This window comes from Falco biarmicus, chromosome 2 (genome assembly GCF_023638135.1).
Source record: "Falco biarmicus isolate bFalBia1 chromosome 2, bFalBia1.pri, whole genome shotgun sequence".
NCBI classification, from domain to species: domain Eukaryota; kingdom Metazoa; phylum Chordata; class Aves; order Falconiformes; family Falconidae; genus Falco; species Falco biarmicus.
In genome coordinates, this window is record NC_079289.1 from 77051036 (window position 1) to 77263240 (window position 212205).

General features: G+C 38.7%; 3 protein-coding genes across 6 annotated transcripts; 2 read left to right on the forward strand and 1 right to left on the reverse strand.

Moving 5' to 3' along the window:
• The first annotated feature begins 204 nt into the window (after positions 1-204).
• On the forward strand, positions 205-59136 carry SIM2 (SIM bHLH transcription factor 2). The gene is made up of 11 exons (XM_056329956.1): positions 205-379; positions 9490-9572; positions 12472-12561; positions 18897-19005; positions 35856-35941; positions 38116-38315; positions 42180-42286; positions 47842-47989; positions 49813-49981; positions 51149-51557; positions 58412-59136. The coding sequence occupies exons 1-11, from the start codon at positions 205-207 to the stop codon at positions 59134-59136; spliced, it is 2301 nt and encodes a 766-aa protein (XP_056185931.1).
• Positions 59137-63299: 4163 nt separating this feature from the next.
• Positions 63300-190559, reverse strand: HLCS (holocarboxylase synthetase). Of its 4 annotated transcripts, XM_056329953.1 has the most exons (12): positions 190311-190440; positions 189587-189703; positions 186565-186717; positions 180877-181039; positions 177176-178125; positions 173586-173768; positions 145563-145834; positions 76271-76338; positions 75106-75266; positions 71893-72007; positions 67872-68085; positions 63300-67365 (listed from the first exon to the last, which is right to left on the reverse strand). In XM_056329953.1, exons 2-12 carry the CDS (start codon positions 189596-189598, stop codon positions 67194-67196), a joined length of 2463 nt encoding a protein of 820 aa, XP_056185928.1. In that variant the 5' UTR covers positions 189599-189703; positions 190311-190440; the 3' UTR covers positions 63300-67193. The 4 variants fall into 4 exon arrangements, with proteins under 4 accessions (XP_056185928.1, XP_056185927.1, XP_056185930.1 ...); XM_056329952.1 differs by lacking the exon at positions 189587-189703 and having other exon boundaries at positions 190311-190559; XM_056329955.1 differs by lacking the exons at positions 189587-189703; positions 190311-190440 and adding an exon at positions 190002-190025.
• A 6177-nt stretch (positions 190560-196736) lies between these two features.
• RIPPLY3 (ripply transcriptional repressor 3) lies at positions 196737-203310 on the forward strand. Its single transcript, XM_056329095.1, has 4 exons — positions 196737-197114; positions 197996-198065; positions 201735-201802; positions 203026-203310. Exons 1-4 carry the CDS (start codon positions 196987-196989, stop codon positions 203171-203173), a joined length of 414 nt encoding a protein of 137 aa, XP_056185070.1. The 5' UTR covers positions 196737-196986; the 3' UTR covers positions 203174-203310.
• Positions 203311-212205: the final 8895 nt, after the last annotated feature.

The window sequence follows — 212205 nt, forward strand, 5'->3', positions numbered from 1 at the left end:
TCCCCTTTCCCCCTTTTTTCTCTCCTTTTTACTTTTTATTATTATTGTTATTTGATTTGGTTTGGTTTGGTTTGATTTGGGTGATTTCCCTCCCTCCCTTCCTTAAACGAAAATACTAACTCTGAAGCCGAAATCCATGCCCCCTGCAATTCGGAAGAATCGGGTCTAATATGCCAGTGTCATCTTCGCCTTGCAGTAGTCGCGATGAAGGAAAAATCCAAGAACGCGGCAAAGACTAGACGGGAAAAAGAAAATGGAGAATTCTACGAACTGGCCAAACTCCTGCCCCTGCCCTCGGCCATCACCTCCCAGCTGGACAAGGCGTCCATCATTCGCCTCACCACCAGCTACCTGAAAATGCGAGCCGTCTTCCCCGAAGGTAACCACCCCGGGGGGGGGCATCCGCCTCCCGCCCGGCCCGCACGGGAGGGACGGGGCAGCACTGCGGCCCGAAAAGGGGGGCGGGGGGGGCGACCCCGAGACGAGCCCACAACGCCTCTACGTCCTGGGAAGAAGGGGGGAGGGGTGCTTGCAGGGGTCCCCGCACCGGGTGGCAAACGAGAGGCGAGAGAGGGAAAAGCGGCCGGCGGTGGGAAGGAGCCCGCTTCCCGGGAAGGGGAGGCAGCGGAAAGCCCAGGCTTGCCGCCGGGGTGGCGCGCGCAGGGCGGGCTGCAAGTAGCAGCTCTGGTGCTGCGAGACCTAAACCCGAGAGCAGCTCGCCTCAGTCGCACGTAGGAAACCGAGACCCCCCGGGAATCGCCTCCGGGGTGCGGACTGCGGGGGGACCCCGGCCGGTGGCTGCGCCGGGCTGGCGGCGGAGCGGGGGCGGGCAGCCCGGCCGGCGGCGGGGGCGGCAAAGCCCTCTGGTTAACACACACACCCTCTTCCCGCTCCTCCTTTGCTGCCCGTTCGGCTCCGTCTGCTCGGGGGGCACCGTCCCGAAAAGAGCGGGCTCCGCTCGTCTGTGCCGTGCCCGGCGCCCGCGGCCCCGGGAGGCAGCCGCCCCGGCCCCTGGGGGAGGCCCCTCGGCGCGGCGCTCCTGCCTGTGCCCGGGCACGGCCTCGGGGAAAGAAAAACAGCGTGGGTGTTACTGTTTTGTTTTGGTTAGTTTTCTGGAGGTAGAGAAGCAGGCTGGGAAATAAGGTGCGTCGGCTTCTCAGCGAGGCCCTCCGCCTTCTCCTGGGGCCGAGGAGAGCGGGGAGGGCCAGTCCGAGCCCCCCGTGCCCCCGAGCGGGGCCGGGACCCAGCTGCTCCCCGGCCGGGGCCCTGCGGAGCCGGGGCCCTGCGGGCCGGCGGTGGCCCTCGTAACTCTTCTCGGCGACAGACAGCAACGAGGGCGGACACGGCTCTCTCCTTGCGCCGGGCTTTGGTAAAGAGCACCCTCCGGGCTGCCTGGCACCTCACCCCGAGCGCCGGGCGGAGGCAGAGCTGGGGCCGCCTTGGGCGAAGGGGAAGCGGCCGGCCGGCACCCACCGGGAGCCGTCGGCCGCCCGTTCTTTCCGTGCCGCCGCTGAGCTGATGGAAGCCGTGAAATGAAACACTGGTTAGTGTCTGCGGGTGGCTAAAAAAAGCCCAGCTCCCCCCTTTGTCATTTGTTTGTGCCTCTCCGGACGGAGAGCGGGGGTGAAGGAATTAGCAAATTCCGGAGTGGAAGGTCTGCTCTCCGTCGCGGTTTCTAAGCAGTATTATTAAAAGGCTGAAAAAAAAAAATAAGGTGGGGGTGTGGAAAAAAACCCACTCCCAAACCGAGAAAAGCTTACCGTATGGCTATCTAATTCAGTAATTTCGAGAGCAAGCACGAGCCGTGCTACAAGAACGCCAGGGCTCCTTTAGCGTGCCCTCCCGAAGCACACCGAGTTAGCGGGGCAAGGGGAAGCGAGGAGCTTGCTCCGCTGGAATTTCCAGCCGTTATCTCCCATCGGGCAATTTCCCGATGAGAAATAGAGCGTCGTAATTTCGGGGGGCCGCTCGCCGGCCCTGGTTGGGGAGCATGTCCCCGAATGGCTTTGATTTGGGAGGGAAGAAAAGTGGCAAGTTTCAAGATGCTGCTGAATGTGTCCCTGATTTTCCAGCCCTGCCGGTGCTCAAGAGCCACAAGACGACCCCGAGAGCAGGTTTATACCCACAGCTCGGGTGTGCTTTACGTGTCTGTCTTCCTTAAACAGGCCGGGCGTGCGCTTCCGCACACTCTGCTTATTAAGAACAACGTTTAAATGCATACAGCGAATTCCTGATCTTTCATCGTCTTAAGTACGGATGGAAATATATTTAAAACCAAAGCTTTGCATCCAGAGATGACAGGCCGGGGAAATAACCGCGTCCGGTCTCCGAGCAGTGCGCTCGGTGTCTGGGAGGGTGGAGGGTACCGGGGGGAGCCGAAGAGACGCGGCTGCGGGCAGTGCCCGCTCCCCCGCCGGCTGCGTTTGGTGCCGGGCGGGGGGGCTGCCCAACGGCACAGTCCTGCAGTACCCTAACTTCCCTTTCCCTCGGGATTTGTCTGCGGAAGGAGGGGAGGGAGAGTCCTTTCCTTTCCCATACCCGACTGGTGATTTCCAGCTGGCTGTACTGGGAGGGGAGGAGGGGAAACTTAGCAGCCCGAGAGTGCTGCCCAGGACGGTATCTTGAATTCTGGGGCAGCAAGACCTGGGGAAACTGCCCCTTAGAGCATGCTGGACTCGAATTGGGGGGGCGGGGGGGGGGGGGGGGGGCGGGGAGTGGGCGTGCGGAGGGGCGAGGACACCCACGTCCCAGGTCCTGGGGCTTGAAATAAAGATGGGCACGTAACGGGTCCCCTTGCCACCCGCCGGCCTCTGCTCCCGGGGCAGTGGGAGCTGCGCCGACGGCGCTCCTCCGGAACTCGCCCCCGAAGCGGCCGCCGCCGCGAGTCCAGCGCCCCGGGCCGCCCCGGCCGGCACCGTGGCATCACCCCCGTAAGGCTGAAGGGAGTTTACTTGTCCCAGCCCGCGGTGGCGGGGGGCGGGGGGGCAGGCGTGAGACGCCTCCAGCGTGCTTGCTAGGCCCGGGGTAGCTGCAGCCAGCGTGATCAGAATTGTTGTCAAGCTATAAAACTGGCTTCCAGCTCTGTCTAGACTGGAAGGGAAAAGAGAGAGAGAGAGCGAGCTGTGTTTTTAAAAACTCCAGTGGATGGCTTCCCCTCTACCCCCCTCCACACCACTGCTTTATAACCAGAACGAACTGACACACAGTTTAGGCAAAGCGTGGGACCCTCGCCGAGGTGTCTGGTCCCAGGGTTCGACAGGGCTTGTAAGGGGATTCAGACGGGTCTCCCCCTGCTCACCCCGGCCAGGGTTTTCCCGAAGATGCACGTTTTGGACTGAATTCACATATCCCCCCTCGGAGGCGCCCAGTCAGGCTCCAAGAAGTGAGAGTGAAAGGAGATTTATATTCCAGCTCCTTCCTGCCCTCAAAGTGGAAGCCCTGGAAGGCACAATTTCGTGCTCCGATATCACAGATTATGCCGTGCGGTTTCACTCTGGCCTTCAGATTAATGAATTAAGGTCCAGGAGACAGCAACCTACAGCCTCCCCCACGCTCCTGCTCTGTAACATTGTCTTCTCTTGTGTTTTGATTTTTTGCCAAGGCATTTATTACTGTAGAACAAAAATACACCACGGGGCTTCTTTTGTCTTGACTGTCAGTATTTGTAATTTTAATTTTTTTTTTCTGAAAATGAGCTAATGGAAGAAAGAGACGAGAGAATAAATCACATTTTAAATCCGCGATTCTCTGCCCCCGGCTGTGGCAGACTGGTTAGATTGTGACACTCTTCCGCCCCCATCCCGGACGCAGTTTCCAAAACTGACTATAAAACTGCACATTTATGCATGTTTAAACTTGGTGGGAACGAGCTAAATAATCAGTGACACAAAAGATAATGTGCGCTATACAAAATGATCTGAATAAAACGATTGAGCGGTAGATTTTAGACTTCTCCCTTATTCCGAGGCGCAGACAATAGAAATTCCTAGGGGTACACAGACTTTTCGGTCCCTATTTAAACCTGGCCGTGAATGTATATTTTAAGAAAATTAAGGCGAATTGCAGCTATTCCATCTAATTTTCATACGCACGGGGAAGAGGCTCATTAAATAAATAAAGCCCGAGCTGACGGCGTGAGTAATCCCTCTTCAAAACCGTGCCTCTATTGTAGTAACCTCTAATAGTGTGGCATTAACGGTCTTTACTAAAACAAAAGTGCCGTTAGGGCTTCCCTGGAGCTGCGCAGCCGCTCCCAGGCGGCGGGAGCCGGCAGCCGGGCGGTGCGGGGACGGGCGGCAGCGGCGGCGGGGTCGCTCCGGCCTCTCCCGCCGGCGGGGAGGGAGGGAGGCAGGGGGCGCGGGAGGAAGGGGGTCACTGCCCCGGTGGCTGTGGCTCTGCCCGGGACCTCGCCGTTTGCCTTGAGCCGGCTTTCGGGCCTGATAACGTGACCTGGTGTTCCTGGCTCGCCGAGAAGAGCCGGGTTTGAATTTGTCCGGGTGTCCTGGAGGGCGTTTTTGTTGGTGGTTGTTTTGGTTTTTTTTCTCTGGGACTTGGCCTTTTCCCTTTTCTTTTCTTTTTTTTTCTCCCCCCTCCCTCCCCCAACTAAAGTCTTGATCCTTACGTCCGTCGCTCCCATCGCCCAGCCCTCGGTTGCCTTTCCAGCCGGTGACGCTGAAGCCCGCAGAGAGGAGGCGGGCGGCCCTGCACATCCCTGCCGATCCTGCCAGAATCAAGCTAACGCAGCCCTGCTCTTTCCCAAAGCGACGCCGGCTTCGGAGCCTCCCCCGCCGACTAGATGTTACCCCCGCCAAGGCCGGGGGCTCCCCGTCGGCTCCAGACGGAGCCCGGCCCCTCGGCCCCGCCTGTCAAGCGATGCTATCCTCCGTGCCGTCGGGGCTGAGATACTTAGCCCCCCGCTCCAGACGGGGCTTAGGGCGAGATGTCAGCTTTTCCCCTCGCCCAGACCCCCGCTGTCTGCCTCACCTCACGGGCTGACAGGCCACCCCCTCCCCATCCAACCCTGGGCCTCGCCTAAACGAGGGAGACAAAGCTAGACGGAGAGCAAGGGCCTCCGCCCCGGCCCCGGTTGGCAGCCCACCGCCCCCCCGGTAAGTTCCCCGTTGCTCTCCCGGCCGAGGGAGGCACAACCGCACTAGGGAAAAACATCCCCCAGGAGAGGCGGCGCTGAAAATCCCGGCGCTTGTAGTTGACCCAGGTTAGGATGGCGATTGAATAACCGGGGGGCACCAGGCGCCCCGGGGGAGCTGGGGAACAGTACAGTAGACACAAAGGAAATGCTCCAAGTTACAGGGCAATCCGATACTTCACATAATACATCGCTAAGTAATTCTTTTAGCAGAATCCCAAGCAGAAAAGCTACCGGGCTTTCAAACGTGTGTATGTACGAATTTATACATTCGGAGAGCAAAGGTGGGAGTTGTTTTCAAGATTTCTAGATCTTATTACAGTTTAAGTCATCCCCCTCCCTGGAAACTGGGAAATGGTACAGAGTGAATGTTGAGGTACGTTGAAAAACACTCAGAGATGTCAAAAGACGGTGGGGAGGAAATCGTGCCCGGGTTTGCCGAAGGGACGGGGACGCATTGTGTGAGAACTCCGCGTCTTTCAATGGCAAAAGTAGCACGTACCTTGGGGTGCCTGTGCAAAACCCCCTCTCTGCCCCTGGGACGCCGTTGTCGGAGCTGAACCTGCCGCCCCCTGCCCGGAGCGGCGGGCGGGCACAACTGCGATTAGGGCCGGTTATTTGCCCGTTCGCGTCGCCTGCCAGGCATCCCGCTGTGCCCGTCCTGCCCTCCTGGCACGGTCCTCGTCCGGACCAGGGGTCGTTACAGACACCAGTAAACGGAGCGCAGACAAGGAGAAGGGTTCATCTCATCCATGTTTGCCGACGGCAGGGTGCCAGGAAAGAAGATGTTGCTCCTGGGACCGGCAAGTCACCCTCCCCGCAGGCAGCGCTTCGCCGTGCCAGCTCCTGCCCGCCGGGGCGGGCTTTGCTGCTGAGCCCGGCCTCGGCTCCCCGGACTGTGCGCTACCGGCAGCGGCCGGAGTCGCCCCAAGCCGCTGGCTGCAGGCGAACCCCTACCTTCTGGCACGGCAAAGGGGCTGCGCTCGGGAGACAGGCCCACCCCCACGGGCGTCCCAAGCGTTTGTAGTAAGGATGCTCCAGCTACTCGCTTGCTCGCCGCGAAATCGCTTTCTGGGCCAGCGTCGCAGGTAATTCGTGCTGCAAGGGGGCATTTAATAACGTTTCCTTCGAAATGACCTGTCCGGTCCCGCACCGGCTGCACAGCCGTGTCGGAGACCCGACAGCCTTCCCCGTCGGTGACCCCTTTCCGGCCGAGGCCACCCCAGCAAACTCCCACCGCGTTTAAGCGATGCAGGAAACGCTGGCTTTGTATCGGCAGCTCTTTTGGCCTCGCTCCAGTCCAGTGAGTGAAAATGTGCGTTATTTACTGGCTGGGCAGGAGCAGCTCGTCTGAGTCTATTGCATCCATATGTTTACAGGACGTACGCTGCGCGTTTGCTGATCTCTCGGAAGACAGGTTAACGGGCGTTAGTCCTTTATCTGAACTTAAGGTTTTATTCGTTTCGTTTCCACCTTTAAAGGGATCTGCTGGTGGATTAAATGATAAAATCATCGGCTTTAGAGTAGGCTTAGACGAATGCCAGGCTGATCCACCAGACGTTTTACGTTTGATGCGAGTTCGCAATTGCAACTCCAATTTAGAATTTCAAAGGGAACAAATCTGCGGCAGTGACTTTTTTTAGTCCGGGTTAGGAAAGAACCTCAAAAATAGTGGAGATTTTAGGGGTGCCGTGAAACGGTACCTGGCCCAGTCGTGATGGACAGGACGGAGCAGATTGCCATGCACGGGTGTGGCAGAGATACCGTTCGTTCTTGAAAAGCTTCTTCGTGAGCGGCTCAAGAAGTAAATCTGCTTCGTCCTTTGGAAAGTTAAGGCTCGTTTCAGGACGGTTTTTAAACCACTATGCGTAACAACCCCCTTTGTAGGGTTCCAATCCCATGTTTCAAGATTTGCAATAAGTAAATCGAAATAAAGGCAAGCCCCGCAGCACCAGGACTGCCGTTTCCATTTGTCACCGTCTCGGAAAAGGGGCTGCAGGATGTCTTTGCGAGGTCCTTGGAAGTTTAGGAGCCTTTTCCAGACTGCCAGTTGGGAAACGACGTAGAAAAGTGCGACTTTTCGTTTGTTCTTCAAAGAAAGTTTCCCAAAGCGTGGTCAAACCTGCCTCTCGGCCAAGGGAAGGTGTCCTTCCCCTCCTCACGAGAAAGCTCAGCCGCACACCGTGCCCTTCTGCGGCGCGGTTTGGAGAGACCCGCTGGGGCAGCCGGAGCGGAGCGGCTGTCACGGGCTGGGGAGGCAAACGCCTTCTTGGACTGACCTCGGGTGCTGTTAGTGTCTTGCGACGCTGGGAGGGAGGTGTCAGGGACGGCCCAGGTCCCCGGGGTGCCCTGCCTGGAGCTGGGAGCCAGAGGCTCCTTTGTGCTTGACCGGCTGGAGCGGGGCGCGGGGCCAGGCTCCGCTGACACCGGGAGGCGAAACGCGCGGGGAGGCACCGCGGGCAGCCGCGCTACTCCACGCGTCCTTCTCTGCCGACCCCCGCTTCTCCAGCGGGAGATCCTGTCCACCTCAAGGGAGGCCCCAAGAACGGGGGGAAAGGTTCCCATCTTTTCTAGACCAGGGCTACCTGCCGACACACGGCCAACGGATACGCGGATCCGGGAGGGCTTCGGCCAGAGCGTTTAGAAACACGGTCCAGAGCTGCAGCTCAGGGCAGGGCTTTCCGCCTGGGTGCCAGCCGCTTCTCCCTCCCGTAACGGAGCCGAGCGGGGCGCCCGCTGCAGTGGCCTTTGCCCCCGCAAGCTTGCGGCGGGAGGTTTCTTTGAAAGCACCTGGTCGGTGAGAGGGCACCGGAGGAAAACGCGGCTCTGGGTTTTATGGCTGCACATCGGTTTGCAGCGACACTGAAGGCTGCCCGGGCTGAAGGGTGCAGGGCTGTGCATCCATCGCACGCATGTGTGTCCACGCGAAACGCTACAGGAGGGACCCCCGGCCGCAGTGAGCCAGGGTGCTTGTGGAGCCGTCGACGCCAGCCCCGCCGCCAGCCCAGCCGGCCTGGCAGCCCCGAGCATCCCCGCCTTTCACCCGGCACCGGCCCTCCCGCAGCGCCTGTATCCTGCAGGCCAGCACGGGCAGGACACCCGTCGGGCTCCAGGTCCTCTCAGAAGCGGTGCCGTAGCCCCGAGGGCTGTCCTTTCTCTCCAAAAAGAAGACACTAAACGGATGCGGTCCCGTCCCTTCCTTCCCCCGCCATCTGTGCGCTCCTGAGGGTAATGGCACGCTGCAGAGCCTGCCGTCAGGTGCCGACATGAATCTCCAGCTCTTCGGCTGGCGCGGGTAGTGGTACCAGCTCCACCGGGGAGCTCGTGCAACCCTTCTTTGCGTGGAGGAAATTAAAAACAAACAAATGAACCCCAGGCCAGCGCCCCCCCCCAAGCCCCCCCAACACAGCTCCATCGATAACCTTTCGCTGTCACCAAGGCAGAGCAGGGCACACGGGCTGCCCCCACCCCGCCGGAGAGCGCTATGGCGGAGCGGCGGGGCCGGGGCTCGGCCGGGGCCGGGATGGCCGCAGGCAGGGGCGGTGCGGGGCGGCGAAGCTGTGCAATTGCGCCGGCAAATTGCTCGGTCCCGCCTGTGAGCAGGTGACGAGGCCGTCGGGGCAATTTCTCCCCTACTGAGCTCCGGCCCTTTTTAACAGCCTCAGCCCCCTCCCCAGCCGGGACCCGCCTTGGCCAGCGTGGGGGTCGCCGGCACCGGCACCCCTGCGCAAGCTGCGCTCCCGCCCAGCCCGCTGGCCAGCGGCAGAAGTGGCGGGCGGCGGGGGGGCCGCGCCGGTGGCCCGGCACTAACTGAAGACAGGGGATGTCTCATAGCTCCCTGTGCCTTCCGTGTGGGAACCCCGCCGGGCTGTGCCTGGCAAGGCTGCGGTCAGGCTGGCTGCTCCGCGCCTGCCTCCGCTGCGGCTCGTCCCTCGGGTCCTCAGTGTGTGACCGGTGTTCCCTCATCCTGTCCGCGGGGGAAGTGGGGACGGGCGCGGTGCTGCTGGCAGGACGGTACCGGCACGGCGGGCGGGGGGAAGCGGTGGGGGCAGGCGCGTCCCTGAGGGTGCACTGGAGGGCGGACGGCTCTCCGGGGAGGGAGAGGGTACGTCCGCGGGTGCCCTGGCAGGGACTTCCAGAAAAAGAGCAGTTTTCTTCCCAAGAGTGTGCGTAGAAGGGACTCGGCCTTTCCCACGTGGTGAGCACCCACTCCGCGGTCTGGCCCGCTCCCCGCGGGAGAAGGGGGAGAGCGGGCGGGTTGGGGACAGTGCGCGTCCCGTCGGGGAGGCATGGCGGGCCCGGCTCCGCTTCCCGCGCTAACCAGCTCCTTGGTTGCCTTGCAGGTCTGGGCGACGCCTGGGGACAGCCGAGCAGGATAGGGCCCCTGGATAACGTGGCCATGGAGCTGGGATCCCATTTGCTTCAGGTAGTGGACGCCTTCCTCCTGCCGTACGCGCTGCGCATCGGCAGCCTGGTTTTGCGGTGTGATCAGCCGCCAGCCTCTTCCTCCTCTTCCTCCGCTCCCCCGCACGGCGAGAGGAGCCTGGGCGAAGCGTCCCTCTTATCCCGAGCCTGCACCGGCTGGGAGGGGAGAAAAAACACCAACCACCTCAGTAGCTTTTTGAGTTGTTTGTTTTTCTTTGGCCTTTGATACTAGCAGAAGTAACAGCTCGCCATGGCCCTGATCGGCTCCCTGCGCACGCAAAGTGTCTCCCAGCAGTAAGAGCGATAACCAGGCGGCCCGGGGCTGCTGGGGTGTCCCGCAGGCAGCCCCGGCCAGCGGCAACGGGGAGCGCCTTTGGGCTGGGGGGTGCCGGGCACTGGCGACCGTCGTTCTCCGCCGGTGACTCGGGAGGAGGAACCCGTGAGGGAGCGCAGAGCTCCCGAGGCGGGGGGCGAACATCTGGGTCAGATCTCCCGCGGACGTTAGCACCTGGAAACACCGTTGTTCGCAATCCCGTCGATCCGCTCTGGAATTCCTCCGGGTTCCCCCCGCGTAGGAGAGTTTAGGAAGTCGTAGCTGGGGCGTGTGTGCCAGCCGTAAGAAAAGAAAAAAAGAGTAGTTACGCTTAGCTCCATTTTTTTTTTTTTTTTATATGTGAACTTAATACAGCAAGGGGTTTTCTCCCCCGATTTTAAAGACCTAGTAAACCGTAATCATTTAACGGCCGTTTTTATTGTGGGAGGTTAATTCCTGGTCACAGAGCCGGGGCTGTTTTCACCCGGCTGGGGATGAAAACCTCAACAGAAACCCTGTTCGGGGTCTGTGGCCGCTCCCCCCGCCCAGCCGCCGGGAGGCCTGGCCCACCTTTGTCCCCGCCAGCCCCGGTGGCGCTCGGGGCGAGCCCCGGCGGTGGCCTCGCGCCCCGACCGTTGGCTCCCGCGCCCGCCCTCCCGCCTCGCGCCGCGGCCTCTGCGCCGTGTGCAGCCCCCTGAGGCGGCTGCCCCCCCCCCGGGCCCGAGCGGCGGCGTACGCCGGGGTCGGCGGGGCGGGCTGGCCGCGGAGGCTGCGCCAGGCCGTCCGACCTGCAGCCCTGCAAAACGCCGTCCGCCCTCCTGAGGCGAAGGGACTTCCACAGAGAGCGATTTGGTTCGGTACCGACCGCGTACAGTAAATGGAGATTGATAAAAGTTCAGTATTATCTCACGAGGAGGTATTTCTAGCCTTGAACGTTTTGTTCCAAGCAGCTGATGTATCAGCTGTTTCGGAATCACTAGTCTACCTAGAAAACACATTCATAGCTGCGTCATAAAAATCACTGTTGTTGCACTTGCTTCTCCTCCCTGTGAGCTATTTCACACTTTTGTCTGGCATTAAATGAACTTAAGTAACATATGCTAATCACCTGTAATACTCCTTTTACAGTTCAGTTATTTCTGAATTATGAATGCTTAACATTTTAGTAAAACCACATTTACTGTAAACTTCTTTCAAGGGTTCTTAGACTGAAACCTTACGTGTGGTGTTTCAGTTTCAGCATGCTTTTCTGTACAAGAAAGAGAGCTACTGCACTGTACAATGCAGTAATGGAAGCATCAGCACGGTTTTAGTTATAATACTGTGTAGAGCAATTGCAAAATGACAGTATTTAAAAGCAAAGTTATGGCTAAGGGATGCAATAATTTATTTCCCATTATAATACTTCTACAAAATTTAATTTATGTTTCAAAAAAGTTAAAAAACTAAAGGCAAAGAATAATCTGGTTTCAATTACATGCTGCAGAATCGTTAGTAGGCCAGAGAATAATTTGGAATATTTTCTTATTGGGGCAGCACTCTGAGACCATGAAGCATACAGGTCTTTATTGCTTTTCTCCTGATTCAGTAACTTAAAAGATGAATTAAAATAGACATTTCTTTATGTGTGTACTGTAAAAATTATTTTTCTTTTCCAAATACATTTTCCAATGATGTTCGTACTTATGTGTTGATCAAAGCTTCCTAAACTGTTTAGAGACAATGGATACTTTTTGACAAAGGACATCAGATATTTTTGAAAAAACACCTCAAATTGAGCACTGAAAGATCAAGGTACCCCCAAACTGGTAGTTGTGCATCCAAATCATGGCCAGATTTGGCTAACCTGTACCGTTTGCAGCATAATATTTTGTCTTGTATGAATGATGTATGACTAAGTTAAACTTCAGTTTTTACTCACACAGGTAATATTTACTTTCCAGTCAATATCCCATCAATAAGAATTTGTAGGATTGGATCTCGAGTTTGCATTTTTTATTACCACTACTTGAGATTCACAGACTAGGGATATAGCTTAATAAGCATAAATATCTATCCTCAAGTGTGATAAAGTTGTGAATGCTGATTTCTTTTACTTTCTTTATCTATGTTCACATAGTTATGGCAGATAGTCCTCTGTTCAGAAAGACGTTATTAAAAATATAGTCAAAGAAAGTTAAAACATTGCTTATGGTATCATTAAATATATTGCAAATAGTGGTAAACTGTGTCTGCCAATTATACCATAAAAAATGGCTTGTATAGTACTAGACTTTCCCCTAAGTACCACATAGCTCAGGATTTGTACTAAGTACTAAAATAACCAGAATCAACAGGAGAATGTTAGCTTGAAGTGAAGCAGTAAAGCTAGCATCTGTAGGGGGAATGAATTGGATTTCACAATGTGTGTGTGTGTGTCACAGAGTTTGTAGGAACAGCATCGGATAAAAGTTTCTGTTCCTTAAATTCTGCTTCTGTTTGCTGATGTTGGATAGCGATCTTCCTTCCAAAGACTTCAAAAATTTTTCACTGTAAATGGTTTAAACAGAGTGCTTGCTTTTTACCCTACATATTTTTTCTTTTTCAGACATTGGATGGTTTTGTTTTTGTGGTAGCATCAGATGGCAAAATAATGTACATCTCAGAAACAGCATCTGTACATCTTGGCTTATCTCAGGTATGAGTGATTTATTCTGTCCATCTGTTAAATACAGACACTAGATTTGGAACCGAACACTGATACCTTGCCACGTATATAATGTAATCGTTTTTTAGGGGTATTTGAAGGTTCAACTTTGTTCTCTGAGAAATGGTCTTACTTGAATATTCAAGTTTCTTTTACTTACAACCACATCATGGCTGTCTTTATATCTTTTCTTGTTCATTGTATTTTACTCCTCATTACCTTTAAGAAGGGTAATAAATAATATGATATTGCAAATTGCAGATATATACAGACCTTGAAACCCAAACCTATTGCCTGTGTGGTGACGCTATATGTCTGAAATAAAGTTTAGAATTCAAGTCTATATGTTTTAGATTGTGTAAGATATTGAGACTTACTATGAAATAGAGAGGAAATCTGATGTGGAACATGAGTTTTATGGTAAATGTGCTTTAGGAAAAAAAGAAAAGGGGCAGATTTATGAGTGTTCACATGGAATTCAGGGTAGTTTTTCCTGAGTTTTTCCAGCTCAGTGGTCTTTTCAGTAAAGCGTTTTATATGGTTGTGATAGAACTCATAAAACTCAGTTTACTACTGTTTCTGCACAAGAAGTATAAGGGGGTTTTATTGGTTTTTTTCTTAGAAGGACATTTCTAATTTTTTGCCTTCTTGGGACAGGCACAAGGGCAAATAGCCTGAATTTATTGCAGAGTGCAAGTTTCCATACCTTTGTGTGTAAATGTATTACACAAATTCATTGGTAGCACCTGACCTAAAGCTTGCCAAAGTCCAATAGAAAAAATCCTAATTAATTTCACTGGATGAGACTTGCAAGAAACAGAAGTGTTTCTTTAGAACCAGTTGCAGCTCAAACACGACTTGGAGTTAAATAAAGGGAAATAAAGACTTAATGGCAGAGGGAAGAAGAAGGAGGAGATGAAGGTGAGAGGGAGCAGGATGTTCTGAAAATGTCTGGGGAATATGCCCTGTGGCTATTGCCATAAACAGGAAGGGGCTGAGTTGGGGAGATTATATGTGTACTTTAACTTTGGTACTAACTAATACTTTTGATTGAAAAACTGTGAAGTCCTTTGGATGTGTGTTTATAATAGTGACATTAACAGCTGTGAAAAAAAATAGAACTCTAAATAGCTAGAAAAAGCAAGTATATAATCTCATAAACACCACTTCTAAATCCAAAGGCAACTACAATCCCTGTTTTTGTAATCTCTTTTAGAAAAGGTAATTTTGAGAATCAGTATTCTGTGTGGATACTTTTTTTCTGCCAACTTCAAAAAATGTGTCCAGGGAACATTCTCAGTTCAAGCAGTTTGTTCAATTGAGTCTGTTACAGTATAGTATTAGTTGTTTCCTAACATTTAATGCATGTTAAAATTACTTTAAATATTGCTTTTTTTTTAGAATAAACTTTCCTAGAGAATGGCCATATTTTCTACTCTGAATCAACAGCCTTATTAAAAGTTTTTCTTGCTCTAACTTTTTGAAAAGATCCACCACATTGCTGACTGCTAAAATATATTCATTTAGTCAGTACAATTATTCCAAAGCACTGAGCGTTGCCATCTGTCCTTGTTGAAGCAAAGTCTTATTGTCCCATGCTGCTTGCTGTTTGGTAAGTGCTAACTGATCTTGCAGGTTTTGTCCAGAAATTGTTTCTTTCTTTTCTTTCTTCTTAAGGAATATCAAGTCACCAGATCCTGGAGATCTCAGTACTATCCACTCATCTGGTGAAATTAAAGAACTACGGGATCAGTAGGGCACTAAATAGACTTTGCCACATTCAAGGAGAGGGGACTGAAAGCGTCATACAAGTTTTAGTCATATTTAGCCCGCATGCCCTTACAGCCATCTGCACAGACTGAATTCCATGTGCATTGCACATGTAAATATCTATAAACCCTTAGTGCAGGGGGTGCCGAGGAAAACTAGAGGATTGGGTCATATTGCTTGTTGAAGCCAGCTTAATAAGCAAAATCACAAATGTTTCACTGTAGCAGAGATTTGTAAGTGAATGGGCTGTATCCTTGAACTCCCCAGAATGCTATAGATCGGAGAGAGCAGAGGGATGTGAAATTTCAGGGCATATTTTAGACTCTCAAAACAGTAAGTGTTTCAGCAATTTCACAGCAGAGTTTTTCATTTATAAATACAAAACCCCAGCTAAACAAGGCAGTGATCCCCCCTCTTTTTCCTCACACTGTCTTATCATTTAATCTGTTCTTTCTGTGTCTCAATGTTCCATTTTTGAAGGGTCAATTTTGCTTTAAGTACCACTAACATTAATACCAGGCTACTCCTACGTACTAGGATATTAATACATTAACAGTAGGATATTCCTGTAAGCTTCCCAGGGCTCTAAATGAGTTCTTGTTCCTACTTCTCTGGAAATAACTGGGAGTTTTGCCACTGACATCAACAAGAATGAGATTGGTCTGTTGAAGCAAATTCTGTGAGTCTCCCTCACCAAGTCATAATCCCACACTATATTTCCAACAAGTGCTCTTATAGAGCTCCAGCCAATACAAGCTGAGACCAGAGTGATGATGATTGTAGAAAATCTTTTAGAGTGTGCATAGAAAGGTCTTTTTATTAAATAATTTGACAATTAACTAGTCTACACATCAATTTCCAGTTAAAGTGCAATTTGTTTAAAAATATGTATTTAAACTAAATAAAAAATCCATTTAAAAATATTTTGCAGTATATTCTTGGAGCCCTACTACAGTAGCCCTTATCTTCTAGTTGATCTTGAATTTAACTTCAGCAGAAAGAAATTAGAGCTTCTGAATAACCCTTCACTGGCTGGTGTAGTTAAGCTAGTTTAAAATTTAAAAACAACATTAAGGATTGTTTTTCAGTACTACCTCACTGTCTGCAGCACCACAGAATCAGAAACAATATTTCTGAAAAGGCTATGTCTTCATTTGTGGAACTATTACTTAATTTGTGGCTTTGGATTTTGATCTGCCTTTGCTCTCAACTGTAACAGTAAATTCTGTAAATACTGATGGTTAGGACCCCCTTCTCCATTCAATTTCCATAATTTCAATTGGCCTCAGACCAGTGTTGAACTGACTTGTACTAGTTGAGAGTGCCAATTCCTTGCCTCTTTTTTTCCATGGATAACAAATAGGTTCAAATTCCCCAAATACTTTTCCCCCTCAGAGTCCAAAGGCACAGAATGGAGAGGAAAATCCTCTTAGGAAACAATGGTGAAAGATATATTTTTTAAAAATTTTGAAAGTCTGGAGCTTATTCCAGCCATTTTCTGGGACCATGAGGGAGCCAAGCTTATCTTTGACTTTTGATAAGTCTTGAAATATTTAACCACAAACATCTAACTTTTCCAAGAGTTTATTTTACTTTCATCACATAAGTATATGAAAGGCCAAATATGTAATTATTTGCTCTAGAATCCATCTACTTAGTCCTCTGTGTTTATTATGAATCTTTTCTTGGCAGGAAAAAAATGTGCAGCTGAGTTACACATAAAAAACCTCTTAGTAGGAAACAGCAATATTTGGTAGTAAGCAGGTATTTACAGATATTAAAAAACTGCATCAAGGAAGCTGGTTTAATAAGCCTGAGGCATGGGATCTTAGAAGGTTTATGAATTGAACCATATAATTTATTTTTTTAAGTTTTCAGTGTTACATTGTAAGCACTATGCAGAGCAGGAGACTGTGGTCAGTTCTAAAATTATGTACACATATTTTGGTTATTTGACCCTTACATAGCCCCCATCTCTTTGCTGATGGCTTTATGTTTCCACTTGCATTTTTACAGTCAATTTTGGTTTCAGTGTTGTATGTTCACCTCCTGCTGATTTTGTGGGGGTTGCAAATGCATACATCAGAGTAGAAAATATTCCTATGTATATAACGGGAAAAAGTAGTCATTAGTTTGACAAAGCATTTTAGTTTTGAATTTTAGATAGGAGCCCTGGGATACAAATTACAGTTTGGATAAAACTATGACCTTGGGTCCAGCCCTGTGAATCCTGTGAACAAATGTGTATTTCTGTCAGTAGTCCTTTTGAAATAGTTATGACTTTTGCAAAAGCAAGAGATACCCACAACTCAGACTTTGTAAGAGAGTAGATGCATGTTGATGTGGTTATGATTATACTTGGTAATAGCAGAGAGGCAAGAAGATCTTTTGGATTACTACAGTTGATGTTGCTAGTCAGGTTGGTTGATATTGTTTTTATAAGAAAGTGTTTTTATTGAAGGGAGAGATTGTTGGCACATAGCCTCCCATGAATGATTTTTTTTGAAAGCTGTATACTCTGATACAATTGTTTTAATTTCAAAGGGAAAACATAGTCTTCAGCAAAATCTTTATTAGCCAAAGATAAAATAATAGGAACAGGGTCATAAATGATATTTCTTTTGGTTTGAAAACTGGCCAGAGCCATGCATTTTTGCAATGATAATTTTTTTCATGTTCTGGTTTATTAAGCATATAGGCCAACAAAATGCCCATCACCATAAGAATTATTAGAATTTTAAAAAATAATTTTTATGTGTCTGTAGGTGATTGCAGTATTTACAGAGATAGCTATGGACATTTACAATACATTTTCCTCCATATAATTAAAACCAAACAGAAGCATTGAGAAGCATGACTCGTGGTGAGATTGTATATTCTCCTTCCTCCTCTGCCACTAAAGCTTGAATATGGTGTGTTACTATACAGGTTCCCACCTGTTACAATACTGAAAAGGAACAGCCAGTGCTTCTTAAGGAGAACTTTTAGAGAAAATTACAAAAATGGAGCAACATAGATAATCTCCTTTCTCTTCTTCCTTTTCTCTTTCCTTGCCTTGCCTTGTCCCGTCTCTCTCCCCCCACCTCCTGTCCTCTCTTTCTTTCTCTCTCTTTCTTCACCTCTTTCTCTCTGCCTTTTTTTCTTTCTTTTTCTCTCTCCCCATCTCTCCTTTCCTTCCTTCTTTCTTTCTTTCTTTCTTTCTTCCTTTCTTTTCTTTCTTTCTCTCTCTTTCTTCACCTCTTTCTCTCTGCCTTTTTTCTTTCTTTTTCTCTCTCCCCATCTCTCCTTTCCTTCTTTCTTTCTTTCTTTCTTTCTTTCTTTTCCCCTTATTAAGTGAAATTTTATTCTGGTTAGAATTTCAAATCAGTGTTGGTGTTTTTGTTTTTGCAGGGAGGGGTTGTTGGAAAGAAGCAGTGGGGAATAGATGGCTGGAAAAAAAGTTAGTTTGCATAGTCTTGAGAAGAGACATTCCATGAATAATGCAGAAAATGGAACGATGAGAAACATTTTTGGAAAAAGATTGCTTTGTGGGGTAGACAACTTCATTTATTCGAAAGAAAAGGCAACTCACACATCTTAGCAAATCAGTAGGATTGGCTCAGAATAATAGGTTAAATTACTTCACCTCTCAGCTGTCTCTGATCTTGGGGGCCCAAGGCACATCAGGCCACACTGAACAATTGGACAGCCTGACACTAATTTAAAACACAGGCTCAAAGTATTGGTTCACTCCTTAAATCAATTACTGCATCTATCTGGAGACTTTTGTTGGTGAGTTTTATACGTGGCAAATAGAGTTAGCAAAAAGGACATACGGTGCACGCCATTCATTTTTTGCAACTGTTATTATGGGTACAACAGTGAGAAAGACAGAAAAACATTCTTGTGTGAGCAAAGTTCAGGTTAGAAGAGGGAATACACTATAAGATAGATCTAGTCTTTACTGTGCATGTTTACTTAAAGCAGTGAAGGCTCAATCCAGCACCCATGAAAATCTATGGACGTCTGCTTTTGAATTCACTGGCTACTGTTCTGAGCCCTTTGCACTACTGTGGATTGAGTGTGGTGGATCATCTTTGAAAAGACACAAAGGAATTGTGTCAGTCTAGTGGTTTGGCTCTGAAGGGCCAGCTGCCAGCTGAATGCAGGTGATAGTTTCTGGGAACTTGTAGAAACCTTATTTTTCTGGATATCGGTCTTCTTGAGAGACATTAATATAGTTCACAGAGATTTTATCCCATTTTGTGGCAATCTAACATTTCTACAGCTGTGTTAGTTTACTACTTCATTTGCCAGCTTTCTCTAATAGCAGCTCCTCTGTATCCAGATCATCACCAGAAATTCCCATAAAAGCCCCTCTAATATTAGTTACTACTGAAGAAGGAATTAATTCAGTTTAATGAGTATAATTTGGAACACAGTTTTGATACATTCAGCTTATGTTTTAATGGTGTGTAGTTACCCAGATGCAGTGTATGCAGGTTACTTAAGAGCATTTTTGGGATAGGAAAAAACAGCCATCTGCACTGCTTCATGTCTTACATGTCTCTTCACAGGTGGAGCTTACTGGTAATAGCATTTATGAGTACATACATCCTTCTGATCATGATGAGATGACAGCTGTTCTTACTGCTCACCAGCCTCTTCATCCTCACCTCTTACAAGGTACTTGTGTGAACTGTGATCCAACTACCACTGAAAAATTTAAATAAGTTACAATCCTAGGCTGAAATGTGACCAGTTCGTATTTATCTGATACGAAGCTACGTATGTGAATGGAGGAGGAACGGGAAACTGTGACGCATGATTTTGGTTTGTTGCAGTAAAGGGAATAAGGTATCTTAGATTAAATAATGCTTTTCATGCCATGGAGTCCGCGCAGTTTTGAACAGGTGTTTATAGATTTTGCCCAGTGGCCATTTGATTTCTTTTATTTTGTCATCACTCCTGAGATTGCAGGAATGTTGCAATAGTCTAGTTGTGCACAGCTGTGGCTGTGTGGTCTTAGTGGGAAAAAAAAATACATTAGGCAATTGGGAAATAGGAGGACACTTTTAATGCTTTAAAAACAACTGTTGAATTCGAAGCTTTGACAAAAAGCTAGACCTAATGCCCTCCACTACAGGAAGAGCAAAAATGGGTTTTGTAAATGACCTAGATTTAGAAAATCTCATTAAAAAGTGATCTCTCCAGGAAAGTAATGTCCGCTTGCCTTGATACTGGATCACTGATTCACCAAGCCTCTCCACACATCCTGTTCAGGTGCTGCAGATGATTCACCCACGCGTACCCATACAGCATGATGTTAAGCTGGATGGAGTGTCAGGGAAGACAGCAGAACTCTCATTGATTATGTGAACGCCTGGATCAGACTGTCCACCCTGGCTGTGCTTAGCCACCACACATAAATATTAACATAACCCTTTGTGTATTAAGTTGTTACTTCAGTGTTGTAACTACTATATCACTAACAAAGATATGCTCATCTTCGCACTATAATCCTCAGTAGCTTTCGTTTCCTCAGGAGCAATTCTTTTAACTTTAAAACACCAGAAATAACCTGGCTCCATCGTGTACAATGTACTTTCACATATATTTCATAACTACTTAATCAGCTGGAGCTCACATTCTGCTAGTTTTTACTGGCCTTCTTAAAGGACAGCTCCTAAAAGCATGAGAAGCTTTGGATTTGAACTACAACTCTGTTTAGGATCAGGCATTTTTTTCACAGTTCTGGTGCCAATGGATTTTCTGTAGTTGGTGATCTCACCGCAGTTCTGACTGCTGTGATTCCATCAGTGCATAACCATGTACCCCCTGCTTGCAGGGAAGTTTAATGTGCCTGGAAGCATATGTACTGGTCTGAGTGGTGTAAATGGAAGAATTATCTTAGTCTCCTTCTCTCCTCTGCCTCCCTAAACAGGTTGTTTTGCATACCCTTTGGTGTCTTAAAAAACAAACTTATTTTTCTTGGACTCTTCTCCTTCTAGTTGTTACTTGACTACTTCACAGTTTGTTCATTCCTTTGTCAGTTTGGTTTTTTTTTTAATGTTGACATTTTTTTAAAACAAATTTTTTATTTTTTCCTAAATTATTGACAGGAGAGGGGACACTTCTGGTTGAAATGCATGACTTATCATGCAGTTCTGCTGGTATCCAGAATTGGTAGTAAGACATTTTTATACCCACTGTTTTGCCAGTGGCAATAATCTGTTTTTGTTACCTTTCTTTTTTTAAAATTTGTTAGCTGGAGATTTTTTTACAGATTTAAAGTCATGAGCAACTGATTGGAATTACGTCAAATGCAAATAAGCCTGCAGCTCTTCCTGTTCTCTGTTCAGTGAAATGGCTCTGTTTTACTAGAAGCAGTGAGACAGCACACTAGTACTGCAGTTCCAGAAGGTTTTTGGGTTTTGGTTTTTTGTTCAGAAATAGGTGCTGCCTGTTTCTTGCTTATGTTTGGATATCTCTGGATGCTTATCATGTCTGTTAGCATTTGTTTTCTGAAACAATCAGGTCTCTCATTTTTTCTACTTATGGTCAAATTCTTTATTTCCTTAACAAATTCTAGTCGCTGTGAAGTATAATTCTGTTCTGGTTGTGTCTCAAAAGACTTTGCACACAATTGAAACTTTTAAATTCAGTTGTGCTGTTTCAGTCTGAAATTCTGCTGATGGTATAATTAGCCCCAGATACATTCTTCATTCTCTGTAGCTTTCTTTACCTCATTCTACATAGATGCTATTTGTTATTAGTATCAAGCTCTGATTTCTCAATAGCACAAAGGTAAAGGAAAATTTACTCTGAAATGTGATCCATTTACACGTTTTGTTTTGTGTAAAATTTTGTGTGGCAGAGGAAGTTGGTAAAAACCTCAAAACAACAGCACCTTATTTGGATTCCTAGACTTGGAGAAGATAAATAAAGGAGTTAAGCTGTGTTCTGGTTTGTATAGGGATTATTTAATGCAAATCTTCTGTGTGTCTCTTCTCCATACAACATGTGGACTGGGTGTATTGAAATATCCAGAATCCATAGCTAAATCTTTTTAAAATGAACAAGAGTGACCAAATATTTATTTATATTTGTCTGCCCTGTGCCAGTAGTTCTCTTTTCTGCAGTGTATACATTGTACATATGTATCTTGAGGTATAACCTGAAACTACCTAGGCTACAGAAATCAAAGCAGATTTTCTATTTTTCTTCAGTGAAGCCCTGAAACCTACTTAATAAACGACAGGAATGAAGAAAGTTCTGTCTGTACCTTAGTAGATATTTTGAACATTTAAATGAAACATGGAGTTCTACAAATAATTTAGAACAGAGGGAGGTTGGGCGAAAGTGGCTTTATTTTCTAATAAAAAGGAAATCAGACTTTCTAAAGAGCATTTTTTGTCATTTCAGTTTGATTTTATCTCTTTTTTAAAACATGTCTGAAACATCAAGTCACAGGGTCAAATAAAATAATTCCTTTTATAACTTTAGTACTTTATAGATCTCTCCAATCTGTCGTATTACTCAGGAGTAAAATCAATATTGCACCTCAGACACAGAGGTTTATAACACAAATTTACAGCTTGGCTCATGTAACTTTACTTGCTCAAGATGTGTTCTTCAGCTAATTCTCAGATACGTATATACATTTCTAGTTCAGTTGCTATTTCAGCAGCTGTAGCTGGATAAGATCCATTATGATAGAAATAAAATCACAAATGTGAACACACGTATCTATACTTTGTGGCATTCTGTTGGTGGTGTTGAATAACCCAGAGTACAGATTACTTTTGACCTTCAGTTTTAAAGTCTTAGTAAAATTTTATGCTATCCCTTTATTTATTTCTTCATTTGCTTTTAATCTTCCTCATTGTCCCTCATTATCCTCTTCAAACCTTCCCTTGTATGTCCAGTGCTTCATCAATTCCTTAGGAGCTTTTCTGAAAGACCAGACAACATGAGAAAGGTGGAAGCCTTGCAGCTGTTGAGCTCTAGAAGTTTTATTTGCATGCGTTCTATTTCTCAGGGAAATGCAAACTATTGCTCACTGCATAAAAGCAGATATAGTCTGTATTTCTTTATATTGTGCTTACTGTCACATTGTTTTTCTTCATATAACTCAGCCTAGTACTCAAAAATAATATATCAATTTAACAGGCAAAAGCCTTTTTCAATTATAACTTCTAAATTTTTTAAGTTTGCCCTGGACTTCCTAATGTTTCAGGTACAACAAGATGTGCCCATCTTCAAATATAGGAGGGTAGATACTTTGTTTTTATAAAGACAGTGAAAAATTATTGAATAATCACATGCTTCCAGTAGCTGGGACTTCATAGCAATCTTAAATGTAATAAAATTTGGGAAAATGGATGTTGGTGAAGTAGCTCTTGTGTTGTGTCATCACTCTTCAGATAAGTCCAATGTGGTGCTATAGCAAGCTATGGCAAAGAAAGCTTTTAGGGCAAGAAACTGGAAGGCAGCAATTCTGAGAAGCATTTAAAGGTCATAAAAGAAAACAGCTTGGTGTGAGCTCCTGTTGTGAAGCTGTGGCAAAATGGAGTAATGGAAAATCCTTGTGTATATAAGCAGGGGAATAGTAAACAGGAATAGCAAGGATGAATTAAGGATGAAAATAATACTGTATTATTTTTACAGTATTAGTGAAATGGACACTGGATTTTTCTGTGTAATTCTGTTGTCCACTTAAAAAAAATATGGCAGTTTGGAGAAAGTATAGAAGAGACCCACAAACATGATTGAAGGACTGGAAAGGCTTATAATGAGAGATGAAAAAACACCATCTGTTTGGTTTATCAAAAGGAAGATTGGGAAGTGACTTGATTACTGTGCGTGCATACTTCCAAGGGAAGAAAATACTGGGAACTAAAGGACTGTTTTAGAAGAAAAAACATATCAAGGACTAATATCTGTGAACTGAAACCACAAAAGCTTAAATTAGAATAATGCATACATTTATAACTAGGAGTCTGATTAATCACAGGAACAAAGTACTGAGGAAAGCAGTGGTTTCTTCCTCTTTTGATGTCTTCAGATCAAGGCTGTATGCCTTTATAGAAGATACGCTTTAGGCAAACAGAAGTTACTGAGCTCAGTGCAAGAGTACCTGACTGAAGTTTAATGAACTGCAATGTACAGGTTACATCTGTGATCTAATGCTCCTTTTTGTCCTTTAAGGTCTACAAGCTATGACTCCATGAAAGCCATAAGCCCCGTGATCTGTGGAGGCTTTGGAGAATTTCAGCTTTAACTTATAAAGTCTTTAAGCTGCCTTTTTAGTTGCGTGACCGGCATTGAAAATGTAAAACAATATGTACTGATCCCTTGCTATGAAAGAAACCAACAGCTGGACTCTCTTTCTGAGGGTAGCTGGGGTGGGGAAAAAGAATAATTTCTCTCACATATACATTAAAGGTAGGGTATGCCTCAGCAAATCACCGCACATGAGTCTTTAGGCCAACTTTGCACCAGTTGTAATAAATTTAATCCATTGTATTCAACTGGGATGAGTTAGTAGGAAAAGAAAAAGGAAAAAAAAAAAAAAAGAGAATGATTTGGTATCTTTTCCAAATGATGTGTACTGGGTTGTGCTCAGATCTCAGGTAACTTTATTAGCCTTTCATAACTTTCCAAATATTGCTTAAAATGTTTCTGGTCTGCAGCATTTCAGTGTGTTCTGGCTTGGTTTTGTACTGTGAAGCCTTACACCTCAGTTTTGCACTGCCTATACCACCTGTATTTTTTGCATAGGCTGATAGTGGGATTCCTGGGCCTCTATCCTAAGACATGCAACAGTTCACTAACAGGAACATAGGAATTGTTTCATGGTGTAGGGCTGAGCAGCTAATTTCTTAGGATGTAGAAAAGTGGGTTTGATGCATGCTGTCTTTCCTTGAGGACTTCCAGTTCTGAAAGTTTTTCTTTTCTGTTTCTTCAAGCAGTGGAACTAACAAACTTGGTCCACTGGATGAGATTCTCCTGCTGGGGCAGAAAGTAGTCATCCAGCAGGGTGGCTAGGCTCCAACACGTGGGTATGAGGAGGTAACATTAGTTTCTGAATCTTGGAAGACTGCAAGATTATGTTTACAGCTCACTGTAGACACTCAGTGCATGCTGCGTATCTCCCCTGCTTATTGCAGGAGACCTAGTAGGTCGTGGTTGTGGTGCCATGCAAAATTCTGCCTAGCCAACAATAGCTCCAGAACTTCATGGAGGCATGTGAGGAGCTGACCCCTTTCCACACTTCACACATAGTGTAAAACTAAATGTCTGTCAGGCTAGTAAGTCTGAGCTGCTACAGCTCAGCATATGGTGGGAGGCAAAATGCTGGCAAAGGTTTGTGAAGTGACTGTTACAAAGTGCTTTGTCCAGAGGTGATAAGCATTTTGAATGTGTTTGAAATAGTGGTTGGCTTTCAGGGACCGAATGTTGAGGATTGCACCAGGATTATTGACTACATCCAGCTTCCCCTCGCATGCTCTTTAGATGAAACAACATACTGACACAAGCTGGGATGCACATACTACAATAAGTTGGGACCTTAAGCCCTCAAATTATGTTGCTGTCAAGTGTGTCTGTACTAACCATTTTTGCAGAAATTTTTCTGTTAGCAGCATAGAGTGGTAGGCTTGTAGCAGGATAGTAGCACTTACTAAACCATCTGGATGTTTTTGGAAAATGCTGTACCTCCTGAACCATATCTCTAAGAATAAAGAAGAAAATTTGTGTATGAAATATCAGGGTAGTGCAGGCTGGATATGACTAGTCAGTCCATCTGTCATCATTGCAGCTGAATACAAGCAAGCAAGCAAGCACATGAAATAAGAGATATTTGCACTGCAGGATAACTGAGACAAGCAATTAAGCAATGCTGAGAGGGATTCAGCATTGTGTGTTTCTCTTCCATGTGTGCATTTGGAATCAGACATTGTGTGTCTTTTATTGGTTTCATATGTTTTTTTCTGAGATTTTAATCCTTTAAAATGTCTATAGCTTCCCAGCTTTTGCTGACTTGCACACCAAAGCACAGTGTACTAAACCCAGCTTATTAACAAGCTCCAGAGCAGACAAAGGGAAAAAGGAATACTGCAGTTGTTGTAGACATCTCGGTTGTCTGCTAATAACTGGATAATTCTTATATGACTAGTTATAAGCCTAATGTAAGTTACACAAGGATTTTGGAATACATTGTGTCAGACTTTCTCCATTCTGGTTGATGCTTTAAAGAGCACTGTATCAGTCAGCGAAGAAGCAAATGCCTGTTCCTATCAGGGAAGAACATCTTCCCTACGTACATTTCATTCAGTATTAAAAGAAGGGAATAGAAAATTGGACATCTGGAAAAGTCTTTTTTACACTAAGTTTTAAAGACATTTTTCTAGTAGCACATATACAAAAGAAATGTTGATATAAATTTTTGTTTTAATTAATCTAAAATATTTTATAGGATCTAAAAATATTTTATAGGAGAACTGTTATTGAAAGATAAAGGTTTAACAGGATGATCCTGTTACCACTGTTTGTTAGTGTTAATTTAAACTTGAGAAACCAAGAAAATACTATTATTATGGATGTACAAAAGTGGAAAAGAGGGAAGACTGTTGTCACCCCATTAAAAAAATCTTTTTTTGTTGGTAATTAGCCATACTATATATCAAAGATAGTAGAGTGCTTCAGACTGCACAAGATATTTGTTTCCTTTCTGCCTAGTGCCCTGTTGAGTTTCTCCTGTAAGAAAAGTTTAGAAGCATCATTTACAGGAGCAAAAGAAAAATTGGGCAAATGCTGGAAAACATCTAAGTTTGGGTGACAGGAATGGTAGTAGAGACAATTTACCCTCTGCAGCACTGACAGGATTCTGCATACAGTCAGGACACAGAACAAACTGACCAAATAGGGACGAAATTTGGGCAGCACGTGCAAGCTTGAAACTCTAGGACAGAGGACAGCAACTGATTGCTCTCCTACCATAGCAAGAACATTACCAGGACAAAACAAGTCAGCCCACAAACTTCAGTTCTAGCTTAGTATGTGTGTAGGGACTTGCTCTCTCTTGCTCGCTCTCTAATTTGCAATTTTGCCATGTAAGGTATTTATATTTTATCATTCAACCAGTGCCACTCATTTGCTAAAAAGAAGATGAGTATTCTCAAACACTTAAGCCTGTAACTTGCATGTGTATATACAATGCTGCAGTGTAATAGGGAGAAGGGAAAGCATGTCTGGTTTGTTTTTTCTCTCTACTTGAAATCAGTTTGACCAAGTAAGAAGGGGGAAATGTTGTTTTCATACATCCCTTTGCATGCAGTGTTTTGTCTTGCAGAATAGTTTTGATCACAACCTCACTTTTGCACTGTTCTTTTTAGCCTAGCAATAATAAAGATGGTTAGTAAGCACCAGGCTTACAGGTCTGACTCCTCATTTTCCACTAACTCATCTCCAGGCCTGCTTCTGAATTTGTCATGAGCAAAGTCCATCAAAGGCATTCACAAGCCCATTCTCATGCTGGCCCTGTCCTGGATTCCCCGCTTCAAGGACTACCTTAAAACTGTGTGTGCTACTATGCAAGCTCTCTTTTGTGTGCACCTACAACGCTTTTGCCTCTTTTTTGTTCTGGAAGTTGGTGTTGACCTCATTCAGAGTTAAGGGGTAGAATTTGTGACATTCTTTCTCCCGTGCCTCACAAAAGCTATAGCCTTATGCTCACAGGAGACTAGCCAAGATACTTGCATGCTCTTTTAGTCAGCAACGTGCTGTGTGGGACCCAGATGCTTTGCAGATTACACAAAAATAAGAGTAGAACATGTGTGACTTCATACTACAGAGGAGCTAAGAAGGCAATAACCAACTGAACGAGCAAAAATAACCCAGAGTGTTTTGGGGGTTGGGCAGTAAAGTGTTATCCAGACATGAACTTGCGGTATCTGTGTTTCCACCCTGTAAAACAGTCCAGCAGGGACATGGAGCACAGCTTATCACACATGCATGCCTTGTCTCCAGAGGACTGCACTAGCTTGAGGCAGGCACGTGTCTCCACACAAGTTAGATGGGAGGAAAGGTAGAAGCAGGTGACCGTGAGCTCAGTGCTTTGTCTAATCGTGCCCTTAGAGAACTCTTTTCATCTTCTACACTATAGCTGAGATTTGACATTGCACCCAAGCTGCCATGCAGAGCGAACATGAATCATTAGTTGTGTCAAGAGCTCCCAGTTTTAATGCTGCTTCGTATTTTTCATAGTGACAGATGAGGCATACATTCTTAAAACAGTGCATGGCGCAGCAGAGTGCAGTTTGCATGGTGATGTATATTAATTTACAAAGTGGTTCTGCAATAAAACAATGCCATATTTTGCTAATGTCAAAACTTGGGAGCTTTGCAAAAGACATATAAAATAGTAGCTTTTGCCTTAGAGAAAATAAAGGCATGAGAGGTGAAGTTGTGGAAAAAACTATGATGATTTTTTTTCTCAGTCCACTGTGCAAGCAGCATGCAAACCACAGAATTCTGTGGCTGTTTGCTTTCAAAAGAGATGAAAGATGGAGTGGAAAGAAAAGATGGATTTCATAGTTGCACCCCCAGGGATGGCAATTCTGGGTTCCATAAAACTAACCATAATTTCACAGAAATGCTTGGAGAATCCTGTTTGGCAGTCATGTGCAATAAGAGTGAACAAATGCACAAATTCTTTGTCCAAATTAGCAAGACTCATTTTCTTTACTGTGATACTTATTCTGTTTATGAGAATAAGAAAATAAAAATCTGTAAAATATAAACAGGCTATTTTATTCTTGACTAGTACTTGTAGTCAAACCATAATGCGTGATATAGGAAGCTAAGAAAATAAAAGGGACTAATGGAGAAGGCATTCTTTATAGAAATGGTACTTGGTGCTGTGAGAAAGAAATATATCTTCTGTATGTCCATAGACAGCACTGTTTTTCTGTGTTCTCAGTCACAGGTTGCTGTGTTTCAGCTTTGTGAGGATGTTAACATATGGATAACTTTGGGCTGGGATCTGAATGAAGCTATTTACTCTCTGCCTCATTTATAACATTTACTGAATCTACTCAACTATATGGTAGCAGTGCTTCAGGGAGGGAGCCTCTCCATAATGAGCAGGCAATATAGTAATATATTAGTAGAATAGAAAAACCTCTCTGAGTCTGATAAGGGAAACATGGAGTTTGGCTAAAAAATAAACAGCGATGCATTTGAAATAGATGTCTTGGACATGGATATGGACTCTGACTTGCAGTACCTCCCCCTCATTATAAATGATACCTCAATTTTATTAAAATATCTGCTAGTAGACACACTGGAAAAGTCAGGATCTCAGTAACTAGTTACACCCTTCCAAAGAAGAGCAGAAAGAAAGACAAAGAAATCTGCTCAAAGTGTATGATCATGTTGATCAAAACTAGTATTTTACTTACATTAGTTTTAATTTCCAACTATTACCAGTCACCCAGTTGAGGAAAAATGGAAAATTGGAATTCCAGGATAAAACCCGAGTGACTCACAGATCATTCTTAAAAACATTTCAATAAAAGTTTGTGGAGCAGTGGGGAGAGGACAATCACTTTCAAATGTTAAACATCGATACAAGGCAAACAAAATCAGGGATTTGCTATCATAAGTAAATCCAAGTTATAACAAATACTGGAAGTGTTTGTCTGCTAGAAAAATAGACCTGTGATTGTGTTCCGCATAACTAAAGAAAAGCACTGTGCCAAAAATGGGAGGGTAAACATTTAGAAAGAACCCTAAAGCTTTGCTTTTCATCTCTAATTCCTGTAGCAGATAAACACATCAATACGTTCTGAGAAATGTTAAAAGCTGTACGAAGATGGCTGGTCTGCTTTTCAGGAAGGTCTCATCAGAGCCTTTCAAGATACTTACCAATTTAGAAGTGGGGGTGGAGGTTTATTTTTAACGATAACAGTTATGAGACATTTTCTTGACTCATCTCGTGCAAAAAGTTTGAACAGAAGAATCTGCAAACTTTGAAAATTCTTCAACTGACTTATGAAAAGAAGGATCAATTTCCAAGTTATGTTAAAATTGTTTGGGGGAGGGAAATAAGTCACATTCAGGTAAAGAGGGAAAATAGATGCTGACATAGAAAGTAAAGGGGAATATGGGAAAAGCTGCAGTATGCCTGTAAAGGAAAATGCGTTAAAACCTTTCTTATGAAATACAGAACTGTTTGTCAGAATTATAGATGGCTAGGGCAAATGCTAGAAAATGTGCAAATAAACACACAAATTTCATCATATATGGTGAACCTTCTGGAATAGTCGGTATTTGAAAGAAATGGTGCTGAGTAGGAGATACAACAGTAGTGATGTTTTGCATGAATTGCAGCAAAATTTGCCATCTCCATGAGGTGACTGCTTACTTTTTTGGAAACTCAGGTGGTTGGGAGAGGAATGGCTGGAGACCAGTCCTGCAGAAAGGGATCTGGGGGTGCTGGTTAATGCTAAGCTGAGTATGGCCCTGGCAGCCAAGAGGGCAAACCACATTCTGGGGTGCATCAAACACAGTATAGCCAACCAGCCACAAGAGGTGATTATCCCACTGAATTTAGCAAATTTAGCATTGGTGTGGCTTCACCTAGAGGGCTGTGCAGTTCTGAGCCCTGCAATTTAAGAAGGATGTGAAGGGCCTTAAATGCATCCAAATGAGGGCAACAAAGCTGGTGAAAGGGCTGCAAGGCATGCCTAAGGAATCTGGGTTTGTCTAGTTTGGAGAGAAGGAGGCTGAGAGGTGACCTCGTTGCTCCCTACAGCTTCCTGAGGAAGGAAAGTGGAGGGAGATGCTAATCTCTTTGCCCTGGTATGCAGTGACGGGACACATAGGAATTGTTCAAAGCTGCACCAGGGGAGGTCTAGACTGGACATTAAGAAGCATTTCTTTACAGACTCCCTAGAAAGGTGGGTGATGCCCCAAGCCTGTCATTGTTTAAGAGGCATTTGCACAATGCCCTTAATAACATGTTTTAACTTTTGGTCAGCTTTGGAGTGGTCATGCACTTGGACTAGATGGTTGTTGTATGTCCCTGCCAACTGAACTATTCTATTCTATTCTATTCTATTCTATTCTATTCTATTCTATTCTATTCTATTCTGTTCTGTTCTGTTCTGTTCTGTTCTATTCTATTCTATTCTATTCTATTCTATTCTAATTCTATTCTATTCTTGTTCTGTTCTGTTCTGTTCTGTTCTAATTCTATTCTGTTCTGTTTTATTCTATTCTATTCTGTTCTGTTCTCTTCTCTTCTATTCTATCCTATCCTATTCTATTCTATTCAATTCATTTCTATTCTATTCTATTCTATTCTAATTCTATTCTATTCTTGTTCTGTTCTGTTCTGTTCTAATTCTATTCTGTTCTGTTTTATTCTATTCTATTCTGTTCTGTTCTCTTCTCTTCTATTCTATCCTATCCTATTCTATTCAATTCATTTCTATTCTATTCTAATTCTATTCTATTCTATTCTATTCTATTCTATTCATTTCTATTAATTTCTATTCTATTCATTTCTATTAATTTCTATTCTATTAATTTCTATTCTATTCTATTCTATTCTAATCCAGCTTTCCAGTTTTACAGCTTTTCAGCTTGCTTCTGGAAGCTCTAGTGTATGGGGCAATATAATGTATAACACATAATGCCTCCTGCAGTGACAAATGTGAATTTACATATGAGATTGTTTTACTCCAATCTAAAATATCCCCAATACCACACTGTGTGAAGATACAGTTGTCTCGGTTCCAGGTGCTGTGAAGGCACAGCTGGAAAGTAGTTCACCATGGGAGATACTGTTACGCTTCATGAAATCTTCTCTGCTTCTTGCAGCTCTAAAAATACTGTTCTGTAAATACATCGAGTTACATCCATCCAAATACACACAGAATACATACACGGAGATTACAGTGCTGTAATAGTGTTTTATCTATTATTTATTATCGCTAATAATAATATGAAGTACATCCTCATGCAGACAAATGGGGTCTCTTTTTTTAGAGATGAAAATATCTTCACATTGGATCTGGTTTTATTTCTTAATCTCCCTTTCCATAAAAGAAAAAAGGAAAAAAGAAAGACCAAACTCAAAGCTGAGCAGTACGTAGTTATCAATATCTATACGATTTGAGTGAATTACCATTTTTTTCTTTGATACATACAGAAGATAAAAAACAATAAAGATTGTTCTTATTCGTTTTTTTTTGTTGTGTTAACTCAGCTGGAACATCTTTATAAGACTTTCTGGTCTATTCGGTAGCATTTTGTTTCTCATCCTTCACTAGCTGATGATTTCATCTTTTCTCTATAACTGATATAGTTTATAAAGAGATTTTTAACATTTTCTTAACACAAAGGAAAGGCATTAACATCACTTACAGTGATGCATTTATATAGTTAACATTTGAGAATAACTAAATATAGTGGTTAAGCTACGTTATTAGATGGTATGAATATTTTCTGATAATTAAAAAGGCTATTTTCCTTCAGTGTTGCTTATATTCTGTTTCAGTCATAACAATTTACTACTCATTATTCTGTCTCTTAAGTTTCATGTATATGTGCTTAACCCACAGTTGTCTCAACCTTTAACTTCTTAAGAACAGGTAGGACTTGGTTGGTTTCCTCTCTGTTATCTTCTTGATAGCCTAAGATTCTTTCTGTTGTTTATATGTGCTGTGCTTACTCATTTGCTTGAAAGAACACTAGTGATATTGATAATTACATTACCAGGTCTAGATGCTTTAAGTTATATTTTTTGCAGTTTTTCAAAACTTAATTCTGACTGATAAAATCACTTAACTCCTAAGGATAATTGGTTACATACACCGCATAGCCTGGAGTGCCTATTTTACATTTACTGTTCTTCTATCTTTCACAACTGGAGACTTTTGCTATATCCCTGGACATCTTCAGTTACTTTCCTTTTACAGAAGGTGCTGGATATTTATGCTACAGGCTTTTTTCCTGTATAACTGAGCTGTCATGCTTACTATCTCCTCACAATTTTGTGATTAACCTCTGCAGCAGGACAGCATGCATTAGTAATCACTCTTCTCACAGCTCATCTGATTTCTCCTATTTTAATATTCAGCATCTCCTTCTTTACTTGCTAAATCTTTAAGTACTTAATTTCCTTTCTACATTCTCTTCATTAGAGTAGACCATTTTAACTGCATTAGGTACAGCCTGGATGTGATGTTCTAAGTTTTGCATTATATTGATGGATGTGTTAGTATCCAGCAGGATACCAGGGCTTTTCATTTCCTAATCAGCTTTACAACTACACATTTACTTTAGTTCTTTTCTGCTTTGCTACCCTCTTCTACTAATTCCAAGGGTATTGGGAAGTCACACTGGCAAAGGTATCAGTTAATATGAATACTAATTCACATTGTTCACAGCCTTGCACACCTAGGCTCTTTATGTGACAGTTTTGGTCTTATTGCTCCTATATATTTTGCAGTCTCTTGATCAGGTCTGCAGATAGTTTTATCCCCAGTAGGCACGCACAAACACACATATGTACACAGAGCCCACCAACAACAGATCAACAGGGACAGCAGAACAGTGCTTTTACAGGCACCACATACACACTAATAACACTCATGTAAGCATGAGCAATGTGGATGGCCTTGTCCTGCTTTTCCTTGCCAGTGAGTCATTCTCAAAGCTCACTAATAGGTTTTATACTCTCTTGCACACACTCACAAGCTTCTCTGGTAGTTTCTGTGTTCTTCAGCTCCAATCCTGCAAATGATGCCCAGACACAATTATAGCACCTGCACATTATTCACTGGGCACTTTGACATAGCCATTAGCCTTAACCAGTCATGTCACAATCCCAGCAGGCTGCTTAAAAATGCTGTGGCATCCTGCATCTGCCCATCTTATGGGACACACTGCATTACTAGATAACTGCATTAGTAGTTGTTACGGCCCCAGACCATCCAGGAATGGTCAAGTGCTCTTTTTCTCCTTTAGACATATTTTGCTTTTTTCTCTGCAAAATGACACTGGGGTCCCACACAAAAACAATCACTCTTAAGACACACAGGAGGAGGAATGCATATCATCCTGTATGTACTACTTTGGCCTCTTCAGGTAAAAAGGCAGTATACCACTCAGCCCAGGTTCTGTCTGGCCACATGGACCATCTCTCCTTTTGCTTACTTCAGGCATCTTAGTATCAGCTAGGTCAAGACTCAAAAATGGAACCTCCCAGATAAGTCCCCAGTTACCTCATGGGTAACTCATCCCTCTTTAGATTGCAGGCATGAGATATAACTGATTTAAAAGACTACTGTTTGTTGGTTCAGCAACACACTGCTAAAAAACTAATTACAGTTATATGTAATTTTGCACTTGATTACACAAAATGACAAAGCTACCGATTATTACTCTTCAGTCTCACAAGTCACGTGTGGCTACTACTGAATTACAATTCTATCACCCTTCCCTCCCCATACCACTTAGTACTAGGGTGCAGCTCTATTCCTCTTTACTCTGTCCTCCTATACCACATAGCATGTTTGCACTTGCATTGTTTTAATCACCCTCTTGCTTTCCTAGAAAGTCTGTAGCCAGTTCCAGGGGGACCTCTTGCTTACAATCCTCATGAAATCAGGGACACAAGGTATCTTCTTAAATAATTAAATAGCTAATAATGTAAAATAATAAAGGAAAAATGTTATCCTCTAGTCTGGGTTCTGCTCTAGTTTTATCAACACCTGAAGACCACACTGTGGATCATAAACTGCTGCTGGTGGAACAGTGAAGTTACAGCTAACTAAGTGTTTCTGTAGCAGTGTACTAGTCTACAGTAACATTTAAAAACAAAGGAAGCAGCAAATAGAAGGCTAATGAATAAGGTGCCTGGAAGGAGCTTGCTACTGAAAAAGACTCTTTAAGATCTTGTGGCAGGACATTTGAGAAGTTTAAGAGTTTAAGGCACTGCTTCCAATTGCACTAATAATCTTTTTATAGAAGTCATTATGTAAGTAATTAAAAGACAATTAATGTAAGTCATCAAAATTGCTGGCAACTCACTTCATGTCTAAAGATGGTCTTTGTATCCTCATTACTGTTTATTAATTATTTTTCTCCCTTGCCCCCTTGAAGGGAGAAAGTTACCTTTATTTTGTGTGCATGGGGCTGTGGCAGAAAGAGAGCAAGCACTAGTATTAGGTCACACAGAAAATTTGTATCGAAACCATGAATTGCACTGATGTTCCTATCTCCCAGATCCATTCTTTACTTGTGAAATCACGCTTCAGCAATAGTAGTCTGTACTGTATGGCTTCCTCCCACCAAATTGTATACATTTGTATTTAAAACCCTATAGTAGATGTGCCAGTTCATTTAAATGCCTGTTTTCCCCATACGGATCTAATTTGCATTACAAAAATAAATGGAAAATTAAAATGCTCAGGAAGGCTGATATTAGTTGAGATACACTACATAGTGCATTTCTTTTCCTTCCTTGCTAAATCCTTTTTCTGTGGTTATATCTTCAGACCTTTAAACTCAGAACTTAATATAGAGAGTTTATTGGTTTCCAGGTAGTGGTCTGAGGCTCAAACCAGTGCAGGTGTGTGGCTAAGAGGTGTTAATTAGGTGATGGATGCACAAAAATTGGGAATACAACTCAACAGTTACATCAAATTAAAGCAAGACTCCAACTGATTACAGTGGACTTTGGATCAAACCCTATGGTGAGTTAGAAGGTAATACAACATTGCAAAAAACCTGAAAACCGCTCTGTTTCCCTGATTTTCCTATTCACAGATGTACCAAGTGAGATTTCTTTCCCTAATATAGTTGTGTTTTGGCAAACTGCAACTTTCAGTAAAAAAAGTCAGAACTATGTCTGAACTGTTACTGAGAATAATTAACATTAAATATAATAGTAATTTATTCTTAGTAGAAAATGTGTACCTGAGCAATATTTAACTTTAAGACATTTCTGGAGGTTATGCAGGAAGACATTTGTTTAAAAACATCTGCCAAGATGGTTTTGGACATCAGTGAAACAGGTATTAATATTGCATATGGAGACCAGAAGTTCATCAGTCTGGGCACAGCTAACTATGTACGCTCAAATTATTACAAAACCAATGAATTTTCTTGTTTTCCTTTCTGCTGTTATTTTAGAGAGTACCTTAATTTACCTAACACTCCAAAGGGCATGTTTCCTTCCCCCTACCAATAGGGGCTGGTAACTAGCTGTTTAGAAACAAGGGTGGTAAAACCAGAAATGTGGAGACCTAGTCATGTTGACTTGTCCAACTTTCACAAAGAATCCTAACATGAAGGTGAAATAAATCCTAAGGGCAGAGATTGAGTGGGAAGTAGAATGGCTGGATTCTATTGCTCCCTAAGGCTGAGATGTAAGCACATCTGTTAAACCATGAAAGGCGATGTTATGGACAGTTTTGAAATCTTCAGTAATAAATTAGCAGTGTACTTTATGTTTTCAGAATATGAAATTGAGAGATCATTCTTCCTGAGAATGAAGTGTGTCCTAGCCAAGAGGAATGCAGGATTGACATGCAGTGGCTACAAGGTAATGTATATAAGCTTTTCTTTCCCCATCCCCCTCGCCCAGGCAAGTATTCACAAGTGACAAGTTTATTTCAGTTTTTTACATATGTGTAGCTGAAAGCAAAGACTGTGATGGAAAAAATCAGAACAGATGCAAAAAATGCCACTGCTGATTGCAGATTCCCTTAGTAATGCAAGTCTAGACTCTCACCGTGAGTTGCAGTTTGCTTTGTTGCACATTCCCACATCCTGATCTTTGTTTCAGACTGGGGAATTGGCTGGAGCACAGCCACAGAGGTGTGAGGAGAGCACACAGCTAGGTCTTATTCCCCTATGGAACTGGAGGCAAGTGAGGCAGGAAGCCATACACAAGAAATTGGAAGTCTTCCCACAGCCTTCTGCCTTGGTGTTACCGTGCTCTGTCTGAGCAGACACCCAGTTGTAGGAGCCACTTCTTTGGCTTGACCAGAATTACCTTAACATTAATGAGACTGTAATGTTACCCTAAACAATCATTACTATCAACTCAGGGCTGAATTATACTAAACCACCATGTTTGTTTATAAATCTTACCTTTTGTATTAATTTTCTATTTATTACATGAAATCAGAAGCCACAGCAAATACTGAGATTCTATAATAATACCTGTCATTCAGGTAGTTCTTATTTTCAACTTTACAGTGTGCATTTGCTGCTCTTTGAGCTACATGGTGTAATTCTATCACTTCACATACAGTCTGGTAAAGATTCATTTTGAGTAATTCGAAAACAAAAAGAAAAGCATGCAAGAGAAGCAGAGCTCTTTTAAGGAATGTGTTCAAGGTCCAGACATATATCTGTCTATTTACACTACTATCTACTTGGTTAGACTGATAATTCTGCATTATATGGACCCCTATTTGCTCAGCTGCTTCCCAGCAAAAATAATTCTGTCCCAAAGCTGCAAGTGAAATCAGGTAAAAGAGTAAAGCTTTTAGTGGTGGTATCTCTGTATGGGTTTCTCCCCCACTCCCATTTATGACTGCTAATCAGAGGGATCACCTTCACTCTTCTTTTGGTCACTATTAAAATTTTACACAGTGAAACATTTAAGGATGTATTAATCTAGAGAGATGTTGGCCTAAATTTATTCTCTTTGTACTTGGAGTCAGGAGTTAATTTTGAAAATATCACCTGATTAACTGAAGCACAGGAAGAACTCATGAATCAAATAGTGTAGGAATTAGCAGGTTCTGCTGAGAGAAATTAAATAAGTTTTGCTTGCTACTGTTCTTTTGCTAAACATCCTAACCACTTGGTGGTTGGAGAGGAGGCGGGAAGGAAGGTTACACAGGAGGAGCCTGTTTATAGATGACTGTTTAGTAGGTTGTTCAGAAGTACTATATACAATGTAAATTAATTCCTTTCCATTGGACACAATTAAAAGTCAAATACAGAAATTAAGCTGATGGATGTGTAGTATGCCTTCTGTTTGGAGTAGGAAATCAGCAGGAGCACAAATGATTCTCCAGGTTACCATTCCACCCCCCCTTTAGCTGACATTATGGATTTTTACAGTCTAACACTGAAGTTATTGCTTTTTTGATTAGGAATTGCATATGGGGATTCAGGAATCTTGTCTCAGGACCCTGGGCTTGGTCACATGTCAAAACAATGTCATATGAGCTTGGCTGGAGAACTTAATTTTAGTGCATTAGCATATACAGCAGTTAATCTTTATAAATGTGATGCATTAATCTCCACTGGGTTTTTAAAGTGTCTGTTTTTCATCAGAATAAGAACTCATTAAAATATAAATGTTCATATATACCTCTGTGTGTGTGTGAGAGAAGAGTAATTTAAAAACGCAATTTCCAGATTATTTGATTAATGAACAGGAATACTGACTGTATCTACAAGAAATCTATATCAAAGAGAGTTTAAAGTATTAACTAGAAAGCAGTCTAGATAGTCCCCAAAGACCATGTGCTTTAATACTGGATTAATCATGTTGACAGTAAACACAAAAAATGACATTTACTGTGTTTTAACCTCCATTTATAAATTAACAGCACTTTTGAAGCCTTAACATACTACACAGTATTTAATTATTGTAATTGTATAGTGCTTTATAACCTCATTGGAATTGGGCGGTCATCTGAGTTGCAGCCTCTTCCATTGCCATCAGATACTGAGTGTGTTTTCTTCTCCTGCCAGGTGATCCATTGCAGTGGCTATTTGAAGATACGGCAGTATATGCTAGATATGTCTTTGTATGATTCCTGTTACCAAATCGTTGGACTGGTGGCTGTAGGTCAATCTTTACCTCCCAGTGCAATCACTGAGATCAAACTTCACAGTAATATGTTTATGTTCAGAGCAAGTTTGGACTTAAAATTGATATTCCTAGATTCCAGGTAAGCAGCTATTTAATTTCTAGCATAAATGTTTCCAAAGTGTTATCATAAGCTACAGTGTTTCCAAACAGGTGAAGATATCCATGAAAAAATGAAGCAGTCCAAAATAGACTTGGACCAACAAAGACCATGTGGGTATTCAAAGCCCTTCAGGTAGCTGGATAGACCATACTTCATCTTGAATGCCAACATATAAAAGCCTGTACAATTGAACCTATAGTTACCTACAGTTTCAGAGAGTCAGCTAAAGCCTTCTTGTTGTGAGTAGTTGGCAGATGAGCAGAATTACATTTTTACCTCAAATGACATAAATTTTAACACACAAAGCTAGCAAAAGGAATAAGGATGTACCATGATCAATAATAACAGTAACAATAACAACAACAACAACAATCATAATAATAATGATAATAAACAACCCCACAGCTGAAACCCTGAGATCAAATGACTTGCTGGGGTCATCCAGAAAGCTTTTGACAGATTAGTAAGAAAACATAGTCTTCTGCACTTTAGTGTAATAGTCCAACAATGAAATCAACCCTACTAATGGGATTGTTAGAATGAAGATGAATTAATTTGGCTACTACATGAAAACACAGGCTTTTTAAAACGTGTGAAAATGGGTATTGCTGAGGAAAGAAAATGCTGCCTTCGCTCTCAGCTGGTAGAGCTCACATACCAGACAAGAGCACAAAACCAGAACTGGAGGAGTTGTGAAATGATGCATTACTCTCTTTTTGAAACATAGTATCTTTTAGTGTACAATGATACTTTGTACACTGCAGTGCAAGATACCTTGAGGGGAAAAGCCCAATTCCCAGACAATATAACAGATTTGACTATTGACAAGATGATCATTCTTCAGAAATCCCTGCATGTGGAGCAATATGTCACATACACTCTCATTTCCTTGGCATTCTGGATTTGCAAGAAGCAGAAACAATACTCATGTGTAGCAGCGAGAAAGAGCCTTGTACCCAAGACAGCGGCGAAGTTTTGCATGGCAGGTCAACCATGCAAGAACATGCTCCTTCTCCACCTAAGTCAACGAGACGGTGGGCTATCAGCTGCTAAAATACAAAGAACTAGTTGTTTCTGGAATCCTTCTTTTTTCTCTTTTATCTTCCCCCCACCTCCCCCACCCCCCCCTTTACTTAATGTTACAGCTACAAAGCAGCACAAGGGTTTAGCAACATGTCTTTGCGTGTGGAAAAAAGGAAATTATATGCCTAAAAGGAACTGCCTGGAGACATAAGTGTCTTCAAAGGAGACAGTATAACCAGAGGTGTTGACAGGAGCACAGATAGGACCAGTACTGTTGCAGAGTTGTGTTTACCAATGAGCAGATGGGTGTCATCCACACACAGGACAACCAGGGGTAATAAGCATTACCAAAGCCCTTTGCTCTCCCAGCTGAGCAAACCAAATTACATTTGCTCAGAGTAGGGACACATTAGGAATAAGACAAAACCGTTTTCAGGCTTGCTTCTGGTATCCATACAAGGAAAAGTATTGCTAGATCTTTGGAGGTAGCAGTCACAGAAGACAGGCCAGTCTGAAAGCCATAGGAAGGAGCAGTTAAATAAGCCTTTCTAGGTACTTGATACAAAGTGAAACATGCAAGAGTTCATTTATCAAGGTCACCAGAAAAAGGAGGCGGGATCTGTTGGTTCTGACATTCCTGGTGCAGCCTGTGCATTCACTGCCACATGGTTTACAAAGGCTTTAAAGAACTCTAGAGGGCAGAACTGATTATGGGGCAAGCTCTGTTTCCTTCCGTGTGTTGGTCACAGCAAAGAACAAAGTTCAGAGCCCAAGCTCCCTACAGTGGCTTATTGAGGAGTTGGTTTGGTGTCAAGGTTAAGTCAAGCGGCTAAGTTTATTTCCAGATTCAAACTTTTCAAAAGTTTGGGTGTCCTAGTAACTGCTAATGATGGGATTTTGGCCCATGAGAAGACCAGCTTCAAAGTGAGGCTGCATCTCGAGAAAAATTAACATGTGGCTTAGGTTTGGGGCATTTTGCTTGGGTTTGGATTATCTGTTCCTGTACTTTCCAATTAAGTGAGCAGGATGAAACTGCCACCCTTGTTTTAATTGCACTGAAGTCAGAAAGGGCACTGAAACCTGAACAGGATCTTTCACCAGTATTTCACCATGCTGATAGGCTTAAGCGAGAATTTGGGCCTCTAGAATTGTAAACCAGGAGGGACAGTGCACACTGCAGAGGAGAAACGCAGGCATATGTTCACATATCGTCCTGCAGAAAGGGACACACGCTCACTACACGCTGGCAGTCCCTGACTGAGGCAAAGGCATGCAAGATTCTCCCACATGAAGGCATAGCTAGGGGAAATATGGATGTATTTGTACGGTATTTATAATAAATCAGACCATGAAGGCTTTTTTATTGTTGTTTTTCTGATTTCCTTCAGAAAATCCCACCACCTGACACTCTCTCAAGTAGAATGTAAAGTCCCCAGTCTCTGTGGGATCCGCATGATTGCCAAGTTAGGGTATGAGTAAAGAAGATACGTAATAGTTACAAAAGAAAAAAAAAGTAATCAAAGTTTACATTATCTGCAACACTCCCCCCCTCATCCCAACACATGTTGATTGAGACCCCTGTATTAATTTCTGTAGATATGACTGTGTTATTCTCTGATACAGTGTGTCCTCATTAGTGTTGAAGTCCAGACCAGAAGTATCTTCTTGACGTGAATGTCCTGACCACCCCCACTCATTGCACTGCAGTTCATGTCATGAAGAAGCCTTAGGCATGTGAACTGGGTTCCTTCTGGATTAATATAAACTGGAGGACAACCTCCAAAATCATGCCAAAGGCACTCCAGTTGTTAGAAAGCTTTCAGTCCACAGGCCTAGACTAGAGCTAGTCCCAAGTAAAAGTCCTGAAACTAAAACAGGCAGATGCATCTGCTGCTGCAGAAGTAGATCCTCAGCAGTAACAATTTTATTCTACAGACTGCCTGCTAATGGACTGTATTGCTTGTTAAGCTACACATGCCTTTGTATGGTACCCGTGTTCTACCTTTTTAGGTGAAGAAAGCTCAGGACAGCATAAAACACCCCCAGCAACACTAGGTGAACAAGCCACATTATGGCTGGGTTGCACAATGTACTTTAAGGATTTTTGTTCTCCAGCAACTATGCTAAATAAACAAAAGTCCATTTTGAACCATGAAATTTGACTCTTCAGGTCTGACCCAGTGTAGGTCTGACCAGTGTAGTCTGGCTCTTTAACATCTGCAGAGATGCTGCTTTTTCAAGTTTGTTCCATTATTCTACTTCTCATCATGTGAGAATGTTTTTCTGAAGTTTAGCTTCAGCCTTCCTTTTCTTAGCTTGTGATCTTCATAGCTCCTTGACTTTCCCCATTTTTAGCTGCAACAATCTCCTGCTTCTTCTTCTGTCAAGTGTTAGCCTGAATTTATTTATGGACCATGATCACAGCTTCTATGGACTGATACACATGCTACACTTGTATGTTTGCAAAAGCAAATGAAAATGTGTCAGCAGTACACAAGAGTAGTTTTATTGCTTTATGAATGGCTCCTCGACTGGATCTTTGTGCAAAGGATCATGCATGGCAGTGGCAAAAGCCCAAAGTGGAAATAAGTAACAGAACTCTTTTTCCTGCCTGCGTGTAAGGCTGGCCAAGGAATGGCTGCACCTTGCTTCAGCTGGGTTGAGAGGGTTTATTTTCTTATAAAGATGAGGTTTCTGCTTCCAAAACTAACATTTTGTTCTGCAGTTTTTAGAGGCACCTGATTTGTTGGCACAAATGTTACGTTAATGAAACTGAATATTCCTAGAGATTCTGCGTATTATAGAATCTTCCTTTTCCAGGGTGACTGAATTGACTGGATATGAGCCCCAAGATCTCATAGAAAAAACCCTCTACCACCATGTTCATGGCTGTGATGTGTTCCATTTACGATATGCTCATCATCTGTGTAAGTAAAAAGAAAGCTAGAATGAAATTTATTAAGTAGAGTGAGAAGTTTTGCAGACAACAAGTCCTATGCTGGAAAATAGAGAAAGCTTTCAAAATCTTGACAAGATAGATTTTTCAAAAGTGCTTGGCTATCAGTTAAGGAAACCGGTAGTTCTGCTAATAAGCTAGATACTCAATATGCTGTGCTTCTGAAAAAAACCATGCCTGGCCACTTTCATCTTTCTGCTTAAAGCACCTAGGCTCTTTTGAAAATTGGGACTTGATTCTGGGCCGTGAACTCCTGAAAGGAGAAAAGCAAAAGAGTGAGTGAGTCAGAGGGAAAATCTGAACTTTACTAGCCTCTGTTGTTAAGAGAAACGTTATGCAACAGCTCTCCATTCCTCTGAAATATGTTAATCATAATCATCCCATGTTTGAAGTGAATGCAAACCCAAAAAAAATCTTTAGATGAATGTTCATTAATAGCATGTGGATGAGGTTTGGACAATGGAGTGTCAGGAAAAAAATATTATACATCTAATAATTCCCCATCTTCCAAAGGAGACACTAATCATATCTTCAGACATCTGGATTTGGGAAGCAGTTCATTCAGTAGCACATTAATTTGAGAAGCAAATTGAAGGAATAGTTGAACTCTGGATTTGGCACACTGTGCTGCAGCCCATATGACGCAAAGATGACATCCAAAAATCAATGTCAGTGAATTTTTTTCCAGATTGCTCCTGTACGCTGAAAGCAGCCAGAGTAAAATCCTTCTTTCAGGCTTGCTGAAGGAGAAAGCAGTCAGTTCTTCACCTTACTATGTGCTATGCATAAGGATCTGGACTATAAAGGAGGTTGTAACTGTATTTCTTAAGTCAGTGCTGAAACTCCAAGTGCTGAGTTCTGTTGATGGCAGTGAGTGTTACACCTGGAAAGCAGAATGTGATCTTTGCAGTGAGTTCATATTTACCAAAACACTGTTGAATATTCTGGGCCATTGCAAACTAAAAACTAGAATGACCAGGATACATGGTAATGTCCTGTTGGGGGCATCCTCTTTGTAGTGTTAATGTCTGCATTTGGATTTGACTTTTGACCTGTACAAAATATCACTCACTATTTTCACAAGACTATTTGAAATACCTATGTCAACCAGTATAGAGATGATGCCGTTATAGCCACAATCATCTCTGAAAAACAGTTCTCTGTTTTAGAGCAGAGTGATAGATAATTCTGTGCGTGTGGTAAAAGACTTGTACTTTGGCTGCTGATTTGATCTATGTATGACTGGAATTTTAGATAAAGAGACAAAAAAACCCCTCAACCAAACAGAATAATTAAAAGCAGTTCTCTAGATACTGTATCTGAATCACAAAGGTAATGTAAAATTTAAAAACAGAATAAAAATGCAAGACATATGCATAGAAATTAATGAAAGCGTCAAAGCCAATGAATGCCAAGAAGCAAAAAATAATGGCTAATGCTTGGGCAACAGTGGGAACAGTGCAGAATCATGGTTAGAATACCAAGTAATAGGAATTACTAAAACAGATGTAAAGTGTGCAAACTTCCTCTGGGGAGCACTGTTATAACTCCCCCACCATCCATCAGTAAATGTCTTAGGAACATGAACAGTAAAAGGCTGGCAAGTTTGACGTACCATTCTATAAAGCAATCTAATGATTAAGTGTCATCTGATGAAGAAATCTGGAGAGAAACATCTTACACCCAATAAGGGTATTAAGAAAAAAAAAAAAAAAGAAAAAAAAAGGCAACCCTAACCTAGGGTAACAAATTGCTTTTTCAAAGGGGAAAAAAATAAAATCCCAAACTGAAGACCTAAAGGAACTGAACTTTAAGTTAGGCAGCAGAGAGAACAAAACAAAGGAAACAGTGAGGAGAACAAGTTAGAAGTGCTATAACAAGAACACCGGACTGAGGAAAACATAGAAGTGAATATCTGCCTAAGGTGTGCTGGCAGCCAAGTGTTTCCTGTTTTAAATATTTGATTAGCTTCCAGCTATATGAAAAAACTACTTGCATTTGAACTAGTTTTATTTATTTCTATAGCACCATCGATATACATTGTGTTCTGCAGCTGGGAAAATGCGGCCACACATATAGTGAGTCCCTGCCTAAGGATCTTGCATTCTAAAAGACAGGATAGAGAAGCTGCTCCAATACAGACAAAATATTCCTTTGTTCCAGTATATGCAAAATATTTTTCTGGCCTCAGAGAAATCACTTCATTTGCACCATCCTTTCTCTGTGAGGAGGACTTTGTGCATTCCACATGTTGTAACGTCATTGCTTTTCCCACATAAACTCTTACAAAAGCCACATCTCTATGCCTTGGCAAGGCAAGCCCTGGGCCCAGCTGATGTCATCACCAAACAGTTTTGCTGCTTCCTGGAAGTCAACCTATGTATTTATAGAATCTATCCTATAGCAGAGCACAGTTTACACTCTGTCTGCAGCACTGAGTCTACTTTTGCTCCCCCAGCAATTAAACCTTCTGTCAGAGCTGCACTAGGCTTTAAGAGGGCAAAAGAACTGTCGAATTTGCTAGGGCACGGTCCATTGACCGTGCTGCTGGAGGGCTGGACCGATGACACACTGGGTTATGTGCGCCAGGGAAGCTAAACCAATAACCGCTGTGAGTGAGGAACCAAGAGGTCCATTTCACTTAGTGGTACCCTTAAGTGCAGGCTAGGAACTCCCAGCCACATGCCTGTGAGCCTGCTGGAACCTTTTAAAATAGCCATCTATGACAGACCAGAAGGACCAGCCCAGCCAGCCCAGTGCCTTTTTCAGATTGCCTGCTAAACCAGGAGGGAACCACAACGGCGGAACACCCAGTTACAAATGGCACATCCAAGAGCCAAGGCTAAAGCCACTGAATCCTCCCGGTTTGATTGCAGCAGAGGCCACCAAGAAGCCTGAGCCTGCACAGATTGTCTTGGTAGTGGATTTACCTCACTCCCATTTCTGAGGTTTCCCAATCAGCATCAAACAGGGTAATTTAACACAGAGCCAAAAGGAAATTGACCTCATTTACTGTATCACAGCTACTATCCCCTAGCCAAGGTCAGACTTTCCTCAGATTGCTAAAAATGCAGGAGACATGGAGTCCTCCCCCATCCCAGGAGAAATATTGGTTTATCCATATAATTAGGAAGAAAAGCTGAAAACTGTAGTCATCAGTGGTTTTCACATCTTTTAAAGTACTGCCTTAACTGGAGAGCTAAAACAGGGATTTCGAAAAAATTGGTGAGAGAGAGAGAGAAAGTCAAAGCTAGTCCCAAAGCACACAGAAGAACTTTGTTATAGCTAGCAATCCATCACAGCACTGATTTCTATTTTGGAAGACTGAGTAGCAAGGCATTTTGGATTAAAGGAAAACCTGACCATTAAACTAGCACGAAGTCTTAATTATGAAAAGCCTAGACCACTTTATGAAAAATATCTGTTAGCTATCTAGGCCACAATGTAAGCATCATTTCCCAGAACTGGACCATTTGGATTATAGAACAACAAGAAATATAGTGATTCCATGGCATATAGCTGCCATTATTACAAATATTTTTAGAACAGGCTTATTTGGCATTGTTACACGGAATCTTTGAGTAGCAACTGCAAGACCTTTACCTTGGAGTGATACACAGCACATAAAGAGTACACATGCCTTTATATTTTGTAGGTGTGTTTACATACTTACACACGTATTCCTCATGTTTTTCTTAAATATCTGTACATATGCACACATCTACCCTATAGAGTATTCCATTTAGAAATGCTGGCATGAAAAAGGACACCAGCAAGAACGAGGCAAAAAGCTATCAAGAGAGACTTCAAACTCTAAATAGTAGTGGCTTGATGTCAGCGAGGATGGGTTTTTGAATGTCTTGCAAGATGCTGGTTTTTATCTTGTTGCTTTCTGAACAAATGGATACCATATCCTGTAATGGAGGGAGGACTGACACTTCCAGAAAGATCTGTCTATAGCCATTTTGTAAGAGCCTGATTTTCTTAGGGAGTTTAAATGGATTTGAAGAAAAGTTTAAGTATGTTGTGATGTGCCCAGATGGACAGGAGAGTAAGCAGCCCAGAGGGTTGATCTATATGTTACAGACTTAGAAGACCTTTCAGCAAGAACAAGAACTCTTGTTCTTCTATTTGTCAGTCTTGCATTGGGCAATTCATATTATTCACATTATTGTGGTCTCTGATTACTATTGAAATTACAAACCACTACTCGCCCAAATAACAACTGAACAAAAAAAAAAGTCAACCACAGTGATGACTGATAGCCATATAGTTAATTACCAAACAGTGAAAAATCCCCCAAAGATCATGCACTCTTTAGTTCCCAACTTAATATTGGATGCCCTCCCTGTGAGAAAAATCTTCTATGAACACTAATTATAAGGCCATATATTTTCAATTCAAGTGTTCGTTTGCTCTACTAGAGTTGGCTGAAAGAGAAAGCTGTTGTTCTATTTCCTTATTATGTATCTGCTTCTGCACCAAGCATGTACAATGGGAGAACAAAATTACAGTGTGCTTTGCTACTAAGTTGTCTAGTACAAGCCCTACATTTGCAAGCAGCAATTCCATTTCTTAATCATGTATTATATAAAGGAATTGCTGCTATTTATCACTTTTTTTGGGCATCATTTATGTAGCAAGCTCAGCAGCTTATTTCCTAATTTAAAATGAATAACTGATTGTATAGAAAAGTAAGACTATCGAGTTTCCTAGAGGAATGCTCCAGGGTCACACAGGAGAAGAACCACCTTTGAAGACTGAGCGTTAGCTTCTAGTGAATCATTAGACAAATGCCTGGCACTGAAGCAGGAATATTTGTGGCTAGGTTAAATATTTAGAGACGCTGCACAATTCCTATTGTAGCATAGCCTTGTGCCAAAACATCTTTGTTCACAGAAAATCCAAACCGGTGTATAGAGGATTATGTTTCTAGTGAAAACTATCAGATAACTAGTCCACCTCTCTGTCCTTGTCTTTATTTGTGTGCTTAAGAACCAAATAGCATTTGAATTTTACCCTTTTACATCAACCTTTAAAATGTAGAGCTTACAGAGGAAAAAGCATCATAGCATGAAATACATTGCAAAATACACAATAATCTATCAAGCTATGATTGACAAAAGTGCTTCCAAATGTGCTGGAAAAAATTCAAGCTAGTTGCATCTGCTTCAAAATATTTTTTCTGTCTTGAACCTTTCTTTTGCAGTTAGAAGATCAGAAACAGTAATTGTTTTTGCAGAATGTAAGCATAAGAAAGAAGGGTGAACTGGAAAAGAAGGAAGACAAACCTTAATAGTTTGCAATGTACTATTTGTAAACAATAATGTGACCTTGTGAAACTATGTAAAGGGCAGGACAGCCACCTTTATAAGGGGGTTGTTTAAAGTTTGGTGGGAAGAAGAGGAAGTTTAAGGGAGGGGAAGGAGGGAGAAAAGTCCCTGCCTTGCAAATACATCTCTCCAGGAAGCGATCACAAGTCCAAGCAATGTGAAATGCTTTTTTTTTTTTTTATCGTATTCACAGTGCTGGTGAAAGGCCAAGTCACAACCAAGTACTATCGACTACTGTCCAAGCATGGAGGCTGGGTTTGGGTACAGAGCTATGCTACTATTGTGCATAACAGCCGTTCATCACGGCCTCACTGCATAGTGAGTGTCAATTATGTCCTTACGTAAGTCAAAATACTTTGTACCATTATGTGTTATCAGTAATTGATTCATTACTAATTAAATCCTTGAGTTTGTTTTACTTGTGCCTTCCAGTATCATTCTGTGCTTGCATGTTACAGCCACTTTTCTCTCATATCCTCCCTCCTGAGCTGAAAAGAACTAGTATTACTGATGGTTGCCTTGTATGCCATATGCTTGAATGTAATTACACTGGTAGCCATTTGCGTTAGGCCTGGACCCCAGTTCTGTAATTAGCAGCAGAACTGCACTGGGCCTGTCCAGTGAAAACTACTGCTACCCAGCAGAGGTCACAGCGTCATTTTGGGAGACAGAGACACGGTAGGAAGCACTCCACCTTTGAGGGACAGGTGAATCACCAAGGATTCCCTCACTTGCCTTGGGCTGCACAGTTACTCAGGGCAAAACTACATTCTTACAATGGCAAGTAGCTCCCACTGAGCTGCAGAACATACAGCAGTTTGGATCTGCAGTTTATGAATTCTAGTTCAAGTCATGAAGGCGTTACAAAATTCCGATCTTCATATAAACCTGAGACAGCAATCTATAATGAATAAGAGGGATAAGTAATAGTGAAACATGTGACTGAAGAGATAATAGGGGAGGGGGTGTGCCCGCTCCCTTTTGTTGAATAGTGCAAAAAAGCAGGGAACTATACACTCTTTTCTTTTGTCTAGATGGGTCCATTTCAAATCTGGATTGAAAATAAGATGTGTTTGCATGATGTGTGGTAGGATCATGTGTGTTTGCATATTACAATGTTATCACTGATACCTGACTTAGGGATCTAAACTGTGTGAGCTGAGGAACCACAGAGTGTTCCCTTAAGCTACTTGAAGCAGGTACTGACCCCTAGATACACTGGCTAATGCTGCCCTCGTTCCTGTACAGATTTAAGAGCCAGCAGCATGAAGGAAAGACTCAGTCCTGCAATCTGGTTGAGTATCATGAGTTGGGGCAAGTGATTTGAGTAAAAAGAAGGACACCGTGCCAGGGATGTAACAGCATATTCTCAACTTGAATTTACTTCCAGGTTATTCATCATCAAAAAGTGATAGAAATGAGTTCTAGATAGAAATTGAGAGAGAATAGTTTTTTTCTAGTTATCCTTTAAAAAATATATTCCACTGTTGCTACTGAGAAAACCAGAGGAAAATGTTCAACCATCAGAACGTTATCAATTAATTGTTTCAAAATATGATCCACAGTGTGTTCTTGATTTGGTTTTTAACTTCTTTTGTATAAAGATCTGCCCTGTCTGTGGAGCAAATAAAACTGAACAGAACAGAGGAGAAATGAAAGTCTAGAGACTGTCATAAAAACAACATTGCAGCTCATGTGGTCTAGTTAAAAGCACATCGTGCTGACAGGAGAGGAACATTGCTCCTTTTCCTTTCCTTAGGGCTAATTGTGAGAGCCAGGGCAGAGACCAATTCCTGATTGAGGAGGAGACAGATGAATTGATCGGTGCCTTTCTGTCAGCTGACATGGATACGATTCTGAACTGCAGGGTGCCACAGAAGGCTAAGAAGTTCGCACAGTTTAGGTTCAGAGAGTGGGGACACTTCGTACAAAGATGTTAACACAGTTCCCAGTGGAACATTTGTGAAAGACTTGAGTGGGGACTGGGTCAGATCATAAGATTCACTGCTTGCTGACATCCCCAGACTTGCACTACAGACTCAGTGAAAATCTTGGAAGAATGAAAATGAAAACACTGTCAAAGCTAACATGTATTTTCAAAGGAGCTATTTTGTGTTTGTGTGGTATGTTTGAGTATGTATTTTATCGGACTTTTCTTTTGCAGAGATATTGAGTATAAGGAACTTCAGTTGTCACTGGACCAGGTTACTATTTCTAAGTCACAGTTTTCATGCAGAAACTCAGTATCTACCTCGCAGGAAACAAGGAAAATAGTAAAACCCAAAAGTAATAAAATGAAGGCAAAACTCAGAACAACGCCTTACCCACAACAGGTAACTTTTTCAGCAGTATTTACTTACCAATTGTTGTCATAGAGTGCTTGGGACAGGACAGAGATCATCCAGAACTGAACTTACTGTAAAACTGACTATAGTACACTCTGCCGCAGGAGCTCCCTTGTTAGGCTGGAATGCAATTAGACCCTTTTGTTCTTGAGGTGGACAGCACAAGTAGTACAAACCAACTCTGGCGAGTGATGCAAACACAAAACCTTTTGGATATGGAGTATGTAAAGTACTTAACAAACAACATGCTTTCTTGGTAAAAAGAATAAAAACATGTACTAAGAATAGCTGTGTTGTGAAAATTTGGGCTGGTTTAGAATGCACCTCATTCACTGTTGATATGCAGAGTTCTTAATGTCACATAGGTATTAGCAGTTTCCTTATGCTGGAAAATGCATCACAAGAATGAATCCTAGCTGACAGAGCACTGGAGTGGGATTTGGAGTATCTCTCACTATCACTGGGTGAGCTAGAACCAGATGTGAAAGGAAACAATGGAGCTTGTCTATAAAACTGGGCTGGTGAGACCAACACCCACAATGACACATTCTGAGACTATTGCTGGAAGGGGCTACTGTTACCTTCAAACAGCACTGACTGCATCTAGCACATACACTGCATTCGGGACAGTGAGAGCCCAAAAAGGATTTGGAGTCTGGAGAAGAGGGTGGGAGAGAGTGGGAAGAGAAAATCATTGCGATAGGTCATGCAAAGGACAGATTTTGTCTTCTTGCCATTCTAAAGCTCGACATGCCAACATATACAAACTCATATTCATGGTCTGCTACCCCATTTATCAGTGAATTCCAGTGCTTTGCAACGAACATCTGCCCTCAGGTATTTAAAACTGCCTACACTTACTAGCTAAAATCAAACTGGAAAAATTATGAAATAAACCCTTAATATTAGGATGACAAAATAGTTTTCTGTTCCCATGTTAAGTGAAGGTAAAGTTATCATGAAGACAAGGAACTTTAAATGCGCTGGTATGCCAGTCCCTTTAGCCAGTGAGATCACAGTTCAAGGAGGCCCAGCTCTGGGTGCCTGTATGATATGTTATGTGGTTTCATATAAAAGTTAGTCATTTAACTCTCTTCCCTTCCTTTTTTTTTTTTTTTTATTTCTTTTTATTTTATTTTATTTTATTTCCCCCAGCAATACAGCTCATTCCAAACAGACAAACTGGAATGCAGCCAGGTGGGAAACTGGCGATCCAGCCCTGCAGTGAATGCTGCCACCATTCAAGAACAAAACTTCCATTCAGAAAACAGTGAACTTTTATATGCCCCGTCATATAGCTTGCCTTTCTCTTACCATTATGGACACTTCCCTGTAGATTCTCATGTCTTCAGTAGCAAAAAGCAAATGCTGCCTTCAAAGTTTGGGCAGTCTCAAGGAGCACCTTGTGAAGTTGCTCGATTTTTCTTGAGTACGCTGCAGACAAATGGAGAATGCCAGTGGCATTACGCCAACTCCTTGGTACCCAACAGCCAGTCACCATCCAAAAATCTTCCTGAGCAGCCAGTGAATATCCTTCGACACAATCTTGCACAGAGTTATGAAGGTGGGTGTCACTGTAGAAAAAGAAAAAAAGAAAAGCAAAGCTGTGGGGTGTCTGGGGAAGATTTGTAATTGCAGTTTGAAAACAGGAATTACAAGGTATTTAGGAAATACAAAAAATCAGGAACAGTGAAGTGTAACAACCACTATGTTTATAGTATTCACATGTTCATCTCTCTTCCCATTACCATTAGCACTTGATTAGGAATATTATTAAAGCATTACTTGCAAAATTTTTTTCATGAGAATCACTTTTAGAACAGGGCAGAGATACTGTCTCCTTCGATACTGGCACAACCTACCCTCATATTTTGCAGTATATCAGAGTTATTTAGGGGAATTGCTCAGGTAAGTCATTGCTGAAGTCAGAAAGAAACAACTTCTGTTGTACTTCAGCTCGCATACAGCAATTAAAATAAACGTGATCTATTTCCATAAAAATTGAAGGTTGTCCTTTCTGAGTAAGAAGCCATTCTGAATGTCTTTACCTTACAGCTATTACAGTGAATGAGTAAATGAAATGCACTGTCTCCTGCTTTATTCAAAAATGTCTTCTGTGCTTCTCCCCAGTCAGCTGCATTATCTCTCTACACAGATGCTCAGCTCAAATGCTTTGAAGGAAGCACTGAAGACATTGACTTCTTTGAGGTGGCAACCTATAGGAAACAGCCTTGCAAAGCTATAAAGTAACTAAATGCAAACAAGCTCAAGATACACTCTTATCCTTAGATCTTATATATGTTTACATCTATCTGCATACATCATTTTGGTTAGTTAAAATCAGTGATGAGGACTGACTGGTTGACATATTACGGTTATAAATTACGTTGACATTATACGGTTATAAAGTTATATGGAAACACTTCTAGCTTCATTGAGGATGGGACAGAGGAAACAGTAGTGGAAATTTAAAATAAAAAATCTGGAAAAGATAGGCTCAGGGTTATTGAGTACCAGAAACTAAGCATTTATTCATGTAGGGACATGAAATTAGATATCCTAGATCTGAAGGGAATATCTGCAGATGTTAAAAGCTGAGCTTGCTACATCAGACAGAAGATGGTATCAGACGTTGAACGTGTCTCCAACAGAGCAGCAAGTAAGTTCTTCCCAGGATTTTGTCCTTCACAGGACCATTTGACCTGACCTAGCTGACTGTAGCATTTTATTTTGCTGTTCTGTGTTTAGGTTGAATATGAACAAGACTGAAGCTCTTCTTACAGCCCAGTGCAGGTTAAATGCTTTTTCTGAGCTCATGCTCCTCTGATGTGCTGGCTTCCTTTTGTCGCTGTTGTGGGCAGGGCTGAAAAGGAGTAGCTTTAGACCAAAAATAGGAAATGGTTTTGTCCTTTCTAAAGATGTTGCATTTTAGTGGAAAAGGAAAAAAAGCTACATCTTTTGAGGATGAGTATAAAGACTGAAGTAAATCCTGCAGAACCCAGTAAGTCTGAAGGAACAAAGCTATTCTAGGTGTACAGAAGTCAGCCCAGCTTTTCTTCTCTGCTTACAGACTAACAGACGCTATGAGACTGACTGAGAAAGTACATCCATCCCTTCCTGGTCAGAGGGTGCCCTCAGAACACTGAGAATGGATGTGGAAAGAACAGCCTGTTCAGAGAACAGTCTGTAAAATTGATTGTGGCCATAACATTTGCCAGAAAAGCCTAGCAACCATAGCAGCAGACAAGCAATTTACCATCGGTCGGTTGATATAGGCAGATAACTCCTAGTAAATATATTAAGTCAGAAGGATTCCATAGCAATAGTGTTAAATATGTTAGGGTAAAAAAAAAGTCCCAACAAAAACCTGCAAGCAACTGTTGGTATTTTTCAATTTCCTCATGAACAGGAAAATGGAACTGTGATACCAGTGATTCTTTATTCTTGTTCTACCTCAGATATTGTTGCTTACATCAGAATATGTGGGTTCTCTTTTGAGCACAGATGTATTTAACGGATGTTTAGCTACTGGGCATTTGATGAAAACTGACTTGGTATAATTAATTGCCTGCAAAAGCACTTAACAATTTTACTGTTCAGGAAGGAAAAAAGAATATGGTCAAACTCAGGCCTGGTCAGAGGTCATTGCGTGAGTTCACACTCAAGTGTTATAAGAGGGGAAAGAAAAATGGAGCCTCTGCTGCAAAGAGGATTTATATCTAATTGTTTCAGAGTTTGATTCCTCCTGAGGTAGAATTAGCCTTGTCATACTTCTGTTGAGGCTGGTGGCAGAAGAGAAATTTGAACCTTTGGAAGTGACTTTTTACTTTGAATTGAAAGGGGCATCTGATCTTTCTTACATTGTCAACTGCTGCTTTTTCTAGCGGTTCATTGAAAAACTGACAGCCAGTAAGCTTCAAAGGAGAGAGGATCTGCTTAGTGTCATTATCTTCAATCCAAAGACAATGCCAAATATGACATCTGGCAACCGGATTGGATGCAAGGGCTATTCCACATCACATCCATAGCAGCATCTGCCAAAAATGCCGTAGGCCAGAGACATTTTTCTCTATGGAAAATAGCTTCTTTTGGAGAGATCAGAGATTTTAAGATGATCATGCCAAGCCATCAAAGCTCTGGAAAAGCACGTAGCAGATAAAACTGTCTGCAAATCAGATGCTGCTGCCTCAGAATCTGGTTTCAAAGCTTCCACTTTCTTCCAGCTGGCCTAGTCATCAGAAAAGAAACTCACTTCAGAAGAAGCAACCATCTTCATAGTCAGGGAATTTTCCTTTGTACACTTGAACGGATACATTACTAGTGTAGGTACCACAGCACCCACTTCTCATTAAGTTATGCTGTTGGCCAGTCTGTACTATCTGTGTGAAGCTTAGTGACACGGATTATGCCAAAACTGAGGAAATGATGAAGAATACTGAGAAAATCTGTGAAAAAGCTCTGGTCTATCTTCCTCCCCCAAATCACCCCCCTGTCCCAGTTTAGCCAGTGACTACTGGAAGAAATAGATGACATCTTCTTTGAAAAGTATATTCCACTAGAGACAAAGAGGTCTTGAAGATCGTGTTGTCTTACTACTGTTTTTGGAGGGTGAATAATGTAGACCATAGCGATGACAACATCAGCCCACGCCTCAGATGACTTGCAATTAGGGTTCAGGTCAGGACACAGCACAGATATTGAGCTAACCTGAAAAAATATCTTTTCCATGGGCAGGGACAGTGTAAGACCTTGTTGTATCTTTGTCTTCTTTGACACAGAGGAATATCAGCATGCCTTTGCAATGTGACCTGAGCAGTACAGTGGCTCTGCTTGTTGGTCTTCAGCAAAACTCAAAGCGACTGAGTAATTGCTCTTCTCTGAAGGTCCTTTTGCACAAAGAATTAGGAAACATACTGAAACATCATGGGCTACAAGTAAACATCCAAGTGTTGTTATATCATCGTTTCAAAACACAGTAACTGTCAGTACACTCTTCTGAGGTTAGTGTAGATCAGAAAGCCCAGGAAAAATTATGCAAGACAAAGCATGCATGAAGAGGGGATCAGCTGTGCCCTAAAGAACAGACAAGTTTTTCAGAGACAGGATACAAAACTGCTGATAAGGACTGCATACCTTTTGCATGAAGATCAGTGCTGAGTATCAGACTTTCTTTGCTTTAACCTGGTTTCAAGTTGCTTTTCTTTCATTTTTAGTGCAATAGGGGCAATGAGAGAACAAGGAGCAGCTGTACCTATTAATGTCTTGGTACAGAAAGGCATGTTTGTGAATGAAATACCTTTTGGGCAAGCATCTTTCCCCATTGAGCACCATCTGATCTTTGACTGCACTATTTAAAGGTGAGGAGGGAACGCTCCTCACCACAGCACTCAGCTTGACAGGGGCAAGATTGCTGCAGTACACTGTAGCTATGAAAATACTTGGTATGTTTTAAAAAAAGATCAATACCTGCTAGAGGAGCCTTCCTGTTCCCACTTGGATGGTTGGATGCTGAAATCTGAGCAGGCTTCCAGGTGATGGGGCTCTTAATCTCCAGGTTTTCCCTCAACTTGTCCAAGTTGCACCCTGTGCGCCAGTGGGAAAGCAGAGCTACTTGTCAAGAATTAGGAGACATGATGCCTGAAGGACTTAAGTTCACTGTTGCAGCCGTAGGCTGCTAGGAATGGAGGCAGTGTAAGTAAGTATAAAGGGCCTTCTAGAAAGCTGTTATCACTCTGGTATGACACACAACCTTAGATGTGCAGTGTATCTACCTTGCTTGGCATAGCTGGATTGCTCTGGCAGAACAGTGGCCCAGAAAGCATCCCAAATTAATGCACTGACTTCAATGACTGTAATGTGTTTTCAGCACTGGAAAAGTACAGAATGCATGGGAGATCCTCACGCACCTGCTGAGGCAGGTACTCTGGCAATACCCACATGCCAGATGGGTGGAAGCAATCCTGGGGTGCTGCCCTTCTACAGCAACACAAAGCAGTTGTCAGCTTTCTATTAACTTCTGTATGAAAAACTCCCCAGGAGGAGTCTGTCCCCAGGCATACTTGGGCTTTTGTCTGCAAAGGAAGACAAAAGCAGATTTAAGCCTAGCTCCAGTAACTGTTCTGTATGTAAGTGGACAAAAATGACTGGGCTCCATTGCACTGCAGACACGACTTGCTTAACTGTCTAGTCTGACTCCACAAATGTGCCGACAACTTTAATGGAAGCCTGCAAACAATTAACCAGACCCTTACCTTCTTCCTCAGCAAAAGAGATGAGAACCATGTTTGAGAACAAAATTTCCAAGTATGCAAATTACTTCTTGGTATGAAGGTGGCAGCCATCAGCCCAGCAGAATTTGAGAAGACAAAAATGACAATAAAAAGACAGGGGCCAGCTGCTGCAATGCTTCAGCTTCTTACAAGTGTGGGCTCTAAAAACGGAAAGGGACAATCTTTTGTTAAGAGATTAGATCCACAAAGTAACAATACTCCATGCTGCAGTAAGAGAACAAACCCATCACTCCTATGGATGTCTCAAGTGGGAAAAACACTAGAACAAATATACCAGATTAGTTAAACCTTCTTAGTTATATGTCAGTAACTCTCAGCACATATACTTAATTCATAGTAAAAATGCCAGATGTGTGCTAAAATTAGAGTGGTATAATTACATTGGTAAATTTTCCAAGTTATACTCAAGCACGTGGCTGAATCCCTGTTTTGATTTGTGATCTAAAAGGGCCATTTTTCAACAGCTGATGAGAATTCAGTTTACTTAGGACTGCATATACTTCTTGGAACAAAATATATAAATGAAAATTAAAAAGAATAACTTGAAACATTATTGTTTCTAGGAGGATGTTGGGTCAATCAAGAAGAAATTGCATCCAGATTCCTGTTTAAATTCTGGTGTTAATTATGTGGTGCGACTCCCTCTGAAATTAATGAAGCTCTGCATATAAAAAGAAGTACAATTGAGCTATTTCTGCTTCCTCTGTTATACATGAAGGCTTTGCCAGTCTACTATAGCACAGGGAGTATTTAATTATTAGCGGGTACAGTTACGTCAGCAACCACTACAGGGGAACTCCAAAACCTTTAAGACGTTAAATAAATTTTTTAGAAAAACAGAAAATCCCTTTTACAAAAGGCATTTAGGTGTCCAGGGCTTTCAGCGAGCATAACACAAAATAGAGTTTAGGTTTAATTTGAGAAATTTGCTAAGTGCCTCATTTAACCTTTAACATAAAACTTTCAAATATGCCTTGGAGGAGTAGTATAACTGTCAAACTGTTCATACAAAACAGTGCAAAGAATTAGTACTCGCCTAAATTTAGCTATACTGTATAGGAGTAAACCAGTGGCTTTTTCTCTTACTATTTGTAGACAGGAGTGTCCAAAAAGGAAAAGCTGCATAAAGAAAGCAGAAAATGATAAAAACAATTCTAATTATTTCAAGAGTTCAGCTACCATGCAGAAACTTGTGAAAACTAAGATCACTCAATATATTTTAGAGGAAAACCCTGAATAGAAATCCTTGGTTCATACTCTCCTGAAAATTTAAGAATCAATTTAATTAAGAAACACTTTAAGAATTCCATGCGTATCCGGTCTAGTATTCCTATATTCAAACAAACATTCTCAGTGTATGTTACATTTATATTATACATTCAGCTTTATTAAATGATAGTACCTTAAAAGCAGAGATGGAGCTTTCTCAATAAGTATTTATGTTGCTTTTCAATAGATATTTTTAATATCTGATGCTAGTTTTTCAAAGAGAAAAAGCACAGCCTTTAATGTGACACAAGCTAGATATTATGTATATCACAAATAGGTATCATGAATTAGATAGTGACGTGTCAGTTTGTATTACTGCACACTCTCTTCTTTCCTTACAAGGGTGAGTGCCCAATACACTTCCAGAGTGATGGGAAGAATAAATTCTGCTTTACTTTCATCATTGAATCACTGACATGTAATAAATGTTATCCATCCTTTGGTAAAACATTTGATAAATCTTTGAAAAGAGCTTACTTAAGGTCAAGCTTTTTGATAGCAGGTCACGTTTCCAAATATTTCTTTTGTTGAATTTCCCTAATTTAACCATATTAAATTTGTGTTTTAAAATTATTCAGTCAAATAAATAAACGGGCTTTTCACATGGAAAACCTTTTCAGAATTGTTGAACACTGTTGGCCCTTCTGAATGGGTTGGTGTGGGGTTTTTTAACTTTTCAACAGTCTTAAAGAGACTTGTCCAAAGACACTGAGGGAAATGGGATTGTCTCTGACATCTTCACTGGGACTTGGATCCGGCCCAAACCAAATGGGTGTCAAAATTCAGTCATAAAAAGTGTTAGCATCTAACTATTATATGAACTCATTGTCAGTAATTAACGTTTTCTCTTTCTTGCAAGTGCCCATATCAAACAGAAGATACAGCCAAGATGCTCTATCTGACAACTTTACAAGCTGCACAGCACCCATGCCAGGCAGCAGATACAAAGAAGAGATTTATGATTCTGGCATCATGAAACCCAACAAAATAGAAACCAGGATTCAGCCACCTCACCACCTCATTAAAGAGGAAAACAAGTTAGCTTTTAACAGAGACCTACCAGAAAAAATGAGCAACAACGAAAGTTCTTTTTCAAACTCAATAGCTAACTCCTTGCTGCCAAAATCAGAATGTTTTCAGTCTAAAGCTATAGGACAATTAAGTCACCTCCTGCCAATGCCCTCAGTATATGAGCAGACAAGAAGGATTTGTATGAAAGAACCCAAATACGGGCACATTAGTCACCACGCTACAAATCTAGATGAACTGGACAACAATGAGATGACTGGAAAGCTTGATCATGACTCCGAAAGTGAACGTGTGATGGATGTGAGATCCTCCGGACAAGTTCCATTTGTGCTTCTAAATTATCACCATGTTTTAGCCAAACATGGTACATTTCAATCTTCATCATGTACAGCGACAGGACATGTAGGAGAAAATTACGGATACAATTCTGAAGAAGTAAATACATTTATTTACAAAAACCAAAGCCCCTCATCAGCTTCTTCTCCAGAAACCCACAAGGAATCTGCACTACCCCATTATATTGGAACTTCTGTAATAATAGCCAATGGAAGGTGACGGTAATAGAGGAGTATTTACATTTAATTAAGAAGCTAAACTGCAATGATTTGCAAAAAGCATGAGAAAAAATGGTTACATTTACTGAGCATAGCTGAAGGTCAGCAGAAGGGACAGACTTGTGTGTTCCTGGCAAGTCATGAATAACAGTACCTTCAAGGTCAGGAAAACACCCTACATCTAGCTTCCATGCTTCGTTGTCACAGATTAAGCTCTGGTGCCAGTGAGAAGACATGTTACAGATCTTATTTTTGTTATTTCATAGTGTGCAACAAAATCAAATGATAGGTGTTATATGCAGAGATTTATATGAAGAACATTTTTTTCCTTAACCCCTCCTTCTCAAAATATATTCAGGATTCTTTTATCATAAACTATACACTCTAATTTAGGTATTTTTGACAAACTGTGTGAAAAATTGCATCAACTCTCCGCCCATGTGTTAAGCATCCTGATAAATGAACTTTGTTTAAAGAAAAGCGATTATTAGTATCCATAATGCAGCTGTACTAACTAAACAGAACTGAGTCTGGAAAAAGCTTATTTATTAATTATCCAAAGGTTTTAAAACTAAATAAATCAAATCTAAATTTGATTTCTTTGGCATAGCTTTCAGTGTCCTTAGATTGTTACCACCACCATTTGTCTTGACAAGGAACAATATGACAAATTGATACATACAAAAATACGTATTAAAGGGTTACAGGCCTTGTCATGGCAAATTGGGACAAATCATGTAGCAGGAACTAAAGACTATTCCTCATAAAATGTTGTAATAAGAAAAATAAAAAAACACCCTTGTGTTTCACGGAGTATTCTGGGAAAAGGCTGTGCAGATTTTCAAACCAGTATTTCAAAAATACATCTTAATAATAGCACCAGAAATGTTTCCTTTATAGTCAAGGGAATAATGAACATTTATGCTGTATTTTAAACTTACCAGTTGACTTCTGAAGTTTGAAAGGTTCAGCTTTTAACACACTGAACTTCCTTAAGCATAAATCTCAGTGTCAACACAAGGGTAAGATTAATACTTGACTGATTCGTGCACTTCACAAATAATGCCAGTGGACAATCTGAATATGGAAAGTCAAAAGTCACTGTACAACCACAAACCCCACAGTTGCACTTGTAGTAAAGCAGAGTTTGAGTACATCGGGGTTTGGAACGGACGCTTTGCACCCACGTCAGTTTATGCTAATAAACTGCAGCAAGTGAAACTCATACAGCACACATTTACATTTTGTCCCGCCTATTAAGAATAGATTTCACCCCCCCCCCCTTTTTTTTAATTCTTTGTAAAGTTTACAAATGAGGAGACATACGGATCTGTGTGTGTTTAATTGACAACACTTAGTCCACTTTGTTTTTCAACCACTTTCCCAAACATTGTGTGGTCTTGATAAAACAACAGACTCCCAAAAAATAGCTGTAAATACCAACAATAAAGTTTGTTGTAGAACTGTGTCAGCTATATTTAGCTACCCTTCTTAGCCCCAATTCAAGGCTAATTTACACTTCTAAAACTTTCTCTCTGTTACCAGACTCTCTAAGAGACCTTTGCTGAAGAAGATGCTTACCTGGCTTGTGCAATATGGAAATAACACTTGCTCACGGATTGCACCTTGTCAGATAAAAATGTAATGAAGTACACACTTCTAAAAATTACATGTTCTCTATCCTTTATATGCAGCAATAATATTGTCACCCCTTGTATGTATATTTATTGCTATGAGTACACAAAAATACTTTTAAAACGTATGTTTGAAAACAATTTTCAGCATTTTTATTGCTTCCTGCTGAAAGGTTAACAGAGAAGGCTTTATTAAGAAGCTAAACCTGTGTTCACCTGGAAGCTCACAGTTGTCTGACTTCTTCATTTGCGAAAAAAGCATGGGAAATATCTCCCATGATAAATACAACCCGTACCTAATCAGCCATTACCAGATTACTGACTTAAAAAACAAAAGCAGAACCAAACCAGCACATTCACTCACTCAGCGTAGCTGTGCTCCTTGCTTTGTCCAGCACTAGAGAAGTTAGGGAGTCTACAGAAACGTTATGAGTGAATATGATCGTCACTTGGACTTCATAAACTGAAGTAGTGAGACACCAGTTGGTTTTATAGCAGCTTTGGTTAACAGCCTTCCCAGCCAGTGTCACCAATAAACGGGCTCACCTCCTTAAAAGATGCAATTATTCTAAGACTCGTATGTTAATTTTGTTAAATTAAAACCATGCCCTATAAAGCAGTAACTGACATTGTTTGCATCATTAAAAAGAAACCTGATGCACAACTCTCATGCTACACTTTCCCCTATACCTCATTAGTGGCGTTGCTGCATGCAAAGTCAATCTGGTGTATTTTTCTGTTCTTGTAAGTACTTCTCACTATGAAAACATATTTTCAGGAACGTCCAAATTAAGCTTCGGTTAAAAAATGCCATTGATATTTTTCAGTAAAATACCACAAAATATTTTTCCAGCGTCTACCTTGTTATTCACACTTCCAGGCTTTATGCAATGAGCCTGAGCAGAGGAGGTGTTCCATCATTCTCCCACAGATGTTTTACAGTATGTGATATTCAGGTACATGAACTTTCCCTGCTAGGCAATAATGAATCAATTACGCATTCACATATGATAATACAGGGTAGGTTTTAGAAAAGACCTTTGATTTAAAAAGCAAATGTGTGATATATTTTCCCTGCTATTCCAAAATAGAAACAGCAATTTTCATTCTGGAATGAAATTTCACATCTGGAACATGAGTAAACTATATTGAGAGAAAAATACGACTTTTAGTCAGTTAAACTACAGATGTTCATAGAACACTGCACATAGAACTGCACAATGCAGCCCAGCCATTGACAGTGGCAATGTTTTTAATAATTTGAAAAAATTATGTCGCCACAGTGAGTGTGAATTGGAATGTATTATGAAAAATAACCTAATTTCTCTCTGATGTACTTGTCTGAGCTGCTACAGACACCTTTGTCATGCGACTTGATAGGATTTTAACCCTTAGGGGAGTTCAGACCTAGTGTGTAAATGATACGGAGAACGAGAGTGAAGAAGTGAGAGAGGGAATATCTTAGCAAAATGTGAAGTTGGAAACATTAATCCCTTATTGAGGTCTCCAAGTTTTTATCCTATTAATAGAAACACCACAATGTAAATAAGGTGATAAGACAATAGACTTCTCTCTAGGTCACTGTAGCCCTGTAATTTGAAAAAGGGTATTAATTTAATGAAATTAAGCACAGTGGACAATAGGTGTAAAATTGGAGAATGTATCACTGAGAGAAAGTGCAAATGAATGGGAAACCTGTCAGAATAACAGTGTTCCGCTAAAAATCACAAGATGGGACACTAAGTATTTTTTCAGTTTCAATTTCAGTCACACTTCAAAAACAACAGAGAGAAAATTTTACTATTCCATTTTTTTCCTGAACATTAGATTTTGCTTTTTTTATATGATGCAGATAAAGCTATATGACAAATGTAGGTGAAAAAGCAAGCAAAACAAACAACCTAGTAATGCTCAGAATTATCTATGTATTCCCTAAAAATGTAAAGCATTTTTGCTTATTTATTATGTAAAACAAAACTGTTAAAATGTTAAATAAAATCCCGTAGCCAAAGGAAAATTGAGTTGGATTTCCTTTTAACAGAAAACACAGGCTTTCACAAAGAATAGTGTTGCATATTTGAAATTTTATTTCACTTGTAATATGTACTATACTTGACAGTTAATGTACTATAAAATACAAAGATTTTTTAAATTTATTGTATTTTAGCCACATTGCATTTTAAAGGAAAATTCTTGGAGAACTGAAAATAACACAGAATTGTTAATGAAACATGCTAATGCAAGATACTCAAACATGACATCAGTTTACAATTCTTCCCTGCAGTGCTTTTTTCTCAATCATCTGTTCCATGCCGCAGCCTGCAGCACGCCATCATTTTTTGACCTCTGTGCTTTCCTCAGTTCAGATTTAATTTCTTTGGTGTCTGATCAGTGTGGTGCATCACTGCAGTAACTTACGCATGCAAATGCTTTTATCAAACCAGTTACCGCCAGGAATCAGCCCTTTGTAGCACAAATCTTTTTCATAGCAGATATTAAAAGCACTTCAGTGTGGTTTTTTTTTTTGTAATTTTTGTGTAAAGCTACGGTATATTCCAAAGCAGTTGCAGAGAGTAATTTTTTAGACTGCTGATGTTTTGTAGCTGAATCAGAAAAAGCAAAGAAATAAAAAAAAAATAGTTGTACAATGAAGCTGCCCCAAAAAGAATTACACGCTTTGTTATTTCTAGGTAATAGCCCTTGATTTGTTGGATGTATTTTTAAAAATGCTCTGAAGTCTTATAAAACCTTTTACTAGAAGTGAGATGTACTGTTTGAACTCCTAAACGTTAACTGCATCACTACTTTTTCAAATCTTTGGAAACAGCGTCGGTGCTGACTGGACACAACCCGCTTACTCTTTCTGAACCCAGACACATGCCAACACGCCCAGCCTGCGCTGCAGAAGTTCTCCCATCAATAAACAATCTCTGCAAATATTTTCACAATGTGTAATGAGAAATGTTATAACAGAGTCCAGGAGGAAAAAAACGAAGTCACAGAAATATGGACATTGCAATAGAAGTTTTTTGAAAGCACTTTATCAAGAAAATAGTTTGATACGACATCAGCCTCACAATGGAAGAGGTGTTTTACTAATCTGGACAGTTGAATGAAATGAAACATTTTCAGTGCATTACTTCTGGGTCTGGAGTCATCTGATTCTCTCCATACCTATGTCCAGAGACATTCTACACCACATTCATCTGTCCTACAGAAACAGCAATAATAACAATGACTTTCATACAAAAATGGCTTTCTGGGTGTGCCAAGTTTGCCATAAAAAGAGTAAGACTCCTGGCTGTGCTCCTCATCCACCTTAAGGTGACCGTGGCACAGGCAGGTCCACTGGCTTTCTTGACAGGAAGAGCTGCTGGTCAGGAGGACCTGAAGGAGCTGCTCACCATGCAACGGGAATTTTCTTTATGAAGTTCTTTGGTTCTTCTGAAGGAAAGGTCAGGTTTGTAACAAACACTTTATCCAACTCAAAGCTGTTTCCCCAAGACAACAGGTAGGTTTATACACACAGAATAGGCCACTAAAAGGTAGAGGCAAAGCGGTGCCTTCCCACAGCACCTACCTACGCTCTGACACATCCACACATGGTTAGTTCTCATTTGCAAAAAAGGAATTTCAATGCTAAGGTTTCTTCCCAATGCAAAAAGTTTCGGAATAATCTTACAACTCAAAGTGAGAACTGAACAAGCTTTCCATTACGAAGGTTATGAAAAAATCCAAAAGGAACAACAGCAACCAGAAAATATCGCAGCATTTCACTATTAAAAAATCCATCTGCCTGCTGCTCAGACACCATGGTAGTGTAGCTGAGTGAGGGTTTGCAGTCCATTCTGCCCTTCACGCAGGAACATGTCATTTCCCCCTCTTCATTCTTTTACACTACTTGTCCCTAGTGAAGGGAGAGTGTGTTTTAAGGAAGCAGTTTAAGTCAAAACCTGATGCATAACCTGGTGGTTAAAAAGCAATCTCTACAGGCACTCATCAGTCTGGAATATGAGCGAAATCAAAGTTGCTTCCTACAGGCACACAGTAGCAAAACAGAGACAGTGTTTTGGCTACAAATACTGGATTGAGATCTAAATTTTTGTAAAACTCTGTGGCTGGCAAAAACTGTACCAGAGCTATGCTTTCTGCAGCTGACCTGCAGCACCATGCATTGCTCATAAGCTGCTTGAAGGAAAAGGTAGAAAAAAAGTGGAAGATGCACAAGGAAGACGTGAGTGTGCGTATGCGCACGCACACATTTTTTATATCTGTATACATAGACAGTTTCTTCCTTTTATTTAAACTTTACTAACTCAGATTCAAGTTTCATTTGATTATAATATACATCAGTATTTGATTCTGAAAGAAAGTTAGTTGCCAAAAGTTAACAGCTCGAAGCAGTTTTGAAAGCATCTGGTGGGAAAAAGCAAAAGCTGGTGTCATGTGTATCATTTTAACTATGCCAATTAACAGCTGTCTCCACTCCACTGTATAGTTCTATGAAATATTGGTGGGCAATCTCACATGATGCAGATCGTGGGGGAAAACAAAACACCAGGGTACAGACAACCAGACAGACCATCTACTGTGATACGGAACATAAAATCCTAAATGTAATAGGGACAACTTAATTTCTAGCACTTGCTGCCAAACCACCTAAAGCCTAATATGCGAGGATTACTCTAAATTACCATTACAGACTAGTTTCTTTGTTTTAAGACTTCTTGGCTTTGTAACTGAAACAATCTACTAACATGTTCAGATCGTTTATGAGGTGAACTTTAACCTAAAAAACCCATTTCTGGCTAGTAGACAGAAGTCCTTTGTGGAAACAATTTGGCTGATCCACCTTCAGTAGGGAGACGGTAATACAGTAAGCTGTGCTGCCCACTGGAGGAAATGAAGCTGGCCACATCACACCTATGACAAACTTTTCATTTGCAGGGAGCTGTTTGAAGTGCTGTGGTGGCCAAGCCTCCTGGTGCAAATTCGTCTTGCTCAGGAGAAAAGCCTGACAAGCTGCCATTGCACGGAAGCTCCCACATGCCTGCTTCACCACGTTTTCCACTCATGACGAAGCTGTCACACCTAACCTGGAACTGTGCAGCCAGCCCCCAAGGCAAGCTGCTTTCAGGTCAGCAGGTGTTACACCTCTTGCTTTAATGGTTAGCAGCAAAACCAGATGTCCTGCTTTGGGAAAGGGGGTGACAACAGAAACAATGGAAGAGAATTTGGACCCAGTTTAACGGTATGTTTTCTCTTTTTCACTATAGCAGTTGTTTATGGTAGGGATTTTAAGAGCTGGGCAGTTTCTCTTACTTTTTGGTTAATTTCCTTGCTATTACAATAGAGTTACTATTAAATTCTAAACTACTTAGGACTTCCCTCTCCTGACATGGATTCTACAGTTACCTGGATAAGAAGATTGCAACTAGGTGATACGCTACTCCAGCGGGCTATTCTTATGGTGGCTAAAGCCTCTTGGAAGACTACGATTCAAAGGAGATACGAGACAATTTATTCAGATCCAATTGACTAAGAAGAGCAGAGTACAACTAATTTGGATAACTAACCACAGTTCTTAAGTGCCGATGGAAAATTCTCCAAAAACTCAAGGCAGCCATGACAGAGTTACACACCTGAGCCCAAAGCACAGGATGGTAAATTGTTGCACAGGCCCCCATGGAGAAGAACCACATCAGCAAAGCTCTATGCTTAGACCTGAATTTAAACACAGTGCTAATCCCAGTAGTTCAGAAATGCATGATGAACTCCTCCAGCTGTTTCCACTGCAGACAATGCATAAACCATAAAAAGACACAGTAAAAATGTAAATATTGTACTGCATTGTGCTGAAGTCCAATAAAAACACAGAGACACAAAAAGGAAATATTTAGCCACTTTGGTTTCTCAAATAAAGTGTGTAAATAAAGAGAAAGTTCTGTTCCTTGCAAAGTATTCCTTTGCAATCAGGCCACTTTTAAACAACTGATGCTTACAAAAAAGTCAACATAGATGCGTTTTATTGTGCTAAAGTACAATAAAAACACAGAGACACAAAAAGGAAATATTTAGCCACTTCAGTTTCTCACAGTGTGTAAATAAAGAGAAAGCCCTGTTAACTGTAAAGTATTCCTTTGCAATTAGGCTGCTTTTAAAGAACTGATGCTTACAAAAATATGTCAACACAGATGTGTTTTAAAGTTAATATGAAAGAATAAAGGCCTTCAGCAATGAGTTAACTACTTCTTCTCAACTGTTGAAGTAATCTGTGTCTAAGAACAAAGATGTCAGAAAATCAGAAGGAAAAAAAATCAAGCTATCAACTACCCTCTCCACCTTTAAACAAGTTTAGCTGCTTGGTGCCAAATACTAAAGAGCCCCTCTTTGCGCTGAGGGGACTGTTAATGAACTCTGAGGACTATGAATACTTTGGGACTATGAGGTTTCTCAGCATGTCAAAAGAGTTGCCGTCTGGGCGCACAGAGTCTACACCCTTGCCTTCTTCATGAACTTGAAGGAATCCATAATCATCTATCCCAACTATCCATGCAGTCGGGCCCTCCTCACTGTAGAGACGGACTTGCTTGCCACTGCAAATAAAGAGAACCAGATGGTTAGGAATTAATTGGTGGACACTGCACAAACAATTAAAAATAGCTTAGAGGACTAATGTCTAGCAGAATATTTTTATTTCCCACTTCACTTGCCCTTTATAGAGTATGATTTTTAGCAGCATTTTCTACCTTCTTTAATTCCTTTCTGTGGAATTAACAGAGCTGGAGTTAATCCAAACCGTCTATTTTTTTTATGAAAGATGTGAGTACAACAGCTTCATCGCTAGCTAAACAAATCATTCCCAATTCCTTTTGTTTTGAGATGACACATGTAAAATACATAGAAGCATTCTTTAACTCACGCTAGTCCATTGATTTTACTATATGCTATTTTTATCCTCCCTTAAAAAATTACATCCTACTTGGGAGTATGTTTTAATTAAGTCGCTAGTATTAAAGGCAATCTAGTAAAAAAAGACAGAGCATTCAAGAGTTCTTTCCAACTTTTTTAAAAGAAAGTTTGAGAAGAACATTATACTTACCTATGTATCCAGTACTTGTAGTAACGGGGAAGAACTCCGTTAGGCCCTTTCTCCTGAAAAATATCTATAAGCCTCTCCAGCATAGTTACAGTTCTTGCAATAAGACAGTCTGCAGTTAAAGGCTTCAGCTTTGTCCCCTCTTCCTTATTAAATTTTGTGATGAGATCATTGATGCATATGGTGGGGTTGCTGTTATTCACATTAAAGCCAAAGCCTGAAGAAGACAAACCAGAAGAAGAGGACAGGATCTGTTAAATACACACACTTTGTTACTGCCAGAAAGTCAGTACTTTATTCAACTGCTTGATACAATTATCTCTAAGTACGTTTCCAGTAGCTGCTTTTCTTCAGTCTTACAACTTCAGATCTTCCCAGTTGTGTCTCAGTCCAGATTCTACTTGTTCCTTGCCTCCTCAGAATTGTAGAAACAAATCCAGTGCAGTCTTTCAACAACACACAATCTTATCAATGAGGTTTAGGAAGACGGGAAGTGGTAACTTGCATGTCAGTTACAATAACATCAATGTGAGAAATTCTTTTACTCCCTGGAAGCTGACAAGTCATTAGCTAATTGAGAGTAAATCATTAATCATACTCTAAGATGAAGTTTTATCTTTCAGTCTAAAATTTAATCAAGAGACCTCTCTGTTTACTAGAATTAGCTGATTGCATTTTCTGAAAATTAAGCCTCTTCACTCAGTTGATAAGCCTTGTTTGGCTTGAAGATTTAACTTTGCCATGTAAGACTCCAGTTTGTTTAATCTATCTTAGTATATAGCATATCCTTTAGAAGCCTCAAGTCTCTCACTGAGATTTCTCCAGCTAGAATAATGTTGGCAGAACGCCTTTCTTATTTAAATATGGCTCTTGGGGCCTTTTTTGCAGCCTGCTGAAACAGGCTTCGAGGGATGTAAAGAAATATATTGTATTACCTGTCTATTTTTTTCTCCTAATAATTTGGACTTTTCTTTCCTCAGATATTTGGGATAAAACCCCTGCCTGCCAATCAGGTTTAGACATGATACACCTCCATCTGCAAGAAGGTCCAGATGCACTGTTTTGTAAATTTGCTATTAATGAGATTATTCATATATGGAAGTAATTTGTATTAACTACGAGAAGGATCTCCTCAGCGAAGAGGAGTTTTTTACTTTTAACTAGTCAGAGAATGCATGCAAAGAAAGCCACAGCGATCAATACATCAATCCTACAGAAATGAGGTGAACTGTATCATTGGAAAGAGAGAAAGGAAAAAGAACTGGGAAATATAATGTGCCATGCCAGCAAATCCCAACTCAGCTGTTTACACCCAAATACAGTATAAGCGAAGAGAAAGTGACTGTGGCCATTAAGCAGTGATTGGTATTGTCAGGGTGCACAGCAGGGCCTTGGAGACCCTCTGCAGGCTCAGGACACTCAGGCTTGTATGTATGGAGATCACGACTTCGCAATCCAAAAATTGAAACGGACATGAAAGACATATCGAGAAGGACCCAGGGATAAATGCGGTGGCAAAAATGTAGCCAGTTAATTTGAAAAATATTAGGTGCTCAGGACTCCTAGGACATCTCTGCATTGCCCATGTGAGAAGAGTGAAAAATAAACATTTAGCACTGATCTTGCAGTGTGCTGATGTGGCTAATACATCTTCCAGTTCTAGAACCAGCCCTGCCTTCAGCATCTCAGCATCGGAACACTGTCCGGGCATGCCTTAGCTGCACACAGAGGCAGACAGAGCTTTTGCAGGTCAAGCGTGTTGGCTGTCCCTTGCATTCCACTTGTGTTTGGCTGCCTATGTCTGTTCTGAGTCTGGTCCTCACATTAATGAAGTATATTCTTCTGCAGAACTCTTCTTCCAAAAGTCTTGCAAGAATTAAGTTCTTTTAAAAAATATTTTAAAAAAAAACATGTTTAAAAGTATGAACATGAACTGTGTCATTTGTGAGGCCTTGAGCACACGGTACAGGTGAAAAGGCAGGTTTGTCTTTCACCTTACTCTTCTCAGGTACTTCTCAGATCAGTGAAGCCATGCAGACGATCTTTGATTTTGATCATTACCCTCATTTATGGGACACTCTTCATGAGTACCATGTAAGCAGTGAGGTAAGGAATCTGCATGACTGTAGAAAGGGGATGATGCATCTGGCTTACCTTTCCTGTTGTGGAAGTCTGATCTCATTGCTACTACTATTACAAGAAGTTAGATGTCATGAGTTACCCCTACTACTCTCAGTGACATACATCACTGAAATGATGGAAAAGATCCTTGGACTAGTATGTGGCTAGTAAGTTTCAATCTTAGAAGCTTCCAGGTGAATGTTAATGAAAATGTACATCTTTGTATATACCTCAGACCGAGATGACTCCTATGGACGTCAGAGAGAATGCATACAGAAAGTTTCCATTTGAATTTGAATGTTTTGGTGTTTAGGGTAAGAAACATAAGGTACAAAACAAATATGTAATGTGCAAAGAGATATTTGATAAGATGAACTACTTTCAGAGCCATTTTTGCTTTTCTTGTGTTAACCAGAACAGCCTCTGGAAAAAACATATGGAAGCAGTAAATGGTTGACGGGGCACAGAGAGGCTTTTTAAGTGTCTCAGTGCAACTTCCATTCTGTACATGTAGATTATTTACAAAATGAGGATATAACAACTGAACAGAAAATTTAACAGCTGGGCATGTTTCACAGAAGGAGGTGATGACTACTTCAAGTGTTGTGCTTGTTCACACCTTAAAATTTACAGCACCTTGACAGAAATGGTATCATACCCACACTCTCTTTGCAAGATACTTCACTTATCTACTGTGCTACATTCAAATACAAACCAAATATTATAATCTTCTTCTTTAACCTTTTAGACTTAGTAATTAACTTTCATTTAATTTTTTAGACATAGCAGAGATAATTACTTTTGGAACCAGAACCTAGAGCTCTGCTGCCATGCTTCTAAGCATGACTGACAGTTCTGGGCTGCTGCTGGCTATGGGAAAAAATTACCTTAACAAATAGCAGGATGATTATCAGACTTGAGATGATAAAAACATCTCCATACTTACCTGTGCACCCAAATGTCTTAATGCACTGGGACTTGCTGGAGAACACATGTACAGTCTTTCTGAGATTGGCTGTGCTACCTTTTTGGAATCAGCTTTCCAGGTAGACTGTCTCCACAATGAAGAAAGAGATTGCCACTCTTTGCCCTCTGACCCAACCTTCCCAGCCACTTTGCAAATTTTACTTTTTGAGAGGAGTAAAGGTGGTGAGAGCCTGGAACAGGTTGCCCAGAGAAGCTGCGGGTGCCCCATCCCTGGAGGTGTCCAAGGCCAGGCTGGATGGGGCTTTGAGCAACCGGGTCTGGTGGCAGGTGTCCCTGCCTGTGGCAGGGGGGTTGGAACCAGATGATCTTTAAGGTCTCTTCCAACCCAAACCATTCTATAGTTCTATGATTCTATTAAAGTGATTAATTAACCAAATAATTACATTGCTGCTCCACTAGTAATACTCCAGTTTCTAGAAACTTATCAAAAGAAAAACGTTATGAATACATTTCTAAAGGATGAAAGGAGAAATTAAAACATTACTCTGTGTTCGCAGCTCTTTTTCTCCTGATTTAAAAGACATGTTCTAAAGAACATGTTAAATAAACTGTTTGTCATGTTGCAAACAAAAAAAGCAAATTGAAAAAAATGGATACATTTTTCAATATATTCTACTAGTTTTGCAATAGAACAATGAGGAGATTTTCCCTCTCTCCTGTAATGCTCTTTCTTTGAACTCTACTACAACTGCCCAGATGCTTGCATTTACATTTTCCTTGTCAAGCATATGGAAATATTAAGAAGAATGAAAACATTTACTTTCTGTGTTTCCTTTTGATTTAATATTGTGCTTTATTTCCTTATGCCTGCTGTCACTATTTGTTCTTGTCCTTATCATCTGAACTCATAAAGACATTAATAACAAGTTTCTTCAGAAAAAAACAGTATAGGAAAGCTTGAAAAATAGACATTTACCAATAAGCATATGAAATGTTGTTTCAATAAGTGTAGAGTTTACCAGAACTCCACCAAGTTTCATAACATCGCTGTAGTAAATATCATTTGGCCATTTTACTCGCAGGTCAATATCCTAAAGAAACAAGAACATACATTTAGAAACACTTTTGTTCTTTGATACATGTTTCATTCACCACACCATATTCTATAGTTTCTCTGCCTCTTTGCCACACTAAGTATGATACTGTCAACTACTCTTCATAATAAGAACCTGCGCACATGCTTCACAAATATTACTGAAGAAGTCACATTAACATGGGTACATGGTTTACTAAGGAGGTTGGCAGCTGTTAAAGACAAGTATCTATTTATTTAAAAAACAAATGAAAAAAAATTATGGCAGATAACAAAGAATGACCAAAAGGGGGACTAAAGATACTAGAGATTTTCAGTCTCCAATTGTGAGGTTTTATAGAATTCATTTCCTTCATTCACAAGTACTTGTTAAAGATTTAAAAGATCTATTCGAGAAAGCTGCAAACTGTGGCAGCCACTGTGGCTCACTGCTGATAAACAATCAGGGTAACCCTACAATAACATCAACACTGTATTTGAGGATCCTTGCAGAAACCAGACAAGACGACAACGACATCTTGAATTTCAGAAAGGAAATTTAGCAGACAGGAGAAATTCCAGTTCACAACTATGTAAATACTTCAGTAATGTCCTAAATATATTCATGCTTTCGGCAGCTACGCTCAGGCAACACCATGGAGCTGGAAACACAAACTCTGCTGTGTGACACCATTCCAGCACAATAGAGAAGTTTTTGTTGAAACCACAGAACTGAACTGAACTTTGCACCGGCTACTTAAACACAAAAAGAAAGCAAATGTGCTTCCTGTAGTTTGAAAAACTGCATATGACTGTGTCCCCAGAGGCAAATTATGGGAGGTGCTCCAGGACTACAAGAGTCGCATTCCCTCCTATTGTAGATTATGAAATCCCTTTACAGGATGTGTGAAAACTGCACCTGGGTCCATGTCTACTTTCCTGACAGATTTAAAGGCCAGAGAGGAGTCCATTACACGTACATTGACAGGAAATACTACCTGATTTTGCTATCAAAACATTCTAAGAGAGAGTATCACCAATTCATATTCATTATGGAAAACAACTCTTCGCACCGGGAAAAGATTTATAGAAGACTCTTGAGACATGTGAAGTATGACACAGTTGAACAGTATTATCAGTGTTAAGAGATCTTCCAAAGAGCTATTCAGTAGATCTTACTTAAGGAGAACATACACCTGTAAGACACCAAACACTAGCTCTGCAACGGAAGTGACAGCAAGCATGAAGAACAACCAAGTCAACTGGATGTTCTCATGACGTAAACCCACAAGAGAGACCTTGCCACAAAATGGAGTAACAAGGTACTGCACAACTATCTACATACCAAAGAAACAACGGGTTTCACAAAATATGCTGGAAATGGAGCACATTCTTATCTTCATTTACTAGAGAGAGATGCCTGCTGTCCTCAGAATGGGAAAGCAACTCATTCTCTTGATACAAGACCCACTTGCATTTGCAGCACTAACATCTAACAGTAAAACTTCCAACTCAGCGGTCAGATTTTCTCTGCAAGGCCCCAGAACAAAGGCCTCCGTTGCTGCCTGTTTAGCACAGTTAACATTCATGGCAATCCTAAAAATGACAACTGGCTCATAAGCTGAGACACAGGTATTTAGGATTTCTGAATGGAAATCCTGACTGAAATGGACTTTGAGCGTGGCGAACAATGTTAGAGTGTGTTAAAGTATTAGTAAGATTCTGACACACACACAGGGAGGTATGGAAATTTGGAGGAGAATGAAACCTCATCTATAGATCTGCACATTTTCTATAGCTACTGCAGTGTGTATGGCATAGATGTTCATCTGACATAAAGAAAAGCCCTGTGTTACCCAAGTCTAAAGGGGAAATTTAAGAATTGAGTTTCTGATAAAACTTTGAATTTCCTTGATTTAACGTACTTCAGTCCAGACCCTTAACGCTGGTTTCACCCATTGTCTAGGGTGGATGGACTATCAAAGAGATTCAGTAGCTTTGTCTTGGTTAGAGCCAGCTATGTATTATACATGTGCTATACACAGTACATGGATTATTGATGCATACCATTTCTATATTAATATTTAGTACCTCAGTCACCTTTTGCCTCCCAAATAGAGTAAAATAAAAAATGCCACAGTATACCAGGGTAGGCGTACAGAAGCAAAACCACCTCCATTCATAAATTAACTCCTTCCCCAGTCAGACCCATATTTTATAAAACTAACTCTTGTCCCTTCTATTTTAAATGGTTAAATTATTCACTCTAGCCAAATATTTTATATTGCAAATTTTAGCCCGAAGCATTTTGTTTTCATAGTCAAGTTATGAAGCACTGAAGTTAGAAGGTTTTAATAGAATGGCTGACAGACCCTAAACTACAGCAAAGCTACTGGGTGCCACTATAATAAAGTTCATGTGTAAATGTGTATAAGTCATTGATTTTCTGTAATATAGGAAACATATGCTTTAGTTAACTACTTCTGTAAAATACCAAAGTTTTATAGTTAGCAAATATTAGGAAATGGTAACATTAAAAGGGAGATATATGGGGTGAGGAAGAAGACTGGTTCTTCATTTTAATACTGATGACAGGACACTTGATTCCCTCTTGAGAGCAATACTCCTAAGTTCTTGCTTTAGAAATCAGTTTTCAAACTTAAACAAGGGTTGGAAAAATCCTTTAAAAGGGATAAAGTGACCACTGAAACAGCACCAACAAAAAAAGCAGAAAAGGATTTGTCAGTTTTATTCATTTTTCCCTCCTCCCTCTTCCCCAACTACTTCAAAATCAAAACAAATTAACTCAATTGTTAGACAAACAAAATTGACGTTTTCTTTACTGCTGAAGACTGAGTCTTAAGTTTCGTAAGATGATGAGTGAAATGATCATAGTATACTTGATCAGATCAGTAAAAGACAGTATTCATCATTATGTACACTAGATTTCTTAAAACATATAAATAAACAAGCATGGATGAAGGTTAAGTTTACCACTATATTAGTGCTGAAGAACTATATTATGCATTCAGACATTCTACACACAGAAAACATAGTTAAAATTTGAATTTAATGAAAATCGAAACAGGAATTTTGAGATAAATTAGAATGACATACCTCATATCCTGGTATTGATCTAACTGATTCTACCACTGCCAAGGACACCAGGTGTTGAACAAAAGGAATTCTCTGGCCCAGGCTGGAATATAGAGGAATGGCGATATGTAAAGTGGATAGTGCACAGCCCACTGGACTGAGCCAAACGTTTCCACCACGACCTGGGGAGGGAGAGAAAAAAAGTTGACTTCAAATCAAGAAGAATACGTTTATAGATAAGATCACTTTTTAAATGTAGATAGCTACAAAAGAGAAAGATTCAGTAGTACCCACCCAAGAATCTACCATAAGTCCTGTAATGGAGTCTCCAAACTAATCTTGAAATAAAAACGGTTAAACTGCAAAACTTTGTCTTTAAAAAAACCTACAGGTTGTTTAATGGGGATGCTGCTACTCAGTTTCCTAAAATGTCCTAAAGCACTTGCTTCCAGGATTGTCCTGTTATCTGATAACATACACATTTCAAAAAATCTTGCTTCGTTTACGTGAAAGAGTATTTGTGAAGATGCACTGTGGGCATCTAGAAATCCATCCACATTGTGAATCAACTTGTCACAAGCTAGATCTGTATCAAAAGCCAGGTTAACCACCTTCATGAAGATCTGTGCTCATTAGAGCTTATTAGAATTGGACACTGTGTTCTTCTAATAAAACGAGTGTGGCTTTTAAATCAGTGCTAGCACCTTCCTGGGAAAGGGACAGAACTTGCTTACATTTATTTGCAAAAGATTGTGAAAACCCCCATGTCAGTTAAGGCATGTCCTGCAGACTCAAGAAACCTCTGTCTCAGAGCAAGTCAAGACTCAGTCTTGCTCTTGTTAAGTCAGAAAGGAGTTCTGATTTGGAAGTCTGACTTGTATTGCACTAAATGTAGTGACGGCAGTTTCCATGACCGGGGAGACTTTTTGGCAGAATCTAGAAGACCACTAAATCATTTCTGCAAAAGCCACCAAACATCCTGAAAATGTTTACTTTGGTCTCAATTAACTTAGGTTTTGAGTTTGAATGCACAGTTCACATGGGAGGAGAAGAGGACACAATTATTCTATATGTTATACTATCAAAAACACTCATAATAAATGTTTAAGGCAGCTAGGTGACATTGAAATGCCTTATTTCATATGCTTAATACACATTTATTATCACTACAAGGAAACTCACTCACCTTTCCCTTCTGTTTGTCGAACAGCAATTGCTATTAAACCCATCTCCTCAGGCAACTTGAACATTAACCTGCCAATTAGGAAAAAAAAACAACCCCATGCTTATCAGCTGGAACACTAAGCTACATTCAAGAAAATCTAGGCTTAAGTATCAGGTAATATTTTATGTTAACATTGCACTACCATTTATCCGTTTTCAGTTAACATTTATTCTTGACCAAAAAGCATTAGAATATTAAAATAAGATTAACTGAAAAACGATAAAGTAAAACATTACTACATCTATTACACTGGGAAAAGTTATAGCTATAGTTCAATTAAGGTGCCTTCTGATAACATATGTTTTCTTGAAGTGCTTATTCTTTGCGTGTCACTATCTTCACTAAGTGACAACTAGCAATTCTAGACATTTGTTTCTACTTACAGCAAATTTTTGTTCATACTACAGAATATAAGAGCAGCAGTTTCTGATTATTTAGAAAACCAATATGGTGGCAATAAAGCAGTTTAAAAGATACACTATCCCCTGAGAACTAATTATGATTTAACTACAGTAAATAAATCTACACCTTCTGAGAACTCTAGAGAACACTGGCTTATTTTAGGCTTGTGTTCTGCTTTTAAAATAGTTTCACTTAAAAGAATACTAACTTTCCTCTGGGGATAAGTAGAAAGAGCACTTTAACACCACCAAATGAGTCAATGCTAGACTTAAAGAAAGAAGAAAAAACCCTACTGTGAGAACTTAGTTCAAGGCACTTTAAACCAGATCTGAACTGTACTACAATCCTCCTCCATTTCACATTTTCAGGAAGAGTTATTTAACAGATAAAACATATTCAAGACGTTGCCAGCAAGGTAAACCTAGAAAGTGATGTATAGCCTACAGATCTACTTCTAATATGGCCACAAATGTCACATCGTTCATTCATATAAAAGCAATTTTGTCGTGGAGATAAATGCAGTTCAAATCAACAAAGAGTAGTATTTAAAACTATTTCCTCTGAATTTCATGTATGTATGAAATGTGTTTCAAATTCTGCAATCAAGCCAGTATCCATGGGCACCAAGGACCAGCGGCAAGCAGAAGTGTCCCCCCTGCTGCCCACAGCACATGTCTATGCAAGCAACAAGCTAAGGAACTATCCATCCCTCCTGCCTTGCAGGCTGAAAAGCAGGGCTTCAGTAATGCTTGGCGCTGTATCAGTAGTGAAACGCAAGTAAAAACCCCAAGGTTTCAGAATACCCTTCAAATGGTTCAATTGCCTTTCATGATGATCAAAATGGGGAGTTTATTGGAAGCCTCAAGCAAAGTCTGGACCACAAATGCCTTCGCTAATTAGAAATACTTGAACCCAAACTGACAGAAGCCATAAACAAGCTCCACGATGTTTTCCCACATTAATTCTGAATCAGTGAGACATTGTCAAAAACCAATAGCCAGAAGATCTTTTTGCTAGTCCCCTTGCAGTTCACATGAAATACAACTCACGAATTCTTTCCTTTGGACCCTACGGATTATACACTGAGACCAGGCACACCTATTTACCACCAACATTTAACGTTTAAAAAAAGCCTCTTCTTATGCTGGGACCTAGGGGGAAAACCCTCCACAGCTCATGAGGCTTCAGCCCAGTCTTCTGGGAACAGCGTGATTTCAGTTACAACACCAAGTTCATGGTTTCACAACACAAAATCTAATTTAAATTTGGAAGCACAGTTTGGAAGAGATTACAGGCTTTGTTGAAATACCCTGACTTCTGTTACTTCTCCATTGACATATTTGCTTTTAAAGAGGTGGGGGGGGGAGTCATTGCTGCCATGATGGGAGGAAAAATCAGAACAGGAAAAAAGTTAATTATGAATCCAAAACACAGGCCTCTAGAACAAAGAGATATGATTAACAGAACATATGAATGTAGCTATTAGAGGCTTGGCAGCAGGTAACAACATATTAAACGCAGAGACCGAGTTTGTACTTTTAAGGGCCATGAAGAAATTCTTTAATGGTCACAACATGGGGAAGTTGTTAATACCCAGACAGATACAGCAAGAGACAGATAGATTTATTTTTACTACTTCCTGAGATTCTGCTGGAATTACTATGAAGCCTATGCTAATAACCTTCCCCCCACACAACTGCCTCCTCAAACTTCAGAGCTTTGAAAATTGTGTGTGCTTGTTAGTCTTTTTCTGGGAGAAACAACTTGGATTTTCTTTGCCAGAAAAGAGTAACCATACGTGCACATTTTTACATATTGACTTCCCTTCTTTTCTTTCAACTTAATCAGCTGCACATTTAACAATTCATTTTTTCTGCAGAGTGACTTAATCACAGTGCCCACCACATTCTCCCCCCAAAATTTTTTCCTTCAAGAAATTCTCTGTTCTCTTCTGTGCTCTTTAACTAACTTGCTCTACATATTAAGTCAAAAGACCACCCTGAGGTACAAGAGTAGGGAAACATGAAACATCTGAAGACAAATTTACCCATCAGGAAGAATATCAGATGGCACCTATATGACCATAGAAGATGATACTAGAATTTTATGTAAAATTTTCTTTTCTGCTTTGAACATTTTTGTGGTATTTTCCAAAACTTGAACAAGACACTTTTACTATTCAAGAATATTAAACCATCTGAAATATTAAGAGAGAGATTCTATCAAAATTTTTTATACAAATACCCTCCCCCCACCGTGTAGTTCATATATGAATGCTGTCAAGAGTAATAAACAATACTTAATTGTTTTATAGAAATTTCAAGTCTAAGGAGGACTCTGTCTTCATGGCTAGTCAACACAATGACTTTTCTTCCTACATGAATGTAAAATGGGAATTGAAACCACAAAAACTATGTTTGAATAATGTTAACAGTCTGACAACTATAAATTTCATTGATGTTGTGGGTTTAAGATTGAAACTCTCATTAATGCATCCTGCTGTGTTACAGTATTGCAGAGGTATTACAACAGGCAGCATTACATTCCAGATGTTAAAATACCTGGGCACAAGAGGGTAAGTTATGAACAGATTTCTCCCCTCACTTCAAGTTCCTTGCCTGAAAATCTCACTCTCAAATAGCTTGTTTATAGAGCATTACAAAAGCAACATAAAACTCCTTTCAATTATTAGTCAAATGGAAAGGAACATGCCTTTTGACCATTTTCTTACATTATTTTGGACAAAAAGGTGCCCTGAACACTTGCTTTACTACTTTATATCCACTGTTTCTGTCCATTATGTCCAATTTGAAAATGAGCAGTGTGCCTACTAATATTTTTCCTAAACTCTCCTCATTTGCCCTCCACCTCCTTTTCATAGCCCTCAGCTGCATGACGCTGTGTCTCATTCCACACTCTGCATGCTGAATGACCTGCCAGAGGGCATGCTGGACAAGCAGAATAAGTAACTCTCGAGTCCACTCTGCAGACTCCTTGCAGGCAGCATTGATGGGGGTCTCTCCTACCTGGAAACCTGTTTTCAGGAGAACAAGAAAACCTGAAGGAGCTCAAAGATATGGAGGGCATCTGTAAAACAGGCAGTAGACTGTCTGAGAGCTGGTGGGCCATGATCAGAAAAGAAGCCACCAAGAATGACATCATGGTGGGAGTCTGTTACAGACCACCTAATTGGAAGCAGGAAGTGGAAAAAGTCTTTTTGAGCAACTTCAGGGCATCTGCAGATCATGGATCCCAATTCCCATCAGAGACTCCCATCTCCCAGTACCTGCTAAAAGGCAAAGAAAGCATGATGCAAACAATCCCAGCTGACTTGCAGTGAACGCTAAGGACAAGCTCTTAACCCAAATACCAGATGATCAACTGGAGTGATTGGCTCAATCTGCTACAAACAAGGGAGTGATGACTGGGGAGGTGGTCATCTGTGGCAGCTTTGGCCATAGCAAACATGAACCAATGCTGAGAGAATCAGGAACGCAAGTAATATAGTACAAACCGTGGATTTCATGACAGCAGAATTCAGTTTATTCAGGGACCTGACAGATGGAATCTTATGAAAGGCAGCTCTGAAGGGCAAGGGCACTCAACAGACCTGGTCTTGAAAGACAACCTCCCACAGACAAAATAAGAGTCCATCACAATACTGAGGAAAAGAAGTTGATGAACAAGGAGTCTGGTATTGCTCAAAAGGGAATTTGTGACTGTAAAAAGAACATGCAAACGAGATGGAAGCAAGGTGAAACACTACTAAGGCAAAAAGTAGAAACATTGTCCAGACAAGTAAGGATGATGTTAGGAAAGCTGAAGCTCAACTACGGTAGGTCAGCTACAGTAGAGATTGGCAAGAAACATGGCAACAAGATTTTCTACTACTACATGATAAGAATAAACAAGGAAAATTTGGGGTCACAGCTGACTGAGGCAAAAACACAGCAGACACACATAAGTCTGGGTTACTCAATGCATTCTTCGCCCCCGTCTTCACCAGCAAGCTCTCCCAAGCCTTTACACGTACAGACAGGGTTCAAGAACAGAAAATACCAACAGCAGAAAAGGACTGATCTCATAAATCTCTTGAGAAATCTTGACTCGTACAAGTTCATGAGAGCAGATGGGATGCATCTGAGAGTGCTGAGAGAGCTGGCTGATGTTTTCTATCACCACAGTCCCAGAAAAATTGAGAAGGGCAAATTTGCTTTGGACAAAAGTGCAAAAATGCAGCCACCTTCACGATGGGCTTTCACAGCATCCTTGTATCCAAGTTTGGCATTGTGGTCTAGGTGAATGCACTATCACGTGAGCAAAAAGCGTCTGGATTCTGGGATTGAAAAGTAATGGTTTGTACTCTACCTGTAGGCTGGACTCAACTGCAGTTCCTTAGGGGTTCATCCTGAGGCCTATTCTATTTAATATATTAATATCTTTACCAGTGACATGTAGAAGGAAATGGCATGAACATTAATCAAGTTCGCAAATAACATTGAACTGTGAGGATAACTAAGCACTGGAATAGGATGCCCAGAGAGGCTGCAGAGTATTTCTGTCCTTGGAGGTTTACAAGATCTGACTGGAAAAAGCCCTGAACAAACTGGCCTGAATTCATTGTTGACCCTGCTTAAAAGAAGGAGGTTGGACTAAAGACCTGCAGGAATCCCTTTCAATCTGAGTGATTCTTTGACTCCAGGAAATGTGCAGAAACTTGGTATATCTCTGGTGTTTCTAGCTGTCTTTTAAGTTTGGTTGAAATCAGTCAGAAACTAGCCATTAGCTACTAATTACTAAATTCGCAATTTAGCCCAAAGGCTGTTCACTGGGATTGCCTATCCCAAGTAGGATTCTAGATTAAAGTAATTTTCACACTCTCTTACTAGCCCAAATATTTGATTTTATCCATCTTCCACTTTCCATGCAGTATGTTATACATGACCAGGTGCAATATGCAGGCTACCAAAAGGTTGACTCACACAACTGAGACAGGTAGAAGAACACCTAAACTGTTTATCCTACTGAGGCTTATTTACATGATAGGAATCTTACCACTCAGCACTGTCATGACTGCCTACATCCAGCTGGCAAAATACATGCCAGAATACACTACTACATGAACACACAGTTCTGTTTTATTAAAAAAATTCATAGCTTCTTTCACTGTAGTGAGTTGGTACACTATATATACACTATAGCAATGTTAGTACAGAAAGGACCATTTAGTGTCAAATTCTCTTTGAACTCCTTAGATACATTAAAGTCCTACACCAGTGAGAAAAAGCGTAAGGGATTACAATGTCCCAGACTTGTGGAAAACTAACTTGGACTGCTGGTTTCTTGTACCTTACTTCAGTAAGTACTACAAAAAGATTGTCTTGTACTAGTCATTACTTCATCAGCAAGGAATAACCTGTTAATACTATGAATGACATAGGTGAGCAACTTAAACATGCTTTGGCTAGTTGGTTAGTCTTGAGAGCAGTGCGCTAATAACAACAGTTCCAACAGAACTGCAGTACACAGGAAGACTGTAAGTAGGGCAAAGACATGTGAGTTATTTTTCAGCTGGATCAATGCTGTAATCTGGCTTACCACAAATGAACACTGCTGTTGGCAAAAGGGAAGCAACAGTAAAAGAGGCCAGTGGCTAGAAGGGAAGACTAAACCACCTCTTTTGTACCACCCATGTACTTATCCTTGATTTAAATTACCATATTATGGCCTCAGAATACTGCATGCTTTGCCTGTGGAATTGCTTTGAGAATCAGGCCTGCTGAACAGGCAGAGCAAAACTCTTACCGTTAAATGCTCATTTTTCCTGCTCACTGCATTTTTCAGCTGGTAATTTTCTTGTCTCTCTATTTTTATACCAGATATTTTATAATTAGTCCTTTGTATATGTTTATAGGCTTTTCCTCTTAAAAAAAAGAAAAAGAGAATTTTAAAACACAGTACCATACAGCCAAAGGTGTCAGGAAACATACCCAAATGAGAAAGGACTCCAAAAAATTGGTTTGCCAACAAAATGCCAGTAAAATTTGAAACCTGGGTTCAGACACACTGGTAATGTTCCAAAACTGGAAACTTAAAGAACTTCTTTATTCAGTAAATCAGCTTCTCTGTGAATATCATCAAGACCACAAAGTTACAGTAAAGGAGGGAGTTTCCAAGGGAGATGTGAGAAGAGTTTAGGAGTTAAAGATGTTTCAATTTTTAATTTGAAAAGCAAAAACCTCTACTGTTTTGAACAATCGATTTAATTTTTTTCCCTATAATAAATAATCTTTTCAATTTATGACCTTTTTTTAATTTGAAAAAGCTACCTGAAGCACACTGAAAAGTTAACATAGGACAAATGGCAATGAAACACATTTCGTTAAAAAAATGAAGACCAGTGCCAAGATTTAAGAAACAGAATACTTACTGGAATGCAGTGAAACATATTTATCATAACATGTTAAGAATAGAATCTTCAGATTGGAATAAAAAGTTATAAACATATTGATCAAAACCAGATCTAACCACTTTTGTCAAAGTAAAGCACAGTACGGATGCTATAAAAAATTTAAAACATACAGATCAATGCAGCCTGTAGTGATGTCACTTTTAACAGTAATTTCATCACACTTCATTAGATTCACAAGCTCAAGAAGTGGGCCCATTTGAACCTCATGAGGTTCAACAGGGGCAAGTGCAAGGTCCTGCACCTGGGCTGGGGCAATCCCCAGTATCGATAGAGGCTGGGGGATGAAGGGATTGAGAGCAGCCCTGCGAAGAAATAATTAGAGGTACTGGTAGATGAAAATCTGGACATGAGTTGGTAATGTGCGCTTGCAGCCCAGAAGGCCAACCATATCCTGGGCTGCATCAAAAGAATAGTGGCCAGTAGGTTGAGGGAGGTAATCCTGCTCCTCTACTTTGCTCTGGTGAGACCCCACCTGGAGTACTGCGTCCAGCTCCGGAGTCCTCAGCACAGGAAAGACATGGACATGTTAAGAGGTAAGTCCAGAGGGGGGCCACAAAGATGATCAGAGGGCTGGAGCACCTCTCCTATGAAGACAGGCTGAGAGAGCTGGGGTTGTTCAGCCTGGAGAAGAGAAGGCTCTGGGGAGACATTACTGTGGCCTTTCAGTACTTAAAGGGGGCTTATAACAAAGATGGGGACAAACTTTTTAGTAGAGCCTGTTGCAATAGGACAAGCGGTAAAGGTTTGAAACAGAAAGACAGTAGATTTAGGCTAGATATAAGAGAACTTTTTTTTACAATGAGGGCAGTGAAACAATGGAACACGTTGCCCAGAGGGGTGGTAGATGCCTCATCCCTGGAAACATTCAAGGTCAGGCTGGATGGGGCTCTGAGCAACCTGATCTAGTCGAAGATGTCCCTGCTCATTGCAGGGGGGAGCGTTGGACTAGATGACCTTTAAAGGTCTCTTCCAACTCAAACTATTCTATGATTCTATAAGAGTGTACAAGTTCGGTCACTTCTGAGAAGGAAACCTTAAGTGACGCCATACAGTATGGCAAGAAACAACAACATTTCAGTAAGGTGGCAAATCTATTTTTAAATCAGTACCAGATTCACTTGTATGTTAATGCATTGCAAGCACTAGGATCTCAAAAATAATGTGTAGTGATTCTGAATTCATACATTACTACTTAAAGTCACCTCTCAGATGAAATAGCCAACCAAGAACTTTTTGCATACACAGCAATTTTAACTTAATATTCTGGCCAATTTCTAGTCTGGGTAATTACATTTCCTTACAGAAATTCCTCTGCAATTTACTAAGACAGCACTTCATTTCCTGTCTTAAATCATACAGGGTGTTAAACAGTTGCCACATTCCACTGCAGAAGTGATGAGGTTATTCCCAAGTAGCCACTCAAACAGTTAGGCTTAACGTGGAACAAAAGAAAGTGGACATATCGTGTAAATTGAAGTGAGCATGAAAAAGAATTCTGTGTAAGCAGAAGGTAGCTGACCTCCTCTGATCCTTCACAGAGGTTTCCATTGCAGACTGGGAAAAACTGAAGCATTGCAACAAATCCCCACCCACTTCTTGCTAAGTAACTGTAGAAGATCTAAAAAATTAGCAATAATGCTTATTTTCCTTAGATGAATAATTTTCCCTTTATCCTTTTACTATTGCAAGTTTCATTAAAACCAGTCATGCTTAAAATCACAGAAGTAATTTATAGCTCAAAGACTTTGATTTTCTTCTGTGATTTGCTTTTGTTTCTTTTATTTTATGCCTGCAACATATATTGTGCTCCAAATTCAGGCCCTGGTGGTTTATGATAATGGTAATGTGGTTGTCGCTATAAACCTAAGGATGTAGTAAATTTCATCTTCCCAATCCAATGCTAACTGGAAAATAATTTTTTTCCCTCCTCTTTCTAAAGATACACTCAATAGTTTCCCTACACTAAAACAAGAGGTAGCAAATTTTTATGCTGTTGGACATTTCTTGTGGTCTACAGATTAGATTTTACCTTTGGGGGACCTGTTGGTTAGTTTAACATTCTTTCTGAAAAATATTTTTAACGTGAAAAACAATTAACTAAAATTTCATGCAAATTTCTTTGTTACCACTTTCTTCCTTGGCCAAAAGCATGAGTCTCAATTTTTGAATTTCCATGTGCCTCTCTCACCATGTAATTTAAAAATTCACACAGAACTTCTAAGTTCTAAATGCTTATTTATATTCTTATTTCTATGATATGGGATACACTGTACAATGTGTGTTACAAGCATTGCCGTGAAGATGGTAATTTGACATGTTACTTGGCATTACATCAAATCTGCATAATTTTGGCCAGGTGTTACAACTATTACAAAACAACTATGGCTTAATAAACTAGCAGGTAAAGCACAATTATTTTACTTGCATGTCTTTTTTTCCATTGAGCTCTGTGAAATATGAAAATTTAGCAAACAGTATTACTAACACGTTTTTGCTGTGCAAAAGCAGTCAAAAGCACTGCATTCCTTCTATGTCAATAAGCCCAGAATTTAATTGCAAAACTCCCAGAGAAAAAAATGTCAGCTTTTTAGTCCTTCTCTATTAAAAAAGCTTAAACGTGTAGCATCTAGAAATTTCTTAAGTATAATGCAAGAGGTTAATTCAAAAGGATAAATTTAATGAGAACCTGGGAAAAAAAGAAATTTTTTTGTTTAAAGAGTGTTCCAGTAAGAGGCATTTAAAAAAAAAATTCTTAGAAAATGGCAATTTAGCTCTAAAATTTCAGTTAGCATTTTAAGTACTTTGTTTAGCAAGTAAAGTTTAGAATACTATTTTTTAAAAGGCATTATTAGACCTGATTAGATGTTTTCCATGCTCATACTTTTTTTTATAGAAAATACAGATTCAGCAAAGCCACTGTTCTCTAAGAGAAGGAGGAATTAATTTATCTGAAACAATGTAATTTTTTCTTTAAAATACTTAACACTTTTCTGGAGTATTTTCAGCTTAGTCAAAAATGTATCAATTGCTTCAAATATATGGAAATACTATGGTTTTGAACGATTTAAACTTTGAAATGTATCCACCCATGGTACAGAAACTGGGTTTTCACATGCCTCGGTTTCCCCCTGAAGCCTCAGATTCTGTTAAGGAGCTACATCTGCCATCCAGCTTGTGGTTTCTCTTTGATAAGCCATGCGATGCTTCACAGGGGACGCACTTTTGGATGAGGAGTTTGGCCTACCAGCCAGAGTAGCAACATGGGCTTATCCTGAACTGGAACCTTCACAAGGCCTAGAAGTCCTATATGCATTTCTAATTCATTGTTGAGCTGACCTGAAATGAAGCATTGAGCTGCATTATAAATCCTAAACATTATACTTCAACATCCCTGAACAGAACTTCCCTGCAATTTCTTGTTCCCTGTGTGAAGACAGAACTGATGATACTTCAACTTTTTTCTGATTTTAAGTTGCAGATCATGTTAGAGATAGTAATCCAGAAAAATTATTGCGCTCTTTATGGTGAATAAAAAAAGGCAATAAACACAATAGCTGAACTCAGTTGGCTCTGAATTCATTTGTCTAATAATTAAAACACAAAAAATGCTCTCATCAAGTACTGGAGTCTTATACTAGCTGCTTCTTCCTAGGGCCAACAGAAACCACAAGATTTCTAAATTCAGTGTTAAACCATACAGCGCTTTTCTCATGCAAGAGCCAACATTCAAAAACATAAATAAAGAACAGAAAAGTTCTGTTTCCAAATATGTTGTTAAATATTTTTTAAACCCCTACTATTAGACTGTGCCAACTTGAAGGCAGACTCCAATAGTTAATTTCATGGGTGATTAAGAAGGGATTTCAAAATAAGGAAGTTACTTTATGCTGGCCACAGCATCCTCTGTAGACTCCAGAAACAATCATCATAACGTAGACTTTAACCACAGACTCAACACAAAATGTGACTGATATTCAAATCCTGAAACAGTGAATTCTCTTTGTCAGGGTGGGTAAGAGAAAACCCAAAGGTCCACATGTAGCCTTGTTACTTCAAATTCTTCAAATGCAAGAAAAGCAGTAACTTCCTACTTCTGTAAAGTTCAAAGGAATGCTTAGTTTAAGACAACAAAATACATACAAATACCTCTTACTATGAGAGGTGGATGAAGGAGGAAAGCCCTGAACTACAGAGAGCAGACATCCAAGTGGGGAGTGCTGCACAACCATCCTGAATCATATATCTGGATCACACCTGCTGTTTACGCAGCAATTGCTAGGGGGCAAGAAACCATACAGGTCCCCAGGTAAACTTATACTTGGATCATGGCATCTTGCCGCTCTTCTGAGCAACGACAACTGACATTTGCACATAGTGGATGATGAAGTCTGAATATACCAAATATTGTAAAATAAAAAATGCCTTTCATTCTCACACCACCTTAGTAAACTCAGGAATTACTTGCAAATACTGACAAACATAACACGTCAAGTTCTAACTGTGTATCACTATAAACAGTACTTCAACTTTCTTGTATGAAAACTAAATAGAACTGTAGGATGGCTCACCCCCTGCCATTTCTCCCTCTCCCCCATCTTACTGCGGTATTACTCTGCTGTAGTATCTCCACAGTCAGGACCTGGTCACAAGTCCTGTTGTCTGTTACTGGCTCTCAGTGGATGTGTTTGATGACATGTGGTTCTTGCACTTGCTTGTCAGATCTATGTGGTACAAATACAGTAATAGTTGAAATCTGTCATAAATAATTTCTGAACCTCCTGACAGATCTCTGGGTCCTCCTTCACCTAATTTTTTTGGTACATTCTTTAGCTGTAAGTTAAAAGCAAAATCCAGGCACAGAAAAGAAACTTTGTCATTCAGCTTTACTGGCACGTTTCTACAAAACAGGTGTTCGGTAAACCCTGACGCTTGAATTAAATTGTGCTAAAGCTTAGTCAGATGTGAAGCTTTATCAGAGATGTTCTGGGCTAGTAAGTGAATGAGCAGAACTATTCAGATCACATGCAATAGAAGCAAGCATCAAAGAGGAGGAGGAAGACTTGGAGGATTTGTTATATGATACTATGACTCTTAGCAGTACTTAACACTAAGCAAGCAGAAATTTTGAGACAGACATGGTGGTATTTTTTTTTAAACAAAACAGTAAGGTTTTATCCAAGGTTAGGGTGGTCTGTAATAAATAATTCCTTTGGCTCTGGAGTAGGAGAAAAATGACCTGGGAAGAATGTCTTAAATAGGAAGCATCAACACAGACATACATATATATGGAATAGTCACAAATTAGTAAATTAATAAATATGTGGAAGAAAAAATATCAGTAGTTAGCATATTTGTGTGAAGTAAAAATCCACTCCCCACCAGCAGAAGGTTATCTCCCAATACCTTGCATTTGTAATCATGGCAAAATGAGCCACTGCTGCACGGAAACAAGCTGCTACTGTTAGCCCTACTCTAACAACAGGTCAGTGCTTGACAGCTATGTTGTAAGTCTAAGGTACAATTCTACACTACAGTCACAGAGGGTTGGAAGGAACCTCAAGTGCTGTTTAAGTCTTTATCCCTTCCTTTTCTATGTCTGGTAAAACTTTCTCTAGACTACTCATAAAAACTTAAAACAATGGAGAAACAACAGCTTACCTAGGCAAACTACTTTTCTTTAGCAATTTTAAAGGAAAAATGACTGTACCTGCATTTCTGCATTAAAATGCTGTCCCATACCCACTGAAAACAGAGAAATGCTTATTCTTTTTCTTCCTGTAAGGGACCATTGACTTGAGTAAAGGTTTCTTTACACCAGTTTTGTCTTCTTTTAATGAAAAAAACATATCCTTTTATATCCCACGCTCCCCATCTAAGGATTCATGTTTCCTAGACCCTGAACTATTCCCTTTTCTCTGCTTTGTACTGTGCCCAGCAAATCCACACTTTTTGAAGCCTGGCGCTGAAAACTGGACCAATAAGTCCAGTTAAGCACTCCCAGTGCTGAGCAGTACTGGAAGGATTACTCTGTACACTTTATGCATAACACAATTCTAAGCACTTTTGTATGAATTTCAGTCTCAGTTCTCACCTTGTTTGTTACACCAGTAAGACTTTTCTTAACCTCTATTTAATTGTTGACTTAAACTTCTAGAACTTCTCTTGAAAACTGATACACAACCTCCCTATCTTAATTTAAAGATTTGCACCTGATTACTACTCTATGTCACACTTATGCATAAAGAGCTGCATCCTATCTATTTCAGGCCATTCTTTGATTCATCAAGATCATCTAGAATATGAAACCTACCTTTCTATAACCTTACAGCTCCTCCCTACAGAGTTCAGGTTTTGATTGGCATACCTCAATACTGTCATCCAAATTATCAATGAAAACGACTCAGCTGGGCTAAAGCACTGGCAGATGTGAAGCCTCAGCAGTCTGGCCTAGTAAGTGAATCAGCAGAACCACTAACATGACATGCAACATAAACAAGTATAAACACCGCTTAAGTAAAATCAGAAAAACACAAGGAAACTTCTCAAACACATCCATCTGACAAAGAAAATACAATTTGTGATGCTGAAGCTCCAGTCAGGGAGATCAATAACTGTAATCTTCAACAACCCTATAGATGCCATCCACTTTGCTCAAAGCAGATTAAACTGAACCATGACTAAGAAAGGTACAAATACAATAGAAATGGAAACAAGCAAGTCAAATCAGTCTTTGTGCTATAGTTAAAACAGGAGCCTTAGTTGTAGCACCTTAAATTCCTTCATTCCCCCCAAAAATTTAAAAAGCAATTGCATAACCAGTATATTGGCCCAGATAAAGTGATGTTGGGGAACTACTCTTCACTCTTTCTCAGTGCTAGTGGTAAACATACCATTCCTAGGCAAAGCATTTGGATTTTGGGAAGTGTCAGAGCCATTTCCCAAGTCCAAGAAGCTCTAATGTAAATGATCATGAATTTTGGATAAAACAGGATCCAACAGGTCATAACCCACAAGAGTTGGAAGATCTTTGGTAATGCACGCTCCACATGGGTCTTAGTTTTAAGAAGGGTGTTTCAACACTTCCGCTGTGATACCAAGGAGTTAGACACCTAAAAGGAGAAAGATCACTTCAGAAAAAATGATCTCCTTTCCCTTTCTCCACTAACAGAATTTTAACAAGAAACTCTTCACAGAAATGTCAAGTGTTTGCAGCTGTCTGTCTCCTCCACCTTTCACAGCATATTTAGCACTGAATATAACTGAGAAAGAGTAGGGTGAGGAAATACTTTTCCTTTCAGGTGTTTTTTTAAAAAGCCACTTTTTCAACAAGTACTCCATAAATAATTTTGACTTTCAAACATGGACTTAAGACTAACAGAATGCTCTATTCCTATCCATTCAGAATAAACGTGTAAAATTCTTCTTCCTATCACCTTTCTTGTAGTACCTGGGATAACTTTTCTATTGCAGCAAATATTATTAGCTCCTTGTGTTCACTTTCAAAACCCTTTTTCACTAATCATTTAGTCTGACATCCCATAGTCATCCTGTCCCTGTAGGTCTTTTTCTCATTCACAATTTGTAAGCTCTGGGTCAGGAGCTATCATTTTGTGTTTGTGTAACTTCTAGCTTCTGAGCTATCACTAGGGTGGCTCAAATGATTCAACAACAGAAATTCAAATCGGTCTGGAATTTACATGATGTAGGTTGACAAGGCCTACAAGGCCAAGTACAGGCAAAATACAAGGCTAAGACAGCAGTGGCTTATGTTTTTCCTTGCAGTTCATCTACCACAGAGAAATGATTCTTTCTCACATACAAAATTCCCCACTACTATTAGCAGAACAGACAGAAATAATGGACTTTTGAGACCAGTAAATGAATTGACTATCACCCAATATATGGGTTCTTATTATGAACATAAACACACAGGTTTTCTGGAATTCTAGGGATATTTCCCATGTATAGAGACTAAACTGTTTCAGCTATCAAGTTGCAGAAGTGTTACATTGATTCCACGGCTATACATCAGAACATAAGCAGAGCCTGAAGTTAACTAACAGGCGAGATATATGCTAAGTGCTCAACTCAGGCAGAATACTTTTACACATCAGATACTCTTATGCAGCAAGAAATGGAACATTCATTCCAAAATCACAGGCAGATATGATCAAATAGACCTCTGTAAATATGCAGGGCAGAACCTAATTCTCCGGTCAGGTTTTTGTTCTACAGATCCTGAAAGCTGAGACACGCAGCAATGCAAGCCAAACACAACAAAAGGAGCGTAACTCTCAAACTGAAAGTATGAGGCACATATTTACAGTGTGACACTACCTGGAAATTCTCAGTGGTTTAACAACAACAAAAGATGAAAAGATTATTTTTTTTCTTAATAAATCTAAATCTTCATATCTAATGCAGCAACTGAATGGTTGGATATGGTCAAGTTACATTTGCTTACTGCCTATTAGTGTATGTTTATTTTAAAATTAATTATGTATATGACTATCCATTTTTAAAATCTACTAAAAAATCTTTTTAACAGTAAAAAAATTATTCCCTCAAGTCACATATTTCGAGCGATAAAACTTATATTAGTTATTCCTATATCAGATAAAGTAAGGTGGCTTCCAAAATCATTAAACACATTGTCAAGTTCTCAGTTTTAAATGCTTTTTCTAAACTCTACTGTCAAAATAATTTCTTGCAAGTTAACATAAAATACATCTTTGGTTATTTATTACATGCTATCTGTCTTCTGACAAGAACATAAACTTTTGATTTTGAAGAGTTCCTATAATTGAATTTCCTTGTATTCATTAGCTTTTAGGATACTTCCACAAAGAAAAGATGGCTGAATTTTAGAAAAAAGATTACAAAATATAAAACCTGACAGCAGAAGAATGCTTTATCTGTCCATTAAGCAAAACTCACTATAACTTAAACAGCTATTTCCATGTGGAACAGACACTGTGAGGATTAAGTCCAAACAATGCTTGTAATATTCTAGAGGCATACATAAATACACAAAAATCAACTCATTCTAACAACTGAAAAAAAGTGTTTGCAGTCAAAATTAAGTTACTCCTTTAACTCCCCTTTTTTTGCCAGTGCACATGTACATCAATAAAATCCCCCTTTTCTACTGAAAAATTTTTGATAATCCAGTTAAACAGCACTCACTGTAAACTGAAGGACTTGCAAGAAGTAATACATAATTACAGATGTGCCTTCCCATACAAAAGCAAAGTTATTTGCATGGCTGACTGACATCTCTGGACTATATTTTGATGGTTTTGGTTGTCTTGCAACTCAGTGAAAATATTATCTGCAAGGCAGTTTGCCATGAGGCCTCATGAAATGCAGCTGTTTGCATGGCTGCCTCCTTCCCAGACAAACTAGGATTAAGTTTCTGTTGCCACAGAAGTTCTGCAGTCCTGATGCTCGCTCTTCTACCCCAGTGTTAGGGCTGTGTATTGGGCTATCGTATGAGGATGGCATTAGGCATGGCAGAGTTCATTTTAGACATCACTTATATAAACAGAGAAAATTATATATATTTTATCATTATTTGTAATCTTTTTTTAAAACAGAAAAGAAACAAGAAGCTGAATAGGATAAACTATCAGTATCAGCGCACACTTGGTAAGAAAAACTTTGTCACTCAAAGTGGGTCAAAAATAACACTGAAATTTTGATCAAAGTCCCCCTCTTTAATGCTTTTGAATATTCAAGATTGCATACAAGGAATGGTTAAAACTTTGGTTTCAATCTGCTATTACTAGATGAAATCAATTTGATTTGTCTAGACAGTCATTACTTGCTATTCAATCCTGCTTTGACAGTATGAGATCTTCCCATAAACAATTTTTCATGTATTTCTCTGTGGGATCCAAAGCAAAATTATAATTCTTGTGGTTCTGTTTCCCCGTGTTAGTATGCACTTAATCACTATTTATCTGCAGTGTTTCTAAGAGATCTTGAAAAGCTAAATGATAACTATTGGCAAAGCAGCTGAAAACCCAAAGATGGATGATATTATAAAAGCACAAAAAGCATACTAGCTCTGTTTTTGAAAAATGATACGGTTAGTGACTTAGATACATTGGGCACTACTGTTCTACTACTCTGTGTTACTATTCTGCATAAGTAACGTTATGAAGAGCTTTGCATGTTCACCAAGGTCGCTCATTTGGAGCAGCTTGAAGGACATGCTTTGTTCAGGCTCTGAACTTCTGACTTTGCGCAGGCAGTGAAGGCCTGTGTGTACTACCTCCAATCCCACGGGTGACATGGATCAGTAACATGTATTTCTAAAAATCAGAGACAATAGTATGATGGTCTAAGATTGAGCTGTAACCATCATGTTTATCACACACCCCATGGCTGGGGATGAAAGCACTTGGGTGTAAGAGAAACAAATCAAACAGTGGATGTGCAAATGACTGCAAAATTATTATGGAAAAGGTTTTATGTAAAACCTCTTATTCTCCCACAGCCACAGGCATCATGTGCCAGAAATATGACATTGCTGCACACAATCAAATATGCTGTGCCTTTGCCTTAGAGTACAATGAATGTCTGACAGCAGTTCTAACCATAAACTCATCTAATGCTACGCATTGAAAAGCACTCTTGAAAACAGCTTCAGGCACTCCCAAATTACCATGTCTAGTTCTAGGCCTCTATAGCAGTCACCTGGACTTTCATTTTCCATCCATCTACTGAACGTCAAGGCCAAGTAATATTTCACTAGTCATGCAACAGATGCACAGTAGAACCACAGCATTTGTTATGTCTGATAATCCAAGGCAAAGTACACAGGAAATTTTAGAACATTCGACTCCTAGAGGTGGTGCCTCTATAGCATCCAGATCTCACGTCCATGCAGTACAAGTCCAAGACTGATTACAGCAAAACAACTTAAGCTAAACTATACATTAAATGTTATACAAGCACAAAATAAATTATTGACTTTGTCATGCCTTCACACCTTTAAATGTATATGGTCTTTGGTTCAATCATTTTCTTCAAGTGGAAAAATCAAAACAGTGAACTTCCATGGCACTTCTTCCATTTTTAAATATGCACTTGATGCTCATCAAATCAAGTTCGAAAGAATTATTTTGACTTCCTCTGGTTGTAATGATGCAAATGAGAACGAGTAAAACTGCAGCCATGCAAGTTAGTTCAAGTGCATTCCAAGACATGCAACCCAGTCCCAATATATTGATGCAAAAAACACGTACAGACACTGCAAAAAATGCTTACATCTCACTTTGGTCTGTGAAATTACGGACACAGTTTAACAGAAGTTCATCTATGTGCAGAGCTGTAAGATACTTTCAGGTCTTGAAGTTTTAATTATTTGTGAATCATGGGCATAATACAGTGCAAACATCCTTTGAAGTCATTACTGTTAAGTGCATTTAAATATGCAGAATAGTCTATTTTTATTCTACTAAATAACTGATGCCTGATATTACAGGATAGTAATACTGGGCCTCTGGCTAAATGCCAATTTTGCAATTACTTTCTGCCTCTCTAAAATTCCAGTGCAGTTGCATTTAGTGATCGTGACGGGCACGTTCCATCCTGGATGTCTGCCTGGCTCCACTTCTGCTTAAGGAATACCCTCCTTCATTTTAGAAATGTAGGCATCTTACTTTATTTAAGAAAACAGATTGAGAAATTTGCACATTCAGGACCTTAGTTTTTAAAGGTACATGTTATGGTGCGTATTTAATTTATGCAAACACTGGAATTCAGAAACTAGGAAACAAAGCTCAATGGGAAACACCATACTTCTACTCATTATATGAAATCACCTCAGCAACAAACTACAGCAGCTGTTTGTCAGCAAAACACAGCATTATCTTCCTCCTCACAGCAAGGAATTTGGAAAATATTTTCCAGATGAAAACTGCAAGAGAAGTTCAGGGAGAAAGTCGTTACCCTCTCTAAGTCACGAAGGAGACCTCATTATACAGTAAAATTGGTCACTGTTTCAAAGAAGACTACAGTTTAAGACAGAACAAGAATAAGATGATGGACAGCAACACTGACAAGAATTAGCTTTTTTTCTGGAAGACTTCAAGGCTAGAAGAGACTTCCCAAGATCTTGAGAGGAAAAAGTGGTCAACAACTCAACATCATGTCCAATCTGATTACTGAAAATATTGCATGTACATTTAGGCTTGTAAGATGCACTTTAAAAATACTTTTTTCCTTCTCTTTACCTTTTCTTCACAGATTGGTTAATCCATACAACATTTACCATCATTAAGAAAACTATATTGCCTCAGGGATTCAGTGCTCTTTTTCTCGCCACCTTCCACTGAATCTAGGCTACAGCTCATCGGCTTGATATCTGAAATTCAGTCTTCCATGAAGAATTATTATCCAAATCTAACTGTCCCAGCTTACAATGACAGTTATGAAACAAAATGCACATCATTACTTTAAGACCCATGCAGACGCAACTAGGTTAAAAATAGGATTTTAATTTAAGAATTACAAAATTTCTTAGTTCAGCAGTGACATTATTTTCAGTTTCCTCTACATCTTCCCACCCTTATCTTTCAGAACTGAACTTATAAAAACATATCATTAGACACAATGGCAACTGGAGGGGAAAAACAAACCCCAGAAGATAATAACTGGCAACCTACTAAAAACAAGCCGACTGGCTTCACGAAGAGTCACCATTCACACTTCTCAGGAAGACAGAGGAGACTGTCTTGTCTCAGATCCTTATTCAGTACACACACTGTACTCTCCTGAGCTGCACACAGCCATCAGAACAACGTACACACATCATGATAAACATACATGTTCAAAACCATTAATGCAAGACCTTCACTTACACAGTAACACAAAAAGACTTCTGTCTCTCTTTGCCTTCACACAGCATTATATTAATGCAAGAGTCTTGACAGCCAGTCACCTTTTGTAATTAGAAACTTCTTCAGTAGTGATGGCAGATATATAGTTATTTGTTTCTATTTTAAGAGCACAGGCACCTACAAACCTTGTTGAAAAAGAAATACTGAATAATGTGCCCTGGCACGCTTCTAATCTACTTAATCTCACAAATCATTAAAAAGTACAAAGAAAAATCCTTACTCTCTATTCAGAGTGTGGATTCAAGCCTATGTACAAAATTAAAAATGAAAGGTTACATTTATTTACATTTACATAATAGTTTTTAATAGAAGTCATTCTTGCTTTTAGCAACATTAAAGGTCCTATTCTCAAGAGATGTAAATTAGATGATGAAAGATGACAAAAATGGTACATACACATCTTCAGTATAAGAAGCCTCTTTGGGCCAGGTTTTTCCTACCAAAGCAAAGATCTTTTCAAAGGGCCTTGTGCCAATCACATGTCTGTTCTTTCTCAGAGAGTGACTCTTCATATTATAATTTCACTTCATTCCGAATGTAATCAATTTTTAAAAGTTATTTCTGATACAGTTAACACTTACACTAGTACATATACAACTATTTGCACTACAAATATAAAGTTCTTTTAATTTAAAGTACTCACAAAGCAGTTGGTTGATAACTAATGCTGGCAGATGTCCTAGAATTCCAAGGCTTTAGAAAAAAAAAAAGGGGGCAACCGCCCCTCCCTGACAAGCATAACAGTCCTTTTTATTTCATCTGTGCATAACGCTGCTATGTTGTAACAAGTGGCATAGTATAGAGTACATGCATCAATCTCAGGAGTTAATCTAGGAGAGTAATCAGGCAACGCAAGCACTGAAACAACTTTTTCTTACACAGGTAGAAACCAGCTGCCATCTTTAGCAATAATGAACATTTTTTGTATTCTGACACTTGGTTAACATCAAAGCAGCAACACTGGAGAAATTACTTAGCTCATCTCAGCTCAGGTACTCACCTTGGTTGTGAATGTTACTGTAAGCAGTAACCATTTATACCTTCAAAGTAAAGAGTCTTCTCAGCACCGAGATTTACCAGAAATCCAAAAAATTGGTCCCATTGTGTTTGTATGCCTAAACTCCTATGTGTGCATGTATGGTTATTTCCAAAAATAAAAAAGGAATCATGCATTTTAAACTCTGAAATATGTATTAAGTAAGAATTTCATATTTTCAGTTCATTCTTCCCATAAAGCAATACACATCCTTGCTATTAATTCTCTTAAACTCCCACGACTGTTAAACCACAAAAATACACAGGTAATCTGCTGACATTTCACTTATTCGTTTCTTCACATCCCATTGAGGTTAAATTTTCACGGAAATCTTTCCTATCTTTTAAGTTTAAGTAAATTGTACTATCATGTCTTGCAAAACTTTTTCTTGTTTTAATGAGTTACTTCAACAATTATCTCAATCATTTAAAACAAGGAACTTTGAGAAACGAAGAAATACTATGTTCCTTAGGAAAAAAGATCTCTACACTATTAAGCCTGCTTCTTATGAAATCAATACTACAAGTAGTCAGTTTCTTTTAGCTCTGTGGTTTACAGCATCTTCCCATGCTATAACAAACAAAAGCTTTCTGGGATCTTTTCTTCCCATATTCAAAAATTCTCATATATTTCAAATAAAAAGAAGGGCGGGTTAAAATGAGTATAGAGCTGAAACGTCTTATACAAGCTTATTAACAATTTTTCTGCACACCTATTGAAACAGTAGTTACAGTTTCTTCCTTCCCCTGACTTTCCTATTAATCATCTGTGACTGCAACTTTTATCCCTGCTGAACGTTACATTACCTTGCATCTTTTGCAGCTGACTGGTATTGTACTATTAGAATAGCAAGACACTCTCCAATGTAAGCAGTATAATGAGATCTTTAATTAAAATACTGACACTTTTTCTTTAAGGTAGGGCTCAGCTTTTTATTTCCCTTTTTTTACTAGTAATGAGTATTCATTGATATAGTATCATATATGTCAGTTTTCAGTTTCTGAACACTAAGATGGAAAAGAAGTAAATGCATAAAAAAATAGATCACCCCCCACCCATCCCCCGACCGGTATTAATCAAAATCCTTCCAGTGGAAAAGGGTCATCAATTGAAATAATCAATACAAGCCAAAAGATGTAGATCCTTGGGATCTGGCTCAGATGTAACTTATTTTGTTTGTTTGCTTTTTTTATTTATTTCAACTACTGATAGCCACTGAAAAGGGCAAACAAGCAGTTTCACTGGTTCAAGTGCTAGGTTTTCTCGAAGCTTTATCATTACTGATATTCTGGCATTTGCTGCGTTTTATTTTCAAAAATTTTGTCTATTTAATGGACCTCTTTACTTGGAGTTGCTCATACAACACAAACTATTTACTTTGGGTTCCTTGTTCATGTGCTATTTATCCTCATTCTACAAAACACTTCACTACACACGTAGACATCTAGCATTCACAATTTATATACAATAATTAGCAACTCGAGAATTTGTCTTTTAAAGGAATTCATCAGCTAGTACTTTATATCCTGAGCTCTACATTACACCTAATGGCCTCCAAGGCAGCCACACCACTCAGAAACTTCCCTCCAACAACTCAGGGATACACATTGTAACTTATTAGCAGTTAAGCATTCAAATATCAGAAGATCTGCTGATGAGAACAAAGACCACATTGCAAAGCATCACTGTCCTCTGCTTTTATTTTTGTAGACTATCAAATCCTCAACAAAATAACTGAAGTCCAGGACAACCCTCCCGGACCAGAATCAAGATACAGAAAGTCTATGAATTTTCTTATTCTCAGTGCTACAATGAAAAATATTTTTCCTTCAAAACCCACCAAGCATTCTATACAGAAGAAATCCCTACATCCTTCAAAAAAATAAAATTTCACTCTAGTGATGACAGTTTCCAAGAACAGATCATACCTTGCCTTCCTTGCTTCTAGGATCGAAGTACATGTTTTTTAAAAAAACATTTGGGATCAGTTCTTGGGGGCTTTTTAGGCTGGCAGTGCATCAGGAAGGAACATGACCTCCTCCGCTCTGTGGCAGGTTAAGCAGTCTGATTGAACATTGCTGCTAATTAAGAGCTCTTGTTGTTTGGCAGGACCACCAGAGTACCTTCTGCACTTGTTCATGACAACAGCACCTCTTTCAGAAATTAAGTCTTGATGAGTGCAGACAGGGGGCCCAGCTGGTTCTCCCAAATCCTCCCACTGTATAAATGAAGCGTAATAAGAACACTGGTGACTACCAGGGGAAGAAAGGCTATTCGTGACCTCTTTTTAAAAACCAGAGTATACTTTTACATTGACTTAATTTTCTACATTGGGGGTAGATAATGCAGCTGGGAACTGTGTGAACAGAACTAAAAATCACAGGAGGTGATAGTGAATAATTTTGTAAGAAATATTTTATTAGGCAGGCTAAAATACATTTTTGCTCACAGAGCTTTCAAAATCAATAAATAATGTTCAGTGATCAGGCTACCAGAAGAAAGTTTCACATCAAAAGCGGAAGATCAAACAGGAAGAGGTTTTCTGAAAAAAAAAAGCATGTTATACTGATTTGGTATTTCATTTCTAAATCTTTAGGATGCATTCAGAAGTGCAGCTTTGTAAAGGGATGTTCCACAGGTATAAATAGTACGGGTTGCCCTATAAAAAACATATGGAGCTAAATCCTCCACAAAATACAACTCCCTCCCATTCAGAGTTAATATTGCAGCATACAGCGTCAACTGACAAATTACTGGCATCTCTGCAGGTTAGCATGATCTTGCCCCTCTGAAGACGTGCTCCCTGAAGACTTGGCACAAAACACTGGAAGAGCAATGGCAGGAAACTTGCCGTTATCTTTGCTGTACTTGTACTACATGGGACTTCAGGCTTCACGACATCTCGCTTAACAGTACATCCTAACCAAATCCATAAGGTGAAGCCTACAGATTGACTTCCAGATAAAAAAAGAATGGATACCACGCTGCCAATTAAGTAGCAGAATTACTTTCTATTAAGATACTAAGATGCCACAGTCACAAAGCTGTAATTTTTTGTATTGTTTCAGAATCTGATCTTTGTACAAAAATCCTATGCCTCTGCCAGCCTTAACATGGTTGTTAAGAGCTAAAGCTTACGGAGATGTAAGAATAATTATTACTATTTTGAAATATTTATATCAGTATGGCCTATTATACTAAGTAGTGATTAGAAATAATTACATACAGAAATGATTACATATGTAAAGTGCCTGACTGTACCCTTCTGTGCTAGACACTATCAACCAGATATGACAAAAGAATATGAAAAGCTATGATGATTTGAAACAATCTTCTCCCTCAGTTAATGCATTTAAAAACAATTCAGTCCTTTTATTTCTCTTCTCTCCCCTGCCCCCCGCCGCCCCGCTTTGGTTGTATCTTGTATGAAGCCTTTACTTGAAGGTAGCTGATGTTAGAAATACCTGAGAGCGGACAATATATATTTGCTCACTTTAATTTAAAAAACAGAAGTGAGAATATAATAAGAACAGTAAGCAAGTGTCTTCATATAGTGCCTAAGGAAAGACATCTTTACATGTATTACACTGGCATGAAAAATACTACCACAAACAAATACTTGGACACATATACATGAGATGTGACCTGCACATTTTGTGTGACTGAAATTTTGTAATATACATCCTTATCTATTATTGGCTTTTTTCCCTCTGGGATGATTTCTACTTCAAAAAAGTAACCAAACATTCAACCCAAACTAAGAGTAAGGATGCCTCCCTCGGTGGTCAGCATACTTGGAGAGCATTCAGAGTAATCACAGTATTTTAGTGGTGGTAAGATGTTACTGCAAACATCACGCTGTAGTGGTATGTGCCATGTGGTATTTTTTAAGGTGCCTCAGCTTCTGAAACTCTGCAAATATATACTTCAGTTTCAAAATCAGAACATCAGCCACGACAGGTACATAGGTTAGCTGGAAAAACATGACCTAACAGTCCAAATTGCAGATGAGTACCACCATAGCTATTTTTTCTTAATCCTCAAATCACTGAATGTACCAACATAACTTTTCCTTATATGTTGGGAAAAAATAGGAGACAACTATCTTTTTCTAATTGCATAGTTTCAACAGTCTCCCTCCAGCTTTTTCAAATTTTTTCTTATATGTGGAACTGAGCATTGTGGAGCCATAGGAGGAGGGCTGGAGGGCAAAGAGCAAGTACCCATGAATCGGTTGGATCAGAAAGGAAAAACATGAGCCATTGTTAATAGCTGCACACATTGCAGAGTTGTACAGGAGCACAGTAAGTGTTCAATGACCATTTTCAACTGTGAAATACAGCACTAAGAATGGAAGCAGCCTATGGTGGCCATCATTCAGTACAAGGTTTTCTACTGCATTAAGTAAATGCTTTCTCTCATATTCATATCCCAAACTAAGCTCTAATGGACAATGTTTGAGGGCAGCAACAGAAAATTGCATGGAAGATTTTTACCTTAGTTTCTCAATAAACCTCTATAGCTTATAGCATGGACAGTAAGTAGTGACAGTAAGTCCTGAGTAACTGTAGTTTAAGATTGCACATAAATAACCTTTGAACAAGTACCCATTCCACTTTTCCACCACAGCTTTAAGAAATATTTCCTATTTGTTATGACTCCTGTTCTGTCAGACGATCACTCCACCTTTTCTGGATGAGGGCAAAGGGGGAAGGGAAAGCTACATACTGAATCTCAGGCCTTCAGTTAGAAGCATAATTATGTGCTGTAGTGGGCTTCAGATTTCCTCAAATAAGCCCTTTTTCCAAAATCACCAATTGGTAAGTGCTCAAAGGCAACACAGGCTCAATTAAAGGTATCTTTAAGCCATCTGTTAGTTTTGGGAAGAAGGCAATTCAAGTCTCTCCATACAACCAGGAATTCTTTTTGCGATGGGAAACAGCTGCATCCAGGCTAAGAGAAGATATATTCCACAACCTGGAACTGCTAAAACAAAGAACAGACTTAAAACAAGATTTCTGAACAAATATAAGAGGCAGGGAATGGTGAAAGGAAAAATTCAGAATCTGGCTAGAGTGGTAGACGTTGAAAGTACAGCCCAGGGCTCAAGGAAAGGATTGAAAAATGCCTCTTATTCCACAAAGCATTCCAGATAAAACTATGGCACTCAATATCATGCCATACGTTAGACCACTGTACTGTACTTGGCACATACACTACCTTACACAGTCAAAATTACAGCCTCAGTAGTTCATCAATTAATTTCTACCAGAACGGAGAGCCTACAAAACAAAGGCAAACCCAATGGCTCTTAATAGCAAGTGGGCAAATTTAACATGGGTAATTGCCTATATACTTCCAAAATTACGTCTCTCAAATTCAGAGATATTTTATTCTTGAATAATCTATTGGGAAAAAAAAAAAAAGAAAAGAAACTCCGAAGGAAAATTTTCATACTAAATTGTGTTGCACAGTGGCAGCACCATAGTTAAAGGATCAGGTTCTGGTCTGACTGACTAAAGGTTCACTTCTTCTAGAGGGAGAAACTTAACTCCTTTCCACATCAGAAAGACCTCCTTCAGGCAGCATTTAATCTACAACTTCCATGTAAACACCTGCCAAGAGCTATGCTAAACTGTGCTACATGCTGTAGAATATTTCTTTCAAACCTGGCCATAATACCTGGTGAGTCAATAATGTAAGACAGATGATGGTGTGTCAGAGCAAAGCTCCAGCTGGGTTAGCATCCTAACCACAACAACGATCCAAAGCATGGCCAAGGCAGAGTAGCTGACCAGAGCAAGTACAAAGCCATACCTTTCTTGAACAGTCTCCCTGCTTTTAACAATTTGCAGCTCAGAGGCTTCTCGAGCCAAGGGCAGTATCTTTCCATATAGCAACCCTCACTGGATTTCTTTTCTGTGACCTCATCTGTGCAGCGATTTTATTTGCATTTAAGGAATGACTTTTATGTCTTTATATACTCTGTCACTGAAAAGGTATACTTTATATGCATGCGTTGCTCACTACGTATCTTTCATCTCTTGTTTGAAGCTGTTTTGTTTCAGACACAGAGAGTCCATTTCTCGTAAGTCACACTCCTGAATTCTCTCAGACACGAGGAAGTGACTCAACCTTGGAGAAGACATCTATCAAGAGTTGGTGCCCTTGGGGGTGATCACAGTACAGGCTAATTTCAGAAGACCAGTGGTGCTGTACAAAATCCTGTTTTATGAATAAGCATTTTTTTCTTATGATAACTTGCCATTATTACAGATAATTGCTTTATTCAATTACATTTACCAAAAGAGACATTAAGTTGCAAAAAGAAAGAGTTAAAGATGGAATGAATTAAGAGTTGAGAGAAAGCTGCTCAACAGCCACTTCATATCCTTAATTTGGAGAGCACCAGTATCCCTCACCCAGGAACAAGGAAAGATACAGGATCAAGGGGGTCAACGCTAAGAAGTTCAAGAACAGATGGTCTAAGAAAGATACTACCTTTCTTTGCATGCTGTACGTAACTTAAAACACTTAAGCCAACACAGCTAAGAACTGTAACAATATTACAAATTGTTTTCCTATACTATTCTTAATCTCTCTTCAAGACACCTTGGTTTTCTTTAGGCTGTCACTTCTCTTCATACTGTATGTAGATCTCTGAAGATGTCACCATGGTCAACATGTAGCCGATAAGCTTGTGCAATCTTCTTTTGGTTTGAATCCATCCAACCTCATCACTTTGTTGTTTTCTGAACACCCCCAAGTTTGTTTTCATCTTTTTCCACTCATGAGTATTCAAGACTGTACATAACACTCCAGGTGCATTTTTGCTAGAAAGTCACAGACAAGGAATCTGACTGATCAGCAAAGACTGAATTACTTTTATTTCACAATTTACTCCTCCAAAAAACGAGAGACCCATACCTCCACAATGTCCTGTACACACAGCAATGATGATGCATTTCTTCTTTGACAAAATTACTCAACTCCACATTTCCTTGTTATGACAGCTCTTCCCTTGGCATAATACAAAACAAGTGGTTATACTAGGGTGAAATGCTCCATGCTTTTCATGGCATTTTCAGAGACTCAGTCCAGACTAGTATTTTCTATTTAAAGAGTTTTCTTTACTTTGTTTCTCAAATGAATCCACAAGTTTATTTTCTATAGCAAAGCAGTCAATAAAGATTCACACTACTGACTTCACTGTTAATCAGTATTACTGGAATTTCCTGTACATACAAATGAATATTTTAAATCAAAGCATTCAGTTGTGGGTTTTGCTTGTCAGTCACAATTCTTATTCTTTACTTCATGTCACCGACCACTGTATGAGAAATAAAGGAGGAAAAAGTCCTGTACCCAGAAGACTGCTTAGGTCTGCTTAACGTTTCTATTTGCCTTTTTAAAGTTTGCTTTTGGTTTATACGAAGAAATGAAGACTCAATATTAATAGATTCCTGAAATAAAAAAAGGAAGTTCCCAAAACTTTTCTTTTTAAAAATGAGAAGACATACTACATAACTTTATAATTCATTCTACATCTTAGCATGCTCCAACAGTCTTGCCATCACAACTGACCTAACCATCCTGCCATCACTGTTCTCTGTATTTGTGCAGGTGTATATAAATACAAATTCCAGTAAGATGTGTTCAATGAATTTATAACACCAAGTAGCATCTTAAGAGGTGGTCAAGACCTACTGTGTATCTGCACATTGTATTCAGGTGTAAACCTTTCACATTGAGTTTCACAGCCAAAATCCCATAACTTCTATTGATGTGAGGTACAGTTCAAAACAATTTCTTAAACCAAAAAAAATTGTTCCTTTCTCCAAAAAACCGATGCAATATCAAGGCATGAACCTGTCATAAAAAAGATATATATTCCTGCTTGCAGAAAAAGATTTTTTATTTTTGCAGTCAAATGGAACGCTCCAGTTAAAAAAGGCATTTGAAAGTTTCCTAATCTGTACTGCTAGCCTTCTGGTAGAGTCTGCTACTGAAATAAATTGATAACAAAATTATTTTTTGTCATATTAATATTTACTTATTTGTATTTTCTAAAGGTTGGATGATTACATCACCTAATTTCTAGTTGTGATGTCTCACGTTATTGAAGTGAAGGATTTTGCAACAGTAGAGGACTGTGTTGCATAAGAACTCTACTAAAATATTCTTATGCAAAACAAGTTTTGTAGCCCATGACTGTAAGCTGATGGTAGACTTATATGTACTTGTGGAGAATCACATTTAAATGATAAATAATAATATGCAAGTCAGGAAAAAAAGGAGCATTTATTTACTTTATTCTTTCTTCCTTCATTTTCATACAGACAGATTCTTAATTCAAAAATTCTTAAGATGAGGTCTTAATAAGTCATTTCCATTAGAGTCCCTGAAGACATTATTTGCTGCTTGAGGTTTCATTCATATTTTTGCAACTATCATACCATGAATTTGCTAGCACTTCTGTGTAGAAAGAACATAGTTTGGAGCAACACTAAAAATGGAGCAACAGACAACACAATGACTGACTTTAAGCACTCTATATATAGTTCATATATTGATACAAGTTCCCCATTTCATATTGCAAGACCTTTTCTGCTATAGTTTTGATGCAAAACTTGCTATTCTCAAATCACACTGAAAAAAGATGTTTTGGGCAGACAAATCCACTTTTTTTTTTTTTTTTTTTTTTTTTACAAATGCTGATTTAGAATTTATTTTCACAGAACAGTATTCATGTTTATAAACAGCGAGAGCTTTGTCAGACCTGAATTAAAGTCCTAACTTGTAACTTTACCAATAACATTTTGTACCATTTGGGGACTGACAGAAAATTCAACAGACTTCAGTGACACAGAACTTCATGTATTACAGGGTAGTGCCATCTGCACTCAGACGTGTAGCTATCAACCTTTGTAAAACAAATTACGTATTGATAGTGAACTTTTTATTCTGTTATTTATTCTGAAATGCTAAACTGAAAAATAATTCTCAACAATAAATACCCTTTTCCAGATTAGCATCCTATGTTACAGAAGTGTAAAGACAAAGGCTTTGATTCCCCATTATAAACACTTCACCTGACGTATGACCTTACCTGTTTTATCAACACATAAGCTACAGCAGGATCTTTGTTACTCTACATGCTCCCCAGTTATCAATGGGCTTTCTGTCACCCATGACTCAGAAAATTAGCCAATAAGTTAGGCTGTAAAAATAACAAAAGATGAATGATCTGGAAAGATTCTAAGTCTGAATTTATTTTTTCTCTTTATATAGAGCTGTTATTGGATTAAGCAGCTTACACTTCCAGACCAAATATTACCAGGTCAATATGGGCACTACATTCGTTCCTGACAGCCCAAACACCTACATTCAAATTATATGTACACGTAGTTGGAATCGTAAGGTTCTGCATAAGGCAAGTTTTCTGAAAGGAAACCATCAAATAACAGACCTTTCTTGGATAAAGGAAGCACTGGTACAGCCCATAGATCGTGGAAGAAAAATAAAGCATCAGCTTATACTGAAGCTAGAGAAGACCGACAGATTCAGTGCCAGATTTGACCTGTGGTGTGTGTAGCACTGTACCATGATACTTGCAATGACTAAACTGACGTGGCCTATTTGGTGGGGAGGTGTACAAGGACCTTTAAGCATCTCTGACCTTAAGAAAAAGATGGATGGAGCTACATGGATGAAGCTCAATTAACTATAACAGAAAAAAAAAGAAAAAAAAGAAAAAAAAAAGAGAAAACAAAAATGGAGCACATCTGAACTCCATAAAAGACTTCACTATTCTTTCAGGGAGCAATGTAGTCAAATTTAGATATTTATAGGCTTTTGGGGACAAATTTTACCTGAAACAGTTTGAACTCTTGCAAACCAAATGTGAATCCAAATTTTTTTCTTGTAAAATAGTTATATGTACATTGCACTCATGAAAGTTAAATTAGAAAAGGTGAAAATACAAACTGTAAAATGTTTAATTTCCTGGTATTTTTAATTGTGATGGTTTAATGAATCTACAAGTCAAAAGTGATTTATAATTAAAACTTCTCTTGCATTTTAATATAAAATATAAAGTATTTATTTTTAAGCTAATTCACACAGTAAAGAACAATCTGTTTTTGTGCTTGACTTTTTGAATTCATACCAATATACTATGTTGTTAAATACCAAATGCTATTACCACCCCATCAGAGACATTTGCTTTCAAATGAAAAGAATTATTTCAGCAAGTTGCAGCTGCAACTCCGTTCACTTTCTCAATATTTGTAGTATTTTATTTTCTTAGGTGTCCTTATCTTGCTCTTGCTATAATACTTTACCATTCAAGTCCCCCAGCCTTTTGAGTAGCTCCAAATAAAACATACTATTTATCCATAATGGTCCAACACCAACATATCTCACAATGAGGGTTTTTTCCGTGTGTATTTATTTCCAGTTTTAGCAACTGAAAATTCTACAAATATGCAGACAAATAAGAGAAAAAATAAACACAAGACATCAAACGCTGTTGTGTTCCTGATTGCTCTTACTATGCAGTTATGTTGATGGTTAAAGACGACAGGAATTTTTTGTTATACCACAGGTTTTCAAAGTGTAGTTGTGCCATTTGCAATCTGCAGTTGGTTAATGAAGCTAAATTTAATTAGCTCAACTTCCTTGCAGATCCCATGAAACACCACTATTTGATGTATTCTGTAAGATGACCAAGTCTCCTACAGCTGGCTAAGTGTCACAATGAAAAGGCATCTATACTTACTTCTGGGAACTGAAATGAGCTGTTTTAAGTGGAGCTTTTCTTCCATTTTCTGAGGCTGCACTGCTCTGACCTTCCCAAAATCAATCCTTTGCGGATTAACATGTAAAGCAGTGTCGAATTAATTTCAGAAAGCGAATATGAGATCAGCCTGGGATCATACAAAACATCTAACTCCTAAATACACTAATGCTCCTAGCCGCTCAATGAGAAGCTGTCAATAAAAAGAGGGAGGGGGTAGTTAGAAGGATTTGAAGCGTGGAGCAATCTATCAGGCTAGTTAGAGCTTTGCCTACTTCTGTGGCATGGCTAATGCATTCCTCTAGAAGTTAATCCTATTTCTAAAGACCCTCCCGTGAGGAGCACATAGGCCGTGCCGAATGAGAACTAAAATGCATTAAAATTCTCAACAACGTCACCAAAAGGCACACTAGTAGATTCTGAGAGTTGACAATAAGATGGTTCATTAAAAGTGCAAGGTCTTAAAGAACCGACTTTTGTTACGATATGTCAGATAGAAAACATTCAACGCGTCTTTTCTGATGCACCTGCAAACAGCATCCTCTCTTAAAAACTGTTAAAAATTCAAATAAATAAAAATAAACTTGTATTAATGCTACCACTGTAAACAGAAATTGTCACAGCTTCCATGTCATTGCAAATCCACTACCAAAGAGGACAGTCAAGCCTCCTTTAAGTAAACATTTACATATAAAACATACTCAGTATCTGTTGGAGCAATACAGCACATGCAAATATATTTTGGTATGTTTGCCTGTTCTCCAAAAAACACATAGAAGTAAATTATTAAGTTACTACCTAAGAATGTAGTGCTTCTACTACACCAATATTTAGTTTTACATATGCCAATAACATTGCCAAATCCACGTTCATTCTGTACACGACAATTTTCAGAATTTTTAACTGAATATTGTACCTAAGTCAGCAATTTAAGCATCCATTGGCAATAAAGCCAGGAAACCTCTGAACAAGCTAAATATCATTTGGATACCCTCTGCTCTGCAGGCAGCAACATCAAAAGTCCGAAAGGTCAAAACCAGAATCCTTATTCATCAGTAAAGACAGAGAATAAAAGAAGATGGGGACCAAGAGAAAATGGATGTAGTTCATATTATGAGGCGTGTTTTCTTAGTAATTATAAGAGGGTATTGGAACCATGTAGATGAATAGAGATAACGTTAATCTTTATGAAGAAAAATCACTCATTTCCAGATGAAGAGGATACCAAAAGGCAATACAAGCTTTTTTACTATTGCTGTCTTCAGGTTGAAGTATGATGTGATTGTGAGAACCAAAAAGCAAACCCTCTGCCTTCAGTGTACCTAGAATCTTTTGGTGTTTTCAGCATATAAAATACAACAGAAGCAGGTTAAGAAATGTGCATTAGCGTCACCAAAACTGGATTAAGTAGGTATCTTGACAAAAAACACACTATGCAATAAACATTTCAGAAAACTGCATTAAAACCATGTATTTTCTATTATTTTCTGCTCCTCAAAGTTTAGAAAGTGAAACACATGCCTATCACTCCTAATTAAAGACTAGATATCTCATAAAGCTTATCACTAATAGTGATCCATACTTCACAGAATATTTCTTGATTACCAGATCCCAGAATAAATCTTAAGAGTAACAAAGGTCCCATTTCATTTGTAACCTGATAAAATCTGATACAGGATAAATGAAGAAAAAACAATAGAGCCAAGTGTTATTTCCATAAACTCATTTGTGATCCTCTCATCATACATCTACACTGTCTAGGCACAGTGACTAAAATGTGCTGTGATTTTGCTAGCACGAACGATCAAGAGTTCAACTGCCTTCAATTCAGAAAAGGAATGGAATTCGGATTTTTAGGCCAAAAGACTGGCAAAAAGAATTTTATGACTGTTTGAGGTCGTACTTCACCTAGCTGATTTTAGTCAGCACTATTCATTAAAATGCCTTCCCGACATCTACGTGTAAACAAACTCAGAATATAAAATGCAAGACAAGCAAGCAATTCAGCAGCAAGCAATTCTCACTCCAAGCAGGGGGAAGGGATTTGTAGCACCACATTTTGCTAAGCCATCACACAACTAACTTTTGGTTGGGTCTGCTTTTGTGATATAATCCCACAATCAGCACACAAGCACCATCTTGAAGATACTTTAAGAGAAGATGGAAAATCCAAACTAATATTTTCCGCTACTTCTGACTGCCACGAACTGGTATGAAAGATGAAAAAAATGCACTTTTTTCATCTCAACAAAAGTGATGTACAGTTAATCCTTCAAAAAGAGAACGGGAAGGCTAGTGAAAGATTGCAATGTTGACATTAAAATGTTTCACACTCTAAAATCAAAGGAAATGAACGAAACACATAGTTTCCACAATACAATGGACTGGCATAAGTTCGCCTAAGCTTAATGGGATAAACTCTCTGCTCACAGAAATACCTGAATCATGAGAAATAGCTACAAAAAAGGCCATTAAGAACAATAAAGTAAAAGGTGAAAACTAAAGTAAAAGTTAATTTTGTACTCAGTGTTGCAATTAAAAACTAACGACTGACTTTTCACTGAAAATCCTATTGCTAAATAGCTCTTTACACACACTTCTATCCAGAAAATAAGGTAATGGCTTTCTCATATTATTCAGAGCAACAGAACTTTAAAGTTATGAAAATGACACAATGCTGGTAACTTTTAACAATTCTATTACAGAACCGTAAAGACAATTTAGTGGGCAAGCTAAACAATGGACTGTAATTCCACTTCAACTCACCACTTTTTGTGCCATAGGTATTTTTGTGGCAGCATTTATGTTCATGTATGTTTAGAAATACTTATGCAGAAACTCAATGTGTCTCAGTTTTCCAGAATTTCCAGATTCCATCCTTAATATTTGGTCAGAAGAATTCCAAGAACACACTATTGACCAAAAGTAGATGGAAGCAATAATAGTAACTAATTTGTACAGCACAGTGAACATGCATGGGTTTTACTTAAAATACTCCCAAAAAAGGAAGCCGATAAGAATTCAGCATTTCAAAACTTTTACATAAATTTATTTCCAGAAAAGATACAAAGCTGGAAACTAACACTTTATGAGATGCAAGTATATTTGTGAAGTAATATTTTGAGAAAACTTACACAAATCTGCATAAAGGAAAGACATAATAAGTTTTCTTCAGCACTGAAGTTGCACAATACAACTCCTAGTACAAAATGAAGCTTAAGTAAGATCACAACTGCAGATTAGAAAGCTTTTATTCTCTGGTTTAAAGTGAAGAGATAGAAAAAGGAACAGCAACTATGCCTTCTAATAAAATACTGTTTATTCTGAACTTGATTTTTTTTAAGGGAGTGACAAAGAAGTAGGAAGTAGAACAGTACTTAATTATTAAGTAGATGGGGAGTTATATCATGCACTTGTGTTAAGTCTGACATTACACCAAAACTACACCATGTCCTTGGAAAGGCACCTCATGGGAAATGCCTTATTTTCCCATAAACTACAAGACACACACAACACATCAAAATGTTCCTGTAGTTATAGAGGAACGGTGTGCTTAGAAAAGCCAGTGATTTTGTACAAATGGACTGAAAATCAGATTTTGAAGGGAATGCTCCTGCTGTTGGGAACCTGACAGTGCTTCCAGTTGCTAAACTGACAATGTATTTTTATGTCCTAACTATTAAATTAGAGAGTAAAATTAAATTCCATTAGGAATGAAAAGGTTATGCTACTATTGTATAAGTAAAGGCTACACTGACCAATAATATATAGTGGGTCTAAAGGATACTGCCCACAATAATCCAGCATGGAAAATGTCATGTATAGACAGTAAGACTGATCTTTTACAGCGAATGTTTTTCAGGTAATGTTGTCGTCAAACAAAAAGTTATATACATAGATACAGAAATCCAACATAATATCTTTTTTTCACATTTCTCAGATAAATTTAAGTCTATACTTAAAAAACCATGCAGGCGATAGTGGTATAATTTTAAGACTCATCTTTTTGCACTGCCTGCCATTTTGCACTTACTTTCCCATACTAGAATATCAATTATTATCAGGTTACAAAGATAAGCCAGTTATAGGAAATAAACTACTACTATAACCATAAAGAGGAGGATCATCACATCCTAGAAAAGGTAAGCTATTGAACTGCATTTGGTAAAAGCATGCTCACAATTACAAAAGATATCAGACAGAATCATATCAAGGCACTTTGTTTATGCCATGCCTAGCAGAAATGTTACTGATTTCTGTCACATTTTGATAGCTGCATACCAAAGCCTGTTCACATGTAAACCTGAGAGCTCTTCAAAGGTCAGTATAACCAGTCCAGACTCTGAATACCTTTCTGTAGGGCTCTTCCATAACCAGCCCTAAAAATCTCCCAAAGGCAGGAACCTTGGTGCTTATCCCTCAGATGGCCATAAGTATAGCAATGGACTGCTTCCTCCCAAAGACACCCACACAGCTATGGTACTCTGATATTTAACAGAAAGACAGGTTCTATGCAAAACATCCAGCAATAAGCAGCTGTCAACACCCCACACACCCCCCCCCCCCAAATTGTGCATCCACACTGTGTCAGAACAAGTTATCCTACTGCCTTTACTGCCCAAAACCTGCCCAGACAGTTAGTAGCCACCATGACTCCAACACAGCACAGGTGTGTTAGAACGCACATTAAGTGTATTCATGCACCTAAGTGTATGGATTTTATAAGATACCAAGCATTTGAGCCACTCACATGCCTAAAAAAACGCACACACTTCAGCATTTCAGTGTATGGGAACATTTACAAGTGTGTTTTTATTATAATATAGCCAAGTGAATTTCATAATCTTTCTGCTTAGTGTTATATAGCCAGGTGGATTTCATAATTCTTTCTGCTTAGTGTTCAGCTCAAATCTAATATCAATATACTAACATTGTCTAAATGCTCATTTTAAGGTCTACAGCAAACACAGCATGGAAGGACAGAACCTGCTTAGACTTTTACTCCAAGTCATTTCAAGAAAGACAGATGTTCAACAAGATCCAGAAAATGCTGTTTGATGGATTGAAAAGCATTTCTCTAAGTGGATTAAAAGACTACAAGAGTCAAGATGTTTCTATTTGTGCTCCACACAATTATGCTCTTTAAAGAGACTGTGTTAAAACTGTTACCATGGTGTTTATATTCTAAGGTTACATGTTGACAAGTATGTCATTAAAAAAACAGCAGACACTTCAGAGGGAATCTGCTCCTGATCACCAGTTAAGCCGTTTCAGAGAGATTGTTCTGACCGCGTGTTTAGCACATTCAATTCTTATCTACTTTAAACAACAATCATAAAAGGCTTTTTTTCATGTGATACCATAAAACATACTAAAACGGTATCAGATTTTTACTGTTTGGCTGCACTGCTTTTTAATAATTGAGTACCAACAAACAGCTTTATCCAGCAAAATGTATCCAATTCATCAAGAGCCTGACACTTCCACTGACTGAAACTCATCCTTCAACTCCAGCTCTTACAACAGAGCGAAAACCTGTTTGGTTTAGCACCCAAGCCTGTAAAATTGCAAATTCTTCCAAGGGGATGACAATGCATCTACATCTGCAGAGGCTTCAGCAGCTAAAGCATGCTCTGCATGCACCTCACAGTCCTTCTATCAAAGCTGCACATGCAGACTCGTTGCTCTTTGTTACATGCTGAAGACTACAGTAGATTGAAGGATGAAACAGAGCTGGGCAAACCCTGTGGCCCATACAGCAGTGCATATGCCAAGAGAGGAGTCTACAAGCCAACCAGAGCCCAGTGAGGGCTTCCCCTTGACTGTGAAAGCCCAGAGTGTGCATACCTCAAGTTAGCATGCTGACAAAGGATGCTGTTTGTTTCCTCAACAGGCATATAATTCACCTGCTAAATTGTGAAAATATAAGAGAACTACCTTGCCTTTACTACGATGCTTGCTCTCTGTTAGCTAACTTAACATGGTTAAGTTTTTAGCAATAACTATACCGACTTTGATGTGTCTTTAGTGTTCACCTGCTAGAGATATTTTCTGTTTAACACATTAAAAGTGGGTAAAGAAACAATTCATATTATTTTATTTAATTCTGTAAAAAACTGTGTTTCACTTAAGGGAATTAGTGCCTTAAGCAATAAACAGAAGTATGCAATAAATGGCATCTGTGGGATCTATTAACCTAAGTGCTTGACTCTGCATCTAAATAATCCCCTTTTAGAGTTTCAGATTTAAAAGTTTATATACAAATGATAGCTAAGAAAGTTTTTTTTTTTTTTTAAAAAAAAGATTAACATGGACTGTGGATCTAATAGCATGTGCTGCTGCTGAGGATTTAGTGGTGATGCTGGTCTAACTTTTGATTGCCTGAATGTTCCTTTTCCCACTTGCAGAAAAATTACAGTAGTATGAGGATAGTGTCACCAGGTTAATTGCCAGATAAAGCAGGAACTTGTTTGAAGCTCCTGCACAATCTATTTCTAGCTTATGTGGGCAAGGCAGCTTGAAGGCCTTTCTAGCTTACCCTCTCTCTCCTTTTCAGTGTCGCTACCATATGTTTCGCTGTGGTGAGGATTTGCTGCCTGCCTGCTTGATCCGGCAGGTCAGGCTGATCTAAGCTGAATGGATGTTCCCATCTTTCTCCCACCTCCTTTCAGCATCATTCTGGAATATAAAAAAACAGCCCAAAGAAGATCAGCCAATAATAAATCATGAAGTTCAGGTTTGGTAGACCTTTAGCTTGGGGGAGACACAGGTGAAGAACTGGGAAAACAGCACACTGAGGTCTTTCCTCCCTGTTATTTGCAATCCACTCTCCAAACAGACCAAGAAACTGGTGCCTCTAGTCAACTGTGCATAAAACCAGTAACCTTGTATTGGACACTGACTGTAAGAGGTCCCATAAGTCACCATTAAGCCTGCTGTTTACCCTGTATGTCAGTGCTGTTTCTCACCCACTGTCCCAGTTAAGTAAGAGCAAGACGGTGCACAAGTAGGTATATAAAATCTACCATTATTTTGTCCTGTATCACATAGTTAGCAATTTACATTAGAACACTACAGAATTGCAGCAATGGCTTACAGTAGTGAGGACAATACCAGTCTCCTTGATTAAAACAAGAATAAATTCCCAATCCTAAACATTAAATATTTTATTACCTTTCCCACATCTTGCATATCTCTCCGTATAAAATGTAATACATGACATTCTAATATACATCTGATAAAGAATTAATGGTTGGCATAATAGTTATCTAAGAGCAACAACTTCAACTACATGCAGAAAATGAATAGTTTGCTTTTTGTCCTTTTTTTCCCATAAATGCCTTAATGGATAAGAAAGTACTTTTCTGCACTCCCCAAAAAATCAAATGAGCAGGGATTATACCAACAAACATCAATGTTAATTCAAAAATGGATTAACAATTAAAGATTTGAAGTACATTAGCATTGATCTCCAGCATTAAATCATTTTGATCAATAAGCTAATCTGTAAATTTCATTAATTGAGTAAATCCTGTTTACTAAAGTATTCTATAAGCATAATTTACAAATACAAGAAGATGAAAATCCTGTGCCTAATAAAAAAAAATAAATTCAAAACTATTATATCTGTGTTTAGACAGCAATGGAAAAACAAGACTTCATAATTCAAGAATGTATTCCTACAGAGATACCAAAACCTCACTGGCACAGTGCTGACAACATACAAATCAAAAAACATCCTCTCGATACTACAGAAGTGGGACTGACACACAGTGGGCTTGGGCAGTGAAATAAATACATAACACGGCAAAAACCTCTTCTGGTGTTTTTTTCTAAGAGCTTGCTCATATACAAAGTTGTATGCTTTACAACTATACTGCTAGACAGGAAAGAGAAATAAGAAAAATTGGTGGAAATATATCCTCATATCTATATATTTTTATAGGAATTATATCAATACAACTACATTGATTAAAAAAATAGAAATCATACCTCTGACTGACAGGTTTAAATAGCACAAAACTGTTTAGACCAAAGTTAGTATTGAACGTGAGACTGTAAACTGAGTAGGTTAAGTGCTGCTAACTGACAATAAGTGAAGCATGAAAATGACAGATAGTGATTTATGGTATTTAATTTAAAAAAGAAAAAAAGGAGATGTAATTAACAATAAAGTGGGGTTTTTTTCTAGTTATAGGTAACAACATTTTACTGAGAAGTTAAAAGGCATACAAACTTCTATTTTCATCTGCAATTTTTATCTAAGTTTTGTGATGAGCCAAGTTGAAATGGTTGCACTTCAAAACTTACGAAATAATAGCCTTAGTGAGGACAGAAAAAATGATGGGCACTAATTGGTACAAAAACTTATGACAACTCAATGTATTTCACACAGAAATAAATGCGGAATTCTTTCCAATTCTTTTGTTCTCCTCTTAACCCCAGCTAGGAGAAAACAATACTTGATGTTTTTATGCAGTCATTGCTATAAACCCCTAAATAGTGGAACTGACCAGCCTTGAGATACAACAGATCCTGCACTATCAAAATCTAGAAAAAAACCCTGTCATGACATCTGAGATCCCAATACACACTGAAAAACATGAATACACAGAAAAAAGATCCTTTATCATTCACTTCATGAAAAGAAACCAGTTACAACATCAAAACTTATCACAAACTGACATAAATAAATTCAATATTTAGAATGCTAAATATTTGTTCATACAGCTTTAACTCAATTTGTAGGCCCTCTAGAAGACAGCTGAAGTCTCTAAAAATGAGGCCTATTTCAGCAGCTGCCTGCAGCAAGGGAAGTCACTCGTCAGCTCCCTCTGTAAGAGCCCAGCAGGTTTTGCTGTAGTCCAGCCCCAGCGGAATGAACCTCTGAACTGCATCAGTCCGTCTGGTAACACTGCACTTCCCTCAGACCCGCGTGGTCTCTCTGCCGTTGTAGGTAACGCTGGCTACACGTAAACAGCACGTAGCACAACACAGTACGAGCAGATCTGCGGAGCAGAACACTGGTGGTGAGGACGCAACGTCTGCACTGTAAAGAGTTGGGGGTTGGATTCTGCAGTAACTCCAGCCTGCTTCCAGGGACTGCATGCCAATGACTGGTTGAAATGTACCAGGTGCGCTTCTGGTGCACAACTTCTGGTTACATTTCACCTGAGAGGAATCCAGTTCACACTGTGAGAACACTGGAACGTTAACCAAAGTGCAGTAAGAGAGGATAATTGCATTTCTTTCAGAAGTTCATTCCTGACCTGAACAGGTAACACAGATGCAGTCCCTGCCTTCCCAGGGCACGGCTATTTCAAATCAAGACTCTGCTTGCTCACAATATGAGCAAGTGGAGGCAAACAAGATTTTATACAGAATTCTTCTGACTAGTTCAGAGTTTTTAGCTGTATGCACCACAGTTCACAGTATTTCCCCAAATAACCTGTCATCTACAAGAGGTTAAATGTTAAAAAGTTCAGGTGTCATTAAAAATGTGGAAACAACTGTATCTTGCTTTAGTCCCTTAGAGAATATAATTTTCACATTATGATTTGTAGAACTGCTATATTATTATAACAACTACCCATAATAGAGCAGTGCATTTACTGAATTTGCTTAGATGCAATTTTTTAAACAATTAACCAAAATTTGGGATAATTTTTAAAGACATATAAAAAAGCCTCACAGTTGGCACATTCAATTTGAAATGGAATTCAAGTAAATGAGTTTTAGTTTTCTCAAAGATTTGTAACAGAAACTGGAACTGAATCTTACCTTAGGCTAATGGGTGCTGCTAGAACTTTCTGAAACAATCTTCCCAAATCTCTGACAGAATATGAAATACTTTAAAGTCCCATTTTTCCTCCCAGCAAAATTAGAACACATGAGAATAACTAAGAATTAGTGAGATCAACAGAGGTCAAAACTAAAGAAACGAATGGTAATTTTTACACATTGAAAGAGCTGTTTTCTCACAGAAGTGTAATTTTAGAGAAATTTGCAAGTCAACTGCAATCATGAACATTTTGTCAAACTATATAATGAATGCTACTGTTTTCCATACAGCCCACATGAAACCATGAAATTCTATACATTCAGTCAGACTTTCCACTCTGTACACACAAATTTGCTGGTTATTCCCTCTATAGGGAATATCTCCTAAAAAACAAAAAGCTATCTTTAGCCACAATACAAATACACTGCTTATTGATATACTTCACCATCCCCCTTTTTGATACTTTTGAAAATAGTATCTTACCTTGTATGTTTGACTTTGGAGGAAAAGAAAGTTCAAGTTATTAGTTTATGCCACCTGATTTGATGTATTTGTAAATCTATAAAGGAAAGTTGACTGCAATGGGACTTGAGCCCACCTTAATCTCAAAAAGCTTTTTTAATGTTTGTGAAGAATAAATACACGTTTTCTCCATGTAGCTTATCTGTTTTTCCTTATGCAGCCTGTTGTAAATGTAAATGCATTGGTACATTGATGCTTACATCAGGATGTACTACAGTGTTACCAACACCTCTGACTTTATAAGCAGCCTTGCAATATTTTTTAAACTTCAATACCTCAGAATAACACTATCAGACAAGAAAGAACAGGAATAACTTTAAAGCTGTCCTAACCTTATTCTGGTTTTTTGTTTGGTTTTTGGGTTTGGGTTGTTGGGTTTTTTTGGCTGTTCCTTATTGTCAAAATTCCTAAGTGGAGTCAAGAATTATACCAGTATAGTTCCAGATTGGTTATGTGGGTAACTTTTTGCTTTTGAGAAGCACAAGGAAAGAACTGAACCATGACTATCAGACCTTCCCAGGAACTGCAGCAACATCACACATTACCTAAGCAAGTGCTGAAATGACAAAGAGGAAAGGTTGCAAAACATAAAGGGAGAAATGGGAAACGGGCATTATCCCAAGATGAAGTGATTTAATAATATCTGCATCACTGAAGCAGCTCACCTCAGAAAGTGCAGAATAGTTAGCACAGTACAATGCACACTCAAAAGCTACAGTTGGAATGGATTTAGCACTTGTTAATTATAGGCTGAACACTACCATTACTTTAAGATAAATAGACAGGACAAGTGATTAAATTATAAAATTATAAAACATGGTTGTGGTGGCTGCACAATACCTGTATGTGAATATAAGTCTCTGCTGTTCATTAGATGAAAATTTGACACATAAGGGAAGGGCAACATGGTTGAAATGCCCAGCTCCCCAGTGGCATCCACTCTTTTACTTCCTACCCACTCCTACAGGGAGCTGACTATTGAGACTTGGTACTGGAAATATACATTGTAAATAACACCACTACTGTAAAGGAAACTTATACACAGTCTTGTCTAAAAAAAATTATGAAAAAGGTATCAGATGTCCTACACTGTTTCAGATTTGGCAGGTTCCTGTTTTTGTGATTTTTCTGGCAAAACCTCGATTTTTGAACATTGAAAACAGTTCTATACTTTTTACACACTAAATAATTTTAGTACTCTCAAACCTCCATCCAATATTTTTTCCTTAAAATAAGAAATGTGTTACATGCATCTTCAGTGTCCACAGAAACTAGAGGTGGGGGAAAAAAAAAATGGCCACGGTGAAATCTTCAGTGACATACATGATGGTCACAGAACATGTTCTCACTGTTTCTCCAGGCTATACCGTGAGATTTCTGAGAGCATAAATCATTTCAGATGACTTATCTATAATCTAAAAAATAAAGCTTAAATACAAAAAAATCTGATTCTCATACATCTTTAATGGAGGAGAAGTTGAATGGATAAGAATTTGATCCAAAGGATATCTACAGGATTTTATGTATTTGTTCACATAAAAAAAAATACGTGCAATTTTTGAATTACAACCTGGTATACATATGGAGTGTGATCACTTATTGATAGTGTCTATCAAATGAGTTCAATACTCACAGATACTATATTACATTAAAAAAGAAAAGAGGAATTACTCAAAGAATGTATTCCTTTGATATTAGCACAGCACACACTTCCATTTATTGATAGTATTCATGCAAACTAAACAAGGAAATATTTGATAAATCTTAGTGGAATTCTAAAGAATATTTCTGTGTGCTGTTTATTACAAAACGACATTTAGAATTAGTTCCATTACAAAGTCACAGGTGCCAAAAGCACTCAAATGAATGCAAAATGTCAACTGCAAAACAGCTTCCCAATGATTCCTATGAATAAGTCTGCATTTACCGAGGATTCAGCCTCCTACACCCCCTGGGCACAGCCATACATCTTTCCCCTTTAAAGACTACATCTAAAAGCTTAGAAGCACTATGTAAACACCACACTGAATTCAAACTTGGCAAAAAATCTTTGGGGTTTTCACAATATAAATCTTTCCAGTCTTATTCTAGGTATAAGAATGTTTTTACTTGACAATTTTAATTAAATTTAGATTAGCCTACTTCAAAACAGAAGGCTGGCAAAACCAAGCAAGTAAAAAAGTAAGGCTTTTTCTAAAGAAACAACGAAAAAAATGTTTTAAAAACTGAACTGCATATATCATTTACCTACAGAGTACTAACTTTACTGCTTATTTTGAAAAGATATTTTAATAAGGAAGGAGAGACATTGGAAATTACTTGCAGTAGTTAATATGCAACTCCTTCATTTCATAACTCTAAGCATCAATGAAAGGATCTTCACCACATTAAAAAAAAGGAAGTGGTTTGCAAAAGTGTCCCTGTGCATCAGCTGTTTTTTTAACTATGTTCTCTACTTCTACATTTGCCTATATAAACAATGAACAAATGTCTCTCTTGCGATAAGTCAAATATGTTTCTTTTTGGCATCTTGAGAGAAAACCTGTTTCATTACTATCCGCATGATTTCAGGTCCACATAAAGAATAGGAAATAAGCTGGTTTACATTTTGTCCTTGGAAGGAAAACAGGACTTGAGAGATTATTCAAGTTCTTTTAAAAAAAAGTAATAGTACATCTGCACAGTCATTACAGAAACTGAACTTAGAAAACTTTGTTGTGGAAAATGAGCTTTTGTGATCAACACACTGGAATGTTCTTGAGATTGGTGCTACTAGCAGAAAACAATAATACATTCTTGTACTCTCTTCCTAATTTGTTACACAATCAAAAAATACAGAAAAGGAAAGATGTATAAAGTTTCTTTAATTATTTTTTTTCAATGCAGAAACCCGTAACACAAACTGAAATATAAAGGACTATCACTAATGGCAGCCCTGGATATTTCCTTGGTTGGAAAAGGCAACAGACCCCTGACTCCTTCTACGTCTGGCAGAAACCACCATGTATTGTGGGACTGTGAGCCCAAATCTTTCACTAACTGTATCTGTCTAAAAAGCTCTGCTCTCCTAACCTTGCTTCCCCTTATAACCGTAGAAAATCATGGTCACAATAATACTTCTTAGTAATATAGCTTCCATATGAATAAGACTAGTGCCTTGGTAAGCTTGATATCATTGATCTAAGCATTGATTTAACATAGAGGTAAGCTTGCAAAAGATGCTTGGACACATTTCTGTAATAACGTAATCCTTCACCTCAAGTTATATTCCACAGTTCAACTGTAGCACCATCAGGGGATGTGACACTTCATAAGAATCCCCTTTCCCCAAATTCCTCCCGCCCTTACTCTCAGGAAGGGAGAGTTTACAATGCTTTTACAGCCTGTATCTATGGCACTATCCAACTGATGTAGCTAAAATCCAGGCTATTCAGACAAACTCCAACTGATGCATAACGCAGTCTTCACTTCACAGGCTTGAAAAGACATGGGGGATGCTGTAGAAAGCTCCTGTACTTTGTACAGGCTAGCAGCTGCTTTGGGAGCTAGCAGAACACTTCCAAAAAGATTCTTCTCTTTGTAAAAGGAGCTATTCCTCTGTCAGTGACTTATCTCCAATGAGGTCCACATGGAAACAACTGGAGTGGAAACTTTATTGGCAGCTGTGCACAGCTCTCCCCCAGTTGCATTTTCCATATTACATTTTATAAAGTAGGAGTTAAAGAGTAACTTTCAAATTGTAGTTTATTTAAAAAAAATGAAGCCATGAGAGCTATGAAGGCTGGCAACCAACACAAGGTTAAAGCTGAACCTTTACCCTTGCAGACTGTCATAACAATTTCTTTGAAAGGAGTGCTACATAAACTGAACAAGCAGACAGGTTTTTGTGTTCTCACATAAATGGAAACTATGTCATATAAAAGAACTTTAATGGGCAAATGACACTGGCTTTTTTTGCAGCAGAGTTAAAGATTTTCTTCCTTTCATTTTTCCTTTTTTTCCAGTTGAAACACACATTCTATCATGCATAAGAGCAGCACAAATGGACAAATGCTATCTAAAGTTTCAGCTGCACACAGTATTTCATATTCTGTTTTTTCACCTTCCACTGCATTTTGTCTAGTGTTAGTGGATGTATCGGTACTGTAATGCATTTTTAAAGACTTCACAGGGAAAAACTATTACATTACTCTGCATTTGGTGGAAAAACTTTACTCTTTACAAAAGAAATGTTGTAGAATTTATTAAAACAAAAGTGCCAATAAGATTTTACTTTAATACCTGAGGGAGAAATACGATCATCTGCACCAATAAGAAAAAGATGCATGCACTAGGTGCTCTACTAATTACAACTGCTTTGGTGGGCAATATCATTGGTGAAACAGATGTTAGGGACCTATTAACAAAAGTTTTTCAAACATCTGCTTACAATTTTAAGGCAATTGTAAATACAGCACAGAAGGTCAATTGGGCTCATTAAGGTCTATGTGCAAATCTACTGCTGCAGGTTTCTTTTTAGCTAATACTGACTTTTTTTAACAGAGGAAATAGAGTTTAATAGCAACTTGTGTCAATTTTGATTGTGATTTCATACAACAACAAACAACAATTGCATGCCCTATGCTTCACCAAATAACCCATTTTCCTTCCTCTTTTTCCTCTCTACCTACAGCACACTGCCATGGTTCTATGAGGTGAAACACAAGGTAAAGGAAAGGTTATAAATTGGGCAATTATACAGAAATGATTGATTTTACTTTTAAACACCAATTATGAATCTTGTTAGGAAATATTCATTTGTTGGACCAGAGACAAATGAGTTTTGATTACAATGCAAGGTTCCAATATGCAAATTATCCTTAACTGGAGTCAGTAGCCTGCTTAAGTGTCAGAACAAGGACACTGACGTTCAGTAGGTCTAAAACATGCCATTGATTGGAAATACTCTTCATCAGTCTTCCTTGAACTAAAACAAGCCAGTAACAGTGGTTTTGGATGAACTGCTCAAGATGCAATCCCCTGGAGCTACAATGTTTCCATTGCAGTTGTTAATTAGCACTCCAAAATTCAGGAACACTAACTTGCACAGGAGTTTCCAAGATTGGTTCTTGGAGAAGACATCCAGTGAACTTGCTACCTGGAGTTACAGCTTGAACTAACCACATGACTGCACTAAACTAGACCTATAATAGTCGGATTTCTGTGAAAAGGGACCAGTTGTGAGTAGCAACCTGCAGCTGAAAGGCTTCCTGAACCAACTCAGTTACATTCCCAAGAACCTGTTTTCCACCTGGAACTATGTGCATTATACAAGGGAAAAACTCTTTGTAATAAACAAACCTCAAAGATTTTAACATAGAGAAGACATTTGTGGAAAGGAGGAAAAATGCTGTAATGTAGAGGTCAGTCACTATTAAAATCACAGTCTGTATCCTTATAATATTGTTCATAAATTTGATGGCAAGTGCTGATCTATTAAAACCCAAACTTAATTATTTTGTAACATTTTATAAGCAATTTAAAATTACAATTCTATTACTACCTGTCATAATTCACTACAGGAAAATTAATGATTCTACAGTAAAATTGCATTTGAAAGCTTCTGAATTTCATGGCTTGCACCACACATGAAGAAGATTCTACTTTAAGTACTTTGCTGAACATTTTACACCAAACCCCACCAAACACTAAACAGCACCTTCAACTATCAGTAGTAGTACACAGTTGAAATAATTAAAAATAAAGTAAGTATAATATAGATGAAAGTGTAAAATTTGTAAAAGTTCTTTATATCTGCAACCTTGAAGCTGTGCTCATATAGATCTGAAAAAGTAATATGAGCCCTTCTTGTCTAAACAACAGCTAAATCTGAAAGCAAACATTAGACCTATCAGAAAACATTCCCATCAATAAAGACTTGTCTTTACACAGCTTGGCCCAATATTGCCTGCTTTAAAAACTTATCACCCTATCCATCTTCTCTGTGACTTACTAGAAAGGATATTTTGAATGTCTTACAAAATTTTTGCCAAGCCATTTTCCCTTCAGCTAGCATTTAGAAGAGTCTAAATGGACTGTGGATTTCTTTATTTCTTGTAAGGAAGTGAGTAGCTTAATTTTGTAGGGCTGAGGAGTCTGGAGATCACCACTGATAATCTGTAAACTAAGCTTTTTGATTCCTCTGTTTTTTACCTTCAAGTTAAACTTATGTGAGCTGAATGTCATTAATTATATACTTGATACTGAGTAAGTAATAGAATTAACATTATCCTTTGTTTCTAAAAATTCACAACCCCACTGTGGCAATTCAAGGGACTTCAGGTACATTTCATACCAGAAAGGGAAAAGCCTAGTGACATGAATTACACCATCTCCAACCTTCCCTTCAGAATTCAGACCATTTGAAAAAAAAAAAAAGCTAACCTGCCTTTACTTGTAGTGATCAGGATATTTTTCTTGCCTGGGGAAGTGAGGGGGGAGAGAGAAGAGAGGGGAAGGAATAACATTTCCTAATAAGAACACAACTAGGGGCACCTATAAAAAAAGACTTAGGAAAAGAGCTATCATTACCATTTCCACCAGTTTTTAAATTCCTCATTTCAATACTGATCGAACTTCACCTATGCAACTTAAAACATGATGCCAAAGAAGCTAAAATCCTCTAAGATCCTAATACTAGAAGTTAAACGAAAAATGTGCCCCTTCATTATACCACTTGTATTCAATGGATATTACTCAGAACCACTTAATTAAAAAATGCCAAACATATACTTCCAAATCAAATCCCAGAAATCCCAAAGAAACTGGGTGTGGGAAAAGCAAGGATCTAACCAGCAAAAAAAACAGCATAAAGGTAACACTGATGATGAAAGGATTTGCTTTAGCTGAGGAGGACATAAAAGATGAAGTTCTTCAAAGACCATTAAGTATTCACCAGCTCACTGCAAATTACACTAAACACTTAGTAAAGAAACATTTGGCAGATGTCAGCAATATGTAAGCCAAACATGTTCCTTACATTGAAGGATAATGTAACTACAGAGAGGGTTTGTTTTGGAACGATTTCTATAGCACAAAAATAATCTGGCCTCGTCTCCTGGCAAGGCTGGATTTACCAAGGAAGAAACAAGAGAGAACCATGACTACTTATGTGACAAATCCACATTTCTGCTGTTTATATATTTAATATCACTCCTGAAATAAGATATTACACACAAATTTGGACAATAACATTTAGTTTTAAAAAAGACTGCAACTGATCTTTGAACACTCAAATATTTTTGTAACCTCTTGTTTTAACAAGTGTAGTATATACACTACTGCATACACACAACTACTTTCTAAAGTTAAAGTCTTCCATATTTTGGATTTTGCTATTTCACTATTATCTGTTGCAGGTTTGGAACTACATACCTAAGTGTGATTTACAAAGTTAAAACAGAATCTAAACCCAGTGAAATCTGTGGGATTTCTTCTCCTCTCAATCTCCAAGTAGAAATAAGTTTTTGCAGAAGCGCACAGGTTCATCCCCACAGTTATTAGAAAGGCCAACTTGAACATTTAATGTTAAAATTAAAATACTGTTAGGTTCTACTTAGGAAAACTATGCTTAAAGACAAGACAGAAAGGAAGGCATCTGTTTATAATTAGGAAAGATATCCTTGGCATAACTGATCAGGCTGTCAGTAAGTATCACTGCTAGGTAAAGCTTTTAGACTTCTTTTGCAGCATGTGAATTTCCTAGAATCAAGTCACGTCCTTATGGCTGATGCAGTCAGTACTCCAAGACTTTATGTGCACAGAAAGCTAAAAGCAGCAATTGAGATTCATGTGCGATTCCCAAACTTGCTTTCACTAGTGATCTCAAGTATGTGTAAATAGTAAGAAGTACAATAGTGTTGTATGTGCTGGTTTGAAACTAGTTCAGAGAATCTACACAAGCTTCACATCCAGACTGCCTTCACTGTACACTTACCTTACGGCAGATAAAGCACTCCCTCATGTTGGTATTTTGACTAGGAAAGACAGCAAGAATCTCTTTATCCCCTCTTCTGTTGTCGTTATACGTGGGTTTGAAATCTCTAGTTCTTTCCTCGCCACCTTCTCTAATGTCAGCAGAGCATCATTTGCACCAACACACATTTAATATGAACTAAATCAACAGATTTTAAAATAGAGGGTCCACCATAAAGGAGTAATACAGATTTGCCCTGTTTCGAATTTTTGAAATAAAGTGACTGAATTTTAAAATTGCCAAGTTATCTGCTACTGTCACCTACACAGCTACCAAGTTTCATGCAGCTTATTGAGACATTTAATGAAAATGCTATTGACTTTTACCATCATAATACTGTTATCATTTTAAAATAGCAAGGATCTAATCCCAGTAAAAGAAAACATCTTGATAGCTCCGGTACTCTGCTTATTACATAGTTGCAAGAGTGGCAGCTTCTTGAATAAAATTTCACAACTACGAGTTATCTGGGATTAAAGCAAATAAGGCAAATTTCTATTGTCATACACAATCCTTTGCACAACTCACAAACATGAGATGCAAATGACAGCTAGAACTATGGTGCTTGAACAGTAACACACATTTGTGAATGCCAGAGAAAAGGGAAAAATAATCAGGCTTTCCCTCACATACGCAACACATACAGTCCCTCATTTCCCTGGCCCCTACAGAGCACACAGTCCTTCACTCTCACCTCAGTTAGATGTCTGTTCAAGTTCTAGTTCAAGCTTCCCAAACAGACTCATCTGGTAACAGGATGACTGAGTTCTCATCAGCTGAAAATTTCACTCTTGCTGAGGCTGACTAAAATCAGGCAGGTGAGTTTCTGTTGCTTATCAGCTGGACTCCCAGCCAGGAATACAGACACTTTGAGAAGCTCATGCAAGGACTAGCTGTTCAAACAACCAAATTGAAATTACAGCCCACAAGTCTCCATCGGGAAAGAATCAGCAAGTGGACACAACATCTTCCAAACAGAAGACAACCTTCTCCTGAGAAACACTCTTAAGATCATGAAAACAGAGTTTTAACCATTTACACCAGTCTGAATTGGGACTGCAGCTAGCTGTTCATTATGGCTCTTGAAATGGCTGATCTGCTACTACCTTAGGGCAGCTGAATTTCTCAGAATTAGCTCTTCTCATACATAACTTCATCAATGTCAACTCTATTTATGTACCCACAAAAAAGGCATGCTGGTTGCATCTGACAGTTAAAAGACTTTTCTGTTCAGTTAGCCACATTTTGCCAGAGAACTAGACAGGTGGTTTCTTTGGCAATCTGCTATTTTTCACTGGGCAGAACTTCAAAATGGTGGCCCTCATCTGTGACATTCATTCCCAAAAAGGACATGTAGCGTTCATGTCACAGTAAATGAGCAACAGCTATCACACATCAACCTTTAAATTATCTATCAGGAGTAGCTGTGCCCAAAAAGGAAATATTGCATCCCTAGCAAAACAAACCAATGAACCACCCACATGATCCAGCACTTACCCGACGCAGTGCAAATGAAATAGTGGGCTACAGTCATCCAGTCACCTAACCACAGTAAGGAAATATTGTTTCCTCTGAGGAATTCTTTCCCAAGGTCTCTGTTTAAGCACTTCATACTTCCATAATTCTGTCAGAAGTACTTGGCAGAAGCTGTAATACAAACATAATGAATGGCAACCCTTACCAGATTACAAACTACAGTCTCTGAAACTTGGGCCTCCAGAGACATCTATTTTATATAGCAGTTTTGTATGTGTAGATATGTATCCAAGTGGAGCTGGAAGCTACACTTGCCAGAAGTACAGTAGCCGCTGACTATATTCCTAACTCTAGGCATCACTGCTATTTGAGCACATTTCAGGGGATATTGCAACAAGATATAAGAATTTCAGGCAGCATTTCACAATGCCCAGAGTGTTCCCTGGACCTGTTACCTTTTCCTTCAGTAGTAAGTTCAAGGTGTTGTCCCACTTGACTTGGTGCATGAGGGATTTTCGGGATAATTTACGAACAGAATTTTAAAGCTGATGAAACTAGAACTAGAACATTTAGAATGATACTTGGAATGACCAAAGACACATATAAGATACTTTGAGAAAGCTTCATTTATTGCTTGCAAAACCATGCAGAAGGACTGCAGAAATCACTCCAGCAGTGAGCAGTGGCAGTTTTCTGTGACACCACTGTGGAATTGAATTAGAACCTGTTACCAGAAAACCCACTTCAATTAGGTGGGGCGTGGGTCAAAGGGTACAATTTGTATTCCTAGCTGAGCTTCCAAGGCTTTCTTCTTGCTCATGCTTCTGTTGTGCCTGACACAAATATTTCATTTATATCAACAGTACTGTTATCCTTTTGTTGTCACTTAAGTGCAACTAATCAGAAATCTCCTACGTTAAAAATCAAAAATCACCTGTTTTACATCCTCTCAGTGCTATTTTGTACAATCCACAGCACTGTGGGTCTAGAAAGTATGTATCATACTGCATTCTATTAAGGAAAACTCATACAATGTATTTTTCACCATGCTCTGCAGACCTCTTCCCTTCACATTCACATAAACTTTTGGTTTCCATAGGGACCACATCTGTTACTTATGGCATTCCTATTCAACACTTGCAGCATAACAACATAAACACAATATAGAAATATGCTTGCCAACCATTACACTCAAATGTAAAAGGATGTACCTTTGGTTTTCTACCTTTTCATCTCTGTGATAAGATACTATGCAAGAAATTACTTTTTTTCGCCCAAAACATTTATACTTGGGCTTATTTTGCAACTTCAACATCCTGTAACAGACATACAGCTATAAAATCTCCCATAAAGAAGGCAACTTGTCTGATATCACTTAGAATCTGAAAAGCAAATTTCATTTTAGTTATTTTTAAGCTCATTTTGAAAATGAAACCTAACAATTCAAATCCTCTTAAGTGCTGAAATAACATGTTATTTTAGCAATCCTCTGAGTTATGTTCTGTCAACACAACAAGAAAGAGCTCCCACAAAAATTTTTCAATTTTAGCCTATCACGAACCTCATGAACCAAAGATGCATGGAGTTATAAGAACTAAAGGATGAGGAGCAACTTACTTCTTATTTTTCTTAAAATATGTTATAATCCAACTGTACTGGAAAGTTGTAATTTGTCCCTGAAAACACACAGCATAATAGTCACATGTTAAAAAAGGGCTGGGGAAGACCCTTGAAAAGCATTCTAGCTAGTTTACAAAACAGAACTAATCCTGCTCAAATCCCAAGCAGAAGGAAAACAGAGTAAAATTTTTTTATCAACTTATTCATATAAACATAGGAAAGGGATGCCTTAAAACATCACAAATCACTTCCTAAGATTAAATTCTGTTGTACAAAAGACTAGAAGTAGATACTTAACTCCTTTCAGAAGTCTTCATGTGCTTATGCTATTAAAGTTCACAACTGCAAATATATTTCATATACTCAAGTGATTGTGAGTAGATTCTAAACCAAAACTCTTCTACCAGGTGTATTTGTTAAAAAGGTAATATCTACAAAATGAAAATAAATATATTTAGAGAGCTAGTGCTTTTTGTTCTGGAAGCAAAATCATAAAGCGCATGGAAGGGAAAGAAGAAATTACTGAAGAAAACCCAAGCAGGACTGTTAAATTCCCACATTAGGGAAGGTCAAATTATACATACTTTCAGTTCGAGCCTGTAGCCTCGACTTCTACATGTAGAGCCTGCTAAAAACAGTTGTAGATTTAAAGAAAAAAATGAAGTTGGAAAATGGCACAACTATGACATGTAAATTTAAGCCCCACTCCTGTACCAATTTCTACTTTGCAAGTATCCTTAAAGCCACACACAGCCTCAACAAAAAGTTATGTGATTTGACAAGCAAGTCAGTCTTGAAGCAGCAGCAGGAACACTGCAGAGAAAATGTTATACCAACTACTTTATGGCCAGTACTATTTCTGGCTTTAATTTATGAGTCCATTTCCATGCAGAACTGTTGTACCACCTTAAAAAGAAGGCTTAAAATTGTGATATGCAGTTAGATGGGGAAAAAGAAAAGGGGGCAAGGCAAGGGGTTTCTAATTTCAGAAACAAACAAAAAAATGCAAGCCAACTAGATTGATCACTGTCACCCAAAAAAAGAAGCTGCTCCTGTCCTTGGGGACAGGATAAGGGCCTCTGTTGTTAGAGGATCAGATCACTTGTGCTATTTACTTATACAAGCTGCGTAAGACCGTAGACTCCTGAACGGTCAAAAGACTAAGGACATGGATATAGTGAAGAGCAAAAAAAACCATGAACATATCATAATTTCTTGTGACAAAATTTTCAGTTGATAGAGGTGAACAAGCAGAATTGAACTTCTTTTCCACTGTAGATCATACTCACCGATTATGGTCTGGCAGAAGAGAAGCAGTACAGAGAAGAGGAGAAATTTCAGGAGGGAAACAGGTTCTAGTCAATAGGTTTTGACAAAAGACTGAAACAGTTATACACTCATGATTATGGATGGGCTGAATCTGAAGAAGAAAAATCTGTAGTAGAAATAAATCAGGTATTCTGAGAATTTCTTGATTTGGCTTGAAACACAAAACCTTAATGTGAGCATCTGCCATACAGCTGGTGCTTTAAAACAAAGTAGGTAAAATCAGTGGACGCAAAACTAGCTCACATTTTCTGAAACAAAATCCAACTCAGAATATTGGCAAATAATGCAGACACCACACATATCCTAGAAACATGAATATCAGTGTTTCAAAACCACCCTCCAGAATGTGTTCACACAGAAAAAACCTACATGTAAATGTAACTAATGCTAGGAAGACCTAATACACTATGTAATATGGTCCAGTGCAGAAATCTACGCACAAATGGCATACACACCAATAATCACCTACTTAGGAAAAACCACATCTAGGGATCATATTCCTACCTTTCTTGTAACGAGGTGGGTATGAGCCACTGCATAAGATGGAGAGATGGCTAATGTATTTTGAAACCTGAAAACCAGAACGAAGCACCTCAGATTTACTAGAACACATAAAACTGAAAACACAGACTAGGCAAATACTTCTGCCTTACAGCTTGTTCCCCTGATGATATTAATATCACACAATAAAAAGAGACCTTTAGAAATACTGAAGTACATGACTGATTGAAAACAAAACAATTAAGTTTGAGACTTTTTTAAAAAAATTACAGTTCTGAATATGTAGCCTTCGAAATTTAGCTCTTTTAGTAATTATGTGGTTGAAGCTTGTTAAAGACACACACAATATGATTTTTTTGAATTCAGCGTTTAATGGGGAAAAAGCACCGTAGTTTACTGAAGAGCAGTTCATTTGTGTCACCTAGCATTGTACCAGATGTGACTGCCAGCTGGCTCCACAGCAGCTAGAATGGGCAAGCAGTCCCAGCAGGCCAGCTTGCAAAGCTGGCTGGCATCTCTCCTGTGAAGCCCAGAGTAGGGTGCCTAGAGCACTGTTGTAAAAAACCCCAGCGTTCTCTTCAACCAAATTAGTATGTGAAGTCTCATATGCCAGCATCCATTAGATACAGAGTAAAACATGTCCATAAAACGTTCAACTGAATTACCTTTACAGTACAAGAAAAAGTGAAAAAGAAATTATAGCACAGTTTGACTCTTGGTGTTATTTTTTTACATTTTATTCATCTCTGATCTAGTACTTGGTAATCTGAATTTACCTTAAGCTTTCCTTCTATAGTTACCATCACTGTAAAAAACAAACTTCCCTATTTCCAAAAAGGTTTTGCTAGGTACTAGATAAATGCAGCTGCAGACCTAGCCAAGCCATTAAGAGAACCTAGCTCCGGATCCACTAAATGCAATCTCCATTTCTACACTTCTTGTTTTAACACAATCTAAAGATTTTTTTAAAGGAAGTGAATGAAGTGTGTGTTTAAAGTTCAGACAGAATTCTGCTGAGGATTTTAATTAAAAAAGCTCCATCTCTAGAAAGCCTCCCTGACATGAGTTAGGAGAACAGTTAAATGGAAGGAAAATTTACATACAAAATCTTGAAAAATCTAGGGTTATCACACTTTATGAGCCATGTCTAATTTGTATGTGGCACATCTGGTATAACAGATACGATATACAAGCAGGCAAATATTTGAAGTAGTAAGTGTTTCCCAGTGTTAAAACAAACACCTCAACACTTCAGATTTTTGTTCAGCCATTTTTCCACAGTGGGAGAGGAAGCAGGGAAGGAAGGGTACTTATCTACTTACCTACTGTTACATTCTACCACTTAGGAATTATCACTCACTCACCAAGATTTTTGGTTTCAAATCCAAGTAGAAAGTGTTCCATTTCATTTGGTTCATGTTCACAATATTTCACTGCTTAACTTGGCAAAACATCAAAATACAACATTTTCACCCTTCTTAACCTCTCCTGTTGGCACAGCAGTTTATTAAAGCTAATGCCTCATAGCAAATTACCATTTTCCCTCTAAACCAATATAATTCTGTTGTCATGAACACCCTGTATTACAGCTTCACCCAACTGGAGAATATTTGTTCCTTCTTCGCAGGTAAAGGGCTACAGTTTCTGTTCAGTTATTCCCCAGTTACTATTGAAATATAATTTGTCAATGACTAAATATCATCTGTTCTGATGACCACTGAATGCTGAAATGTCCAAATAGTATATTAGATGAAAAACAGATTATCACGTAGAATCCTAATGCTCCAATTATCTGCACTTTCAAAACCACCTACCATACTTTCTATGTCCATGCCATGTTGAAATAAAAACCAGAAGAGTCTGGAACAGTAACATACCTTCATCAAGGAGCTAATGATGACCAGCAGACATTCTCCTAGACTGAATTATGTTGTAGCCAAAATGTAACAGGACCTGCTTATTGATTGACATGGACTTCAATAAAAAAGAAATCTTCAGGTCTACTCCAAGTTTACTTATTATTCCCTTTTCCTTCCACCGCTCTGCCACAAATCTGTCTTGTATCTAAAATTTTCAGAGCAAATGATTTCTCTGTTCCCCTTAGTAGCTGGTTTCCACAGAATTATGGGTTTAATTTTCTGGTGAGTCTTGCAGAATAGTATCAATTGGCATTAAGTATACAGTGTGTTACACCTATTCTAGCAGATGTCCCCAAAAGACATTTATGTCTATCTCTTGTCTACTCCTGTTTCTGCAAAAAACACTAGGAAAAAAGATTTTGTTATTTCTGCAACCCATAGCTGAAAACAGTTCAATTTTATGAGTTCATTCTTTCCTTTTAGTTTCACCTTTTTTGAACTATTTATGTTGTTAGTTAAAGAGAAGGTGGAATTGTGCTAAATTTCATACCTGATACTGCTATTTAGTTATGCTGTGAAAACACTCAGAAGTCTGAAAACAATCTCCAAGTGTAACAAATGTTTTAACTGGTTTTCGGAAGAAGAAGCAGATGAAAAATAACAGAGAACATGAAGAAGACGGCATGCAAATTCCTGACAATACACATCAGAAATACATGTAATTTACACATTCCAAGTCAGCTGACACAGATATAGGGAAGGAGAGGTTTAGAATATTACTAATTCTTTTTTAAGTATTTGATCATTACAACTTACTCATTCCAAACCGTTTTCAGAACTGCAGGATTTAAAGTGGACCAATTAAGAGTTTTAAGACAACAAATTACAAGGAAAGCTAAATTCAATACAGTTTACCTAAACAATTTTTCCTCCTATGTATACCAGGTCAAAATCTGAGCTCCTAACTGAATTCAGATTGATTTCTCCTATTTATTATATTTTTTTTATCAGTCAGCAACTTTCAGAATCATTTAAACATGAAATTACATTTTAAAAAAAAAAGAAAGACAGAAGTTCTGCAATTTCTAGTTGGTTTTGAACTGGTATTAATTAATTAAATTGTAGTAAACAGTAAGTTATATCTTATCCATCTCAAATGTGAAATTGAAAAACTAAAAAATAAGAAAATAAAAATTACTGATAACAGCAAAATACTGGAAATGCGTGAGGAAATTACTGGGAATAGAAATAAACATAATATAAACAGAAAGCTTCTTTTTATTGTTCCCAAAAGCATTAATTTGCAATCCTTGTCTATGACAGAGATTAAGAAATACAATAAATTTGCCTAGAAGATTTTAATATGTTTTGTATACCTAAAATTATAACTGCTTAGAAAAATTACTAGATCAAATTAAGAACATTTTATAATACCATTTTATAGTGCTGTGAAGGCCATGTTTGGCTGTTAAGCAAAATAAATCCTCATTTTGCTCTGTCAGAAGGGTTAAAAAATCCCTCAGGAACATGGCATGCAGTGAAATGCCTATGACAATATATTCCATAATCAATTTCTAGCTCGATGGCTAGAGCACACGGCTCTGTGGAAATCTGAGTTAATCAAACACACTTCAGTTCCTAGGGACAAGATTAGCACAGTCAGTCAAATCCATTGCAAAGGTGATACCCTCTGCCTGAATGTAGTTCTCTAGGCTGAATGTTTCCGTACAGCAGGCATTTCAACCAGCTACACCAGAATCTTCAATTGTCATTACTTCTTAAAAGCAAGAAGCCTCTTGACATAAGGATTCTTTCCTACCTGAAGCTTTATAGCATGCTGGTACTACAGCACACAAGGGTATCTTCTATTTTTTCTGACATCACATTGTCAGTATTCTGATGGAGAAAACATGCCCCAGAAGAACAAATCTGCACTTAGCTACAAAGAAACCCACGTAAATACAACTGAACAGTAGCAGAATGCTGATGCTAAGATAGAAACAAAATGACAAGCAAATATAAGCTAGAGTCACAGTGCTTTACTGACTTCCCAACACCTTCCCATGAAAAATCCTGTGGTGCCTGGCTAACATAAGAAACATCCAAGCCACTCACAGCTGCTTTTCAAAAACCCTGGCAAAAGGTGATTATTTCACTTTTCTATTTTCAAACCAATGGGTAAATTGTGATGGAAAATATTAAGCATTCCACTAGCATCGATCCTTGCTAACCTGACATGGTTGACTAACTTAAAATAATTCTCTGGATTATACATGACACCAACTACCTCACAAGAGTTTAAACATGCATTAAAGCAGGTGGCCACCAGCAATTTCTCTTACATCTCACATCTGGTACTATACTCCATATAAAGTATATACATTATCTTCTGCTAATAAATCAAGACTTGAGTAAGAACTCTTTTATCTAATTTCCAGTCTTGAAACTTAAAAACTGTAAAATAACATTCTTTTTTTCTGCATCTGTGGACAGTATTTTAAATTGATTTCTTCTTTCATGGAAGCCTGACAGATGGCTTATTGAGATCATATACATTCTTCTGTATTGCTTCATAAATGTATTATCTTGACAAAACTTCTGCTTCAGAACCCAGTAGCACAAACAAAGCTTATTAGAGGAAAACGTTTAAAAAACCTTAAGAAAATACATGGAGAAAAATTTCTTTCTCCTAGGGCTGGGATGAGGGTCTATACTCAACAAAGAAAGAAAATGTTTTTTGGTACAGGATCAATACTTCATCAGAATTATATCCAATGCCAGAAATAAAGAGTTCTAACATGGATTGTAAGCCTGTTTGACATCCCTGACACCTGCATTTATACCAGTATATCAAACAACTGTTTCTTCTGAGGGCACCAAGTCCTGGTTTACTCCAGTGAAGACTGAAATATTATTTTTAGCTACTAAAGTATTATCCGTATGTTATTCCTTCAGCGTTCATAAATCTGTTTCAATGCAAGTCATATTGTGCAATATACATCCTTGAAAGGAAGCTGGTTCTGTAGCAACTAGTTTGCAAGACCAAATTAGTTTCTCCTTCATGAGAAAACAGTCTTATGTTTAAACAAAACAACTGATTATATGGGTGAAATATTTTAGCTGAAAGATGATGCAGCAGTATAAAAATACATTGTTCTCTTTAACTAAGCACACAGCCTATCTAATACTACCAGTAAGTTTTAGGGGCTTAGAAATGGGTGAATGAAATTCCATTTTGAAATTTTAACTGCCTATCCAAGGACTTGAATAAAGATAGTAAATTAATGGATGGAAAGCATTACAGTCAGGTGGAATGAATTCTGAAGCTTTTCTCTGTCATGTAACATGCAATTTAATTTATTACACGATATCCAAAAAGTATAATGTAATATGTTGTAAGTCACATTTTTAAAAGCATAAAATATAAGCAATTTGTGGGATTCTGATTAGATATTCAAAAATTATGATGCTGCTACGAAAGATTAAAAGGATGACTAAAAATAAGCAAAGCATGACATTGTAATTTGCAGATTCGGTTATGATTGTAATTGTTATTTATCCTCAACAAAATAAAGTGCCCACCTTTCTGCATAGCCCCCAATTTTCAAACAAAAAAAGTCAGAAATGGAATCACCACATGCTTAAGAGGAGCTATTACCAGCCTTTATGACTTCATAAGAAATCAAGCCCAAACACTATGTCAATTATCTTTCAGGAGATAATTTGCCATTTGTGCAAGGAAGTATCGGGCTTTTGATCAGTAATTGGTTTGCTAAGCATTCTGACAACATGTAGATTTTTTCCCCAGTTAATACTGTGATCTTCTTACATCCCACTTATTTTACCTTAAGCACAGCATACTTGATAAAGAAATATATTCCGTAAATACAGGTAAGATTTGTTTCCTTTGAATGCCGTATTTTTATCTCCTCTTTCCTGTGTCTCAGCCTCCATCTCCCTACTGTTTTTTTCTCCTCCTCTTTTCTCTTCAGTATGCCTCCTCATCTTCCTCTGTGAACGGACAGACCGATGATCCGTTCAAACACAGATCAAACAAAAAATGTCTATAGGACAGTTTATAGTTGTATTCTGCAACTGCTTAATGTAATATGCCATAAAAGCTTTGTGTTTGCAAAGAATCCTTTAAAATGCTTTTGGTTTTTTTATGTAAGATAATATCATCAGTAAAAATAGTGTCAGTTCAAGTTTACAAAAAAACATTTGGAAGTTCATCCACATTTAACAGTCAAGCAACAAGAACAATGCCAGTAAATTCTTTTGAAAGCAACATGAGGTACAGCATTTTATAGTAATCCTGGGGATCACAAAACTGCAGTGGGGGAACCTCACTTTTTTTACACACCATTCTACAGGCCATGACATTTTAGGCTAAATGATATGAGGTGTGATAAATGCAAGCCTTCGTTTGAATACAAACAGATTCTTAAAATATTTTAACTAGGAGTATAAGTGAAAATAAATTAGGCCAGTGGGATTTAGGTAAAGAATTCAGATTCTGTGGGATTTTCTTAGTTTACTGCTTAAGTTAGAAATTACACAAGCTTTGAAAGTTTTTGGCTCTGGAAACAATCAGGGAATTATTCTGAAATTAAATCACTATCTTCTGACTGCAGCATAAGAACAAACAAAAATCAGTGTATTTATTCTTAACAACACTTGAACAGGTGCTGTCTAAACTTCCCTAAAGAGCCATATCATAAGTTTCTAAGCTCCTACCTTACTCCCATAGTGTTGTAAATCCAACCTCTTTTTCTTTTTCTCTTAGGGCAAAAAGATGGAGAAGTGCAAAATGGAAACTGAAAGCCATGACCCAACTTCAAGTTTCTAAGAAATCTAATTAAGCTCTTCTCCCTGTGTAGGGAGACACTGGCACCTCCAGAGAATAATTCAGACTTTGTGTGACTGCACTTAGTTGTAGTTAAGCATTCAGATCTTTGTTGTCGTTTCAAATAAAAACAAAGTCAAAAGCTAGCACACCGCATATTTGTCTCCATGGCTGACAGCAGTGATTCTTCCTACCAGCTTCTTAAAACGATCAGATAAAAATTACTCTGCAGATGTAATTCCAAGGCTGAGGTAGGCCCTACACATCACTTAAAGCAAGTGCAATGGCCAGAGGAGTTGCCAAAGCAACACATATTGGGCTCCACTTCTCCAGAATTCCCATTTTCTGAAAAAATAGGGAGTCTGTTTGGAACTTGCTTATACTGAGTATCTCCAGCACAACTCCTTCATAGATTAAGTGTAAGAAACATGCACAGTGCCCACCCAAGTGGATTCTTTACTAGTTCCTAAACGGGGGCTTCCTCAGCCACACATAATGTGGGCAACTGGTTAACCACATTATCAAGTCACTTAGATATCTACCTGCTACTCTTACTTTATTTGAACACAACATCTTCAATTTATTCTTTTACTAGTCTGATGATTATAAGAATGACAATAAAAAGGTATGGGGGAGAAATGTAGATCCATGACTTGTCCAAGCCCCGAGCTACTCAATGAGGTTAATTAGGGAGGTGGAGAGGTTGTTTCATCTGACCACATTATCAACATACCTAGTTTTGCTATGCCTTGCCCTCCCCATTTTAAGTCAGCGGGTCATGTCCTACACTGACTTAGGCGTGTCTTTGATTTTTTTAACTTATTACTATAAGCACATGACTTCATTAGAGGCTGTATTCTGCTCTGAGCTCAGACTGGTGGCAATAAGGTGGCAGGTTTCCCAGTGCACAGAAAGCTATTTGATGAACAGAAGGATAGCCCTACCTGATAACACGATCTCACTGACACTATGGAACTGGCCCTATTACACTTAACAATATGCTACAAAATTATGATTGAAAAAGCATGAAAATTTTTCTTAGTGAGGCGGAAAGATGAATCCGTAAGTGTTTCTGGGTAGTTTAAACTTCAGCCACATATCTTTTTATGAAATAAAAGTTAAAATTCAAAGGCATAATTGACAGTCACAGATGAATGAAACGAAGAGCAAATGAATAGCAATAACACATGTAATATGTTGTAATTAATATTATCAATATATAACTATATATTATATATTGTTATACTGTATTCTATTCCACATATTATATAGTTTTTCAAGTTAATCATCTTCTTCAAAAAATGTGATTTGTAACTTCGGCATGCAATTTTTTCATCTTAATACGAAGTCTGTTTTAAAATGCTTGCATGAAAACAGCACCGTGTAAAATAAAACAGTAAAATGTTATTGAAACCCTTCCATTTCCATTCTTTAACTCTCATTTTTACTGTGCAGTCTTACAGGGTTTCCTCTCATATTTAATGAATGATGAGTGCTCCAAGGCTACATGTGTATTCATATGACTACGAATTGTTCAGGAACTTCCAGCAGCAGGGTAATACAATATACTATAAGAGTTCAACGTGGGTTAATTGCTCTGCAAAACGGGTATCTTTTTTTTATGACTCAATCCCCTTTGGGAATGCCAAACCTCCCCCTGAACTGACAGAAACCGTGCAAGCGGGGGGCCCACTTCATTAACAGGAAGAAAACCTACTAATTTTACATAACAAAAAAAAAAAAAAAAAGAAGAACATATTTTTCCTTCAATTCCATGAAAAATCAGACACACAAGGTGCGTGACAGGAAAATAGGGACCTAATTGTTTAGCGCCCTCAAGAACTGTTCACAACAGGTGGAAAGAAAGGCACGGAAAATTGACGCAAAGATGACAAATCCTAATACAGAAATCTTTCAGCAAGCATGTAATGAAAAATGGTACTGCACAGAAGAGTCTGGGAATGGCACAGAACCAAATCAGTGCCAAAAACTTCCGAATTCCTCCCTTTCTACAGGCGAGGAAGGGAACAGACTCTTGGCTGTATTACAAAAATTCCTGCATGATCTTTTGTTATCAGGCTGAAGGACAGCTTTCTCTAACACTGGATGATGCAAAACACTACCAATAAGTGAACAGAAGAATAATGTATGAAATACTATACATTTAAAACTAAATTAGCAAAAATTACTGTTGAAATTAATTTGATTTGATTTAAGGGAAACAAACATATTCTGTTATTTGAGCTAAACTATATCACCAAAGGAAGGCACAAAATATTCAATGTAAGAAAGCCCTTAAGGAAAACAAGCACGGAAACAGCTATTACTAATGCACTAACTTTTTTTTTTTGAGAATAAAAAGCTTTTCAACCCTATAAATAGAAAAAAATGGAAGTTAAAATGTTAGCAACCCCAATGACGTAAAGAACAAAGGAAGATCATATTATATCAATGCTATGTTATATGGGAGAGATACAGATTAAAAGCATAAAATTCCTTAAAGAGCAGGTCTACTGCCACTAGTATCTAACTTCATTTTTAGGTTAGACATTCAAGCATAGCATTCCCATTCGACACTACAGTTTAACAAACAAACAAAACCAAGGGATCTAAGCTTCTAAAAGTAATAAGAACTATTGTGAGAGTTCCCTGCACAAAGAAGTACTCATTATCCAAACCGATAAAATATTTTTAGTTATGTATCTGTAGGAAAGATTAGGTATAAAATGCATATACCACTTACGTTGCAACGGACTGATTTATCAGCACACATTTTTAAAATATTCAACACCAATGCTTCCTGCCTACCATGGTATTTTCCCGCTCTCCAACACACATACTTGAGGAAGAAGGGTGTAAGGGGTTAATTTTTACAAACTGTTAATGTTGGTGATAAAACATTTATTTATAGCAGACTTCTAATGTACTAGGATAGTCTTAGCATGCTAAAAGACAAAGATTATGCTTTGAAGACTTTGTACTCCAACAACCCATACATCTTCAAGAGAGGAAACCACAAGGTCAGTGACACAGATTGCAGTTGGTTTTGACTATTACAGCAGAATGACCTCCTCCACCCACCTAAGCCTAGCTTACGAGACACAGCTAGCTAGAATAATATCAAAAGTAGTAAACAATTTTCATAGCTTTTAAGAAAATGGTTGATGAAGTTGAGCCAACAGTTTTAAGAAGAATAAGTCTGGCTTGTAGTTACAGTCCTAGTGGAATTCTGAGGCATGTATCTGAGAGGGGAGTCTTTAAACAGGTATGCCTGATGATGGAATGAAAACAAGCACTGTGACTGCATGACATATTTGGCAAAGTGTACGTTAATGCCGAGTTTCTATCTTCAAATGACACTTCAATCCACTTCCCACAACTTACCTGATTTTAATTTGGTTTTAAAAAAGATATGGCTTAAACTGAGCAGAAGGGAGATTACTGAGGTGCACGGAATGACTAAACACAAGGCCACTGTGCCTACATAGAGTAAAACATCACAAGGATTTGGGAAAAAACCAAAAAAATCACTAAGTACAGAATAGTTTGTCAACCTCAGCTTGTTTGCTTGTGCCTCTGAAGCGCCATTCCAATGTCCTTCAACTATATGCTACTCTTACTTTTCAGTAACTTAGCAGCACATGTAACTGAATACAAATAAACCAAGAGTTTTAACATAAAATGAGTTCTAATGCTCACTTTCCAAAATCACACCTGTAGTACAATTTTAAAAAATTCAACAACTTCAATCTAGAAAAGCATAAAGAAAACTAAGAGCACCAATGATGTAAAGGATTTTCTTTTTCAAAGCTTTTAACTGTTTGAAAATTGTTTATTCTAAGCTGACATTTTATTTAAATATCCTATTCGGCAATTACGAAAGGAACTTCATCCTACATTTCATTCCCACTAAAATTCACTATTTTTGTGTCAAACTCTTCCTAACAATGGCACTTTGTGCTTCTTAAATATTGGGGAAAAGGGATCCATGATGGCATTTCATGTAGAATACATCACATGCTGGCTTAATCATGTATAAATCAAATCTTCTGACAACTAAAACATTAAAACAGGATATAAGATGCCAGTAAAGAATAAAACTAAAATGTATCAGTAATTAATTTATTTTTAATGAGATGCTTGAGAAACCATTCCAGCCAATTACAGTGTGTGAGTCTAGTATGTCTCTACAATGTAACACTTCTATCACTATACCAAATGCATCCTCAAAAATAATGGTTTCATCTTAAATCATGCAATCCCAGGCATGCTCTGAGGACAGGAGACAGAGAAAATGGAACTGCTTCTGGCAAGGTTAACTTGTTCAGGTGGCATTAGGGTAAGTATCTTTGAAGACAAGGTTTCTGAAATGAAACTTACAGAAAGAATTTCCTTTTAGAGAAAAAACAAGGGAGTGTCTAATCTTTGGTAGGGATTTTAAAATTTAGTTTAAGAAATAAAAATGGAAATGCTTTTAAAAAGAGCCTCAAATTATTCAAATAAGGCTTTAACATGAAATAATAAAAGCAATATTGATAATGTAAAACTATATGACATTTAAACAAATCTTTATTTTGCAATTAGACTAATGCCATTTAATTTTAGATACCTACAGGTGAATTCACACTTCGTGTGTTACCTTGGGACACATGAATGTATGCCAGTGATAATACAGTGTGTATGTTAATAAAACCACCAAGACCTGCCATCTGGAGAGCTAATGAACAATCAAGGGATCCCAAATTAAACTACAGAATTTTCCCTTAGAATCTTTAGGATAACACTGTCAAGTTCAATCTATTCACTTAACCTCCAGAATCAATTTTTCAAACTTTATGACAGGTCTAATAGTTTCCACCTGTTTCTCTTGCTTGACTTTTGACTGGCACGTTACCAGCCAGGGTGGAAATGCAGACAAAGACCCCTATTAGGCTCTGGCTGTTTCTCTACTGTGAGGTTGCTCGGCCATTAAATTAGTTCCAGCCCACTTTCTCCTTCCACTCTTAATTTTTGGGGGGTATAAAGGTTTGGAGAAGTGGAAAGGAAGACAGACAAAATTTTGACATTCAGTTGGTGCCAAAGGTATAAGAAAATCTAAACTCATGAAAGTTAAATGCTAAATTTATTTATAATTTACTAACTAAATTTACTACCAATCACACTAATTAAGTTCTTGAGGTGTCTGTATCATGTTTTCAAATCATCACAGGCTTGGTAAAATTTGGGAGATCCTAAGGCAGTCTATCATGTAACAAGTGCTTATTACAACAGATGATTACATAAACACAGTATTGCAATATTTTTCTGGGAAGCACAAATGATCAACAGGTACCTATTTTTTGTTCAAGCAAAGGAAACCTTTTTTCTTGAGATATGGTTTCCTTTCATTCAGAGTGGGCAATTATAAAAACGTGTCATATACATACGTTAACAAATTTGTATTGGTTCATTTGGAAGTACCTTAAAAATCTGACAACTTTTTTCTTCAATAAAAATTACCTAATAGGTATTTGCATCAGCTTCTAGTGACTTATGAAATGTTATCATCTGTGAAGTCTAAGGTACTTTGCTGATTTGCAAATCACATGGACTACATTATTCTGTTATCTGCGACAACAAAGTATTTGTAACAACATCAACCGTAATACTTAAGACATATATTTTACCTTATTAAAACAAAGGTCTTTCTGTAAGACAAATTGAATTGTTCCAATTATAATCTGATTAGGATCATCTTCCCAGTATAAGCTACTTAAGGCCAGTACTTCTAGTTTACATCTTACCTGAAAAATGACTACTTGAGCTGCACCATGATGGGGAAAAACTTGAAGACCTACATCTGTAAGCCCTTCATTACATTTGGACTCTTAATGTAAAAAAGCAACCTGAGTGCTGACCGCTCTGCTGGTACAGCACCTTAAAGATATGAGAGTAAAGGTTCCACAGTCACTGAAAAACCAAGACCACTTCTCTTAGCTCCCTTGCCTTTCTTGATAACATAGTCAATCACATATAAATTGGCCAGACATGACTCTATTTAGTTGTGATATCTAAACAAATTCAAAAAACACTGAACTGTATATCTCATCTTACTGAGATGTGTGAATAATGCTACCAAGAACCCCACTAAAACCAGCTGTCAGAGAAGAAAGGTCTTGACTTATTAATTATCACTTTGTCTGTTACTTCACAGTACTTCTGCTTTCAATCCAGTGGGCTGAACATGCTGTGAATATTAAAAATTAAGAAGCAAATGATACAAATGCTTCTATAAAATAACTCTTCTCTTTGTGGCCTCTGATCTTGGATTTGTCTACATCCAAATACCACTGCAAAATTAGTTGCAGGATAAGGATGTAGATCTGGGGGAAGGGGAGCAGAAAAACTAGATAGCAACATTTTTTTTAATGTGTGTGCACATAAGTACATATGCACACACAGAAAACAGTTTGCAATTAAAATAAATTGCTATTTGATTCCAACTGTCTCTAAATTGCAATATTTTAGAATAGATTAGCATTAGTAAATTCTAGCACAGCGTCAAGGCTACAAACTGATTTACTTTAATACTGTTCTAATGCATTTTCATTCACAGATTTTGTGTGCATATATTCTAAAACAAATCACCTTTTATTATTTGCAAGAAAGCATAATCTTTAACACATTGGTCTCACAATTCAGGCTTTCTAGCCAAGAACTAAAGCCATTACTGCTGGTTAACTTATCCGTTACAATAACATTCAAGATGATTTAAATGATGATGCTGATTTAAAAAACAAAATTCTAACCAAAACTCCTGAGGTTATTTTCATCAGTAAAATTCATTTGCAATTACTTCAGATAAATCAACAGTGATATTCAAAAGTAGCTGCCAAGAAAAGTTATAGCTGCAGGTAGAAACAGACGTAGAATAATCTGTCCTGAAAAGCAACAACTTTCCAAAGACAGTTTTTTCCACCAGACTATTTCACATGAAATGGAATAGTATGGTCTTTGTACGTAGACTCGAACCTAACGCTTAGTAACTGTGATTTTATCACTTACTTCCACTCAAAACTCTAATGAACTACCTTCTCAAAAGCATCCCACAACTTGTTCATAAGGGTCATCTATGTGATGATGAAAGAATGTCTAGCATAACCCTAATCAATGTTTTCAAAAAATGAAACAAACCGACTAAAGAGTATTTTAGTGAAATATTCAGTAAAAGGAATAAGAGAAAACAGTAATGTTAAAATTAAGGCCACAATCTACTTGGTATAATTTCTGTCAAATAACTAACTTACAAAATAACTTGTACTAGAAAATGCATATAATCTCATAAATATGTGTATTTAATACCGTAACTCTCGTATGGTGATACTCATGCTTTGCCAGAAGAATAATGATTAAACTCCACTGTCAAATAAAAATTTGTCATACTCAGCTCTTCCCACCCTTGGTGGCTTAGTATTTTATACATTATCAATTACTATTCTATAAACACAAAGATGTCTATTTTGTGTCCTATCTAGAAGATAATAGTGTTTGGGTTTTGGTTTGTTTTTTTAAATGTATTTATTTATTTTGGCTAGCTTGTAGGCAACAAAATAAAGCAAAGAGAAAAAAGTTTCTTTTTGAACATGGTTACTATAACTGTGAATTCCTGATCAGAAAGTTTATTTGGTATGGTCTAGATCACTATCTTACCCATCTAGAAGATTCATTGTTGTTGTGGTAACTTCAGTAAAAAGAAGAATCTTTCCTAGCTTCTTTGTTTGAAGATTCTGTTGATATGTCTTCAGGTTGAAATGTTCTGATGAGAACTGTCCCATGTCAGTGATGACTGGCATGATAGAGGGAGTTATCTCCATTTTTGATTCATAGGATGAAACAAATTTAAGAGACACCTTGCTGGATGCTCTTAATCCTTCAGCATCTACATTTCCCTCGAGCCACTTCAGAAAAGCAAGATGGATTTCCTGTGGGCAAAAGAAATAAAATAAGGCATATAAATACAGACCACCACTTGTGGAGACATACAAACATTCTTCCAAGAACATTTTTATTCAAGCAATCATCTTCTACGTCAAAACAGAAAAAAACCCTCCAACTCCTCTTCAAAGATCAATTACTGCTGCTTGTTCCAGTCCAGCCCGGCCTGACTACTTGGTATTGTCTTCCTAGACTTGAGATTATGCTCCTTTGCAGATTACTTAGGCTTAATAATCTTTATAACAGGATACGTAGTGGTTCTCCTAAATAATGAAGCATGGAGTGCACACGCTCATCTGTATTATGCAGGCTTTTCAACATGCTAAGTTTCTTTGCTGGAGGCCCTTCAGTCCATTTCTAAGACTTGATTTGAAGGATAAAGCAGTAGCTAAGAAATACATTTACTGATTCCTCAGCTGAATACCTGCTAAAAGGGCTCACACCAGTCACAAGTGCTGTTCCATAGGGCTCAGCATAGGGGCCAGTCCTCTTTAGTATCTATATATAGAGAGAGTATATATAGAGGCCAATCCTGTGAGGTTCAACAAGAAGTGCCAGGTCCTGCAGCTGGGTCACAAGCAGCCCACGCAGCACTATGGGCTTGGGGCAGAGTGGCTGGGAAGCTGCCCAAAGTGGAAAAGGACCTGGTAGTGCTGGTTGACAGCCAGCTGAACACGAGCCAGCAGCGTGCCCAGGTGGCCCAGAAGGCCAACAGCATCCTGGCTTGTATCAGAAACAGTGTGGCCATCAGGACTAGGGAAGGGATCGTGCCCCTGCACTCAGCACTGGTGAGGCCGCACCTGGCATGGCGTGTTCGGTGTTGGGCCCCTCACTGCAGGAAAGGCATTGAGGTACTGGAGCGTGTCCAGAGATGGGCAACGGGGCTGGTGGAGGGTCTGGAGCACAAGGCTTATGAGGAACGGCTGAGGGAACTGGGGATGTTTAGCCTGGAGACAAGGAGGCTCAGGGGGGACCTTACCGCTCCCTACAACTGCCTGAAAGGAGGCTGTAGCAAAGTGGGCGCTGGTCTCTTCTCCCAGATAACAAGTGACGGGACAAGAGGAAAGGGCCTCAAGCTGCACTAGCAGAAGTTTAGATTGGTTATTAGGAAAAAGTTCTTCACCAAAAAGGGTTGTCAAGCATTGGACCAGGCTTGAGTCACCATCCCTGGAGGTATTTAAAAGACACGTAGATGTGGCACCTAGGGACATGGTTTAGTGGTGGAATTGGCAGTGCTGGGTTAAGATCTCAAAGTTCTCTTCCAGCCTAAATGATTCTATGATTCTGTATACTATCAGCTAACGGAGGCTTTGCTACTATCACATTAAATATAGACAAAAGTGAGTTAATTAGCTAGCTAAAAGGGAAGCATGTAACTCAAGAATGCCCACAACTAAGAAAATTCTGCCAGTGTATGAAATGCTGTTGTATATATGTTGCATATATGTCCTGTCAATGGCAGAGATAGCACACATTTCTGTGCAAAAGATTTTATATACAAGATTTTTAATGAAGATACATTTTTATATATTTTATATAGAAGATGAAATATACAGGTGCATTTATATATAATTTTATATCTCTACAAACTAAAAGTTTGATTTTTATCTCATTTTCTTGAATGTGAAATTAAGAGATGAATTACTGGGATTATTATCTGTCTGGTGACACCCTGAAACAACTGTTACACATTCACAGAACTCTTTCTGAAGATATCTAATTCTGTTTTGGGAGATTTGATATGAAACATTTACCATTTCTTTAGAAAGCGTAAGTTAACAGCCATGAACACAGAAGCTGGGACTTCATTTTGCTAAGTGTGTAGCTTAAATTTTGAAGAGCTTTCCTTCTAGACTCAGAGTAGTCTTTTATATGATATATATGAAACCACATAAACTGGTTTTTATTCTACTGAAAATAATGCACTAGTGATTCTTGCCCTCAAATTTTTGAGAGAAAGACATCTGACTTCTAAATAAAAACCTAACCAAACATGTTCCCCTTCTTCCCATTACTGCCATATCTGGAAACCAAAATACAAATGTGTCTTATGTGAGTGCTAAAGACAGGACTAAGCTCTCTTTCCCCTAAACAAGATTTCGCTGAGCTCCAGCCCAACTTCTTAAAACCCACAAACCACAATTAAGAGCAAACTTCCTAAAAGCAGTTATCTGTCCAAGGAATTACTCCAATTTTCCAAATCCCACTGTTCTATCTTAAGAAGGAATGAGAAAAGTGGTCCTGTTCCTAACACCTTTCTATAGACTTTCCATCCTCAGAAACTACACATTCTCAAATTTCACACAGACACTGCTGCTTGTGTGACAATCTTTGTATACCGAATATCAGCAGACTTACTGGTTTGCAGCAGAGCATAACACAAAAAAAAGAATAGTCTTCCCAAATGCAATCAGGCGCTAGCACCTAAGGCCCAGGATGACCTAAGAGTGACTCAGTAGCTAAAACTTCAGTTACAGACAAATTACTTCTCGTTTCTTGGTTTTCTAAAGCTCCATCTGAACTCTTTCCATCCAACCTCTTGGATAAAATACACTTTAAATATTTTCCTTTTTTTTTTTAATATATATATATACATCATAAATGATGATGTGGCATTAAAGGTTTTATAAGCATGTCTTTTACTTGATCTGCATGAAGCAGTTGTATTCTTCACTTAGTGGTAATATCACAGATTTGACTGCTGCTAAGTTCTTTACACACTATCATACTTGTTTTACACACACAGAGTAACTTATTACCTGTAAGTGGTATTTAGAAAAATTATAGCTTTTGTTCTTGTCAGGGAGTATATAGAAAAACTGTGTTTAATCAGAAAGTGCATTTTCCTATGTCCTTTCCAGACACAGAAATCCACTTAGCTTAACTGATTGCACAAATTCTAGACACAAAAACATAATTTTAACTCACAGAAAGAAAGGTTTACAGACTTACAGAAACAGACATTAAGTTAAAAAATAAAGGTGCTTAAAGTATTATTACATTCTAAATAAACAATGAAAGCACTCAATACTATGTGTCAGAAAGTCTGGTGTACTTTGCCACAGCATACTTTCTGAGAAGATTGAAATAGCATATATTTATGTGTGATGTTACATTATTACAAATATGCCACATAATTCCTAACTTTTATACTCTTGAGTACATTCTTTCAGGTGATTTTTTCCCCCATAGTTTTTAGGTTTATTTCTTGATTTGATTTTCTTGTTTCTAACGCATACTGAACCACTTAAGAATTGTTACATGTGTATAATTATGAAGCTAATTTTCCCCATAACACACATGTTTATTCAGCTGATCAAAAATATAAACATGAATAATTCATAATTAAGAACAGCGTTTCATTTTTAAAAAATCCTAAAAATAATGGGTTTATATTTTTAACACAGCAGGGTAGCTAGCACTGCCCAAGTACACACTAGAAAAATTAATTTTCACTGTAAGAACCTCCTTCACACAAAGTTACAGAAACACAGATGCTGACCCAATGCATTTTGGTCCCCACAATCACACACATTTTTGTATAATGAAATTAACATATATAAGAAGCCGGGGTTAACCTCTGCTTCAACTCCATTTGTGCGATGTGTCGCCAAGTTCAGGATTCAGGTTTGAATTCACAAGCTATCGCCAGCCACATCCGCTGTTCTGCAGCAACCTCTGGCGGCCATTTCAATGAGAAGTGTTGGTTCAGCAACTGACTGGCCTTCCACACCTCTGGGACCAGGTCAGGTGTGTCAAGCAAGGCACCCAACACAAGGTAAGGGAATAACCAAACTCCTGGACACTGCTTGTCCTGACCATTACTAAAATCCTAAAACATGCAGGCACAAGCATTAAATGAGTATGCAATCGAAAAAGCTGTAGCTGTTACATATTCAAGCACCACCAACAATATCTGCGTACAATCATACTAAAATCTGTATTACGCATAGTATCAGTAACATACCTTGTAAATATAATAACTACACTTGGTTTAGGGTGGCACAAATATATTCTGAAATTCTTATTCATCATTACTGCATCAGTTTTAGATAGGAGAACTGAAGTCAAGCTAAATTTAGTTTCCTATAAACCTGCTCATTTTTCACATCACATTTATACGTACATTCTCTGAAGCAGTTACTGCCTTCTTTCTTAAAGTAAGAATGAAATTTGATCCATCAACCAAACAACTGGCAACAAGAGGGCTCATCAGCTTTTCACAGTTAAAATAATCAACTTACAAATTTAATGTTTGCAATGAGAAATTTTTTCTACCCATATTTTAAATAGTAAAAGCACAATATATTTTCAATGCATTGTAAAAAACAATTATCAAAAGCAGAAAAGCACTATACCAACAGGAATTACCCACCACTCCTCACTAACAAATTCTCCCCCAGCACTCCAAAGCACAACTCAAATCCTCCCAGACGGAAGCACGGAGATACAAAATTCCAGAGCAGTGACCGCCTCACTCATCTGGTACCCAGGGACAAACAGGTCAGCCAGTGGAATTTTGACTGTGAGACTGGAAGTGTCACTGAATGGTAAGTTGTTCTGAGCAGGTAGGGAGATACAGTGGATGTTAATTTGCAAAATCCATAGAAATAGAGTTAAGCCACTGCATACTACATACCCTCAGCTCTTCCACTGATCAGCGCAAAGGTTTATTAGGGGTCACTGTATCAAGGACTGGAGCTCTGACATTGCAAGTTGTTAAACTACATTTTAAATGGTAATTGTAACATAAAGAAGGAAGAGTAAAAGCTGTATTTGGTTTACGATTTAACATCTGCTTTCTATGATTTTAAGAGTTTAGTCAGGTGTGTGAAGAAACTGCTACGTAACAGAAGTTTTCTTTTGCTGTTTAAAATTCTTTTTGTTTTCATAATCATTAGTTTCACTTTTTCCTAATTCTTAGTGGTTGAGATTGAACAAAAAGGAGAAAAGAGGGAGACATAACAGACAAAAACCAGCTGCATAGGAACCCTTCTCTGTTGTAGTATAAAATAACAGAAAATTACAGCTCCTGATGGAGAAGATTTTATTTGCACCTGGGCTCTATCAACCAGTGAGACTTACACACAAAGCACATAAACCTTCAGTTATAATGGTTCAAAATAATCCCAAACCACAGACTTTATTCTTACATTCTACTTATAGATATGAAATGTCAATGTATTTTCTTATTTTTATATGTATGTTCATATACATGCACAGATATACGGAAGTATCTCTCTCATCGGACATACTTGGGACTGGTCTTTTCTACCAAACCCTGTGACGATAGCTCTTAAACTCTGTATCAATGGAATTCTTTGTTAAGACAAAATTCAGTCACAGCCTAAATTCATTTGGTTTCTATTAAAAACATGGAGGTGAAACTAAACGAAAGCTAAAAATATAATGTCATAAACCAAACAAACATTATACATCAGTCAGTGCTCTCCTTTCTTGGGAGGAAAAATGAGACAATTTTAACTACTGATCCTCTACCCGATGACTCAATATTGTGACTATAATATAATACTTTAGCTGTTGCTTGTTGAATAAGTGAGGCCAAGTATTCACTTTCTGGATATATAGCTAGAACATGATTTAACAATTTTCTCCTTCCTTTGCATAAAATGTAATCATTTCCAATGAACTACCTCTATTTTTGCTTCACTGTACTTAAAAAAGTTCGCAGTTGATGCATTGATTCAATTATTATCAGTTGATGTACTGATTAAATCACATACACATATATGTTTATTAACTGCAAACAAACAGAGATTACACAGGTAGGAAGTACTAGCCTTTGAGAGGAGCACATGAATAGCTCGTCTGGAGCATGACCACGTTTATAGACGTAACACCTTCAATATAGCCAACCTGGGGTTTTTTCTGATTTGACTATTTTCAAATGAGTGTTATCCAGTTCAGGTATGACTTCAAACATATATATTTCATTCAAATTCTGTAATAGCACTGATAGAAAAGAACATATTTTAATAAATTGGAATCTGATTTCAACTTTTAGGATATAAAAATACACACATACATATATACACAAAAAATATATTCTTCTTGTATTACACAGCTTTGCTCAACAGCCCTTTAAGTTTAAAGGTGTTAAATTAGCCACTGGAGAGCTTCCATAGCATCTCCTAAATCCAACAGAAACAAACTGAAGTCCAATGTGGTAGTAAGCAGCAGGGTGGTGCCAGCAAAAAACACATCTACAGTGGCAACTCCAGCCCCAAATGCTAGTGACTTAAGAGGCCAGCAGTAGGAAAAGTCAGCTATTAGCACAAGAGGGCAAGGTTTTGGCAGACATTTCTAACTAATGAGGCACACAAAATGCTTTTCTGATGCTGCCTGTGTTTTGACTTCCTGTAATAATTACATACTTTGAGATCTGAAGCACACAGCAGTTTCATAACACAACCAAAGCCCCATTTCAAAATCCTGTTCATACTTAGTCAGTATAGAAAAATACTAAAAATAAATAAATATTAAATGGTACCAAAAACCTTACTGTAAAGATGCAGAAAAAACATGACATTATATACAATCTTTATTTCTTCCATCTATATATTAATAATATATATTATATATGTTATATATTATATAGCCATATTTCATGCCTATCATCTATATATTACTTTTTACTGAGATTTTGTAAAATATTTTATAAATACTAAGTTTAGTAGAAGAATCCTTAATTAAAAGGTATGACATTCTTTCACAAGCGGGGGGGGGGGCAGAACCTGGTACAATACCTTTCTCTTTAAGAAAAGACTGAAGAAAGGAGAAAAAAAACCCCACAAAATTGAATGATCAGATGAGGGAAGAAGATAATCTCTTGGCCCTCACAGCCTTGACAGAGGAACTGGAAGAGGATCAATAGCCCAGCTGTAACCTCTTCCATTGAAACACTCACAAAGATGGGAGAAAGGTTGCTTTTTCCTCCCAAGAAAAACAATGCTGGCAATTAAGTTGTAGTGCCACCTTCTACTAGTTCAGCAGGACTTAGGAAAGCTGTAGGTAGCAGATGTATTATTTATGTTTGTGTGTCAAAGCCAGTGTCTCCAACAATACAACCAGGTTAAGAGATTCATTAGATAGTCATAATTATTTCAATATTGTTCAAATGTCATTAATATGCAATAACATTACCAAATCACAGAACAATGACTGCAGTCCTAAGTGGTTGCCCTTTTAGACTTAAGAAAGTGTAAGCCTGAAGATGGATTTTGTAACAATTGAAATAAAAATAAACAGAACTGTTAACCACAAAGGCTATTTACAACACATTCAAAATCTGATTTGAAATATATACTCCAATTCATTTTCAGAAAGTATATATATAGAATTTTTCTCTTAATATTAACTGCTTATAATTAATTTCAAAGTTCAGTCTTTGTTCAAGGAAATAGATAAAACTTGAGCAAGCTAGTTTCCCTCCATGGCCCCACTAGCTGATTTCAATCTATGTTCAGATTACTTAAAATATTTTCATTTGTTTTGCATATTTTATTAATAGGAAGATATTTCAGCTGAGGTCACTCTATGCTAAGCCAAGGGAGAATCTGTGCATCTATCTTACTCTCTGTGGTACGCAGAGGGCCATTATTTTAATGACTGGTGTTTTAGTTCATAGTATAAAAATCCTAGGAAGGAGAGAAATTCCCAGTTCTCCACTCTCTCCTTTCCCCATCCCCCCAAGAACTTCATAAAGATTTTATTGTAGTACAACTGAGGTGCATTCTCATTTCATGTTCTCATGAACTTCTGTAGTTACTTTGCTGATATTTGCTATGCATTCTCAGGATACTACATAACCAGGAAATCTGTTTCAGTTTATTAATAACCCTTTTTCTATTTCCTAAACCCAGATACGGTGCAAAACATGAGTTGATTGCATAAAATATAGAAGGGCATTCAGAAAGATGGAAGGGTTTGGTAACTTTAAATTCACAACCAAATGGATTTTTAGGAGTCTCTGGTGGCTTGGGTAGTTACTTTAGTCTGCAATACAGTTTCTCAAGAGAGGCAGAAAAAGCTAGTCATTTCTCAAAGATCCAGAGACCAAGCTCCTTATTTTTGTCCCCACACTTCAGTGTATTTTAAAAACAAGTATTACATTACATAACAGTGCATCATCTCAGCAGTAAGGGGAATAGAAACAGTCACATATAGAAGTGGGTCCATTTTGCCAACAGATATGTAGACTATCTAGTCCAAAAAAGGGAAAGATTTTTAATGAAGTGTTGCAAGGTATCCTTATCCTTTTTACTGCAGTTACATTTCTTTGAACATGGAGTATCGTAGATTTCAACCCACTCCCAGTCTACATGTACAGTCACTGCTCATAAATCTGGTCCTAAATTTGAATCCAAAATGAAATGTAGCTTTAAAAAGTACTGTATATAGGCAGAAAATTAATTTATCCAACATGCAGCAGTCCATTCTAAAAACAGACTGCAGGGTCCAGGTCAGAATTCACTGAAAAGTATATCAGATGTTACCTTCTGTAGAGAAAAGAATGCTGTCAATAAGGTTAAAAAGAAAATAAAAATAAATCAACTAGCAATGAAAACGAAAAACGGTTTTCATGTCAAGTTTTTCATATCAGTATCTCTGTTGGTTTTAGCACAGTGTTATGCATAGGTATTAGGCTGCTAGACGGCACACGCTATCGTTCAGTCATGCAAAACAAATACAGGAAGTGAGGCAATCACATTTTTTTCTTTATTGTTATATGCAAAAAAAGTATCAAAAACTCTTAAAAGGATGGAATAAATAAATAAATGACTACATACTGCCCTAAGCATAACATTTGTTTTGATTTCACAGTGTTGATAAAGTACTGCCTTTACAGTCCCTGACTAACAGCCTTTGCAGCCACAGGACAAGGCCCCACTGCACTGTCCTCAATGCAGCCCAGAGCTGAGCAGGGGAATGAGGACAGCAGAACAACACTGTAAGGTGCATCCTGGCTTTTGCTTTTCTTGCTCAGCTGCAACAGAACAGTCTGGAAGCAATCTTCCCAGCAGCTGCTCTCATCAACAAACTGTTTATTGTAAGAAAGTGGCTGGGTCAAAGGCTAAACGTCATCCAGAACTGAAAGCGTATCTTTAAAAAAATCTGAAGCCGTCCATGCATATGAAAAAAAGCACGTTACATATGAAAGAGACCCATATTCCATTCTGAAAGGCCAAGAGTCTACTTAAACAAAAACTTAATTTGATGAAGCAGTATTTTATAATGCTGCACTAATTTACTGCGGCTTGTGCCGATTTTGAGGCATGTACAAGGTTTCTAAGAAAAACATATAAGTTATTTAAAATTCAATCTGCGTTATATAGTAAAAAAATAGTTGCATTAAAAATATTCTAAAATACTTTATTAATACTGAATAAGTTAGCTCCATATTCACACACAACAACAAAAAAATAAGTACTCCTCTAACGCATTACAAATGCACCATAAACGTGTTACACAAGTTGAAAAAACAGGTTTAGGCTCAGTATCAGTTTTATCCCCCAAAAAATAGAAAGAAAAAAATCTGCAGGTTTTATGATGCAGGTAGCAGAGCAAGATGACGTACTAAACACATGGGTATTAAATCCTCCACAAGCACTCGCCAACTCAGTTTCAAACTTTATCTGAAACTTTTGAATGCAACAGCCCATATTCAGATGTCAAAACCTCTTCCAGAATTCCCAGTTACGTCAAGAGTCACTAAAGGATTGAATTTAACCAGGTTTTAAGCCAAGCATACTTTAAAAACTGTAATTTACATTACCATATAACTACATTTAAGCATGTGAACACACACACGCACACACAAAGGAACAAAGAACGTATGCATCAACCCCTCCATATTTAGCATAATTTAGTGATATCTATAATAAAGTTTTAGTTTAAACTAAAAGATACTAAAAATTACAGGACAAAATCTCATTTAGTTGTTTGTAGCTCTTAATCTCAAAAATTAAACAGTATATGACCACCTATGCAAGGTAAACTGGTATCATAACATAGGACAGCAATTGGGGTGTAGTTGCTGCAACAGACTATAAAGCTGACTTTGAGAGTAAAGGATCAGTAAGAACAAGGTCTACTTTTGACATAATATCACTACACAACACTTCACAAAAATGAGCATTGCAGTGAAAGGGCTGATAAATCAGAGGACTAGTAGGTGTTGATTTATCCTACCAGAAAAAGGCATGACAAATTACAGTTTGACTATTTAATTCTTCATGACACCTACTTTGGAACAAAACTGTTGCTATATTTTTGAAGAAAAGTGTACAGTAAATTGAGCATATGTTTAACTGTGCTAAAAATAAGCACAGAGAAACCAGGTAGAAAGGAAAAGACATTCCACTTTTGCACTAAAATCTGAACATTATGCATATTAAAGTGTGGGGTTTTAAAAAAATAAATAATCAAAGTCATGTTTAGAAGAATAAATTAAGATATAAATCTAACCCTAAATGCTGTATGCATTTATTTTAAATTACTCTCAAAAGTATTCTGTATTGACTAGGAAAAAAATACAGAAGAATTTTGTTCTCAGCTAATAGGGCAATAAATTAGATGCAATATATTCAGCTGGTAAAACTGGCTCTGTTAAACAGCTATCACATAATAATATTTTTATTTGGTACCAAAACTCTTTTTTTTTTTTTTTAAACTGAGGATAAAATTGTTGAAAATCTTGGAATTAGTACTAGAATGAGTTAAGTAAATAAAACTTAAGAAAATATTTTTTCTTAGCACTGATAATACACAGTTCTTAGTTTAAGGTTTTCTATCAGGTTCGTTTTGCCTTTCAGCAGGTTTATGTACACAAAATGTGAGTGAATTTAGTGTTCATTAATATGAAATAGTAGAACAGAAGCCAAAGATTCTCCTCTGAGCACTGCAAACATGCTTTCAACTTGAACGACAAGATTTCAGCTGTACCTCAGTTTTGCCCCTTCTCAGCAATAACTCCCAATTCTGTCACACTGTAGGGGGTTTTGGGCTAAAGAATTTCTGTGAAATATTAGGGCGAAACCACAACACATTTTCACATGTACCACAACTCAGAGATTACAAACAGTTATGTCCCTAAATTGCACATCTAATGTTCAACATGTATTATATATTTTACAATTGTTTCTAAAACATATTCAGGTTAACGTAACAGTTTATAAATAATAAAAAAGATACTACAAGAAACATCTTAGAAAGGAAGAATTTCTTGCAACTTATATACTATAATGGCAAGAACATGCTTGGCATATTATTTGTAGTATACATACTCCAAATATAAAAAACAGTATTAAGGTAACAACTACTAATTTTCACTGTAACTAAGATCTCCTTGCTAACCAAGGATCCTAAAAAAACACTAGCATGAGAGCACGGGATTATTCCAAAAAAGTGAAATAATGCTTTTTATTTAGCGGAAAAAAATAAAAAAAAGTTGAGCTTCATGCTTCGAAAATACACTACGTACATATACAGCAATGTAAAATTTAGATATCAAACAGAACTCTGAAGGAGGCCTCAATAATATTCAGATTATCACAAATTAATAGATTTTTCTATTAACACGGGAAAAATACAGTATTCACACCCACATACTATAATGCTAGTTTGTAAGAGTGAATGACAAACTGTATTTACAGTTATCCTAGCTGCATCTTTTCTTAACACATTGTAATTCTCTCCCTTTTTCAGTCCTTTCAGATTTAACACTTACTTTCTTCTGCTAGGATTGAAACCTTGTTCAGAACAAGAGGTAAATTTTTTTCTTCAGAGCTAAAACAAGAAGATAGTAACCCAATCATACACTGCACTTTGCCATAGCTGTCAGGGTCCTGATACACAGGCAACTTCAAGAACCAGCTTCAGAGCCAGCCTTCTCAGAGAGCAGCCATCTGAAAGCATTTCTGCGATGGTCAGGGATAAATGGGAAAAAAACCAAACCCAAACTTAATTTGCCTTTTGGAGGTGGACACAGAATATACTTAACACTCACAGGGATAAGGCTAAACATTTATATAGACAAACCCTTTAGCTACCCAAGGGCTGAGTTCACTTTAGTCAAGTCATATACACCACTAGCTTCTACTCCAAAAGACCACGTCTGGCACACAGAACTTACAGTACTGCAGACAACACAGTAGAAGTCAAAGCTCATGACTGAAATTCAGGGTTTTAGAAGTGACTTTGGGAAGGCACTTGAAGCAAACAGGAACAGACTTGAGACTGAAGACAGCATATGAGAAGTGGTCAATAGAAGTAAATACAGGCAGTCAGGAATATTTTTGACAATGGCACATTCTTTATTCTGAAGGACTTTGGATTCCCTTGACTTGTCTCTGAGGATAACCACCTGCTTCTGTGCTTAGGGATATTTATGGTCTATTACCGTTAACAGTTGAGGGAAGACCCAATCTGTCAAACAAAATTTGCAGTATTTTTTAATGCAAATGGTAACACATAATGTAGAACATAGCCCAAAGAGAACTCATTTAATAAAACCTAACCACAATGTGAGGAAGCATGCTCTTGCATTGTTTTAAGACTCAACTGAATAGCATACCTGAAAAAGAAGATGCCTTCATTTTTTAGACTTTTCTCATTAAAATTTAGTACTAACCCAAGCAAAGAAATGTCTTGCAGGGCAGTGGTCTGCCGGGGACAACAAAATACAGCCTTACAGAAATACCTGTTGAAAACTATGTAAACAGTAAACGCTTGCTACATGTGGTCACTAATGTAGCCTGTTGCTAAGGTTAGTGCCTGCAGTGCAAGCCTCAGACTTCTGAGAAGGCATAAAAGCTTTTAAGTGTAGTAACAGTAGAGCTTAACATAATTTTTTATTCCAGCTTAGCAGCCAGTGAGTGAAAAGGGTTTCCAGCTCCCAAGTCACATGGCTGTATTGTGCCTAGCTCTATTTCCTAGCTGACTGACAACAGAAAGTGGCAGAACTGAAACTTTTGAACCCTGCTGTAATACAAAAAAGAAAAATAGCCAAGGTCTGGGCAAGAAAGTCTTATGGAGGTAAGGACTAAGACTATGACATCCTACCCAGACTACACTTCTAAATTCAAGAGCCTGGCCAGAATGAATCAAAAGCTTTGAAAGACTGAAACCCACCCCGAAGATGAACTTTTGATTGAATATGAACCACCTCTGTTGAAGGCCCTAAACAGTCTCAAACAAAAGGGTTAACTTCTAAAAACAAACTCTCTTGAGGGGAAACAGTTTCAGGGATTACTTCAGTCAGTACTAAAATGCAAAAAAAACCCCCCCAAAACACCCAAAAAGTTTAAAATGCATTTCCAGAATAGTCTCACACAAACTAATGAACTCAAGCTACAGACAAAGTGTATACTTAGTCTGTGACACCTAGTAATTAATCTCTCCTTGGTTAAATAAGGACAGTTTGGGTCTCTGTTTCTTTAATGTAATAGCCAGGGAACCAGGAGACTGAGAGGAAAGCAATTATTATTTAATTTTGAGTTTCAAGTTTGATGTGTACTTTCAGTTTGTTGAGCCAGTGTTACCACACAAAATCAGGAACGTAACAGTGGTTGTGAAAGTAATATTCTACCAGCAAATTATCATATGCTTCCAAGAGGAAGAGACATCCTTGAACAGATGGAAAAATTGTTTTGTATGGAGCAATACGGATAGCAAGAATTGTAGTAAGGCTTACTGCAGTTCAAAAATGTCTAATTATCTATTCCTGGACTGCTAATTGGAGACCATTATTAGACAGAGTAGATCACGTAGGATAGAAAAAAAAAAAGCTTGACAATATTTAAAGAAAACCAAAGTCCACTGCAGAGATAACAAAAGCATGACCCTATCATTGCTACCTATTCATACATACCATTTGACTGAAACACCAAATTAAACATTGCTGCTGCCCAGATGTTGCCTATGGCTAGGAGAGGTAGAACAAAAAGCCTTCCATAATTGCAAGAGCTGATGAACTTCTCTTTCAAATAACAAAATTAACACTTGCTGCTCAAATGATATGAATACAAGGACAAAGCAGCTGCCGTATCAATGTAATATGCCCCTTTAAACTTGTATGTTTTCTCCAACAGTGGCCAGCAGCAGATGCACAAGAGAACATAGCAAACATAAGGTAGTTATCTCCTCTTCTAGCCATGTACATCATAAAGATTTGTGAGCCAAAGAGCATATGCCTCACAGCTCCAATGAAGTATTCTCCCATGAAAGAAAAGTAATCTTTTGAACTTAGTTCAAAACATTCCTGACATCAACTATGCTCATTTAAAATAACGACAGAAGTATTCTAAAAACAAAAGTACAAGTTTAAATGCTTTAAGGTATTTCTAACAAAACCTCAGGAATTCAAACAAGCAGCTCAAATATTTATGGTAATTTGCAGCTCATACTGCTTATGGTAACTTTGGGAAAGTCCCCTCTCTCTATAGGAAGCAAAAAGTAAAAATAAACATTTGCTTTCAGCTACTGTATTTTCCATCAGCTAATATATTGTACTAATATACCAACATGTAAAACACAGTCAAAAAGTGGAAAACTAATTAGATAAAAGTTATCTCTGCAGCTGCTGTTCCTGTCAGGTAGCTGTGGTACACGAACTAATCATAATACCAACAATTCCATAGAAGTCTATATTCCAGACCAGAAAAATGCATGGATAATTGCTTATTTCATGAAAAGAGTTCTGAAGTCAAAACATGCCATACGTATTTTTTTTATTTAAATCTTGACAATTATGCACCAACACAATCAGTTTTCCTTCTTGCAAAAAATATCAGAAACATCTCCTGGAATTAATTTTTGTCGATTTTGACTGCATGGAAGTGCTGAGACATGCTCCCACAAAATAGTTCTGTCCATCTTAAAATTCAGAGGACCTTAAGATGTTTTGCAATTGCTAACAGTTGTCTGTATACGATAGGTCAAAAGCATCCAGGCAGAGTTCTTGAAAAGGGAGGAGATGGTGTTACACTTTCTCCAACTGTATATTGCTCTTCTTTGGATTTTTATAATAAGAACAATGCAACTTTTTCTACTGAAGTTATGACCTGCTTCATCAGTTAAAAGGTAAGTTACAAAGAAATGATGTCCAATTACTTTGTTGCAAGTGTCACATCAAAAAAGATAGGACAAACAGGAAAAAGGAAACATATGTATACTATTCAGTAATACACATTATATCCACAATTTCCCTTCACAATTGGACCTTAGCAAATAAAAATCACTTAATCTTTATTTAGAGTCTCTTTCTGAAGTTATTAAAAACTGGTATTCACTTTATAGTAAGTCTGTATCAAAGAGCAAGAAGCTGAGCAAAAAATCTAGAGGAGAGTTCTTCGTACAAACAATGTTTTGAGACTCAAAAGTCTGTGTACCCACTTTTAAACTTACTAAATCATCTGTTGTTCTGTCTTCAAATCTTAGTTCTCACCATGTGCAAAAATTGTGAATTTATTATGGCCACTACTACTCTTCAACTGCAGTAGGGATTCTGGCCCATGTTAAAACTAGTCTCATCAATACTGATCCTGCTAAGGCTTGGCTTTAACAATTATTTTAATTACACATTTATTCAGTTTTTACCAATTAAAAGAAGGATATTTTGAAACATTTTCTGAAATAGTACTTAAAATATTTCTTAAACAAGTTCAACAGTACAATTTAGTATACATTTGAGAAACAATACACACTAGATAAGGGAAGTGATTCTCAATAAAACAAGCTGTAAAAATCAACTGTCCTGTGTCTTACATCCTAGTGAAATAATCAATTCAAAATAGCACAGATTTTATAGCTGAATTTATTAGATATGCATTACAATAACTAGCAGCTGTAGGGAATGCTAGAAAATGCAGTAATACAAGTTGTTTTCTATATGGTCAAGTCCCGCTCCTTACCTCTGCCTCTTCAGCTGTTGCCCCATTCCCCTCTCTCCTCCTCCCACACACGGCACTGTCTGTCTTCATCATCTGGTATCAAACTAGATCCACTAGCTCTTCCTCCTGAGGTTTTTCCCTCTTCAAAAAGTTCTTACCCTCATCGGTCAAGGAGCATGCTCCAATTTACACACCAACCCGGAGAATAAGTCCCATCTCAACTTTTCTCAGGGCTGGAGTTCTTCAGGGCCAGTTGTCTTCTCTGGGCCCATGTCGCTTTCATAATTTCTACTATATCGTGCATTTATTAAGGTGTAAAAAAGAAGACAATTTCTGAAACTTAAGGTTGCTAATATGACTAACAAAATAAGATTATATGCAAACTTTTTAAAAATACACATATTAACACACATATACACACAGACTTACACAAGTCTGTAATATAATTTTATACAGATGTAGTACCATACTTAAGTACAGAACTTCAGCACTGTTGTAGATCCTCTAGTGTTTGCACAAGGAAATGCTGGCACAGATAAAATGGTGAGCAGTTGAAATTCTTACAATTAAATCATGCAATCCTGTGAAGTACAGCTCTGTATAATCTAACTGTAAGAATACAGACTGCCCTGATGGACTTAGCTACACAGCACATTTACAGAGGACACTTCTACTGGCAGAAGAAAAATACATGAACCGCGAAAACAGACAGCAAAAGGTTTATTCTGATTCTTTTTTTCTTCTGAGAAAAAATTGCTTCAATATTCATGTAAATCCTTTGTAATTAGTGTCACCACTACAACGGCCAAGTAACTGAGTACAGTGATTTACTAAACTGGAACACATTCCACTTGTTGTGAAGACTGACTACAACCCAAAATAAAAAAAGCTTTCACATGAAAGCTGTTGTAGAAATTACAGTAAACTTTCTGATTTAAGCTAACAGCTGTTCTTTAATCAGCTTTTCACTATAAGAACTGCATAATGTCAGCCAGCTAGTCAGATGCCAAATTCCATTCCCACTGCACCTGGAATTTCAGGATTTCCTCAACATGTCAGAAACCCCAAATCATTTCTTAAAATGAACTGTCAAATGATAAATACAACAGAATCTCTAAGTCGGTCCCTTCCCTATCAACTGCTGACAAGTCATACACAATTTTTTTTTTTTGCAGTTTTCTTCTTTGACGACAAACTCTGAGAATACTAGCCTATCTTCACAATCAATGATAACTCTAATTAAACACCCATATTAATTTTCCAAAACAAATTCAGCTTGAAAAAAATAAACTTTGTGTTTGGACAATTTTTTCCTGATAACATTACTGTGTAACTGAACTGTCAAAGAATTGTTAAGAGTCAAAGAAATATATTCAGAAGACCTCAAATGTGGTAAATGCACTGTTTCAAAAACAGCTAAAGTTTGCAGTTTTGTCTTTTTTGAAGTGTAATATAAAGAGACACTTCTATTTCCTCTTGGTTATATTATTCAACTTTTCCCTTTAATTAAAATACATAATCTTTTATCATCTAGCCATAATTTTTTAAAAGGTAAAGATACAAAAGAAGCACTAATTAAATTGTTAGATGATCATTAGAATGATTGCTCATTGTGGAAATGTATCGTCATTTCTGAGCAATGGTAACATGATAGCATCTCACAGGACTCCAGCTGATGCCAAGCCTGTTCTCATTTTCCCAGTCTCACTTACATAAATTAGCTACAGGCCCCACCAACAGTCAGAGAATCTCAAGTTTTTTTATATTTGGAAATAATCCACTTTTGTCAGATCTTTACCAGTGAGGTCATAGTAAATGAATCTATGCCAAATTGCCACGGATCTCCAGAGTGTTTGTCACAAGTTATGGATTCTTGCTATCTAAAATCACCCATCTGCTCAAAGGCAGTACCCTGAACCCTGACTCCAAAAGGTTTATCGGTTACAACTTCAGAGTGCTGAAACAAAATCCATGACTTTAATTAAGACAGAATGTGTGCCTGTGTTAGACACACAGCCAACATGAATTTGGATTAATCTGCCACTGTGGATTTTACCTTTTTTATTTAGATTCCTATTAAGAACTCCAAAATAAACTGAAACTAAGAAAACTCACACACTGGCTAGCAACACTGTGCTGAGTGACCTGAACTCAAGCAATAGTACTCAACTCTTAACGCTATTCTCGGTCATTTCAGTAGTGAGAAGTTAGCAGAAGATATGAAAATCAGGCTCGCAAGTGTTTTAAATATATATATGCCATTATGAAAAAATAAAATTTTCCATTCTCTACAGTATGGAAAGAAGATGCCTACTGAAAAAAGTGGTTGAAGTGTCACGCACACTGACTTGAAGCAAGCCTTGAAACATGATAGAATACACTTCAATGTGAGTGGCACTTTGGTCAGATGCCAGCACATAATAATTTCATATCAGAGTTAGCTCTACAATAAGATTAAATGCTACTCAGTACAAAAGGCATTAACTTTTAGTTCTCACAGCAGTATAAATACCCTTTTTATGGAGATTTCTATAAACAAGGTATTTTCTTTCATTCCTCAAATCTTCTTGCATTTTCCAAATTATTGATTCAATAAATGTTTTTGACAATACATAGCCAAGAAGTTGTTTACAAACCATAATGCAACTTAAGTATGCTATTCATTATTATATGCCTACAAATGTGATACGTGGTTGTTTAACATAAACAGCATGCTTGCTGCTATCACGCAAGAAGGAAAACACATTTTTTAGCTAGAGAAGTGTAAAATAAAGGGAATGTTTGCCAGGTTTCTCGTTCCCCCTACCCCAAATATATGGTAAATATTCCCTGAAGATAAGCAACAGAAAAGCAAAAGGTAGCTTTAGCAACCACCTGCAATTACTTGGCTATACCTCTGGAGTTCCCTCCATCTCCCATCAAGATTCTTAACCGTTTTATTGTATTTTAACACAATATACCATTGATTCTTGTAGAATTTAAAATTACTTTTTAAAATTGAGGAAATATTATACAGGGAAGTCACTGAAAACATGCAAATATATTTTAATGTCAATGTATATACAACACACTATACATAAAATGTTTTCCATCCCTTTATTTTTTGCTTTACTGTGTGCTGCCAAATCCAGCTCACAAGTGACCCCTACCGGTACGGCCGCTTCCCCTCACCAAAGGAGCTGTATAAAAAGAGCTGCAGCTGCATCCAGCTTTTGAGAACAATCGAAATTCACAGCGATTTTGATATAATACTAACAATAATATAGGTCAGCTGAGAAGGGTCCCTGATCAATACTGGAGTCTCATAGTGCTGGTGAATGCACTGAAAATACCTGCAGCATGCCAGCCTTTCTTCAATAAACAGCTCCAGGGAGAAGTCTGAAGAAATTTTCATGACTGAACAAATTAAAACATCATCTAGCCTTCTAATACTTACAGGACCCAGCATGAACAAAGCTCAACTGTCAGTCAGATCCTGAACCTGGACTACTGAGGGTTTTTTGCCTCAAAAGTTAGTGAAAAACTTTATAGTTACATAATCATTTTGCACTGTAAGATTAGTTAAAAAAGCAGCCTCTGAGAAGACAGCCAGGAAAGCCTAGTCTCCTGCAATTGTGTCTTATAGTTTAACTGCAATAATCTTTTTCTCCATGCCTTCTACATACAGTCACTATTTCCAGTATCTCCCACACCTTCCTTCTCCCTCTCCTTTCTCAACAGGGCCAGCTAAACCCTAGAACCATGGAATGGTTTGGGCTGGAAGGGACCTTAAAGATCATCTAGTTCCACCCCCTCACCCCACCCCCCCACGGGCAGGGACACCTGCCACCAGACCAGGTTGCTCCAAGCCCCATCCAGCCTGGCCTTGGACACCTCCAGGGATGGGGCACCCACAGCTGCTCTGGGCAACCTGTTCAAGGGTCTCACCACCTTCACAGTGAAGAATTTCTTCCTAATACCTAATCTAAATCTACCCTCTTTCCGTTTAAAGCCATTACCCCTTGTCCTATCACTACATGCCCTTGTAGAAAGTCCCTCTCAAGCTTTCTTGTAGGCCCCTTTAGGCACTGGAAGGCTGCTATAAGGTCTCCTTGGAGCCTTCTCTTCTCCAGGCTGAACAACCCCAACTCTCTCAGCCTGTCTTCACAGGAGAGCTGCTCCAGCCCTCTGAGCATCTTCATGTCCCTCCTCTGGACTGGCTCCAACAGTCCTGTGTCCTTATGTTGGGAGCCCCAGAACTGAACGCAGTACTCCATGTGGGGTCTCTAGAGAGCCGAGTAGAGGAGAAGAATCACCACGCTTCTTTTGAAACACACGTTGCCAGGTCATGTTGAGCTTCTTTGCAACCAATAAACACTCCCAAGTCCTCCTCGTCCTGGCTGCTCTGCCAGCTGGAAGGGGAGCAGAAGAGGGTGGGTGTTCCTGCCAGAGTGGTGTTCAGGCAGACTGGCAGTCCCACTAGCATCTCTTTATTGCCAGGCAAGACTGACAGGCTGCCTCATAACTAGCTTTGAAAGGCATCCCACCCTGGACTGTATAACAGAATTTGTTATACAAATTCAACTTCTTTAAAGTTTTTACCTCTACCACATAATTGGAATCCAAAAGTTTGAAAATGTAACTGAAGAACTGGCAGATCTATTAGGAAACTAAACTAATAAAAGGTATGTAGACTAATATAAGACTGAGGATAAAGAAGAAAGATGTGCTAAAATATACAGTACTTATTCCACCTCCATCTACTACATGACTGTACGACAACTTTTATACAACTGCTCACTGAGGTACAAGGGGTAATATCACCGAGAAATAAGAACCAATATCTTGGTTGCCATCTGCAGATCTCTTTCTCGTCCCCTTTCTATCCACTGTCACTCATGCTGCACTTACCTTCAAGTCCTGTAGTTCAGAAAACAGAAAGGAGTATCCCTCCTCTCAGTTACTCTACCAAGTTACCACAGAACAAGAAATTACCCTGTGCTTGGTAAGCCACAGTAACTGACCTCAATAATTCTCTTAGCTACTTCACAAATGTGAAGTAACACCACATAATCTTAAATCTCTACAATTTATTCCACCATGCTGTTGAGTTCTCTTTTCCTACACCCAGCACTATAATGGACCTGGTGCCCCAAAAGCCCTATGCAGCCTAAGCATGTCTGAAACTGGCCTCCTCTGTGATGAACCTGCAGACAATTTAGTTGGCAACCTTCTTGCCTCTGGAAGTGGGCACAAACCAGGAACCTGCAAGGGCCCACACCTCAGACAGGTGGCATTAGCTCTCAGAAGAACGGCTTTCTGCTCTCCTCTGCCCTAGACTGCTCTGAACTGTTGAAGCAGGAGACAGTCCTTATGTACCTTCATTATCTTGAGTGCTGACAGAAAGACAGAGAAAGAAGAAAAAAAAAAAAAAGAAGAGCTACTGACTGTCCAACAACCATCACCTCACCTCTTAGAGGGTCATTCCTTTCAGAACCACATCAACACCATAAACAGTAGAGACTATTATTAGAACCCAGACATTGATACAAAAAGTTTTTCAACTAATGACAACAGCACTGAAATCGTTTTGGTTTATGATTGGTGTGACCCCTCTGGGTTTGCAAGTTTTGTTTTAAAAAAACAGAAGTAAATTTGAGGAGGGGAAGGGGAAGAACACAAAACAAACATAAGCAAACCCACCCTCCCTGCACACAAATGCAACTCAAAGCCTTGCAAGCCAAGAAATAACTTTGAATTTATTATGGAAAAAAACCCTAAGCACGTGGAGTTCAGTTACAAATATTTTTTTAATTGATAGTACTTCGTTATCAGTCCTTGGGTTAAAGTCTATCTTACAGATACATTCTTCAGAAAGCTGCCTAAGAGAAAAAGCATGCTACTTGTCAGAACACCAATGGTTTGCCAAACGTATGGCATTGCCTAACCAGCCTAGCAGAAACACAGCTTTTAACAGCAGAAAGAGTTCCACACATGGCATACATTTCCCAAAATGAATAACCTGTTCCAGCAAATACACATTTTTCCTGGTACAGATGCATTTACAATGCTGTATCTTTTTTTTTTCTCCGGAACCAACTTTGCCACAAAAGACAATTTAATTCCTAGCCAAGAGACAAACTGACAAAGCTTTCAAGTACAGACAAAGATTTCTGACAATGCACTGTTCATTTGAAATAATACATGTAATACATTAACAACAGTACAAAATGTTAGACACAAATATTTGTCAGCGATCAACAGAACCCTTTCAGATCTCTCATGTGGTGTGCTTTTCATTCAATACTCGATTACTCCTGCACTACAGAAAAAGAACAAATTTCCTTTCTGGAATAAAGGTCTCTTGCTTTTTGTCCTACTGGCTAAAAAAGCAGGGATGATGGTTACACTTTGAGGATGATAGCAGAAAATAAGCAAGTCTTGTATTTTGTAGATTATATGGTTTTCGTTCACTTGGATAGCAATCAAAATAAAGCTTTTGAGTTTCAGTGTAACTATCCCTGATTTTAGCACTAGAAATTTTTTTAAAACTCTTTAGTTTCACAGCTGAAACTCAGGTTCCACAATATACATTAATATGCATGGAAATATTTCAGAAACAATTGTCTTGAAATGTACCCTGAAATCTAGGTTCATTATAGTGTTAGCTGAGAGTTCAAATTTCGCATCCTCAAAGAAAGATTTATTCAGTATAAAGTAACTTCATACTTTCTTTACTGACATAATGGACTTGGAATTTAAGAACAGCCAATGCCATCACAGAATCAAAACTGCAGCTCAAGACATATAAATCTGGTCCAACTGAATTCTGATTGTGTTGTAGTGCACAAAGTTGTTCAAATACACAGTTGTCTTTGCACTATGTTAACCTTGTGAGTGCAGTATTCTATATCTCAAAGTGTCCTTTAAAGGAAAGTTTGAAAGTCAAGAAGTATGTTCAATTGCACTTTTTAATCATTCTTTCTGCCTTATACAAACAAGAGTTAAACCCCCCAACTTCAAGCTTCAGCCAGTATGTTTGTATTGACTGTTTATTATTCTGGAAGAACATACTGTTTAAAAGATGGTTACTAATAGCTGAGCCGAAGTAATGAAGACTGATTACATTTCATCATTTGGCTGCCATCTACTTGGAAAATATCAAAAAAGTGCCTCAGCCTAACACAGCCTGAGGAGTTAGTCAAATTTAAGAGACTTCAGGATCAGCAAACGTGTGGGAGCAATATACTTCCTATTGGAAATAATCACTATTCTGACAAATCTCTCTCATTCTTCAAGACAAGAATTCTTGTTTTGAAACCTAGATGATGTTACGCTGAAAATTACAGCAATAAAATACAATCCTAGCATTTATGTCTGAAAAATTATCCTCTAAGATGTCAATGTGAAAGAGTAAATATATAAGCGTTTAAAGGCAGAGCTGCAGAAAAAATCAGATCTCTATGCTTGAACCTGCCACTGAACATATGGGTGCCAGACAACAGGCTTACAGTGATCACCATTTGTTTCAACACTTTGAGTTTACCCTGCACCACAGGGTGACACATTCTGTGACACAGAATTTTCTTTTTACAGCAATGTGCAAATCAACAATTTGCTTAACTGCTTTATACCAGATCAAGGAAAGAGGAAAAGAAGAAGGTGATGTGTTTAAATATCAATACTTGTCTCTAAAGTTACATTTAACATCAACATGTTGTTTAGATTTAACTAAACTTTTAACCAGCAAGTAATCTGCTTTTCATACTATATTGCTCTTGGTTGAAACTGTCTTCATTGTTGTAGCACCATATCAATATAATACAGACTTTTCCCAGTTAACAAAATTTTAAAATGTCTATTATGTGCGCATCTGAAGCAAACCATACTTGAAAGCTGTAGTGAAAAAAGTCATGTGATGAAAGAGTTGCCTCAAGTGCTGTTACTTTCCAGGCCCCCGACCTTATACACTACTTACAAGAAAGGAGATCAGGAATAATAAGTGCACACTGTCATAGTAATCATTCAACACCAGCAGCAGCGAGCACTAGCTGAGGATTGACTAGCATAATTCTACATGGTAAGATCTAGACCTCTTAACAGATGGACATCATCATCCATACTAGAGCATTTATTTCAATTAGAAGGCATAATAATGCCAGGTCTGCTCCTAATTTATTGGCTATTTAAAATCCACATAGTAAAACTGTGATTTTAAGATACATGATAACCATATAAACTGGAAACTAAAACTTCAAAAAGTAAATCCTAACGAGGAATAAAATAATTTCCAAGCCACCCCTCAGAAGCAGCTAAAAATTAGATTGCAAAAGGCACTGTCTAAGACCCAGAGAGTAGACAGAAAGATCTGAAAGTCTTAATAATCAAATTTATACCAATCAGCATAATAGATTTGATGGGAATATTAACAGCATTGCAATAATGATACAAAAAGACACAGATTGTACAGGAATTGTAGGCAGAGGGAAAGAGAAGCTATTTATTCATATAATAAAGTCGAGAGAGTTTTATTTGATGCCCACAATGTAGTAGAAAATAGCTCTGATGAAAGTTCTGAAGTGATGAAGGATAGAAGGGAAGAGAAACCAAGGAAATCACAGAAAGCAGGGCACAGCTCTACTGTAAATGGAAGCTTACAGATCAGAAAGAAAAAACTAACCTAATTAGCACTTTAAATGTAAAGAATTTTAAAACAAAAAAAAAATCTACATCTTTTTCTTAACAGAGTAGATAATGCAGAGCAAAATCAATTATTTCTTTCACATACGCAAAAGAAGCTTGTAGTTTCTAAAAAAAAAATAAAAATCTGACAAGGTTAGGTCTACCAACAGTTTTTAAACATAATGGTACAGATGTAACCTCCAGTTCAAAGGTGAGGAATCACTAGTGAATTGCCACTCTTATAAACAAGGAGAACATTTGCCATTCTTCCATTTTTTTAACTGCCAACAGGACACTGCACTTGCTTGATCATTAGTTGATTCATTATGTCATTTCTTATTACAGAGAAGCATAAGAAAAATGATCCAAAAAATACTTGCTGCTAATGAGCTAATAATGCTAATGAGATAATATCTCAGGGAAAGAATATACTACCCAATTCATGCTCAGTGACCTGTACTGGACAGGCTCTCCACGCAACTAGTGATAAAAAAAGAAAGAAGTTTAGAAGTACTAGAGCTTGCAAGACAGTTTCCTCCATTTCCAGTATTACTGACTCACTCTGATCTTAAACAAGTTTAAGTATTTCCTCAAATTATTTACCTGTAAGGTACATTTCTGATTTCTCCTTGCTCCCTAGGAAAGCAAGAAGACTTACGTAGAACATGTTGTATGGAGAAAAATAAATAACTTGTTAGAAAGCTGAACTATTATAGTCCTTATTTATTTTAATATGCTCTCTTCATTATTGACTATAGTTTTTATGCAGAAGTTGCAACTTCCTTTTACACAATATTATGGGAGCATGCCCAAGTGAAAGATATTGAAACAATGACTACACATACCAGCACAGAAAAATTACCATTTAAAAAAAGTCACCGAGGAAAAACAACATCAAAAAACCTAATTATAGTATAAACTTCAACTATACAGCACACATGGCATGAATACCTTTAGTAGATGGCCTGCAACCCTGCAATATGCCACTAGATGGCAAGTTTGGATAGAAAATAGTGAACATTTCTTCATGGCATGTTTGAAAATTGCAAGTGCATAGGAAAAGAAACATGAAAAAGCAGCAAAGGAGGAGAATAAAAAAAGGCAGTGTTCAATAAGCCACAAGTCTTCTGTATAGAGAACATTTAGTATTAGTCAAAAAGGCTAAATGGGTTTTAGTTTTGTTTCCACATCTGCCATACAAGCAGATAATAAATTCTTATGAATTTACTGCTCACAGACGGAAGAACGTGTTTCTTATTTAGTCACATCAGCAATATTGGCTGTAGCAACCATGAGAACCCAAGATCTGGAGGAAGGCTGAGAAAGGAAGCAGTAGAGCTAGGTCTTGGGATAGCAGACTTCAGGTTATGCAAGGAATTGCTCATTAGGATTCCTTGGAAAGCAACCACAAAGGGGTTAGGGGTACACAACACATCTATAAGAGGATGAGGGGGCTGGGTTCATTCAGTCTGGCAAAGAGGAAGCAAAACAGTGATTTAATACAACCTGTAAAGTTAAAAGAACGGCAGTGCCAAATACTTCTTCATAGCGCCAAACATTATAATAAAGCATCAACAGCCATAAATTGCAGCTTGATAGGTTCAGGCTGGACATCAGGAAAAAACTTCACTAGAATGGTGCAGCAGAACTGGAATAGGTTGCAGACAGGTTGTAGCATGCACCCTTGGAAATTTTCAAGATTCAACCAGACAAAGGCTGGCTGACCTGATGTAGCATTGGCAACAGCCCTGCTTCAAGCAGAAGGCTTGATACAAGAATTTCCAATAGTATTTTCACTGTTGTAAAGTGGAGAGGGATCTGGCAGAGTCTGGCACATACAAAAGGACAATCATTCAAGTGGAATAAAAAAGAAAAAGCTCTCTCTATTTTGCCTAATTTTGATCAATTGTTACATCCAATCCAAGTTCCTATAGGAGGGCATTACTTAATACACTGGTATAAAGTTTGGCAGTACCTTCAGAGACATAGAAAACAAGTGCAGATTTGAATTTACAGTGAAATGAATGAATTAATAAAATATTAATAGTATTTTAGTCAGTTTGTCTGGATCTGCTACTGACTTGCCTGCCATAGAACGAAGTCACGTATCACATATTACCAATCTATAAATTGTACAAGGCTTATCATACCCACCTTCTGGATTAACGAACTGTGTTTTGAGAAGTACAATCTGAATCTAAAATATCATCTGAATTATTTAAAAACATCCAGCTGTAATATGTCACTTTGTTCATTTATTGATCCTGCAGCCAAAATGATGGTATAAATGATACTGCTGGAAACATGCATCCAAGGAGAAGCTTCTACAGTTAAGTCCCCCTAAAGACAAACATCTAATTTCTGTGCTAATGTAAGGGTAGTACAGAAAAGGAGCAGGAATCAGACAAGTGTTCTAACAGCAAGCAGTGACAGCACTATACGGGTTGGAAACAACCACCTTGAAGAGTCTGAGTAGCCTGTATTGCTTTTTAATCACCCACTGCTTCACCCTTTCAGATCAATGTAATATGGTTCTCATGTATTTGAAATCACATTTTTAAAAAGTTAAAATTACTGCTTTATATGTTCTTCACAATTCCTCATGGCAATGTCTCAAATTGAGAAGTCCAGAATAGTCAACTATTTCAATTACAAGTACCTATTCTATTTCCAGGAAATATTACAACATCCTCAGCTCTTCACTGTATAACCACACACACCCCTGTTCACTCAGGTCTTTCGGTTTTGGTCTACCACACCATTCTCCGTAATTTGGGTTTGGTCTTTTGTTGCCAGCCTATACTATAACTCGCTGTAAAAGAAAAACAAATCCAGTCTTTTAAATCACTTCTCTCTGTAACTTACCACAGCCTTGTGTTTTGATATTGCACAGGCACGCAAATAAGCGTAACAGTTCTTAACAGGAATATAGCAAATATATCTGAAAAGTTAACCCTGCACAATTTCTCCATGGTTCAGTTCAAAACTACTACTAGCAGGTAATAAAATACTGACAGAGTAGAAATTAAACTTTGCTTACCTGTAATACATATGTAAACCTCTCCAAACAAAAACACCACATAAGAAACAAGGTGTATTTAAGTAAACACTGAATGTGTCTTGTAAGGTAAATCTCAAATAACTAAAATGTAAGCAGAGACCTTACCTCGTCAGAAGAGAGAAGATAAATAGGTGTTAACATAGGAATTTCACTTAATTCACAACTCAGGCCAAGTGACATCAGGATCTCCTTGAGAACTTCATATCTCTTGCTATTGCTTATCTTAAGCAAATTAAAATCATCTTCAGTTTGGACATCCATAGAATTGATATCCAGTTCCAAGTGTACCTGGAAGGATATGTGCAAAGGGAACAAAAAAAAATTATTTTGTTGGTATTACACATATTAGCGTGGCAGAAAGAGTTCCAAAAGTAGCTTTGTCCTGACTGTGGTTGCTGCAGTGTTACTAGTACAACTTAAAATTTCTTTGTCCTCATCATAGCTACACTGGTAGGGCTTTATTATCCTAATAAACTACAGAATACCTATGTATTTATATTTCTGATTCAGGGATAATCATTGCCACTACACTACAATTTTCTCTGAAATCTAGACAAAATATTTCTTCTTAATAAACTGGTCTTCTCCTCGAGGTATTGTTCAAATTTGTATTTACTAACTTAAACATCTCCTTCTGCTTTTCATGCCTGCTAGCAACCTAGAACAAACAGCAATATTGGTCATATTCTGGCCTGTACAAAAGCAGAATAATATTAAAATTAAAAAAGCTTTATCAGAGGTTGCACAAGATATGTAGAACTCAGGCAAGCAAGCCCATACTGTATCACGCTAATTAAGTTGCAATCAGTGCAGATAAAGAAATGCTTGTGTGTGAAGAGCACCAAGAACCCCCGAACACCACCTTTTAGAGAATCACTTCTCAGGGTTCAGGCAGATGCTTAAGGTTTGAACTAAATGCAGAAGAAAAAAATTTAAAATCCCTTACAGATCTCCTTTTTTGGTTTTTTTTGTGTGGTTTTTTTTTTTTATTATTTTTGTGGAGTTTTTGGTGTTTGTTTGCTTCTTAAGTAAGTGTTCCAAGATATTTAGAAGCTTTTGTACCCTACTATATGCATATTCGTTTAATGAAAATCACAAGCTGTTATTTTTGTTCATTTCTCCTATTTTGCACATTTTAATGATGTTCTTGATCTTTCATATATGATCTACTTTATTGAAATTCAGGGAAATATGCTGAAATGGGGGGGTAGATGGAAGAGTACAGAAAAAAGAGAAACAGTAAGTCTGTGACAGAAGATTTAACGGCTGATGTCACTGTCAGTCCCCTGAAGAGAAAACAATAAGGCTTTTCAAATCCAGACTGGAAGTCATTTAAAATTATAAAATGACACAATAATCCTTTTAATCTGATTTTTGAAGCTATACCATAATGCCCTTTTTCTGGAGAAAACCTCTGCAGTATTAAGTTTTACTACAGCAGAAGGGTCAATTTAAACGGTACAGCAAAGCAGGTTTTACCATGGAACTTGGAGAAATGGATAGCAACAGTATCTAATCAATTTTCTAGTATAAGCATATAGCACATGGGTGGCAAAGCTTCCTACATAAAGCTCTACACATGCTACTATGTAGAACAGAGTTTTGAAAAAGCTAACAGATTTAGTTGATAAACTGATAAGAGATGAAAACACTTCTAAGAAACCTGATGAATATTTCTGAAATACGTAACTGCTAGATGAGTGTATGCTACCTGATACATGAGCAGTTAAATTTGAGTGCTCTGGGATCCTGAGAAAGTTCTCCTGTAACTAAATTATCGGTAAAACCAGGTCCTAGAATCTTTCATAAAGTTTGTTCAGCTGTGTCTTCCATTATATTCCTTATCTACTAAAATACTGGTAAATAAATCTTGCTCTGCTTTTCTCAATGTGCTGCTTGAAAGCAAGAAGTAAGGGAAGTGATAAAATTGCTAACAGCCATGTTAAAAAGAAAACTGTTACCTCTGCTCCTAACTGAAGCCAACTCAAAAGGTGTAAGTTGCTTTCAGCCTCACTTTAAAAGTTTTACTTCAAAATGGCTGAAATCTCTCTAGATTTAACAGCACAGGTTATACACCCAGGTAGACTCATATTTACAGGGCATAGATGTATTTTCTAAACTTAATGGTACCTCTTATCAGCCTTTCTTTAGCCAGATATCTGTGAATATTTAAATAATCAGTGACCAACATTTACCTTTAACACAGCCACGGAAGCTTCCTCACCAATTATCCAAGACGACAGAGCAAAAATAATAAAAAAAGATTATGAACACTTTAACTTATCAGTTGTTCACCTTCTTGAGGGGGTGTGGGTTTTGTTTGGTTAGGGCTTTTTTGTTTGTTTGGTGTTTTTTCTGGGTGTGCTTTTTTAAAAAAAACCCAAACAAACAACAATGATCACAATATCGTAACCCTGGTGACGTACCTATTTGCTGGGATGTTCTTATTAAGTGGAATGAGTAAGACTTTGGTTCATTCTAGACTCCTGCACTTCTGTCCCACAGTTGTTCTGAAGTATTTGTTTCGTGCAGAATGTTAAACATCTAAAAGTTTAAAGCCTGAAAGAAGACTCAGGAAACGACCGAGTTCCCAGCAGACCAGATTCTCCCTCTCTATGCTGCTCCCTGTTGTCATCTCCACCCTTACCAATCCCCACCCCCCTCAAAAAAAAGCAGCATGTATTACTGAGTGAAAACATGTCAAAGTACAGAAAGAAAAATAAAAATTTAGAATTTTAATTTGGATATTAAATAGAAACAATGCATTCCAGTTGAATAAGTTTTTTTCTAAGTGACAAAACAGCAAGGCCCACGTCACGAACCAAACATCCATCTAGAAATCAGCTTTGATCAAAACACTGTTAAAGAAACCATAGAATGGTTTGCTTCATCCACACCACTAAGATACAAACAGAATACAACTGAGAAACCAGTAGCAACACTAGCAAAAAAAAGAACCAACAGACCTAAAACAACAATTGTATTTCAGTGCAGACAGAGGCTAACCTTTACTGTGTAGTTACTTGCTCTAGCAAGAATTCTACAGCAGTTTTTCTAGACATGACAAGTAATAGAGGCTGGGACTCCCATTCACTAGTCAGATTTAAGTGCTGGCTACCTTAACCTTAAAGTTTAAGAGGAGACGTCTCTCAAGTTTCTTGCAAGGCTTATTTTACATCCTCTGCTGACTCTCTGCTTCACCATAGCTCACAGTTTTTTAAAGGATTTTTCTTTTTTTTTTTTTAATCTTGCCCAGTACAAGCTTTCACCCCAAGTCCACCAATGACTTGGCTCTTGCTGTTCCCACCTCCAAAAGTCTGCAAAATGCACAGCTGTACCACTGTGCAACTTCTAGCAGGCAGAAAAGGGTAGCTCTGCTCCTGAAGATGCTTCCTTACTATGCCTATCTGCTCTCTCTACCACCCACTGTGATCTTGTATGATCTACATGTGCATGGCTACACAGTGAAAACAAGGAAATGGAACAGCAGTAACATTCTCTACCATTCTTTAAGCTTCCTGAGGATCAAGTGAAAACCATTCTGCATTCAGAGTCCTCCTGCATTCACAGAGACATCCATCTATACCTCCCCTTGAAAAACATCTGAGAGCATACAATAGAAACAAATGAACTTTTTTAGCATACCACAACATGATGTGCCAATAAGCAAATTAATGCCTCTGCATACACAGTACCTGAGAAAGAATGGCTTCTCCTCCACTGTCTCCGTAAGTCAGATGAACCATAACTGTATCTTTATCAGTATTATTTAATCGACTCAGTATCTTCACTTTGCTGGTATCTTCCTTCATCACTTCCTCAAAAATACAGCCACTGACCAAAAGATTTAACTTAATTTCAGTGCTGTCCATTTTAGAGAACACTAATTCATGCACAGTCTTCCTCAGTTTGTTTTTTCTCTTTATTTCTATGCCATCAAAAGTAAAAGATGAAGAAAACCCTAGAATCTTTCCACCTGCAGATAAAAACTTCATAAATTGTTTGTGGCTCTCCTCAGAAATAGGCTTCTCTGTGGCAATGATCAACAGCCGTGAATTATCAATCCATGGAGCTTTCAGAACTTGTTCCTCACGCAGCTGGTAGATGGTGTATCTGTCTGCATCAATGCATTCCTGAAGGACTGATTTTACCTGCTCAAATTCCACTTTTGCAGTTTCAGAACCAAGATAAATCAATACATTAGGGGGCTTTCCAGCAAGGTTTACTCTCTTTACTCCACTTGCTAGACAGTCATCATTCTTCTCTTCCAGTTTGCTACTGTAATCACCAGAAAGTTCTGGAATGTTTTCTGCAGAGGCAAATCTGACAGATTCAATAGTACTGTTTTCAAGTTGCAGGCATTCACGACAGCTGGAAAGATGCAAGTGATGATGGTCTGCAGCACCTCTCTCTTTGTCAGATAGACTGCTGGATTCATCTTCATGCTCACTTTCTTTCTCTAGCTTGGATTTCTCCTCTTCACTTTGTCCTGCAGACTCAGCTACTTCTAATCCTGATTTAACAGTTGTCCCAAAAGTAGCAGCAGGAGTCACTTCATCCATTTGTGTACTGCTTACAATTTGCTCTTTTACAGATGGTGTCACTTGCGCCAACTCCTTCAGAGTAGATTCCTGTAAATGGACAGCTAGAAGAGGTAAAGAACATGACAAAGGGGTTATAAAAATTATATTGAAAGAGCTATAATGAATATTCACTACCACAAAGAGATTTATATTTAATTTCAGTACATATCTATAATAGCATGAATTTCACTTGTTTGACACACCAAATCCTGAACACCACCCTCCTCCCAAGAACATAATGCATTTGGACTCAAAACAAGTCATTTACTCAAATTACTCTGTTTCAGGAAAGTCTGACTGAGAGCACAACACTCAGTATTTACAGGGCACATTTAAACAAACTAACATTTATCGGGAGTGCAAAAATATTTGTACAAAAGTAAAACATGACCACTACTATACACAATGCAGATCTGCTCTTAACAGAACAAGTGTCTATGGGTGGGAAGGTGAGGAAGTTCTCATAAATGCATCACCTTGTCAGCGTGTTATTTTGCCTGTCTCTCCGTCCTCAGCAAAGGACAAAATGAAACAGGGAAAACTGCCTTACCTTTGGAAAAATACTGGTCTCTTAAGGAGGGTAGGGTGGAAAATAGCTTGCTGCTATTTTGAAATAAGCTAATAAAGTGATGATATTGGGTAAGATGTAGACATTGAACCATGTCTCTTGCATTGCTGAAGGCTGCAAATAAAAAGTTTGGCACAAGTAAAAGGGAGTAAAAAAAAAAAATCTGAACTGCTTTCTATCTGCAGAAAGGGAGACATGCTGACCAACAGCAAAACTTGGGAGCTAAGAATCTGAAGGAACTAGCAAACAGAAAAAATTGTTAAACCTTCACCTTTCTACCCCCAAAAAAGGATGGAAATGCAAAGATAAAAAATTTCTGGCAAATACAAGTGAGAAAAGAAGAGCAAAGATAATTATTGTCAATGTGAAACTTGCAGGGCAAACTAAATATGGAAGAGGAGAAAAAAAACCCCAACCCTCAATTCTTTTTTCAGCTTCTGAGCCATGAAAATATTTCAAATCAAAGTCTGCAAAATTTTATTGAATCCCTCCCCACTTCCATAAGGCCAAATAAACTTAGTATGTTTTTGTTTCTGATTTCTTGAAGAAATCAGCAAGAAACTTCATTAACAAAATAGCCAGCTGACACACAATACACCAGATCCAAATTCAGTCACTTTCTTCATTTAACAGCACTTCTATCAGCCCCTTTGCCTAGTTTGGAGCAGTAATCTGAAGCAAGATTTCTTCATCCTAGAATTTCACAGCTACCAGCCTATATGTGATTTCATCAACAGCCTCCATCAGCCTGCTCTCCTGGAACAGTTCTAGCATGTACACAGCACCTGAAGCAAAAGGAGCCAGAAAATATTCTGAGAAGTAAATGACTGAGAAATTCTTTCAGTTTCCATCCCCTCCTTGCATGAATGTTTTTGCAGAACAGCATCAAGAGACAGTTTCACATTGTCACATCAGATATATTCATGAGCATATTCCTACCCTCTTGCACCCCAGGTAGCTGTTCTCAGTTTTGGCCTTCCCTGACTTCTGCCAATACACTATGATCTACATAAAAAACCCCAACCAAGCAAATAAAAAACCCCACAGCCAAATACACCCACATACACATACTACACACACACCAAAACAAAAAACCCAACCTGCCTGCCCTCCCCCCCCCCCCCTATTTTTTTGGGGGTGGGGGGGAGAAGATTACAGCTGAGAAGACACAAATAGGCAGGAAGAAGTGAAACTATTGCTGAACAAGTGTGGCTCTACCCCCTGAGAGCCCACTGCTCTACAATACAATACAGACTCCATATTATGGCACTTTTACAACAGTGCTGGAAAAAAGAAATTTAAATCTCATGCAGCAAAGGGAGGTGAAGCTTGGACTTCCCACAACCCAGACAACAATTCTATTTAAGAATGGTGTTACAAGTGCAACCATGGTATTTCCTTCTCCTCTCCTTGGAATTAGCCACGAACTCCCTCCCTGCCTTAGGTGAAACTATTAAACTAATGAGGACACAATGGTTCATAGTGTTGATATCATTAAAAATGCTCCCTAAAGAAATAAACCATCCACCAAAAATTCAGAATTCAAGGAGCAATGACACCATCCTCCTTCCCCTAGTTATCCTTCTCCCTGTTTAGAAAGCACCCATGAGCTTTTCTCCCAGTGATCTAAAGATTAAGATGCTAGACTTACAGCAATTGCTCTCAGCTTATGTTTAGCTTTGAATACACTTATTTCAAATCTGAAAAAAAGAGAACATTTGCCTAAAACTTTCTGTACTGTTTTTTTTCTTCCAAATAGATTAGTTAATCTAACAGGTAAGACTGACAGAAACAGTATTTTCTAAATTCACATTTGTGACATTAACACATTCGTGCATTTGCAAAAGGTTAACACCAACTTGAGTACTCAGATCTCATCATACTAAGGTTAATTACTGGCAGTAGCTTATGAGGCATTGAAAAGTGGGGTTTACTCCAAAAATCTCTTGATCCATTTTTTCTGCTATTTCTGTTGTTGCATTTGTAAGACCTTCTGTGACTTCACTCTTTGAGCTCACTCAAAAAGTGGTCTAACTTTTCAGGAATCTCTATATTTGACCGTATTCAGTATAAAATACAGCAGTGCTACAGAGTGATCAATGCCTAAAATAGCAACAGGAAGAAAACATTGTGCCAAAATAAAAACATGGGGGTTTATGTAGTTATAAAGACTATATGCACAGTCCTAAAATAACCATGAAATAAACAAGTTCTACCATTAAAAACAATTGGTGAAGATACTTACAAACAATCTTGTGTGGCACCATTCCGTTATCCATTTGAAGCCTGTCTTCCATGAACGCTATTCCAAGGTTACTGAAATTATCTACACTTGCTACAGCAATTAACTTATAAGGCTCACCAGGTTTATAGGCCAACGGTGAACAATAGTCTGACCACTTCACAATCTAGAATAAAGCATATGCATGTTTTTCCAGTTTGAAAAGGTTACAGAAAAATATCAAGTCTGCAAGATGAACTGCAAATAAAAACTGCCATTCCTTTCCGAAGGATTCTGCTGTTAAAAAAGCAGCAAAATAGCAGGCAGAGCCAACAGAGGGACATTATCAAACCAAAATGGCACAATTGGCAAACCCAAGGACTAGGCGTAATTTTAAAGAAAGTACTTACATAAAAAGTGTAGCTACTAGGAGTATACAATACTAAAATGGCAGAATCACTTTTAAGACTTATTTCTGGGATGCCTCTTGTGTTTAAAACAACCACTACATTCAATAGTAGCATGAGACAACACATCTCAACTAGAGAAGGCTTTCAGCTGACAGTTCCTTTCACATAAAAGTGCACCGTTCACGACTACAAAGGTCAATGAGACTGAATACAACCAAAAGAACCTACCGAAGAAGGGTTATGCAGCAAGCATAAGTTACCTGCTGCAAGATTCAGTCCTGAGAGAAGTAAACAAAGCAACATCCATACTAAGTCTTGATAGGAAACTGGGAATACATATACATCTTCCCCAAAGATCAAGGCTATAAAAGCTTCAAGTTAACACACAAAATGGCAAGAGTATTACCACATTCTGTATGTAAAATTATATCTGTAATTATTTCCAAGACATGGTTTTCAGCACAAATTCTAAAAAGAATGCTCATAAAAAGAGCAGAAGCAAACTACTAGGGTTTAATAAAAGTACACATCAACTATCAGAAGCATTAACTAAACACCGTAAATTCAAGCTGTTTATCTACAATTATCAAAAATTCTGTTCTCCAGAAATTAAGCATTGTGAAAGTGACACACCAGGATTTGTTTTCTTCAAGAAGGTTTGTTAAACCCAAACTACACAGCTGCACCACCCTGGAGAACAAGTCTGAAGTTTAACTATAAAAGCCACAAGTGGAGGAAAAATGAATGAGTTTTCATTTCCTTCTGAAAGGTGGGCACATTAATAAACGACTACAGATCCGTCTGCTGACTCATAACTGAAAATGACCTCTTTTAAACTTTATGTTTGTAAAACAACAATATTCAGATAATTAACAAGCAGTGATTTAAGAGTCAATTCTGAAAGCAAAACCGAAGTAAGGTACCCAATTTCAGTAAAAATTGTGTGAACGGCATGACAGCCTTTATGCTTTATAGGATACACAAACCAATTGTTCTCGTGTGAAGGTGTATTTAAAGACAACAAAGCATCACCTGTTTTCATGACCTAAAAATAAAATTAGCATTCACCATGTAATATGTTCCAAATACTGGGAAACAAAGTGCAATCCCCACATAGCAAGTCCAGCACTTTGATGCCATCACCACCAAACCACCTCCATGAAGTTCACCCTTTTATCACTACACACAAGATGACACACTGATTAAACTCGGTAAGAAAAAACACTTCTTCTGAATACACAAAATGAGGGTGAGGTTTTGGATATTTTACTTGTTCATAATTAGACTACCAACTACATTTACCTTCTTATCTACTGCAGTTAAGTGTTTACATAATATCCAAAATAATATATTTCCCACTTTTGACTTTACAGTGTTTCCCAAGGGAAAAAGAAGAAAGAAGAAACTGAGATTTCACACAACCTTAATGGTTGCATCTCCTTTCTAAGCCTTTCCCAAAGACAGCTTACAACTAGTGCAACCTAAATGAGACCATACAGCCCACCCTTATGTTGGTGGCCTTTGGACAGCTGACAACTGGCTGGATATCTTCTGATACATCACATATGCTAACCCTCAGTGAACAAATTCAGTTTCAAAAAGAGAAGAAGATAGCTACCTGTGGGCAGTGCGTTGGTGTTTACCACAAGATCAGCTGCATGCCTTAACTTAAGGGTTAAACTCCCAACTCTGTAACGTAAGAGCAAGTAACAGCTTCAAAGCAGCCACACCAGAACAGTTTGTGAGAGCCAACCCTCAAATTCATGACAGATGTATCACTCGGGTCCTAAACTCCTGGACATAGCAACTACTCACTAGCAAAATCAACGACAGTGAGTTTCTACCTCCAGGGCTTCTGAAAGGTCACCTCCATAATTGTACTACAAAGAAATACCAGCTCAGAAGTTACAGGATACAAAGTCTCCTTCTGGAAGATAGCTGTACCAGACTTTGATAGATTTGAATCATTGTAATTGGAGCATCAGTCAGACTTCACCTCACTGTCACCGCGGCAGTCTGTGACCAAGTCAGCCCAAATTGTCCTCACCAACTGTCTTGAGTGATGGCCTGGACAACACCATCACTTTACAGATGGAAGGAATTCCCAGCTGTGTTTAGTCTATTGGTATAACATCCACAGGTGGAATGGAAGTCTCCAGCTGTAGTCATAAGGTATAGAACTCTTAAGGGGTTGCTGCTGTTGACAATTCATGATCACCAGTGACAAACATGACAGAGATTTATGATACATGATACCAGCTTCTTTCGCTATTTTCCTCACCACATGACTGGGCTACTCTCTGTGTTGGAAGTAAGAGACTCACACCATATTTTGATGTCCTTTCTTACCCAGAGAACAGGCACAAGCAGGTAACACCCACACGTCACCTGGAAACTGTGAGGAAGATACACTGATGCCCTTGAGCTTTTTTTAATGGCACCAAGTAAAACATTAGGCATGCTAATAAGTAAAAAGTAGTTATTGCTATCTAGTGCAAATAAAGTGAATACACAAAAGAACCTCACAAAGTAAGGCTGTTGCCAAGACATATGACCTGTAATCCTGCTCACACAACAATCCATTTGCTTCACACAGAACAAAAATCCTCAGAGAATATTTTCAAACAGGCCAGGCTTTCCTGCTATGACTAGAAATCATCAAAATTCTGTCACAATACCACATGAAAGGCCAGCTCTTAGCAAGAGATGAGGAAATATTTAGACTCCTGCTTTCTGGGTCCACCTCAATTTGTCACCAGTCACAGATCACTGATAGCCCTACAAAGAATGGCTATTCTGTCTATAAATTCTTGTAGGTCACAGGAGCAATCTGTTCTTAGAGCCCATCTATGTCAACAGCTGGCTGCCAGAGGTAGCAGAATTAAGAGCACTTCATTGAAAGTGACATGTACACAGAAGAACAATAAACAAAATAAAACAGCAGTCCTTTTCCTCTTTAGTTTTCTTTTGCCTGGACTATCACTTTTGAGCTTCCTGCATCAAATTAATTATTGTCTACATGAAATGCAAACATTTTCCATTCTAAAGAAAATCCAAACAAAACCAACAAGATGAAAAAACAACAAACCCCAAAAGAACACCAAAGTAGAGCTTCAATGCAGATGTTTTTGTGAACCTCTCTGCTACAACAAGTAAAAAAAATAAAATCCTCCCTCAGCCTTCTGTCTGAGTTGGCCCAGCACTCCCCAGGTGCACTCAGACAACGTAGAAAGCACAAAAGCACAAAAGATAGGTATCCTATCTAGTTTATCTCCCAGAAGCAGGGTCCACCTGGATGGATTCCAGAGTCTTATATCAAAGGCAACAAAAATATTTATAAACCAGCAGATGTGACTACTTCCTGTGTGCGCCAAGGCAACATGAGGCCAGTGGAAGCAGGCTCAGAAGACTTCAGCTGAAAGGGTCTCAGAGTTCTCAACAAGCTTTAGGTACCTCCAGTCCTCACACTCTGAGCTTCATGGAGACAATAACTTTGCCTGATGCAGCACTTCATCTGGATATCATTCCTCTAGAGGGCAAAGACTAACATGCTCCAAAAACACGCTCTGTTCTAGAATTGAGACACCTCCATGGAGGGTCAAAGTACTAAAAATTTGATTGCAGGCACAAATTTGGAATTGTGCCTATTCCCAATTTGTCCTTCTGTTCCTGCACTCAAGTTAGGTAAGTCTAGTTACCAACCACTCTGCTCTCAATGCTCACTCCAGCAGAAGAATCCTTGATCGTCTCTCAGAACAAGTAGCCTGGAAAATACATGTTCCTCATGCAGGGAAACAGACAGGCTGCAACCATCTGTGTATGTGACAGGTTTCCTTTAACTCCAAGAAGGAGCCTGAAAACTGATGCCAGAAAGCAAGGATGGCCCTTTAGGGTGCTAAGCCGGGGCCATTCAGGAAGACACCTTATGACTGCCCCCATGTAACAATCCTAGCTTGTGGCATAGTCTGTTTAACTGCAGGGCTCTGTCGATTTTATGGTACCTAAACAACCAGGCCAGATGTCTTTATTACTGCCTACCCAGAGATATCCTAGCATGCATGTCTTTCTATTTCTCCTTTCCAGGTTCAGTCTATCCTCTTCACTTAGGAAAGCATACAGCACACCCAACAAATGACTGCCTTAGGAAGGAACCAGGACAACCCATACCGCCTGGAAGATTTTTCCTCCCTGCAAGGTAAGTTTACGTTTTGCTTTGTGTTACAACCTTTCTCCGCTTCAGACCTGCATCCAAGTTGAGACGTCCAGGCAGCAAGCTATTCCTCATGAGAGAAAAAAGTTATAAAACCAACCAAATGCAGGGGAGAGACAGACATTATCTCAAGTTCATAGTAAGTTTGGACAGGGTCTGGATACTATTTTTATGCATAATTTGTTTACAGATATTATATATTCAGTAATACAAGTTTAAGAAGAACATAATCTTCTATAGCCACATCTTTGTATTTTCAATATAGCAGTGGAGAAGGTACTTTTTACATTATTAAGCATCTAGGACATGAATATTTGGTAACTATGCTTGCCATAAGGATTTCAGTACCTGTTTAATTTATATCTTTTGATGCCTCAAACCCACATTGAAAGTATTACACATAAAAAAGCAAACAACTTATAAAATTCAAACGAAGACATACTGCCACTCTCCCACTGCATTTTATATAAAAGCAGAGATTACAAGCTTGATTTTGGCCTTACTTCTGCAGACTGACATAATAATCCAAATGTATAACACTAACTTGCACTTAGAAATCACAGTGAAAGGAAGCTTCCAAGAGAGGCTTCTATTTCAATTACAACTTTTCACAAGCACTTGGTTGGAGGTTTGAAGAGCATATTGGAAATTGTAACATATGCTTGCTTTGTATATTCTTACTGAGGCATTTGTTTCATTTCAGAGACAGGATACAGAGGTAAATGGATTTCTGATCTGCCTTAGTAAGACAGCTCTCAAGCAGCTTTTTTCCTATTCAGCATAACTAACCATACATGCCTTACCCAAAGTCATGATGGAATTCTGCAGTTCCCACAGCCAGAGAAGCATGCTACTAAAAAAGAAACCCTCAGTAAAATGTCTATGGGTCTATTTGAAGCATAAAATAGAACTAGTGTATTAACAGTGATTCATTTTAATGAAGAGATTACCTTTTTATTCCCAATAACATTATAAACATACAAAATCTATCTGCCATTGATTTTTCTTTTTCCTTCAAGCGTTTTAGGTTTATACTCACCAAATGACCCATCTGTACTACTTTCTATGCAAGCAACAAAGAGAACTACTTACCCCTTTTGAAGAGCCAGGTACCTTCTGCAAGTTATCTGTCTGAGCTGAAGTGCTTTCTGTCACAAAAGCTATATGTTCTTCTTTAAACAACTTATCAGGATAAATAAAAGGAGAAATAAGAAGTAGACTCCATCTGTTTAAGTCATCAAGAAACTGAAAGAAACAGGAAAGAAAAATAAGTCTGTATAGCAACGATCCGATTTTACAATTCATTTTTAAATTATGCCCAGCCTAAATTAAAATCTGACCCTTCAGCCTTACATGAGGGGTGTCTACAATTTCACACTCCTCCATGAGTTAAAAAAAATTGGCTAAAGCTCTAAACCATAAGGCAGGAACACATCAAAAGTAAAACTAAAAGTGACAAGCCAAGCTTTTAAGCCAAGTCACACTCCACCTTTCAGCCTTACAGGAAGGGTGCAAAAGTAAGTGGGCCACAAGACCACTGTGCCACTGGCACTGTGACTGTTGTGGGCCATTTGCTACTAGAAACACCCCTCACTCAACACGATCCTCTACTCTCATTGACACCGCAGCTCACCCCGCCTGTTCCTTCCCTCTTCTCCCCTAACTACACAAACCCATGGCCCTGCTGCCTCACTCCTGGTGGCTGAAGGGCACTGCCTGCTATTGGGCAGCGGCTGAGAACGCAGTCACAACACACAACCTACCTGGTCAGACACTAAAGCCCCTCTAACTGCATAGTAGTCCAGGCGGCATTAATTCTAGTTAGGTAACAGTCCTCCAGGAAACTTAATCCCACTGCTGTGTCATATATGCTGTCTCTATACCCATCTGCCTAAAAGACCAACCAACCTGTGAGCCACAAATGACCCAAAAACTATACAGTACCCAGGTCTAATTTTTAGAGGTGTGGGGTTTGGAGTTTTTTTGGGTTTGCTTTTAAACAAAGTTTTACAAATTTACAAAGTTTCCGGACTTCCTTTGTAAAGCTAGTTATATGAAAGACAGTTGTATTTTGTGGACATGTGCAACCTCAGGACAAATTCTTTAAAAAGTGATTTGAAAAATCTTTAAAAGAACATTTCAAATAAAAGGAGCGGGTTAATAAAATAAATTAAGTTCTCAGGCATTTGCACCAAAATTACTTGTTCAGTATATAACTGAGTTTAAACTTATTATATAGTCTAAGCTAACTCTAGAGTTAGAGATATTACTCATTCAAAATATATTTGTCTGTTAGATAGTCTATCCACATATCAGATCATTGGACAAATGCTTCCATCATTAAAATATAAAAACGGTTCCTTCTCTTGCCTTCACAAAGGAGCAAATAAAGTTCAGAAGCTGGAATCAATAGACTGAAGAACAGTTTTAAGAACCTCGAAGTTTCCAAATACATAATCTGTTCCTGTACTATATATTACATCAATTTTTACATAGCTATTGATTTGAACTTCATTTTTCTGCCATATTTTAAAAGTGGCAAACATTAGAAATAGATTACTTTGCTACTACTATACTAGAAACACATGCTTTGCACACCTTCAGTATTTATATGTGGAAACATAAGGGAATTTCCCTGCAGCACACTAAATTTGTACATCACTCCACATCTAAAATGAAACCACACAATATTAAGCCTGTGGGGATAGCTTGCCAATTCAACCAGCTTCACCGAGCACAGAAGCTGCAAGAGTAAACACTGCTACCTTCCACAGGAAAGTGAACTGAAGTCATGCAACTTTGTATTATCTTAAGCATCCAATTTAATTAAAGATCAAACAAAAACACTTCACAGGTTACGATTTATGACTTGCTGGTATCTTATCTTAAGGAATGTACTGGTTATATTCCAGTGGCAGTTAAACCTACTCCGAAAGCAAAGCAGCTAGTTAACCTTTTTCTCTTCACAGGTGTTCACAGACTATGCAGAGAGCTTCACGGTGATGCTGCCTCTATCTTTAATTAAAGCAGCCAGATGGGAGCCCTTACATGCCACAATTACCAAGGTGCAGTGTGGCAGGCATCTTCCACACGGATTCTCAGAATCAAATGCAACTGGTAATTTTCAATATGTCTTTTTAAGAGACAAATACTATTTGAATACAGCACTGACTTTACACCAAACTTCAAGCCAAACTCCAGTTCCCTAGAGGGCTTGCCAACTCCCAGTAAACACAAACGGTCAAGCTTATAAAGTCAGTCTGTGTGAATTACATAGCAGACAGAAAGATATGTGCTTACTGTGCAAGAACCAAGACAAGCTATTTCAGAAATGAGCAGAAGTGGAGCAAAGAACAGCATAAATTAGTTGAAATATGATTTACAAAACAAAAAGTCAGGGCAATTGAGGCAACAACTCCTCTAAACCTATGGACAATTACATGGCTTTGTTTTTAAGAGCTTTATTGAAACGTGAATTCAGTATTTAACTTTTCCATGAGAGATTCTCAGATTGTCACCATCGCTTTAAGCATGAAATAACCTGCTCATTAGATAGCAAAAAGACCATTTTTTAACAAACTCCGTTAGCACTTGTGATCTTATTTTCACTGCACTGAAAACATCCTCTTTACCCGCTGAATTTATAAAAAGCTTCTCTGCTTCTTGAAGAGTAGTACTTTGCCAGCAACATGCTTCATAAATACATTTCAGTAATGCCCATTTAAGTAAAATGGGTACCAACTGAAAAAAATTTCCACAAACGCACATACAAACATCAGCAAAAAGGAGAGATCAGAGAGACCCTTATCCACAGGAATTCTGGTATTTAGTGACAAGTTTAGACAAATCCAACATTCATTTGAATACTTCAGACGATCTGGGGGGAGTGCCAGAGGAGTTGCACTTCCAGACTTGAAAGCCCAACGCAAGCTTGCTTTCAGTTTTACTTCATGCGATGGCAAGCGAAACTCGTTCCGACGCGATATTTCTGCACCGTCACGGGCTGCCACAGCCTCACCCCACCCTCTGCTCTCACCATCCATTTCCAAAAAAGTGATTTTCACAGACTTGCGTTTTTCGTATCATTTTCCTCACTTGAAACCAGGTTTTGTACCGGGAGAAGCATGCCGTGCTCCGCAGCCAACAGCTCAATCCAGACCCCAGCCACGTTTTAAATCCCTGACACAAACCTCGAACGCACAAACACGGCACACATTTTCAGACTAAAGCCCTGTGCGTGATAAAAGCTGTTACCAACACGGCAATACTACCGGGTTCTCCTCGCCAAGCGCTCCTGTTGCCACAGCTGTACTTACAAAGCTGCACCTCACAGGCATACAGCAGAAAACGCTCCCTCAGCCAACAAGCTACCGCGGTGAAGCGAGGCAACTCCGACGTCCTGCGATCTTCTGCCAAGGCAGGTACCTGGGTCTCGCCTAAGCCGCCCCCCCCCGACAAGCAGGGCGGTGCCAGGCCCGGCGACCCACACGAGGCATTCTGTCAATCGCAAGCCCCTGCCCGCCACTGACCTGCCGCGCTCCGGCTGAGAAAGCGCAGCCCCGAGCCCCGCAACCGCCGCTCCGTCCCCGCTCCGGGCTCCGCGACCTCAGCCCCCCGCCACCGCCGCCCCGCCGGGGAAGGCCCCGCACCGCCCCCCTCCCCCTCCCACCCCCTGCGGCCGCGCAGCCCGCACGGCGCCCGGCAGGGAAGGCGGCTCGCCGTTGGCACGGCGATACGGGAGGCCGTTGCCGGCACGGCTGCTCTCCCGCCCGAGCGGCCCCGGGCGCGGCCGGTCGAAGCGCCTCCCAGGCCTCTGCCCCCACGGCTCGGGGCGGTACCTGCGTCTCGTCCGTGAAAAAGACTTTGTTCCCTATCCTGAGGCAGACTCGCTCCTCGGGCGGCACCTGCCAGCGCGGCTGCCGAGCCGGGGGCGCCGGTGGGCCGGCGCAGCAGCAGAAGGTGAAGGAGCAGCGGGAGCGGTGGAGGCGGCGCATAGTGCGGCGGATGACCGCGGCCGAGCAGGGCCTCCAGCGCGCCCATAGGTAGAGGTAGCAGAGCGTAATCAGCATGGCGCGCTGCGCTGCGCCCCCAGCCCCGCCCCGCCCCGCCCCGCCGCCGGCCCGGCCTCCCACCGGCCGCCAACGGCCGAGCGCCCGCTGAGAGAGGCCCCGCCCCGCCCCGCCCGGGCCAAACAGAAAGGGGCGAGCCTGCTGGGCGAGCCGGCCGGCCGCTCTGATTGGCTGGCGGCATCGCGCCCTCGGCCCCACGCCCCTTTTAAACCCCCGGCGCGCCGGCTGCGGGGGGGCCTCGAGCCCCGCTGAAGCGAGCGGCGGCGGCTGAGTGCTCGGATCAGGCAGCGCTGACGCGAAGGAGCACCTGGTGCTGCAGGAGGCACAAAATCCTGCGTTGAAGCAATATATAAAAAAAAAGTCACCGAGAGGGCCCCGCGCTGTGTCAGCTGGCCTGTGAGGAAGAGCGGCCTGTGTCCTCCTGCCTTGGGCACCACGACCCGGCTCCTCAGGGAATCCTACAGTTTCTGCTCTCCAAAGCCAACACTGTCCTGATGGACAATGGGTTTGGGTTAACACAGCAGTTCAGTGTTGTGGGGCAGCCCCCCAGCTCTGTGCACCGTTCCTTCTGCAGTTCCGATGCAATGCAGGGAGCTGAACTTGCATTTCCACTGTAGGGATGGGTTTGCTATCCCGGAAGCTGCATTTGACCTTGCCGCTGTGGCTGACAGAGAAGTATATATCCAGTAGGCAAAACAGTGCGAGCCAAAGTATTCATTGGTTGGTTTTGTGCAGCAACAGGGAAGGACCTCACCTTCCTCAGACATGGCTCTACACTGCCCATGGTATCCAACCGGAGCACTATCCCCTCCGGCACAGAATCTCCAGGTCCCACACCTCTTCCAGCACAGCCGCCAGAGGGCAAAGCGGGCACAAGCGGATGCATTTGATTTCAGCCCGTTCCTTCCGTTCTCTAACGAGAAAGATGAAGTCAGGGCTTAGAGGGGCTGGTAACTGAAGCTGGAGTGAAGAGCAGCCTGTGGAGGAATAAAACTGTAGGATCTGCACGTGCCACATGTTGCTAACACAGCTTGCCGCTACAGAAGATGCAACAGACTTGACAAGATACCCTTTACTCCTCTGGTGCATGGAAGTTATTAAATAACTTCTGTATTTTATATAAGGTAGTCACAACATTGAGTTCTGTGTAATGAACACATGTATCAGTCTGATCCTACAGGTATGTAGTAAGTGAGTGAAAAAAGAAGGGGGGAAAAGGCAAAAAGGCTAGAAGAAAGAAGCCAACACCAACATTAAAGTTGCAGCTGACCAATGCATGACATTAGTTTCCTGAACAGGGTGTGAAGCTACATTCTTTTTTATTGTTCTGAACTCAAGGCCTTGTATGCACTTGAAAATTACTAAAATAGGCATTCTAAAAGAACCATTTCCTAAGTGGATCTCCAGCAACAACATATAGCACTGCAGATAAACAAGGAATAAATTGGCCCTGTGCATTTTGGAGCAGGCATCAATATGAAAAAAACACTACCAGTCATATGACAGACATTTTAACTACTATAAGTCTGCACCCACACCAGAACCTTGTCCAAAATAATAAGAATCACTGACATAATTTTGATTTCCACAATGTATGGCAGAAGCAGGTGACAGTTTCAGTTGGAGGGTCAAATAATTTAAATAATTCTCCTTCTCCATCTCAAGCTTAAGATATACTTGCCTTGTGCTGCTGCTATATCCTGTACATATTCTACAGAGAGAGGAACAGTGTCTCCAGTGGTCCTAACCTGGCATTATACGCTGTTCCTTTGTGTGCCACTGTCTTGTGCAGGAAGTCAAAATACTTACCCAGGCACATCAAAAGAAAGAAAACAAGCCAAGTATACAACCTCAAAAGAAAGCTCTCAACTTTGGAATCCACTTTCCCTGTAACAATTCAACAGCACATGCACTGCTGACCTTCAGAGCACACACAACTTCAGAGCAAAACACAACTGTTTATATAATCTTTCCACAATTAGGAACATGCTTTGCTTAAACCTGTAGTGGCATTGAATGCAGACAACTATATTATGATCCTTTTTGTTTTTAAGGTTCCCTTACCCTGGAAAAGTTTATGAGTACCTGAGAAAACTGAATCAAAACTTCACGATGCAAAGGAATCTAAAGCAGAACAGTATACAGGCAGAAACAGTCACCATTTTAAAGCAAGTTTCTACATATATTTGCATAGTCTCAATTAGAATAATTTGAAGCCATAAAGTTGCTGTAGGTTTTCTAGTTTCTATTATAGTATAGCTTGGACTTCATCATGACATGCCGTGATTAAAATGTTAAGAATTCTAGATTGGGAAACATCCTTTTTTTATTATTGTGAAGCCAAGGCCTTGTACACACCAGGAAATTTACTAAAATAGGTATTCTTAAAATAACTATGTCAATCAGTTCCTCCTGACAGGAGGGTGGAAGGAAGCCTTGGAAAGAAACCGTGAGCAATATTAGCCCTCAGACTTCCCAGAACATCTGGGGTTTTGTCATAGAGGAAAGATTACTGAAAAATGGTGCAAGATGCTGAACACACATACACACACATACACATACGACATTGTTTAAAAATAATTTGAAAAACCTTGAAGAAAGTGAGTAGGCTAAATTTTGTATAGCTGCCCACAAGCTTGGAGAATCTGATGCCTCACACCCCCCCCACACACAATGGGAGAGAAACACCAGCTTCTGCCTGTGGGGGGTAGATCTCCCTTAGGTCTTCTAACAGTCCATATGGGAAGGCCCTCAAAGGAGGCAACTCGGAACAGGGAGCCAACTCTACCATGTAACCTCAGCATACATAAGTGTCTCTTTCTGACTTGAAAGGAATATTATGAGGCTGGCCTTGCTGTGCTTTGTGTATGGCTCGGTTTCTTCCTCCCTCTGTTCCCTAAAAGCTTTTCCAACAATTTCTCTTTGAGGAACTTTGCATGCTATTAGTGGCTACAAATGCCTATGTCACATTGATTAATACCAGATATTATTCAAAACAATACATGTTGTAGAGCTATCCTGTTTCCTTGACTATATCAATTTATATAGAACACTATTCTTGCAAATGCAGAAGTGCTTTCACAAGAAAACTGAGTAAAACATGTTTCCCAAAAAGATAAAAAACCTCTTCCAATTAACACAGAATAATTATCTTATGGCTCATCTCTCTATAAGAATAAAGTCTGTCAAAGTTATTCTCAGGTAGTATCAGAAGTCTGAAAAATATTCCTGGCTTCTGGGAAAATTGGATGAGCAACTGTAACAGAATCTGTTTTCTGATTCTGTGAAGTATTCACCAAATACAACACCTTGTTTTAAAATCAAGCATATAGTTCTTAATATTAGACAGCTATGACTGGCCTAATTGCTGCATCATTTGTTTTTTATTTTTAGAAACTAGAGATCATACAACGCTACAGCTGCTTCTATTTTACTGGAATAAACCATTTTCCACGGATCTGCAACCTGATTTTAGCTAATGATTTCCATGAAAATACCAGTTAAAGTTGTGTGCTTTGATTAATTAGTACAATAATGTAATATTAGCTTACAAATTTTCTACAGTGTTACAGGTATTTATATTAGATTACATTATAACTTTATTTTTAAATTTATATATTCAATAATTTTGTAATAATTACAGTCTTGCAGGGCTTTATCAATAGATTTAATTGAGGGTAACTTTGCATCTTCCAGAGAGCTATATGTTAGTAGTTTAGGCTTTAGTCCTGCACTAATATCCATGTTGGCAGATTCTGTCCAGAGGTATAAATCAATTATCCCCACATATGGATCTGATTGCAAGATCAGGACTATAGACATCAGTTGTGTAATGCACACTTCTCTTTCAACTATCAAGTTAAATTAGGTCTAAATAAAACTAAGCTGTTGAAATTATATATGTGTATTTAAGACTGTAACTCAGCAAGATATTTAATTACAATTTAGGTTACTTAAGAAGTTTGCCATTTTTTCTCAGGACCCATGCTGCTATTTAATATATATTTTGTTATTTGAATATTATTCACTATGCTTCATCCTAAGGTACTGATTTTGATTCATAAATGTTTAAAGTTATTGCAACTGTGCATATATTTTCTTCTTTGAGATACGGTATTATTTACCTAGTTATAACTTTACAAATATCACAGTATTTAAAATAGGGAGGAAGTAGATTTAGACTGTAAGTCCTCTATTACATATTGTCAGTGCTTCCCAGAACAGCATTTATTTAATGGCTTTGGCTTTTGAGTTTAAAACATGTCTATTTGTCACAGCAAGAAGGGATGTTTTAAAGAACAGGAGAAATTTACCTCAAAAAATCCAATCCCAGATTCTGTCACTGAAGACTACTTCAAAAACATCAGAACCTGTGTTACTTTTAGCAGTCTTAGGAATGCCAAGTAGCTAACACAACCATACAACTTGCATCAATATAGGCAAATCAGTCTGACTTTCAAATCTGACCTAAGCTCCTCCCTGTTGGAAAAAAGACACTTAAATTTAAGCAATATCACCAGACTGCACAAAACCCCGTACACGCAAAGGTGTACATACACAGTTTTCTAATACAGAACAATTTCAAGGGGGAAATGATGTCTCCAAAAGAATATATCCAGTGGTCCTTATCTGTGGGACCAGCCCCTTCTTTCTGACTAGACATGTGCTACCTCCAGTTGGTTAATTACTTGAAAAAGAGCCACAAGGCTTACCCAGGAGGGATGTGACTCCCACTGAGAATTTTGAGTGTCTTCTCAAACTGACTGTTTTGATGGTTTCTTCAGCTAAGCCAGCTAGAGGGACCTAATTTGTACTAAATAATCAACAGATATTCCGTGCTTAGTAAATTACATGATTTTTTTCTCTCTGGGAAGAAAGTTAACATTAGATACCAATTATATTTGGGACCTGAATCTGTTTCCTTTGATGCCAATGTGTGAACAGCACCAGTGGAAACAGAATTCAGCTTTAGGTTCCTTAGAATCCTCTTACATCTCTACGGTAGTTGGGAAATAAAGGAAACAAAGTGAACTGTAGCAATGAACCACAACAATGAAAATCCAATAATGTCATCCACCAGGTAATAATTGTTCTTGTACAATGTAACAGGCTATGAGTAGGCACGTAGTAAATGAGAACAGTGGGAAGAAAGCATGGAAGAAGTCTGCTTCTATTTAGTCTTTGTAGGCTTAAAGCACCTAAGTACTGAGTTCAGCTCTGGGGTTCCTAACATAAGGACATGGACCTGTTGGAGCCAGTCCAGAGGAGGGACATGAAGATGCTCAGAGGGCTGGAGCAGCTCTCCTGTGAAGAGAGGCTGACGGAGTTGGGGTTTTTCAGCCTGGTTCTCCAGAGGGCTCTGGGGAGACTTTCTATCAGCCTTCCAGTACCTAAAGGGGCCTACATGAAAGCTGGAGAGGGATTTTCTACAAAGGCCTGTTATGATAGGACAAGGGCTAATGGCTTTAAACGGAAAGAGGGTAGATTTAGATTAGATATAAGGAAGAAATTCTTCACTGTGAAGGTGGTGAGACCCTTGAACAGGTTGCCCAGAGCAGCTGTGGGTGCCCCATCCCTGGAGGTGTCCAAGGCCAGGCTGGATGGGGCTTGGAGCAACCTGGTCTGGTGGCAGGTGTCCCTGCCTGTGGCAGGTCCCTTCCAACCCAAACCATTCTATGGTTCTATATATCACATACTTTGAAATTAAAGACTCCTCAAAGCAATGACATTTATACCCCTTATTCTTTGATAGACAAGTAATCTTTTTTGAGCTTTCTTCTCAATCCATCAAAAAGCAATCAAATTAAAGGAACATCCCTGTAGTCTTGAGGAAGTCACTAGGCCTGTCTTTAAATCCTTTCACCTTCACTCATTTTTAGTATCTTTTTCAAATAAAAATAGGACATGGAAAAGATTTCGTTCAAATTCATTGAATTCTTTGAATTCAAATATATTCAAAAAATATATTTGAATTCAAAATAATTCTTAAAATCATTTTACATTTTAAATTCTCTTCGAGTCTCTGTTACACTTCTTTAGGACAGGATGTTGATGAGTTTTCCCAAGACATGCAAAAAGAGTATATCATGTATTTCATACAGAGCAAGTAAAGATTTTGTAAAACAGTGACAGAAAAAGATAAAGGGTGTGGACTGTTTTCTGTCTTAAAGGGTGCCAATTATTTTCCATGTTATTTGCTAACCAAACTTCACAAAAAGCCTCTGTTTCCCTGGCAGTGCTCTTCCCAGGACAGCCTGCCAGCCTGAGAGCTCTAGCTTTGAACTGTTTGGGGGAGTCAAAAGAAATCTCATTAAGGACATGTCTCTCCTTTTACCTGAGGCCGTGTTTGTTTTAGGTGAGTATTCTTTGGGAGTTAAGATAAAGGAGGGGCTGAAAGGCCCAGGCAGGCACCCAGCCTGCTACAGGCTTTAGAGCATCAAACGCCATGGAGGGTGCAGCTGCAAGTCTCCTACTCCAGGCTGCAGTGGGTGGCATCTGCCACTGCTCCTGGGGTGCCCCGCAGCAGCAGCAGCAGCACCCGCCCCTGCCCCAGCCCAGGGAGCACCCCGAGAGGTAAGGCTGGTGCAAGCACGTTTTTTTCAGCAGCCTTCCTTTCAAAACTCTGACTGTAAGTATCATTTGAATGTAATAATTTCAGCATTGAATAGACAATGGAAAACAATTTCCAACTCCAGAAATATATGTTTCACTTGGAACAGGTATTTTATTTGTTTTGCTGGTATTTATCCTTTTCTGACTAATATTTCAGAACTTAGATATGGAAGTCAATTAAAATTAAGGTTGCAATAACTGATTTATTATTTTTTTTATTTACCTTTCGTATCTGAAAGCACTTTTCCATTTTCATAACTGTACAGATCTGCTGCACAGCAGTGCAATTGAAAGTACTGTTAAGAAGAGCATCCATAATTGTAGTCTCCCCCACCAAACAAAAGGCAGATGTAGCATCCACCACTGTGTATGCTCTCTTAAGCTAATGAGATCAGATTGCCCATGTCAGTTTAATGCTGGAGTTGCTTACTCAGTAAATAACCAGCCATTCAATGACGGCATGGAATCTGTATTTAGACATACTGTCAGAGAGGGAGGTTTATTTTTTTATTTTGTAGCAGTGCTGCATAAATAAAAAGATTTCAGTATTAATTAAAGCATCATTTGGAGTTCAATGCAGTCACTTTGAGTTGTGAAATCTTAAAGGGAAATAACAGTTAAAAATATGTAAGTGATTGTCTAGTTTGTTTAATCAGATCGTAGACAGAAGACAGACTAATACTGCCATAGAAATCAGATTTACCAAATCAAAACATGTTGAAAAGAAAAAAACCCACATTATTTTAAAAGATGCTAGCAGAATCTAACAAGAGGAGCCGTACTGTACAGATATTACCACAAAGAATTAACTGTGGGAGCGTTATTCTATCTTAATCTTCCAGCAGCCCTGCTTTATGGAGGCCCTGGATGCTCACAGCAAGAGATGGTGAGATGACAGAGAATCAACAAATGGTGAGACTGCATTCTGGAGAAAATAATCCTTATAGAAAACAGGTGAAGAAATTGAAACTTTTTGAACGCAGAAGTGAGACCTGGTCATCTATTCATTTGTTCTTTCAAGCATGTCTTCAGTGTTTGAAAATATGGTTCAAATTACAGTGTTCTGTATGTGATAACGGTTAAGAGTGTCTCTAATTTTGTATCAGATACAGAATCACTATCAATTCTTAATAAGGTGTAGAAAGTAATGCTTACTCAAAACGACCCTTATTTTAACAGCAGTTTTTATTTGCTTAATTATAAAAGAATATCCTCAGTTTGAAAACTCCAGACTACTCTATGTGATATTTTGTATATTAGGGGGAGTTTGAGTGAAAATGACTTGAAGATGAAATTTAAAAAACATACTTTCAGGTGCAGAATTTTACTGAATTTTTTTGAGAAGGATGTTGCTATAGCTAAACTAGCTAGGAAATAAACAGAAAACTGGATTTTGAAGTAGCTCTTACCACGAACATTTGAAAGGCATCAGGATTATTAGTTTTGCTAACAAAAGTTAGCAAACAAACATTAGTTTGCTAACAAAGAACAAAAATAAAGAGAGATTGAAGCACATTCAACATAGGTCCCAATGCTGCAACTTTAAAAAATGTATTGAAATGGTTCTACTCCCATGCCTAGTTCTAAATAGCTGCGTAAGTTTTTGCCGCATCTGATCTGCAGTTACATCTTCAACTTTTTACCACAGGCTCAGCAGGTTAAGACAACAACTCTCCTTAGCACAAGTCTTTAAAGGCTTGCAATTTCTACTATATTCTAGCACATGCAACACCTTTTTCCCTTGTAGTTTTTGTCTGCTGATGATGGAGGTTGTAACTGTACAGATCGGAGGGACTGCCACACTCCTCCCAGCAGGTGCTTTGGGAAAGCCTGTGGAAGAACATCTTTCCAAGCAGTGTTCCAAGCTTTGCCAGAGGCACCTGTAAATTTGCAAGGATGAGAGGAGTCTTACTCTCCTGAGATTACACGCTTACAGTGATGATTTCAAGAAGCTAAGGTTTCTGAAATCAGGAAGTTGTGATTTATTACTGAGGTTATGTTTTTGTAGAAAATTTTATTCAACAAGCTCAAAAGCTTTAATTCACACTGGGGCTTCTGCCCACTTGTGTGAGAAAAGAGAACCATTTATGAAGTTTTCCACATTCATGCTAACAGCCTGGCATTGTTTCAAGCCAAACATAACTGAAAAAGTCGGTTTCAATTGTTTAACATTTCTCCTTCCTACCAGAAGCTTCACAGATCATTCTCATTCATACCTTATGGCCCATCCACACTGCTTCAGCATCCAAGATGCCTCTGTAACTCGGGACCTAATGAGGGCCAAAGGAGGGCTTTAGGAGCCCTTCCATGTGGTTTTTAAGAGGGTCACAACAACTGAGGACAGATGCTTGGATTCTCTGTGTGATGCATAGGTGGGAAGAGGTGCTCCTTAATACATACCTACATACCACAGCTGTGGAAAGCAAGAGGTATCTTCTTCAGCAAAGTTACTGAGGCTTCTAGCAGGCGGCCTTCAAAGATGGATTGAGCACACTGGTTTTGATAGTTAGTTGCATGCTGGCTACTTTTATTTGCTGCAACGTATACATACAAATGCCAATGCTTTACAGATCAGTAGACACTCCAAATGCTGGAGAGTGAAGCAAATAAAAATGTCAGTATCCTCTGTGTGTAATTAAAAAAAAAAAAAAAAGTAGTTTAGGAATATATGTATAAGAATCTAACCTGAGAAACTGAAAGATGCAGAGCAAAGCACTAAAAAATGAAAGTACTGGTACAAAAAATTAGTATTTTTAACTCTAATGCCAAGAACATGTACTACAATATACCCTATAGTTACCTCGACATAATATACTTTTCCTTATATAAAAAGTAACACTTTTCCTACTACCTAAATTCAAATACGCCATTATTTATGCCCAAAGAAAAGCCATGAAAAGTAATTTAAAGTTACTATTGCCATATCTACAACATAATACAAATTGAACATTGACCATTTTCTGCTCTATACAAACTGAGTTAGATTTTGCAGTTAATTGACTTTAATCAGAATTGCTTTTCAGAAATGCTGTGTATAGTCTGTAAAGAAAAAGCATATAAAATGTGTTCAATTAATAAGTATTATTACAGATATAATTATTAAAACCTAATATGTATTCCAAAGAGAAGGCAGTAGAAAATACAGGTCAATAAAGAGAAAAAATACTATTTTATTTTTTATGTAAATATGAAAGGAGAAAAATAACATATGGTATGTGACACAGATACTATGATGACATCTACAATGTTCAGCCAGATCATGAGTCCATTTTACTAGGTACTGTGGAAACAAAGTAAATGAGTCTCCTGCTTAAACACACAGACACAGACACACTCAGACACACACACAGACACACACACAGAGACACACAGAGACACACAGAGACACAGACAGACAGACAGACACACACAGACACACAGACACACACACCACCACCCCCCCAACAAAACCCTAACAGCCTGAAGACAAATAATTTTGGCTACAAGACAAACAGGTGGGTATGAGAGAAATAGGCCAACATAAAAGATACAGAGAGAATTGTATAGCACTCAGTCCATAGCCCGAGGGGTTTTTGGGGCCCACCAAAATATCCATGCTGAAGCCGCTTCCTCAGAAAGACAGATGAATTGCCCTGAGAGTAGCAAAGGTTGTCTTTCTTTGTGGCAGAGTGGGTGGTTTCTAGATTCTGTTCACTAGAAGTTCTAGCACAGCAAAGCTAAATCTTCCAATTTTATGCAACATCAAGTTTATAGCAATAGGAGGAAAAAAGTCTTCTTGTTTGAAGATACAGAAGAGAATACATGCCTACAAGATTAAGTGATAGGGCTCAGTGATTTTGGGACATGCTTTCAGGTTTACATTCCACGTTTATAATCTTAATAGGATTTAGTAACATTAACATTTGCAAATTATTGGGTTTTGTTCTGACCTTAATTTGAAGGAATGTATTCTGTGTATATTTAATTATTATAAATTTTTATTTTTATTCATTTTAATTATTATATTTAAAATACATTTTTCCTACCTACTCTGTTGTATCAAAAATGTTTGTTTTTTTTATTGCTGTTCGCATACAAATATGAGATGCCAGCTGTCTCTTGAGTTTACTGTTTGGACTCGTAACATGCTTGTGTGATCTTTGATTACAGTTAAGCCTGCTGGCTTGAACATTGCAGCTCCAAACTACTAGTTAGCATAGTCAAAGAAGTATTTTATAAAAAAATAACCTCCCAATCCCTTAAAGTAATTGAAAATCCTTTTTTCTTCCCATCAATGAACTTCCATTTGGTGGTGTTATTAGGTCAGCAGTTGCTATAGATATTCCATAAGATTTCCATAGGCAAAATGTACAGCTTCATGGCTTTATGGCTCATAAAATGTACAAACTCAAATGCTTTGTTAAGTGTGCAACTATTGGCAGACTGCAGGCACGTATATTCTCTGAAGTACACTCAGAGTAAAACAACATGCAACACAGCAAACAGCAACATTACTGTAGAATTTTACAGTTAACTGTAGAAGAATAAAAGTGAAATCTTCATTTTTAGCCTATTCTAAATAATAAATATGTCTTTTTACAGTCAGAACTGGGTGGTCAGCTAATAAATTTTAGATCAAAAGGAGCCTTGGGGTTTCAACATCCGGTGAGGTGAGTCAAATCTTATCACTTGGTAAAGGAAAAGTGACACCTTCCAAGACAAGAGATATTGTTTCTTGGGAGAAGTATTTGTCTCTGGGGTATCTCTATTTAGTAATACAGTTTAACTACTCACCAGAGTCCATAGATTTTTATCCCTCTACAAGGAACGATGCCCAGGCTGAACAAAGCCTGAAATGACATGCTAATAACAAAACCAAGAAAAAAGTAGTCTTAAACAACGTTCTTCTCCTTTTCTAAAATATATTTACATTTACTAATATGATAACAAGCCCACAAAGCCCAAATAATTAACATGAACAGCTACTAATGGAATGTGACTTGTTACAGATCTGTGTGTTCAGGTTGCTTAAATTTGCTCTTGGATAAAAGTTGAACTCCAGGTAAAGCTTTTCCTATGCATAGAGGATTCATAAGGGTTTTCACCAACATTTGGATTCTCTAATGCTTAATGACGTAGAAAGTCCCAATTTGGACTTTTGTTTAGAGGAAAACTAATGCAATATCTCTCTTCTTTACAAGGACTTGTTTTTATAAAAGATGTAGAGGCTAAAATTCTGTGCAACCTTTATCACTGTCAAATGTAATTGAAAACTGGCCGAAGCGGAACTGAGAGGAAAGATGCACATACATATGCACACCGAACAACATATGTATACAGACCACATAAGTTTTGCTTTAGTGGGAAAGCTGGTGAAAACCTGAAATGTGACATTTATGATTTCAATACAAACCAATATAAATTATGAAATAAATCTCTCTCAGTGTGTACCTCATCCTCTACCTGGAGAAACAAAATCCACTAAGACCAACCTCTGTGCAACAGGCAACCCACCCCAATCTTAAATTGGTGTCTTAATCTTAAATCCAGAATCCCAGAACATTCCTCAAGCTTCCCCCAGTTGCATGGGACACTTCCATTCTGAACTGTGCTAAAACCCAACCCAACCCATCTCAAGCATGCATCACTGCCCTGGCAACACTTATCAGGATGGGACCTTAGGCAAAGCCAATACATAATATGCACAAAGCAACTGAAGCAACTTAAAATAAACAGTATGTTTTAGTTAGCAACTTTTATTTTAAAGGACAAGGAACCCTAGGATTTTTCTCTCTCCAAATAAAGATTAAAAATAGGTTTTAATATTCAAGCTAGCTTAGCTGGGAATGCATCACAGTTTTACTCTCTCTCTTACGATATTTTTTCTTATTAGACTTTACTTGCCCAAGTCCAAATCCCAAAAGTTTCTTAATAACATCGGAGAGAAGGTTCTGGCGAGTTTTCCAGTACAAGCTACAATTCACTTCTACAATGATGATGCTGACTCTGAGGAAGATGAAGAAGAAATTGGTTCAGCCTAATAATGAATGGTGGGCAGCCTTAACAAACACAAAATAAAAATTTTAAAAATCAAAAGATAAAAAAAGAATTGTCGGAAACATATGGACAGACATCTGACCAAACAAAGAAATACATCAAAGCTCAAAAGAAAACTGTTTATAACTGTCTTACCAAGAAGAATGAGTCAATGCAACTGGAAACTAAAAGGAAATCCTTTTGTGTTTTGAGAGACTTTTAAATAAAACCCGGAAGCTGAAAGAAAGATTATGAGGTTTAAATTAAGTTAAAGTAACACCAATTAAGAACATTCAGAGCACTGTTCTTAGTTACTGTTTTTTACATTGCAGTCCTGATAAAATGAAAATAGGATTGATTATGAGGCAAAACAATATAATGGAGAGCCTCAAAATAACCCAAAGGCTTTGAAACACAATGTTTGAATTTAAGCAAGAAATGATTTAAAATGCAAAGACTATGCTTATTAGCTCCATGGGGCATGTTTATTCTGATAGGAATGCTGTATGCCAAATTGACCTAGCCCACTACCAGTATAACACCCTGTCAAGACAAGTTCTAAATGACAGTTGTGATATTTTCTGGGGTCCTGTCATTCTGTTGTTATCAGATTTCCCCCCTGTAATCAGAAAAGTGCCTTTTTGTCAGTCAGAAAAAAAGCCAGCCTTGATTAAAAACTATGATTTAATGAATCATTGAAACATGCATTATGTGCTATCTTTTTGTCTTCACCACAATATTCAAATACTATTTCTATAGCTTAGTGCACTTTAATCTATGATTTTAATATAACTGACCTGCTGTTGATTCCCATCTAGTGGGATTTGGATGTGTATCTTTCTACTTTGGTACTTCTTTTAAACTGGTGCTCAGGAAGACTTGCGTTACTAATTTTCATAAGCATCTTTAAGCTGTATACAATGTAAACACATTTATTCCAACACTGTTCATCCACTAGAGCAAAACCTGCTTTTTTCATTACAGTTTATTTCAGTCAGAGAATGGGTATAATCTGTCCTGGTTAACCTGTTGTTTGCATAAATTGTGCATGCTCAGAGCATTTGCTAGTACTTGTCTTGCTATGACAGTATTTTTTAATTACCTCAAGGATTAGCTATTTGGTCCCACTATGTTTCAGAATTATTATGCTTCAGGCATCTCATCTCTAACCAAAACTGCCAGTTTCCCCATAAACAAGACAAAGGCAGAATCCAAGGTTCTTGACCTTTTCTGCACTGCTGGTGGTGGTGTAGATAAGGTCAGGCAGTTTTAAGAGCCACTTAAAGTGTCTGTCAGATCTTCCTCTTAGTACAATGTCCTGTCAAACAAAGTGATAGTGTTAAAAATTGTAAGTCTAGCAAATTAGGATTCTAAATGAATGAATGTATTAGAATGGAGGATTTAAAAAAAAGCTCAGTAGACAAACCAAAAAGTGGATCTATTAATTAAATTTACACAAGGAGACAGCATCCTATAATATACAGAATTACAAAAACTAGTTGAAATTGTTAACACTGGTGTGACACATGAAAATTCAGCTTTTACATTTCATTCATTCATTATCTCCACATCTTCATTTCCCAACAAAGGGAACTAAAATCCAGACATTCATTTAAAGGTCTTTCAGTTCTCGCACAAGATATCCTAAAATTATTTATGCTTCAGCTTCATCATTATTCAGTCTGTAGCAACTGAACAAAAAATCATCCAAGATCACTTACCAGGTTCGTGATAACATATTCCCGCCAATGGTGAAATTGCTATGCATTAAGCCTCAACTTCTTCCTTGCAAGAAGCTCTAGTCTCCATCAGGGCTCAGCTGAGTTCACTCCCAACATTTGGAGTTCTGCCATCACCCTGGAGTCCCAAACAAGGCTTTTTCTTACCTTTTAAGACACCTCTGTGTGCATCCCTGCTGCCAGTTTAATCTGTACTGTGACACCAGCCTGCTTGCTGCTGAATTGCTCAGGCCTCCATTGAGGATTACTGGATGTCTGGAGGGATGTGTTGAGGGAACCACCTCCATCCCCTGCGAAAACGGTGGTTACCACACAATCCCCAATGGCACAGCGCTCCCTAACACACATACACTGATGAGCCATTTCCCTTACACAGATATTATCACCATTTAAGGTCCATTATGTAAAAGGAACAATCCATAGGTTCTTCCTTGCTAATCCTTACCTTTCTGTAGGGACCATATGCTGCCTGGTACTTCCTTCTGTACAGCTTCTCTGCCTGCCCTGCTGATGCCCAGCAGTGGGCTGTGGTTACTGTTCAGAAAAGCATCAGATGAGACCAGTGCATGCCTGTGGACACAGATGCCCAGTAAGAGCTGGTGTTAACTATTGTTGCATGACAGCAGTGAGGAACTAATATCTGCAGGACCAGGAGGTAAGTAGAGTCCAGCATCAGTTGCAACTGAGACTGATCTTCCCGCATTAAGGAGAGGTTTTGAGCTGGAGGGATTAGCATCGACAGGTGGGACTATGTGTTGATGCTGAGGACTGGTTATTAACTCCAGACTTAAATCTTCAAAAGCCCTACCCAAAACCACAGAAACTGCAGCTTGGATAACCAGGAGAAGTTACCACGTTTTCAGAAAGACAGAGCTTTTCAAGATCTGTGTCTAGTTAATGCTCATCTTCAGCATCAACACAACACCTTCCAGGCACTCACTTGTGTGGAGCTTTGTTATCCTGTCCTGTGCTCTCACTAGCTGGTGGTCAACCAGTCTGGGGTGGCAAGTGGCTCATGCAGATCTGTGAAAAATCCTCCTGGATTTTTTGGTAGCAGCATGCCAGAACACTGCCAGGTTCTAAGTCAATTTTTGGTTTGTGATGTCTACTCAGTAGTGTACTAACCATTTTTCAGGAGTTCTGGTAAAGAACCTTTGGCCTATTGAAGTTTTATATGGGGTAACTAGTAAAACAAATGACATGAGAACAGATACAGTGTAGACAGTGGCCATATATACTAACAGAACTACCACATCATGACTGGATGGGGCATCTTATTTCAAGTTTCCTGGTAACATGTCCAGGCAGAATCTGAACATTTTTAACTTGTCCAGAATTTCCAGACCTACAGCAAACCAAGTGGGACAGTAGCTCCATTAAAATTATTCCAAGGCAGAAAAGAAGAGCCGTTTTAGACAAATACTGGAGGTTTGGAAATCCCAGACAAGGGGCCACTGAATAAATGCAGATCAACTACCCATAATGTGAGCCATAAGTCTGCTGTAGCCTAGAAAATTAGATGAATACTTGACATGAATGCAATAAAAAGAGAGGGGGGAAAGGATGATCAAGTACACAGTTTACTCAAACAACAAAACAGATCAGAACTCTTCAGCCTGCAAAACTGTGTAAGACAATTTAGTATGTAACTGTTGGAAGAAGGGTTCGCCGGAGTCAAGAAGACGTTCAATATGAGTTATGCATCTTGCTCAACTTTATTAGTTTCTAACACTACTTATATAGAACAGATACACATGCATATTCGTAAAGCAGAAATATAATTGGTTAGTAGTCTCTAAATGTGTGCGGTTCTCACACCCCTAATTATCATGACTAAAATAAGCATTCTATCCATGTAGCTAATTGTGTTGCTGTGCTTCAGCCTTGTAGTTTGTTACTCCCTATATTCCCATACCGGTCCCTATCTTTCTTGGCCCTGCACCAGCTTTCTCAGCAGCTGTATCTTGTTACAGCCACGGCCTGTTGGCACAACATAATTACTTGGTCTCAGGATTCAAGAATAGCTCAAGGCTACCTTTCTTGTTAACTTCAGCACAGCAACTTCAGTACAATTCTGATTACAGGCCTATTCTAATACCAGGCCTGGATTGTGCAGATCTTCAGAGATTCTAAGGCCATGCTTCTGCAGCCATTCTTCTACATATAACCATACTCTCTAACATCTTGAGCGGTTTGGAGATAGCGGAGGATGATTGAACATCAAATGAAAATAATGAGCAGTGAGTTTAAAACAAAAGGAAGCACTTAACCCAACTTGTAACTACACTGTGATGTTGTTGAAACGAAAAGTTTACCTACTTACAAAAAGTAAATGAAAGATTTTAATTAAAAAAAATACTACTATACTACATCTGGCTCAGAAGTTTCATATTGTTGCAGGCTGGGGAAGCATTCTGGGGAAATATTACCAGCTTCTTGCCCTAATCTTTGCTCTTACTATTATAGCAGGTGCTATTAGCCAGTGCCAGAAGCAGGGTATTAGCTGTATTTATCTTCAGTCTCCCACAAAACAGCCATCTTAATATTCATAAATGTGCTACATGCTGGATACATCAGATGTAGATTTAATGACCTAAGCAAGTGTTAGAAATCCACAACTCTGAAACAGAAAAAAGTATCTTCAGTGTGTTCTTTAAGACAGTAGAACATACAGAGTTACGAGAAAAAATACAATTGGATAATGCATGACAGTCTTACCAAAGGCTGTTAGAAATACCAAATCATCTTGCACATCTGCTGAGGTCTGACAACATTGAAGCAGCCTCTACTGATTCAATTTCTCAGTCTCTGCTACACATTCCATTTGGTTTCCCCTGTATTGTCACATTTAACTTTCAAATTAAGGTAATATTACTGTACTATTTACTTGATTGGCAATATTTAACTATAGCCATTAGAGAAAGCAAAAACTGTATTATCCTCTTCCCCTCAAGCCAGCATTTATTTTTTGTTGAGTAACTGTCTTTTCATGGTACAATGTCAACATACTCTTATTTGCACACTTAAATAAAATGTGCATTGTGATCCCTTAACAGTTTGTTAATAATTAAGAGAAGACTAGAAGTGAACTAATCTCTGTTATTCAACCGCAGTTAATTTTCAGTTTTCAGTTCTGGTTTGTTACTTCATCTACAATTTGACCTTGCTAAATTTTCAGTGACCTTAGAGTCATACATCACTTACAGGAAAAAGATAACAAAGCATCCCCAAATAATGAGTTTATCGTGAGTTTACTACTTCAAAGACAAGACCAAACCACAGCATTTAACAGATCAAACTGTTGGCTCACGATCTCTGTTCCACAGAAGTTCCCGCAGCAGCTCAACAGCTGCAACATTTCCAGTAAATGCTACCTTTCATTTTCCATTCTCTAAAATTATGATAGTAAAAGACAAGTTAATGTTCCACTGGTACACAAATGCTGGAGAAGTATCCAGACAACACCTACAACTTTGTATTTCTATTTTATGTATTCACATAAAAAAATCAAAATTAAAGTATATTCATAAAACAACCTTGAATTCTACTTCCAAGCTCTTGGAGGATACATATATCAAAGGGAAGCACATCCTCTCATGTCCAGTGTTCTTTCCAAATACAGTGCAGTAATAATTTGGTTTAAGAGAAAAAGAACTATCATGGGAACAATTTTCTTTCTAGGCTACATCTATACTGAAAGAATGCCAACAGTAGCAGGACTACATTGCCGCAACTGAGAAAAAGGCAACCTTCACTACAGCAGTTTTAAAAGCTCCAGAGAAAAAATCCATCCAATTCACTGAAAGAATTTTAAGTACACTCCGTATAATCATGATTTCCAGACTGGATTAATCTATCTAGCTGCTTTTAGCAAAAGGCTGAGAATTAAGTTGATACATAAGCTGCACAGCATACCAACAAAATTTACTTTGGCAATCTCTCCGTAAGGAAACTGGCAGAAACAGACTAAATGCTTCCAAAACTTTCTCCTCAGAATACGGTTCAATTCATGAATAGAGGGAAAGATACAAACCCCCCCATTCACCTCAGTCGTTTTTAGAGCTGACTGGAAATCTAACAGTACAGCAGCAAGCAGGACTTTGCATTAAACATTTTAGCCACTCAGACTCAAGTGCCCGTGGAAAAGGTGCATTATGGAACAAAATGTATTTACACAAAATTATTTATTAACTGTTCTGTTTGTAGGTCAGAAATACTTTATTATTTACACACACAAGTGAAACTGAAGTCCACTGCCTGGTAAAGAAATCAAGTATTCAAAAAGTCTTTTTCAAAAGAGATTTAGTGGTGAGTTTCTCACTGTACCTGTAGGTGGGAGCTTTGGCATGAATGTTAATTAAGTATTAGAAAAACACTGTACTAGGGTAAAAATCTTATCGCTTCCTATCACTCTTATAAAACATGAATTGCTGCAGATACAGCCAAGACGTGTAACAAATCCACTGGTTTTTTTGTGAAGAAAGCTGAAGCAGGGGAGCAGAGTAAGAACTGAACACTATTTAGACCATCTCACCATTACCTCCATTCTCAGATTTAAGTTTTGTCAGAGATCGAAAGTTCACTGTTTCTATATTTATGATCTCTTCGTTAAGGTAGCTTTTCAGCCTAAGTTTTCCTGACTTAACTTACAGCATGTCAAGGCACACTAAAAAGAACAACAAAACCTGTAAGTATTAACTTTACCACCATCTTTCCTTGTATACACTTTACTTGCCATTGGTGGTAGAGTTGCATTTTTAATGTCTGTAGATGACCTAGCTCAGAGGTGTACCCATGGAAAACCAGAGTACCAGAAAGGGATCTACACTATGGAACTAAAACATACATATATTTTTCCTGCTCCTGCTCAGAAAAGCTCCAGGCACACCACCTGCATTGGGGGCAGTATGACCCCCTCTGATTTGGGGCAATTTTTATCTTTACAGCAGCAACACTATAAACATTTAAAATTACAGCTGATTTATATGAGAGGGTCTTTGACTGTATTTAATAATACCTGAACTTTTGCCATAAAAATATCAAGACTAATATAATTTGCTACTCACTTTTAGCCTATTCTCCTCCCTCTTGCAATCAAAATGGTTATTTTAAAGATCACCAAATCAAGCTAGCAGCATTCCATAGTAGATTGACACAGATCTGGCAACCACAGCTCTATTACTTCCTTTGACATACAACCTTTTAATTTGAAACAGTGCACTTTTGTTATTTTTTTATGACATGTTTATACACACATTCATTTAAATACCATTTGGGGGGCAGGGGGGAACCTGTCTTACAAGATTACTTTTATAGCAAGATGCATAATATACCATCAGCCTGCAATATGATAAAAACCGCAGAAGAATCCTAGAAAGTCATTAAAAACCAAGGCTGAAGTTTCATCATTCCGTTTATTTCAGCAGGGACAATGCAGTTGGTCTAACTCTACTAGTTACTACTGGTTGTGCTACAACAATACACTATCAGTAAGTCAGAAGGGTGAAAATGAGGGCAAATTTAGGGTTTTGCCTTTATTTATTTAGTTTTTCCTCAGTCTCTGAGAAGAATGGATACCTGATATACAGTCTTTGAACAGGTATGTTTTGTAAAGAAAGGCACTATTAGCAGCACAGTTCAACCATTTCAGGTTTTTTGGAATAATACCCGAGGCAAAATCTATATAAATCCTACTAAATAACAACAGCTGTAGCGTGCTGTACATTTAGAAAATGCAGAATCACTCTTCTCTTTGCTGGCAGAGTTATGCATCTTTTCCTTAATCACAGTCATAAGCAAGATCATGAAATGATGGGTCCCAAACACCTGCAATTCCCTAAAATATATTTATTAGCCCACATACACTGTGTTATCTGGTTTTATTTTGATCACAGAGGCAATTTCTGAAGTTTTCAAACACTACAAACACTACTCCTAAGTTGAAGAGAAGGTCGCTATAGTGTCTTTGAAGCACTGCTACACAGTAGTGACAGAAAAGCAAAGATTGAGTTTCATGCCTGCCAAGTTTTACTAAAACAAATGGCCCCATTTTGCCTACTCACTCAGTTATCTCTGTTAGTTTTCCCATAATTGTGAAGTCTGCAGTTAAATGAAATGGCAGATTCATCACTGATACAATCTTTGTCCAAGGTTTACAGTCCTTTAATTTGTGTGCTTTCAGGGCTTGAGGGCATTTTCCAGTAGCTTTTCTTTATCCTGAAGGGATTTGGGTATCCTTAACAGGGGACTGAATTAATCCTTACATCAAATGATACCAGAAACGTGACCTTCATTTGTTAATTTAGAATTAAAAACAAAATTGCTTTCTCAGAAAGCAAAAGGAACATAGAACATAGGTAGAAATTATACAGAAAAAAAAGACTACAGTCAATACTTCTGTGTCTACAACGTGATTAGAGAATTAATGAAAGAGTAAATACATCTTAATATCTGTTGATCATAAAATCTTGAATTCACCCTGTATATGGGTGTTTGAGCATGTAAATTAAAATTAACAGAAGGGCAAAATCGTGGCAGGAGGGTGAAACACTAGCAACTTGGGACAAAGTAAAACCCAGAACTTCACAAAGAAGTCTACAACTATCAAACAAAAAATAATTTGGCTTAGGTACAAACACTCAATTCTTATGAAATGCCCACCACCACCAATATACCTAAAACCTACTATGTTAGAATGAAACGCTGAAGAGCATTTTTTCCTTCATTAAGAAGTTTTTCTCCTATACATAATACTTAGTATGTTTTTTTTCTTCAAATGCAGGAGGAAAAAATAGCAAACTACTGAAGACCAGAGGACCAAGAAGCTACAAATTTCTTACTCATACCAGACTGACTGTTACCAAGCCTTAAGACTTCCCACAGCAGCTGATGGTTGTTTTGACTGATTTCTAAAGAACTGGCATAAAATTCTCCACAGAATTTTTTTTCTTTTTTATCTTTTAATGAAATAGTGATGTTTTTAACTAAGTTCTCTGCTGGTCCGAAGTTGGCTTATAGACCTAACAAACAATAACAAGACTCTACTGACTGTTTTTTATAACCAAACCAAATAACCTTGACTACTGAAGATAACTGGGTTTGTCTCTTTGAAGAAAGTAAATAAAAAATGGGTCTCTGCTCAGTAATGCAGACATGAAAGAAAAGGCACCGTTTAAGAATCTGAACCACTGCCATAAAAAGTTACTGTGCTTTGTGCCATAACCTAGACAATAAGATGGACTTCTTGGTTCCTTTATTTCCACAAATTTCCTTGAGCATAGTTTTCAGTATTCTTAAGA

Excerpts from the sequence above, each read along its gene's own strand:
- SIM2 (XM_056329956.1), top strand. The coding sequence starts at position 205 with ATGAAGGAAAAATCCAAGAACGCGGCAAAGACTAGACGGGAAAAAGAA. Across the intron at positions 9,573-12,471 it reads TGGGATCCCATTTGCTTCAG|ACATTGGATGGTTTTGTTTT; the intron begins GTAGTGGACGCC and ends TTTCTTTTTCAG. Across the intron at positions 51,558-58,411 it reads TCTTGCACAGAGTTATGAAG|TGCCCATATCAAACAGAAGA; the intron begins GTGGGTGTCACT and ends CTTTCTTGCAAG.
- HLCS (XM_056329952.1), bottom strand. The coding sequence starts at position 190,541 with ATGCTGATTACGCTCTGCTACCTCTACCTATGGGCGCGCTGGAGGCCC. Across the intron at positions 186,718-190,310 it reads TTTTCACGGACGAGACGCAG|TTTCTTGATGACTTAAACAG; the intron begins GTACCGCCCCGA and ends TGTTTCTTTCAG. Across the intron at positions 76,339-145,562 it reads ACAATGAATCTTCTAGATGG|GTTAATGTTCAAGTTGCCTG; the intron begins GTAAGATAGTGA and ends CCTAATTGGCAG.
- RIPPLY3 (XM_056329095.1), top strand. The coding sequence starts at position 196,987 with ATGGAGGGTGCAGCTGCAAGTCTCCTACTCCAGGCTGCAGTGGGTGGC. Across the intron at positions 198,066-201,734 it reads TGACAGAGAATCAACAAATG|TCAGAACTGGGTGGTCAGCT; the intron begins GTGAGACTGCAT and ends GTCTTTTTACAG. Across the intron at positions 201,803-203,025 it reads GGGTTTCAACATCCGGTGAG|ACTTTACTTGCCCAAGTCCA; the intron begins GTGAGTCAAATC and ends TTTTCTTATTAG.